This window comes from Cupressus sempervirens, chromosome 10 (assembly GCF_028749045.1).
Source record: "Cupressus sempervirens isolate cs-2001-9-10 chromosome 10, ASM2874904v1, whole genome shotgun sequence".
NCBI lineage: Eukaryota > Viridiplantae > Streptophyta > Pinopsida > Cupressales > Cupressaceae > Cupressus > Cupressus sempervirens.
The window spans coordinates 329,599,604-329,862,849 of record NC_143127.1 but is presented as its reverse complement, the minus strand read 5'-3'; the positions used below and the strand labels follow the sequence as shown (position 1 = coordinate 329,862,849).

The 263,246-nt window shown below is 33.9% G+C and overlaps 1 protein-coding gene across 1 annotated transcript; it reads right to left on the bottom strand.

Moving 5' to 3' along the window:
• Positions 1-35,224: 35,224 nt before the first annotated feature.
• LOC149533955 (truncated transcription factor CAULIFLOWER A-like) lies at positions 35,225-141,641 on the bottom strand. Its single transcript, XM_089805934.1, has 8 exons — positions 141,395-141,641; positions 140,630-140,827; positions 135,610-135,664; positions 92,692-92,753; positions 92,490-92,589; positions 36,159-36,200; positions 35,902-36,077; positions 35,225-35,818 (listed from the first exon to the last, which is right to left on the bottom strand). Exons 2-8 carry the CDS (start codon positions 140,809-140,811, stop codon positions 35,806-35,808), a joined length of 630 nt encoding a protein of 209 aa, XP_089662060.1. The 5' UTR covers positions 140,812-140,827; positions 141,395-141,641; the 3' UTR covers positions 35,225-35,805.
• Between the last annotated feature and the right edge of the window lie 121,605 nt (positions 141,642-263,246).

The following is a 263,246-nucleotide window of genomic DNA, read 5'->3' as shown; positions in this document are numbered from 1 at the left end:
ACCAAATTTTCTCTTGATTTGTCTCACCATTTTTTCTTTCTTCTTTACTGCAGAAGCAATCTTTAAATCTTTTATCACCCTTGATTTAACAACATCATAGGTTCCAAAAGCTTTTACATTTTTATCAGCTTCTTTTGCAAGGAGGGTTGTTATCACTGCAGAAGCTTGATCAATATCAAGTTCATAACCTAGTGGCCTAAGCCATCTTACTCTAGGTATAACTGCTTGTATATAGGTATAATCTATATCTACAAGAAAACAAACTTCCTTTTCATATTTCTCAGTCAATGAGACTGGAATCCTCATTCTTTGTTTCATGGACTTTTTGAAGTCCTCAAAGTAACTAGTCATTTGGGCATCAAAATTTTCACCCATCTGTTCAATGTATCCATTGATTTGTTCAACAATTGTTTTATCTGGACTCCATCTTACCCTACCCACAGAAGGTAATTCCTTCATCAGATAGAAAAATATGCACACCAAACTAATCCAAATTTACACTGAGCTCCCTTGCTCTTTCTTATAGCTCCTAGATTCTCATTAATCTGTTGAAACATGAGCTCTGCTAGATCATAAGTGTGATCCTTTTTAATTATCTTGTATGCAACATCAACTGCTATACAAGGTACACTATTTAACCTATTTGATTAATAGAATTTGTGTGAAATGATTCTCATAGCAAAATCTAGTAGGGGATCTGTGACTGTGTCAATAGTCATTCCTTTATTATTCCATTTAGCACCTATTTTTTTCTCTATTACTTCCTTTTTTTCACTTCGCAGGGTCTTTGGCCGATCTAGGGTTGGAATACCAGTAACCCTATGAACAATTTTCTTGGTGAATTTTAATGGCCCTAACTCTAACCAAAAGGCTCCATCGTGTATTCTACTCAAAACTATCCGTATCCATTCAATTTTGAAAACAATAAAAAATTCTAGGGTTTTGGTTAAATTTTTTCTTTCTATTATTGAGAACTCATCTTTCAGTCTTTTGTTCTCACATAGCTTTTCATATGCATTGTAGATCTCTAAATATCCTATGGCTCCAATTTTTCAGTTATAACATCTGCGAACATCTTGGACCATAACAACTTTATCAGGAATAACTGATAATGCACCTGTGGGATCATTCTTGTATGCTACATCTGGAATGGGCTTGAATTCAGGTTGTTCAACTTCATTGCTGACCAGCTGTATTTTATGACTCTCTTTACCCTTAGTGGTTCCTGACCCAGATGCCATTGTTTTCCAAACTAGGGTTTACGATTTAAACAAGTTTATAAATTCTACGTAGCTCGGCACTTAAGTAAAATACCTCAAATCGATGAAACTTGTCCTGAAACGCTGTTGAAATCTTCACAAATGGCTTCTGAGCTGACCTTGATCTTCTTCGCTCTTCTCGGCTTTGCTTCTCATTTGAATGGTGGGAAAATGATTGAAAATTGAATTTATGTACCCTTGAAAATAGAGTAATTAATGCTTAGTACGCTGACAACTGTCTACTTGGCACCTGAAGGGTTTCAACATGACTCGGCACCCATTGTGTTTCACTTTTCTCGGCTCCTATTGATATTTCATAGCTCAGCATCATCTATCAACTCAGTCACTATTAGCAACTCGGTACCTGAAGACAACTTTGACAGATCTTGCAAAACTCTCAATTTTGACTTAGCATCTTTCCTTATGCTGATTTTTTCTTTGCAGTTCTTCTATGTCTTGGAACTGATGTATGATGTAACTTGGTTTATCAATCCCTCACACTTATTCTTTGCTTAATTTGATGAAGTGTGATCACTTGACCTATTAGGTGAAGTGATCTCTACACTTGATGTGCTATACTCATCTTTCTTCTTCCATGTCTTATTCATTTCACTTCTGATATGTCCAACATCTATCTTTGCCTTTCCATTGCTGAACTCAGAACTTGATGCCTTTGACCTTGTTGGGCAGTTCCTGTTGACATGACCAGTTTTTAAGCAACTAAAACATGTAGTTTGACTCAACCATCTTTTATAGTTTCCCTTGAAATGCGTTCTTATGCAATTCTGGGGTGTATGCCCATATTCTTGACAATAGTGACAACTGTACCTGGTGTTGTAATCCCAAAATTCATGGTTTGATGTCTTTGCTGGTTGATTTAATGTCCACATAGGCTTTGATCTACATTCAAAAGCTCTATGTCCATATTTTTTGCAATTATGATAGTGACCCTCAAATCTTGATGTCTTAGTAGTTTTGGTTCTGCATTCATATGCTTGATGACCTTGCTTCTTGTATTTATGACAATGGTTTATACTCATAGGTTTATCATGCTTATGGGCATTCTTGCTTCTACATACATTAGATGTATGTCCTTTCTTTCCACAGAAATGACATGTAAGTTTAACATCTTTACTTTTATCGCTTCTTTGTTCTGCACTCTTTGATGATTCTCCAACTTCAGTGTTGTTGTAGCCAAGTCCTGATGTATCATGGGTTGATCTTGGGGATTTTAGTAATTGCTCAAAATATTTGATGACTTCACTTGACTTGTTGAGATTCTCTGCCACCTCTTTTTCTCTGTTCAATTCATTCTACATTTGTTCATTTTGCATTTTCAAAGTAGAGATCTCAATATCTTTCACATTGAGTTTATGATGAAGGTTCATCATTTGGGCAAGTGTATCCATCTGCATGTTTGAGATCCTTGCCAATTCAGTACATTTTTCTTCAAGTCTGTTTGCAAGATTTCTTTTGTAATTTTCCATCATGACCTTATCATCAACTACTCTTTTCTTTTGTTCAGTAATTTGACATATCATTATGGCCTGTGATTCATGTTCCATCTTGAGAGATCTTATCTCCTCTGTTTGAACTTTTTTTTTCTCCATCAGTTCTGCTATTGCTGCATCAAACTCTTTAGTGTCTCTGTTGGAAAATATGTTGGTGGTATCAATCTCCTTGTAGTTTATCTCATTTTCAGCTATGGCTAGATCCTTCCTTTTTTTTAATGAATTTCTCAACTTGTTTCTAAATTCCTCCAAGTTATGCAGAGCAAGTTGCACATCTATCACCTGATTTTCAATGATCTTTCCAAGTTTGAAAGCTTCCATCTTTAGATCTTTTCCTCCAAGCTGTCAGGCTTTTCATTGTGAGAACCTGGATTAGCTCTAATACCAATTATTAAAATATTCAAATATGGAAAGAGTACTTATGAGAGGGGGGGTGGTGAATCAGAAGTATCACACTTTAGCCAATAAAACTTTTATGTGGAAGTAAATTACATACATGTAAATACATCAAGTTAAAATGAAACTAAACACATGCGTCAACAACACATAGCACTAGAATTTGGTAACCCAGAAACCCTCTAGGAATAAGAAGGTAAAATTGGGGTGGGGATGATACCCACAAAAATTACTACAGTAATATTGTTCAACCACTTCTGATGGTCTGCCCTATTAAAGGCTTTACATTGTGTCAATAGTGACCTGGTTAAAGGATTTCAAACACTTAACATGAAGTGTCACCCTATTAAAGGATTTAATCACCTTTTGATAAGGATCTACAAATAGCTGTTAAACCAACCTATCTACATAGGATTTTCTTTCTAATACAATGGTAAGAGAGTATTAGGTATTATAAACCTATTTGTTTGCAATCCTTGATTACTGAATGCAGGAACTTGTTATGGCTCTTTCTCTAATTTTGATCCTCTGAGATCTGATTTTTGTTTGTCTACCTTGCTTTGCTTTGATCAACTGATTAATAAATTGTTGCACTTACTTTCTAAGTCTCCTCTCATCTCTTTTTTTTTTCAATGAACCTTTCGTCTTCCTTAAAAAGACTTCGAAGACTTAGGGTTAGATATGGATCTACGATCCACATTGAATCTCAATTTCCCACTCAATACTTGTCTTTTGCTGATTGGTTACATGCCTTTCCAAGTTTTCCAATTGGCTGCATGCAAATTGCATAGGAAATGTAAAAGATTTGTTCTTATCTCTATATCTTTCGAGATTTATCTTATGTCAGCTACAAAAATAGTTTACATCATAGCTTGTGCAATCAAAAACTCTTATGCTGATATCTTGAGTTACTCGGCTCCTGAAGCATTGCTGATGCTCAGCACATGTTGTTTCCTGAGTAGCTCAGCACCTAAATAAAACTATATCACTCCGCACCTACTATTACTCAGCACTTGTTAACACTCGGCACTTGCTAACACTCGGTACCTACTATTACTCGGCACTTGTTAACACTCGGCACCTACTGTTACTGCTCGACACTTGATATAGCTCAGAACTTCATATTACTCGACACCTACTCTTTGTTCGGCATTGTTGAGTGGAAAAATGGTTAAGTGTATTGACACTCAGTTGTCAAAACTATTCTTTAAAATAACAACACCTCTGTGTGTCAGGTGGTATCAGAGCTTGAGGTTCATCCTTGTGGTGATTATATCATGTAGAACCTTTAGTGAATTGTGTTGTAGGGTTGCAAATTTTTAGATTGGACCTATAACTTGTAGAGGGTCACGATTTTGTAGGAACCTAATTTGTAAAGATGGTTCATGGTAGAGGAAATGTTGATAATTCTATATTGGATGAATTGAGACAAATTGTAGTCAGATTAGATTTCGTGGAGATAACACAAAGGAGAGGAGCACATCATGATGATGTAAGTGATGATGAAGTAGTAGCACCAAACCCTAATCTAGAACTGGAAGAAGATCAAGAAGAGGAACGATTATTGAGAGTATTTTCTAGGGCACATTCAAAGTCTGCTATGGAAGTAGTTCCTTATGATGGAAAATTGGATACCAATGCTGTGTTAGATTGGATATCAGATATGGAGAAGTTCTTTGAGTATGAAAACACTCCCGATAATAAGAAGGTGAAGATTGTGGTTACTAGATTGAAAGGTCATGCCTCACTATGGTGGGAGCATTTACAAATTGATAGACAAAGGAGAGGAAAAGAGAAGATTAGAACTTGGCCGAAGATGGTGAACAAGGTAAAGAAAAAATTCCTTCTTGTTGATTACCAAGTTAGCTTGTTGAGAAAGATACAAAATTTGAGACAAAAGGACATGACTGTGAAAGAGTATACTGAGGGATTCTATAGATTTGACATTAGATATGGACTTGTGGATGATGATGTTGAGAAAATTGCAAGGTACATAAATGGATTGAGATCTAGAATTCAAGATGAAATAATTTTTGTGAAGTTGGAAAGTGTGGAAGAAGCATATCAATATGCCTTGAGAGCTAAGGAGATCTTGACAAAGAAGTGTGAACAAAGACAAAGAGGTAGAGGTGGTAGATTCCAAAGAGGCAGAGGTAGATCTTGTGGTGTAGGTGGCAGATTTGATAGTTCTGTGCATGATAAAAGAAAAATTTAACATAAAAATGATGACAAAGATAAGGCTAAGTGGAAAGGTGGTAGTTCTTACCAAGGAGGTATTGGTTCTTACCAAGGAAGAGGTAATTGATATTCTAGAGGTAATTTTTGTGGTAATTATTTTAGATGTGGTAAAAAAGGGCATATATCTTTTGAATGTAGATCTTCTGAAAGTAGGGAAAATAAAATAAATATTATGATTCAAGCAGATATTGAGAGTTCACCAAATGGACTTGAGACTGGTGAAAATCTAATGGTGAGAAGAACCTTATGTAATAAGGGAAGTGATGAGGAACTTTTTTTGAGAAGAAATCTTTTCAAGACTAGATGTAAGATGGCTGGTAAGTGTTGTAAGGTGATCATTGATAGTGAAAGTTCAACAAATTTGGCATCAGAAGAGCTAGTTACAAAGTTGTATTTGCAGAAGCTAAAACATCTCAAACCTTATCATGTTTCATGGATCAAAGATGAGCATAAGATATTGGTAAGTGAGTAGTGTATTGTGAAGTTCAAGATTGGACATTACTTTGATGAAGTTTTATGTGATATTATGCCTATGGATTGTTGTCATATTTTTTTGGTAGACCTTGGAAATATGATACATATGTTGTACATGATGGAACATTGAATCAATATACTCTTTGGGTAAATGGGAAGAAGCAAATATTGCTGCCTTTGATTGAAAGTCCAGATGAGGTCAGTTGTACTGCAATAAAACTTTGCATGGTTAATGGAAAGCAATTCGAAAAGGATGTAAAGAAGAATCAAGTTTTTTTTTCTATAGTTCCTAGAGGACCGAGTGTTGGTAGTAATGACGGAGCAGCAGAAGCTAGTAATGACCAAGGAGCAGAAGCTAGTAATGACAGAGTGACAATAGATAGTGGTAGCTGAGTACCAGAAGAAATTGCAAAATTTCTAAATGAGTATAAAAAATTTGTTACCGACGACATTCATAATAGTTTACTGCCAGTAAGAAGTATAAGTCATTGTATGGATCTGATTCCTGGAGCTAGTTTGCCAAACAAAGCACCATATAGATTGACATGTCTATAGAGAATGAAGAACTTAACAGACAAGTGCATCATGAGTTGTTGTAGAAAGGTTTGATCAGAGAAAGTTTGAGTCCATGTGTTGTACCTACTGTATTAGCACCTAAAAAGAATGGAGAATGGAGAATGTGTACTAATTCTAGAGCTATTAACAATATCACAGTGAAATATAGGTTTCCTATGCTGAGGATGGAAGACATAATAGATTGTTTGAGTGGAGCAAAATATTTTACCAAGATTGATTTGAAGAGTGGTTATCATTAGATCATAATTAGAGAAGGTGATGAATGGAAGACTACTTTCAAAACAAAAGATGGTTTTTATGAATGGTTGGTTATGGCTTTTGGTTTGACTAATGCACCTAGTATCTTCATGAGGTTGATGAATGAAGTTTTAAAAAGATTCCGATGACATTTTGATATTCAGTAAGAATAAGGAAGAACATCTTGAGCATATTAGACAGATATTGTAGAGGTTGAAAGAGGAAAAGTGGCTGATTAATTTGAAAAAGTGTTCTTTTATGCAAGAGAAGATTGTGTATTTAGAATTTTTTATTTCAGCTGATGGTTTGAGAATGTATCCAAAGAACACTAAAACAATTTTGGAATGGCCTACACCTAAGAATGTGGGTGAGGTAAGATCTTTTCATGGTTTGGCTTGTTTCTATAGAAATTTCATAAGAAATTTTAGTTCTATTTGTAATGCTATGACTGAGACAATGAGAGGAGATAAAAGGAATTCAACTAGACACATGGAGCTGATAAGAGTTTTGACAATTTGAAACAAAAGGTTGCTAAATTACTTGTATCGACTTTACCTAATTTCAAAAAAGTATTTTAAGTTGAAAATGATGCAAGTGGTAATGCAATATGAGCTATATTAAGTCAAGAAGGTAAACCTGTTACTTTCTTTAGTGAAAAGTTGAATGATGCTAAAACAAAGTATTCTGGGGTAAAAGTACAAACTTGTGTCACCCTTTTATAAAGGAAAAGGCTAACAAAACTATTACTATTAAACTTCAATGACATAAATCTTGTATTATTATTGAGAATTTGAAAATGAAGTAAACTAATGAAATGTGTAGAATGGATGAAGTTTAGGATTATTGCAAAAACAAATGATAGATTTCCAAATTTTTTAAAGATAACTTTTTAGTTGCTAAAAAATGCTGAAAATTAGGGGTCTATTCCCACCACAAAACTACAAGGAAATAAACTAATTTCTTTTTTATCTCAGATTATGCTATAGATAATATATGTAGCTAGAATAATAAAAAACAAAAATTGACTTTAGACCTATATTTTCTCTTTTATAATTATTCAAATCGATAGTTTTCATCTCCCACCACATTTTTGAAAATAAATCTATTCTAGCCAAAAGAAAAAATATAGATTCTTGAAGAGGGTTCTCTCCTCTAGAATGTCATATAATTTTAAAAATTTTCTGATATGATTTACTATTTTTTTCCTTCTCAAAATTGACATCTTCTCAAGAGTTAAAATGCATACTTGTAAATTTCTTTACTTATAATATATTATATCTAATAAAAACACTATGAACTTTATATGAGAATGTTCTTTACTATGAGCTCTATAAAATAATTTTTATATGTTATTAAAAAAAATCATAAAAAATAGAAAGAGTTATTGAAATGTTAGTTTTGTGAAATAATTTAATTTCTTTGGTAATTTGATACTAACTACTATAAAACATGCATTTAATAGGGATTTCCAATTTGAAAAGTGTGAGACCATATATAACTTAGCAAGAATAAATTTAAAAAGATCATGTGTTTGAAAAAAATGATTTTTAGATAGAAATACTCAAATTTAGTCATTCTGATTAGTCAACCTAAAAGGTGGAACAACTTTGTACTTTCAACCTATATGATCAAGAGTTTTATGCTATTGTTCATGCATTGAAGAAGTGGAGACATTATTTGATTCATAAGGAGTTTGTGTTGTATACTGATCATAAAGCTTTATAGTACTTGCGAAGTCAACATAAATTGAATCAGAGACATATGAAGTGGGTTGAGTACTTGTCGAGTTTTACATTTGTGATCAAGCATAAGAGTAGAGTTACTAATAGAGTTGTTGATGCATTGAGCATAAGATATTCTCTTTTGACTGAGATGAAGGTTGAAGTTCTTGGTTTTGATTAAATGAAAGAGTTGTATGATACTGATCTTGATTTTTTTGAGGTGTAGAGAGAGTGCATACCACCAAACCTGATAGATCACATCAATAAGTATGATGAATATTTCATTCAAGAAGGTATGTTGTTCGAAGGTTCAATTGTGTATCCTTAGAAGTTCTATGAGGTTGAATCTAATTAAGGAAAAACGTTATGGTGAATTGGCTGGACATTTTGGAATTGATAAGACCTTGAGTTTGTTGAAAGAGAAGTATTATTGGCCACAAATGTATAAGGATGTTCAAAAATTTGTGAAGAGTTGTGGATTTTGTCAAGTTTGAAATGGAGTCAGTCAAAATATTAGTTTATATACACCTATTACTGTTCTTAAGAAACCTTGGAGTGACATCATTGTGGATTTTGTTCTTGGATTACCTAAGACAATGAAAGGGTATGATTCCATATTTTTTGTGGTGGATAAATTTTCTAAGATAGCCCATTTCATACCGTGTAAGAAGACATCAGATACTGAAAATGTAGCTAAACTTTTCTTTAAAGAGATTGTGAGATTGCATGGACTACCAAGAAGTATTATTTTTAACAAAGACAATAAGTTTGTTGGTTATTTTTGGAAGACTTTGTGGAAGAAGATGGGTATTGAGTTGAAGATTAGTTCTACATTCCATCCACAAACAAATGGATAGACAGGGGTTGTGAATATAAGCTTGCATAATTTGCTAAGATGTTTAGTTGGGAATAATCCAAGTAATTAGGAAATGGTATTGACACAAGCTGAGTTTGCATATAATAATTCTGTGCATATGAGTATAGGGAAGACACCTTTTGAGATTGTTACTAGAATGTAGCCAAGAGGTATATCAGATTTGAGAGATATTGTTGGTGAATAAAAGAGAAGTGTTGTAGGAGAAGAATTTGCTGATTTTATGGAATCTTTACATAAGGAAGTGAAGTTGAGGATAGAACAAAGTAATCAAAAGTATAAGGGGAATGCTGATCAGTCTAGAAGACACAATGATTTTCAAGTTGGTGATGAGGTGATGGTTCACCTGAAGAAAGGAAGATTTCCTATTGGAACATACAATAAGCTGAAGATGAAGAAGTTTGGACCTTGTAAGATCTTGAAGAAGTTTGACAGTGGAAATGCATATGAAATTGAGTTACCTAATGACATGAATATATCCCCTATATTCAATGTTTCTAATTTATACAAGTATCACGAGTTAGATGATGGAGTTATTGTATCAAAGGATTATCCTAAGAAGTAAATTGAAGAAGTTGAACAAATATTGGATCAGAGAGTTGGTAAGAGCACAAGGGGAAAAAGTTATTATGAATATCTGGTGAAGTGGAAAAATAAACCTATGGAAGATGCTTCATGGATTTCTTAGTTAGATTCAACTTAGGTTGTGACATCTCAATGATTCAAGAGAATCATTTCTTCCAACCCTGGTTGTCTAATGTAGGAGCATCTTGGGTTGCACTACTATCTTGCATGTTCTCAAATTTTCCTAGTTTTGTCGAGTTGCAATGTCTTGCATTATGAATTTTCAATAGTTTCCAAGAATTGGAGACACACCAGGGAACTTTTTCCTATGTGTGCATAGAGATTGGAGTTACCATGTTAAGGTTTGAGTCATTTTTACCTTGTTGCTGGAACTATGTTATTCTAGTTTCTGGGTGCCTATTGTGGGCCGTGCAAATAATTTCTCATAATGAGTTAGAGGATGAAAATTTCAAGGATTGAAGGGGGCCTAGAATAATAACTTTTACCAAAGGAAAAAGTCCTAATTCCTTATAAGTTGGGAGATATGGCGATTCTCCTAGAGTATCGATTTCTAACAGTTTGCCCTATGGGTTTTTGTGTGTAACTTTTGGGATGGATGCACACTTATCCTTGGTGAATCAGCCTTTGTTCCTTTCAGGGCTTGTAGAGGACCTAAATTAATACCTACAATTTGAAGCACATGTCCTAATTCAATTTGAGCTATGAGATATCACAATTTTTCTTGGGTATCAATTTTTGGACATTTAATTTCTGTTGGAGGCCAACTTGTGGCTTAGATTGGTATAAGTAGGGGATCTTGGGTAGAGTCTTAATAAATAATTTTGGTAGAGGAGTCTTAGGTGGAGAAGCATGGAGGTAGAAGTTCATATTTGAGTCTAGAGATCTATTCCTCTTTGAAAGATGTATTCTTCTTTGTAATGGTCGTAACCTAGAAGGCCTTATAGTTGGGCATGTATGATGATATTTTCATGAATCAATAAAGAATATTGTTCTCTCTCTCTCTCTCTCTCTCTCTCTCTCTCTCTCTCTCTCTCTCTCTCTCTCTCTCTCTCTCTCTCTCTCTCTCTCTCGTGTTTGCTTCTGTTGTGTTAATACTTGCATGGTGGTTTGGATAGCTTAGTGTGCCAATTGGCCTTAGTTACTCACACATCCCTACATCAAAGAGAGAAAATTAAATTTTAATGTGAAATAGGACACATTAGGGATATTAAATTTTTGAATGGGTGGAAAAATAGGAGATAATTCATATGGATTAGAGCCATCTTAGAGTTTTGTTAAATATTCAAAGTAGAGGGTAGGTTCACAATTTAAAATATATGTGCAGTTAGGTGCAATGAGATATAATAATGTAAGAAACACACTAAGAATGTCTAAAATGGTCTTAAAAGGACACAAAAATTTCTTACTTTTTAAGTCAATACATTTAGCCCCCACTTTAGTGGGAATATTAAAAAAATCTTATGCTAGAGTAGAGATAGGGGAGAGAGAGAGAGAGAGAGAGAGAGAGAGAGAGAGAGAGAGAGAGAGAGAGAGAGAGAGAGAGAGAGATATGATGGCAATGAATTACAAAAGAGATAAGATATCACTAAGTTTGATGACATAAGCCCTCAAACTAAGGATCCTAACTCCACATTCATGCATAAGGATATGAAAAAAATAAAAATAAAAGGAAAAGATAAAAGACAGGAAAAAAGACAAATAGGTTAGTACTAAAATAAAACTCCAAATCACCAAGTAAAAGAGACATTGATTGGAAATGTGTCAATCACTAATATTGTTTCTAGAAAGATATAAAAGAATAAAAATTATCACAAAGGAAGAAAAAGAGAATTGTGAATGATAATACAAACTTCATGATCTAACCTACCAATATGTGGGGGGAGAGAGAAAGAGAGAGAGAGAGGGGGGGGGGGGGGGTTTACCTCACCTAGTAAAATTGTGTCTTACTGTGAACCAAAAAAATGATAAAATTTAAATTTCTAGTAGGTATATGTGTCATGCTTGTCAATACTATAAAAAACATGTACTTATTAGAGGCCTTTCTCATATGTGTACCTCATCAATGGATCAAGGTCTATTGTATCCATAATGATTGGTTATATTTGCGCACTCCATGTATAGATCATGGTACACATTTTCTCCATAGAGATTTCTAATCACTTATGTCATGTGGATTATTTATAACTATGCATCCTAGGCATAGATATAGATCATTAATACCCATGAGAAATTATCTATTTGACTAGATCCTACAGTTGGATACAAATCACTTATCCCCATGGGAATTTTTTGATGTAAATCTGCATTAAAAAATATACAAGAGAATGTAAAAGGAGGTCATATGTATTCCTTCCTCCTAATGAAGTCTATGAAAAGAACATCATAAGGATTTGATTTATGAAGATGATTTAAACAAATTACGATGATGTAAGTGTTGATAAGTATATGGGTAATTCAATGGGAACTTGAATGAGTCAGGCACTAACAATATAATATTGGTTTGATTTTTTTATAGGATTTGATTTAGTGTGATGAGATCATGTATAAGAAATAAAATTTGGTCAGTGAATGAAGGAAAATAACATTCAACGAGCTATTATAATTGTTGCTAAGTACTTGAAGAAGATATGTAGAAAATAAAGTGTCAACCAATCAAATTCAGTGTTAATTGAGTCTAGTGTTGATTGAGTGAGATGTAATGTTAATCGAGCATGGAAGGGAGAACAATTTAATTCGATGTTAGCATTTTGTGAAAATAAGGATCGTTCGAGAAGTTTCAAAGACATGGATGAAGTTTGTTACAAGATCAAATGCTGGAGAAATTCAAAAAAGATCTAATAAAGGAGATTTAACAATTAGAAGTGAAGCGTAGAGTTCAAGGTGAATGTATATTTTTTGAGCATCTAGATTCAATGAACATGAACCTGATGGAGATCTAATGATTGCAATTAAGTTGAAAAACTTGGAAGAACCTAGAGGAATGCAAAATATTTTTTATTTAAGAGATGAAACACAATGTTTATTGTTTCTCATTTAGATGATCAATTTGATGAAGTAATAAGGTGAGTCAAGCAGAATAGTATTGTGAAGATCAAGAAAAGGAAGTGCCATGTTGAAGTTTGGAGTGTGTGAATCAACTACTAAAGGATCATAAGATAGATATTGAGAGAACTGAAGATCATAGTAAGAAAGGTAGTGTTAAAGCTAACTGATCATTCCACTTCTTCTCTTTAATTAGTGTAACAATAAAATCTCTTAACTAAGTGGACCTAACAGTCTTTTAGAATCATAAATGGTAACATATTATTGAGTTTTTGTAAGACCTTTAAAGAGAGTAGTTCTTTAGAAGTGTCAAAAGATGGATAAGGTTTAGATGATCCTTGAAAAAATCCCTCTAACAAGGTCACATTAAAAATGTGTATGTAATCATTAATAAGGTTGACTCCTAACAAAGCTCACTACATAAGAGTAAAAATTTTGGGTTTCTGATTCTAAGGTGGTTTTTCCCTTTCTAGGGTTTCCATGTTAAATATTTGTGTTAAATTTTGTGAATACTTATGATGCCAAGTTTATTTCATGTTTTCAATTTACTGTTGCAACTTGGTATAAGTTGGAAGATTACTCTAATACTTGGCATATAGTAAGTGACAATTTGCTATAAATTTTATATTGATTTATATTTTGATGCTAGATTTAGTTACCAAGTTAATGATCAAAAAGATTATAGTGTTTTAAACTAGTGAAAAATATTTTTAAGACCTCTAGGATAATTTATTATAATTGATTCACCCCCTCTCTTGGTAATCTAATAATTGGTATCAAAGTTGAGTTCTTGAAGGAAAAGTTTGAAGGGACTTAAGCTAAAGATCCAAAGATGTATAAGAGAGAGGTACCAAAGATCGACAAGGAGAAATTATCCTCATGGAAAAGTAGAAGTTGGATTATCTATCTAGGATTGGAGATAATGCACTATATTATCTATAAAACTAGTACACCCCTCACAACCCTCCTATGACAGATGATGAGATGAACTTGATGAAAGAACACAATAGTATGATGATTTAGATTTGTCCCATACTAAATGATGTCAAGCTTAATAATGTCAATGATTGTGCTACTAAAAAATAGATGTGGGACAAGATGATACTAATAGATAGTGGAGACTAGAATGTATTAAAATTTCAATGAGATAAAAAAAGGGTACAAGAACAAAAAATAGAACATGTACAATACAACATAGAATGATAGATAGAAGAAGTAAGATACAAATATAATATTGTTACAACACTATAATTTATTTATCACCTTGAACCAATGGAACGAGAAGAGTTATTTATATAAATCTAAACATACATTTAGAAAATAGGATACGAGGGAAGCACATAATAATAAGAAAACACACAAAAAGCTACTATGCTAGAGAACTCGGTTCAAGCATGTTGCGCTCCTCCCCTATATTTGTTAGTAGTAATAAGAGAAGGTGGGTATATTTCAAGAGGATATATGTCCAACATAGGAGGAATAATAGATAACTCCAAAGAAGGACTCTTAGGAGAGTCACTATGCTCAAATATAGACTTAAGTGTAAGCTACATAGAAAGCATGTTAGGTGAATCAACATCAATATTAATAATCTCACACTCATCATCATTTAAAGTATCATCTTTATCTAAATTAATAGAAATAGAATTTAAAAAAAAAATATGAATATGATTAAATTCCTCAATAGACATAGGCTAGTAAGAGTCATTCTTATGAGCTTTAGCACAATCTTGATGGTTCTTTCAACGTTCATGAGCATGTCGGTTACATTAGAAAGTATATGAAAAGAATAAATAGAATAAGGTGGAAAAGACCAATACCATTGCAAATCTTTCTCTTGAAAATTGTGAGAAAATAACTTAGTTAAAATCCTATGGTCACAAGAATAGTCACTACATAGAACTTGGAAAGTCTTAAGATGTGGCATAGGATCACCTTTACTATTGTAAGTGTCAAGGTGAGGAATATATTCTCTTAAAGGAGCAATAGTATGGATAATTTTAAACAACAAATGACTACCCATATCACATGTAGGAGCATTAAACTTAGATTGAGTAAAGGAAGCAAGTTGTTGTTGCAAACAAGACACTGTATTAGCAAGACTAAGGATAGTGGAATCATTAGAAGCAATAGATGGAACATGCACATTTGACACACTAGGAAAAGTGTATGAATTAGATAGAGTAGAAGAAACTATGGGTGGAATACTTGGAACAATAGTAGAAGGATTAGGATAAGTGAACTGGACAATGTTGTATAAAGGTTATAAAGTCAACAATGACATCGATAAAATATTCACATACAAAGAAGTGAAAGGAAGACCACTAAGAGGATTAAATATTTTAACATAAGTAGTCATAATAGGAGGAACATAAATGGGAATACTAGAGACATGTATAGAAATGGGAAAAATAGGCTCAATAGTAGGAACATGAAGAGCCATCCTTGCTTTAGAAGAAAATTGATTCAAAGGATTAACATGAGTATGGAAAAGGTGAGTAAGACCATATAAAATACTAAAACCATGTTCATCATTATGGATCAATTTTTAAAGAGAATTAATAGAAAAAAAAATCTCAATATTGTGAGTTTCTTTTAAAAGCCAATCGTGCATTTTATCAATCTCAGTAGTAAGCTGATCAACTTGTTTAAGGGGAATTGTTAAAGCCTCTTTCTCATCATGATAAGAGTGGGAAGAGTCATGCTCCATAGAAGGATTAGGATCATGAGAAATGATAGGGTCACTAAGGTTTCAAAGAGGAGGAAAGAAAAATCTAGATCAAAAAGAGCCAAGAGTCTGCAACTTCTCTTAATGGGAATGCTATTAGAAGGAATAAAAGTAGTAAAGATCATACACAAAATAAGGGAAGAAGACATTAAGATATATAACCTCATGATATTAAATCTAAAGAAATATAATGTAAAGTGAGATATAAAGCGTGAAAATATAGGTCACAGAATAAAGAGTTAACTTTGAATGAAAGATCTAACATAAAATCAAAAGTGGAAATGTTGTAAGTTGGGTTCACCAATAAATGTAGTGTAGGAAATGTGACTCGAGGATAAAATCCTAAGCTCACCACATAACCTACACATACATATACATATATGTTATAAGATGAGAGAAGATAACAAAAATAATCCTTTCAATCTCAATTCTAGAGAACTAGTCAAGAGAGATTAGTACTAACTGAATGTGAGAGGAGCACTAATGCAAACTAGGTCTAGGAAGAATAAAGGAAAGATATCTAATTCCTATAAAACCCTCATTATGTGAAAAATAGATATATGTAGATATATTTAAAAGAAAAAGGAGGAGGAAAAGGAACACAACTTTGAGAGTTTTTTGTACTTTATGTTATTGATCAAAATGAGTGGAAGTTGTTAGATATAAGTCTAAAACTATGCAACAAACAAAACCTAGAAATATATCAGCAAATTTTCAAGGGTAAACTAGATATGTAGGGGAAACTAGAGAATCAAGGTTAAAATAGAGCATAAATAGTGGAGTGTGATCCTAATTGACTATGTGTGACATTGATTATGATTTCACATTTTCAAAGAAAGTGAAAAAGGATACTCTAATCTGAAACTTGTTCGTCATTCAATATTTGTAACCTTATAAAGCTAAATCCATTGAGTTGAATGCAATATTAGTACATCATCAAAAAATTTGGACCAAGAAGATGAAGATGAATACATGTAGAACATACAACAAAGGATCTTGAATGGATTGAAGAATATCTTGAAGATATACTAGTTTAATTGCTTAAACACTTGAATCCTTGATATGCAATGGAGGATTACTTGAATGAATGCTTGAAGACTCAAAAACTTGAAACTTGAATTCTTGAAAGATAGATCTTGCAGATTCTTGGATATTTGAGGGAAATATGTCATGATATGAAAAATAGAGAAAATGGGAGGGTTTATGTAGAGCTAGAAATTAAGTAACTCCTACAGGTTGACAAACCTAAAAGTTAACAACTGAACATCCAAGAACATGGGACCCAAAGCTAGGAGCTAAAATAGGGATTCATTAGGGGTGAACTATGCCCCTAACTAGCCCATCATGGATGGACTATACCCTTGATTGGTCAGGGTTTCACTATGACCCTAATGATCAAGTGCACAAACAATCAAGGCTCTTAAATAGGTCTCGAGATCCCAAAATTAGGTCCATATTATGAGGAAATCCTATTTTGGTGTGAGGAGTAAATTCCAAGTGGATAGATGGATGAAAGGGAGGGACCTAGGGGAAATAGATCCTACCTTTAGCTTAACACCATGAAACAAGAGCTTTATACATGATCTATTAGGTTTTACTCCAATTCCACCTAGGAGGATAGATGGAAAAGGGAAGAAGAGATGAAACAGAGAAGGAGATTAATAATCTCACATTAAATAGGTTCTAAACCTTCATTAAATTAGAGTTATTCTAATTTAAGATGGTACACTATGGAGGAAGGTATTTCATACTATTTGTTGATGATTATTCTAGAATGATGACAATTATGTTTTTGAAGTTGAAATGTAATGCTTTTCAAAAATTCAAATGGTATAAGGAAAGAGTTAAAAAAGAAACTAGTAAACAATTTAAATATTTGATATATGATAGAGGTGTTGAGTTTATGTCTGATGAAATCACCAAGTTTTGTGTTGAGAATAGAATAAGATATAACTATCTGCAATGCAGACACCATAGTAGAATGAGATTGTAGAGAGAAGAAATAGATCCATTGTTAATTGTCCTAGAACACTATTGATTGAAAAAGGAGTTGTGCAAATTTTTGAGAGATAGTTTGTAAGTACTTATCTTTAGACCCTCAGCCAAGTTTACTTGAAGAAAGGAACAAACAAGACACCATATAAACTCTGGTATGATTATAGACCAAAAGTAATTTATTTTAAAATATCTAGAAGTAGGTGTTAAATTTGTAAAGATGCAAGAAATGGAAATTTTGGTTCAAAAGGTGATAAAGGTGTTATATATCTAGGTTACTCTACTAGGAGAAAGGGTTATAAATGTTTGAACAAGGTGACTAACATAATGATTGATATTGAAAATGTTAGAATTAATGAGTTTGCAATTAAGAATGATGAGGAAAGAAAAAAGGATCCTTAGGATTAAAAAAAGTTTGTATATGTATATGATGAATCATCTTCTACTATACCCAAGCACCAAACTAAGTCATTACAATGGTAAACCGAGCAATATAAAAAGCTACTGAGCAACAACCTACATCACTCAAGCCACAAATAGAACAATTCAAGAAGAATGATGAGCCCCAACTGAGTGAGGATAATGTTTTTGATTAAGTAAAACAAGTTTTTATAGGGGTTCCTAAAACCCACCAGTTAATGAAAAAAAGAAACTAATAGTTCAAGTCTAGCTATTTAGCAATAGAAAAAACAATAGGCTAGGCCTGACCAACAAACAAAAGGAAAAACTAAAAGTCCAAAATCTAGGAGACCAAAAAAAACCAAGAGGAGCAATCATGGAAAGAGGTCTTTAGCTAACTTCTATTTCTTTAACTCCATCTCTTCCTTGGCCTTCGCCTCATCAGTCTTTGAGTGATTGTCATCCTGAGAAGCTAGCTCCTCCCTCTTTCTCTTTTTCTACTTGGGCTCTCCTCCTGCAAGGATTCCTCCTCCTTAGTCACCCTGGTCTCATCTATGTCCTTTTCCTCCTTACCCTTTTAATTTTCCTCCATCATCTCATGCAACTGAATGATGTTATCATTTAGACCTTTTATAATGTTAAGTCTTTGATTAGCCAAGATGTGAAGTGTAGTCTCCATCCTTTCAACCCTTTTTAAAATCTCTAAAACCCTTGCTTCCAGATTTCCAATTTTGACATTCTCTCCCACCCCTTCCAGCCTTTCTTGACCCTGTAACCTATACTTTATTTCCTCAATTTCATGAAATATCCATTTCAAGGACTAAAAATTGTCCACAAGTCTATTTTTACCATCCCTTCCCTCAAGCACCTTCAGGTTAATGTGTTCTTTAACAAGCCCCATCTTGGTTGTACCTGCATGGAAATTCCTCCAAACTATTTTTCTTTCCTGAGTGAGGATAGTGTTGGAGATTATAGAGCTAAACCTTTATTAGAAAATTATGTGAGAAGGAGTCATTCACAAGATCAAATAATTGGAGACAAGAGTGATGTAATCATAACAATAAGTAAGGTGGAGGGCAATACATATTTGATTTCTAAATTTGAACCAAGAACTATGAAAGCTACACTTGACAAAGATGTCTGGGTACATGCTATGAATGAGGAAATAGATCAAATTGAAAAAAAAATACATGGAAACTTGTACCAAGACCAAAAGAAAATAATATAATTAGAACCAAGTGAATATTCAACAACAAATTGAATGAGAAAGGTGTTGTTGTGAGGAACAAACCCAAACTAGTTTGTGAAGATTTTTCCCAAGAAGAAGGTATTGATTATGTTGAGACCTTTGCACCTATAGCAAGATTGGAAGGAGTCAAAATATTGTTGGCCTATTCAACTTATAAGAGATTTAAAGTCTATCAAATGGATGCTAAATCTATATTGATAAATGCAATACAAGAAGAAGAGGTTTACTTTCAACACCTTGAAGGATTTGTGGACCCAAATTAGAAGAACATAGTATGGAAACTAAACAAAATACTATATGATTTGAAGAAAACATAGAGAGCATGGTATCAAATGTTGCATTCATATCTTATCAAGATCAGTTTTTCTTACAACAAGTGAGAAAAATTATATGTACTTGAGAAGTGAAGATGAGAAAAAGGTACTAATAGCTAAATTATTTTTTGATGATATAATATTTGGTGGTAATGATTTGTTGTGCAAATAATTTTTTGATCAAATGAGAAAATAATTTGAGATGTCTATGTTTGGTTACATCAAAACTTTGATTGGTTTTTAAAAGTTTATCAAACACAAGGTGTTATATATGTGACCCACTCTAAGTACATAAAGTATATATTGAAGACATTTGGTATGGATGAGTCAAGGCTAGCTAGAACACCTATGTTCATTGGATGTAAATAAGAAGATAACACTACAAAAATGAATAAGACACAATATAGGTTAATGAATAGGAAGTTGAAATAGGTTGTACACAATAGAATTGGTATTGCACATGTAGTTAGAATAGTTGCAATATCTTCATCTAGTCCTAAGGAGACACATATGACTATAGTTAAGAGGATATTGAGATACCTAAAAGGAATGAAATATTATAGACTATGGTGTAGACAATAAGGTGATTTTGGGCTTAGAGTTTATACTAATGCTCACTACACAAGAAATATTGATGACAAAAAGAGTATTAGTCATGGAGCTTTCTTTCCAAGAAAAAGATTGATTACATGGTTGATAAATAAATAAAATTGTATATCTCTATTTATTGCTTAAGCTAAGTATGCTACTACTACTATTAATTGTTCAAATATTGTATGGATTAAAGAATTGTTAGAAGATATGAAAGAATAAACCATTGAACTTGTTACTATTTATTGTGACAAAAAATATGCTATAAACATATCAAAGAATCCTATGACACATTAAAAAACCAAGCACATATTTGTCAAGTATCATTACTTGAGGGAGAAAGTTCAAGAGAAACAAGTGAGAGTGGAGTATGTGAAGTCTAAGAAGACAATTTCAGATATATTTACAAACCCATTGCCTAATTATGATTTTGAGTATCTGAGACACAAGTTAGGGGTCTTTTCCCTATCCAAGATTCATAAAGAGAAGATGAATGTTGCATAAATTCATGGATTAATATAATATCTTTGTGGAGTTGATGCAAGAGTTCACTCTTTAGTGATTTTAAGTGTGAAAGTGTTTGTAATGTAGTCGATAAAGCCTATACATGCATGGTACAAGGTATTACTACAATTTTTTATAGGTTTCTTATTGAAACTTATAGTTACCTTTGGAATTGTTGTGAGAGGGAGAGATGAGTAAGTAATGGAGTGAAATGTTGTATGGGGACATGAGTAAGAACGGAGACAAGTTAGAATTGAGTGATTGCAAGATTATTGTCAAAAGGAAACAATAAAAAATATTGAAGACTCTACTAAACAAGAGGAGTAAACCCAAAGGGGGAGAAGATGCCAAAGTGCACCAAGATGAGGATCCTAAACCTGTTGTGAAGAATCTGAATGAAGTGAGAGATCTGAAGATATTTTGGCATTTGATGTTTTCATTATGTAATGTAAAGTCTTGTGTATTTATGTGTTTTAATCAATGCCAAAGGGGAAGATTGTTATCCCCAACTGATAATACTATTACTATATGTGAAAGAGTGATATTGTAATGTTGTCATTGATGCCAAGCCTTGGTTAGAAATTATGCTAATTTAGTAGAGTGTCATATCATTTGATTGATGAAGGGGATTTGAAGAAAGTATGATGATGTAAGTGTTGATAATTTTATCAATAGGCACTTGAATCAGTTGGACTCTGATAGTATAATATTGATTTTATTTTTTCACATGATTTTGTTAGAATATATAGTCCACTAATATAATTGAGAGTGGGAGGGTGCAAATTATTTATCCAACTAATACCATAATTATCAGCATTATTAAACCTTAACCATATGAGCAATATAATTAGAAACCACAACAAGATACTCATGCACAATAACACCATATATGTTAACTAGGGAAACCCTTGATCAGAGGAAAAACCCTGGTGGGGATGCTAACTACAAGCTAATGCACTAATATAAATATTCCTTGTTAGAGGATGGATCTTGTTAAGAGACTATCATAAAATTTAGTACATATCATTCCCTATTAGGAGACTTTGAATCCTTGTTAGGAGATTCTAACCAAATTAGGAGTTGTGCCAACCCTATTAGGAGATGTACCAACCCTGTTATGAGCTATGGAAGACATCTAGATCCATTGCCCAAACAACTTCAAGGCAAAGATCAATGAGCCCACTATCCAAATGATCTATGTATTATTCCTTGCAAAATAATAGAAATGAATAGTACAACTCCTTATTCTTTCTATCATGTCAACTGAACTTCTACTCCTTTTCATCTTGTAACCATATCACAAAAATCACATCCAATAATCCCTTGGATCACTTACTTGCATTTAGTAAATACTTTGCTCCTTTTCACGCTTTTCACTCTATATAATACTTGATACACTTTACAAATAAGGAAAACATCTTTCCTTTATAGCTTATCTTCAAAATAATTCCTTGAGTAGGCCTTGAGGCTTTCTGATGCAGGAGCATCAAGCTTAGATTTTGGTGGAGTTATTCTTTTCGTGGTTTTAGAGATATGGCCATTTTTTAACGCATCAATTTTTTGCCAGTTTCATGATGGTTTCTATGCATGACTTTTGGGATGGATGCATAGTTCTCCTTGAGGAATCAACCTTTGTGCACTTAAGAGGTTTTAGAGGACCTAAATTACTACCTCCAGTTTGAATTACAAGTTCTAATTCAATCGAAACTAGGAGGTATCATGATTTTTCTTAGGTATCAATTTTCAGACAGTTTCACGTGAAACACATGAAGTTTTCATCTTGCGCAATTTTGTATGAGGAAATGAGATCTTGTTAAGAGAGTGATATGTTATTGGGTCATGTTTGGACCTAAATATAGCTTTTTATTTATTTTTGTTCATGTTTGTTAGAGTTTTGGTTTACTCTTCCAAGGTGGACCTATATTATAATTAAATGTTTGACTAACCAACTTGTGGCTTAGTTGGCTATTTAAGGAGGGCTTGGGTAGTGTCTTACATAATTAAGAAGGAGAAGGAAATTCTATTTAGAGTAGAAGCTGGAGAGAAAAGATTCAAGTTGGAATCTGGAATAACACATTTGGAGAAGAGTTTGTGGTTGCAGTTTAGAAACAAGGAGGTTGCTTGGTGGCTTGTGAGCACAATTTGAGATCTTGGAGGTTTCTACCAAAATTTTGTTGTGTTACAGATCTAGAATAGCTAGGATTTGAGTTGGATCCTGAGGGACCTTTAAGAACCGTTGTAATTTCTTTGTATTTGGCCATTACTAAGAAGGCCTTATAGCACAACATATTGCATGTCATCAATTATTTTATGAATAAAGAGTTCCAAATTGGTATCAGATCTTGTGTTTTATTTATACTCCACTATGTGGTTATTTTCTAGGGGCTAAGACATCTCCATTGGGGATTCTCTTTCGTTGCACTACATCAGGTGGTATCAGAGTGAAGGTTTGATATGGTTTTTTGATCTTATCAGAGAGAAGGTTTGATCTAGTTGGTTGATCTTATCAGAGAGAAGGTTTGATCTAGGTTGTTGATCTTATCAGAGAGAAGGTTTGATTGATCTTATCAGAGCATAGTTGTTCCTGAGTGTGTAGACTGATTGCCAAAGTTGAGGCAATTTGCACTAAAACCTTGTGTTGAGAGAAGTTGATTTAGTGACAATTGTGTTGAGGATCAATTTCTTTGGAGTTCTAGTTTTTAATTCTTGGTGTGTGGTGGTAGATTGTGATCTGACCTACACTTTTAGATGACTTGCTGATGGATTGACGAATGCAAAGATGGAAGATTGATCTTGGTAAGGCATGATCATAGATAATTTGTGGATTGTAGATCTATGTTCCTAGACTTGTGATTTGGTTCTTGATTTTTCATGCAAGGTGGTAGGTTGCGATCTAATTTGCGAAAAAATTGAGGTTTATCACAAGGAGCATGAGAAGGATTTGTTGTAGAGGGTTTGCGAAGATCTTGGGAGATGGCTTTGAGAGGATTGGACCCTAGGATGATTATGAATCTCTATGATGTGGTGGAGAGGTGGTTTGCTAAGATGTCTATTCAATTTGAAGCTAGTTTGGCTAATTGAGTTAAGGAGGTGTCTACTTGGTTTGAAGCTAGTTTTATTGATCAAGATAAGGATAGGGTGAGGGAGGCATTCTATAGATGGTTGTGGAGTTAGAGTCTACCGATCTGAAAGAGAGTTGTTTGGCCAATTAGAAGACTTGTTTAAGAAAGAAGATGACATAACAAGGTTGAGGTGGAAGTTGGTTTTATTGATGAGTTTGTGGAGTCTAATATGAAACCTGTAGAGAAACTTGAGGCTATTGTTGAGGATATTCCTAACCTTGTTGATGCTGGGATGGAGATTGGTTTTCATGATCAATTTGTTGAGTTTGACATGGAAATTATAGGGCACTTAGTTGTGGATAATTAGGTTGCTATTGGTGATGAGTTAGATCTTGAAGATTTATCTTGTTGTGAGTAATGATATTACTGGTTTGGCATGTGTTGATGGAGATATACATATTGCTTATGATGTGGAGTTTGTTGTTGTTGGTGTGGATTCACTAGGTTCTAATTTTGTTTTGGATCTACATGATACTATGGATCTATATGTTCCTAATTTAATTGTGGTTGACTTGGTTGAGGATTTACATGTTTTTCTTATTGGGGATTTGAACTTACATGTTTTTAACTTTACTTTGGAGTTACAAGATGTTGCTAACATGGAGTATATGTTTAAGGATATTGTTGTTTCTAGTTGTGATCAGTTGTAGAGATTCTTGGTGAAGCATTATGTTCAATTTGTTCTTGGGAGTGAGCATGCTGATTGGGTTTTTGAGATTCATTTGATTCTTATGTTTTAGTGGGTGAAGCATACATGGTTGATTTTCAGATATTTTCTATTGACTTTGATGAAGAGGATGCATTTGGTAAAGATAAATTTGGTTGAAGATCTTTCTTTGGACATCAAAATATGGGACATACTTTTCTATTTACTTGGGGAGTCTAATGCAGGATCATTGAGCTTGGATTTTGGTGGTGTTATTCTTTTCATGGTTTGGGAGGTATGGTCATTTTTTAATCACATCAATTTTGTGCCAGTTTCATGATGGGTTTCTATGTATGACTTTTGGGATGGATGCATAGTTCTCTTTGAGGAGTCAACCTTTGTGCACTTAAGGGATTTTAGAGGACCTAAATTAATACCTTTAGTTTGAAGAACAAGTTCTAATTCAATCAAAGTTAGGAGACATCGTGATTTTTCTCGGGTATCAATTTTTGGACAGTTTTGCGTGAAACATGTGGAGTTTTCATCTTGTGTAGTTTTGTGTGAGGAAAGGAGATCTTGTTAAGAGAGGGGCATGTTGTTGGGTCATGTGTGCACCTAATTATAACTCTATATTTTTTTTGGTTCATGTTTATTAGAGTTTTGGTTTACTCTTCCAAGGTGGACCTATATTGTAATTAAATGCTTAACTAGCTGACTTGTGTCTTAGCTAGCTAGTTAAGAAGGGCTTGGGTAGTGTCTTAGGTAATTAAGAAGGATAATGAAATTTAGTTCAGAGTGGGAGCTAGAGAGAAAATATTTGAGTTGGAATCTAAAATAGAACATTTAGAGAAGAGCTAGAGGCTATTGTTTAGAAACAAGGAGGTTGCTTGGTGGCTTGCAAGCACAATTTGAGATCTTGGAAGTTTCTACTAGATTATTATTGCGTTATAGATTTTGGTTATCTAGGATTTGAGTTGGATCTTGAGGGATTTTTAAGAACTATTGTAATTTCTTTGTATTTGGTCATAACCGGGAAGGCCTTACAACCCAACGTATTGCATGTAATTAGTTATTTTATGAATAAAGAGTTGCAAATTGGTATCAGATATCAAGTTTTTATTTATATCTTGATGTGTGGTTATTTTCTGGGGGCTAGGAGATCTCCATTTGGGATTCTCTTGCCTTGCACTCCATCACTTTCCTAATTAATTATAAAAAGATAATTAATTAATTATAATTATAATAGTACTGTTGGCTCAAAGTATATATAAAACTTCATACATATGACTTTAGGACCTCTGCAATTTTTGCCATCACCATCAAAATTTCCTCTATTACTGGCTAACTGTGCATCAACAGATTATATCACTATCATAGGATATAATGCAAACATTAGAAACCACTCCTCAGGTACTCTGTCTCTATATTTCTCTTTGTAAATTAGGTACAACTTTCACATGTCTTTGACTTACATGTTGCACATTGAACCTTCACATTAGGACACTATATTGAATATGTCCATGAAAAAAAATAACCAAAAAATCAAAACATTGTCCATAGAACTAAGATCTCTATCTGCTACTCTATTAGTCGTCACAAAATTAGTGCTATGTTAACATCAATGAAAAACACAATCGTGAATGAAACATGTCAATTCTCTCCAATGCTTAAGATACTCCCCCAATGAAGTATCATCAACATTCATGCTAACAATCTCCCCCTTTAGCACTGATGGCAACATGGATAAAAAAAATCTAAGTTCCAAGAATACCAAATAGTACTTTTTTGCTGCTACTATTCTCATCTTCTAAAATCCTCTTCATAAAGATATATTAAAAATATATCTTGAATATTTATGAAGAAAAGTATAAAGATATATTATTTTGATTTAAAAATTCTATAGTTAGTGGATCTCAGGTGAAGGATACTCACTTTGAGAAAATTTACCCAAAAAATAATTAATAGGCAAAAAAAAGTAACATGTCCTTTTATTGCAATCTCTTGCTAATGGCCCTATTTCATTATCTCCTACTCTCCTCTCACCATATATTTCTCTCTATTCACCCTCAATCTCTATCTTATATCTATCAACCTCTCACTATTCTCTCATTCTATCTCTCACACAACCACCTATTATTACTCTCTATTATTCTCTCTTCCTACCTTTCCCATTACTATATTTATCTATTCTAAGATCTCTCTCTCTCTCTCTCTCTCAGCCCTAATTATCATCCTCATTGAGCTCTATCTCATACCTCTCCCTCTCCCCTTCTTTCTTTGCCTCATGTATCATTCATTCTTGTTTTTCCCATTCTTTCCTCTAATACAATATATCTTCCCCTAGATATAATCTATTTCTACATCATGTATCTTACTCTATTCCCATTTCCTCTCTCTCTCTCTCTCTCTCTCTCTCTCTCTCTCTCTCTCTCTCTCACACACACACACACACACACACACACACACACACACACACACACACACACACACTCTACCATAAACTTATTCCTCATGTGGTTAACCCTCTCTCCTTTCTCTAACTCTCTCTATGACATATATCCCCTAATTACCCTACTCTCTCATGCTTCTTAACATGTGCCCCCCTATGTCTATGTCACATGCACACACACTCTCACACACACATTTCTCCCTCTAGTTATCCTAGTTCACTATCTCCCTATCTCTTCTCAACATTTATTACTCTCTATTTACCCTCGATTTATACCTAATGTCTATCAACCTCTCACCACTCTTGCACTTTATCTCTCACATGTCCCCCTATAACTACTTTCTCTCTCATTTTCTTTCCCCACCTTCTTCATCACAATTTTTTAAAATCTAATATAAGCCCTAACTTGAGGTCTATCTCATCTCTCTCCATCTCCCCCTTCTTTATTTTTCAAATCTCTCCCCCTCTCATAATCTTTTCACATAATTATAATCTATGTCCACCTCATGTCTCTCACCATTTTCCCATTCTCTCTCTCATTTACCATCACCAACTTTTTCTATTCTAAGTGATAATTATCCTCCTTGATATCCATTTCATCTCTCTCTCTCTCTCTCTCTCTCTCTCTCTCTCTCTCTCTCTCTCTCTCTCTCTCTCTCTCTCTCTCTCTCACACACACACACACACACACACACACACACACACACACACACACACCAACCATATATTTATCTATTATAAGCCCTATTTCCTCCTGCTTGAGATCTATCTTGTTATAATAGTATTATAATTCATGAGATAATTATTAAGGTGCATGACAAGCAACCACTTTTCCAATATATCTATTAATGAAGAATTTCTAGTCATGCTCTATAATAATAATAATTTCCACCAAATAGCTCTTCAAAGACATATACTTCTTGAATATAACAAGCACACAACCACCCATACAAAATAAAAACATATATTATAAGAACTCCCAAATGAGCCTATAATAGAAATGAACAAGGAAACATCTTGTTATGAATAGGAATAAGAATTTTTTATTTGAAATAACCATCATCCTGAAATACCATAAAATTCAAAACACCTTATTATTAGAAGAAAACAAATTTTAATTTATTTTTAACCATGTTAGCTATGATCTAATTACCAATGTGACCATCATCTATCTTTTGGGTTGACAAATATAACTATTTTCTAGCTTAATAAAAAAAAGACTTTGAAGCTCCACATTTCTCTACTAAATGTCAAACATAAAATAAATTGATGCTTCAAGATCAACATTTTATTCCAAGAAACTTGTGAAGATTAAAAACATGAGATGAGTTCTAAGTATTTTTTTTGACACAATTGCTTAAAACGGAACTCAAAGGTAAAAATATAAAAAATAAAACTATCCCTGAAACTAACTTTGAGTATGAGCTAGAGCAAAAGGAATCCTTAGATAACTCTAAGGATTATGGATATAAAGGTGGAAAGGAAGAAAAATCTATTGACATCTCTATCAATTTGGATGATTATGAAGAGGTTTTGGACCATGCTTATGCATCCCTTGTTTCTAATAAGGATATGGTTGATGAAGAGGCTCCCCTTGTCCCCAACATTCCTAAGGAGAAATAAATCTCTCCTAACCCATATCAATAAATTGACAATATTTAGAAAAAAAAAAATCATCCAAGTAGAGGAGATTGTTACTTCTTCTAAGAAAACTAAATAATTGTTATAACCTATATAGGATTATTGGCAGAATAATGAAAAAAGCTATGTTTGTAGTGGTTAATGTGAAAAATATAATCAAAAGGAAGGACTAGAAGAAGAGTTAGAAGCAAGAGGGAGGAGATGAAGACAAGGAAGAACATGAGATTGATGAGGATGACTAAGACTCGACAACAAACCTCAAATATTTATCAAAGAATTGGAAGATCATCTCAAAGAAGGATGAGGTTAAAGATGCCAGTAGATGAGGTTAGTGACCTTAATTTCAAAATTAATATGATGATAGTTATTATGATTTTTTTAGCTTTGACCATAAAGAATTGGCTATTATTTTCTAATACCCATGTCCTTTGGACTAAAACTATTTCATTGGTTAATTATATTGTTTCAAAGTCTGATATTGTTATGTATTTTATTATGTTAAAAACTCTATAGAATAAAGGGATAGTTCAATAGGCATGTGAATACATTGTTTTTGATGTGATTTAGATTTTTTATTAGGATTTTGTTGTAGGGTTTAATGCTTGAGTCTATGTTTTCATGTGTTAAGTTATAATATCTAGGATTAAGGCCCTTCTCCTACTAATTGAATAAAAAAAATTCAATCCATAATGTTACTTAGAAAAACTACTATGTTGATGCTTATGTGGTCCATCTTGTTGGAAACAATTGATTAATTGTGTATTGTCTTTGATGTTACACAAAATGTCATATCATTGACAATCAGTGTATGTTGAGCTCACTCGGGTATTGAAGATAGTTTTCTGTGTCTGTTGAGCATTCTAGACTTTGCCTAGTTCAGAAGATAGTGTCTATTGAGTTCACTCAGGTGATAAAGGAAAGTTTGCAAAAGTTGAGTGTTAATCGAGCTCACTCAGTTAACAAGGGAAATGTTGGATGGAACCAGTGTTAATTGAGCTCACTTGGTTACCAAAGGAACTTTTTGAATATGCAGTGTTAACTAAGTTCACCTGGTTAACACAGAAAAATCGTTTTGAGCTAGTATCTACTAAGTAGGATCGGCTAATGAAGGATTTTCTTGTTTTGGCATATTGAGCTTAATTGAATTGTCTGTTGGTTCTAGTCGTCTGAGAAGATGAATATTAATTATTCTAAGTTGTATTTAAGCTGACTTGACAATATGTATGATATAAATATATGGTCAAGAAGAGGATTGAATGTATGGAACATAATTGAAGATTTGATGATGCTAAGAGGAAGCAAATTAGAAGGATAAGCAGAAGATCCTTATTGAGATGCAAAGATACATTCGATTAGGAAGGATCAAGTGTACAAACTAGAATTCAGATATGTAATTAGTAATTTAGTTGAATCAAAAATCGAGTCATCTCATTGTTACTCTCTAACCATTGAAACAATGATCTAAATCTCTTAATAGAGTTGGCTTAACAACTATTTGTAAATCTTCTAACAAGGTGGCATTTCTATTGAATTGTCTAAATACCTCTAACAAGTCCACTCCTAATAGGGTGATTAAATCCTCTAACAGGGTCACGCATAACAGTGTATTTTGTAACTTTTAACAAGGTTAGCTCCTAATAGAGCTTACTTCAGAAGAGTGAAAATTAGTAACTAGTTGCAATTGGTGATTTTTCCCAAATTGGGTTTCCCTGTTAAATCTTGGTGTCAACTGTGTTCATGCTATTTTTCTTATGTGTTTGCAATTAAGTTAAGTAAGATTAACCTCAGATAATATCTTGAAGATTTTCATGTTAAGCATTTACCGAGCTATTTTAGTGTTTACCAAGTTACAACATTTTTTTTGTGTGTTATTGAGGTATAACAGAGTTTGATTTTGATCTATATTGACATCAAAGGGATTCAAGATTTATTTTAGTGGTAATTGATTCACCCCTCCCCTCTTAGTTACTCCTCTCATATTTCCAATAGATCTATATTGGAATGAAAATAGTTAAGGATAGGGGGATGATGAAGGTATGGTTAAAAATGCATATATTAACATTGATGATGGTTTAAATGGAAATGTCCTACAAGGTAGATAAGATAAGATAAGATAAGATAAAATTATTAATGTCCATGAAAAAACCAAAACGGTTTATGGGACTGAGCATACAAATAGAAGAGCTAGTCAAGCAAAGGCACCAAACGGTGACTGAAAAGGAACAAAGCAACAAGAAGAAAGAAAGACAAGGTAAGGACTAAGGGTCCTTCATTCTCACAAAATGGTTAAGGATAACAAAATGAAAGATAAAAGTACTGCAAAATTTATAAACGAGGGTGAGATAATGCATAATTACCTCAACAACATTTGCTCATGGTCTTTTAGGGGAATATCAATGATAATCCTCACCAGTATTATTTTCTACATTGTCTCTTTCAGCATGCTAAAAAAAATTCCACTATTTCATTGACACACTTCTTATCTATGTAAAACTTTCTACCCTCTACTAGTGGGCATGAGATATTTGCAATTAATGTTTTATTGATTTATGATTCAATGGCATATACTCTAAGAGTACCCTCCTTCCATCCTTCAATAAATGTTTTGGTGACCTATACATCGACCCCATGAAGCCTTTCTGTATAGCCATTTAGGTATACCACCAAAATCTCACTCTAGATTGAGTCCGTTTTTTTTTTGTCACAAATAATAAGTTCTACTTTATTATGGTCCCCCATTCTTCCATAAGAATAAGCATCCATACTCTTGAAAATAGGGCAAGTAAATCGAAACACCAAAATTGTCACTTCCAAAATACTCAACCATTTCAAAATAAATAAGGAATCTATAACATCATCCTTTCCAAGATCATTATGCATGATATAGGGATATCATTGTTAATATCCTAATTCATCATTTTTTTAAAATTTAATGTCAATATTCACTAGCCTTCTTGCCACATAGTTAGCTTCTTGCAACATGTGGTAGATTTTATATTCTTTAAACATACCCAACATTAATTTGTAATCTTTAATAAAATAATAATAATTGTCTAGTTATCTTATCTTAGCATGCTGAAAGAGACAATGTAGAAAATAATACTGGTGAGGATTATAATTGATATTCCCCTAAAAGACTATGAGCAAATGTTGTTGAGGTAATTATGCATTATCTCACCCTTGTTTATAAATTTTGTAGTACTTTTATCTTTCATTTTGTTATCCTTAACCATTTTATGCACAACATGTGCATTTCCTTTTTGTTCTATTTGTTTTTGGTTATAAATCATTCTTTGTACATGTTCATGCAAAATCTTTTTTCCATTTCTTTAATTGCAAAGATCTCATGCCCACTGGTAGAGGGTAGGAAGTTTTACATAGACAAGAAGTGTGTCAATGAAGTAGTGGATTTTTTTTAGCATGGTGAAAGAGACAATGTAGAAAATAATACTGGTGAGGGTTGTCATAGACATTCCCTTGAAAGGTTCATAAGCAGATATTTCTAAGGTAATTGTGCATTATCTCACCCTCATTTATAAACTTTGTAATATTTTTAACTTTTGTTTTGTTATCCTTAACCATTTAATGCATAACAAGTGCATTTCCTTTTTGTTCTATTTGTTTCCATTTATAGATTATAGTCTACATGCTCAAGCAATTTTATTTCCCCTTCTTCTTCATGAGAAGGTTGATTTTACTTGTTATGGAATATGTTAGGGATTTGCATTTAGGGAGAAACACTCCATCTAAAATGATAATTTTATTTAAGAAGAATTCTTTAAAGGTACATTATGGGGCAACTTCCTAATATCAAGAGTTGATTCGAATAAAAGGAAACATCCCTCATCTACCTTCTTTACTCATAACAAAGTTGCTATCTCTTATGGTGATGACTCTAGCTACACATCATCAAATAATAATGCTTTTGATTGTTTAGAGCCTTGTGTTGTTGTCAAAGAAAATGAGAAAGCTAGTTTTATCTTTTCATAAAACCAAATGAAACAAAAAACCCTTTGAGCCACCGAAATGGCTATGCAACGAATATAATGACATTTTATTGTAATTTATCAATCATTTAAAATTATAAAACACTTGATTTGTGATTTTAATGTAATATTATACAATAAATTAATGCCTAATCACAACAATTTTGTCAACTAGATAGACACTTCCAAAACACTCTATGCTAGGAATACGAGGAAGTTGTCCTATCTTAAAGCCTAATGCTAAATCAAACCCTAGTTCGCTTATTCCTCCTTCTTAGGGCCTATTTGGTTCATGGATTTGAACCAAAATTGACATTTGTAATTTCTAAATATTTCTAATCCGTTGTTTATGTGCACAAAATAAGAACTAGAATTGAAAAAATTAGTATTTGGATTCCCCCTTTATCTTCAAATCCATAATTTGGTCTTCCATCTGAATAGGTGGAATTGCTCGAATGCCCATTTTAATTCCAATTTACCAAAAATTTGAATTACATATTGCTCCAATTCCCATTTTAATTCCAATTTATCAAAAACTTGAATTACATATGAATTGAAATGAAAAACTTTTGAGGTCCACCTGACCTATTGCTCACGATGCTATGATTGACACTCTACTCGATCGTGGCAAAACAACAAATACACTAAACAAAAAGAGAGATCATATCCCTCCACAGCTGTTCAACAGAAGAAATATTCTCTGATTTTGCCATTTCTGAGCAAGCTATTACACTGAATGACATCCCTAGAAAGAAGTTAATTTTAGCCTTTGAAAATGGATGCATCCAGCCCCTTTACAGACAACCAAATCATGCAAAGAAAATGAATAACAAACAGTTCCAAAAGACTCTGTGACTATTTCTGCGATCAAATTGAACACTTCTACAGCATATCAAAATCTTCATTGTCCCTTTTTACCATAGTCGATTATATGCATGGTCAAAATGAAATTTATTTCTCAAAAGTTTTTTGAAATCCCTGGTCAAAACAATTTTGTGAATGTTTCTTAATAAAGTTGACATCACCGTATTGCACACTTTGGTCAATTTGGACAAAATCTGTCCAAGAATAATCCACATAATCCATAATCCTAGGCGTACAGAAAAACACTAGATTGTAATGAAGATATAAAGATACACTGCAACCTGGGATGAAATTCAGAAAGGCAGGCGTAATTTAGTCTATCTTTCTATTAATTTTATGTCGCTTTCAGGCATGACAATGAACATTAGACTACCACTCGAAAGAATGGTTGAATGTATTTTGTGCGAAAAGGTGTTATTGTCTGTCAGGCAAAGCCAATTTTCAATAAATAACTTATATAAATAGTAAAACATCTAACCCACTCGACTTCAATGTAAATAAATTTAATTGATTCCTGCTTGATTTCATTGTATTGTAATGAATGGAAATTTCTCTACTTCATCAAAGTCTTTCGTTTCTTTTTTATTAGGGAATTTATTATTATGTGATTGTAATAATATATTGAAAATATATTTCATCTATGTTTATTTTGGTTGGTATTCTAATTTCAGAAATGTATAATCAAACAGAGGAATGTGTATTCTGATAATGAAATCTTGATCAACCAAACGGTCCAAACCAAATTTTGAAAAACTGAAATCTAGATTTCAAATTCTAGAATTCCAAATCAAGAGTTTCAAATTCCAATTTCCATAAAGATATGGATATGGTAATTTACATGGACATCCCTATTTACATGGAGAAAGATAATGCAATTAAGAGGGGTTCATAGGTTCTTGGAAAATCCTAATATAAATAAAAATGTCAAAAATATGATGGAAACCTACGATTCTATATTTGAATGACAGATCTTCTCCTTCAAACCAGAGTCTTGATAACATCATAGCAAGTGACCAAACTTTAGCCAAGGGTAATAGCGATTTGAGGGAAGACCATGAGTAGTCTATTAACAAGCTTGAAGACTCTTTGAGGGCGATTCGGGATAAGCTAAGAGCTGAAACTGCAGTTAGTAAAATGCTCACGGATAATATCACCGAGGGTCTTAAAGAAACTGATTGAACAAGAAGAGGCTTTACAAGTAATGTATAAGGATAACTCTGCTTCGTCATCTGTTAGTGTGATATAGGTACAGTGTTGAGGATTCAGATGATACCAGTGAGAAGACTGAAAAGGCTTTTATGTTGGGACTGTTAAAATTAGAAATCAATTACAAAAATGAGAAAAGAGAGACAATTTATTGTAGTTCACTACAATTTGTGGCTACATCTATATTGAGAACAGAGCAGCTATTTTATTCAGTCATCGTAGCTTGTATCCTGAATACACAGGACTTTGCCTCCATATTTGTACATTACTGTTCAATATAAGACAAAGAGACTAATAAGAAGAAATGAACAGCCATAACAGTTAAACTTCACATCCAATACTAACCTGTTAAGATATTAAGAAGGTGGTAAGATAAGAGTATCACCCCTATTGATAGCATAGTTAAGGTCTATTTTATGAACCCTGAAATTTTAAAAAGGGAAAAAAAATTATAGTCCGGTAAAGCGTGTACATGTTTATTTTTTATTTAGTTACAAAGACTTGGATTTCTGATCTTTGTTAAAACAATTTTCCTTTAATCATAAACATTTTAATCCATAATATTGCTACTTGCCCACATTCATATTTCATACTCATACTCGAGAACAAGAGTCATAGCTTAAAACCATGAGAATAAGAATTCACAATCACAAAATGACATGTTCATATATAATTACATTGGATTCCAACCCCAGCACAGTCCGACAGAAGTCCGACACAACGTCCAATTGACAGAAAACACAGCAATCCAGTAATAGCAGTGTCCAGAGATACAATATAATGAAAACAGCGCCAAAAGAGATAGGACAGCATTTGAAACATACTGAAATAAAAGACACAGTCCAAGCATCTGCCATTTGTTCCAGAGAACAGTCACATTTGTAACGAGAGCCCATTTATATGAAAATTTTGCTCTGTACGAATGAATATGAAATCAGATATATGGGAATCTTTGCCACGGAAATACCGTATCCTTGTTTTATCATATGATAAAATCAGAATTAAAATTAAAGATTTAAGTATATTATAGTTTTAATATTTGTGGCAAATTATGTTACCATTCACCTTCGAAAACAAGTATATAAGAACGATTCAATCAGCTTCATAATCAGTTATCAATCAACAAGAGATATGATTGAATCAGAAGCGTTACTAACGAGTGTATGCCGTGTTTCGTGAGGGAATACCAAACCAGGCATCAGATGGACAACCTGTGATGTAATTATCTTATCAACATTTCAATAATGGCCAATGATTCCTATCAAACATAATATAAAACGTGTAAATAGCTTACCCCAATTCTAATGAAGTGTCTGAAGCCTTATTGTGTTGAAGAATGCTTGTTTTGTGTTGTGTATATATACTTTCAGAAGTCTGAGGATGATCATGAGTTTCCGAAGGAGGCTCAATCAACAAGAATTCCACTGCAGTATTATTCTCCGAATTGGAGCGCTCTGTCAACTGTTGAACCTGTACGCTGTCTTTCGTTATAATCAACCAGAAGAACTAGACCACAACGAAATACAGACGCCAATTCGAGAAAACAGATACCTTCAGGTGAAGTCTCGCATTCTCCTCCTCAATATGGTGTCCCTGGTTCCATTAATTACAATTGAGCCAAGAAAAAATGAGTTTGACTCAAAAATTACACGGTTAAATTCTGATAGCAATATCACAAGTGTCATATAAGCTGTGTTTGGATAGTTTCTGGTGAAAGAGTCTTAAGTAGACAATGAAGTGGAAGATATGATGACAAACATGTGCAATCATTTTAGGCTTCTCTTGCACTGAGATCTATTATGACTTTTTCAGTAGGTGTTTAATCTTGTCTAAGGTGTTATTTGATATTTTTAGTTGGCTAAGATGGTCTAGAAGACTCGTGTTACTTTCTCATGTGTTACTTTTGGGAGAGATTTTTGGTGTTTGGTGTGTCTTCCAAGAAACTTAGAAACAATGTAAAATTATAAGGAGACATCCAATTAACTTCGTTTACCATTATTTATCATTTGAATCAATCAAATACAATTAATTTTTGTATGACAATATTTGAAAAGACAATATGTTAAAGAGATTAAATTTCCACAATCCATAGCAAATAAACTGATATATTTCTGGATTCGATTGTGTAAAGATTTTTTACCATCAACGTTTCGAATCAAGTGATCCATCATCAGGATGAAGAGAGCAAGAGATGTCAAACAAAATGTTAATGACTTATCTTAATTATTCCAAATAAACTTTTTTTAAACATTAAAAAAATTAAATAGCAAAATATTTTCAATATGAACATATTTAATAAGGACATTATAATTAATTAAATGAAAATGTCCTTTCTCAAATGCAGCTTTTAATTAAAAATTTGCATGCACTTGAAAGGGTCATTTGACATTATGCTGAAGAATCCCTTGGAATTTTGACGAGTGTTTGCCAACTTAGATGTCTCAGGTTGTGTAAAGGAGAAGTTTGGAAGAATGGGGAACTGAACGCATTCTCATTTCTCGGGTATTGTTTGGTTTGCAAATACATATTAAATTTTACAGGCAATACATAAATTATGTATGCAGTGCGTGCCAGTGCCAAAAAAAAGTAAATTTAACCTTGAAGTGTGATAAAGTGCACTAAAGATTAAATTTTACAGTACTATGCGTGATGGTGAGATTAAAAATTAAATACAATTGTTATTAAATAGACGAGTCTGAAAACCAACTGATTATAAGAAGATTTCCATGATGATTGAGCCTCACAATGCTGGGCATTAGGAGTCTCCAAAAAGATGCCGTACAGGTTAATAGGAGTCGATTAAACTCTTTGTTAGAGATTTCCATGACAAGTTAAAAGTCGATTGAACTCGTTGCTGGGTATAAAAAAGTTTCTATACAGTGATTGTTCATCTCACGGCAAATTATAAATGTTAAAGGTGATTAAAGCTCTTCCCAGGGGTCAAGAACATTAATGCCGGTCAGACTGGGGTTTTCTGGAAGGAGTTTTGAGGGATAGGTATGTTGTTTTCATTAAGATCAGAAATTATATCTATGTATTGTTCTTACCGAAGAAATTAAATAGAATATTATTAGGTTCTATTTCTTGTTGTAAAATATTGCCAATTTGAAACTCCCGATGACAGAACAGCGAGCTGAGGTCGATTGCATTGCAAATCAGAAATACAAGACTTCCTTAGCTAAACTAATAATAAGCACATGAAGATAACTTGGAATGATGTTTATGCAAACTGTTTGACATAATGTGGAGTTAGTGGAAGTTAAAAAAAAATGGTAATAAACAGGGCTGTCTACTACAAAATACGCAAGAATTCCTAAACGAAACAAATACAAAGCAATGGTTTAAAGTGTGACCGATATAGAAACTATAAGATAAGTATCATATGCCTCAAAAACCAACAGATAATGTCCGTGTTTAGGGAGATTTGAAGCACCAAATATGAGCTACAATTTTAAAAAACTATTGCATTAATATTGTACTTTCGGTACAACCACTAGTTATTAAATTTAAAGAATTCTCAAGGAGTCCCTTTTCCTTTCAAAGAAGTGGAGAAGGCGACTCCAATTTTGCCCCTTGAAGACACCAGCGGACGATTTTTAATTCTTCAAAGAGCAAACCGCTGACCAACAATGTCAATTCCTTAGCTGTCCCTCTCGTCCATGAGAAGATACATAGCTTCCACTATTTTCTATTGGCCTGCCGGATAATTTGAATTTAATCTCACTTATACGTTGGTCTGATGCCGTAGTTACTTTCATTGACTTCTTTCAATGTCCCTTGTAAAGGCCTGTTTTGGAATTCGTGTGTTTTAATATTCATGTTTTTTATCTATTTGATTATTAGTATTTGAATTGAAATGTTGCTTAAAATTAGTTTCACACTTATAAAGTGTATGAAATGCACACGCAAAGCGTTACATTAGCATGAGATCAACACGTATTTATTATTATTATTAACTAATTAACAACACGGTGTAAGGGTGCATTTCATATACCGCATAGCTTGAACATTGGTTACAATGTGGTGTGAAGAGAAATGACATGAAGAGGGATCATGTAATAAATACCAAAAGTAACTGTTGATTTGAATTTCATCTAATATGAATTGTCAAAGACTGGCAACATCATCCATGAAATAAGATCCAAAAGTATGTCCCTACACTTCTATAACCACACCAATTTCATTAACGAGAGACATTGTCTTATATGTTACACAGCATCCACAAGTGAGATTCTGGATACACCATATAAAGCAATACCCACTTCATCGATTTTCTATCTACACTTATCTTCACTGGAATTCCTCACAGCCAATATTAAGCCATGGTTAAATCATTTGCAGAGCAGAAGCCCCAAAACAGAGGCTTATTAGAGAAGGAAGCAAAAGAATTGAAGGGGGTCCGCAGAAGAAAATGGGGGAACAATGAAGGAATGGTGGCTACAATGAAGGTACAAATTATCGACAAGGGATTGAAGGATAAAAAATATCTAACATTTACATGCCTTCTATAGAGACCTAGCTAGAAAAAGAAAGTGAGAATAGTAAAAAATGTTAATGTACAACATATTTAACAATTTAGGTCATATCATAATATGGCAGTGAGCATGTCCAAACCCTTCATAGTTGGAAGCAAGAAAGTGGACAGTCATAATATCTTTGATGGACAACAAGGCATAGGAGTACATCTGCTAACATTTAGCATGCACGAGCTTTGTTCTCTTTTAAGAGTGCCACAACAACCTCCAAAAGGGCAGCAGTGAGAGTCCATAAAATATTGGGAAGGGTAGCCAATCGAAATTGCATGATAATACTTTGCATGAAGTGGAAATGAGGAAACAGTCGTGAGTAAAGTGCTTAATCACCTTTAATATGAAAGAGTAGACCACCATGGTTAGAAAAAGGCTAAGGACCGTAGAACGATATTATGGGAAAGAAAGTTTCATGACATAGGTAAATAGTAGAAGACAAACATAAAGTTTTTGTTCATAAAGATATTTTGGGGATCATAAAAGTCATGAAGATTGTTAAAAGGAATGTCTTGCCTAATCCCTTTCTAACGTAGATTTTCGATGGCAAGGACTGTAGTGATGGGAGAGAATGAAAAAAGTCGTAGATATCAAGACAGACAAGTAGAAGTGGAAGTTTGAGAAAGGAAAAAGGCCCGATACTTTGTCATGAAAGTATGATAGTTATCATTAAGTATACATGTTGAGTGAGTGGATTCTATCAAGAGACTGAGAATACAGTGATAAGATTGGCCCAAAAAGACAACTTGAATAGAAGAGTGCCATATCCATAGTTAACCTATGACAGATCTATGCCTGCATTGACAAACATAGTTAAAGGATGATAGGGATCTTGAGAAACAAAAGAGATTTCCTTGGAAAACAGAATGAGGCACAACGAAGATAGTATAATATGGTATCTTGGAAATAATAGAATCCTTAGGAGGGTTAAAGCTGACAGAAAGGATAATGAAAGCTAAGGATATGGTTAACTTTACAAGGTTGATATGATGGTATATCTTGTCTAAGTAATCTTTGTTTCCTTACTACTTAAATCATTTTGATTTAATTAGTGAAGTTATTACTCTTTAGTGCTTAAGCTTTCTCTTAGGTGCATTAATAATTAATTCTTTTATTAATTATTAATGTGCAACCTAGCTTTCTTTGGCTTTAGAGTTTTGTTCACCTTTAAGGTTGGACGCTTGTAATTTTTTTTTATCCCTTTCATTTTTGAGAATATATTAGCATATTTTTCAAAGAAAAACCCTTGCCTTCTCTCATTTTTTCTTCTGTGACAGGTTTCTGGCATGCAGGTATTTGAAGGCTTTGTGAATTTTTTTTTTATCAAATCCTTCATGGTATCAGAGCCAAATCTGCTACAGTTTGTTTGTTATTTGGAGAAAAAGGAGAACGAGGGCTTGATAGAACAAATTTGGAGTTTTTTTGGGTATTTTTTGAGAAAACAGGGGGGTTTACTGATTTTTTGAGCTGCTTGAGGCCAAAAAAACATTACGAATGGATCCAGAAGGTGTCAAAACCCCCATTTCCATATAAAGTTTGTTCATTTTGGACAATGTGGTCCGAGAGGCAAAATTTTTTTTGCCCAGAAGGCTGTGTGGCCTCCTGCATGCTCTTCGAGGTAATATTTTTAAAAAATTAAAAAAATGGCCCTTGGCTATTTTCTGGCCCGCAGACCCATTTTTTCGACCGGCTTTTGTGTTTTTTGGTGCGGGCTATCAACTCTTGGTCACTAACCGGTGACTTTTTCATTTTTGGCACCAGTTATAATTTTTTCAATGCTGGTGGCCGAACTCCACCACTCCGCTGCCGTAGAGCCACCCAAGCGCTACTCACCCCTACTCTGCTCCGCCGTGGTGTCGCATGGGCTAAGCTCTGCCTCCCCGCCACCCTTGGTCAACTCCGTCGCCGCTTCAGCGATGATTTTTTTATATTTAAATTTTATTATTTAAAAAAAAAAATAATAATTTCTCTTCTTTTGGGGGCCCTGTCAGTTTGTTTGCAATAACTCAAGCATATGGGGGTATTTTTCTGATCTGAAAGAAACTTTTTGTTATAGCTTCATTTTCTATTATGAAAAAAGCACCAGAAAGTTCTTCTAGAGAACTCTCCAGATTCTCAGTCTTTTCATAGTATTTGGTACCAAGCATTTTTTATTCATATTTGAAGCTTTTTTGCTCTTCTCTCCTTTACACAATCAATTTGTAAGTTGGGGTTTAGTTTATTACATTGTGGAGGGGTGTGCAATTTCATTTCTGTATTTTACTTCAAAATCGACCCTTCTACTTCTAACTTCTTCTTCTCTTAATGACAAACTCTTATGTCGCCTGCCTTATACCTCACAACTGCCATACTTGGAAAGGACAGATGACAAGATTGCTTATGGAAAAGGGGTTATGGTCATGCCTCGATGTGGCTTAGCTAGTTCTACAGAGGCCCTATGAGGTTCTTATGCAACACAATAAGATGGATGAGGCAATGGGCATCATTGCAATGAATATTTCAGATGTGTTACTATTTCACCTAGATGGTTTGACTACACCCATAACTATGTGAGACAAGTTTTCCATCTTTTTTGGCACAATGAATCAGTTCAGGGTTCTATAGATAGATGTAGAGTTCACCTCCTTGGTTCTTGAATCATTCACTAGCATTGAAGACTTCTTGATGAAATTCAAGTCTCTTTGATCTATTTTACAAGCTGCTGGAAAGACAAAGTTAGATGATGAGCGTATCTTTTTGATACTCTTAAAGCTTCAAGGTCCTTATCAGATTTTCACTTCTACCTTCTACTCCACTATGGATGCTCTAGGTGCATGACATGTTATGTCCTCTTTTGAGACATTCTGTGATAGGTTAACTCGTGAGCAATCCAAGCTCACTTAGATGGATTCACTTACAGGTTCATAGACACAAGCATTGCTTGTCAAGTCACCTCTAGATACATAGAAGCTGAAGCAAATATCAGATCCCTCTTCTCAACACTCTACTAGTTCATCGTCTTCTTCTAAGAAGGAGAAAAAGAAGACTGGGACTCCTACTTGTTCCTATTGCTAGAAGGGACCTCATGATGAGTCACATTACTTTCAGAAGAGATTTGATGGCTATGAGAAACAGATTGCAGATTTGAAAGCTTTTCTTTAGAAGAGCACTATTTATCTCCATCCTCTTCTACCTCATAGGGGTCTGCCTTTTAGTCTTCTTCCATCTCTTTGAAATCTACATCGAACTTTGGATAGGGTCATGCATTACAAGCTTCTATTGCATCCCCTTCCTAGGTCCCTTTGATACTAGATTCAGGTGCTTCTCACCATATGACATCTTCTCAAGGAATCTTCTCCACTATTGAGGCTTCTCCCATTCCTCATATTCTCATGGGGAATAACACTGCCTTAATAGTCTATGGGAAAGGTTCAATTGGCATTCAAGGTGGCACATTCAATGATGTATTGTATGTTCCATCTCTATCTGTAAACCTTCTCTCAATTTATTAGATTACATGCAGTGGATCAGGGAAGACAGTTAAGTTCATAGTAGATTCAGTCTTCACTTGGGATAGTACAACAGGAGGCCTTATTGCTGTAGGGATGATAGATCATACTACCCATCTACACTTTTTCACACTTTGGTCCTCCATCTCCACTATCGGAGCACAACTTTTCTCTTTCGCAAGAGCATCATGTGGTGCAGTTAGTACACTTGAACCTTTGTATTGTTCCTGAGATCACTATTTTGACTACAACACCACAACTATTTGAGGTTTTTTCTCTTCAATAGGATTCTACTTCCGCTTTGCCGGACCCTCCGACTCCATTCATTGAGCCTCTAGGTGCACTTGTTGTAGATTCTACAGAGGAAATTCATCTCCTCTTTCATGATAGTGTGAGCACACCTGCATTGGGGATTCCCTTTTAGGATCCTCATATTTTCTCCTTTGAGCATTAGTTAGGGCTTCCAGTCATTCAGTGGTTTCCATGTTCTATGCCCTTGTTTCTTCCGCATTGGAGTTCCATTGGTTCGTTCATTTCTATAGGGGCTCCATCATTTTGGGGAGGCTTTGGTGTCTCATCTCTCTCTCATTGGAGGGGCTTGTTGTACTTATGGTTTTGAGAGAGTCTCTTGAGCCATTTTCTTTTTGTTGTTTTTTCATCTCTTTTTGGAGAGGGGTTTTTCCCACTGGGTTTTCTCTTTTGTCTCTAGTTTATAGAGATTTCCTTGTATTGGGTATCTAATTAGGCCTTGTTGCCGGGACCCATTTCCTACTTTCATAGGTATGCTAGGTTGGCTTTTCCCTTTTGCTTAGCTTAAGGGGGGGTGTTAGAGTAATATTTTGTTTTCTTACTACTTAAATCATTTTGATTTAATTAGTTAAGTTATTACTCTTTAGTGCTTAAGCTTTCTCTTAGCTACATTAATAATTAATTCTTTTATTAATTATAAATGTGCAACCTAGCATTCTTAGGCTTTAGAGTTCCGTTCACCTTTAAGGTTGAACTCTTATAATTACTTTTTATCTCTTTCATTTCTGAGAATATATTACCATATTTTTCATAGCAAAACCCTTGCCTCCTATCATCTTTTTCTTCTATGATAGGTTTCTTGCATGCAGGTATTTGAAGGCTTTGTGGATTTGTTTTGATCAAATCCTTCAGATCTAATAAGGGAATCCATAATAGGAAGTCAGCGTAGCAGTCAATGACGAAGATGCCAAGATTAAAGATGATAGTTTTTAGTAAGAAGTTAGATTAGTGACTTGTAGGATACATCTTGAGAGTGGATGGCTTAAACATCATACGCTAATAAGTTAAGTGTTAAATAGTCAAAGTTGACTTATTTTTCCAAGCTTAATTTCTTCCTTAGTGTGTGATATTTAAGGGTGGCCTCTTGAGAGGCATGAGGACAACATTGAGACAAAATAGAATAGTCTCTAACAAAAAAAATACATCACAGCCTTATAGATCATAAAAACATTAATACAAGTCATAAAAGGTTAGAATTAAAGAGTTAGTAAGAGCTCATTGGCCCTTTCATGGAGTCCAAACTCTTTCAAGGTGCCTATGACATGTCTTATAAAGGTGGAAGGCAGATTTTGTCAGTTTGGATTACTAATGAATAGGTGCATGCTTATAGGACCCAATTGAGTGAGTTGGAAGACATAGAAAGAATATAGAACAATTTGAGGCCATTCACAAGCTCAAGGATCTCATTAATAGGGTCTTCACAAAGGAAAGTCATGGTCCAAGCCTTCAACATTCTTCGTGTAATAGTCAAAGAGATCAAAGCAGCAAGAGTAGCAGTTGGGTGCCTAATAATGCTCACCACATCAATAGAATAAACATGACATGTGTCTTTTAATCAAATTTTTAAAATATTATCTGTTTAAATTTGATTTAATCAGAAAAATAATAAATTTAAAGTCTAAGAACATAACAAATTAAAAGTAAAAACATTAAATAATAAAATTAAAATATATTATAAATAAGATTTAGTTAAGTTAATGAGGGGTAAAAATGTATGAAAAATGAGAAGTTATGAGTCTCAAACATTAGATTAAAAGAGAAAATAGAAATTCATTTGAAAGGGGAGAGACGGTGAAAGAGAAAAAGAAAGGTGCGATTCAAGAAATAATTAATGGAAGAGAAAAGGGAATAAGAAGAAAACAAGCAACTCCTTCAAAAGCTAAATTTATGGAAGGTTCCAACTCTTTCAAAGGATAGCAATTATGAAGGGTAGTGACTCTTTTAGAAAGGTTGTAATTATGAAGAGCAGAAATTGTGAAGGCTCGTGTTTATTTCAAAGTGTGGTGATTGTGAAAGGTTGTTGCCATTCAAAGGGAAGACATGATAAAGAGGTGTGACTCTCCTAAACATTGGAAGATATAAAGGGGAGATAATATCATTCAAGTGAGATTAGTATAGGAAGTGATATATTATTCTCAAAGGTAGCAACAAAAAGTTAAGGTAAAGGAAAAGATTAGGGTTTTGGGTTTAAGGAAAACTACAAATAGGAGGAGTCCTTTTGGGTCCTATTCCATGAAGGTCAAGTGCAAATGCTCTTGCTTGAAAAAGTTCAAACAAACGTCTGAGTCAGCCCCCATATGCCTTGTCCATTCTCCAAAGTGCAAGAAGAATGAGATGGACATGGGTATCCATGTCAAGATTACCGTTGAGATGGGGAAAGATACCCCTATCTACAAGGGGTCCTTTGTTTTAGAAATCCTGAACATTGTCAAGTATATTATAAATTTGATGAAGAACTAGAATGTTGCTCTTTCATGCTAATACAGTGAATGAAAGATAATACCCAAATGAGATGTTTAACCTTACAGCTAGATTAAACCACAATATAAATGCTCAAAAATGATAACAAGCAATGAATATCAAAGGAAGAAATTTCACTATATTATCATCAAGTTAGCTTGCAAATGCATATGTTACATCACCATTGTCAATATGCAACTACAACTGGACATTTTTCATCCTAAATTATGAAACCCTAAACAAATACTAGTTATCCCACTTGTGTCTACTGAATCTCTTCCTATCCTTCTATCTACTAATAGCTTGGCACCCTTGCCATCTAACACTACTCAAACAAGGACCACTGGCATGTACATACATATAATATTACTAGACACAAGTTGTCTAATCTGATCACTAATTTTCAAGACAAAAGAAATGTATTAAAAATAGAAAGGTCAAGACCAAAATCCATTAGAACAACCCCAAACAAATACATTTTGTCCTACAAATATACAAGAGGGTTGTTGAAATGTATTACAACACAAAACAATGCACCATTGGCATCCCATTCCATGAATCTTTATCACAAGTTGTAACTTGCCCTTGTGACCAATAGAAGAAGAAAGTTGGTATAGGAAATATTAGAATAACATGCAAAGATAGACATAGGATCTCCAAGATGTCTAGACCACACCATAGGGATTTCATAATAAAATGAGTTATCTAAATTGATCACAACCTAAAAAAGTAGGAAAACTCTAAAAAAAAATAGTAAATGGATGAACCAAAAAAAAAAAATTTGGGCGATGCAAGATTGCCGATGCCCTAAGAATTCCCCTGCATCAAACACCTCTAGTGGATAGAAGATTTTTCATAAGTGTAACTTATGAACATCTAATAGGATTTGAAACATAAATCCCATGCTCATTCTTGACCCACATATCTTCTTTAGCAGAAAAGACATGACTATGCCAACTCTACAAATCTACAAATCCCAAAGAATACATTCTCCTTAGGTATCTTATTGCTACTACTTCCATAACCTCTATTCTAATCCGTCTTAGTACAATAGGTGTCTCGGTCTCTATCACTTTTGCAATCACCAACTAATACTTTATTCAATTTTTGTTGTTTGATTCCACCACTTATATCATTCAACAAGTTTGTGCTCTCTAATACAATCATAAGAATTTTCTCCTCATCTAATACCATTTCACCAATAGCTTGTGGTATCATCATCATCCAATTGTCTCTAGTTGTCAATCTCACTGATTCATATTCGCTCATCAGATTCTTCAACAACAATAAAACCTCTATAACCTTCTAATCCACCTATTGCAAATCCATCACCTTATGATATGAAGTCATTTGTTCTCCTAAGGTGTAAGTTCTCGACATGGTTAGGTTCTTATCTTTCATTCCTTCCTCCTTCGAAGGAACCAAAGTAAATCTTCTATCATCTTTAAAGACAAAAAATAAAAAATTGGTAATCATGAAAAGACCAACATCACATCACCAAGGTCTACCCAACAAAATATGAAAAGAACTCATGTTAACCACATCATACTATACCTCATCCTAGTAAGGTCGACTATTGAAATTAAGCCATTACTATTATTTCACTTCCTTTGTACAATCATCTTGAAACCAACTTATTCCATAAGAACAAGATGTTTGAGTCTCCTCAATCCTAACTTTTGCATCATTTCCTCTAATACAAGCTTATTAGTATTCCACCATCAATTATAAATTTACAACATTTACCTCCATGTTTACAAATACTTCAAAATAAATGCCTTCTTTGAATACGCTCCTGTTCCTTCTTACTCAATATAACTCTCTTACACATCAATTTTTCTCTCATCTTAGGTGTAACTTCTCTCTTCACTAGTTCATTTCTATTTTTTCCCCTTGTGTACCACAAGGTTATGTATTTTCTTTCTAGAAACAATTGAACATTGGAGAGTCCTATGTCCAAAATTTTGATATTTAAAATAAGTACCTTCTAATTTTCCATTATGTTTGGCTTTTCCTTGAATCAATTGATCATATTCTTAATTCACAAGTTTAACTTTGCCTTTATCATCAACGGATTTATCCCTACCTTTAGATGTAACTTGTTTTCTTCCTTCATGACATATTGATAAGCTTATTAAATTGTACTAATATTCAACATACTTAACTCATCTTGAATGTTAAGTCTCAAACCATTAACATACCTAGCCACCTTTTCCTCATATAACTCTCTATATTTGAATCTAATTGTTATCTCTAAGAACTCCTGTGTGTACTCCTTAACTGTCAAGTCCTTTTTCTTTAAGTTCTAGAATCTCTTAAATAGTTCCAGTTCACAGTCCTCTAGTATGAACTTGGCATGATATATAGAAACCATAACTCTCCATCTAGTGATCTTAGGTTCACCATTATCATCTCTATCTTTCTACATTTCTTTCTTCCATAAGGCAACATGACCCTTTGACTTAGTTTGTGCTAACTGAACTCTTTGTTGATCTCAATATCTTCAAGATCAAAGTAATCCTATAGTTCATTAATATAATACATCAATTCTTCTATATGTAAAGAACCAAAAATGCATGCACCATCAATTCTATGATTCTTACCTATTTGTACCATAACTTATAACAATCTCTCTTCCTTGGTAGGAATATCAAATATTATGTTGTCTCAATATCTTTAGAAACTTCTTCAATTTCATCTTCAATATTAGGATTTCTCCTAGTCCTAACCAAAGCATTATGGATCTCAATCCTTATCTCATTCTTGAAATCCTCCATCATTTTCTCTATAATATTCTAGGATTCATCCTTCTAGGTGGTATGTTTATAAGATTTCCATTCTTCAACTCCTTTGTTTTAATGATCTAATAAAAAATGTTGATTTCCCTAATCCATTCTGAAAATATACCAACACCAACAATCTACCTCAAGCAACTAGGTCTAGTCGGTAACTGGAAAACTACAACTTATCAATAAACCAATCATCCTTGTGTAACCTTGTATAATTACAATTTAGATCCAATCTTTTGCAAACCAACAACTCAAGTTCAACAATTGGAGAGTCCTATGCCCAACATTTCAACATTTGAAATAAGTACCTTCTAATTTTCCATTATGTTTGTCCTTTCCTTGAATCAATTGATCAAGTTCTTAAATCACAAGTTTAACTTTTCGTTTATCAAAAATTGATTTATCCCTAACTTTAGAGGTAACTTGTCTTTTTCCTTTAGGGCATATTGATAAGCATATTAAATTGTACTAATATTAAATATACTTAACTCATCTTGAATGTTAAGTCTCAAACCATTAACATACCTAGCCACCTTTTCCTCAGATAACTCTCTATATCCGGATCTAATTGTTATCTCTTAGAACTCCTATGTGTACTCCTTAATTATCAAATCCTTTTCTTTAGGTTCTAGAATCTCTTAAACATTTCTAGCTCACAATCCTCTAGTATGCACTTGTCATGTTGTATAGAAACCATAACTTTCCATCTAGTGATCTTAGGTTCACCATTCTCATCTCTATGTTTCTACAATTCTTTCCTCCATTAGGTAGCATGACCCATCAACTTAGTTTGTGCTAACCTAACTCTTTGTTGATCTCAATATGTTCAAGATCAAAGTAATCCTCTAATTTATTAATCTAATACATCAATTCTTCTAGATGTAAAGAACCGAAAAATCACACACCATCAATTCTACGATTCTTAACTATTTCTGACATAACTTTTAATAATCTTTCTTCCTTGGTAGTAATATCAACTTACGTTGTCTCAATATCTTTAGCAGCTTCTTCAATTTCATCTCCAATATTAGGATTTCTCCTAGCCCTAGCCAAAGCATTATGGATCTCAATCCTTATCTCATTCTTGAAATCCTCCATCATTTTCTCTATAATATTCTACGAGTCATCTTTCTAGGTGGAATTTTTCAAGATTTCCATTCTTCAACTCCCCTATTTCATTGATCTGGTCACAAATGTTAATTTTCCTTATCCAATATGAGAATATACCAACACCAACAATCTACCTCAAGCAACTAGGTCTATTTGATAATTGAGAAACTATATCAACTTATCAAACAACCAATCCTCCTCATGTAACCTTCCATAATTACAAGTTAGATCCAATCATTTTCCAATAAAAAATTCAGGTTGACAGCTGGAATTTCCAATCTCCAAAGCACTCAATAATTCTCTTTCCACCTTGCAGTATCCTATAGTTGATGTGGCTAAGATCCTCAACTTCTTCCACTCCAAAATAGTAGGGAATGCAAGTCTGAGACACTGGATTCCAAGTTGTTCTTTAACTTTGATGTAAACCACACTTTGATACCACTTAATATAGTCAAGGAAAGAGAATCTCCAAAGGAGATGTCTAACCTTGCAACTAGATTAAACCATAAAAAAGAATGCCAAAACAAAATAACAAAAAATGAACATCAAAGTGTTGGAAATACAATGGGAAAAGTAAACTTTGAGGGGGGGGGGGGGGGGGGGTTGCGAATTAGCACTTAAAACTTCAACCTCAAAATCATTGACCACACATCCATCTCAAAATCTATGCATGTAAACTGAAATACCAAATTAAGCATATACATCCATATTATGCAGGTAAATAAACATTCAACACATGTATAACACAAGATATTTGGTTATCCGAAAACCCTCCAAGGAGAAGGTAAAAGTAGGGTGGGGATGACACACCCAAAAATCTCCACTACTGTAGTAATAAAGTGGATCCAATGACGGTTACAATGTTTGTTCATGAAACATGATCTACCCTATGAAAGTTTTGCCCTATTAAAGGCTTACAAGACTATTAGATCTTACCCTATTCAAGGATTTCAACACCCTATTAGAAGTGTGCCTGATAAAAGGAATTTAACTTATAATGAAGTAAGAACCCTATTAAAAGATTTACAACAACCTGCTAAGACTACTCTGTTAGGAGATTTAACTGATTCACTTATTAAAATGTCTCAATAATGATCTTGTAGTTTCCACTCTACTGCTAGATAACATATCACCTCTTTTCTTATGTGTACTTGATCCTCACTATTCAGATGTATCTCTACTATCTTCAAATTACTTTTCTCTATTCTCCTATAACTGATTTTGCAATGTATCTCAATTCACAACTCCTTAGTCACCATGAATGCTCTGTTTGCACATGAAAAATTCTCTCTTTTCTCCTTATACACTCATAAAAATTTTATGGTTTTTCCTCCTTAAGAAGACCTAGGTGACTTAGGGTTAGGTATGAATCAACAATTGTGATTCACCCATATTGCTTCTTAAACCTTCCATTTATCTGATTGGTTGCATGTACTACATAGGGATTATCAATAAAGACTCATCCTTATCATCTAAGATCACAAAAAAATCCTTAAGTTGGCTCCAAAATGGTTTACATAGTAGTTTGTGCCATTACAAACAAATGTCAAAACTGTATTACTTAGCACTTGAAGTCCTTGATGCTCAGCATCAACTGTAACTTCAATGCTGTAACTTGGCCTTTGAATGACTTGACATCCATTGATCACTCGGCATTTGAATGAATCGACACTTACTATTTTCTCGGCACTTGAGTGACTCAACACTTACTAGTGAGTCTGTACATACTATCTAACAACTTATGCTCGACATGTATTACTTGTTCGGCATGAACTAAGTAAATGATTTAAGTATATTGTCACTCATATGTCAAAACTAATATGAGATTAACAATCTCCCCCTTTGACATGAGTGCCAAAATACTTGGTCATGCATGAATAACCTTAGCCTTTCAAGCATAACTCAGATAATATCCATTTACATACAAAATTTCAAAAGTTCAAAATTTTGCAAAACTTATGACTCATCAGTCATACCTCAAAATTTAATAACTCCCCCTAAGTTGATTATTCTATTCTAATTTTGAAACTGAATACTCCTTCTGAGAAGATTCTGCATATGCTAACTCTATCTTTGTTTGATCTCTACTTATCATGCATTCTCCCCCTTCATTTATTTTCCCCCATTTTGACACTTATGTCATGGGTTGTACACAAATAGTGTGTTTGTCCAAGAAAGTTTTATGGACCTCAAGTATTATCTTCGGAGCTGCATCCTAGTTATCACAAGCTACTTGCAATGATTTGAGTTGGATGGCTAACTTGGCAACAAGATGAACTAAGCCTTCAAGTGTAGAAAGATGGGGATCTTTCTACAATAATGTCTTTGCAAAGGCTAGCTCCTTGTGAAGTATATCCATGTGAGGAGTCAACATGGATTGGATGCTGATCAATGTAGCTTGAATATTTGCATCTTCAACATGCAGAGCTATCAACTAACCTTGGGAATTCATTAAATTCCTGAAGTGCTTCTAACATTGAGGAGAAGAATTTGGTAGAGTAGTACCTATTAACTTCATATCTCCCTCTAGATTTTCAATATGGTGCGACACTTCTTGTGTGAATAGAGTTGTATCACACAACTTGGTGTAAAGTGAGAAATATTCTCTAAGACTTTCTTTACACTTTCAATGTTGGTTGCTAACTCAATGTGACTAAGTGCAATCACTGAATTTTCCTGGAAATTTTCTCTTAGAACATTCAAGTAATTTTATATTGGAATCTAGGTTTGCATCATTGAACTATTCTACAATGTTTACCAACTACTCCATGATAGACTTGTCTTCTTCAGGTGTTGGCAAGATGAATGCATCAATAAACATATCCTTGATGTCTTGTAATGCTTGCTTCTTCCTATGCTCCCTTCTAAGTATTTTTTGATGCTTTTTCTTTGCAAGTGCATCCTGTAGTATGCTCATTCAGTCAATAGTGATTGTTGCAAGGTCAAACTTTGGTAAAATAATCACTTCATCCAAGTTGACATCACCAAATGATGTAACCTCATCTACCTTGGATGTACTAGGACTAGGCCTTGATGACTGTAGTGGTGTAGCTTCTACACTCGGCCAATGAAGTGCTTGACTTGGAGGAGTAGCAATTGCTGGCAAAGTAACCAGTGTTTGTATTACTAATTTCTCTCAGGCTTCATAGTCAAGTCCAACTCTTCAATCCTCTCCTCTTCTTGGCTTATAATTTCAATTGCACCTTGAATTTTTGTTCCAATCTGTGCATTTATAGCAACTTCTAGTATTGACACATTTTTCACCAATTTTCTAATGTTGGTCACGGATGTCACTTTTCTTTGATACACTACAATGGGTAATGTAGGTTGTATCACATAAAATTGAGGGGTTTTTGATATGTCTTGTGCTCCCACCTCTATAGATGTCTTCTCTGCCTTCTTAAGTTAATCCACACTCACCAATATAGGATGACTACATGGTTGTGCCTTGGTGGTGGTGTCTAGCAATAACTTCTTCATGTCCTCTATTAGGGGATTGATGCTCTGAGGCACATTGTCAGAAACATCCTTGATCTGTATAATTTCAATGTTTGCTTTTGTCCCATGTTGTGGATTGGCACTTGACATCTATATATCTAGTATACTCTATTCTGTTTGCAACTCATTTGCAGCTATTGCCTGTGTATCTACATTTTTCTTAGTTCCTTCCACGTGTGCATCTTTCCCAATATCAATTGTATTAACCTTAGTTACTTCTTGTTCACCTTTTTCATCACCTACCTCAATAGATGTCTTCTCAATTGCCTTGGGTGTTTTCAACCCATAAATTACCTTCCATTCTTGGGTAATCTACTAAACAACATCCTCAATTTTATTCTGCAAAATATTGAATGCTCAGTACTTTGGAGCAAATATTCCTATGTACTTCTTAATGGCCCTTTTCATCTTAGATTTATCTAAATTTGGCATCACTCTTGCAAGTGTAGTTTCCTTATGTTTCTCTCTGTTGTGAGACTATATTTCCATCTTTGTTCAACTCTATCATATAAGTTCTTTGGTAGAGAGTTGGCAATATCAATTAGAGCCATCATAAATGTTGCCATCATGGCATATACTAACTCCTCTACCTTGTCCATTTCTAGCTTTCCAAGCTTATCAAATTCAATATGTGAAAATCAACTTAACCCTGCATTAGTCTTTGTATTTTCACATAGATTATCCAAATCAGAAGGACTGTGACTTGCCACTTTGAATTGGCTATTATCATCAAATTCTATCCTGTCCTCATCTGATTCGACTGGAGTAATGCACTTTCTCCTTTGTCTCTTCTCAGACTCATCATCTTGTTTAGCTTTCTTGGCCTTCTTTTCTCTTGACTTTGCCACTTCTTGAGCTTTCTTAGCAGTAGCTCTTGTTCTTGTTCTAGTAGTTGGAACTGGAGGCTTAGATTTTACAACCTTCTTTGGTTTGCTAACTACTGGAGCTATAGCTTTCCTCTTCTTTTTCTTTGTGGCTATAGGTGGTTCATTGCTTCTTCTCTCTTGACACCTTCTTCATGATTGACTTCCTCTTCACCTTGATCTTCTCCTTGACCTTGGGTTAGGGCCAGTGGTGTTTGAGGAGGGACATCTTCTTCTTCACCTTCCTCTACTCCTTCACCAAATTTTTCTTTAAGCTTCTTAACTATTTTTTTCTTCTTTCTTAATACGGATGTTTTCTTTAAGTCAGTAGTTATCTTTCATTTCGTAACATCATATTTACCAAAGGTAGTAGCCTTATTATCTAGTTCTTTTGCAAGAAAAGCTCTAATTGTTGTAGATGCCTCATCCACATTTGTTACATCCCAAATTTTGACCTAATTTAAAATAAATCCATTGAGGTTCACATGAAGTTAGTTGATAGTTAATTTGTTTATAATCCTGTGAAATAGTAAGATGGTTACTTGTTATAATTTCAAAATAAAGATAACAAGTTAATTGATCATTTGTCATGAATTCATGGAATCGAGAAGATGGTTAACTATTCTGATTAATTATGATTAAATAATTTATTATGATAATATAATTTAACCGTGGACAACTTCCTTGTAGGAAACACGTTGAAGGGGTGGAAGCATTGTTAGAAAAGAAAGAGGCATGGGAGCATCACCATCACTGGGTAAATGGGTTGAGAAGCTAGCGACTTGAAACTGAATATATCTATGGGACTCACATGAGCTATTTAAATAAATAAATTGAGAAACATAACATAATTGAGTTAAAATATAGTACATACCTTTACAGATTTCTTATTAATTTTTATCTTATCATTATAGTAAACACTTACATATGAACACATAAATATAAAAATGAAATGACACCAATAAATTATAATAATATAATCTAATGATGTCACCTCAACAATAGACTTATGTGAATGCATATAAGAATGTATTATAATAATAAAATAAAGTCTATAACTTTTCAACTCCTCATTAATTCTTTTCCCTCTTTATTTCTCTTCTTTTCAAATCAAATTAATGCTTGAATTCGAATGAATTTTTTTCTTTGAAACTGATGGAAGCCAAGAAGTCATAGCCTGCTCTTTTAATGGAATTCATGAGGGAGGTGGATGGATATATCTATCCCTTTTATTCACTCGACTACTTTTTTTTTAGGATCAATTTTCTTTAAAAATTCTCGACCTTCTTTCTTTTCTATGTGTGGGGTGTGAGTGAAATTTATAACTATGATAATATTTGCATTATCAATATGGGAAAGTCGATGTGTTATGTTCCTTCTTTGCAATATGTCTTTTTCTTCCACAAAACTAGGTGCTCTTCTACCAGTCTTTGTTCTGTATAATGTGCATCACAACCATAACATTTTATGCTAAATATCCTTTCATTCAAAAATGATATTTAATTTGTATAGACTCACATGTAGACTTCCGCCGAGGTTTGGACTGACTACCATCTTTGATTGCACATCTGCTTGGTTTGCAGACTTAACTGCATACAAGCCATGCTACTGTGATAGCCATTAACATTTTTTTTCCTCTTGATTCTAAGATGCTCCTGGTTTCTTCTCCAATGATTCATTCAACATGAAATTTAGAATGTATTTTACTTATGTGGTACTTCAAATATTGTTTGCATAGTTGAGTCCATCGCAAACTTTGACAACACAATATAGGAACGAATCATTGTCATCTCATTTGACCCATGATTTCAATTTGAATCAATGTAATCAAGCGCTTGTGATTGTCATTGGAGTTACCTGACTCCTGGTCTCTAAGTGCAGCAAGTTCATTCTGGTAGAATCACAGACTTCAACAAATGAAATACAACCCAAAGATACATTATGGGTAATGTTGAATATTAATGAGCTCTTTTCATAACAAGGTATATGTTGACCCAACCATTACAAATAATCATAATATGTATGTACATTTATTGCTTACGTTGATATATTGTTGATACTGTAGATTTGATTCTCTTTCTAATTTTTCCTTGTTCATGGCAAGTGATAGCCATGTAATCCTAGTATGGATTCATAGATCATTATGCCAATGGAGATTATAATTATGCAATAAATTATGCATTCTTTAAGAATATCTTTCTCAAATGATAGGCTATGAATGCTAGATGCATGTAATCTTCTTGTATAATTGATAGAACCGATTTTTCTAAGAATTCCAAACACTTGGGACTCACCCAGCTATGTAGCCAAGGAAAAGGGTGAAGAGGTGAGAGAAAGGAATCTGTAATAACATGAAAATAGTATCAGTTATGACATAACAATGTTTATCATTTTTAATATGAATTATTTAATAGCTCATGCATGATCTTGTTGATGTAGCTCCTGTTGTCTAGTCTAGTGGTGCGTTTAAATACCAGGATGCTCAGTAGATGACAGATGTTCCAAATTCAATTCTAGGTAGGGAGGGCCTTTCTCATTAGAGATCATGTGGGGAATAAGTTAAGGTTTGAGGTTGGGTGGTTAAGCCCCTGAAAATGTTTCACCTCTCCCCAAGATGTCGGATGTGTGTCAGACAAAGATAAACTATGCATTCAATTGTTTATCGAAAACATGTATTTTTACTTTTATAATGTATATGCAAGACTAAGGTAAGATTAATTGAGTTATTTTACATTTAGTTGCAAGAGATAGTTTTAACTGGTGGATTGTTATCTTTCATTTATATGAATAATAAATATGAGCATATCTTCTAATCATATTTTATTGCTACAGTTAGGCAATCAGAAGGAAAGGAATGATATAGTGGTATCTTAAGCCCTAATTTGATACAATGGTATTTGATGCCCTAAATGATCGAATGGAAATTGAAGCCCTAAGTGATATAGTGGTATTCGCAGCCCTAATGATTCAATGGTAATCGATGCCCTAATTGATACTGTAGTTTGTGATGCCCTAATTTTATGTAGTGGTATTTAATACTAATCGTTATTTTTTTTTGATATAATAGTATTGAATGATAGTCATTATATGATTTTTTTATAGTGGTATTTGTGGAGAAATCTGGGTGATTCCAGAAGAATTCTTACAATGATTTATTGGTTCAAATTCCATGGTATGTGGATTTCAATTTCTATAGTAAATTCATTTGATGGTGTTTTAATTCCTTAGTTAAGAAATTTTGTTTAACTAATTTAATTGTCAATCTCTTTCATATGAATGAAACTGATTTAACTATCTTCCTATAAAAATGAAGTTATTACTATTTTCCTATAAGTATGTTAGTTGTTAATTAAGACCCAAGAGAATTGGATGTTACAACATTAATCTCATATCCTAGAGGTCTTAACCATCTTAGCCTTGGAATTGCAGCCTGTACATATGTGAAATTAGTATCAACTAAAAGGAAAACATCATTAAAATGTTTCTCAACTAATGACACTAGAATCCCCTGTCTTTGTTTCATTAACTTCTTAAAGTCCTCAAAGTAACTAGTCATAATAGACTCAAAATTCTCTCCCATTTTCTCAATGAATTCATCTATTTGTTCTGCAATAGATTTGTTTGTATTCCATCCAACTTTACCAAAGGAAGGAAATGTGTTCTACACATAGAAAAATATACATACAAGTATTGATCCAAAATTGCATTGTGCACTCTTGGTTTTCCGTTTGGCTCCCAAGTTTTCTAATAATTGTTGCACTACTATAATAATAAAGTGTATCCAATGAAGGCTACAATGTTTGATCATGAAACATGATCTACCCTATGAAAGGTCTACCCTGTTAAAGACTTACAAGACTATTAGATCTTACCCTGTTCAAGGATTTCAACACCTTGTTAGAAGTGTGCTTGGTAAAAGGACTTTAACTTACAATGAAGTAAGCACCTCGTTAAAGGATATATAACAGTCTATTACGATTACTCTATTAAGAGATTTAACTAAATCACTTGTTAAAATATCTCAGCAATAATCTTATGATTAGAACTCTACTGCTAGATAATAGATCACCTCTTTCCTGATGTGTACTTGATCCTCACTGATAAGATGTATCTCTCCTATCTTCTAATTCCTTTCCTCCATTCTCCTCTAACTAATTCTGCAATGTATCTCAATTCACAACTCCTTAGTCACCACAAATGCTCTATTTGTGCATGCAAACTTCTCTCTTTTCTCCTACATTTATAAAAAGTTTATGGTCTATCCTCCTTAAGAAGACCTAGGTGGCTTAGGGTTAAGTATGAATCAATGATTGTGATTCACCCATATTGCCACTTAAACCTTCCATTTTTTTGATTGGCTACATGTACTACATAGGGATTCTCAATAAAGATTTGTCCTTATCATCTAAGATTGCAAAACAATCTGTAAGTCAGCTCAAAAATAATTTAGATAGTAGTTTCTGCCATTACAAACAACTATGTCAAAATTGTATTACTCAGCACTTGAAGTCCCAGATGCTTGGTATTAACTTCAACTTTAATGTTGTAACTCAGCCTCTAAATGACTCAGCATCCATTGATAAGTCAACATCTGAGTGGCTTGACACTTACTATCTGTTCGACACTTGAGTGACTCATAACATACTATCTAACAACTTATGCTCAACATGTAAATTACTTGTTCAAAATGATTTAAGTATATTATCACTCACATGTCAAAACCAATCTAAGATTAACACAAAGAAATAAATTTCATTAGATTATAATCAAGTTGGCTTGCAAATGGAAATATTAAATCACCATTCTCAATATGAAACATCAAATAGACACTAGTTATCCTAGTTGGTTGTACATAATATCTTCCTATCCTTCTATCTTTTAATCACTTAGCACCGTTTTCATCTAGCACTAATGAAACAAGGAATACTACCCTACTTATAAAAAAAATTACCAACCACAAGTTGACATATCTAGTCATTGATTTCCAAGACAAAAGAAATGTATTAAAAATAGATAGGTTAGGCCCAAATGCATAAGAACAACCCCAAATAGATGCATTGTATTGTGCAAACATAGAAGAGAGTCGATGAAATGCATTACAACATAGAACAAAATGCCATTGGCATAAAATTTTGTGAATCTTCATCACAAGCTCAAACTTGCCATCCTAACTATTAGAATAGAGAAGCCATTATAGGGTTGGATCAATCTTAAGATAAGTTCATATGGAATCATTGGTATAAGATGTGAAGCTAGACATAAGATATCCAAGATGCCTAGAGCATTCCATAAAGATCATTTAAGAAAGTGAGCCAATTGGATCATCACAACCTAAAATAATAGGGGACATCTCCGAATTAAAAGTAAATAGATAAACTGGGCAGAAATATTTATGGTGATGTAAGATTTCCAGTTACCCAAGGATGCTCATGCATCATATGCTCAGTGGAAAAAATCAATGATGCAAAAGAGAAAACCTCCCTTGCTAGCCCAAAATTAGATAGTATCATGGCAAGTACTTAAACCCTTTCTTAGGGTATCTTTGATCTCAAGGAAGACCATGGGTAATTTATTAATGAGTTGTAGGACATCTTAAACAATATCCAAAATAAATTGAAGGAAATGGTTGATGTTATTAAGAAAACCATGGACAATGCAATGAAATGTCTAATGAAACTAAATGTAAAGTTAGAGGCTATTTCAAGATTGCTTCTACTTTAGAAGGATTTATATTTAGGTTTCCATGGAGATGCCAAAGCCAAAATATATCAATTCCTCTTTCATGAATTCAAACGTTTTTAGATTAATCATCAATCTCTCCTCATGTAGCCTTTCTAATACTAGATCTAAGTGTTTGATGTAATCCTCTTTAGTCCTTCTAAACATAAGAATATCATCAAGATAAACAAGCACAAATTTGGCAATAAATTCTACCAATACCTCACTCATCAAATGTAAGGTACTTTGTATTTAACTTAGGGTAAATGACATGACTATACATTTATAAAGACCCTCATTGATCGTAAAGGTATCTTTCCATTTACCCCCTACATGATTCTAATTTCATGGTAAGCGGACTTCAAGTCAATCTTGGAAAAGTAACAAGCTCCTCCCAAATAGTCCAAAAGATCCTCAATCCTAGGCATTGGGAATTTATACCTAGTTGAGATTTTTTTTATGGCTATTGAGTCACTATATAATCTCTATTTTCCATCCTTTTTTAGGGGCTAACATTTTGGGGACTAAAAAAGGGGATTAATCTCTTCTTAACCAATGTCTTATCTAAGAGTTCTTGTATATAATTGGCAATCTCTATATTTTGGGCTAGTGTTGTTTTATATGACAACTTATTTGGTAGGGTTGGATCAGGGATCAAATCTAGTTGATGACTAATGTCTCTAATGGGTGGTAAGGTGTTAGGAAATTCCTCCTCCACTCTATAATTATACTTGTCCAAAAAAATGTGATGCAATGGGACCAGGTAATGGGAATGGAAAAAGTTCCTAGAATCCTCTTCATTGAACGTTAAGGAGCAATGAGTGTCCTTGTTAAGCCAATGAGCCCCAAAACACCTAACACAAGTTCTTGATAGGATGGTAATGGTTATCACAACCCAACCACTCCTAGGAATCCCCAATCACAAGGAAAACCTATCACAAAGACAACTAATCACTAGTTGCTCTTAAGGGCATCACAAGGCTTATTTGACACAAAACCCCCCAAACAAAAATAAGGACCATGGGTGACTTCCAAGTATGTAAATGGTATATTTAGGTCCAAACTAACATAAATACAACATTAGATTCAAAATATGCAACTTTCATTGGCTAGTTGCTTTACAAACTCAAGACTAGGCTTGTAGCTTTGAACATGGAAAATCAAAAAAATCTCCTCACAACCCAAAGAAAATAATCACTGATTTGGATACCCTTTTGAGGTTTATACAACTTACTAAAATCTTGGAATCTCAACAAAATTATGTAGCAACTGAGTTTTTGAAGGCTCACTTAGGAATGTAGGCAATTAAGCCTCCATTAACAAAGGAAGTACCCTATCCCTTGAACAAAAATTCAATCCATAAATTGGAACATGAGGGGGATCATGTAAGATTATCACACACCAATTTTCATGCCTTGAAACATTCTTTGTAACGACTTATGGGAGATGTTGCTATAGATTTCTAGTATGCACATGGATCTTGCATGCCTAGGGCATCAAGTTTCTCTCTCTAGCCTACATCTTTTGACCTAAAACCAAAAGGAACATAAAATAAATTGTCCTAACCTGGATTCCACCCAGGGCCATTAATTTCACATGGTGGAATCTCAAGATATGGAGGAAAATAGATGAAACAATAGGTAATGGCACAAAAATGGGACAACAGTTACTAAAATGGGAATATCTTGAGCTGTAGAGAGAATTAGTACATCATTCCAAGTAAAAAAGAAAGATGATTAACCAATATATCCAACCATATTAGATATCCATACTTATATGTTAGAGGGCATCCATAAAACACATTTTAGCAGTAGATTTTGTAGGATAACTTGATATTTTTATTGATTTGAAGGAAAAATTACATATCTCTACCTACCAACTACCTAAAAGGGATAATGTAGGCCTTCCCAATGGTTATAAAAGCTATTTGAACCATATATAGCTGTTGAGGTTCAATTTACAACATTTAGCAAAAAGTTGCTAAAAAGTTGATTGACAACTTTTAACTTTGCAATTTTAGTGCATTTTTGCGAAAGTTAAGCAAATTGGTTTCTAACTGATCCAATATGGAGAAGAACATGTTGAAACATGAAAAACTAATCTATCCTAAGATTCTAGGATATTTGACACATTTGACCATAGTTGACCAAGGGTTTATAGTACACCAATATTGGAGCTAGGTCTCACAAATGGGTCCAATGAAATAGCCAATATTCCTAAACAATCCTAAGGATTTACAAGACTTCAAAATTAGTCTTTCCATTGCATTTCATTAAAATTTATTGTGGTGCTCTTGTACCAAAATGCTTCTACATCTTTAGGAATGTCATCTTCCTTTAATCCCCTACATAAAACTAGTCTTTGGGTTTTAACAGTAAGGAATACCCTTGACTATCTTCTTCCCTCATCATATTGAAGAACTAATTACCATCCACCAACATGACACTTAACCCTACTTTCTTTTCTATCTCCTCATCTGTTAGTTGACCCATCCTAAACTTCCTATCATTCTTGGTAAGTAGATAGATATTTTGCTTCCTATTGTAATGAATATCCACATCATATTCCATGGATTCACCAATAATAGATGGTAAGCATCCAAAGAAATTACATCACAAACCAATTGATCTTTATAATTAACTATTTCAAAATCAACCTACACTTTCTCATCAACTAAGACATTTCATCCCTTATTCAAAGAAGAAACATTATTGAATTTAGGGTGTGGCTATCTTATTAACTTTAATTTTTCTATCACCTCTACTGAAACTATATCTTTAGTTAATCTATAATCTATTGTAATCTATTATAACCTTACATTCCCTTCAATATGCCTTTAGCTAGTCTTGAAAAGTGTCTTCCTCAGTAGTGGTTCTGGCCTTTGTGTCACCTTCAATAAGGTCCTTCACATCATCAATGTTTCTCCATCTTAAACAAGTCCTTTATGTCCAATGGTGGAATTGAAATTTTGGCATTCTTATTCAATCATCAATTTATTTCTTCTCTCTCTTCCATGACTTTTTTAGGACTTCTCTAGAAACTTACACATGGTGTGTCCTACCCGGTTATAATATACAACCTTTCTATGAAGACACCGAGACCTCTCCCCAGTCCACCATTCCTACCCCTTCCATTGGGTCTCCTACCTCTATATTCACCTCCTCTAGAACCTAAATTTCATTTTCTTCCTTGGTGACTAGATTTGTTTCTTCCTACAAAGTTATATCTTCCTTTGAAGTTTCTTCTCCCTTTTCCTCTATTAATTTGTTTCCTTCCTTCTAAATTTCTCCTTATCCCTTGATTCTAACTAGAAGCATTCATCATAAAGGTCCTTCTATTTTAGATTACGAAGCTTCTTGATGTTTTAAGTTCATAATCTTCTGGGACAAAATTCCCCTTCAATTGACTCATCATTCTACTCCATTTACTAATCACACTTTTCCCCAATCTTTCCTTCTCACCTTGTATAAAATTTCACCACACTAAGTTGGATACCTTTACTCTATTGTTTTCAAATTTGACCTTATTATAAATTTTTGCCTCCTTATTTCCAAAATAGTTCTCCAAGGATTCAATCTTATCAACAAGTTTATCCACATTCATCTTTCCACTGAATGTGGGACCTTCCACTTTATCTTCTGCACTTTATTGGTGCTTCTTTGATGGTATTTATGAAAGGTTTCTCATCTATATAAATTTATAGGTTAGGAGGATTTCCTTTCTCTATGTCCTCTATCTCCTCATCAGAGTTGTCTAGACCGTTCCTTGCCTTTCTTTTCTCTTTAAAATTTTCAATATCTTCTTCAATTTGGTTTTCTCCTTCTCAACTATCCTTCAGTTCATCTCTTCCAAGTGTTGATGTTTTATTATTTTAGGAGGCATTATATTATCATTTTCTCAATCTCATTCCTCTAACATACACCAATTTTATAAATTTGACTCGATACCAATATGACATAGAGATTCTTAGATTTCTCAAGTTTCTCTTAGGATTTCAACACTTTAGGCTTCTTCTTGGCACACCATCGAATGGTCCAAAACACTTGCCCATCCCCAAAGCTTCAAAACATTGGATCTTTCTCTTGGCCCTTCCCCTTATGACCAACTCATTGATCAATTCAATCTCCCTCTAGGTGATATAACTTCTCACATTAAGCCCAACCCTATGAATGACATAATGTAACCTAAACCCCTAGCATGTTATGAAATTTTCACTATATCTTGCAATATATTTGTGTTGGTGTTATCCATCCTCCTAACACTTAAACAAAGCAAGATAACCATTTAGAAATACCCCTAATGGCCCTAAAGCCCTTAATTTCCTTGCACCTTGGTAGATGAAATTTCCTGAAGTGTACTGAATTGGCTGTCAAAGACTTTAGTCACTACTTTAGTTTTCTTCTCAAGATTTGATTCTATGACCTTTAACTAAATAATATCCTACAATTTTTTTGTGACTTTATTAAGAATTTATTGTATCCTATTTATGCTTTTGGTCCTCTCCATGATTCCACTGGTGGCTATTATCTGACTGAATATGTCAATTTTAGGATCTCCAGTACGTGTCAAAGGTGCACTTTGTTACATCCCAAATTTTGACCTAGTTTTAATTTATTATAGCCGTTGAATTGAATGGATTTTCTTTCATAATCATTTGAAAAGGCTAGTTAAATATATTCGTTGTATTCATTATTTGTTTAACTATTTAATGATGATGGTTGTTATCCATTATTTGTCATATAATGATGATAGTAGTTAGCAATTTCTTGGTTTCAAAATTATGGTTCATAATTAAATTCCTTGCTAGTATCCACATTAAATGTTATTATGGATTTATCATGGAACTTGTTATTATCATGGAAAATGTTGCATAGGTGATTGCAGGACCTACTTGACTTGTACAGCAGGGTACAATCATTTGGACATGCATAAGCTATTAGATAAACATTAAAAATATAAATGATTTTAAATTAATTAAAATGCATACCTTTAACTGATTATGGTTGACTTATCCATCATTTCATTGTAACACATATTTATGTACGTGCACATAGATATAGATATAAAGGTGACACCATAATATCATTTTTATACAAGATTATATCTAATACATACATTTAAATGCATGTATAAGAAGATAAAATAATCTTCCAAATAAAGCATGTATTTTTATATACATAATATAAGATATGACCTTGGATAAAACATATAATATAATGCCATTTTATAAATACATCTATGTATAAATAGATAAATTTATTACAAATTATCCTTGATTTATAACCTTCAAATTCTTTACCTTATTTATTCAATTTTTTTCTTGAAACCAAAATGTACACTTGGCATATTATGTCAGCATCCAAGAAGGCGAAACATTTTCTTTAAAAGTTATGGCTTCTTGGAAGCCTTTGAGAAATTGAATGCCTTTACATATATTTGGAAGCCAAGAGAAGTCAGGTATGTATTTTTCCTCCACATGTTTTTACTCCTACATTTTCTTTCCATAGTTTTACTCCTACATTTTATTTCCACAATTTTACTCCTTATTTCTACACCCTTGATGAAGGCAGAAATCAGACACATTCTGATATTGCATATGGATTGGTTTTGTGAGGAAGACAACTATTAAACATCAAGCCAAGGCTCACGTTTCTATATTATATTAGACCAGGTTAAGTGGTCATTTCTTTTTTGACTGATACATCTTCATTCTTTCATTTCTGCATTATAAATTATAGCAAAAGGAAGTATGTCCATGAGAAGTCTGCATTGTAATATGAAAGAGATTGGTCTTCCCATATTGAGTAAAGAAAAATTTTCAAGTTCAGTCCAAACATCTTTCTTTTATTGTTGTAAGTTAGAACCAAATTGTACTTCTACAAGTCTTAGAATTGTTTCCTCAAGCCATAAAAGCTGAGATATACTAAATATGTAATTAATCATACACTAGCTGAAGATCAATAGATTGAGTTGGTTTATTCTGAGATTTAAACACTTGGGACTCACCCGACTGAATGGCCAAGGAAGTAGTGAAGAGGTGATAAAGGAATCTACAACAACATGGAAAACTATATCAGAAATGATATAACAATAATATATTATTTTAAAAAGGGAAATCATTTAATAGCTCATGCATATTCATACTTATTGTTCTCATATTGTTGAGTTGAGTGGTAGCAACATACTTATCTCTCTTAATTAAGTTTGTTTCAGTTGATAGTTCCTTCTACATCACCTGCAGATGAGGTAGCAACATGGTTGAATTGAAATCAATTTATTTCTAATTTTTTCGTCTTTAGCCATCAATTTGGCTAATCTCCCTTGACCAAATGTCAATTTATTATATGAATGAGTGCTTGAAGTTGCATTCTTACTCAATGAATTAGCACAAGTCTTCAAATCTTCTTGTAATTTATCAATGGAGTGTTGATTCTCCTTGGTAAAGAAATCAACATCACAGTGTTTTATATATAATGAATGAATAATATACAAAGTTCCTTCCAAAATAGTTGTAAGGTTAGAAATCTCAACCTGTCTTATTTCCATTTCTATTGAGACTTGCTTCAAAAATTTGTGCTCAAACTTTTTCTCAAACCATTTCATCATTTTCACATTGGTCTCTAGATCCTCATTATTCCCTTTCTCAATGATATGGACTAACTATTCCGAAATTTATTTTTTCCCATTTACATCATGGATATCAAAAGAATCTACAAAAATATCATTAATGTCATGGAGTACCTAATTCTAATTGAACTCTGTCTTTAGTTGTTCTTTCTTTGTCTTACAACTCACCAAAGCTTGTAGATTCTACATTTGTTCCAATGTCATATTGTCAGGGTCATACTTGGGCAATGTAATGACCTCATCTAGACTCATTGTAATGTCAATTTGTATTCATTATCTATGATCATGGGGTGTTGTCACTTGGTAGTGATATTTGCAATTGTTTCCCCTTTGCACTCAGTCAAGGTGTTTATTGTTTAGTGTGCTCTTGTTGAGTTGATGTAACCTATTGAACAAGTCTAATAGTTAATGCATCAATGTGAACAACACTCGATAGTTGAATAGGAGCTTGGATAACCTCTTGCTGCTTAGGCTTCCCTATCTTTTCTGACTTAGATGGTTCTACCTCCTGATCTCCCTCTAAGGCATCTCAAGTAGATTGGTCTGCATCTCCTTTCTCTTCTCCTTGTCCATCAATTACATGTATAGACTTTGGTAGTACAATGATGGCCTTGCCTTAATGCTTGACACTCAATTCTAGAATAAATGTTGCTAATGTAACTTATATACCATCATTTGATGCACTGTCCATCCATGGATAATCTTGAATTTTTAATAAAATTGGATTGGTGGACGGAAGAGAGGTGTCTGAGGTGATTGTTTCTACATTTTTCAATTCTTCCTCAGTTAAGATATTCTAATTCTATGCTGATGAATCAAGAAAATCCTCTATAGTGATAACATCTTTTTGTTCACCTCCCTCTACTAACTTCCTCACTTGTTCTTCTAACTTCCCGAGCTCATCATCAACTTCTTTGTCATCTAACTATATAACATCTCTTCACTCTTCCTCTTTTTCTTCTTCGGCCAATGGAAGTAGCAATCCAAATGCTTTCTTTTTAAACCTAATTTACTTTATTCTTTAAAATTCTTGACATGAATTTCTTAGCAAAATCTCTTAGGGAAATAGACATATGTGTCTTCCCTAAGTCAAGCATTGTTTACAACAATATAATCTCCCTTATTTGCCTTTTAATGGATAATGCCCACTTCCATTTTGCATCTATTTTATTATAAAAATTCTTAGGAATACCCTTTCCTAATTCTATAGGCATACATTTGAATTTTTCCATCATATCTATCATTGCCTTTTCAACTTTCTCCTAATCTTCCTTATGCAAAGAATCATATTTAATTTTCTTAAAGCTTGCTATGCCAGCCAAGTTCCTACTATTTTTACATACTTGATCAATTGTCATAAGAGGTCATATGGGTACAATTTGAAGCTTGCTCATATCATCAGACTCTATTTTCTCTCCTTCATCCTCCTCCTCATCAGGTGTGACAATCAATTCCTTCTTGTCCTCTTTTGTGGACTCTACTCAATCTATTTTGAGTGTTTCCTCTTAACGTAGATGTTCTTTATTTTAGCAATTGGGGGCTAAGCTACCTTGGATCTTGCTAATATCCTCCTCTTAGGCTCAAATTTAGGAGGTGTAATTACCTTCTTTACATTCTTCTTTAGATCCTCCTTAACCTTAGGATCAAATATTACAATTTTTTTGTTTGTTTGGTTGCCTTATGCTCAACAACAACTTGTTCTTTACCCTTTGATTCCTCATCTTCTTCTTCTTCATCATTAGATTTTTTGTCTTCACCTTTTCCCTCTATTATCTGAAGAGGTTCTTTGCCAAGTTTTCTTTCAAGATTTGCGATCATCTTTTTCCTTTTCCTATCCATCTTGGGCACTTTTGTTTGCATCACCATCCTAAGCTTGGATGACTCATAATTGCCAAAGGGATCAACATCTTTGTTTATTTCTTCAAACAAAAATGTAGTAACTACTATAGTGATTTCATCCACATCTACTTAATATTGCATTGGTCTTAACCATGCAACCCTTGGTAAAATTGCTCGTGCATATGTGAAATCTTTATCTACCATGAAACAAACATCTTCATAGTAATGATCTACCACGGACTATGGGATCCTTAATCTATTCTTCATTTTTCTCTTAAATTCATCAAAATAATTATCTATTATGGTCTCAAAATTTTCACCCAGTTGTTCAAAGAAAACATTGATTTTCTTAGTGACCATTCTTGTCCTATCCCATACAACTATGCCTATCGGAGGAAATGAGTTTTGCATGTAGAAAAATAGATAGAATAGCAAAGATATCAACTTACACAAAGCATTCTTGCCCTTCTGAATTGCTCCAAGATTTTTTGATAGTAGTTGTTGTAGCTCGACCAGGTCATAACTGTGATCTTTCTTTACAATTTTGTTAGCTAGGTCCACAACAATGCATGAAACACTATTCAGTTTCCTTGACTTATATAGCTTGTGCATAATTGTACACATTGAAAAGTCAATAATAGGATCCTCAATTCCATTAATAGTCATTCCTTGACCATTCCATTTGGCCATCATCTGATCCTCGATGACATTTTTCATTTTACATCTCATAGTCTTTTCTCTATCCAAGGTGGGATAACCAGTAACTCGATGAATAATTTCTTTGTTTATCTTGATTGGTCCACCTTCCAAACACAATTTCATATCATGTACTCAGCTCAGTATGATCTTTCTCCATCCTACTTTGAATACTCTAAGAAATGCTAGGGAAAGAGTAAGCCCTTTCTCAACAATAATTTTGTTTTCATATTTCACTATTCCATTATAACATAGCTGGTCATAAGAAACTCATATTTTATAATCTCCAATCTTTGCAACCTTGCACATGTAGCATGATCGAACATTGTGAACCATCAAGATCTAGGTAGAATCGATGATAGGGCACAAAATGCATCTCTAATCATTGCAATGTCAGGGTAGGTCTTAAATTTGGGTGGAGGACATTGGTAGTTCCTTACAATCCATGTGTTACTTTCCTTCAACATCTGTTTCCTAAATGCAAACAATGCCATTTTGAAACTAGGGTTTTGAAACTTCAACAATTTTGAAAATAACTTAACACTTCAAACCAACCTTACTTAGTTCTTCAAATTTTCTAATGGCATGCTATGATTTTCTTGTTCTTTCACTAAAATCACCTTTAATCTCCTATGTGCATTGAAATCACTTGGTAAATAAAAATGAACTACAAAAATTTGATATATACAATCAATCTGTCAAATTAGGTTTGGAATAAATCCAATGTACCAAAGTAGGGGCATTGCATATGTTTTGGCCTTCATGCATCATTATGATCACACTTCTTTCCTTCAAATAATTGGTCATCATATTACCTTGGTTTTGTATGAATGCTCAACTCATATGACAGTACTCAATTGCCATAGGCAATAACACTGATGCTCAACATTGATTATGCATTGAATTCTTTTGCTCAATTCTTTTCTCAGATTTGTACTAGTGTATCTTTATTCATGCATATATGAACTTTCAATCACATTTCTTGTTAGGAATTGGTGTGTAATATATCATTCAAGTGTACAATTCCAAACATACCTTCTTTTCTTAGTTAGAAGTGGTGTGATCACCTGATCCATTGGATTGGGTGATCTCAGCTTTGTTTGATCCATTACCTTCAGCTTCTACTTTCTTTTTCTAGGTTTGACTCATCTCCTTTGTTTTTTCTAAGTAAACTTTTTCTTTTCCTTTGATGTGTTCATTGCTTGGTGCTAGTGCTTGGGTTTTGCAATTCCTACTAGCATGTCCAACCCTTATGACAACTAAAGCAAACCAAGCTTCCATTTAACCATTTCTTGTAATTGCCTCTAAAATGTGTTCTAATGTAATTTTCTAGAATGTGACTATACTCTCCGCAATAATTACAACTATACCATGTGTTGTAATCCCAATTGTAAGAGTTACCTTGTTTAGGTGCACATGCTTGCTTCTTAGATGTCTGATTGGATTTTTCTTTTGATTTTCCTTCTTGAGTTCTATGTCCATGTTTCCAAAAAATGTAGCAATGTCCTTCAAATCTAGGTGGAATAGGTGTATCACTTGCCTTTGACCTACATTCATGTGCTTGGTGTCCTTGTTTCTTACAAATAAAGAAATTACTAGTAAACTTAGGTTTAGGGTTTCAGTCACCATTCTTGCTTTTGTAAATGTTTTCTATGTGTCCTACTTTGCTACAATGATGACATATAGGTTTGCCTTAAGGTTTTGCATTTCTTTGCTCTCCACTCTTTGGATGATTCACCTTCTTTGGCAGATGAAGAGTGCTTGATATGTCCTAGACTAGAAGTATCACTGGATGACCTTGGTAAACTCAATAGTTCTTCAAAGTATCTTATAACTTCAGTAAGTTTATTCATTCTTTCAAAAGTTATTTCTCTGATCTTAACTCATTCCTCAGTGGGTTACTATGTGATCTTAGATTTTTTATCTCCACGTTCTTTCTATTTAGCTCTTGATTTACAAGTAACAATTGATTCATCATGTCCAAATAAATATTTAGTAAACTTCTACACATTAGATGACCTTTCTTCAAGTCTAATAGCCATCTGACTCTTGTCTTCTTCAGTCACAACTTTGTCATCAATAATTAGGTCTATTAAAACCACTCTATGAAGAGTTTTTCCTTGATACACTAGTTATAATGTCTTAGTACCTAATCCTTCATTTAGCATTTAATGAAAAATTATGGATCTCCTCTTCCCTTGTCTAAATTGATCTCCTTATTTGATTTAGTCCATTCTGCTCTTCACTACTAGGTTTCTCTATTTGATCTCTTTATCAAACTTAGCCTTCCTTTCTATGTCCTTGACCTTTTCATGCATTCATGATCTTCCTTAAAACTCACAATTATTTAGGGCTTGATTCCTTCTTAATAGACAATCATGGAAGGTTCTAGATCATAATCAACAATCCAAAATTTACCCTTTTTTTGCTTAGTCCCTTTGATTTTCTAATTGGTTACTCTACCTTGCTTGGGATTGATGTCCTCTAACAAGATACATAATTAGTTCCTTAGCTATCTCTATAAACCAAAAATATCATATAGAAGTTGACCAAAATGACTTACATAAGTGTTTGTGCCATTACAAACACATATGCCAAAACTGGTTTACTCAGCAATTGAATATCCCAACGTTCAGTGATAACTAATATTCATGTTGTACCTTGGCTTCTATAGGCTTCACATGTACTGATTTACTCAACAAAAATTAACTTTTTATAGCTCAGTCTCTATATATTTCACTCAACATATATTGTGACCTGGTCTACAATGGGGTGCTCAGTAACCTTTGACTTGTTTGACATGTAGGGAAAATATAGACAAGTCCATGTAGCTAGAACTTCATTGAATGGCTCGGTTTTAGTGATGACTGACCAATGTTACCTAGGAAATGACTAAATGTTAGGCACTAATAGGCAATAAGGCTTAGAGATCAACACCAGCTGGTCTTGAATCTTCCATGCTAAATCTATTCAATATCTCCTTGATATAATTGGATTGAGTTATGTATATACCATCTTTCACATGTTGAACTTGCAATCCGATAAATAATTTGATTGCGCCAAACATATTTAATTAGAATTATGAATTCTATTCTAGCAACATGTGTGAATGTCTCATCAGAGTCAATTCCTTCTTATGAATATATTTAGCATACCAACCTTCCTTTATTCCTTGTTACTTCTCTATTTTCATTCAACTTGTTTCTAAAAATTCATTTTGTGCCAATACCATTCTTATCCTTGGGTCTCATTACTAGTGTCCATGTGTTCTTCTCTATTTGTTCAATCAATTTATTCATAGCATTGATTGAATTTTTATTCTCAAGTGCATTTTTTACTATTCTAGGATCAAATTCATAAATCTAACATGTATTGTTTCTCAACTTACTTCTTGTCATGATTTCAACATCCTTGTCTCCAAGAATCTAGTTCAGTGAATGATTCCTTCTTACATAATTTGCTAATACTAGCTCAGTTCTCTATTGTTTAGTATTTTCTCTACCTAGTGAAGGTTCAACATGTTGCTCATTTGTAACTTGTTGTTTCTTAGGTATCGTGTATTGTCACTTGGTTACTTCTAACTGTTGCTCAAGTAGGGCACTCGATGAACCTTCTTGCACATATACAAATCTCTAATAATATTTAGGTTCTTTCTTGTTTTCTTCATCATTCTTTTCTACAAACTCATCAATTCTCACATTTGCACTTCTTAACATTTTGTTAGTAATTTTGTTCAAATATTTATATGCTTTTCTTCTAGTCAAATAGCCTAGGAATATACCTTCACCACTTTCTGAATCAAAATTTCCATTTCTATCATCTTTTAGAATATAGCACCTACTTCCAAAGATTGTGAAATAACTAAAATTTGGTGTATGTCCATACTAGAGTTCATAAGGTATTTTGTTTGAACCTTTCTTTAGTTGTACTTGATTTAGTGTATAAAAAGTAGCATTGATAACTTCTCTCTAGAATATTTGTGCAACCTCCTTCTCAATCAACAATGTTCGAGCAAAATCAACAATAGATATGCTCCTCCTTTGAACAATTCCATTCTCATTTCTAAAGATAGTAAACTCATTGGACATGAATTCTCCTCCTCTATTAGGTCTCAAACATTTCAATGACTTACATATTTCTTTCTCAACTACACATTTGAACAATTGAAATGCATCAAATTTTTTTTCAGAACATCACAAATATCATTCTTGAATAGTAATCAACAAATAATATGAAATATCTATCACCACAATAACATTGAACTTTCATAGGACCACAAAGATCTGTATGAACCAACTCTAGCACATCATTATAAGAATATGCCTTTCTCTTAAAACTTGAATTAGTTATTTTACCAATCTGACATTGCTTACACATCACTTTATTAAGTTTTCTTAAGCTCGATAAACCTCAACCTTTTCTTCCTACTAACCTTGATTATATTGTTAAAATTCAAATTACATAACCTTTTATGTTAAATCCATATATCTTCAATTCTTACAATCAAACATGTATCCTCAATAGAATCTAGGTAGAACAAGTTACCTCTTTTTTATCCTCTAGTACTAATCAAGTTTCTAACATCATCATAGATTTTCATATTTTTATTTTGAAACTCCAGTTAGTGACTTGAGTTATTGAATTGAGCTACACTAAATAGATTATATTTTAGTTGTTGCACCTAATAAGTATTTTCACATCTAATCTTCTCATTTAGCATAATAATTTTATTTTCTTTCACAAGACATGGAACATCATTTCCAATTTTGATAGTTTTTTCATCATAATGTTCAAACCTATCAATCTCACCAGTCATATGCATGAACAACCACTATCAATAATCCATGTATCATTCTTGCTAACATGTGAAATAAGAGACTTTTCTTGTTCATACCTTTCATCATTAGAATAATCTTTTATTGCAACAGACACAACTTCTTCAACATCAACTTGATTAGTAGTTTCATGCTTAGTGTCCTATTCCTCTACTATGAACAAGACTTCTTTCCTTTGTCCTTGTAGTCTCTATTTGCACAATATTTTTTCTCCCTTCTGTCGCCCCTTTCATTTTTTTTCATGTAGAACATCTATTTGTAATGTGACCAACTTTATTACATTTAAAACATATCAAAGGTAGATTACCTTTATACTTTCCTTTTCCACTCAATAATATCATTGCTAATAGTCACTCAATCTAATATAGATCTTTATCCTTTGATTCATAGTCACTTTCATCTTAAATTCTACGTGAACTCTTTTCTTTTCTTGAACTACCAATGAGTAGTGATGACCTAAAATATTTTTTAATCTTAGGCAAACAATTATCAAATTTATTCAACTAAAATACAGTCAATATACCAACCAAAAAATCAAGTTTAATGCCATTATCAAGTACAGATCTCAAATCTTGAATAATAAATACTCTAATAGCATAGATAGGTAATAGAGTCATAAGAACTTTTCTTACCACAACTTCTTCATTTATGGTTCCTCCATCTCCTTTGATAGCATTAATCTTCTTGAATTTTCATATCATCAAACATTTCTCTAAAAATTTCAGCTTTCACTATCAATACATTCCAATCTCCTTCATGCACCAGTGTAAGTTTTCCCCACATTTCCTTTGTAGTATAATAGTCTTTGATAACATCAAATTCAACATCATTCAGGAAAGAAGCAATCTCTATCACGAGGGAGTTGTGTTCTTTCTTTTCTCTCCTTTGCACAACTGTCATAGGTCCATGGGGTAATAGTGTGTATTGATCATCTAGGTAATGCATTGTAGAGTCTCCAATTCTAAATAGATACAATCTCATCCTAATTTTTCATAATGAGAAGTTCTCCTTATTCAACTTTGGTACCTCTCTCTTATACATCTTCGAATCTTTACCTCAATTCTTTCAAACATTTTCCTCTAAGCACTAAAGGTCTGATACCAATTGTTAGATAAATAAGAGGGGGGGGGTGAATCAATAGGCACTTTCAAACATTTTACCATGCTATTATAACTTTAACTTATTAGGAAATCAACTCGAAAAACTCATAAACTTCATCAACCTTAAACTTGTAAACAAAATTGTAGTTCCTAACAAGTATTAGGTTCATTAACTGACTTACAATAATTTAATAATTTGACATGCATAAAGAAAATAACATGCAAAGAATTCATCAAAAAATTGACATAAGTATTTTTACCATGGAAACCCAATAAGGGTTAAAACCACCTGGAATAGTCACCCAAAATAATTTCACTCTTCTGAAGTGAGTTCGGTTAAGAGCCGATTCTATTGAAGGTTACAAGTACACTACTAGGTGTGACCCTATTAGGGGATTTTCACCAAACATCATCTAGATCTTATCACCCTTCATTGAGTGGTCTATTTAAAGGTATTAAAAATATTCAATGGAATGTCACCAAACAAATGGGTTTATCAATAAAGACTTTTAAGTCCACTCAGTTAAAATATTTTCTTTTAGAATGGTTAGCGAGTAACAATAAAATAATTTGTTTGAAATAACAACTACCTTTGTTTAATAAGATCTCCATTCTGCACGTCACTTTCCTTCATTGACTAGCCGTTACAATATCATCATCACTCCTCTCCACTTTGCACTTTTAATCTAATTGGTATGATCAATTCATTCAACAAATTTATTATCACCTAATCAACAAAATAACTAGCAACATTTACCTTCTGGTCTCTTCCTTATATAGATAGATTTTTGTCACTTTAGCTCCTTTATAGATTTTGTCACTTAATCACAATTGTTGATCAATCTTTCCAACTTAGATAAATTGAATTTAGACACTCAAGAAATGTTGTAGCCTTGAACTTTGTGCATTCCCTTGGATCACTAAACATGCCTCAAATCTTCACCATAGATTATGTCTTGTTTATCCCAACCATTGATATTGCTAACTAAATTTTAGCTTATCTTAGAATATTCTAGAATAATCTAGATTGTCTGTCTACGTCATCCTTTACTCAATCTTTCACTTACTAGTCATCTTTTACTAAACTACGTTCAAGCTTCACCAAACACCACTTTACTTAGTCAATACTACATTTGGCAATCTATTCTCTTGCTCGGTTAACATTGACTTCTTACTTAACCTTTTGACTTCATTTACTAACCAAAATTTCTAGCTCAATGTACCTTACTAATTCTTTCTCTTTTCTCTTTGCAACATCATTCCTTTTTTACCGACTGAAATAACTTGGTTGTACATCATCTTGACTATTCATAAGATCATGTAAAACAATCAAATCAATAGTATCTTGCCACATACCAATTCATCGGTCATCTAGTTAATATCACATGCTCAACATCACTTCATCATCTGAACTTCTAATTTTATTGCAACTTACATTAATTAGTAGAGTCAAACAAGTTGACATCAATGACATAATAACAAGTGATCTAACTCTTATGCATGCAACCCGTGGCTTTGTTCTAATCTTGTTAATCATCAACATCTCTTATATCTAACAATCCCTCCCTTTTATTTATTAGCACTAGTTATGTCCAATAATGGCATTAATTTATCAGTTATGTCCAACATCTTGTTGCATTCTTCTCTCCTATAGCCTCATAGGAGTTGTGAACTCTTTCGTTTGGATTGGGTGTTTCTTGTGAGTACTATCTTGATGTTATAATTGTTTTATCTTTGTTCATCACTTCCTTAAGATGCCAAAATAAGAACTTATTTTTCTATTTCATGGGGGCATACATCATTCCAATATTTTTATTTTTATTTTAAATTTTAAGCACAATATTTATAGTATACAAGCATAGCACAAATTTCTAGGGTCTCTCCCTTTTTACATTTCCTAGATAGGTGACTAGCATGCCACACACACTTTCTAGACCATTTGGCCTATCTTGACACATACATAATCTATCTTCATGATATAGTAGTAATATATCACAAGGGTGTGCATATATAAATGCACCAAAAGTTTCAAGTATTGAAGGATTGACTATTCAACACACAAACCCGCTAAGACCATTTGATCTTGCCCTTTTGTTTTTTCTACAAGATTGACTACTGAGCACACAAACCTACTATACTATTCAATCCTATTTGCTTAGTGTGGTTTAAAATAAGGAACAAAAACCTTAATGGATTAGTTGACCTCTCTCTTTTTTAAATAAAACATCTCTTGTTATGATTTTGGATATGATAAAGACTAAAGCCCATTAGGGGTTTGGTAGTTTATTTGTCTCCTTAGTCATGATACAACTAGTTTTTATTTTGATCTACTTTATCATGTGATGTAGGAGCATCTTGGGTGTAGGAGAAATCTTGCATCACCCAAAAATATTTTCTTTTCAGTCTTTGCTATTTTACTAAGGACTAGTAGACAGGGGGTTTCTATTTCTAGCAGCTTGCTGTTTTTAGTAAGTTTGTCATACGAGCTCAAAATGTTCTCATTTTCTATAGGAAGGTTCAATTTAGAGTTGTAGGCCTACCATAAAAATCTCATTACTCAAGCATAAGTATCAGGGAATTTATTATGGATTTTTGGTGGAAAATTTGCAAAAAAATCTTTAGGCTCATCGTTGAAGGCCTTAGAGTGCTCAGATGATGTTTAAAAACTTGACATAAGGGCATTTGCATGATTTCAAGTCTATAGATCATGAGCAATGGTTTGTGAGTTATGGCCTTCCAAAGTTGGACTACCTGAAATATCTAAAATAATTTTCAAAGATTTATTTGGCTGACTTTATATGTATTGTTAGGATCTATCAGCCCTAGGTATTAAATTTCAATGTCTAGAACCTCATTAGGTGGCATAAAATTGTCTATTTAAGAAAGCCCTGAACATTGTTTATAACAACTCTAGGTGTAGTTCACAACCTTGTCTTGTAGATTGCTATAATGAAGGCACCCATGTGGGTTAGCATATTGTACTTGTGAATTTTATAATTTCACATTTGCAACACAAATAAGAAGTCCATATTTTATTCTCACATTTTTTGTTGTTTCTTTTTTTCTATTATGTGTTTATGGTGTTAAGGGGAGCATGCTTCATCAAGTAGTATCAGATCTAGAGTTCTTAAGTGTGTGAATAGATTGTCGACTGTGAGGTAGTTCACACCAAGACTATAGTTTGGGTTGAGCATGTAGACAGAGCGCTGATTGTGAGGCAGTTTGCACTAGGGCTTCAGCAAAAGCACAAAAATGCCTCCATGAAGAGAGCATGGTAAGAAGAATTGTAGGTGTTACACTTGAGGGTTTTAGAGCCCTCCAAATGCAAATGCAAGCATTGGAAGAAAAAATGCATAGAGGAATGAACCTTCCTGTAAGAGATGAAAGCAAGGATGAGGATGAAGTAGAAGAAAATACTGAAGTAGAGACAATTCTAAACCCAAAGGAATAGAGGTTTTTTAGGGTCGTCTCTAAGATTGGAAAAAGACCTAAGTTTGAGGTTCCCACATTTTTGGGAAATCTTAACCCAGATGAGCTAATCAATTGGATCAATGAACTAGAGGAGTACTTTGATTATGAAGATATTGATGATCCTGATAGGGTGAAGTTTGTGAAGGTAAAATTGAAGGGACATGTAAAGATCTGGTGGTAGGAGGTTCAGTTAGATCGAAATAGAAAGAGAAAGGAAAAAATCACTAGATGGGATTGGATGATAGATAAAATGAAGAACCAATTCATTCCTGAGGATTATGATCTTGATTTTTTGAGAAGATACAATGGTTGAAGCAAGCGGAAAAATCTGTTCAAGAGTATACCGAAGAGTTCTACCAAGTTCTCATTAGAAATAGTCATGCAGAAGTTGATAAGGAGAAAGTGGCCTGCGATTTTAATGGTTTAAGGCCAAGCAATTAGGATGAGATGAGTCTAGTTTGGATGAAAAGTATTGAGGAGGCATACCAGTTTACTCTAAGAGTTAAGAAAAAATTGAGCAAGAAATTCGATAACAAGAATAGTGGAAGAAGTTGTGGTGGAAGATTTGGCAGATGATCTTATAGTGGTCATAATGAAGATCAGAAGAATAAGGATGAGGCTAGATGTAGCAGTTAGAACCAGAGGGGAAACAATTCCAATCATTTACATGATCAAAACAATAGAGTTCAGAGAGGAAGAGGCAGAGGACAAGGATCTAGAAGAGGAGGCTTCCATCGAAAATGTTTTCACTATGAAGAAAAATGGCATAAAGCATTTGAATGTACCCAATGCCAAGGAAGGACAAACCAAAGAATAGAAGGCTAGGCTAGAGTTGCACATGTTGATGAAGATGCCAAATCCTCACATTCTAAAGATGTTGAAAGAAGAGAAATCCTAGTTAACAGAAGTGTCCCACTGAGTGGTGAGAATGAACTTGATCAAAGAAGGAGTTTGTTTTGCACAAGGTGCAAATGTGAAGATAAGTGTTGTGATGTGATCATTGACAGTGGGAGTATTGACAATTTCGTGTTAGAAATGATGGTCACCAAGTTGAATCTGAAGAGACAGAAACACTCGCGTCCATACCGTATTGCTTGGCTATAAGATGACCACAAGGTCATTGGTCAATAGGCAATGCTCTTTGAAGTTCAAGATTGGAAGCTACCAGGATGAGGTACTTTGTGATATCATACCTATGGACATATGTCATATGTTGCTAGGTAGGTCATGACAGTTTGATAGGCATGTTGTACATGATGGAAGCAAATACCTACACTTTGACCAAGGATGGAGTGAAACATAAGTTGAAGTCGTTGAAAGAGAAAGAAGAAAAAGTATGTAGTGCTATTAGAATATGTTTTGTTGATGGAAAAGGGTTTTTCGAAGGTATGAAGCACGGGCATATGTGTTTTGCTATAATTCCAAGAGATAGTAAAGAAGAAGTAGAGGTGGTACCTGTAGAAGTTGTAGATATGTTGGGAGAGTTTTCTAATATTGTATCAGATAATGTACTTGATGGATTGCCCCCAATGAGGAAGAACAGTCACCAAAAGAATTTGGTTCTAGGAGATAATTTTCGGAACGAGGCAGTGCACAGAAAGTGAAGAGTTGAAAATACAAGTTCATGAGTTGTAGAAGGGGTTGACTCAAGAGAGTCTAGGTCCATGTGTTGTACCAAAAATATTAGCACCAAAGAAGAATGGAGAATAGAGGATGTGCACAGATTCTCATGCTATCAACAAGATCACAATCAAGTATAGATTTTGATTGCCAAGGATGGATGATATTATGAACTGTTTGAGTGAGGTTGAGTATTTCACAAATATTGATTTGAAGAGTGGATACCATTAGATTCTTATCTAAGAAGGTGATGAGTGAAAGACTAATTTCAAGACCAAAGAAGGAATGAATGAGTGGTTCGTCATGCCTTTTGGGTTACCCAATGCACTGAGCACTTTCATGTGGCTCATGAATGAGGTATTGAAGGAATTTTTGGATAAGTTTGTCATTGTTTACCTAGATGATATATTGATATTTAGTAAGACATTAGAGGAACATTTGATTCATATTTACAAGGTGTTTGATAAGTTGAGGGAAGAGAAGTTGTTGATAAATCTAAATAAGTGCAATTTTTTAAACAAGTTGGTGCACCTAGGATTTGTAGTCTCAGCAGAAGGTCTAAAAATGGGTCTAGAGAAAGTGAAGGTTATCCTTGAATGGCCTACTCCAGGGAGTGTAATAGAGGTAAGATATTTTCATGGACTGGCTAGTTTTTATAGAAAGTTCATAAGAGGTTTTAGCAGTATTTGTGGACTCTTGACTAAAACAATGAGAGGGGATAGGAAAGAATTTAAGTGGACTATAGGACTGGATAAGAGTTTTAATCTATTGAAACAAAAAGTTACTAAACAACCTTTTTTACCACTTCCAGATTTTAACAAGGTGTTTCAAGTAGACTGTGATGCTAGTGGTACTACAATAGGAGTTGTAATGAGCCAAGAAGGTATACCCGTTGCTTATTACAATGAGAAATTGAATGATGCAAAAAGAAAATATTATGTTTATGATCAAGAATTTTAAGCTATAGTTCAAGAATTGAAGAAGTGGAGACACTATCTTCTTAAAGAGTTTGTTTAGTATATTGATCATCAAGCTTTGCAATAGGAATATTAAATCAAAGGCATTTGATGTGGGTTAAGTTTTTGTAGAGTTATACATTTTTTTTGAAACACAAGAGTGGGAAGTCTAATAGAATTGCATATGCTCTTTGTAGAAGATAAATTTTGCTAATAGAAATGTAAATAGAGGTGGTTGGGTTCAAGGAACTCAGTACTTTGTATCCAGATGATCCTAATTTTTGTGAAGCGTGGAAGGCTTGTACAAAACTTGTTACACTTGACAGGACAAAGTGGTTGGATTTCATGATCTAGGATAATATGTTTTTCAAAGGAAGCCAGTTGTACATTCCCAAAAGTTAAATGAGAGAGAATCTCATCAAGGAGAAGCATAGTGGAGGATTGGCCAAACATTTTGGCAGGGATAAAACCATAGCTTTGATTGTTGAGAATTATTATTGGCTACAACTGCAATAAGACGTGAAGAAGTTTGTACAAATTTGCAGAGTATGTTAGATGTAAAAAGGAGTAAAGTAGAATATAAGACTGTATCAACCATTACTTGTACTAGAGAAGCCGTGAGAAGATGTCAACATGGATTTTGTTCTTGGATTACTAAGGACATAGTGAGGGCATGACTCTATTTTTGTGGTGGTTGAAAGGTTTTCAAAAATGACACACTTTATTCCTTACAAGAAGACTAGTGATGTTGTTCATGTGGCAGAGTTGTTTTTAAGAGAAGTAGTGAAACTACATGGTTTTCCAAAGAGTATAGTTTCAAATCGAGATACCAAATTTGTTTGGTATTTTTGGTGTACATTATGGAAGAAGTTGAAGACAAATTTGAAGTTTAGTTCATCACATCATCCACAAATTGATGGATAGACAAAAGTTGTGAACTAGAGTTTGAAAAACTTGCTAAGATGTTTGGTTGGAGAGAAGCTAAAAGGATGGGATATGATTTTACCACAAGCCAAAAAGAGTATTATTAAATCACCAGTTCAGATTGGTATATGAGAGTAGTCCCACAAATGCTTCTAAATTGAGATAGTTGGATAAAAGAGAGATAAGTAGTGCTAAGTAGAAGATTTTTCTTAACATTTGAAGAACATCCATAAGGAGGCAAGGAAACACATCATAAAGATGAATATACAGTACAAGGCTAAGGCAGATAAGAAAAAGAGGTACAAGGAATTTCAAATTAGAAATGAAGTCATGGTTCATTTGAAAAAGGAGCATTTTCCAGTGGGTAAATATAATAAGGTGAAGCTGAAGAAGTTTGGACCGTACAAGATTTTGAAAAGGAATGATTCTGGAAATGCTTATGAAATGGGGTTGCTTGCTAAGTTGAATATTTCACTAGTATGTAACATTTCAAATTTGATAGAGTATTATGAAGGAGGTGATATAGATGAAGTTGCAGAAGAGCCATGGAGTATTCTAGCAATTAGTTTCACTACAAAGGAGATTGAGGAGATATTGGACAGACATGTTGGAAAAAGTACAAGGAACAAAACTTATGGGGAATACCTGGTCAAATGGAAAGGAAGACTAGTAGAGGATTCATCATGGCTAGCAAGTGAGAAGGTTCACCATCTTGGTTTTCCTCTGAACACCTAAGACATGACAAAGTCACTTCTCAAATTACGTTAAGTGTCAGATGCAGGAGCATCCTGCATATAAGAGCAATCTTGCATCACCCAAAAATATTTTCTATTTTAATAAACACTAGTAGACAAGGGTTTGCTATTCTTGGGAGCTTGCTATAAAAAGGTTCATTTTAGAGTTGTAAGCCTACCAAAAAAATCTCATTTCTTAAGCATAAGTATCAAAGAAGTTATTGTGATTTTTGATGGAAAAAATTGTAGAAAAATCTTTAGGCTTACTATTTGAGGCCTTAGAGTGCTCAGATGAGATTTGAAAATTTGATAGAAGGGTGCATGCACAGTTCAGAGCCTATAGATTAGGAGCTGATGTTTTTGAAAAGTGGTTATAATAGCCAATCAAAGCAACGGTTTATGAGTTATGGCCTTTCAAAGTTGGGTTACCTGAAATATCTAAAATAATTGTCAAAGATGTATTTGGCTGACTCTATATGTATTATTAGGGTTTGTTGACCCTAGATATTAAGTTTCAATGTGTAGAACCTCCCTGGGTGACATAAAATTGCCTATTTAAGAAAGGCTAGAACATTGTCTAGAACAACTCTGAGTGTAGTTTGCAACATTGCCTTGCAGATTACTGTAATGAAGGCACTCATGTGGGTTAGCATATTGTACATGTGAATTCCATAATTCTGCATTTGTGGTGCAAATAAGAAATCTATATTTTGTTCTCACATTTGTTGTTGTTTCTTTGTTTCTATTATGGGTTTATGGTATTAAGGGGAGCATCCTTCATCATCACGAGTATGAGGTAGGATCATACTCCTACTAAAGTGAGTGCTAAATGTACTATCTTAAAATTGAAGAACCAATCATTTAAGACCTTTTATCTTCAACATTTTAGTGATTTTATCGAACATGGATTTATTTGTGCTTAATCTTTCTCTCACACGTTGTTATCTCTTTTGTAGTTACACCTATGTACTTTCTGAGACCTTAGGTTACTCCTTCTCAAGATAACCCTAGTATAGGTTAACCTAGTAAACCTATAATAGTAGAAATCAATTAGGTCAATTTGCATCCTAGGTAGTTTTGGTTCTCGGACTAGTTTTATACTATAGGGTTAATTTGCAAAATTCATGGGCTTTGTAGGCTTGCTTTGTTTCCAATACTAAAAACTAGTATATAAGGAAGCTTGTTCATCAAATTTTCTCATGGAAAAAACATCTATACACACATGAAGGAATTTAAAACTATCATATTTAAGGCATTTGCCAAGTTTTAAGGAAATTTTCTAAGCATTCAAGGTGTTCTCGAGATTTAAAATTCCTTTTTGAGAATTCCTTCTTCAAGTTCTTGCATTTTGTTGGTCATCAAGAGAGGAGATTTACATTGTGGCATTCATCATCTTCTCTTTTTGTGCACATCTATATCCATGGCTCCATGATTTGGTATTGGTTAGATCGACTGCATTTGTGGAGACTTTCTACATCTTTCTTTCCACATTTGACATCAACTATATTATAGCATTGCACAATCTTTATTAACAAGGGATTTATCAAGTAAGGTGAATATTTACATTTCTCTCACTTCCTTACATTGGTTTTTATACTTGTCTCTTTCAAGGATAATTCCTATATGGGAGCTTGACAAAGGAAAGACAGTTCCTCCTCCACCAAAAAAAACAAAAAAATAAATTTTTTTTTCTTGTGTGATGGAACATGGTGTCAAAATTACAAAATAAAATTTGGAATCTATTAATCGCAAACTTAAGGAAAAATTTGGTTTGAGTTGGTTTCTATGCTCTAGGAATATGTTTGCCATCTCATAAACCTACTGATATATATCATCCAAATTGAGCTATACCTGGAGATATGAGATTATTGAGGTTTTTTAGGTTTTCATTTTCGATCACATACGCACATTAATTTTTCTATAACACTTGTAGATATGTAGTTCACAGTTAAAATGCCCTTCCCTTTGCATATTTCAAGGTCATATTTCCACCCTTTGTTTCTAATTGAAGAGCATCCTGTTGGAATACATTAGAATAACTAAGAGGGGGCATGAATCAATTACCCAAGATCCAAATATACAAATAAAACTTTTCATTACTGTAACTTATCCTTATGCATGCATTGACCATTCATTATCTTAAACATATGCATATTATAGTCCTCTATCAAAATAACTCTACAAAAATGTAAACATGGAAAATTGTAAAATGAATCGAACATTTTGACACATGGATTTTACTAGGAAATCCAATTTGAGAAAAACTACCAATAACATGCTACCAATTTTCACTCTCCTAAAGTGAGCTCTGCAAAGAGCCAAACCTATTAAAGGTTATAATGCACACTGTTAAATGTGACCTAGTTAAAGGATGTCAATCATCCTATTAGGAGTGAGCCTTGTTAGAGGACTTTAAAACATTTCATTATAATTTCACCCTATTAAAGGATTTACTAACAACTGTTAGGTCAAACTTAATCCAAAGGATTTATCTAGACTGATACAATTATCAGAGAGTAACAATAGGACTTGATCTGATAATAATAACAACTCACTTGTAGATTACAAATCTCACATTCAATGCTCCATTTTTCTTGGCATTCATCCTATTTGTCTTTGACATCTTGTTTACCCTTCAAGCATTCATCCCCTTAAGCCTTCTTTCTTTGTATGCCAATTGCAGACTCTTCTATTTGGCCACCATATGAAGCAACATCCTAGACTTCTTGTCTTCCTTAGGTTATTACACATAGAAACTATTTATTTTGGTCTGCTATCTCTACAAATAGAGAATTTAGGTCTCTTTCTACTTAACCACAATTGTCCATTCTAGGGTTAGGTAAGATTCAATGAATCTACCCACTTTTCCATTTTGGCCCTTCTAAAAACTTCCTCTACAATCCTTTTTGAGATTACCTCAAAATAGTTTATCTTGAATTTTGTGCCACCAACTTATCATAGTAATCTTCCACATGCTTCACACAATTCAAGAAATCAACTTTGTTGGCTCAAATTCATTAGATTTCTAATCTAACACATTTTAGTGGCACTCAACAATAACAATTTGTTTGCTCAGCCAACACTGTGTTTTGATGCTTTTCCAACACTGGGTTGCTCAGTATCCACTAGGTCTTTACTAGTGCTCAACACATACTAATTGTCTTCTCTCAACACCAACTAGATTTCTCTTGCTTGGCTCTTATTGACCTTCTTCACTTGGTACATAATGAACTTCACTCAACTTCCATGATTTTTTGCTCAGCCTACACTAACTTTGCTCGGCTTGTACTATTATCTTTGTAAGGCTTGAGACACTTTTCTTTTCTTAGCCTCCTTCAAGTATTTTCTCAAGTATCCTTTCATTACAGTCTTAAGTAGATAAATGGTAGACTATATCATCAATGTCTTGTTTGGTATTAGTGCTCCTTTTATACACCAAATAACTCAACCTTCCTTTAAGTTCTTTTGTTACCCTTTCTTTTCAAATCCTCTTCATCAATCAAAGTAGTAGGTTTGACATTAGTGACAAAATAATGATTGTTCCATGATAGGTTTAATCAATCTTTTTCACTTCAACAATCTCCTTGTAGCACATCCTGGGTTTCCTTGTAATCCTACCTATTTTAGTTCATTTAACTAGTTACTTTCAAGTTCTAGTCATTATAGATTTCTTGTGTTGGCTGAGTTGTTTACTATTGGACAAGTGTTCCTTCATGTGTCGAGTGAACTTGATATTTGTTGGTGTTCGGTTCCTTCTTTGACTGAGTTTTTCTGTGATTGGATCTTAGTTTGAGCCACCTTATGTATTTAATTTGGATTGTGAATTTAATGTTAGGATCTTGTGTTGGGATGTGTTAAATCTATTTTAAGGTCCACCTTTCTATTATGTAATGATCTAGAATCTTTTGTAAGTCATTTTGGCAAGTATAAATAGGCGTATTTAAGTTTAAATTAGGTAAGACTTATAATTTTTAGAGAAGATGTTCCTAGAGTGAATTTAAAGCTAGATCCTAGATTTTTAAGTTGTATTTTGTATTTGGCTGTAACCCATAAAGGCCTCACTATTAGGAATAATAGTCACCAATATAACTAAGAAAAGGGGGAGGGGGGGGGTGAATTATTTATATGAAAATTAAAACATTTATCCTCTTTAAAAATCTTAATCAATCAACCAATGTAAACAACAACCATAAAGAGATTGTAGTCATTAGGTTGAAAGGTCACACCTCACTATGGTGGGAGCATTTGCAAACTGATAGATAGAGAAGAGAAAAAGAGAAGATCAAGATTTGGTTGAAAATGATGAATAAAGTAAAGAAGAAGTTCCTTCCTATTGATTACCAAGTTAGCTTGTTGAGAAAGATGTAAAATTTAAGACAAAAGGATGTGACTATAAAAGAGTATATTGATGAGGAATTCTATAGACTGGACATCAAATCTAGACATTTTGATGATGAGGTTGAGGAAATTGCAAGGTATTCAAATGGATTGAGATTTGGGATTCAAGATGACATAAGTTTTTTAAAATTGGAAATTGTGGAATAAGCATATTAATATGCCTTGAAAGCTAAAGAGATCTTGACCAAGAAGAATGAACAAAGAGTTAGATGTGGTAGATTCTAGAGAGGTAGAGGTAGAACTTATGGAGAAAGTGATAAATTTGATAATTCTATGCAAGATAAGGGAAAATCTTAGTGGAAAAGTGATGACAAAGGCAAGACTGAATTGAAAGGTGGAAATTCTTGCTGAGGAGGTACTGGTTCTTATTAGGGAAGAGGTAATTCTTATTCTAAAGGAGGTTTTCATAGTAATTATTTCAGATGTGGCAAAGAAGGGCATAGATCCTTTGAATGTAGATACTCTGGTGAAAATGAAAGTGGTAGCAGGAATGTTGTGCTACAAGGTGAAGAACTATACCCTTAGAGTGATCCTGAGGTTGGAGAAAATTTGATGTTGAGAAGAACTCTGTGCAGTGAGAAAATTGAGGATAAAGAACTGTTAGGATAAACCACAGACAGAAATAAAAACTACATGCAAATATAACCAATAACAGAAAATAATAGAACACACAGAAATGAACACAAGGCACCAAGATTTAACGTGGTTCACCCAATCCCTGGGCTACGTCCACCAAACAGCAAGTCCGATCTTATTACAATCCAGTGATTACAACCTAATTACAATCTGTAATCCCTTACAGCTCAATACCGCCGCAAGAACCAATTTCGTATCACCACACATGAAAAATACCCAACCCTAAGCCCTTTTTATACAAGTATTAAACCGCTTTAGGGTTATAACATGTTGGCCATAATATGTCGGCTACCATGTCGGCTACTTCCCAAAAAAAAAAATTTCAGGGCGATGCACCGAACCCCACTATTTATGAAGTATGTACAGTACTTTCCTGATCAGTCACCACAATCTACCAAGAACCTATTCATAGAAGAAGTTTTTTAAATATTGGATGTAAGATAGCTGAGAAATGCAACAAAGTGAACAATGGCACTGGAAGTTCAACAAATTTGGCATCTGAGGAGCTAGTTACAAAGTTGCAGTTACTGAGGCTGAAGCATCCTAAACCCTACCATGTTTCATGGATCAATGATGAGGATAAGATATTGGTAAGTGAATAATGTGTTGTGAAATTAAAGATTGGATATTACTCTGATGAAGTTCTGTGTAATATTATGCCTATGGATTGTTGTCATATTTTTTTGGGTAGACCTTGGCAATATGATAAACATGTTGTGTATGATGGAAGATTGAATCAATATACTATTTGGATGAATGGAGTTATGGATACATTGATGCTTTTGATTGAGTCTCCCAATGAGATAAATTGTACTACTGTTAGAGCTTGATTGGTTAATTGAAAGCAATTTGAGAAGGAAATGAAAAAGAACCAAGTCTGTTTTGTTATAATTCATAGAGGGCTGAGTTTTGCTAGTAATGGCCAAGTGATAGAGCATAGTAATGATCGAGCAACTGATAGAGGCTGAGTGACAACATAAGAAGACAATGTAAGCCAAGTGCCAATAGAAATTGAAAGCTTGTTGAATGTGTATAAAAAGATTGTTGTAGATGGTATACTTGATGCTTTACCACTAGTAAGATGTATAATTCATTATATGGATTTGATTCCTGGAGCTAGTTTTCTAAATAAAGCACCATATAGGCTGACAATGACAGAGAATGAAGAACTCAACAGACTAGTGCAAGAGTTGTTGAAAAAATGTTTGATTAGAGAAAGTTTGAGTCCATGTGTTGTACCTACTACATTGGCACCTAAGAAGAATGGAGAATGGAGAATGTCTGTTGATTCCTCCATAGCCCCCCCAAAATGGTAGAACTCATCTATCAATGAACATACCAATGTGGTTCCAATATGAAAGAAAAAAAGGTAGTGGACAAGGAGGGTGAAACCCTTGAATATAAGGTAAAGTTGGAAGTCTTAGTTGATGCTTGAAGGATAATGCATGAGAATCTGCAATTTAATCTTCAATAGAGGTGGGATAATTGGTGAGCTAAGTCTATCATCTGAGAGAAGATATGTGTCCTCTGATATATCCTCAACAACTACAGTAGGTGGCTTGATGATTAGAGCTATAATAATAGGCAATGGTGAAGAGTAATCTTGTGCAATGGGTGGACTCTAAATAGGGGGTGGAGGTGTCGAAGTCACAACAATGGTCTTAGCAACAACACATAAGTTCAAGTGACCCAACTTCACCTCAGTAGTCTCTTGTAAACAAAGAGAGAGAGTCTCTGATAGTGGAGATGGTGGATCAAAATGAGAGGAGGAGTATATGTGGGAAGAATGATCCAAAATCCCTCTAGCAACAATATTTCATTTCTCGCTATCTCTAATATGCACCAAATCTTGTGCAAACTAAACTATCTTCCCTATCCCAGTATGTGTAATCTGATAAATAGAGAGAAGGTTAGAGGAAAAGGATGGAACACAAAGTACATCATGAAATTTACCATCATCAATGCCAATATTACCTTTCCCACATACAACCATAACAATTTTGTTCCCCATCAAAATGTGTGGAGTAGGAGAAGTCTCAAAAGAAGAGAACAAGTACTAAGAAGATGCCATATGGTGTGAAGAACCTAAATCTAATAACCATCTAGAAGAGTGTGGAGTAGTAGTTGCACGCAGTGCATGACCCTTTCCTATATCTTTACCATCTAACTGAAATGATGATAATGAAGAAGATCTATGAGAAGTAGAAGGAATAACAATGTTTCTCTTTTGAAGGAGAGTTGTCAAATTTGAACCCTGTTTGGCATAGCCATCTAACTTCTTCTCATAGCAATGTAACTCATCATGATTGGGCTTATTATAATAAGCACACTTCGGTCTTTCTAGCTTTGATTTATCTACCTTAGGAGGAGGTGGGCTTGATGTGATGTGAGCACTAGATTTAATCTGAGGCTCTGTAGGATGTGACTTCTGCTTCTTCTCCTTCATCCCAGTAGATGGTCGAGCTACCAATGCATAAGTTTGTGAGCATGTGAGAGTATGAAACTGAGAGAGCTTAACTTTCTCTTGAGTTAAATGATCACAAAGAACCTCAAAAGATGGCATGGTAAATATATTACCCAAGGCATCTTTGGTGGAATAAATGGTAGAAGCAAAAATCTGAAATTTTCCATCAAGCTTAGAAAGAATCAAGTAAATGCACTCAGTGTCAATCTTGGTTTTCCCATAACCCTGCATTAAGATCTCTTTTTTTTTAACTTCATCAAGAAGTCCTCAATGGAAGGAAAAGAATTTTGTATAAGAGAGGTAAGTTGTGCCTCAATCTGAGGTTCCCTAAACTCATTCATAGTACCGAACAAGTCATCAAACCTTGTCTACATAGCTAGAGGGGTATTGTACCCATCAAGATGAAACTGTAGACTATCAGATACTTGTAAAGCAATCAACCCCATTACCTCATCCATTTTGTTCTTGTATTACATGACCTCAAATGGCCTCAGTAAAATTGGCTACATTGCATCTAAACAAGACCACAATGCTTTTGATCAGAGAAATCATGTCATCAAGGACTTCCATGTGTGATAGTTATGAGGGGTTAGAAGTTCTAGACAAGAAGAGGTTTTGACCATTGTTTTAGAAGGTGTTGGATTTTTTTTGAAAACATTTTGGTTTACTAATGTAAATAACATAAATAATAATAGAAAACACCCCTCACAATACAAAAAATTGAACCCCAACTGCTAGAAGGAATGTGTAAACAAAAAGAGAGCATCAATTTTAGAATCACATGCACCTTTAAGAAATACTAATGAAAATAACACAAAATTTAGATAGGGCTCGAGAAGAGCTTTCTAACGCTTCTTTTAGATTGAAAAAAAGAAGCTAAAAAGAGCAAGTGATGTCTCCCGAAATGCAAGAAGAACCATTTGACTTCACTAGGAAAAATAGGTAACTAAACAAAACCAAATACCAAAACATCGTCCATTAATGCAGGGGTCTTGGAATCAAATTTCCAATGACATTTTGTTTATGGAAAAAAGACATTGTATGCTCAAGATACAACCCAACAACTAACTGCTACTATTTTAATCAACAAATAAATTTGTTGATAGGTGCATGGATGTCAAATTAAAGGCCACTTGAATGATGTGACCCTCTGCATTTGCAAGTACCTTCTTGCCCCATCAGTACTTTTCTAAGAACATATTCTCTTGAGTTTGTCTTCAAAAAAAACTTTATAATGTTTTTCAATATAGACAACCTTTTTTTAGAAAAAAACCCACAGATTTTTTTTTTAAAATATCCCCTCAAGAAGTGTGCACAAGGTCATACAACCCTATTGGGCAAATATTTTTTGCCACATAATGCAAGATTGGCCAAACAAGATGTACTTTATATGAAAATGTGGGTTTTGACATCTTCTGAATCCAACTGTAATGTCTGTTTGTGCTCAAAGTGCCCCCAATTTAAGAGATCCCATATTTTTATAGAAAATAACAAAAGTCACAAGATTTTTTTGAAAAAAATTGTGTACCTTCTGTACTCAAAACAAGAACAGGTAGCTAGAGGCAAAGCTCTAATATCATGTAGGATTTGATAATGAACAAATCCAAAGATCCCTGGATATCTTGCATGCAAATAACTTATTATGAGGAAGTAAGAAACACAAAGAGAGAAGGGTTTGCTCAATAAAAAAGAAGATTGTATTTACTTGTGCAAAACAAAATGAATAATTTACAACTGATCAATCCTTATGAAGGAGATAGAAAACCTAAAAGGGAAACTCTAAGAGGTAAATGACATTTAATAATTACTAATTAATTATTAAATGGAAATGCAAGTGCACAAAGGGAATCTTAAGAAGAGGGTAAAGGTAATTTAATGAATGAAATTAAATTAACCTTTTACTCTAACAATAGTCTAGACTAGTGTTCAACCTATCCACATCTTCAACTAACATTTCTTTCTTCTATTTTAGTGCTTTCCAAATCCATGAAAAACAATATTGGAACACATATTCCATCAAAGAAAGATGACAAAGGAAGTTTGCTTAAATAATCTAAAGCCTATTCTTTAATGCAATTTATTTTTCCTCATGATAAGAAAACTACATTATAAAAATCCTTAACACATGGGTAAATCAACATTTACCCATCAACAAGTTTTTATTTTAGAAACACTAGTAGAAATTGCATCATTTTGGCCAAATCTATGTAAATTGACATATCAGGGTATGATCCTACAAAAATCCTATAAAGTTGTGAACAAATTATGCAAGCATACTGCAATGGTTAGAGATGATAGGAAGACAAAAGGTGCGGGCACCGTGTAGTGGAATCACCAAACTTGGGGGAGACTAGTGCAATTGAGGAACCATTCTATCCCATTGTAACTATGGATACCAAAACTTAGTGCCTTCTTAAAAATCATGTTAACCATTTCTGATGTAGGCATATTTTCTATCACATTGGAAGGGATAGTTTTAGTCTAAATGATTTAAAATTCAGCAAGGTACATGGACACCAAGGACCTTTGGATGATACAAGTAGAAAACCCTTGCCGAAGCAAGTTGTGATATCCTAATTCAACATCTTCTTGAGGAATTCAACAATACAAGCCCTATTGAAGCTTCTATGAATTTTAAAATGAGTGAGGAAAGTGAGCATCTATGACATTAAGAAGAACTAACTATGTGGTTAGTGAAGAGCTCATGAAAGTGAAGCAAGCAGAGAAATTGTGAACCATTTTTAATAAAGAAATAAATTATTTATCTTTTAAAAAATTCTTTATTATTTATGTGAAACAATAAAATACAATAAAATGATACCTTTTTTGATCGAATCCTATGTAGCCCAAGTTCCAACTTTTGTTCTAATTCTTGCAACTCTTTTATGGATAGCTCTTGAAGGTCCTCTCCATCCATATGCCTATGAAAAACAATAGACAAATCCTTTGTTAAAAGAACCAATTACTTAAAATAAATAATAATAACTTCACAATTCCAAATAATATTGATTTATATGGTTTACCTCAAAATATGGTTGACACTTTCCATTTCTTGTCTTATCCTTCTAAAATCTTGATTATCATACTGCAAGTACCTTGAAAAAGATTAGTAAAATAAACAATACTAGTATACCTTTAAGCTTTGCAAAATTTTATATCATCAATTATACTAAATATCAATTATAAATATATTTAAATTAAATAAAATGAATAAAAATCAAATTCTTAGTAAAATATAATATTTAAATTTATACTATTAATAGAATATGATGATAATTATGTTTGAAAAGTAATTGACCAAAGCCTAGATTATTTATTATTCATTATTATTGTTAGCATTAATTATTATTTTGTGTTAATCATAGACTTGAACCCAAGACCTACTTGATGAGAGACTCATAGTTTACCATTACATAGTAGGCCCTTGCCTTTTTTTAGAAAAATATTCAATTTGAAAATGATTATAGAATATTATTTTTGATACAAATTATTATAATGAGTTTAGTGTATACTTTTATTGCATCATTTATTATAATTATTCTAAACTATAAAATTACATGAATGAAAATAAAAGATAGAAATTGTATATTTAAAACCTTCATTTTTTCTCGAATGATGCATTTACTTTAAATTATTTTGTTTGAAAATTATTGAAATGGTTCCTTGTATAATATTTGGCACATAAATATATCTCAATATTGTAGTATGTTTACATTCACTTGCTTTTGTATAAAAGTACTCCCAAGTATACATCTTCCTAATATATGTCCACCTTAGACATTATTAAGTTTTTATTAGTGTTCCTTACATATAATAGTAAGTTGTAGCATTTGCAACTTTCAAGAGACACTTTTTTTTTCATTTTAATGTTATAGATTTTACTCTAATTATCATATGTATCCTTTCCCATGTCTAAAGGAAGAATTTGGGTTATTATGTAAATGTCGCTATTTTGTAACATGTGATATATTTGATTGATAATCAATTGTGTTGAGGAAGCGTGTTATCTATCATTGTAAAATATAATACCTCTATTATAACTTGTGGGAACATTATTCTATTATTTTTAATAATCCTTATGAAAGCATGTATGCCTTAACATTAACCTATGTAATTAAATGTACATTGGGAAAGCTCTAATAGGTTGACCAAATTAATTATTTGTAAGAGGTATAATGGAAAGTTGTTTTCCGTAGTTGGGTATTCCATATATGAGATCAATTGATGTGGATACATATTATGGATAATCAGAATATACTAATATTAATATTGGATGATTAAGGGGAGCTTCAAAGGAACTATTTTGGCAAGTAAGTTGCAGACTTGTCAATTCATGATTTTGGATATGCTATCTTCAAAAATTGTCTTTCACACTTGCCAAAGCATTTAGGCAGTGGGTCTACTTATTTCCTTTCTAACCTTTAATAGGTTTAGAATCTTCTAAAAAGGATTCAAGGTCTCCTTACAAGTATCCATCCTCTAAAAGCACTATTGTACTAAATGTATTGTATGTGACTCCTAATAAGGTCACATCCATTTACAAGGAATTTATATATTAGTACATTATATTCTGGATGTCATCCCCACTAGGGTTTTTCCCTTTGATCAAGGGTTTCCCTAGTCAAAAAATCCTTGTGTTATGGTGCATGGTATTTTTTTCTTGTGCATCATTAATTTAATTATTAGAGATCACATTTATAAGTTTGGTTTTAATTATATTTGGTCACAAAAAATTCATCCCAACCCCTTCACCCCCTCCTTTGTTGTGTGTGGACTCTACTTCTTACTAATTGGCATCAAAGAATCAGGTCCTCTTTCGGAAAGAATCTTAACAACTTGAGGGCATCTATGGCTTAAAGGAAAGAGAGTACTAAATCTAATGATAGTAACTATGAAAGTTGGAAGAAAAAGATGCAAACACATCCGATCTATATGGGAATTAACTATTGGTTTATCACAAGGGATCAATTTTTTGTAAAGACTAAGAAAGATCTATCTTGATGTATAGATTAGGACAAGAAGATATTCTAGTAGAGCATGATTACAAGAGAAGCACTCATTAGTGCCCTATTTGAATTAGAATTCGTTGAGGTAAAGGAACTTGACCTTGCACATGACATTTGGATTAAGTTAAAGAATTTATGGGAAGGTAACGAATTTATAAAGAAAGAAAAGTTTCAAAATTGGAAAACTAAGTTAAAAAGGGGAATAATGCAAGAAGATGGAATTGTTAGAGCATATGTACAATGAATTACAAGAATTACTACAGGGATAAAAAGTTCAAGTTCTTCACAAGATTCTTCAATCCTTAATACCAACTTATGAGAACAAGGTTAATTCAATTGAACTAAGTTATTCCTCTTATTAAAAGTTTTGATAGACGAACATTGATTGGTAAAATAAAATATTTTTAAACGAGAAGATTGAAAGATTCTTTGCCTAGAGTTGAGACTAATTTTAGAGCTATTGCATATAAAGACAAAAGAGTACTAACCAAGAGTACAAATAAAAGCATAAGACATATTGGAGAATATGTAAGTGAATGAAAAGAAATTCATGAAGAAGAAGGAAAGATAAATGATCATGAAGCCTTGATTGCAAAAAGAGAGAAAAGAGGTATATGAGTATTCAAGGGTAAGTTTGTCAAGAACTGAGATAGTACATATTTCCCCCACAGATCACTAACATTTTTTAAGGTCTGCAATCACCCAAAATGGGCCATCTAGACTATGAGTCCTCTTTCTAACATTTTTTCTTAACTTATCCATCACTTATCTTTGATCAAATCATCATTTTATTAATTATTCGATTATAACCTATGATTTGGTTGCCTTATCCTAAGTCTTTTATTTAATTCAAAGAACTTGCCCCCTTTTAATTAAGTAAAAATCTCAAAAATCCCACTAATCCTAAGTGTGAAAATGAAAAACATTATTCCCATTTTAAAAATAAAATAAAAGCATTTTTTTCTCACATGATAGGCATACTTTTCAATGACACAATGTAAGGTAGTAGAATCTCCAAAGGACAAGTCCAAACCCTTAGCAAACAACCACACAATGGAAATACAACAACAAAGCAACAATAATGCAAGATCTAATACCAACTTATAACTCTTTATTCATAGATAGAATTGATTACATGCAATATGCCTAGCTATAAGGCCTTTTAGGTTAGGGCCAAATACCAACAACAATTACAAAATTAGTTCTACAAGATCCAACAAGATCCACTTACAAACTCGATTCCAGCTATAGTCCAGATACACAACTGGATAAGAACACCAAGAAGAATCCACACTTGTAGCCTCAGGGTCCACCAAGAAATCCTCTAGTTTCTAAGCCGTATCCCTAGCTCTTCAAAATTCTCATCTACACTTCATCCCCTTCTCTAAGCTGGAATGATAACTTTTTAAAGACTCCACAAAAGCTCTTACTTATACCCAACTAAGCCACAAGTTGGCGCAACTCATTGCAAACTAAATTAAATCTCTTACATTAAATATAGGTTGAGCCACAAGTTGGCTACGACACTAAATTAAATACCTAGACATAAATTAAATGCCAAATGTCAGCTCACAAACAACTCAACATGAACATAACCAAAACCAATATTGGCACTCGACACATACAAGAACACTTAGCATCCACTAGAAAATTGGGCACCAATAGGCTCACTCAGAACATGAAGGAACACTCGATCAACATAAGATTGCTATAGTAACTCGGCATCCACTAGGAGCTACATTAACTTGGCATCCACTAAGAGCTACAGTAACTCAGAATCCACTAGGAGCTATAGTAACTTGGCATCCACTAAGAGCTACAGTAACTTGGCATCAACTAGAGCTATAATAACTCAACATCCACTAGAGCTACAATAACTCGACATCCACTAAAGCTATAGTAACTCATCATGCACAAGAGCTACAGTAACTTGGCATATACTAAAAAACTTGACAACAATAGAAAATTGGAAACCATTGGCACTCGGCTCCAATATGCAGGATTGCAAGAAAGCCTAGGATGCTCTTACATCAGAAACCCTAGGTTTGAAAACTTCACATACATATCCTCCAAATTTCAACTTGTACACTCTTTCACTTGTTCTTCTTCTACTTCTTCACATCCATTTGAGGTGTGCTATAGGTTTGCTTTCCACACTAATCCCCAACCTTCTTAGAATTTTCCAACTCAACTTGGCTACCAATACTCAAGTTCCTCCTATCGAGCTCTTCATTCAACAAAGGAATTAGGGAAAAATTTCTGCAACCTTTCTCAGCAGTAAACACATTCTTGACACAATCATGCATAGTCCTACAATCATATTGCCAAGGCCTACCAAGCAACACATTACAACTATTCATGTCCATAATATCACACAACACTTGATCCTTATACTGCCAATCTAGAAATCAACAGGGAATTTCTCCCTCACTTTCAAAGCATGCTCACCTTACAACCAACCAATCCTATAAGGATAAGGATGTCTCACTCTCTTCAAACCCAATTTTTGAACCATCTCCTTAGTAATAAGGTTATCAGTACTACCACCATCCACAATTACCTTGAAAACTTTATCACTAGACTTATAATGAGTCCTAAAAAAACTAGTCCTCTGACAAGGATCCAATGTCCTCTCACCAATTAGTACTTGTCGAACCAGCAAACTTTCTCCTTGCTGAGGCTGACTATCTTGAACTACAACCTCATTCACAACAGTAGCTATCCTACCTATCAGACATTCAAAAGATCCATGCCCTTCTTTCCCACATGTAAAATAATTACCTTTGAACTCACCACTACCTGTCCTCCTTTTTTGATCAATAGGTTTTGGTTCACTTTCAACACTCAATTTAGCTTGTGCCAAGCTATCCAACTTCTCCTTCCCTCTATCATTACCTTGACTTTTCCTTTTCAACTTATCCTCTGCCTTCAGGGCATACTGATAAGCATCCTCAATTGAAGAAATATTCAACATGCCAACCTCATCTTGAATATTGAATCTCAAACCATTAATGTACTGAGCTAAATTTTCCTTTGACAATTCTCTATGAGCAGACCAAATAGTCAACTTGTAGAACTACTTGGTATAATATTTCATAGAAATATCCTTTTTGTTTTAGATTGTGTAGTCTTTTAAAAAACTCAAGTTCATAATTGATAGGAATAAATTTAGCCTTCAACTTAATCACCATCAATCTCCATCTAGTGATATTCATTTCACCTTCCTCTTCATTTCCTCTTTGCAATTCTTTCTACCCAAGTGTAACATGTCCTTTGAACTTAGTTTGTGCCAACATCACTCTATGTGGATCCTCAATATCCTCAAGCTCAAATTAGTCTTCCAATTTACCAATCCAATCAATCAAGCCTTTAGGAGTCAAAGTTCCTAAGAAATTAGAAACCTCCATCTTATGCTTTAGCTTCAATTGAGATCCAGGTCTAACAAACTAACCAACCGTAGCTCCAATAGATCTCTCTACACGATCAGTTCTATCCTCACCACTAGATCATGTAGCTTCAAATTCTTTAGCAGTGTCCTCATAACTACCTTTAGTACCTAGATTCCTAGGTACACCACCTAAAGCACTTACAATTTCAGTGATCATGTCACTCTTCATCAATGCAATCTCAGATCTGAACTCTGCTCTTATCTTCTCTAAGATTTTTTCTTCCATGTCATCACTAAGATCATTGATTTCCCAAGGGTCCAATCTTCTTGGAGGCATCTTCAAATTTTTTAGCAAATCCTAAGCAATAGATCCACCAATCTAGACGATCAATCAGACACAAGACCAACCTTCTCTGCAAGTCCTGGTATAAACTACCACAACTTCGGTGATCTATCCACACACTTAGGAAAACCTTTTCTTTGATACCATCTAACATAGTGCAAGCTAGGAGAATCCCAAAAAGAGATGTCCAAACCCTTAGCAAACAACCACACAATAAAAATATAACAAAGCAATAATAATGCAAGATCTAATACCTAATCAAAACTCTTTATTCATAGATATAATTGATTACATGTAATATGTCTGACTATAAGGCCTTTCAGGTTAGGGCCAAATACCAACAACAATTACAAAATTAATTCTGTAAGATCCAACAAGATCTACTTATCAACTTGATTCCAGCTAGTCTAGATACACAACTAGATAAGAACACCATGGAGAATCCACACTTGTACCCTCAGGTCCACCAAGAAATCCTCTGGTTTCTAAATTGCAACCCTAGCTCTTCAAAATTTGCATCTACACTTCATCCCCTTCTCCAAGCTAGAATGATAACTTTTTAAAGACTCCAAAAAACCTCTTACTTATACCCAAAGAAGCCACAAGTCAGCCCATCTCATTACAAACTAAATTAAATCCCTTACAAACTAAATACCAACAACAATTACTAAATCAATTCTACAAGATCCAACAAGAGATGCCCAATCCTTAGCAAACAACCACACAATAAAAACACAACAACAAAGCAATAATAATGCAAGATCTGATACCAAATCAAAACTCTTTATTCATAGATATAATTGATTATATGTAACATGTATTGCTATAAGGCCTTCTAGGTTAGGGCCAAATACCAACAACAATTACAAAATCAATTCTACAAGATCCAACAAGATCTACTTACAAACTTGATTCCAGCTAGTCTAGATACACAACTGGATAAGAACACCAAGAAGAATCCACACTTGTACCCTTAGGTCCACCAAGAAATTCTCTAGTTTCTAAGTCACAACCCTATCTCTTCAAAATTTACATCTACACTTCATCCCCTTCTCCACGCTAGAATGATAACTTTTTAAAGACTCCAAAAAACCCCTTATTTATACCCAAGGAAGCCACAAGTCAGCCCAACTCATTTAAAACTAAATTAAATATAGGTCGAGCCACAAGTTGGATACGACACTAAATTAAATACCCATACATAAATTAAATACCAAAAGTTGGCTCACAAACAACTCGACATTAATAGAACCAAAACCAATAGTAGTAGTTGGCACATATAGGAACACTTGACATCCACTAGAAAATGTAGCACCAACAAGTTCACTCGATACATGAAGGAACACTTGATCAACATAAGATTGGTATAGTAACTCAGCATCCACTAGGAGCTATAATAACTCAACATCCACTAAGAGCTATAGTAACTCAACATCCACTAAGAGCTATAGTAACTCAACATCCATTAGGAGCTATAGTAACTCGACATCCACTTACTAGAGCTATAGTAACTCAACATCCACTAGAGCTATAGTAACTTGACATCTACTAGAGCTACAATACTCAACATCCATGAGAACTACAATAACTCGACATGCACTAGAGAGCTACAGTAACTCAATATACACTAAACAAATTGACATTAATAGAAAATTGGAAACCATTGGCACTCAACTCCAATACACAAGATTGCAAGAAAACCTTGGATGCTCCTGCATGATTCAAGGTGAGTGGAATCTTCATTCTCTTCTAGACATCATTTTCCTCTTAAACACCACCATTTACCTTGATTAATTGAGATTCTTGTGCACATGGTGATGGGCCTCCAAAAGGCCATCTTTCTAAGTTCTTTTTATCTTATTTTCAAATAGTTATCTTGCAAACAATTATGACTTTATGGTTTTAAGCATACAAACTTATGGTTTTTTATGTATATGTTTTATGTGTGTGTGTGTGTGTGTGTGTGTGTGTGTGTGTGTGTGTGTGTGTGTGTGTGTGTGTTGAAAACATGAAGTAGGAATATGGATACTTTAAAGATGCTATATTTTCTTGGATCCATGGACATAAATGGTATAATGAAATAGTATTACATGGTGATAAATGTTTTCCCATCTATGCTATGTTTTGCATAGTTTTCCTCTTGTAGCCATAGGATTTGCAAGAGTGGTAATTTGAACTTTACACTTTTTTTTTCTAATATTGATGATGAAAATAAATATATGTATGTGGAGGTTGTGTATGCATTGATTATTTTGTAGGTATTTTTCACGAATATTCCAAGATCAACATTTTAGCACTAAAAAAGTCAAAGGCTACCAGATTGTTGAACCTTTGCAAGAAGATCAAATCATTTATTACTTTATGTTGTTGTAGTGCACGAAGGTAGCTTCCACAACTTGCTATATTCCTGGAGGATTTATTCATGGTTAATGTTGTTTTTGTTTCAAACTTTATGAGTTTGTAATTGATCCTTATTAATGAAGTGATCTTAGATTTAGGAAGTAGTTGTAGCTTCCTTTTAAAATAATGACTATTGTAGCTTTGAGCACAGTGATGAGTGAATTGTTTTGTTAGAATAGATTTCATTTCCTTGTTGTTTCTAAGTAAGGAAAAACTATGTTTCTCCTATACTCTTGTAGCATAGGTGCATAGATAGGTTTATCATTTGCAACATTATCTTAATCTTTAAGATGTCGTTGCAACATTTTTGTGTGCCCCATACTTGCATAACGTGTAAGAATATTTGTCTGGGTTCCATAGGTGATCATTTTGAGTATCAGTTTGTATTTGATGAGGATGCACCAGATGTACATGCAGAGGCTATAAACCATGATGCACAAGAGGAGGGGCGTGTAGAGGCATGGAATCCTTTTGTGTCAGTACATGTATACATTTTTTTGTTATGACATATGCGATTTAAAGTTTATTTTTATAATAAAGTAGTTTTCACTTTTAAGCTATACTGACTTATACATGTATGTGGTCTTCATTCATGTTTAGTTGATGACTAAGGAGGAGCTGAGACAGGTTGATGATGCCATGCTCTTAGCTATTTCATTTAGCCTTGAGACATCTACAGTACATTATGTTGTCTTCTCATTGTTTTTTCTATTTTATATTGTAGCATATATGGTTTTTAATCTTTTTTTAATCTTGTAGGTACCACCTGTCCCTGGGGGACAAAGTGTGGGGGATGAGCTAGGACACATTGACAAAGGAAAGGTAATTAGGTACTTTTTATTTGATTAAATATCAATGCATTCTTGTAAAATGTTTATGGTAATGAAATTTAATTACATTCTTTATTTAATAGGGCATGGGTACTAGCAATGAGCCCATTCAAATTTTATGTTGTAGCTACTTAGGCATTTCCATTCGCACTGAGAGCCCCATTGTATGTATAAGTATCATTTATTTTTTATTTTCCTTATTTTCATATATAAATTCAAAACTGATTTCTGTGATATTAACGACTAGTATTTTGTATCTCATAGGAAACTCCTAGTGCACACAAGGTTGGATAGGAGAGTTTTGTATCTTTAATGATGAAGCCACTATATCCGTAGGAGGAGCCTACACTAATAAGTTGTAGTTTGAATTATTGATTATATATTATAAATTTAGCATGCTATGAATTATAATGTTATAGTTTAAGTTGTAGATTCATCTAACAAATGTATTGAACATACACAAGCCACAATTAACAAGGTACAAGCATTGCCGAGGGCATACAAGAGGACTCCCGACCGGTGCAGGAGGTCGATGAGAGAGGTATTTATGATGAAAGTTTAATAGTATAAATCTTCATTAAAAAAAGATCATTATGTATTTGAGTAATTCAATGTTAGATACAAAGAATCATATAAATTTAGTAGTCTAACTTTGAGTTTTCTTTTTTTGTTTATGTAGGATCCACTTAGTCTAGTGAAGAGGCTGCATTTTGATCATCCACTAGTAGCCTAGGATAGTATAGTTGTCATAGGATGCATCATGAGATATTTTGAGATGGCATATGCCACATTGGCTACAGAAACATTGATATTATACACATTTTGATGGCATGATCAGCCACATTTTGTATATGGATCTATGTATTTTGATATATATTTGTGTAATTTGTCTATGGATACATGAACTTTAATATATTTTTGTATAATTTGTCTATGGATACATGTATTTTGATATATATTTTTGTCATTTATGTGCACAATGATATACATATTAATTTAGTATCTAGTATTGTTCAATTTATCGTAGATCATGTGTATTTTTTGTGTTTATGAAATATCATTAATTTTGATCATATTTGTTATATACAATTCAAATGAAATAATTTGTGAATAAAATTTTAACAACCTTTATTATCAATTTTGAATGCAATGTTTAATTTAAAGTGTTATCATGACATAAACACACTTTTTAACCTCCTACACAAGGTTCACATAACCTCAAATCTGATTTTAAACTCCACCTTCAACCTTGAAATTGACTCTTGGCTTCAAATCTAATCTCAACACACTTAAGGACTTCACTATTCAACCATGGATTCTATTCCCAACCACAAACTCATTCCTATACTCATAATCTTTGATAACTAGCCCTTCACTTTGTTACCATCCTCATACTACAACTTTTCAATTTCAACATAACCTCAAAATATCCCAACTTAAGAGACTTGATTGGATCAAACATTTTTAACTTGGTTCCCCAATACCATATCCATATGAATAACATCTATACATTTCTCACATTGATTAGATTACCCATACTAATCCACTTAATGAAACTTAGGAACCAAATCATCCAAAACATACCTTCTTGTTGTCCTTTGTATAGACCCAAACACAATCATTAGTAACTTTTGAACCATACTTCATTTCCTCAATCCAACCATCGAGTAATGCATTTTTTAATTATGTAAACTAGCTTCATTAATGCATTCTATCATTCACACCTTATATAGGTGTTTCCAACCTTGTATGGTCGTGCTCAAACCCCTAACTAACTTATTGCAATCACTTTGCAAGAAAAAGTTGCAAAAGTTAAAAAATTGCAATTTTGCAACTTTTGCAATTTCGAGAAATTTTTGCTAAAAGTTTAAATTATTAATTAGATGAGCTCATCAATCTTGGTAAGGGGTTATTGATAGCCCACATGAGCTCTGAGTTACGACCCTCGGAAGATTGACCTTGAAACACACTTAGAGCACCTTGGAGACTCCTCGGTACGGGGTGGCCATGGATGATGGAGGCTCTTCATGATCTAAACAAGGGTGTCACTAGGGTTCACCAACCCATTTGGAGCTAATGACACTGATGATTTGATGCCAAGATTAATGGTTTCAAAGTTATGCTATAGTGCATCTATTAACTAAGGCACACTGCGAGTTTTGGCATTGAGCGAGATTGCTATGCTCAATCCAAATAGAACATGATCTCTCAAAAATGAGATAGATTATTTGAGGCCTTGGCATGACCGTCCTATAGCATTCAACATTTCATTGATAGCCCTCATGAGCTTCGAGTTACGACCCTCAGAAGATCAACCTCGAAACACACTTAGAGCACCTTGGAGACTCCTCGGTACGGGGTGGCCGTAGATGGTGGAGGATCTTTGTAACTGAAACAAGGGTGTCACTAGGGTTCACCCACCCATCTAGAGCTAATGGTTCAATGCCAAGATCAGCAATTTCAAAGTTACACTGTGGTGCACCTATAAACTGAGGCACACTACAAGTTTTGGTATCGAGTGAGATCGTTGTGCCAAATCCAAATGGAATGTGATCTCTCAAAAATGATATGTTATTTTAGGCGTCAACATGACCATCCTGTAGCATTTGATGTTTCATCGATAGCCGTCACGAGCTCTGAGTTACGACCCTCGAAAGATCGACCTTGAAACACACTTAGAGCACCTTGGAGACTCCTCAGTATAGGGTCACCGTGAATAATGGGGTCTCTTCGTGGCCATAATAAGGGTGTCACTAGGGTTCACCCACCCATTCAAAGCTAATGGCACTAATGATTTGAAGCCAAGATGAACGGTTTCAAAGTTATGCTGTGGTGCACCTATTAATTGAGGCACACTGCAAGTTTTGGCATCCAGTGAGATTGTTGTGTCAAATCCAAATAGAATGTGATCTCTCCAAAATGAGGGAGTCTATTTTAGGCCTCGACATGACCATATTGTTGCATTTAATGTTTCATCAATAGCCCTCATGAGCTATGAGTTATGACCCTCAGAAGATCAACCCCGAAATGCACTTAAAGCACCTTGGAGACTTCTTGGTACGGGATGGCCATGGATGATGGAGGCTCTCTGTGGCCGGAAAAAGGGTGTCATTAGAGTTAGTATTAAAAGAAAAAACATTATTTTTTACCTCTCAAGTTTTTGGCATTTGGCACAATGCGAGTTTAGTGTTAGTATGTATTAAAATCATCATTTTTTAGGTCCCACCACATAAATTGCATTAAGTAAAATCATCTTTGTTTCTTACATTAAATCAACAAGTTTACATTTACAATATATCAAGTGTTTCATCATTATTACATCAATACATAACTACCAAAAATCGTAGTGTCAAAAATAGTAGTGTCAAAAATTGTAGTGTCAATAAAAGTATTGTAAAAAATATAGTGTCAAAAATAGAATAGATTTTTCTTCATTACGCTCCTTATTTAGCTTTTTACCTTCATGCATGACTACTCTTCATGATGTACCTACATTCCAATATTGTAAAATATATTAGTAACTTATTGTATTAAACAAGATAATCATCGGTTCACTGAATCATTATGAAGAAAATAACATAAGAAGTAAATATAACTAGTTGAGTGTTCTAGCAGGGTCCTCTCTCTATTTTAGGGTCTCCAATAGGGCTTCATGATCGGCATTAGTAATAGTAAAAATTTCTTTTAGTTTTGGTCCTCCTTGATGCTTCAACAACTTTACATTTGTTGCTATAATAAGATGCAAATATATGAGAATTATTTTGTGCTTTTGATAGTCTTCAAATGCAGGAATTCCATTCCTTTTAAGCATATATTTCCATAGCCATGTTCCAACAACAACCACTGAATCAGTAGGATATGTGAATCCATCATCATCTATGATCAGTTGTGCAAGCTTTTGTTTACCTCTTACACAACGTGCTAACCAATAATCTAATTTCTCATCATTCCCCTGTGGTGAAATCAATGCAAAGACATGTCCTACTTGAAGAAGATCTGATAGATTATTATGCTCAAGTGAACTTTCCATGTCATCATTTTTGATAGAAGGTATGATAGAGAATGAGTAAGATATTGTGGAGCCCATGTGTCCACCCACTCACTCGATTCATAGTGATCCCAATCACACTGAAAACAACTAGGAAAAAAGCTAGCTAGCTGTCATGTCCAAATGGTCCATGTACTAGAATCAGAGCTTCAAAATGAATGCATTTTTTATGAGTCTCTCACTGTAGCATAATCTGATCTATCACCTATGGACCCTTCCTCAACCAACCAAAAAAACCTGCATACTACTAAATCAAGAGTCCCCCCTTGTGATAATGTTGAACTACACCAATCAAAAATGCTACGAGCATCAAGAAGCTTTGCTCCTAAAATCTTCAATTGTAGAGCTCTCTTCACACATGCCCCTACTCCATCATGTTCTCCTTTCCCATGGCCGAACTCAAAAAACTCCAAATATGAGGCACTTTTCTCTCTATGTGAATCCTACACAACTAATAAAACATGCGAGCATTCTTGAATTGACCTATACAATTATCTGACCAAATGATATGTCTATCCATAGCAATTGCATGCTCCTATAAGAAATTAAAATAATTCTTGAAAAAATGTTAGACAAACTCGTGAGAGTGAGATCTATCATCACTCATATAAAAATGATACTCTCTAATAATCTTTCGCACTACCAGGGGCATGTCTATATGTTATGTGGACAAAAATAGCAATCTGAATGGAGTTGTAATCTTGAGATTGTGTCTCATTTTGAGGTTGCAATGTGTAGTTCTCAACAAAGTCAATAACTGATATAATAGTGCCAATGGGAAAATTCTCCTTAAATATTCTAAATTGTTGACCCAACCACTGAGATCTGTGACTATGTCTTGCATAGTTGTAGAAGAGATTTGTCTTGAATTCTAAAATAAAACTAGCCACACTGATTTCTTTTGCAACCAATTCACATCTAGAGCCCTCACCCCCACTCTTCAATGTGTATTTCACCATTTCAAATACCTTTTTTTTTACTATTGTCTTTCCAAAATCTTGTTCACACCCCTAATGGAAACATGTGTCAAACTTGGATAAGCCACCACATTCTAAACCCTTCTCATTTAAGCAAGCATTTCTATAAAAGAAAGAACCATCAACTCTATGAGATAAAAATTGATCTAGCAAGTCTCTTGATGATTTTGGAAGGCCACCAGCACAACAATTCTCTAACATTTCTTTATAATGAAAAGTAGAACAGATGGAGCGTAATAGTTCATAGTGTATAGAAAACTCGACATAATATTTGCAACAACATGTATTTTAAATTTTAAGTGGCACACAATAAAATGGCTTCAAAGATTCAAAAGCCCTTTGTGATATATGAAGACTTGAATGACTCTCTCTAAATTTTTTGAACAACATAGTTTGACTTACCTCCAAATAATGTTTAGGATGTGGCATGCGGTCTCTAATCTCAATTCTCAACTTTAACATGTCTTTAGCATTGGGTTATACTCTTGAGATAGAGTGCCAAAATTGTGTAATTTCTTCCTTCACATTATCAGATAGATTCTTAGAAAAATGTGAAAGTCTCCCACCAAAAGCCCATGTTTCATTTTGAAGAAGATCATCAATTCTCTCTCATCTACTAAGTGGTCTTCTCAAAGTAGTATGATTTAGGTTCAAGTCAATACATGTTTGTCTCATATATCTACCATTTCTCAAATGATGACTTACCGAAGAGGTTGTAATAACCCTTTGAGCAACTCTCTTATCCTTCTCCTTGCTATTTTTCCCAATGCTATTGAGAGCATTGAAAAGGTTGTTCACAATAATGGCATTTCTTTCTAATTTTTTATTGACATGAATCTTCAATTTGGAAAGCATAGGTCTCATCTTTTGCATCTTTAGTAAGTGCATAAAAAGCTAACATTGCTCCACCACTATCTTGTTGGCGAAAAACATCTTATATAATTTTGAAGCCCATAACCGAATAGTTCTTTTTGATTTTTTCCCTTCCAAATTGGCAATAATCGTTTCATCAATTTCAATTATCCATTTTGGTGTTCTAGAACCTCCATATCGATTATAATTAGGAGATATGTAACATTCTTATGCATTGTCATGTTTGGCATGGTCAATCATGCAATTTACATTATGACTTGGTAGCATTTCATCCTCCAAATTTTCATTCTCTAAATTTTCAATCTCGACATTATCCTTATCAATTGATAAATTTTCATTCCCCAACTATACATATTCATTATCTGACCCTATGATTTCACCTTTGACCAATACATCGTCAACTTGACTCACATTTAAAATACCCTGTCTTTTCATTTGGTGATTTACCTTGTCCCTTTCCCTATATGCCGCAACATCTTCATTAGATACCTTCCTTTTACATTTAGCCTTTTAACGACTACTGCTCTCCATTCAGATGACAATATTGGACACCTAGTGATATATTATCCAACCTTTTTCAATTGTTTGGGCCCCAAAAATTATGTTTTTCCAAAACCTATGAAAATGACCCACAAAAAGCGATGTTGTCGAGTCTACAGTGATAGGGAATATGTTGGGACAATCATGCCATTTGAATAGGGTATTTGATTTAAGATCGAATATCTGATAATATATCGGATATCCAATTTTAGATCGGATATCCGATATTGATGCCCAAATTTTGGTGGGAATTATGGGCAATGTATGATGACATATATATATATATATATATATATATATATATATATATGATTATTATTATGTATGGTTAAAAGTATGATGATTAATATATATAGGATTATTACTATGTATGATTAATATATATAGGAGTATTATTATTTATGATTATTATATTAAATTATTATTAAATATAATAATATATGTTATTATTATAATCTATAAATAATATATATATATTAATATATATGATTATTATATTATATTATACAATTATTTTTACTATTATTATTAAATATAATAACGTAATATATGTTATTATTATTATTATTATAACCTATGATCCATTTGGTTGGTTCCAATGTGGCGTCTTGATGCATTTCATTACAACGTATGTCCCTAGGGCCCTAGGACCGCTAGGGATGCATTTGGTTGATTCTAATGCATCAAGAGGGGTCATAGCTTAACCTATGACCCCTCTCGACACATTTCATGATAATGTATGTTCCTAAAGGCCCTAACACCCCTAGGGACCCATTGAGAATGTGTTAAAAGGGGTCACTAAGGGCCTTAGTGACATGTTTTCATGAAATGCATTGAAAGGGGTCATAGGTTAACGTATGAACTCTCTCAATGCATTTCATGAAACTGTATGTCCTTAGGGGTTCTAGGCCCCCTAGGGATGCATTTGGTTGGTTGCAATGCATTGAGAGGGGTCATAGGCTAACCTATGACCCCTTTTAATGCATTTCATGACAATGTATGTCCCTAGGGGTCCTAGGCCCCCTAGGGATTGATGCATTTCATGAAACTGTATGTCCTTAGGGGTTCTAGGCCCCCTAGGGATGCATTTGGTTGGTTGCAATGCATTGAGAGGGGTCATAGGCTAACCTATGACCCCTTTTAATGCATTTCATGACAATGTATGTCCCTAGGGGTCCTAGGCCCCCTAGGGACACATTTGGTTGGTTCCAATGTGTCAAAAGGGGTCATAGGTTAACCTATGACACCTATTGATTCATTTCATGATACCGTATGTCCTTAGGGGTCCTAGGCTCCCTAAAGAAGCATTTGGTTGGTTCTAATGTGTCGAGGGGTCATAGGTTAACATATGATCCCTCTTGACAAATTTCATAACAATGTATGTCCTTAAGGGTCCTAGGCCCCCTAGGGATGCATTTGGCTAGTTCCAATGCATCCAAAGGGGTCATAGGTTCTTGAAGCATTTCATGACAACATATGTCCTTAGGGGTCCTAGGGACCCTAGGAAGGCATTTGGTTCGTTCCAATGTGTCAAGAGGGATCATAGGTTAACCTATGACCCTTATCGACATATTTCATAACAATGTATGTCCTTAGGGGTCCTAGGCCTCCTAGGGACAGATTTGGTTGGTTCCAATGTGTCAAGAGGGGTCATAGGTTAACCTATGACCCCTATCGATGCATTTCATGACAATGTATGTCCCTAGGGGTCTTAGGCCCCCTAGGGATGCATTTGGTTAGTTCCAATGTGTCGAGAGAGGTCATAGGTTAACCTATGATCCCTATCGACACATTTAATGACAATGTATGTCCCCAAAAGTCTAAGACCCCATAGGGATACATTTGGTTGGTTCCAATGCATCAAGGAGTTGAGGCATTTCATGACAAAATATGTCCGTAGGGGCCCTATGACCCCTAGGGATGCATTTGATTGGTTCCAATGCATCGAGAGGGGTCATAAGATAACCTATGAACCCTATCGATGCATTTCATGACAACATATGTCCCTAGGGGTCCTAGGGCCCCTAAGAATGCATTTGGTTGCTTCCAATGCATCGATAGGGGTCATAGGTTAACCTATGACACCTATCAATGCATTTTATTACAACGTATGTCCCCAGGGGTCATAGGCACCCTAGGGATACATTTGGTTGGTTCCAATACCTCGATAGGGGTCATAGGCTAACCTATGACCCCTATCAACCCATTCCATGACAATGTATGTCCCTAGGGGTCCTAGGTCCCCTAGGGATGCATTTTGTTAGTTCCAATGCATCGATAGGGTTCACAAGTTAATCTATGATCCCTATTGGTGCATTTCATGAAAACGCATCTACGTAGAGGTCGTAGGGCCCCTAGGGACACATTTGGTTGGTTCAAATGTGTCGAGAGGGGTCATAGGTTAACCTATGACCCCTATCGATGCATTTAATGACAACGTATGGTCCTAGGGCCCTACGACCCCTAGGGACACATTTGGTTGATTTGAATGCATTGAGAGGGGTCATAGGTTAACCTATGACCCCTCTCGATTCATTTCATGACAACGTATGTCCCTAGGCCTCCTACAACCCCTAGGGATACATTTGGTTGACCTATGACTCCTATCGATGCATTTCATGACAACGTATGTCCCTAAGGGCCCTATGACCCATAGGGATGCATTTGTTTGGTTCTAATGTGTCCAGAGGGGTCATAGGTTAACCTATTTAACCTATGACCCCTATCGACGCATTTTATGACAATGTATGTTGCTAGGGGCCCTACGACCCCTAGGGATGCATTTGGTTGGCTCCAATGTGTCCAGAGGGGTCATAGGTTAGCCTATGACCCCTATCGATGTATTTCAAGATAACGTATATCCCTAAGGGTCCTAGGGCCCCTAAGGACACATTTGGTTGGTTTCAATGCGTCGATAGGGGTCATAGGTTTGACACATTTCATGACAATGTATGTCCTTATGGGCCCTATGACCCCTAGGGATGTATTTGGTTGGTTCTAATGCATCGAGATGGGTCATAGGTTTACCTATGACTCCTCTTGACACATTTCATGGAAACGTATGTCCCTAGGGGTCCTAGGCCCCCTTCAGACGTATTTGGTTGGTTCCAATGAATTGAGAGGGGTCATAGTTTAACCTATGACCCCTATCAATGCATTTCATGTCCCTAGTGCCCTAGGATCCCTAGGGATACATTTGGTTGTTTCTAATGTGTTAAAAGGGGCCCTATTGACACATTTCATGACAACATATGTCCCTAGGGGCCCTATGACCCCTAGTGATGCATTTGTTTGGTTCCAATTCATCAAAACCTATGACCCCTATCGATGCATTTCATGACAACGTATGTCCCTATGGGTCCTAGGGCCTCTAGGAATGCATTTGGTTGGTTCCAATAATTAATATATTTCATGACAACGTATGTCCCTAAAGGCCCTACGACCCCTAGGGATACATTTTGTTGGTTCCAATGCGTTGAGAGGGGTTATAGGTTAACCTATGTCCCTAGGGGTCCTAGGTCCCCTAGGGATGCATTTGGTTGGTTCCAATGCATTGAGATAGGTCATAGGTTAACCTATGACCCCTATCGATGCATTTCATGACAACGTATGTCCCTAGGGGTCCTAGGTCCCCAAGGGATGCATTTGGTTGGTTCTAATGCATTGAGAGGGGTCATAGGTTAACTTATGACCCCTATCGATGCATTTCATGACAACGTATGTCCCTAGAGCCCTAGGACCCCTAGGGACACATTTGGTTTGTTCCAATGCATTGAGAGGGGTCATAGGTTAACTTATGACCCATATTGACATATTTCATGACAATGTATGTCCCTAGGAGCCCTACAACCCCTAGGGACACATTTGGTTGCTTACAATGTGTCGAGATGGGTCATAGATTACCCTACGACCTCTATTGAAGCATTTCATGACAACATATGTCCCTAGGGGTCTGAGGGCCCCTAGGGATGCATTTGTTTAGTTTCAATGTGTTGAGAGGGGTTATAGGTTAACCTATGACCCCTATCGACACATTTCATGACAATGTATGTCCCTAGGAGTCCTAGGGCCCCTAAGGACACATTTGGTTGGTTCCAATGCATCGAGAGGGGTCATAGGTTAACCTATGACCCCTATCAATGCATTTCATGACAACATATGTCTCTATTTTGTTGGTTCTAATGTGTCGAGAGGTGTCATAGGTTAACCTATGACCCCTCTCGACATAATTCGTGACAATATTATAGTTAATTATTATATAATATTGTATATTTTAATATAATAATAATATATTATTATGTTATATAACAATAATAATCATATATATTACTAGATTATATTTAGTTATAATAATAATAATATTTATAACTATATTATATTTAATAATAATCATACATATTACTATATATAATAATATTTATAATCATATATAATAATAATAGTTAATAATAATAATCATAATCATATGTAATAATAATATTAATGCCCGCACTTCTTGAAAATAAATTTCCCTCTAAAACTCTCTAAAATTTCCCTCTAAAGCTTTCCTCTCAAATTTCCCTCCAAAATTTCCAATTGAAAATTCATAGTAATTGGATACCCGATTTCACATCGGGTATAATCAAATACCTGATTTGACTTCAGGTATCCGATTAGGCTCGGTATTTACCAAGCCTATTTGGTCAACCCAAAAAAGGTGTTTGGGAAGGGTTTCACTTACACTCATACTTCCAGTAGCCATCTGACAATGTTATTTTCATTGAAATTGAATGAAACGAAATAGATTTTTTTATAATACTCTCAGGATTCCATCGATATAATTCCTATCATATTATGAGTTTGATATGTATTTATTAGTTAATTTTCAATGAAGATGATTAAAAAGTGCTAATTGACATATTGATTGAAAAATAGATATAACCTCCAAATGGTATAACATTTTTTAAATCCAAAAGTTGCATTACATCCTATTCTTCGCCTAGAATAAGGAAAAAAATTTAATTTGGTAAATTTTTCAATTAGTTAAGGTGGTTAGTCATGGATTTTTTTTCCTAAAAATATTTTAGTAGAAAATTCATATTTAATTATTTATTTGGAATAAAAATACCCAAAAATATGCGTCACATCCAAGCATGAGTCTACTTTTTATATCTATAATTATATTTAAAAATATCATCATTTGATTTTGATTAAGGTGGTCAAACATACACCTAGTTTTTATTTGCGCCCTAAAATTTTCGTAGTACTACATTAAAATCCAAAATTTTGACCAATCAAATATTTGTTTCTCCAAATAAGTCCTGGTAGTTTAGAAACTAAATTTATTTTCCTATAGATTATTTTCTTAAAAAAATTTGATATAAAGTCCAGAGCCACTTTAAAATTATGTGTCAAGTTGACATAACCCTGATTTGTTGGTTTTTCACTGCCACTTAAGGCCATAGTTTGGTTGACCATGATCTTGCACATACCCCTTAGCATTTAGAATCTTCCTAATTCCTTCACTCATTATTACCTCATGAGGTGGATTCTTCTCCTATTGCCCAGTCATTCATGACAGATAAAGTTATTAAGATGGAAGTTGATCTAGGAAGAGAGTTGAATGTAAACAATGCATTACCACCTTCCCATCAAAAAATTATGTTGGAACTACTATAGGAAAATCAAAAAGAATTTTCTTGGAACTACATCAACATGAAAGGATTAGACCCTATGCTCTGCAGGCATAAGATATACATCAATCCTAACTTCAAACCTCTTTGATAGCCTCAAAGGAGAGTTAACCCTATTTTGAGGGATATAGTTAAAAATGAGATCCAAAAACTATTATGTATTGGTCTTATCTACCCTATCTCTGATAGTTAATAGGTCTTACCCCTTGTTATAGTACCAAAGAAAGGAGGAAAAAAAAGAGTTTTTGTAGATTACAAGGAGCTCAATTTAGCTGCTAAAAAAAACCATTTTCCCTTGCTATTTATAGATCAAGTCCTTGACAAGCTAGCAGGCAAGAAACATTTTTCTTTTCTGGATGGTTTTAGTGGTTATAATCAAATACAAATAGCTCTAGATGACCAAGAAAAAACAACCTTCACATGCCCATGGGGAATGTTTGCCTACTTAGTTTTACCTTTTGGCTTGTGCAATGCCCTAGCCACATCGCAACAAGCTTTCATAAGTATCTTTTTTGATATATCTACTAACTGTATCAAGATCTACACGGATGGTTTCACTATTTATGGGACTACTTTTGAGAAAGTAAAAACAAACTTAGAGAAGGTACTCAAGAGATGCCAAGACTATAACCTTCCCTAAATAGTGAAAAATGTTTTATGATGATGGAAGGAGCAGTACTAGGTTAATTCATTGCATCACAAGGCATCCAAGTAGATCCAATAAAGATTGAGGTTATTAGTGTCTTGCTTACACCAAAGAAGCAAAAGGATGTGCATAGTGTCCTTGGACATGCCGAGTATTATAGAAGATTCATCAAGAATTTTAGTAAACTTGTAGTGCCCCTTTATAACTTGTTAAAAAAGGTCTCTGAATTATCCTAGGACTCTAAGTGTGCTACATCTTTCCTATAGCTTAAAGAGGTTCTCACAACAACACTATTTTTGAGAGGGCCTAATTGGGGACTATCTTTTCACATTCATACAAATGCCTCAAACTATGCTATAGGTGCAGTGCTAGGTGAAAAGGTAGACTCAATTGAACATGCTATTTATTTCATCAATAAGAATTTGCAAGGTGCATAGTTTAACTACACAGTCACAAAAAAAAAGCTACATGTCATTATCTATGCATTCAATAAGTTTAGGCACTATATTATTGGATACAAAATATTTGTTCATACTGACCACTTTTCTATAAAGTATCTGATGAATAAGCATGCAATATTAGGAAGATTGGCTTGCTGGTTGCTACTTATGTAGGAATTTGATATCACAATAGTAGATAAGCCCGACAAGGCCAATGTGGTAGTTGACTTTCTCTCTTGGTTGCATGTCCCCAATGATTTGCAACCATAGACGATAGTTTTCCAAAAAAACATCTCTTTCTGTTGTCAGCACAAAATCCATGGTATGCAGATATTGTGAATTACCTAACCATAGGAAAGATGCCAGTTCACTTCTCTACTAAAGAAAGGAAGCTATTAGCTGAAAAGAGCTTTAACTATTCTTTGATTTATGTTTTATACTGGTCCTGATCAAGTTATGTGTTGGTGCATAAGGGAGGAGGAAACATATGATATCTTGAGGGCATGCCATGATGAGCTCTGTGGAGGTCATTTTGTAGCGAAGCAGACAACATTTAAATTATTAGCAACTAGGTACTATTGGCCAAGTTTACTCAAGGATGCAGCTAGATACACAAAAAAATGTGATAAGTGTCAACGCATGGGGAGATCCACTAAATCAAATGAAATTCCCCTGCAACCTCAGGTTGTTGTTGCACCCTTTGATAAATGGGGGGATTGACTTTATAGGTCCTATTGAGCCCTATTCACAAGGAAAATCCTATATTTTAGTTTGCACTAATTGTGTAACTAAGTGGGTAGAGCCCTAAGCCATGAAACATCTAAGGGATAATAATGTTTCCAAGTTCTTGTATGAATCCATCTTTACACAGTTTGGTGTCCCTAGGGAGTTAATATATGATCAAGGAGCTCAATTTGCATCTAATATGATAGCTACTATCATGGAGGAATATACTATTCAACATTGTAAATCATCACCTTACCATCCACAAGCTAATATGCAGGTAGAAGTTACTAAGAGGGAGTTGGAAGCTATTCTCACCAAAACAGTAGCATTCCATAGGAAGGATTGGGCCACACACCTTCCTGAAGCTCTTTGGGCTTATAGAACCACCTAAAAATCTACAATAGGTTTCACTCCTTTTGAGCTAGTCTATGATAGGTCAGCTATAATGTTTGAGTATAAGACATTGAGGACTATGTTGGAGCTTGGTATGGAACTTATTGTTGCACAACAATACTGAATTTTGAGTTTAAATGGCATTGATGAATGACGCAAATCTGTGTTAAATAACACAAAACTCATCCAACATCAACAAAAACAATGGTATGATAAGTTTATCAAAGATAAAATGTTTTTTGTGGGAGATTGGACACTTCTTTATGATTCCAAGCATCAATACAATCTAGGAAAGTTTCAAACTCCTTGGTTAGGACCATATGAAATTGTTGTTGTATTTTCAAATGGAGCAGTCCAATTGTTTACTATTGATCCTATTTGATTCAAGTTACTTGTCAATGGAAATTGCCTCAAGATTTACAATAAACTGGTCAGTCACACTTGGAGTTCCTGCAATAGTTTTGACACAAGGAAGATCTACTCATTTCTACAACTGAAGAATCTGGGTTTTTTACCTGGACTTCTGCTAATTTTAGATTCTACTCAAGATTTTTATAATAAACACTTTCTTCTTGAAAGTAATTTCTCCACCATACACTCCACCTCACCATCTTTCCATTCCATCCCATCACTTCATCAATTTAGGTGATCTTTTTCAAAACACTTTTCCTGCAACACTTGCTAGGTTCATTCCACATAACCTTGCATATACTTTATTTTATTCAATATTTATTAGAAATTCATGTTGTTTAAATTTATTACTCTTGCATATCTTGGCCTGGTGGGACCCATGCCCTTAGTTAGTTGGGGGCGAGGAATATTCATTTTTCAAATTTTCAAACCGCATCTAAACTTTAAAGTTTTTGTCCTCTGAGATGACTGCCATCATATGTTTGATGACATGTCCTTCCATGATTACAATATTAAGGAAATTAAGGACATTAAAAATTGAAGCTTAACTTTTAATAATATATTAGCAACATGTTTAGGGTGGTAGGCCTATGCATGAGTGAAATACTATGAGACTTGATGCAATGAAAGATATCACGAGATTTTGTGCATTAAAAATATTTACTTTCAAGAAGCATGTAGTAATTGTACGTCATTTTTTTTCTATCTGTACCATTTGGTGTTGTAACATTGCAAATTTTGTTAATTCACCATTGTTGAGGTATGAGAACACCATGATTTTGTTGTTCATAACAATAGGTGGAGGTCTTCAGAGATATTAGCCAGTTGATCATAGGGTTTTGCTGGGTGAAGCAACTAGTTGTGAGATGTTTAGGAGAAGAGGATAGTTAGATTACTACCTCAATCTTAAGGGGTTCGATGAAGATGCTACTCTTCAATTTCTTAGAACCTTGAAGGATGGCTTTGCAATGGTCAAGGGGCTAAAAATTGAATTTATAGAAGATGTGGCTAAAGTCATCGGGTTACCCTAGAAAGGAAAAAATTGGCTAAAGGATTTTGATTTACTTACAACTAGGACATAATTCAATTTTCATCCTGACCCTCTGATGGACATAGAAAAGAAGCAAGGTACTTTTAGATTTATCTTTTCCCTTGGAGTTTATCTAGCCAACAATATTTATCATTCAGTACTTCACTTGTGAAGGCCATTACAAGTACCTAGATGCCCTTCATTTTAAGATTTTGGCTCATCTGCATCATGGCTATAGATAGGTAAATTTTCTCGATTTCCTTTTTAATATTGTGAAGAAGTAAGCTTCTTTAGTACAATCAAGAAAGGATCAGTCTATCTCCCATCATTGTCTAATAAAATTAACTATGTAAAGGAAATTAAAAAAATAATCAGTTGGGACATGGGAAGAGTTTTTGCAATTAAATGAGGCAGAACATAGATTTATCAGCCCTACAGGACAAAGGGAAAGAACATCCATTGGTTTTTGCAAGGTTATTCCAAGGATAGAAAATGTTCTTGAAGCCTCTCCCTCCACTTCTAGACCAACTAGGAAGAGGATTTACAAAGTTGATGCCTCCATTTCTAGCAAGATGAAAAGTAAAAATAGAGAAGCTTCTATTGCCCCCAAGATCCCATTTTTCTGAAAAGACACCATTAGCGAAGGCAGGGGTAAAGTTGTGGAACTGAAAGAGGAAAAATTAGAACAACAACCTAATAGTGAAAGTAATATTAATGAAACCCTGCACTCACAAGAGGAGTAAGCTTTAGAAAAACCTCCTAAAGCAGCTAAAGTAGAAATGACTACAAGAAAGAGGAAATGAAAGAATTCTCCATGCCTGTCTACACCCCTACAAGACAAAGTGTGAGGCTCTATGAAGGAAATAGGGTTATTGAAGCTTCTCTTCCAGTAGTTAACCTAGAGTCTTCTGAGCTTGTGAAGGAGTCCTCTTCGAAGGGAAAATTTCAACAAAACATAGCTAGTGATAATGAGTGCAATAACTAGAGTCCGCAACCCAAAGTTGACCTTAGTGTTAACTATGTACTTGTTGATAGTGATAAGGATTATGAAGAGCCTCAAGCATCTAAGGAGTTTGAAGAAAAACCTATTATGCAGGACACTTGTGAGAATTCAGAAGACCTTCCTTCTAAGGACTACCCAGAATTTAGACAAGAAATTGTTGAAGAAGTGATAGAAAAGATTAACTAGGATGGACTAGAAACACTAGCTAAAGTAGAAACTGAGTCTAGTATGGAATAGAATGTGGTGACAACACTTGTTGTAAGAAAAGGAGAATGCGTCACGTCACAAAGTTCCAACAAAGTTCATTGTCCAAAATTTGAATGGATAGACATTCTCAATCAAGAAACATTACCACCACCTAATTTGTCTACACCCCTATCTACTGTGATCAATTTATTTCATCAAATGTTGTGGGGAAGAGTGCAATGGAAGTTGGAAATAGAAGGATTGAAACATTTTATTAATGAACAAAGCCATCAATTGAAGCAATGCTGAAACAAAATTGAAATTTTAAAGAGGAGGATTGAACAAGTCATAGGGTTGATTCCTAAACTTATGGAATGCAAATTATGATCACTAGTGTATGCATTATTTCTAAAAGAAAAACTTGTAAATTTCAAGATTGACAAGAATTGTGGAAGGACTTAATCCCTCCATTTCAACTCCTCATGAGTTTTATGATGCATTCCAGTTTTTTCCAATGTCTTTGAAGAATTTTTGTGTGAATTATATCTGCATAACTTGGTAGTGCCTAATGATATAGAGTGGAACTCACTCCTTTATATAGGAGATGTGAAATTGAGAGCATTAATGTCTTGGATGCAGAATGAGATAAGTAGGCAACATCAAGCTGCATCGTACATGGAAAATAAAATGGCAATTCCTCTCCTCATGAGACCAGAAGTTCAAAACTCTTAGTGGACATTTCTGGATTGGAAGCTAATAAAGTATACCCAATAAGAGAACAAGCCTTTGTAGATTGAGAGCATTCATCTTATGATGTTGAAACAACAATTGTTGCTTCAAGATAAAGGTGGACATGGATACCACATGACCTAAAGATAAGGGAACCCCACTCACTTCAAAATTTAATTCTTGCTACTATCATAATTATATGGTATATCAATTTTGGAAGGAGTTCGAGCCAATACTATTAAGGTATCAACCTCCCATTCTCCTACAACCATTACTAATAGTGAATAGAAATGCAAAGGATCATGATATGTCAGTAGAAGTTTGATGATAGAGAAGGCTTAGGGAAAATTATGGATACGTTGATTATGTTAAGAATGAGCCAAGGGAGAGGACAACTGGTGATTGGAGAGTTCAAGCCAAAATCAAAAATTTCATGGTTGCTAGGTACTGGCAATATCTCAGTTGGGGGTAATGATGGGCCTGCAAAAGGCCATCTTTCTAAGTTCCTTTTATCTTACTTTCAAACAATTATCTTGCAAACAATTATGACTTTGTGGTTTCAAGCATATGAACTTATAGTTATATATATATATCTCTGTGTGTGTGTGTGTGTGTGTGTGTGTGTGTGAAAACATAAAGTAGGAATATGGATAGTTTAAAGATGCTATATTTTCTTGAATCCATGGACAAAAATGTTATAATGAAGTAGTATTACATGCTAATAAATGTTTCCCCATCTATGCTATGTTTTGGGTAGTTTTCCTCCTACAACCACAGGATTTGCAAGAGTGGCAATTTGAACTTTACACCTTTTTTTCTAATATTGACGATGAAAATAAATATATGTATGTAGAGGTTGTGTGTGTATTGATTGTTTTGTAGGCATTTGTCGTAGATATTCCAAGATCAATATTTCAGTGCTAAAGAAATCAAAGCCAATTGGATTGCTAGACCTTTGTAAGCGAGGAAAAACATTTATTTCTTTCTGTTGTTATAGTGCATGAATGTGTCTTCCACAACTTGCTATATTCTTGGAGGATTTATTTCTAGTTAATGATGTTTCTGTTTCAAACTTTATGAGTCTATAATTGATCCTCATTAATGGAGTGATCTTAGATTTATGAAGTAGTTGTAGTTTCCTTTTAAAATAATGACTATTGTAGCTTTGAGCACAGTCAAAAGAAGAATAGAGTGAGTTGATTTTCATAGTAGCAAAGTTTGATACTACTTTTAATCAAGTGTAATCTTTCACCATGAATCAATAGAATGCACGGTTCAAGTTTATAACTCTTGACTTGATTGTGTTTTCTATTCACTCATCCAAGGGGGCCCATTTGGTGAGTGAACTATTCTATTATAATAGATTTCATTTCCTTGTTGTTTCTAAGTAAGGTAGAACTATGTTTCTCCTACAGCCATTGATAACAGATACAGTGAACTATTCCTGCAGCATAGGTGCATAGATAGGTTTACCATTTGTAACATTATCTTAATCTTTAAGTTAAGTTGTCATTTCATTTTCTAGCATAGGTTTCTTTCAGCATTGCCTTTGCTTTAGTTGTAATGACTTAAAGAAGAATTAGAGCATATACTTCATAGTTACCATTTCAAGTTTATGCTCTTGAATTGATAAATTAAATGAAGTCAGTGTACTATTTTAAGTAAAACACATGATGTTGTTTAACCATAGAATCGTTGTGGGAGGATGTCCAATCCTTCATTACTAAGGTATTAAGCTAACCAGTTACATGGATCACGCAAGGCTTATTCTCCACCCTTGATTTTTCCTTTTAATCTCTACCATCCATTTTTCTTTAAAAAGGAGGCTCTCTCCTCACTCTCTATTCTATTCTAGTTTATACTAATGTTATGCTATCAATTTTCTTATAGCATTATTGCACTCTTAGCTTAGTCTTCATTTTTCTTGCATCTTCATACTTGCATTAGCTTAGATTTCCTATATGCTCTAGCTTAGATCACATAGCTTAACTAGGTGGCTCTTGTAACTCTCTTTGTTAGCTTGCATTTTCATTGCACCTCATTGTTTCTTGGATATTGGCATTGTTTCCTTTACTCTTTGAATCTTCCATTCTATGGTTCACCTTGGAAGGGTTACTAGGTGCACCTTGCAAGGGTTACTTTAGCTAGGTTCATTTGAGATCCACCATCTCAATACTCTTGCATGTCATAGATAGGAAGCTATAAGCTACTTCTTGAGACTCCCTTTTCCATGGCTTCCCTCAAGCATTAGTTTATAGAAGTTTACCCTATTTTTGGTATAGATTTTTGGCACCCACTGTGTGGTTGGACATCATTGCTTAGCTCCTTTTTCGCTTATTTTTGTCACTTTTTGCACTTGCAGGTTGAATTCCACTTTTACTGTCAGAATTATTGTACAATACTTTCTCTATAATCGTACGATAGTTTGTGGATTGAAATACAATACATGGCCAATTTCACTATCATAATGGTACTCTGTATTTTGTCATATTGTTGTTTGAAAAGTATCATTCTATATTGGTACAAAGTATCATGTTGGGAAGAAGTATCACCCCAACATATTGAGAAGTATTGTATGATACTAGGTCACCCAATAATATCATTATGTCTATTTTATTTTCTCAATTTGGCTTTCATATTTTGGCTTATTGGCTTTCCAATTAATCTTAACAACGATTTTATAGGGTTTCCTTCAAATTTAATTGATTATTTTGATGCCTTAACCCTTTCTAATTTGTAGGTGCCTATCTTGCTTACTTGTCTTGCTAAGGAAAATAGAAAAAAAGGGCTACTAACATTGTTGCAGGGCTACCCAAGTAAAAACAATTTGTCTTTTTTAGTGTCTTCAATCCATTTCAAGTACGACATATACTAGTTGTATTTATTTTTATAGGCACATAAAGCCCATTAGTAAGGTTCCATTGTTGATAGGAGAGTATGCTCTTCACCTTCTTGGTGAATTAGAAATCTTGACTCATCACTAGTTCAAGAAAGTGGCTGGCATATTCCACTCTTTAGTGGTCTTAATTAACCTGCTTGGCATGTTTTGGGGAAGCATTGCAGAATAGGAGAGTATTCTCTTCACCTACTTGGTGAATTAGAAATCACAACCTCCATTTTGTTTAATCTCACTAGTGAGATTTTAACTTTAGATGGCCTACTATTGGTCAAAAGATACCAATAGGAATGACTGGAAGTGGGAATGAGAAAAACCTTGCTATTCTGACCCACTTTAATCGAAACCTCTTGGAAAAGGAAAAAACCTTTGTAGGCATAACACTTAACTTCACTTGGTGAGATTACTTGTGGGATTGGGACCATGAGGAAATCACTAGGTGGGTATGCATAAGGTACTCTTGTGGTCATGAGGACTCTGTCCCATATTGGGTGTAAGAGGAGTGTTATGAATTGAACCATTACTAGACACCATATGATATAGAGGCCACACTATTTTTTTGCTCCATATCTTGATGCAAGGGTTGATCCTAGTGGACTACCTGGATCACCCCATGATTTCAATCACCATACATGTTCCTTTAGATGTGGGTAACCCATCTATGACAAAGCCAATATCTATTATGGACAACCACTTTGTGTGAGATGAGGGAGCATCAAGTTATGGGCCAAGGTATTGAGTAATGAGACATGTCTTTTAGGTAGATATTGCTTCAATTTGTCTTCAAATGTGTTAGACCTATAGGAATCATTTGAACATACAAAAATAATAGTTTCATAAGGCTTTTTGCTTTCAAAAGTTTCCAAGTGTTTGTATTGGTAAGGTTTCTTTTTCCCTTGTTCAATTGCTTGAAGACATGTTTATATCATAATTCCTTTCAAAATTGCTACCTTTTTGTCAAAAACTAAAACAAAATTTTCTATGATAGTCACATTACACAAATTGAACAAAAACCTTTGTGAAACATGGGTCTTTTAGGCATAAAAGTTATGAAAACTATCTCTAGTAGTCAATTGTCATAGTACCTATCTCAAAAATATCATATGATACTTCTAGGTTCTATAAATTATCATTATGTCATACAAATTTGGTCATACTACTATATTAGACTCTATCATATTGCTATACTAGACTTTATCATACTACCATTCAGAAATTTTTGTATGGCCCAAAACTATTATATTGCTTCTTGCAAATTGTAGTGCAAAATTCTTGGTTGTCCTACTATCTAAGATCTTTTGCCTAATCCTTGTGCTTGCTTAATTTTACTTTGACTACATTATTGGCAGATTTAGGAAAGTCTACACTTAATCATCTTGGCTCCTTGGTTACATACTTGACTTGAGGGATTGTTCTCTTTTCATTTTGACCTTCTCTATTTATGTGGCTATTTGGCTTCTTGCCTAGTTCTTGACTCAAGTCACTGGTGTCATATGCTACTTAAAAACTTTGATTGATAAGTCACTCTTATTTGCTACCTTTCTTTGACAAGTGAACATTTTGATTTTCTAAGTTTGGACTCCAAGTGCTTTGTGTTATCCTTCTAATCTAAAAAATACCCCTAACATGCCAGTTGAAACTAGGCTCCAACTTAGTCAAGGAAGTCATTTTTCTTTTAACTTTGAACAACTACACTCTCAAACAAGGCATCCACATAAGAAACATTTTGATACTAAACCTATCTTTGACAAAATAGAGGAAGACAAATCAATTGCTTGGTACTTTCCTCTTAGCCATTTTGGTAGTTCCTTTGATACACCACTTGATACTTTTAGGGCTAAAAATAATGTGTCTTTCACCATGAATCAAAAAGAGAGAAATTGACACTTAGATAGATTCTTTACAATTACACATGACCAAATAGAAAGAGAGAAGAAATCCTATTGAGATGAACAAGCAAGACTAGAACAAGAAAGACTTGAGAAAACAAGACAAATAGCCACTAGGATGAATGCTCATATATTTAAGGAAAATAATGCTCACAATTCTAATGCTCATGGCTTTGGAAATCATCACTCTAATACCTTTGGATACCAAAATGCTAATGCCACTTATAGCAATCCCTTTGTGAACTTTGGGAACAATGACAGTGACACCCCTCCTTGGATTCCAAGGTCTCATCTTGAGGGCAATGTCTCCACCTAGACATTCCCATCATGGACAACCTTTACAACATGGGAGTGAGGTACACAATTAGATTACTAGTGACAACCTCCTAAGATTTCAACAATATTTTTACCTTAAAAGGCTCCATCATGGAAAACCTTTACAACATGGGAGTGAGGTAGATAATGAGATTACTAGCGATAACCTCCTACGATTTCAACAATACAATTACCTTCAAAGGCTTCTAGTTAAGGTTTTAGAGAAAAATGGGGATCAAAATTTCACATACTTGACTTCTAGAGGATAGAAGCTTCCCCATGACATTGATGTTCAAAGGATCGGTCAAAAGAGAGAACCTACTGAAAATGAGATCTTGAGGAAACAAGTCCAAGACTTAAAAAATGAGTTTTCATGCATGGAAAGAGAAAAGAAAAAACCTAATTCCTCACTCATTGAATATATATGTGCACTCCCTTTTGAAAAAAGTCTCTATATGATACCTTTTCCACAAGATGTCAAGATCTCTAAATATGATAAATTCAATGGCAATGGGGATCCACATGATCACATTAGGTAATTCTATGCTCTTAGTATGGATTTCATGCATGATGACACATACCTCATGAGACTCTTTCCAAGGAGTTTGAATGGGCAAGTCATGCAGTAGTTCACAAAGATTACCTCTCCTTTTAAATTCTTTGATGAGCTTGGGAAAAGTTTCATACAACATTATTCTTACAATATACAACATCCATTACTATGTTGGATTTATGCAACATCAATAAAAAATAAGAAGAACCTTTTGTCACTTATTTGCATAGATGGAGAAAATTGCATGCCAGATACCCTCAACCAATTCTTGAAAATGACAAGATCGACATCCTTTTTTAACACTCTTGTACCAAAGATACATTATAATCTTAGAAAACAAGTGTTTATCACTTTTAATGACATGATTGAGAGTGTCTATCATATAGAGGATGTTTTTTTTAAGAAGGGGGAGATAGTCTTGAACAAGGAGATAGTTTTGAACCTTGGAATAAAAAAAAGTATGATGCTAATGATGGGGTAGTTGATGCCCCTAAAACCAAAGAGCCCATCTTCAACTTGGCTAATGCTAATCTAGCTAATAAAAAACAAGAGGCTAAAAAGACCAATGATTCCAACAAGCCTAAGTTTACACAACCATCTAAGCATAAGCACTATAAGACTCCCTTGGTTGATTCCTATGAGGTAATCCTAAAAACATTGCTTGCTGATAAGATCGTTACACTACCAAAGAATTCAAGATTTTATGATCCTATTGCTATACCTCATTGGTGGAGAGAGGATTACTACTACAACTATCATAGGAATAAAGGTCACAATACTAATTACTGTCTCAAGCTTAAATACATATACAAGATCTTATTGAGGAAGGAAAGGTTTGTGTGGACGGGATAGTTAAAATTTTTTATCATAAGGATTTCAAAGAGCCTCTCCCAAAGTATGAACAAGGGGAGACATCAAATGGAAAAAAGAAAAACCACAATGCTAAGATTAATTATACCTACATGATAATGTTATTCACATGCTTGAACTTGTTGATGAGAGAATTTTCATGATGAGGAGCCCAACTATGAGATGGATGATGAAAGGCCTAAGGTTGTCTTGAGAGTCGCTACTCTCACCTCTTCTTCTCATGGTGAAAGATTAAATGTCATTACTAAGAGCCAAACCAAGGTTGTCCTTAAAGTTTCTATTACTTCCAACCAAACTCATGCTAAACAATTGGTGTCTTCCTTATCCAGGAAAAAATATACCACCACTACTTCTAGTCCACTTATGACCTTGTGGATTGATTACAACATAACCCTATGCAAATTTCCATCTTTGAGTTGATAGAAATATCTCATTTTCATAAGGAGATCTTAGAGAAAGTAATATGTACAACTAGTGTCCCTATTGACATTGATGCAGATAAGTTCCAAGCTATAGTAAACCACATCTCTACTCTACAATACCTAACATTTTATGAAGAAGATAAAAAAGTTCTTAGCCATCCAAATAAGCTTGCACTCCATATTGAGGTTCAAATCTATCGTACCCAAGTCAAACATGTGCTGATAGATAATGGTGCAAGGATGAATATCATTTCCTTCAATGTTGTTCAACAATTGGGTCTCTCTGAGTTTTCTATTAACCCTAGGTGGAAGATTACTATCAAGGCCTATGATAAAGTTGAGCACTCTTCCAAAGGTCTAATGTGCTACCCATTCGAGTTTACCTCCTATTGAGAAGGATGTGGTGTTCCAAGTTCTTGATATCTCACTTGCATATAACATATTGCTAGGAAGGCATTAGATACATTACATGTAGGTACTTTTGAAGAATTCCTTATAGATTATAACTCTCTAGTTATTGGAGACGATTCCCTTCGCTTTAACATCCTAAAATCCTTCACCTTGCTATCACTCATGCACCCCAATCTCATTTATTGGTTTATACAAACTCAACCACCTGAGATAGCACCTTTCAAAATGACTTTCATATTTCTTGCTACCTTAGTTCCATTGATCTTGTAGTGTATTCCACTAGTGAACCAACTATCAACATGACAAAAACAATCAAGTACATTAGTCACAAAATAAATAAATAAATGAAAAAGAGGCACTCTGATGGCAAAAACCACTTTGTGGCAGTGTTAGAGCCTAAAAATAGTAAAAATCCAGATGTATCCAAAGGTGAAAACCTCTTGGAGGTACCTAAGGATGAGGTAATTGGTAGTCTGCCCAACTATTTTCAACATAGATCATGAGTATTGGTTGAGAATATACATCCTATTAATCTTGATACATAAGAGTATCAAAATATTATACACTTAGCTCAACCTTTATTAGGTGAAGAAAAGGAACAACTCACTCAATTTTTTTGTGAAAAGAAGATAAACCTCGCTTGGACCTATGCAAACATGACCAATCTTAACATTGACGCTATCATTCATTACCTTTCTATAACTCTTGGTATCAAGCTCTTTAAGAAAAAATTGAGTAAAATGCATTTGCATGTTTCTCTCTTGGTGGAAGCCAAATTATAGAAGCTATTTAGTGCCAAATTCGTAAGAGCTATAGACTATGCAAAATGTATTTTAAATATTGTACCTATTTCAAAATATTTCAAATCCTTTGTGTATGAACTAACTTACGAGACCTAAATAAAGCTTTCCCTAAGGATTATTTTCTACTCTCTAATATTGACATGAGAGTGGGTATGATTGCAGTCTATGAGATGTACTCCTTAATGGATGAGTTCTTGTGATATAACCAAACAAATATAGCTCCTACAGACTAAAAGGAGACTTCTTTCACCAATGAATGCGATACCTTTTGCTAGAATACCATGTCATTTTGGCTAAAAAATACTGGTGCTACATATCAAACGGCTATGACAAACATTTTCCATGACATGATGCATAAAAAAATGGAAAATCTTGTAGATAACACTTTGGCTAAGTCTAAGAAAAGGAATACTCATTTTGATGGTTTGAGTTTGATATTGGACCAATTGGAACAAATTTAGCTTGGGCTCATTCCTAAGAAATGTGCCTTTGGCATCACCTTTGGTAAATTGCGAGGATACATCATATCTAATAAGGGCATTGAGGTTGATCCTAAAAAGGTACAAACAATTATGAAAATGCCACCTCCTTGTAGTATTAGTCAATTAAGAAGTCTTCAAGGACGTCTTCAATCTATAAGGAGGTTTATTTCTCAACTAAGATGATAGATCAAAACCCTTCAACAAAATATTGTATAAGGGGTCTACATGTGTGTGGAATAGAGAATGTGATAACAACCTTAATCAGATCATGAAATATTTGGCCTAGCCTCCTATGCTCATGCCTCCTATTTTTAGAAAGCCTTTAATTTTGTACATCTTAGCTACAACTACTCGCTTAGAGGCATTACTAGCATAACACGATGAACATGGAAAGGAGCAAGCTCGTTATTATATCAACATAACTCTAGTTGCTTATGAGGTTAATTACAATAGTATTGATAAGGCTTATCTTGCTATAGTGTTTGCATCCAAAAATATTCGACACTATATGCTAGTTCATACTACACACTTGGTTGCCAAAATTAACTCTATTAAGTACCCCCTAAGTAAAGATGCACTCATTGGTTAAATTTATAAATGGATGATGATTCTTTCAAAATTTGACATTGAATACTTTGCACATAAAGCCATAAATAGACAAGCTAGTACATACCAACTTGTTGATTTCCCACTTCAAGATAGTGCTCCTATGCAAATAGGTTTTGCAAATTCATCTATCATGTATGTCACTCAAAGGAATTGGAAGATGTTCTTCAATGGATCCCATACTCAAAATGGTGTTGGAGCTAGTATTTTGTATGTTACACCCCATGGATACACTATTTCTAATTCCTAAAAGTTATTATTTCCTTGAAAAAATAACGTAGAAGAATATGAGCCTCTCACAAATGGGATCAAGTTGGCTATTAAATGGAGAATTAATGAGCTACATATCTTTGGAGACTCACAACTTGTCATAAATCAAATGAACAATGATTATCAAACTATGGATAACAAGTTGATTCCCTACAAGAAGTTGATTGTTTCTTTGAGGAAATATTTCACCTTTGTTACCTTTCAACAAAATCTTTGAGCTAAAAATAAGGTTGTTAATGCTATGGCTACCTTGGTATCTATCTTACAATTGCAAGAACATGAGTCTTGGTTTAAATTCCTAGTGGAAGAGCTATGTCATCCCGCCTATGATTCCCTTGACAATAGAGTCATTTGTATTGTTGTTGGTTGTGACTCCTCTTTATATGCCACCATCTATTCTTACTTGTGTGACCAAATTATTCTTGGAAGTCTAACCCACAATGAAAAATGCCAACTCATTCAAAATACCTCCTACTTTACCACTATCTCTAGTAACTTGTATAGGAAGGCTCTAAACAGAATACTACTTAGGTTCTTAGAGAATGATTAGTCCAAAAGAGCATTATCTAAAATCCATGATAGTATTCCTAGGTTTCACTCTAATGGCTTCACACAAGCTCAAAAAATGTTTAGGGCTGGTTACAATTGGCCTACTATACAAGCTAATGTCATGCAGTATGTGTAGTTCTACAAAAAGTATCAACTCCATGGTAATTTGATTCATGCTCCTAGACTTGAGTTGATTCCTTCTATCATACATTGGCCTTTTCAACAATGGTCCTTTGACTTGGTTGGTAAATACATCCCAGTTCTTCTATTGGAAATAAATTTATATTATAGCTACCGAGGATTTCACTAAATGGGTTGAAGTTATGCCTTTTTCTATAGCTATAGGAAAACATCTTCATCCTAAATCACATCATCTTTTGCTGTGACATTCCCTCCTCTATAGTCATTAAAAATGGAGGATAATTCAACAATAAGGACCATAGACAACTTTGCAAGAAATTTAAGATTAAACAACATTGTTCCTCTATTTAGTACTCCAAAGGGAACGGCCAAGTTGAGGCTTTTAATTGGACACTGCTCAAAATCTTACATATAACTATACATAAGTTTGGATGTGATTGACATCTACAGATTAATCTTGCACTATGGGCATATAGGACTAGCATACACATGCCTACTGGGGCTACAAATTTTTCTCTAGTCTATGATTTTGAGGTTGTTTTACCATTAGAGTTTGAGATTCCTTCCTTGCAAGTCTACATGGAAGGGCTGATTACTAATGAGGACTATAGAGCTATGAGAATACAAGAGGTTAAACTCTTGGATGAATACCACAAGGTTGCTTTTGATCACATGAGAGCATATCAAATTTGAATGTCTACTAGCTACAATAAGAAAGTCCATCCTAGGGAGTTTCAAGTTGGTGGCCTTGTCCTTGGAGAAAATCTGAAGAATCAACAAAATAAATAATAGAAGGGAAAGTTTGAACCTAAGTGGATGGGTCCTTACATTTTTACTACTGCTTTTGGCTTTGGTGCTTATCAACTCTCTACACTTGAGGTACAATAGCTCCCTGAGCCCATCAATATGTATATATATATATATATATATATATATATATATATATATATATATATATATATATATATATATATATATATATATATATATATATATATATATATATGATGCTGAAAAAATCCAAAAATGTAGTTCAATGGTCCTAAAAAATTCTCATCTTAGTGAAAACATAGTAATAGGTGCTCTGATGTATCACCAAAAATATCAAATATCTAAAAAATATTTAAAAATCATAAAAGATCCTAAAAAGGAAAAGAAAAAAGAAAACCCTTCTAAGTGGAGAAAACATGGAAATAGGTGCTACTTGAGACCTTTGCATCTATGTCTATCAATATCTTGCTTTGCACTCCAAACCATTCATCTCACATTTCTTTACATTTTCTACCTTAGAACTCATTCTTGTCTATGTCTAGGGGGAACATATTGTCCATGCTTATCAAGGTCTCTTAAGTGCTTTAGGGTTTCTTTGGCAACTCTCAAACAATGTTTTTCAACACTTCCCCTTGACATCAAGTGTTTCTCAACACTTATCAGATCCCTTGTCTAGTTTAGGATGTTGTGACATTTCTCATTAGTAGACTTAAGTCTATGGAAGAAGGTCATGTGACTTTAAGACACACTTAAACTGAAAATAAATAGAGACTTTTTGGCTTATTATTTTTGTGTGTTATTTGTGATGATTGCATTACCAAGTTTTCCATCCCTAATAGTCTCTCATAGATGTCATGAACTATAGGATTGGGGGCATGGGGTGTTTTCCCTTTAATTTCTCTCTATGGGTGTACTCTTTTAGATCTTAGGTGTCTTGAGCATCTTGCTTGACCCACTTAACACTTAGGATCTTGAACATTACATCCTTGTCTTCTTTTTGAAAGTGCATGTTTATGGTCATCTCGACATTTTATCTTGATGCAAGCATAATATTGCTATACTAAATTTGGGGAATCTAAATGCACCCTCATCTTGACCTTTGTCTCTTTGATGCATAGGATGGATTCCCATATACCTATCTAATATAGATCATATTCATATCCTCATAGTTATACTAGTGATGATTGTATAATTTTCCAATGTCCCTAAGAAGGCTCAATGATAGACAGGATACTACTTATATAACCCTTTCACGTGCACTTTGCATACTAGCTTGCACTCTAGGGTTCATTCTAGCTTAAGTTTACACTTGAGTGTTGATAGAGTCTTCTTTATCTTTCATGGACGCATTAGTTAGTTGTGTTCATCTTCTTGATTCTTCTCAATCATATCTTCATCTTCCTTTTGGTCTTATCACTCACTTCTTCATCTTTACTTTCCTATCACAAGGGAGTTAATATTTTCATCACATCTATCTACCTTTTTGGATCCCTTATATATTCTTTTGACCTATTTTTAACCTAATGTGCCTTAGCGGGTTCTAATGCATCCTAAGGGGTTGTAATGTGTCCTAGTGGGTTTTAGGAGTACTTAGGACCCATTAGTATCCCTTAGAACACACTAGGACTTAATAGGATTCCTTAGAACACATTAAAACAATCCCTTAAGATACCATAGGAACCTTTAGGGCACATTCAAACCCATTAGTGTGTGATATGCCCCTTAATGTATCCTAATAGGTATTAATGGTTTCTAATGTGTCCTAACTAATCCTAATATATTACAAGGCATCATATTGGATCCTAGGACCATGTAGGTCTCATTATTAACACTTTAGGAGATACTAGTTTGTCTTATGACAGTTAATGTACTCTACGGTGTAATAATGGGTTCAAATCTATTATAATGTGTCCTAAAGGGTCCTAAGATGACATGTCTCATTAAAACTCTTTAGGAAACATTAGGAACCATTAAGACACATTAGAACCAATTAGTACATCCTACGCCTATTAATGTATTCTAAGGGTATTATTGGGTTCTATGGATTCTATTGTGTCCAAATGGGTCTTAATGTGTCCTTAGTTATCCTAATGGATCCTAAGAAGTCTTAGGAACGCTTATGTCCCATTAAGACACATTAGGACTTGTTAGGACACATTAGGCTTCTAAAGTGTGGCCTACAATGATTAATGTGTTCTAAGAGTTTCTTAGAGGTCCTAATGTGTCCTAAGGGGATGTAATGGGTTCTAAGGTTTCTTAGTACCTCTTAGGACCCATTATGCCCTCTTATGATACATTATAAACCATTAGGGACCACTAAAACCCTTTAATGTGTCCTATGCATCTTAATGTGTTTTAAGGGGTATTGATGGGAGTTAATATTTTTTGGTGTCCTAATGTTGTATAAGGGGTCATACATATTCTTAAGGGAATCCAAGACCACTTAGGAAACATAATGCCACCTTGTGATGAATTAGTATTCCTTAGGACACATAAGAGGCCTTAATGAGTTTTAATGTGTCCTTATAATGGGTTTTAATGTGTCCTAATGGGTTCTAATATGTCTTAAGGGGTTTTAATGAGATTTGAAAGGTTTTTTTACCACAAAAGATCAATTACAACTCCTTAGGACACTTGAGGACTCATAAAGACACATTAGAACCCTAAAGTGTGTCCTACAAAAATTAATGTGTTTTAAGGGGAACCCATGTGTCCCAATGTGTTTTAATGAGTCCTAATAGATCTAAAGGGGGTTTAATGGGTCTTTTGAGTTCCTAGGACCACTTAGGCCCCATTACAATCCATTAGGACATATTAGGACCCATTAGAACATAGTAATGTGTTTACATCCCTTAATGTGTTATAAGATGTACTAATATTTTCTAATATTTCTTATTGGGACCCAAATGTATCTTAAGGGGTTGTAATGGGTTATTTCCTTAGACCACTTAGGTATCATTATGACCTCTAATGATAAATTAGGACTACCTAGAACCAATTAGTGAGTCCTACAATAGTCAATTTATTCAAAGGGGTCCTAATGGGTTATATGTCCCTTACAATGATTAATGTGATCTCTCTCTCTCTCTCTCTCTCTCTAGAACACTATTGTTCTTAATTATTGGGATGGCGGGGTCGGTACAAGAGATATAGGGTAGTGGTAACAATAATCTACTAAAGTGAGGGGCAAAATAATCTAATTCTATCCATTTAAACCCAGATGAATGAGTGTTCAAAATCTTTCCTTGGTAATTAAGTGAAAGCCATCTTCCTCACCTACCAATGACAAGTGAGCCTCTCACCTACCAATGACAAGCGAGCCTCTCTCTCTCTCTCTCTCTCTCTCTCTCTCTCTCTCTCTCTCTCTAATGGGTTATATGTCCCTTACAATGATTAATGTGATCTCTCTCTCTCTCTCTCTCTCTCTCTCTCTCTCTCTCTCTCTAGAACACTATTGTTCTTAATTATTGGGATGGCGGGGTCGGTACAAGAGATATAGGGTAGTGGTAACAATAATCTACTAAAGTGAGGGGCAAAATAATCTAATTCTATCCATTTAAACCCAGATGAATGAGTGTTCAAAATCTTTCCTTGGTAATTAAGTGAAAGCCATCTTCCTCACCTACCAATGACAAGTGAGCCTCTCACCTACCAATGACAAGCGAGCCTCTCTCTCTCTCTCTCTCTCTCTCTCTCTCTCTCTCTCTCTCTCTCTCTCTCTCTCTCTCTCTCTCTCTCTCTCTCTCTCTCTCTCTCTCTCTCTCTCTCTCTCTCTCTCTCTCTCTCTCTCTCTCTCTCTCTCTCTCTCTCTCTCTCTCTCTCTCTCTCTCTCTCTCTCTCTCGGTTAAACACAAATGTCAATTACCAAACTAAATTATTATGTAATGTGAAATAATCCTTAAATGATCATCTACTAGTGAAGGGCTTAAGATTACAATTGATAGTCTAATGTGAATTATGTTGAAGACAATGTGTTAATTCTTGAAATTTAGATAAGTCTAAATTTTTTTAAAAACTATTTAGAATCCAAAATATTTATCTTATCTCCTATGAATCTCAAACTACTCTCAAACATCCTAAAATTATATACTTAATATGTAACTTAAGTATAAGAAAGGATTGCTTATATTTAAATGCTACATTTTATGTATGGTCCTAGAGCTAAAAAGGATATGAGAGATCCTATTGTGTTTTACTTATCTATTTATAAGTTTTTTCACATATTTATATTTATTTAGGAACTTTACATAGGGTGTACGCATTATAGGGAACACATGCCATGTTTTAAATTGCCAAACCTAAGGCTTGATCAATCTAGGCCATAGTATGCATGCACTACATTGCACACACACTTTATTGCATTTTTTGAGGGAAAAAAAGAATGTGTAAATTTTTCGGTCCCTCATCTTTGTCCACTTACCCAATATACATATATATGTGTGATTTTTATTATCTTGTTTTGTATTATATATGTAATATTTCATCTTACATATACATTTTTCAATATATGTGTTTGGCATTGATCAAGAAGTCTTGATTTGCATTCTCTGATAATGAAGACAACTTTTTCATTTGTCTTATAGTTGCATGATTGAATAAATTTTATCCACTCATCGAGTTTTTTAGTATTTCCCTTTTAAAATACCTTTTTAACAAATATAATACCAATAAGTCTGGTATTATTAATTTGTTCAATCAAAGGATAACAATGTCCTCTCGATGCTACATTTTTTCAACAAGGATAACATTCAATAAAATAAATATAAAAGATAATTACAAAAGAAAAGCTCCATGTAAGAGTTGACACACTAAATTTCAAGACAATAATATAGAGAAAGATATAAAACTAGACATAAAAATGACTAAGAACACATCAATAGCCCCAATATAACCAACCCAATTCTAAGAATTTTTTAAAAATGCTATCATCATCTTATGCAATAACTTAAGAAAATATTACTAACAAAGATTAGTGGGATAATATTTACTTGAAATACAAGCATGGTTTGTTCATAATTAGAGTCATTTTGATCCCTATATTGTAGCTAGTAACAAGAATGTATGATAGTATCATCACAAGATCATGTTTATTTAGGGGAAGAAATAAATAAATGAAACTTACACTTAAAGAAAATATTAATAGATATATGCATGAATTCTATATTTTACTATTTGATTGTGTGTTCTATTTTTATTGAATAGGAATTTTGTCGAATGATTTTTCTCAATAATTTTAATGATACTTTGTAAAGATAATAAGCATTCACAATTAGAGTAAATGACTTCTTATGAATATGCCAAAAAAATGTAGTGAAAATTTACCTCAAGTATAATTCCGGAAAAGATTTCACAATACTTCCTCAAGATTCTCTTCATGCTTTAGAAAACAAGAAATGTTAAATTAATAATTAAAAAATTAATTATATATTTTAGAAAAAATATACATATTGATTTTTTCAGTTAGTTTCTAAATACAAAAGTTACACAAATTCTAGCGTTAAAGACTATCATTTAATATATAATTGATATTTATTATTATAAGAAGAAAATTTATAAAAGAATCAAAAAATCTGAAAACTTTATATTATAAAACTCAATGCACCAATAGTTAAGTATGAACTTAGAATAGTTTTAATCAGTAGACATGTCAAATAATATATATTTAATAAAATTATAACAAGAAAATTAATATTAGTGATCTACTTATTTTATTTTGTTGTAATAGTTTATCAAAATAACATGTCAATAAGCGGCATACTCTTGTTTCATTTTTTGTTCATGATTTAATCCTTATCCATATTTATTTATCTCACATTTATTTAAAAATATTTAGTAATTATTTATCATTATTATTGCCTCACTTTCATGTACTCCCTATTGGAATAATTACTTCATTCACTTAGCTAAATGTATGGATTGTTTCATGTAATCAAGTTAAGCTAATAATAGGTTAAGTTATCTCAATAATTATGATTGTAAAAACTAGCACTTGCTAACCATATTGTGCACTAAATTTGAATCTAGGGTTTCATTCACCCTTTCATAAGGATTTATTCTCTAATTTGAGGAAAATCTTTTGTACAATCAATACAAAACCCTTAGGTTGTATTTAGAAAATTATTCTTGCTTCATCCTTCTTGACAAGAACTATGCATACAAATGATTCATCCACATCCATGATGGATCTAACTCTAAGATAATTGCTTATGCATATTAGGTTCAAACAAAAGTTTCCTTTGTGCTTGCATCATCCTAAATCCTACTACTTGATTAATACTTTATCAAAATAAGAGTAGCTAAATTTTTAGTTCAATTTTCTTAAAGGTGCAAAATCTAGGATAAAATCCAAGTGTCAAGAAAGAGTTTGGATATTGAGGAGAGAAATGAACTCCACTATTGTATTAAAATATCCAAAATTCCTAAAATTTCCTTTCCAAATGCAAAAATAAGATATTAACAACTTATAAGAAAAATAGCTAGGAAATTTACAACATAAAAATAATTCACACTACCATGTAAGCACATCATATTTATACTCAATCAAATGAAATAATCCAATTCAAGTATGATAAATTCAACCCTTAGAGAGCTAACAAAATCAAGAGAAAACACTCTAGAGGGTAAGATTTGTGTATCCAACATTTGGCTAATAATTTGACTTTACCACCAGTAAATTTTTCAAAATTTAGATTAAAAAAGATAATATCTATATTAGCTATTGATAGTTAAAGGTTACTACCTTAAATGTTATTTCCATCAACCATATTTTATGCAAAACATTTCTCCTTTTTAGTTGGATTTAGTGGCTACTATCAAGTTAGAGTAGAACCAAATGATTTAGATAAAACCATATTTACATGCTTATGGAGTGTAATTTTAGTTATGTATTGTAGCAAAAAATATTGAAAAAGAGTACTTCTAAAAATATTTATGAGATCATGTCATGATTATGTTTAGTTCTATATAGATTAATTCATAATAGATAAAAAATAATGTTTGAAGAGGATCCATAATGACTAGATTAATTCCTCATAAAATGTGGAGAATAGTAAATTATTTTTGATCCATAATATTTTTTTCATTATGATTTACTATGGTATAAACTAGGAGATTATATAGATCATAGAATAAAAATTAAGTATATCTATAAGAGAATAACATTATCAATAAATTATAACATCAAGACTTTATATCTTGATAAATATTATTTATTAGATAGAAAAATAACAGTAGTCATTTAGTAGAATAAAAGCAATGATGGAGTCAAATGTAAGAGGACTAGGAACCTTTTGTTTTATGTACAAATGGAACCATAATACAATACAGAATCAAATTAAAGAAAGTCAAATAATTATTTTTTAAACAAAGTGAAGCAACCCATTAGCTTATCAAGTTTGAGGTGAAAAAAAATAATTCTTGAGAATGTAGTAGTATTATTAATAATAATTTTTGTTAAAGAAAAATATTTCTTTTAAACATATATAAATTACAAGCTTACTAAGTTTATATGACCATGGATGAATTCACAAATCAAACTCTAAAGGAATCAAAGTTCTTCTATGTCTATGACGTGTCTTCCACCTCTAATAACTCATATCCAAAGTTAAAAGAATCATATATGAAAATAGTGAAAAATTAAAACAAAAATGATTTTCTAGTAAACGTCTTTAAGACTTTCTTTTTCAAAATCTAAAGATAATATTTTCCTAGTGTTTAATAGGGCTAAGGTTGGATTAAGGGTTAATTTAGAAATAGCCAAATATATTGACCTCATTGGCAATCCTAACATTTTTAAAGTACACTAATTTGTTTTAATAAATCAAATTCTTAGGGAGATCTATATTGCTTCTATAGAAAAAGAAAAAGAAAAGATGATCTCTAATATTTTCAGAAAAAGGAAAAATCAATCACAAACATAAATTCTTTGAATTTTATATGAAAATCAAAGAAGAAATTAAAAATGTGTTAATATTGTTAAATTTTAGTTATTTCAAAATCTTCCAACGTTTCTTAATATCGTTGAATCATATTATAGTAATTTTATTTTTCAAGGACTATAGCTTATGATTGATCAGAGTAATAGTAACATGTCTTCAACATTGTGGTAAAGGATATCATAATGCAATAAGATACCTCAAGCAAATAATGTGGATGATAAAATAGATCCAAAATTAAAACATTAAAGTCTAGATAAAAAATCCATACCTAGAAAAGAATCACACATGTTCTTCTTAATTATTTTTAATTTTTAATAGTTTTGAAAATTATTAAGAATGACATTATATTGACCCTATTTTCAGTTTTATTAATTATATTTCTAATAAGATTTTTAATAAAGATTGTATACTTGCCTCCATTTTAAAGATGTGCATAATCTCATAACAAACTTCACATTTTTCTTATAAGAAAAATATTTTCGATAATATCAACTAGCAGTTGTATATTTTTGTGTAGGTCTTTGATAATAAAATTAATTTTTAAAATATAATCTTATGCGAAAAAATTAGATTATTAATAAATTTCAATTTAAATAACATAATATTTACTAAACTCTTTTAAATAGATTAATCAATATTATTTATTTAATTCAGTTTATGAAATATGAAAAAAAAAAACTATTCTAAAAATTCCATCAAAAATCATCTTTAACAAATGTTCAATCGATTAAATAAATTATAGAAACTAAAAAAGAATATCTAAAGAAAATGCTAAACTAATATTTAAAAAAAAAAAAAAAAAAAAAAAAAAACTTAAAAATCAATTTTAAAATCAAAAGTTCAAATACAAATTTGGAGGTCACGAGTAATTATTTTTCAAATAAATAGGAAATGAAAAACAATAGTTAAAAGTGAAGATTTAAAATATAATCTTATGTGATGGATTAGATTATTAATAATTTTTAATTTAAATAACATAATATTTAATAAAATATTTTAAATAGATTAATAAATATTAGTTATATAAATTCAATTTATGAAATATGAAAAATTAATCATTTAAAAAACCGCATTAAAAATTTATTATGAAAAATTAATAAGAAAAAGGGCAAAAAGAAGAAGAAGCAATGTCTCTAACAAATATATATTCTATTTACTGAATAAATTATTGAAACTAAAAAGAAATATTTAAATAAAAAATAAACTAATATAAAAATTTAAATTTAAATAATTAGAAATTTTAAATTTAAATCAATTTTAAAACTAAAAAAAATAAAAATAAAGATGGGAGATCACAAGTGAATATTTTTCTAAAAAATAAACAATAGTCAAAAGTGGAGATAACAACTAACAAATATCAAAACAAGAGTTTAAAATGGAGTTACATAAAAATAACCAATAAATAATTAATGGAAAGACAATTTTTTGACCAAAATGAAAACTTTTCTAGTCAACTTACAACTTTTCCTACCAACTACAACTTTTCCATCAAAAAATCAATTTTGGAAAGATAAAATAATAATTTAGTTTTTTCTATATTCTTTATTTTATGTGAATTTCTTGATCTCATTATTTCTAGTATTACAAATATTTTCAACATAGTTCTATATGAATAGGCAATTTGCTAATCTTTTGTTGTTTTAATAATTCAAATGTCTTAAAAATAAAATCTAAAAAATAAAATATTTTTCTTTTTATATTTCTTTATTTTGTAAATGTTTATATTAAGATTTCTATAATTTAAAAAATATCAAATTTTTAGATCAATACAAACTAAGATATTGATCAATCTTTATAAAAACTGATTTTTATTTTAAAATAAATTGTAAAATATAAACAATAACTCTTCTTATAAAATATATTGTCATTTTATAATTATACTTTTATATGAAATATTATTTTGAAACAATTTAAAATCGAGATCTTCATGTCCAAAGAGTGCAACTTTTAAGAAAATATTTTAAAAATAAATAAATTTATAATTATTAATACATAAATTTTAATATAAATAAAAATAGAATCACTTAAAGCAAATATAGTAAAATAAATAAATAAAAAATTTAAGTATTCACACTAAAACAATTTAAATACAAAACGAATAATTTTAAAAGTTAAATAACTATTAGATACACTTTTGTTGCATAACATAAAAATAGCTTACTGTTAAAAATTATACAAAATTTGTGAAAACCAACTCCAAAACTTTTCTAGATAATTTTATAAACAGTCACCATTACAAAACCTCTAATTTTAGAAGCAGAAAAAAGACTTGCGTTGTACAGCTTTCAATGCGTTCAAATACCTTGTCACGAATTCGCTGTTCCTATCAACTTTCCAAAACTAGATCCTCTAAAAACTCTAGATTTTTTCCTAAATAAATAAAATCAGGGACGAGAAAATGGTACCTGGTATTGGAGTACTCGAAGAGCTGCCCTGATGCAGAAAAAACGATGAGCGCTATCTCCGCGTCGCAGAGAATGGAGAGCTCCTTCGCCTTTTTTATCAAACCCTTCCTCCGCTTCGAGAAACTTACATGCCTCGCTGCGGCTTTCTCTATTTTCTTTAGTTCTATTCTTTCTCTGCCCATTGTAAACCTCAAATACCTGCAAAAAGATTTTTCAAATTATACAAATATTTGCAAAACAACGACTTAAATGCTTTGTTTGTGAAGTGTTTCTGTGAAATTACAACAATTATTTGCAAAGATTTTTAGAAATTATACACTTTCAAATAACATTTAAAATTATGCTAATATTTTTCAATGAAATTCTTGAATTACACAAATATTTGCTAAGAGCTTTTGAAATTACGTTATATATTTACAGAGAGCTTTAGAAATCGCACAAATATTTGCAAAACATGCAGAATATAACGATTCCCTTGCTGACATTCAGGAAAATCAAGAAAATGTTGATACCGGCGACTGAGCCGAGCTCTGCCTATGACCTCAAACCTCTCAAATGCAGCCTTACGTATTCAATCAAAGATAAGATGTTATTTTCGGTATCTTTTACAATTATACCAATAGTTTCGAAGATCTTTTGAAGTTATACAAATATTTTCGAAGAACATTTAAAATACGCAAATATTTGCAGAAATTACACAAATATTTGAAGAGAGCTTTCAAAATCGTACAAATATTTGCGAAACAAGCTGAGCTTAGCGATTACCTTGCAAAAATACAGGCACTCTCGCAATGACCTCAAACCTTTCAAATGCAGCCTTACGTATTCAAGCAAAGATGAGATCAGATGCTATTTTCGGTAGCTTACTGTCTCTTTCGCAGGGTAGAATCCGAAAAATAGAATTCCGGATTTGCCTGAAGTTGCCGCAATTCTCTTTCGGAAATGTTGTGCGGGAAGATGGCCCCTGGCCAGATGAAAAGCCATTTTGAGCTCTGCAAATACAGAATCGAGAGCAGGTCGTCCGGATCGAATCTTCACCATCCACGTTTGGCATTGTACACTTTCCATTAATGGCCGATAAGAGAATATGCGGGGGAGGCTGTATCTGTTAAGAGTTGTTGTCGGTGTACCCTAAAAGTCAAGTTGATAAAACTTTCACTAACGGCTGTGTTATCTCTCTCTCACCAGTCACAGTCAGTCAGTGTTCCATCACATTCCAAGCGGCTGTATGCAATGAATCTGAGCGCTTCCAGTGACCGGAAGACCACAAAATATGTATTGCTTCTAGTGGTCCCAGGAACTTATGGCAATGGCTAAAGGGTAAACTATTTTGTTTACCCTGCCTATGCCAATGGCTAGGCCTCCTGCCATGCCTGTACACGTACCGCACTACCATGTACCTGCGCCCTGTTAACGTCAGGAATGTTGGCAACCGCGCCTTTCACAATTGTCATGTTTTTAATTTTTACTATTTAATAATAGTTTTTGATATATTATTAATATTAATATTATTAATGGAACTAAGAATTTTTTTATTTTTATTTTTTTAAACTATTTGTATTTATATGTATTAACTAACAATTTTTTAAGTGTATTTATAATTTGTATATTATTTTATAGTTATATAGTTAATTTAAATTATTAAATAATTATATTACAATATATTAATTATATTATAATATTATAATTATAAGTATAATATATTATAATATAATTATTTAAAAGTTAAAAATTAAAATTATATATTTATTAATCTTTTTTTAAAAATAATTATATATATTTATTATTATTATATTTATATTTGATATAATTATTTCTAATATTTTGAATTTATGTAAAAAGAAAATTACTATATTTTCATATAGAATTGTTTGTAATGGTTAAAGATTTGATATTAGTTATATACTATTGAAATTATGGAAATCATTTGAATGTTTAGAAATATTTAGTAATATTTATATGTCCATATATTAATATTTGATATAATTATTTCTAAGAAAATATCATATATTAGTATTTGATATAAATATTTTCTTTTTACATTATTTTTATAATCTAAAAAGAAAATTATTAGTTTTGTAATGGCTAAAGATTAGATTTATGTTTCTAAAAGTATTTGTTTATTTATTAAAATCTAACTTTAATTGTGTAATTTAAATTTGTTGTGACTATTGTGCTAAATTTTTTTTTTGTAGTTGATTTTGTAATTATAGGCTTAATCCGTCGTTCAATTTATACACCATTCATTTTAGTCATTACCGCTAAAATTATGGAAATTATCTACCAAGTATAAACCATTAAATACTATTACCATTTTTTGTGTAAGAATATGCCAAGAACATTAACATTAACGTAGATAAGTATTCACTAGTTTTAAATCATTCATTCAATATTTTTTAACATTTCTACATTATTTCGTGGTAGTTATCACAATAATTCTAAAATATATCAATTTATGTTAAAAAATTATATATAAATATAATAATTTTAATTTTTAACTTTTAAATAATTATATTATAATATATTGAACTTATAACTATAATATTATAATATAATTAATCTATTGAAAATAATTATTTAATAATATAAATTAACTATATAACTATAAAATAATATACAAATTATAAATACGCTTAAAAAATTGTTAGTTAATACATATAAATACAAATAGTTTAAAAAAATAAAAATCAAAAAAATTCTTAGTTCCATTAATAATATTAATATTAATAATATATCAAAAACTATTATTAAATAGTAAAAATTAAAAACATGACACTTGTGATTGTGAAAGGCGCGGTTGCCAACATTACTGCCGTTAACGAGGCGCAGGTACAGGGCAGTGCGGTACGTGTACAGGCATGGCAGGAGGCCTAGCCATTGGCATAGGCAGGGTAAACAAAATAGTTTACCCTTTAGCCATTGCCGGAACTTATTACGTGTTTAACTGATGTCGGCAAGGGCTACTTTCCAAAAAGATCAAAAGATAATTATTGCTATTTACCTTTTTTTGGTTTGTTAAATACAAGTGTACGGATGCCTGAAATTTGATAATATATGGAAATTGTTTTTATTTATCATGAGAAGAATATAAAATTAAAAAATTATTATTAAGCCCATAGGTAAAGTTCTGTATTCTAAATTAATATTAACTAGCATACCTAAAAATTTAATTAATCTTTTTGTAAAATAGCCTGAAAGGTATATAATTTCAAAAGAATTAATATAAATTTAATATAAATTTAGTAAATATTGTATTCAAATGAACACAAAAATTTCATGAATAAACTATTGTATTTATTTTTATATATACTATGTCTTGATATTAATATACAAGAGTTTTATGAGATTGGAAAATTTAGCAAATCAAATTTAGACAACGATTTATGTCACCATGTACAGATTTTAAAAAAAACATATTTCATAAAAATCATATCATAGTAATAAAAAATGAATATTTCTATTTTGTTTTTCTGACATGTACATGAATGTCAATTTTTTTTCAAAATGAAAAATGTTTACATTGAAGATTGCTGCTACTGTAGATAGCCTCTCGGCTTAATAAATAAATAGTGTAAGTTTTTAAAAAGGTAATAAAGTATTTAGAAAATTATTTTTATAAAAAAATAATATTAAATTTAAAAACAATTATTAATTTTATAGAAAGAGGGAGTAAAGAAAGAGAAATTTGCAAGTGTACTATCATATAATTTGGTTGGTTCACAATAAATTTCTATGGGTGTTAGGTGGCAACCTAGGAACTTAAAGGATCCAGTGTGTAGTTAATTGGTGGGATGGGCAATTAGGTGGTAAAATTGTAAAATTTGTTGAAGACACTACTAGCAATAGAATAGAATTGGAGGCTTTAGTGGAAGTGTGAAACAACTTCTATTGTTTTTGAAGTATTAGATAGAAGCCAAAAAAAAATGGGAGGTTGACCCCAAGTAACAAATAGGCTAAACAATCGGCCAGAGGTAACCTCCCAATTGTCCATTCTATGCCATTTTTAAACTTCAAAAAATAGAATATGTCCACAACATGATTAATAGACTATCGTACCTTAGACTAATATCCATAAAAGACTGTAAGATGTACCAGCAACTACTATACAAAATGGTGCTCTTAATCAACATAATCTTAAAAGCTAAGACTCCATGGGGTATCAAGTTCAAAGTACTACGCATAAAAAAACTAGACATGCAAAACACCAAAACCAGGGTTAATTGCTCTCTTCTTGCCCTTGCTTATCGTCCTTTTCCTCAACAACATCCCTGACCGCATCCTCCCCCTCACCCTTAACCAATTTGTCTAAGATGGTCTTTAGCCAGTCCTTTGCCAAAAAGCCATAGATGGATTGGATGGTCTCAGTAGCTTTGCCCAGATCCTTCTCCTCCTTCTTAGCTTACATGAAGTATAAGGTTGTGGTTGTGGAGTGCATGATCTTGGTGGAAAACTCCACCAACATTTCAAATCATTGGAAGATGTCGATTTGATTATCAACTAGGTCCTTTATAGAATGTTCCAAGTTTCTAGTTTGGCCTTACTATGGCTGTGCTTCCCTTTCTTCCTAGTGTCTTTGTTGAGTTCTTTCCTAGGGGAAGTGATGTCTTCCCCCCACTTCTAGCTGGAGTAGCCTCCAGGGTGTCAAAGATATGGGAAGGGCTGAGAGGGTTGGGGGCATATTGAGGTAATCTCTTCTTTCTTGTAGCTTTGACATCACCGTCAGAAGACTCAAATGTAGAATCTTTTTTTTGTTTTTGTGGGGGGGGGGGCAACTTGAATTTATCTAACCAAAGGCTCTTATTGGCTCTCTTGGTGCTCTGTGTCCCCTTCTTAGTATCTAAACCCTTCTTAGGATCTGAGTCCAACTTGATGAGGCTGATTTCGGCTTCTAGGTCCATTTTGACTTTTGGGCCATGGGTTTTCTTGAACTTCTTATGGCTAGGCCTAGGTCCAAGGTCCAAGGAGAATTTGGGGTTCACCGAGGCCAAAGAGTTAACCAAAAGAGGTGGGATTTGGGCTAGGTGTTGGATATACAACTTGTTCATAAGCCCCTAGTGGATAAGGTAGAAACTTTTACCCTCCACATACATGTTTCCTCCTAGCCTTAAAAATATAACCTTCCAATGAATGCATAGTAGATGGTGTCCCAAGGCTTAGTGAGGGTGTCTCGTGAAAATCTCTTTGCACATTTGCGTTGGTTCCTCCTTGAGTTTGAAAAATTTCCACAAATTGGGCTCCTCATTAACCTTAGCATGCCTTCACCATTTCTTTCCTTCTATAGTGAAATCTCCAGTCCTCACAATGGTTCCCTCAGATATTTTGAATTCCATACCATTGATAGTCACCTTTCTATCCTTCCAAGTTTGGAAGAAATGTATCAAGACAATCTCATCATGCTTCTCCATTCCCTCCATATACGATAAGAGGCCCATTCCCTCCATATACGATAAGAGGCCACCTTCCTACAAGTAGACCATCACTACCTCACTACTACAGATGCCAGGTTCTCCGCACAAATTGGTTCTATGTGATCACGAACACCCATGTCTTCACCCAAGTTGACAACCAAATCTTTAGACGACATAGCCTCTTTGCAAGTATGAAATATAAAATGAGAAGCTTGGATGATAAAAATGAAAAGGCATTGCATAGTAATCATAATTCTACAAAGTTTCCCAAAAGACAAAAAACCATCCTTCATGGCATGTGCGAGTGGTCTCTTTCCCTTCATAAATGATTGATGCCTATTGTAGTTAGTGCGGGAATACAATAAGTTGTCATTATGACTATTAGTAGGCCATTTTCTATATCTTGCCAAACCCACCCTCTACGTCCTTTTACAACAGTAATCAATATTCACAACAACTAAAACATTAATGCATATCCTCATACTATCTTTTCAAACAAGCCCTTTATGGATCGTCTTGTCCTCATGCCCTCGTGGAAAAAAGATAGCTTGCCACCTATTTTGATTCATCATATGACATTTTTGAAAGTATGCTCCCTTTCCATCACCACTTGCGTTGATGATCCAACAATATTCTAACGTCCTCCATTCCATCAAGTCCCTAACGCCATGGCCAAATTTGGCCAGCTCATCTACCATGCCATTCCCTTCCTGCTATATGTGCACCACTTGGATGTCATGGTAATCTTCCAACAACCTTCAAATTTCCTCGATTATGAGTTTAATCGACTAGTTACTTTGTCGTTCTCCCTTAGCAACCTTAATGATAGGCATAAAATCCACCTCGATGGCAAGCTTATTGATCCCTCAAGCTCTCGTAATCCTCAACCCCACAAGAGCACCATAGCTTCCACTTCATTGTTGGAGCCTCCTCCATAATTACCAGTAGAGGTGACCACCATATTTCCTGTATTATTATGAAGGACACCTCCTGCTATATTACTGCCCATCATGGCTGAACTGTCAAACTTTAGTTTGAACCAAGATGGATGGGGAGGGAGCCATATCATTTTCTTCATAGCCAGGGACTTTAGGATTGTCAAATTGTGCCATGATTTATTCAAAATTCCATGTCAAAGCCCATTTCATGTCTAGACCTCCCATGGGGATTTGGGGGAGGGGGACGAGGTTTCCAACAACAAATCTCGCTACATTCTTTTACGAGCCTAATAAGCTGCTGGGCCACCCACACGTTGGTATTGGCTTGTTCCTTAAAGATCCTATTGTTCCTTTCCTTCCAGATATGCCAAGTAACATATGGGGGGATAATCGACCATAAGTTTATGAGATAAGGATACACCGCCAGCCCGTTCCAATGAATAAAGTATTTCAATTCATTCTCCATACACCATTAGACCTCCCATAGGGGAAGAACTTATGTCCACACAACTATGGAAAAGGGGTAGTGGATAAGCAGGCATGGAATAGATTCTGCATCTTAAAGAAATAAAATACGATAGTTAGCATGTTGGCACCCTCTACACTATAGGTTATCAATGGTGAGGATCGATCCATGCAAAGTTGCCCACAAAAAAATAGTTATATTTGGTAGGATCCAAGGGTGCTAGCCTTTTTTCCAATTAGCCTGCGAAACCATCTCCACCATGGAGCATAGATAAGTAGACTTAACTATAAACTCTCTCAAGGGTGTGAGTTTCCACACCAAGGATTCCTCAACTAGATCAAGGGGGATCCTATAGGTATGAAGAAGGTCATGTAGCTCCTGATTGATTGCCAAATCAATATGCTCAAGGTTTTGGATAGTGACCCATTGTCTTTCAAGGGTGATGAAGTTTTGAATTCGAGGGCCATACAATCTGTTGCACTTCTCCCATAGAGGTAGGAACTTATGGTGCATGAGAGGACTATCATGAATCCATTGATCCTCCCAAAAATCAATAGAATTACCATTCCCTATAAACCAATGGCACCCATTTTTTAGGATCTTTCTAGTATTAACCATATTGTTCCAGATCCTGGAGCCCTAGGGGAGATCACATGCCCAAGGGAATTGGTGACGAGACAATCCCTCGAGGTATTTAGCCTTAATTATGTTGCACTAGTTGCCTTAAGAACTCACCAAATTTCAACCAATTTTGGTTAACAGGGCCTTGTTCAAGTTTCATGTTCCTTTTAAATTCAGACCACCAAGAGCTTTTGATTCATAAACTTTCTCCTAGTTAAGCAAATTCATTCTTTACTTCTCTTCAGTTTTAGACCATGAGAAGTTCTGCTAGATTTTATCAATAATGTCTTTGAACCTACCCAAGATTTTGAAAATGGATAGGAAATACACTGGGATGCCTTGTAGGGAGGTGAAGAGAAGCTGGATTTTCCCAACATTACTCAAGATTTTCCCTTTCTAGCCTGCTAGCCTTTTTTGAAAGCGTTCAACTAGGCCATTCCAAAACTAGTTGGGAACTTCCTTAATTATGAGTGGTAGGCCAAAATAAGTATTCGAGAGGAATGCCTCCTAGCAGCCAAGAATACTTGTCAACTTATCTCTCAAGCTAACAATGGTGTTGAAGAAGAAGACTTTTCTTTTCTAGGTAATTTATGCATAGACCAGAGACCAACACATATTGATTCAGGGCGACTTTCCATTCTTTGGTTTCATGGATGGAGGAGATTGCAGATAAGAAGGTGTCATCCATAAACTGATGTATGATTTGTGGGGTCACTGAGAGGCTAGTTTAATGCCCTTGATTCTGTCAGAGTTAGTCAAAGACACTAAATTTCTTCTTAGCACTTTTTCTACAATAATAAAAAGGAAGGGAGACAGGGAGTCACCTTGGAAAAGACCTTAGTAGGATGATAAAAAAATTCCAAGAGCTCCATTAGTGATCATCGAGAAAGTAACAGAGGTAACAGCATTTTGTATAATACTTTTAACCTTCTCATTAAAGCCAAGTTTGGGAAGAATAGAAAAGAGGTATTCACACTTGACCTTATCATAAGCTTTGGAGATATCTAGTTTAAGAGCCATACCTGGGTTCTTAGACCTTTCCATAGAGTGTATCACCTCATTGGTGGTTATAACCATGTCAAGAATCTACCTCCCAAGCACGAAGCCACTCTGAAAGGGGCCAATGAATTTTTCCAAGAGAGGCTTGATGTGATTCACCATAACCTTAGCAAGAACCTTGTAAATTGTATTACAAAGGCTAAAGGGTTTGAAGTCTTCTAGTCTCCAAGGGTCCTCTATCTTAGGAATGAGAACAATGAAGGTCTGGTTGAGTTCCTTCAATGACTATCCCATTCTGACAAAGTCACAAGTACCATGGATAACATCATACTTAACAATGTACAATAAATCCTAGAAGAAAGTGGGAGGAAACCCATTTGGACCAGGAGCTTTATATTGATCTGTACTGAAAAAAACCTTTCTAACTCCCTCTTCTTCAACCTTGCATGTCATCTTTTCATTCATGTGACTATCAATCACTGATTGAAATGACTCATAATATCATTTTGTATGTTGTGGTTAACCCGGGCCATTGGGGGGTTTTACATTTCTTGGAAATAGGAATTGATTGTATCCTCTATCTATTCCATTTTAGTGACCTTGTGGTCATTATCATCCATCAAGCTATTCATAGTGTTTCTCTTTTTTCATCTCGAGGTCGATCTGTAAAAAAAATTGTATTTTTGTCTCCCTCCTTCAACCATTGTATCCTAGATCTTTGTTTCCAAAAAACTTCCTCCCTATTTAGAATTGTTCTCCATTCATTTCTACACTTTCTCTCCTCTTGCTACTACTTAATTTGCATGTTGTTTTGCACAAGTTGCATCTGTAGGGCTTCCAGCTTTTTCTCTATAAGCTTCTTTTCCTTGGCTAAAATCCCAAATGAGGAATTGCTCCAATCTTTCACCTCCTTTGTGATTCTATCAAGCTTTCTAGCAGCACGAAGCATGGCAATGCCTTTTATCAGATCCTTCCACCATCATGCAATATAGTCCTTGAATTCAATGTGTGAGTGCCACATGATCTCATACCTAGAAGGCCTTTGCCTAGTAGCCTTTTGAGTCCAAGAGAGAAGTATCATCAAATGATCCAAGATAGTCCTTGGTAAAACCTTTAGGGAGATGTGTTGGAGAATGTCCCATCCTGAAGAGATTAGAGCCTTGTCAAGCCTAACTTGAATAAAAAATTTTCCCATTCTTTTATTAGACCAAGTAAAAATAGCACCTTGTAGTTCCATATCAATTGGATTGTTTCTTCTCAAAAAATCCTCCAATCTCCCTAATTTCTCAGAAGAGTACAATGGGGTGTTGAAGTCTCCCATACACAAAAATTTCCCATGTCTCATAGAGTCTTCCATATTAGTAGCCTCATTTTAGATAGCAAGCCCACCATTGTGAGTATTAGGGGCATACAAATTGAAAGTAGTCCAGTTGCCAGAGTGGGTGGTGAAGTTTGTGACAAAAAAATGGGTGCTGGCAGAAATATCCACATCCACAACCCTATCAGGATTCCACATTGTAAAAATACCACCAAAAGCTCCATTGGTTTCATTATAGGTATACTTAGCACTTGGCCAAATATAATTCACCACTTGTGAAAAAACATGTGCATTCATTTTAACTTCCTGTAGAAGAATCATATTAGTTTTAAGTTCAATGATTTTCTATTTGATTTTGTACTACTTCTTAGGGATATTCAACCCTCTCACATTCTAAGATATGATCTTCATCTTTTGTGGTTCTAGGTTTCCTTTAGGGTTTTGTGTTTCCCTTATTGTAATGGGCACCCCTGGATGTCCCAAAAAACTAAACCAATTTGCTGAAAGGAATTTTTTCAAACAGTTTGCATGCAACCTCTTATTTCTCTGTTTAATATTTTAAACCCCTTATAACTCTGAAAATCAAACATTTATTTGTTTTTTGTGTTTTGTGTATGGAATTGGTATCATATAACATAAACAAGAAAGAAAATACAATAATATGCCAAGTGGAAATGAACTGCTGGTAATAAAATGTTATTTTCAGAATTCTTAAAACCAAATAGATGGCAGATTTAACAACTCACTAATTACTTCAGCAGTATTGACATAATACTCCAGCCCATGCTTTCAAACTTGCTGCTACAATACTTTTTCCTTCAATTAGTCCACTACCTTCGTAATACCATTCCCTCAAAGCGGCATAAGCGTCGGACAAGTAGTGAAGAAGATATGAGCAAAATACCAAATCTGCCTATAGCCGGAAATGCAACTAAACTACCTGATAATGAAGCCGATAACAAAGAATTCCAAAGGCCAAACCCCAAGGGAATGACGTCTAGAATGTTACAAGAGAGGATAAATGTCCTCAAATGCCAAGAACATAGCTGCAACTCACACACCAATTTCTTCTCATATTCAACATGCCTAATGAAGCCACAAATGCTTCCTTTTATTCTATTTCCAAGGGTCCACTCAACTCATATGGGAAATGTGGGATAAAAGATGTGTAATATATAAAACATATATTAAAATACCCCTTATGTCTCCCTTGGGTACACATCACCATAAAATAAATATTAAAGTAACACTTTAATATTTTACAATTAAATTAGACGTTACTTTAATAAAAATTCAGGCATTAAAATGTATTAGCAATTGGACTCTGAATAATGCGAGTGATAGCTCATCGGAAAGCTCTCATCGAGGAGTATCGAATCCAATCACCAAAATTGACTTGCACTATGTCCTGCCGACTTACTAAAAATAGTAAGTATGCCTGAAACTGAGTAAATGAACTTCGTTTTGGCCCAAACTAGAAATGACTAAGCCAAAACACTCCAAGATCCCATTAAACCCTTTGTTAGCCCTCGAGACCATGTAGAACAAGGCTAACGCACACACACTTGGTCAACTGCTAAAATGGGGACATTACAGTCTGCCCCCCTTGAAATTGCTTATCCTCAAGCAATCTCAGTCCAGCCTGTTGAATAACTTGCTCACTCTCCCATTTAGAATCTTCCTCCGACAGGTCTTTCCATCTGACCAAATACTCCTTCACTATCCTGTTTCTAAGCTTCCTCTCTCTGGTGTCCAGAATAGCCTCGGGTACTAACACAAGCTTCCCCTCCTCATCCAAAGGGGGTAAATCTGCAGAAGGCACTACACTCTGACCGATGGCTTTCTTAAGCCTAGACACATGAAGCACATTGTGCACTCGATTGCCCTCTAGAAGCTCAAGCTCATAGGCGACTTTGCCCACTTTGTAAATCACCCTGTAGGGACCATAAAATCTAGGTTTCAACCTTCCAGCTTCGCTCTTCTTGAGCGATGATTGTCTATATGGTTGTAGCCTCAAGTAAACCATATCCTCTACCTCGAAGCTATGCTCTATTCAGTGCTAATCAGCATACAATTTCTATTGATTCTGGGCCTGTTGTATATTCTCTTTGAGCACTTTCAGGATGTCCTGACTATCTTGCAATAAGTTTTTGGCTTTGGGCACTCTAGTATCCCCCAAAACTAAATCCATGAAGCTAGGTGCTTCATAACCATAGAGTGCCATAAAAGGAGTCATCTTGATGGACATATGATAAGTGGTGTTATAAAAATACTCTCCCATATGCAACCATCTGATCCAAGCCTTTTGTTGTGTAGTTACATAGTTCCTCAAATATCCTTCCGCCCATTTAGTCACAATCTCTGTTTGCCCATCCATTTGCAGATGATAACTAGTGCTAGGTGTAAGATCTATACCACACAACCTAAACAACTCTTGCCAAAAAAACACTCATAAACTTACTATCCTAGTCACTGACAATGAATCTGGGTAGCCCATGTAACCTGAATATCTCTCTAAAGAAAAGATCTGCCACCTGTGTTGCTGTGTAAGTGGACGGAATAGCAAAGAAGTGAGCAAACTTCGTCAAGCAGTCCACCACCACATAGATGCAATCCCTTCCCTGTACTCATGGTAAACCAGTGATGAAGTCCATCGAAATACTTTCCCATTTCCTATCAGGAATGGGCAAGGGCTGTAATAAACCTACAGGAAATGTGTGCTCTCCCTTATTCTGTTGACAAACCACACACTCCCTAACATACCTTTGAACATCATCCTTGAGCCCTTTCCATGAAAACTGCTCTCAGATCTGCCTGTAGGTCTTGAAGACCCCCGGATGTCTAGCTGTGGGTGCATCATGAAATGCCTTTAGTATCGCCTCTCTAAATGTGATGATGGAATCAAATAAACCCTGTCCTGAACTCTGATCAATCCATCTATCACCTCATAGCGATCATCCTGTATGGTACCTGAAATCAATCCAAAAGCCCAAGCATCTCCAACATACTCTGCTATAATCCGATCTCTCCAATCTCCTAAAATCTCTACCAGAGCACATAAGTGAGGTCTCTGAGATAAGGCATCAGCCACCACATTTTTCTTACCTTTGACAAACTCTATGTCAAAGTCATAAGCCTACAATTTAGTCACCCATTTTTGTTGCCAGTCATTAAGATCACACTGGCTCATGAAGTATTTAATACTGTTGTGATTAGTCTTGATCACAAAACATCCATCTACCAAATATGATCAAAATTTGGCCAATGCATGCATTATGGCCAACATCTCCCGGTCATAGATAGAATAACTTTTCTCAACTCCTCAGAGCTTCTTACTCTCGAATGCAATGGGATGCTTCTCCTACATCAATACTACTCCAATCCCATCACCTGATGCATCACAATGAAGCTCAAAAGGCTTCATGAATTTCGGTAGAGCTAGAACTAAACATGAAGAAATTACCTGCTTGAAATGCTCAAAACACTTCTGTGCTGCCCCTGTCCACATGAAGGCTCCTTTCCTGGTAAGATCTATCAAGGGTGTAGCAATCTGTGAGAATCCCTTAATAAGCCTCCTATAAAAACCCTATAAACCAAAGAATCCCTTAAGCTGTGTAAGGTTTGTGGGAGTAGGCCACTCTACAATAGCTCTAATCTTTTCAGGATCAACCCGAATGCCATCTGCACTAATGATATGCCCAAGGTAAAGGAGATCAGTCATGCCAAACTCACATTTAGATTCCTTGGCATACAATGACTCTCTCTCTAGAATAGATAACACCTCCTCTAGATGATGTAAGTGCTCCTCCCAGGTCTTACTAAGACTAAGATGTCATCAAAGAAGATCAAGAAAAATCTCCTCAGCTGCTTCCTGAATACCTGGTCCATACAACTTTGAAATGTAGCAGGTGCATTGGTTAGACCAAATGGCATAACCATGAACTCAAAGTGGCCATAGTGACATCGGAAGGCTGTTTTCTCAATGTCCTTTGCTCTCATCCTGATCTGATGGTATCCAGATCGCAAATCAATTTTGGTGAAGAAGCATGCCCCATGCAACTCATCAATCAACTCATCAATCCTAGGAATGGGATACCTATTTTTAATTTTTTTCTTATTCAGTGCCCTGTACTCAATGCACATGTGCATCGTCCCATCCTTCTTCTTTACCAATACTACTGCTAAAGCAAAGGGGCTCTTACTGGGCCTGATATGCCCCATCTCCAACAAATCCTTAATCGTCTTCTCTATCTCATCCTTGTGTTTCTTAGGATGACGATAAGGAGTAATCATAACTGGTTTGGCTCCCTCCTCGAGCTCAATAACATGTTCCATCTCTCTGTCAGGAGGAACCCCATGAGGAATATCGCTAAATACTTTAGCGTGTCTATCAAGTATCTTCTGGATATCTGGTGGATGACTCTTTTCTTGTGGCTCTGGTGAAGTTGGCATAATGTAGCACTCTGCCGCCCACTCTATGTCATCATGACGAAAAAGTCTCTGCATTCTCCTCAAGGACACTACTCTGCAACCTCCATCTAAAAGTCCTCTAAGTACCACAGTTTTTCCCTCATGCTGGAATCTCATCTCCAATTTTGCTAGATTGAGTGTGAACTCAACTAGTGAAGCCATCCATGTCATGCCGAGGATGACATCATAATCTCCCATGTCCACAACATAGAACTCATCCTCCAACTCGTAGCCATCTCCAAACCTGATGCGAAGATTAGATATCTTCCGAGTGCATAATAACTTATCACCGTTAGCCACCATGACTCTAAACCCATCATGCTCCTCTATCTGTAACCCTCTCTTGGCTACCAACTATGCATCTATGAAGTTATGTGTAGCCCCAGTGTCAATAAGAGATATCACTTTCTGCCCCTGGATAGTACCCCTGACCTTAAATGTGATTGCCTTTTGGGCCCCTGTCAAGCGTGCCAATGATATATCATCCTTAGGAATGTTGCTCTCCTCTATAGTGTTACCCTCATCTGAATCAAAGTGCTGATCCTCCCCTTCTGACTCTGACTCTTCTGCTAAAAAATACTCCATTTGATTTTCCTTAGCCTTGAGAGAACATTTATGAGATAAGTCCCAAGGCTTTCTACAATGGAAGCACAACTTCTTCTTTCGAAGTTCATTCAAGGTTTCATTGTCTAGTCCTTTTGATCCTTCTTTGAGTTTTCTATACTCTTTCTGAAACGGTTTTTTGTCTTTGTCCTTGTGGTAGGAAGAATCTGTTGAATGGTTTTTTCCTTTGTATACCGAAGGGGCTAAATCTCGTGCCTTTTTAGTTGCTTTAGCTAAGGTGAGTGGATCATGTCCCTTCACCCAACCTCGTAATGGATCAACAAGACCATCACAAAATAACACCACCAATCTCCTAGGAGAGATATCAGTAACAAGTAAAGACAAGCGTTGAAACTCGGCAATGTAAGCATCCACAAAACCTGACTGTTTTAACTATGCTAGCTCCTTGAAATGTAACTCGTGATCCTTAGTGTCAAATCTCCCAATCAATGTTTCGATGAATTCCTCATAGGATGTAATTTGATTATGCCCCAAAGTCACCATGCCATAATGCCACCATTCATGTGCAACACCATCCAAGTGCATAGCCGCATACTTGATAGCCTCCTCCTCAGGCATAGGATTTAGCTGCAAGTATGTATCTACCTTCTGCACCCAAGCTCGTGCAGTCATCTTCCCTGAAGCATCATAATAAGGTAAAGAAAGTTTTCCAAATTTCTTCCTCAACTCAAATTTTTGATTCCTCCCTCCTGCTTTAGGCATGTGTCTCATCCTCAAGTCCATATAATCTCTAAGAGAAATATCCGCCTAAAACTCTGGTCCACTAGCCTCCCAGTCCCTCCTGAACTGATCCTGTAACTCGGTAATCTACGGTTTGTTTACTGGTTGAACCGGATCTCTGGGTGGGAAAGTTGGTAGAAGAGGTCTCGAGCTCGCAGTCCGCACTGGGCGTGCAACGTGTCTAAAGTTATCAGCCTCATTCCCATTGTTGCCATGTCCATTATTACCATTAATGTTATTCTCAGGACCATTGTTATTGCCTTGGCCTCCATGGTTATTGTTTCCCCCGTTGTTATTGTTTCCCTCATTGTTATTGTTTCTATTGTTAGCATCACCTGGATTAATATTGACACCCATCTGTCTAGCCATGAGCTGCAACATCATGTCCATTCACCTATTCTGCTCCTACTGCATACGCTGCCCCTACTCTAATGTATCCAGTAACTGTCTGAACAGTACCTCCCCCTGATCTGGACCAGCATTTCTGCCTCCGCCTAATCTTGTATTTTTGTCATCTCGATCACCCATATTATTGTCCTGATCAAAGAATATCTCCTCTGTGTCTGTATGGTTGGATTCAATGTCCACCTGTACGGATGTACTAGACTGTTTGCTTTGCAAGTCTGAAATCCTATTTTGTCTTGCTTTGGTATCCCAAAAATTATAAGACCCCTGTCGCATGCTCAAACATAAATGCTTAGCTTGGGTTTTTTTGTTTATTTTTGATTTTAGTGTTTTGACATTTTGTCAAACACTTTTCCCTCTATCTGGCTGTTCCAAATTCCCTATAAGACCTCCACAGGATGGCAGGACTTATAGCTCTGATACCACTGAAATGGACACCCTTGGATGTCCCAAAAAAGTAAACCAATTTGCTGAAAGGAATTTTGTCAAACAGTTTGCATGCAACCTCTTATTTCTCCGTTTAATGTTTTAAACCCCTTATAACTCCGAAAATCAAACGTTTATTTGTTTGTTGTGTTTTGTGCATGGAATTGGTATCATATAACATAAACAAGAAAGAAACTACAATAATATGCCAAGTGGAAATGAACTACTGGTAATAAAATGTTATTTTCAGAATTCTTAAAACCAAATAGATGGCAGATTTAACAACTCACTAATTACTTCAGCAGTATTGACATAATACTCCAACCCATGCTTTCGAACTTGCTACTACAATACTTTGTCCTTCAATTATTCCACTACCTTCATAATACCATTCCCTCAAAGCGGCATAAGCGTCGGACAAGTAGTGAAGAAGATATGAGCAAAATACCAAATCTGCCTGTAGCTAGAAATGCAACTAAACTACCTGATAATGAAGCCGATAACAAAGAATTCCAAAGGCCAAACCCCAAAGGAATGATGTCTAGAATGTTACAAGAGAGGATAAACGTCCTCAAATGCCAAGAACAGAGCTGCAACTCACACACCAATTTCTTCTCATATTCAACCTGCCTAATAAAGCCACAAATGCTTCCTTTTATTCTATTTCCAAGGGTCCGCTCAACTCATATGGGAAATGTGGGATAAAAGATGTGTAATATATAAAACATATATTAAAATACCCCTTATGTCTCCCTTGGGTACACATCACCATAAAATAAATATTAAAGTAACACTTTAATATTTTACAATTAAATTAGACGTTACTTTAATAAAACTTCAAGCATTAAAATCTATTAGCAATTGGACTCCAAATAATGCAAGTGATAGCTCATCGGAAAGCTCTCATCGAGGAGTATCGAATCCAATCACCAAAATTGACCTGCACTGTGTCCTGCCGACTTACTAAAAATAGTAAGAATGCCTGAAACTGAGTAAATCAACTTCGTTTTCGCCCAAACTGGAAATGACTAGGCCAAAACACTCCAGGATCCCATTAAACCCTTTGTTAGCCCTCGAGACCATGTAGAACAAGGCTAATGCACACACACTTGGTCAACTGCTAAAATGGGGACATTACACTTATGCAATATCCTTTTCTGTTTCCTTTTGATGGATGTTCATGGTTGGAGGTCTCCCTATCCTCGTAGTTGATCCAACATCTTCCCTATTACCCTCTGATCTTCCTCTTCGGGACCTTCCATTGAATATTTCTTATAAGATCAAGGCTTGGGCCCTTTGAAGTAGGGAAAAAGACTTCCACAATATCAGGAATAGAGACTACAAGGGTTCCATTATCAAGATATGGGCCCATCTCCAAGTTAGTAGGTAGGCTGCAGTAGCTCTCTACCCCCTTAGAAATCCTTTCTTTATCCAACATACCATCACTCAAATGCGGTTCTAGGTTCAACATGTTGATAATTGCCCCCTCTTCTTGAATAGAAACATTCAATAAAGCATTCATCTCCTTACCTTGCACACCAAGGTTCTTGTGATCTTGCCCAAGCAAGGGATTCGAGTCTGTTGAGGCTCCCCCACGTAAGTGTTGATGGAACCACTTGGGTCCGTGTTTTCTTGGGTTGTTGGTACAATAGCTCTTTCATCTATTTTCGAGCTCTTAGCCACCTCCACACTTGGGGAAGATACCTTGTTCTTGAGTTTCTCATTCTTCAGGCACTCCAAGGTAAGTGCAAGAAGTTGGGTCTCACTTTTGGCCAAAAAGTGGAAGTGTTTTTCCTTTTTTTGAAAATTTTTTTCAATTGATGTCAAAATTTGAGGCATTTAGAGAATGAATATAAAAAAACTTCAAAAATAAAAATTTTAGTGTTTAGAATCTAGTTTTTGAATATGTAATTTATTTGTGTACCCATATGATAGATTTGTTTTAGTCTTTAAAAACCACTTTTTCAAAATGTTTGTTTTAGGACCATACCACGCTTGTGTACAGACACCAAAATTTGACACAAATAAATGAATTTTTGTAAATCATTTTAAAGGGTGTTACCTAATACACCTAAGATTGATGACAATATTTTTCCTTAATTTTTTATTCAATATTTTTTTTTTTTATTAATTATTAATTGGCTATAAAGGAAAATTTTAAAACCGCTCATGTACGGACACCATAATTTGATCAAAATTTTACCTTTTTCAAATATTTTCTTTTGACCTCAAAAGAATTGGAGGTAGATTGATGACATATAAATTAATTTAAGAAAAATTATAAAAAAAAAAAGTTACTAAAGTTTTAGTGAATGTCACTTTTTAACATTTAAGAGATAGTTTTGATTAATAAATACTAGAAAATAGAAAATAAACTAATAATACTACAAAATTTACATTTTTGAAATCAGAATAGTAAGACCTATAATGGGTTTTTTGTTTCATCAAAAAATTCAATAGGGACGACCTTATAAAAATTACAACAATCTCTAAAATTGACAATTAAATGCTTTAGAAAAAAAATGGTTCACAAAGGAATGGCTTGGTGGGACCTGTAGACACCTAAAAATCCTTTAGAAAATAAAGTATATTTATTTTCTGAAAAAGTCCCTGATGACATCATCATTTATTAATTAATTAGTTATTTAATTATTTAATTTATTTTTATGCCATTAAATCCCTTTATCTTAATTAAAAATATTTAATTAAGGAATCCCTCCCAAAAAAATTTAAATCTTATTTAAACATTATTTTCTTATTTATTAATTATTTAATTAATAAATTGACCAAAAATTTCAAAATAAATAATTTATTTATTTTTTGCCCAAAACTTGGCCAATTTCCCTAAGACCACTAACCTCTTCCAAAATCTTCTAATCCTTCTTTAATTTCGATTAAAGGCTAATCTCATCATTTCTTACCCCTAATCCCAACTCACAATATTTAATTAAGATTAAATATTAATCCTCATGTTTATTAAAAATATTTTAATAAATATCTCCTCAAACCAAACCCTTGAAATAAATAAAACTTTATTTATTTCCTAAAAACGTCATTTATCCTCATCCTAGGAACTTCTAGACTCTTCTAGAAAGTCTTCATTCTCATCCAAAGCCTAATCTCTTCTAGAAGATGTCAATCCTTATCTTTGACCCTAATCCTAATCGCCCCCTAACCTTGTCACATTCCCTAAACATGGGTTAAGACTTGCTAACCCAAGCCAAAGCCAACAAATATCTCCTCCTTCACCCACCCTCATTAAATGCCATCCACTTGCCCATCTCTAACAAGCATAATCTAATCTTAACCCAAGCCTAATCCAAGCCTTAATCATTTGCACATTCCTAAGTCAAGCTTAAGACTTTCTTAATCAAACCCAAGTCAAAATATCTCAACTCTCTCACAAATATCCCAACCATAAAACTTTATGAAGCCCAAAAAGTCATAAATGACTCTTACAAGCTAATTCATTACTCTTACAAGCCATTATGAGGGTCTTTATGAGCTTTGAGCCTCCTTTGTTGACCCCTCAACCCCTCTTGCTCTAACCAATGACCCTGTGACATGTGTCACTCCCTGATTGGCTGTAAGGAAGCACAATCCATGTGCTCTCCTCTCATTCAATCTAAACCTTCCATAAAATTTCTCCCATCCTTGCATCCTAGCCCTTGATCCCTCAAGCCGTTTGCCTATTTAAGGAATCCTCTCCCAAGCCATTTTAACACAATCACCCATAGTAACAAAGTAATGCCATTTTGATCATGAAGTAAAGCCATAATGCCATTTTTGAGAAGCCATTTTACATCAAATTCATTCAACCAAGCCAAAATCCATCAAGAACACCATTGAAGCCTTTGGAGAATCGAGCATACATCCTATCTAACTAGACAAAGCTACTCAACAAGAGAGCTTCTCATTGAGAGAGCTCATTAATGGCTCATATTCTCAATTGAGAGGTCATCTTAGTCTATCTTGAAGTTATGTTTATTTAGTTTTGTGAATACTTTTTTTGATTTGATATTTAGTGTTCTTTGCATTACTAATCCTCATATACAGGACCAAGCCTATGCCATGCCTTTCCCCAAGGAAAAACTCGATACAAAACATGTGGCAATTCCAAATTCCTACCCAACTTTCACAAATCGAGTTCTCGATTTGTAACTCCAAAATCAGATAACCGATTCCTATTAACCGTTGTTTGATTTTTTATAAAATGAGTACCCGATTGCTTAAAAATTAGGTACCTGATTCTTTAAAAATATGATACCTGATTTTTAAGCAATCAAGTACCCGTTTCTAATGTACCTGTTGGGCCCCAAAAGATGCTCCACAGGCCAAATTTCAATGATTAAAATGATTGAATAATAGTTTTAGATCCACAATAGTGACTTCTATCACACATATTCCATTTTCTTGTCCTCTTCTGCAATTTACAAGTGATTAATTCAAATTCAAAACATGTGCAAACATGGGATCAAAATAATGAAGAAAGAAGAAAATGAAAGTTCTAAAAGATGAGGAGATCGCAACAAATAAAGAGAATGAACCACAACGTCAACAAGAGAGAAGAAAAAGAATTAAAGACTTAGACATTGTTTCAAAAGAGAAAGACATCGAGGATACCACGATGGATGAAGAGGCTGAAAAAGAGAACCCTATGCAAGAAAATTCAGGTGCACATTTTAATCAAACATTCAATATAGGTGTGTCTCCAAACCCTTAATTTTTTTCTCGTGATGAAATAGGTGATTTTTTAGAAGCAGGTTACAATTTAAATAATTTACATTTTCTTCGTGAGAATAATTTGTCAACACAAAAAATTTCAATTGAAATGCATGCTCTGAAAGAAATACAAAGAAAATTTGAAAATGAAATTGAAATCCCAAATACCAATGAAAACAAAATATCAGTTGAAAATAAAAATTACATGAATGTAGACATAGAAACACCAACTACTAAACAAACTTGTCAGAATGATAGTAAAGTGTTTGAACATAATTTTTATTTTCCTAATGATGTGTTAGATAATCTTGAGGGATTGGTTTCATGGAGACAAATTAGGGCACATGAAAACAGATTATATAGACTTTTTTTTTTTATAATAAGAAATTTAGGTTTCAATGTTAGTTAATGTTGCAACTAATTAAAATTTCTAAAATGTGAAAATTAATGAGAAGGTTAGGAATGTATGCAAAACCGAAAAATAAAAATGAGTCTTTAAAACAAGTTGTATCAACTGTTGCTAGTGCCTTTGATGTTATTGGAAAGAGAAGTCACTCTAAAGATAAGAATGTAGCATGACGAGCAATAACAAAAAGTTTAGTTAACAAATCAACAACTGACAAAAGATTAATTAGCAACATAAGTGGATATCTTAATGTCAATCATAGGATTTTAGAAAGAGCTGTAAGGAGAAGGCTTAACTTTGAATGTGATCCAGCAAATATTTTGTGGACTTCTAGTGGTAGATTCCTGAGATGTGATATGAAACTTACTAGTGAAGTCAAAAGTTTGGTTGAAATTTTTTGGCATGATAATACAAGAGTATCACCTAATTCAAGAGATGTTCTTAAATTGAGAGTTGGGTCAAAAATAGGTGATCCACATCCTAAACACATTTTGGACATGACTCAAACTGAATTGCTTAAAAAAATTTAGATGGTAAGGTATTAACTATTGCTATTAGTCAAAGATCTTTTGAAAAGTGTAAAGCATGGTATGTAAGAATTAACAAGGAAAGAATCACATGTTGTTGTAAAACCCATGTTCAATTTCATTACTATTATGATATATTTTGATCTATATGTGGTACCATGGATAGTAAAGAAATGTTGCAAGGATGTGGAATAAAAATACCACCTCAAACTATAAAGGATTTCATATCAGGTTTGTTTTGTAAACCACCTAATGATCAATACTTTCTTTCCAATGCATGTCTTTTTGGTACATATGATATGTGCGGCAATCTTTCTTTGTTAGATGAATGTTTGCATGAAAATGCTTTGACTAATTTTGGACAAGAAATAGTTGATGGAAAAAGATTCAAAACTATTGAATATCTATTGAAGGATGAGAAGACTGGAAGAAGGTGTGATCTAGTTACAGGTAAAGTTAGTTGTCATGCATTTATGGATGAGTTTAAGAGTGTGATCATACCAAAATATATTAAACACTCTCAATATGCTAGATGGCTTGATGGACAATTTTGCATATGTAAGAATACATTTCCAATTGATACTATACTTTCAGTTGTTGACTTTGCAGAGAACTACACACTTGCACCGCAAGATGAGATACAACCATAATATTACAATTCAATGCAAGTAACAATTTATGTTCATATAATTTATAGGCATGCACCTGATAGTACAAAGGAGGATCAAAAAATATTGAGAGAGTACCATTTTTATATGAGTGATAATAAATTTCATTCGTATGAGTTTGTCCAATATTGTTTCAAGGTCTTTTATGATAATTTAAAAGAGAGACAAATTCAAATGACACAACATTGGATATGATTAGATAATTGTACAGGACAATTCAAGAATGCTAAAATGTTCTATTGGTTGAGTAGGACACATAGGCAAACTAATATCCAACATGTGTGGAGATTTTTTGAGGTTGGACATGTGTGAAGAGAGCCCTTAGTAGAGAGCAATTAAAATTTGAGGAAAAAGCCAAATTCAAAAATGCACATGAGATTGTGGAATGGTGTAACAAATATTTATACATAGGATCAAGTGAGAACTCTACAATCAAACATTTGTTCTACATAGTTGAAGAGAAGAATATCCTTTCAAGATATGATTGTGATAAAATTAGTGGGTCAGCTAAATGGCATTCATTTAGGAGTTCAGATTCTAACACTTGGACTATATGGACTAGAAAAACTTGTTTATTTTTGTTAGTTTTGTATTGCAGGTGAATGGGAAGAATGTGAGAAAATAGAATGGGTTGAAGATTGGCAACAAAAATCATTAGCACCTACTGACACATTTTCAAGATGATACAATAAATGAAGGTCAGAATGATACTTTTGCATCAAAAGACTATGGTCATATTTTAGACCTCATACAACCTGGTATGCACAATTTAATTAGATTTTTTTTATGATCTCATGCTCTAATTTATATAATTTACATATGTACACTCATGTGATTAAAGCGCTTCTGTACTTTATCTTATCTTGTAGGACATGTTTATACTGTTATTGTGCCTAGTGATAACGATGAACAGATTGAGTATTGGCTAGGTAGATGTGTGGAACCTAAGAAAAAAATGACATGTCATCAAGTAGACGATGATGGTTTTGAGTATCCAATTGGGTCTGTCATTGTAGCTGGCACCTGGCTATGTAGACACCTAACAAGAAGAAATGGTTTGCCAACATTTGAAGACTACCAAATGGAAAAGAAGATTTTACACTATTCTCATTTAGTTGTGACAACAAATATCAAATTAGAAAGATATAAAGTGAGACCCGCCAATAAGGTATTATGGACAATTTCAATGGTCAAACATGAGACAATCATAGATGCATTGCAAAAGAGAGAGGATGCAGATGGTATAGTGGGATGACTACATTTAAATCAAACACATGTAATTTTTTTCTTTATTGTATTATTTTTATATATATGTACCATGCATAATTTAATTACATGTATGTTTGTGTTGTGAATACCAATTTAGAGAACTTATATATACCTCTTATTCAAGTGTCAATTACAATTTATGCAAATTTAGATGTTAAAGTGGATCGAACATCAACATCTTGTGCAATTTCACATAGTAAGTACATACAAATTACACATATATTTACATAGTTTAGATACCTCATATTAATTTATGTGTTTATTAACATGTGTTTTTGTTTTATAATTTTATTTTACAGGACCTCATTTGAAGAGATGTGTTGAACCAATTTTATATTTTGAGTTCACTTCTATAAATATATCATTGACATTGTCTTACATATATTGTGAAATGCATTGTACAAACTAATTTAAAAATGAGATTTTACTTCTATTTGAAAGTTAAAGGTATGCACTTGATAAATTATAAATTAATTGTCAATTTAAGTAATGACCTCCTATTTTGTTCCATTACTTTTACATTCAAGCATGTTTAAACTAATGTTTATTTGAAGTTTCAAATTACTATTGATTGTAATATTAAAAACAAGTCACTTGTACATGATAATTTAAAGATCATTACGCATTGTATTGATTATATGTTATTGTTATGTTGATAGTTGACATGTATGTTTAACCATGTTAACCATGTTAAGTGAGAGGGAGGGAAGGATGAAGAGAGTGAGAGAGTCCAAGAGGTTTCCAAGAGGTTTCTAAGAGGTTTTTATGGATTATAAGGGTTCCTAACGGGTCTTAAGGGGAGATAGGGAGTCCTACCAAGTCATAATGTGTGCTATAGGTTAAATAATAGGTCTTAATATATCTTAGTAGGGTGAAAAGGACTTATTAGGTAATAATGCGTCTTACATTACCACATGACACATAAGGACCTCTTATGATACATTTTGAAGTATTTTTATCCATATATATGTTAAGGGGACCTAGGGAGTCCTACTAGTTCATTATGTCTATTATAGGTTATAATAGGTATTGATATAATTACTAGCACATAATAGGTATTTTTAGTTAATAATGAGTCTTACATTACCAAACAACACATTAAGATAACTTATGATACATTGTTATGTACATTATCCATACATGTGTGTCTTAAGGGGACATAGGAGTCCTAATAGGTCATAATAATTTCTCTAGGTTCTGATAAGTCCTAATATGTATTATTATGATATAATAGCTTTTATTAGGTAATAATGAGTCTTAAATTACCAAAAAACACATTAAGATCACTTGTGGTACATTGTTAGGTGCGTTATCCATACATGTGTGTCTTAAGGGGACATAGGAGTCCTAATAGGTCATAATAATTTTTATAGGTTCTAATAAGTCTTAATATGTATTATTAGCAAATAATAGGTATTTTTAGTTAGTAATGAGTCTTACATTACCAAAAAACACATTAAGATCACTTATGATACATTATTAGGTACATTATCCATACATGTGTGTCTTAAGGGGACATAGGAGTCCTAATAGGTCATAATAATTTCTATAGGTTCTAATAAGTCTTAATATGTATTATTAAGATATAATAGGTCTTATTAGGTAATAATGAGTCTTACATTACCAAACAACACATTAATATCACTTATGATACATTATTAGGTACATTATCCATACATGTGTTTCTTAAGGGGACATAGGAGTCCTAATAGGTCATAATAATTTTTATAGGTTCTAATAAGTCTTAATATGTATTATTAGGATATAATAGGTCTTATTAGGTAATAATGAGTCTTACATTACCAAACAACACATTAAGATCACTTATGATGCATTGTTAGGTACGTTATCCATAAATGTGTGTCTTAAGAGGACATAGGAGTCCTAATAGGTCGTAATAATTTCTATAGGTTCTAATAAGTCTTAATATGTATTATTATGATATAATAGGTCTTATTAGGTAATAATGAGTCTTACATTACCAAAAAAATCATTAAGATCACTTATGATACATTGTTAGGTACATTATCCATACACGTGTGTCTTAAAGGGACATAGGAGTCCTAATAGGTCATAATAATTTCTATAGGTTCTAATAACTCTTGATATGAATTATTAGGATATAATAGGTCTTATTAGGTAATAATGAGTCTTACATTACCAAACAACACATTAAGATCACTTATGATACATTGTTAGGTATGTTATCCATACGTGTGTGTCTTAAAGGGACATAGGAGTCCTAATAGGTCATAATAATTTCTATAGGTTCTAATAAGTCTTGATATGTATTATTAGGATATAATAGGTCTTATTAGGTAATAATGAGTCTTACATTACCAAACAACACATTAAGATCACTTATGATACATTGTTAGGTATGTTATCCATACATGTGTATCTTAAGGGGACATAGGAGTCCTAATAGGTCACAATAATTTCTATAGGTTCTAATAAGTCTTAATATGTATTATTATGATATAATAAGTCTTATTAGGTAGTAATGAGTCTTACATTACTAAACAACACATTAAAATCACTTATGTTACATTGTTAGGTACATTATCCATAAATTTTTTAATCTAGTAGGTCAATTTTATTTATATGAATCTCAAAGCATAAATTTGATGTGGTATTTATCCAATAATATTTTTTATATCGGTACTATTTCTCTATAAATAGTTAAAATTATTGTTCATCTAGCATATATACTTACAAAATGTGTCATATGTTCATGAGTAAAATATGTCAGAATAAATAAAATGGTTTGAATACTTAAAACATGATGAAACATAATAATATATACTACATACACAAGCATGATAAGAAGTCGTAAAAAAATAGTACATGGTCTAACATACATCATAACATGATCTATGAAGTTAAAAAATACATATTTAATACAGTTTTAACTGTCCTAACACAAAGTGCATACATCATAAAAAATATACATCATAAAAACACAATCTACAGGTGCCGACAAGACCTAATCTATGTGATTTAATATTCTCTTTACTCCATGTGAAGAGGACTCAGATGGTTCATCATGTGTAATATGAGTTGTCTCATCATGTGGGACACCTTGTGAGGTAGATGGATCACCCTGTGTAACATGAGGCACGTCTCATCATGTACATGCTTAATTGAAATGAGTTTCAAAATCTAGCTTGCAAATAAATTAAATATTCACTACATAATAAAATAACTACCACATGAGATGGGTGTCCCTTAGTAACAGGAGGAGGCACATTGTGAAAACTACCAAATGTAGTAGTGGTGAGGTCCTGTAATTTACAATACATACATTTTTAAAAATTGATTTTAGAGCATAATGAACTATACATTATGTACATAAATCACAATACTGACCTCAAATGATGATGTAGGTACCTCCATCTAGCTAATTCCTATGCTCTCAGCAACACTCATGGTGACATAGTCCTAAAATTATGGATACATAAACGTTTAGTCAAAATTATATATACATGAATAATTACAAAGTACACAAACTAAAAAGTACATAATTTGTACACTACATTTTTTATACACTATAAATTTAACATGTATATATATCATACCTCAGTAGTAGCCAATCTCACAGATGTGTCTACAGGTATGCTAACATGATGATCATAAGATGGAGTCAAAAATAGAGTATATTGAGGCCTATATGGATGAGTACGATATGGCTCCTATTCGTAAAATCAAAACACATAAAATATATATACATGTGAGTCAAAATTGTTTAGATTATAAGTTAATAACAATGTACATTCATAATTTAATAGTATAGATATTTGTCTTTAGTCAAAAGTTCATACCATATGTATTTGAGGTTGTGCCTCAATGGTAACTGGAGCAGGACCTATACTAACATCAAACTATGTAGCTGTGGACAATTTCTACAAAATCAGATAAAAAGAACATATGAGCACATGTTATTAAATTTGAGTTCGAATGTACATTTTTACAGTGCAATTCAAAGTGCATACTGTATAAGGGATGCCAACATTTGTAGGTCTTAGAAAAAGAGTATACTACCTCCTAGGAGGAATAGTATCATCCATCCTCTATTATTTCAAAAGTACAAATTAATATGGTTAATACAATTACACATGTATGTTGAAAGTAAATAATTATGTGTACTTTATATTTTAATTAAAATCAAAATTTTACCTGCTGCTCTTGACTCTCTCTAGGCTTTCCCTGCTACATGAGGTCAACAAATGATGACACAACTATCTCATCACTACCATCACCATGGGTAGCATATACATCATCATCAAAATCAGCACCCTTAGCATAATGGTCATCATGTGCTACATCAGGATTGCTTTGGGGGCCTATGCATATGCTTCCACAACTAGTACAAATATGTCCAAGTGGAGGAGCATGTGCCACCTGCATCTATTGTTGTAATAAATTGCCTGAAAGGGCACTCAAATGGGTAAGAGAAAATGAAACTACTTGATGGTGGTGAGGAGCAGGCACAACAGGCATAGGAAGAGGTATAAGGGGTTGAGCTCACCCGTGGTTTCTCATTTTATCGCTCAACTTTTCCCCAAGCCTATCTTGAGGCATCCCTCCACCGACCCCCTAAAATGCTTTCATATAAAAATAATTGGGTTTCAAGCCCAACTCAAACTCAACCTATAGGTTCCTAAGGAAGTACATGGGTACCTCATGGTTAGCGTGTGGTGGATGGTCAAATACCATCCACCACTGCTCCCAAAAATGTGTTGCTATACATGGATGTGTACACCTTCTAATGGAAATGTGAGGCTTCTTCTCATTAATTTCCTCACCCGTCTTAGGGTTTAAAAAATAACTTTTAAAATTCCCTTTACCTATATTGAGGTTATGAACCTATCTATATGATAAGTCGTCGGAATAGAAGGCACACATTCTTTCCCTCCATGATCTAAATGAATCAATGTTAGAATCTAAATGATGTATGGAGTGAATCATGCCTTGCATTCGAGTAAAAGCATAGATCTGTGTCTCTGTTTGTGATACAAAAACCTGTTTTGGTCAAATCTCATTTCTCTATCAAAACTCAATCTTTAAAAAAAACTAAAAATACTCTTTTATAGATTTCAGATTCAATATCATCATTATATAAATTTTTGAGTGTTTTGATTAGTTATAATATGTTATAATCTAAAAATATTATAAGTCAATATTTCAACATTTCAGAAGATGCTCTCTCAAAAAATGAAAAAAAATAGTAAATCATATCAAAAAAATAAAAAAAAAATATTTATCACTAGAGGAGAGAATCCTCTTCATGAATATGTAATTTTTTTTCAAGAAGGTATAGATTTGATAGGGAAGTTTTGACGGGAGGAAAAAATTGTTGGATTCTGACAAGGTCGAACTTGAGTACTTATAACAAAGAAAATATACATCAAAAATAATTATTTCTTTTTTTGTGCACTAGCTATACATGTCATCTATAAAATATTTTCAAACCATAACAAAAAAAGATGATTTGCACATACTTGTTTGACGGGAACTACATCCTATATTTCTTACAGTTTAAAAAGGGACTTCAAAATAAAATAAAATGAATAAACTCTTAGTCAAAAAAATAATAAAAATTATAGGCATAAAATTCATACAATTCTACACATTTCATCAATTTACATCATCTTCATATTTTAAACGCAAATACCATTTTTTTTGTCATTAATGTTGAACTGTCACATTCTGATATCACTTTTCTTTATAAAAGGTGGCACAGGTTTGTGCTTTTACCCATTCTATGTACAAGATGTAGTAGGTGAGGAGGGGGGTGGGTTTCACGTCGGATAGCCTCTATATCATGCATGAGGTCATTAAGGTTATGCCTCATGGTCTCATGGAGCTCATCTGCGGTGGGGGTGGAGGTGGAGGTGGAGGTGGAGATGGAGGAGGTGGAGGTGGGGGTGTCGGAGGGGGAGGCAGTGGCGGCAGGTCCATCAAATATAATCTGCATATATGTTTAAACAACATAAAAAATGACAAAATTACTATTTAACAAATTTTAAATCTAAAATATCAACAAGATATATAAATTCACATACCTTTATTAAAATCATATCAATTAAATAAATAAAGTTAAACACTTAAGTCAAATTGAACATTAAATAGCGAATTTATGCAAAGTTAAGATTATGGCAAGGTTATGGTTTACAATTTTGTTATGTTTACGATTTTCATGATCACTAAGCTTAAGATTATTATAATGATTATGGTCCTTTAATGTTAGGGAACTTACCTAGGATTATGGTTTTAGTTAGAATTATATTTAGGTTTCGGATATTTATTATGGTCCTATTGTTTAAAGGATATATAATAGATGGTGTTAGGATGAGAGTTAAGGTTACAATTAGAATGAAAGCTTAGAGATAGAATTATGATTTGATTAAATTATTTATGATTATAGTTTGAATCCTATATATTATCTACTTTTTAATGAAAACTATAAGTCTACATCATGTCCTAATGAACTAATACATGAACCCTATCCCTAACCATATAATAATCCTAATTCTAATCATAAATACTTAAACTTCATTAATTATCATTTTTCTTAAGGTGTTTTAATGAGTTGCTGGATATTAACCTTAATCATATATCTTAATTATAAACCTTAATCATAAATCTAAATATACTTATAAAATCTAAACTATAATAGTTTAGATCCTATTTATAATCTAGAATTGAATACAAATCCTAATACTAGATCCTAATCTTAATTGTCAAATGTTAAACCCTAACCTTATACATGTAAATCATAGTTAAGGTAAAGATTAGGGTGTAACATTTAAGCTTAATATTTTTATTTAGAATTAGGAGAAGGGCTTAGCATTTATGATTATTTTTAGGATAAAGGTTTACCATTTAGGATAACTTACTTAGTCTAAGGGTTAAGAATTTAGGTTATAAAGGTTTAGGATAAGGGTTCTAACTTGACATAATTAGAATTTAAAAATTAATGTCAAGGTTTAATATTTTGTAAATTAGGCGCATGCAATCATAAAATGGATATAATTGTGTGAATTCAAGTCACACTAAATAAACCCTACATGATGCTAGAAAGCTATAAAGTGTAATGAGATAATGATCTTGTAATATGGATTAGCTCTTGAAAATGCCCATAATTCACTTAGAATCACTTGCAAATCACCTAGAATGATTTCCATAACCTTATTACAAAAAATGTAGATATCTCAAAAGCTTTAGTTGATGGCACATTTATAGAAATCTCTGGGAGTTCAATGGTTTGGATTCATTCTCCATGAGTAGTGGAGGTTGAATCCATGATTGATCAATACATGATTAAGCTTTATTCATGGGAATTAATTTCATTTTCCATTAGTGATGATATGGATAATTCATCATTTTAATTAATACATTTAATTAATAGTTCTAGCCATAGGATTTAAAAATTTGATTTGATTAATTATGTTAGGATTAATTAATGAATCAATGCCCCTTTTTTAAAATTGTTTTTTTTTAATATTAAATTATTGATATTTTGTCATGGGCCTTTGGAGCAGGAAGCCAAAGGAGAGCCCACATAAGAAGATTTCATTAGGGGACTCTAGAGAATATTGAGAGTAGCACAGTAGTAGGTGATAGTCTAGACATAGGTGGTCATCTGAGCTAGCAAGGTTTACTATTATGATGAATACTCAGTTAAGATATAAAGGTTTAGGCATCTAGTGGAAAGACAAGTTATTCACTTCTCTAGATATATTCTTAGGCATCCAAGGGTGTAGTCCCTCCTACTCGCACTGATGTTCCACCTCCACCTCTTGATGGTGAGGGAGGGTTATTTAATTAGATGCCCGATTGATTCTTCTCTTCTGATTTTTTTATGATGTATCATTTTTAGACGTTGATATCAATGTTTAATTAGTTTTAGGATTAGGGTTCAATTTGGTTTACTACTTGATTAGGTTTATGCTTAGGTTTCAATTAGGACAAGAGTTAATAAATTGAATTAAGTTTTAAAGTGCTAAATTTTGTTTTAGATATAGAATTATAGTTAGAGCTTTTAGATTAAATACCAAAATTAATTCAAAAATGTTAGGTTTAAATTTTGTTTTAAAGTGTTGAATATATTATTGAGTTAGGTTTAAGTTTAGGGTGATTTGGTTTATTCTTAAGGTCTATGTTTAACTTGGTTCAATCTTAGGGTAAGGGTTCAATTTGGTTAATGGTTGGGGAAAGGATTAAAGGTTAAATCTAGTTTGTACAGTTAAGTTGGGATATATAATTAAGTTTATGATCATGGTTTAATTTAATTTGGTTTATAAGTATAATATTAATTAGTTAAGGGCCAAGTTTAGCTTTCATTCTAGTTTGATATTCAATTTGGCTTAGGGTTACCTAGGGGTTAGTTTATTTTAGTGTTATATTAAGATATAGTGCTTCAATATCACTCATTTTAAAATATTTTGATTATATCACCCCCATACATAGATACTATATGCGATGAATCTTACAAATATTATTTGATCTCATTACATGTGTCATGGTAATTTTTTTTAGTTTATACATGAGATGCTCCTATATGGTGTTTTTCTTTTCTTATAATATAGTGTTATATATAAATTTACCTAAGTACCCTTCTTGATTATCTATGATGGATGTAGTAAATGACATATCTCTATATGATTCTTTTGATATGATATGCATGGATAATATAATGAAAATTTTAAATCCTTCCTATGCAATAAATGATGTAATTAGATATGTAAATGTTTTTAGATTCACATGTATGACATGTAGATGTAGATATGATGCTCCTCTAGGATAATTTAGTTTATCATAAATAACGTTACGATTATGGTTTGACATTTATAAAATTAGTAGTTGGTTCTTAGGATTTAGTTATTTAATTATTTATATATTACCTGGTGTATGTTTTAGCAATTTAAGATTATGGTTAGGATGATAGTAAGGGTTATGATTAGAGTTTTGGTTAAAATTAGGATTATAGTTAATACTAATTGACACCTAGCCAAGGGATCCAAAGAACTAATCAAAAGTTTTACTAAGCAAGCAATAACATACATACAATAATTTACATTTATAAAAAAAATAAGAGATTACATTCGTTAACGAGCACATTTACATTTTATTTTTAAATAATTATAAGTACTAAAAGTAAAATAAATAACACATCCACATGAAAGAATAACTACTTGAGTTCAATCCATTTAAATAATATACATTTGTTCTAAATGCCACTTGTCAAATTAATTTGGAATGCACAATCATCCACTATACATGTCACAGGGTATGAAAGGCTGAAAGAATATACATTTATAAAATAGTTTACATCATCCATTTTTTATCCATGAAATAAAGTACAATACAATTTAAGTAAAATCATTAAATACTAAGTTTTGTGTTTGGATCCCTTGGTGGGGTGTTACGTGATTAAGTACTTAGTTATATATGTTTAGGGTTTTATTGTACATAACTATATGGTTAGGTTTAGGTTATAGATTAAACAATGAATTTAGGTCAAGGTTATATGGTTCTAGGTCGAGGTTATAGTTTAAACAATGAATTTAGGTCAAGGTTATATTTATTTGTAATTACATGTTTAAACAATGAATTTACATCTAATCTAATCATTCAACGTTGTAATAAATACATATATTAAATACATTTCAAAACATCTAAAATAATAATTTTTTAAGTGAACATTTACGAAACTATATTTTAATTAACATATACAATAATCTAAACATATACTCATTAACAATGTAAATTTACAATTTTATGTATATTAAAACTGAAAAAAATTAAAAATTAATGTACATATAAAATGCAAAACTGAAAAAAATTAAGTAAAATAGTACAAAATATATTAAAATACCTAGTATATCGAAGAGTAGCAATAGGGGGTGGTCGGTAAAGTTGAAAATTGGGCTCCCATATCTGTCTCTAAACAGGCTCCCATTTTTGAAGTCATGAAAATGACTTCAAAAACACCAAAATTGGGCTTATATTAATTTTTAAAATTGGGTACTTGATTTGAAGCAAATCGGGTACCCAATTTATAAAGCAATTGGGTGTCCAAATTTTAAGCGCCTCGGGCACCCGATCTAAGTTTTAAAAATTGAGTACCCAATTTTTATATCCTAGCTTAGGTGCCTGAAGCATGAATTTAGAAACAAGTACCTAATTCAAGAAAAATTGGGTACCCATTTTTGAGAAGTATAATTCTGCAGATTTGACTTTCATGGAATTGTGACCCAACTTCTTGCAGTCACCCTCAATAAAAAGATGACTAAAGTTGTTGCATTTTTGGCAGAAAGGAGCAACATTCTCATATACTAACGATTGTGACCAAGTTCCCCATTTAGACATTAGGTCTACTGTGGTTGGTAAGGGTATGTTCTATCCCACATTCACATAGATCCTGGCAAAGCCAAGTTTGATCTTTGAGCCACTCATCAAATCCATCTTTATGAACTACCCAAAGGAGCTTTCAAGCCATCTAAAAACACATTCATACCAGAATTCCAAGGGGATCCTAGGTAAGTGGATCCAGACCGAGGCGGATTTGTAAAGGTCTCTCTCTAGGTTAAAACCCGACTTCCATTTTGCCAACATCAAGTGATATTTGCCAAAGTTCCAAGATGTATCCATGATCACATCCATGTCATTTTCAGCCATGAAGTTGAATAGGAAGAGGGTCCTAGTCATCATGGAGATGGAGACAAATCTTGTGAGTTTCCACTTTGTTGAGCACCATTTTCTAATCATATCCAGCATAGGTTGGAAAGAAATAAAATTTATTATAAGGCATAGGGTAAAACCTAAGGAAATCAAGTCTGCCATAGAATTAGGTAGGGAAATCAGGGGTCTAATGGGTCCTGAAGAGAACGTGGGTTTAGCACTAGAGTCACAAGAGTCTTGGATCCAACAACAACCCCCAACCAATTTGACTTTGGGATCTCCTTAATCGTGGGACCACCCAAGGGCCTAGAGCCCAAGCAAGCACAGTCATCAAGAATGGCTCCAGGTTTTGTTAGAAAAGAATCGTCCTTATGAAGGAGGAGGTGACCATTTTGAAATTTTGAAACCATATCTAAATTTGGGCAGATGGGTGCCAGATCTAGCGAAGGGGTGGGGGGTGTTGTGGGGGGAAGATAGAGGTGGAGGGGGGATCCATTCCTCCCAAAACTAAGAGGGCATGAAGTTGGAGAGGATGACAAGGTTGCAGAGGGTAGTTGTAGAGGCGATTTCTTTTCTAGATGTTAAGGGTTCTATTGTTAAAGAGCTTGGGTATTTAAAATTTATAAATAAAAGGTGATTCACAAATAGTAATAAATGATTAAGGAGATGTAATACTCCTAAGTAGAGAATAAACACAAGCTTAGAAAGAGTTGCATGATTGCTTGAATATTTTAGTCCCATAAAAATTAATCATATATATATTGAAAATGAAACAAAATTGAATTGGCAGATAAGGGAGTTGATGGCTTAAACATAGCATTTATAGAATTAAAATCATTTTCTAAAATTAAGTAAAAGAAAACAATTTTAATAGTATATTTAAATTCTTAAATTAATAAATATTTAAATTATCAAATAAGTACTCTTAATGTCAATAAAGTAAAAGAAAATCTCTTAATCACAATAAAAGAAAATCCTTCATAAGCTATTCTTAAATTTTTGCATGATCATTTCATTGGTGTTGTCATGTAAATGTTTTTTATAGACAATGAGCCAAAGCCTAGAGTGTATTTATTATTATGATATTTTTAGATTAATTATTATTATATGTTAAGCTTGAGTATACTCGAACTCAAGACCTCCAAATTGAGAGTCTTACAATTTACCATAGTGTTGTAGGCCCAAGCTTATAAATTCTAACATTTTATCCATGTTTGGAGCTTCTACTTCTTTTTTAATTTTTAATTTTTAAAAAGGAACAAGGAAGTAGTTCCTCTTTTCAACATATTATGTTGGATTTAAATAAATTTCTACTAAATATTGATGATGACCTAATGATATCGAGACATGGGAACTATGCCATGATAATATGGTGTAATGAACTAGTGCCAAGAAATCCTATTTTATGGGTCAAAGACTAGGAAATATTTAAAGAAAGAGTATTGGAAATCATATGTAATTTGAGTGAATCTTTATCTCTAATTATTTCTTCAACATTTCTCTTCTCAAATTCAAGGATTTCTTTAGCATTTTCAACAACTCTCATCTTTTCTAAAACTTATGTCATTCTTAAGGTTTTACCTTCTCATTCTTTCGTCATTTGACTAATCTCTTCAAATAGTTCAATATTATGTCTCAATATATATGTGATAGAAACATAAAATTCCTCATAGTTGAAACTTCCTTTAGATAATTGTTTGAGACTATCAAAGCTTATTTGTAATTTTTCTGATGATTCCTTCTTTTTGGCAGGTTTAGTTTTCAATTATTTCTTTAGATCTTGTATCTTGTCATTAGCATTGTCTAGGGCTTCCTCTAATTGCTTCTGATACTTGTAATTTTCCATTATCCCAAATCTACTCTCGAGCTATTAAAATTTCATCTAAAGAACCAATGCTTTGATACCAATTGTTGGAAAGATTCAAGTTAGGTACAGAGAGAGTGGGGGAAATAGTACCACACAAATTTCATAGTTATTTAACTTTCTAATCATAAACCAATAGACTATATTTCAATTTGATCAATATTTTTTGTAATTAAAATTAGTTCTCCAATATGCAATAACTAAAATGCAAAGTAGTAAACTTATAGATAAAAAAATAGCACACATGAAGTAGGAGCATCTTGAGATATTCAAAAACCTTGTATATAGGGGATTTGTGCTCAGATATGTGGAGTTATGGTGTGTGTAGTTGGGGTGTTTTTGATGCATATTAGGTGACCTTATCCTAATTGCACATCACATTTGGAGTAATCATCTTGGAGGTAGAGCTATTTTGGTGATTGTTTGTCGTGTGTTCCTGATTTATTGGTAGACCTTGGAGATTATTTTCATGAGCTTCGATCTAAGGTAGTTGGCATTTGAGCTCTTAGATTTGGATCATTGGGTGGTACATGGACCTATGCCTAAGGGATCATCCTCTTAAGTTGTCATATGAGTTAGTTATGCATTTTAAACTTGGGGCTTGTCCTAAGCATTTAATTATTTCATGTATTTAATGTCTATTGCCAAGCTGACTTGAGGCTTGACATTGTATTTAATGTGAGAATTTATTTAATTTAGCTTACTAGACTGACCTATGTCTTAGTTTAGTATAATTTTGTCTTTTGGTGTCTTAATTCATATTCATTTTGCATGGAGTTCAACATGGAGTAGTTGAGAGGAACAAAGTTTAGTAGAGCTAGTAGCTAAGTGTGTGCTTGGGAAACAAGAAGGTTTCTTGGTAGCTTGCAAGTAGAATTTTAGATTATTTAGTTTAATTATTCCTTCTTTCATTCCTTTGAGTGATTGTTTGATCGACAAAACATTTGTGCAATTCAATACAACAACCACATATTCGACTTCAATAGTAGATTGCAAAGTACAATTCTATTTCGTGCTAGTACAGATAACCAATATCTTTCCTAAGAGAAATGCTCCACCACTTGTACTATTTATGTCATCAATGTTTCCAGCCCAATTAACATCTATATAGGCTCTCAATTCAAACTTGTCATTCTTCTTATAGTATAGACTAGAGTCTTCTATACCCTTCAAGTTTCTCATAATCCTTTTAATGACCATTAAGTGATTCTCCTTAGGATTTGCAGAAAATCTTGCAGCAATCTCAACAACTAGTGCAATATCAGGTCTTCTATGAACTAGATATTGTAATTTTCCAATCATAGACTTATACAATGTTTTATTTACCTTATTAGAATCATCATTTTTGAATAGCTTATGTCCTATCACCACGGGAGTACTAACTGGTCTTGAATCTTCCATACCAAAAGTCTTCAAGATCTCCTTTACATACTTGGACTAAGTAATGTAAATATCATATTTTATCTGATAAAATTGTAATCCAACAAAGAACTTTATTTCTCTAAACATAGACATCTCAAATTATTTCTTCATTTCATTTGAAAATATATTACACATTGCATTTTATCCTTCAAATATGATATCATCAACAAATATTTCAGCTAGTAAAATTCCTTTACCTCCTTCCATCTTTAAGTATAGATTATTGTTGTCATTAGTCTTCTCAAAATCAATCTTTACAAGATAGTTGTGCAGTCTTTCATACCATGCTCTGGAAGTTTTCTTTAAACCATATAAAGCTTTGTGCAATCTACACACCGTGTTCTTATTATTTGGATCAACAAATCTTTCAGGTTTTTCAATGTAAAGCTCCTCTTCTAGTATAGCATCCAGAAATGATGACCTAACATCCATTTGATAAACTTTGAATCCTTTATAAGCAGAGTAAGAGAGCAGATTTCTTACTCCTTCTAATCTTGTAACTGGGGAAAATGTCTCTCCAAAATCAATTCCCTCTCCTTGTGCATAACCTTTGTAGACTAACCTTGCCTTATTCCTTGTTACTTCATCATTCTCATACAATTTGTTTTTGTACACCCACTTGGTTCCAATAAAATTTGTGTCCTCTGGTCTTGGTACTAGTGTCTATGTTTTGTTCTTCTCAATCTGATTAATTTCATCTTTCATTACTTGACTCCAATCTTCATTCTCTAATGCATCCTTCGCCGATTTAGGTTCATAAGTGCTTAATAAACATGTTTCATTCCTTTATATATTTCTTGTCATTGGTCCAAACTCTTTTTCTCCAATGATTTATTTGGTAGGATGATGTCTTCTAACATATTTTGATAATATTGGCTGCATTCTTCTTTCAACAATAGGTCATTCATGAAGTTCAATCTCAAGTTCACTATGTACTTCTCTATTAGGTAACTCGATATTCCTTTCCTGTAAATTGATCTCGACATCAGAATGTACCTTGGCTTCTGATTGTAACTCAGCTCCTGAATGCAACTCAACATCCATTTTATGTGACTTGACAATCACTAATTCTTGTTGATTAGTAGCTTGGTTCACAGTACCATCAATATTAGCATACATGCCTTCATAGCAGTACATCAAGGTTTTGTAATTCTCAGGTTCCTTTATTTGGTCATCTTCATGTATTTTTGTATATTCAACAAATTTTACATTTGAAATTTCCACAAATTTTTTAGTGTTAGTATTTAAACACTTATAAGTTTTACTTCTTGTGGAACAACCTAGGAATATACCTTCTTCACTTTTTGATTCAAGTTTACCATTTCTATTGTCCTTGATAATGTAACACTTGCTTTCAAATACCTTAAAATATTTGACATTGGGTGAGTATCCATACCATAATTCATAAGGTGTGAAATTTGTACTTTTCTTGACTTGTACTTGATTCAAGGTATAAATAAGTGTACTAACAACTTCACTCTAGTATTTTAAAGTAACTTTATTCTCTATCATCAATGTTCTCAAAAAATCCATCACAATCATGTTCCTCCTTTCAACTATCCCATTTTGTGGAGGGAACCTAGGTGTAGAAGTTTGTCTTTTGATTCCTCTATCATTGCAAAAGTTATTGGATTTATTTGACATAAACTCTCCACCTTTTTCAAATCTCAGAGATTTCAAACTTTTACCAATTTCCTTTTCAACTTAAGCCAAACATTGCTTAAAGGTTTGAAAAGAATCAAATTTTTCTCTCAAAAACATAACTGTCATCATTCTTGAGTAATCATCAAAAAACATAATAAAATACTTGTCACCTTTGTAGCTTTGCACATCAATTGGTCCACATAGATCATTATGAACTAATTCAAAAATTTCTTTTGAAGTATGAGTCTTATTCTTAAAACTAGACTTTGTCATCTTGCCTAACTGACATTGTTTGCAAATTACATTATCAGGTTTCTTTAGTTTTGGTAAACCTTTAACTCTTTTCATCTTACTAATACTAACCAAGTTGTCAAAATTACATGACATAATCTTTTGTGCCATAGCCACACATCATCAAATTGTACAACAAGACAAGTAGCTTCATTCATGTCAAGATAAAATAGATTACCTCTAGTCTGATCACCACTCCCAATGAATTATCCATCAACATCATAGATCTTAGCCTTCTTGTGCTCAAATTTAACTCTGTATCCTCAACTATTCAATTGTGACACACTCAATAGATTATAGTTAAGTCCTTTCACATCCACTATCGATGATCCATCTTCCACTTTTGGTTACATATGATACTAATGCAGTTCCCTCATCTTCATCTAAATCTTATTTCATAGAAAAATAGACAACTTCATCACCATGATCATCTAATTCATCATTAGATTCTTCTTCAACAATGTAACACGCTTTCTTTCCCATGTCTTTATAGCCTTTGTTACTCTCATCTTTTCTACCTCTAAATTTGTCTTCATTTTTGTTGTTTTTCTTCTCAGGACACCTTGTTGCAATATGACCAATTTCATTACAATTAAAACATAGGATGGGTAACTTACCTTTGTATTTTCCTTTGCCTCTATGAAATATCCTAGCCAATAGTGCTTCCACTTCTTCTAGATCTTCATCATCAGTCACTGTCACTAGCAACATGTTTGACCTTTTTCTTTCCTTTAGGTCCTTTGAGTATCATCTTAGCTTTGAAAGTAGAATCAATATTATCATATTTAAAATTATCAAAATTTGAAAGTTCAAAAGAAATGAGTCTACCAACCAGTTCTTCAAGGGTTGATCACTACTAAGAGTACACCCTAGTTCTTGTATAGCAGAGACTCTAATAACATAGATAGGCAGAAGGGTTCTTAACACATTTATGATCACAGTCTCATCTTCAATAATTTTATTTTCTCCTTTGATTTCTTTTACATCTTTGATTCTTGAACAATACCGAACTATAGTCTCACCTTCTTGCATTCTCATTTCATCAAATTTTCCTCTTAGACTTTTTGCTTTGGCTCTTAGTACATTCTGGTCTCCTCTATAGAACTTATGTAGGGCATCCCAAATTCCTTTAGAATTGGTATATGTTTTGATGTCTTCAAACTCTGAATACTAAGGGTGGATGCAATCTCCAACATTGCTTGATTGTGTTCTTTCTTGTGTTTAAGTTGTTAGCTAGTTAGGGCTCCAACTACTTCAACATGTTCAGTTGTGACAATTGTCTATGCATAATTTCTCCAAGTCCTATATGTAGCTTCATCAAACTTTTCCATCTAGGAATTTTTTTCTTGTTTAACTTTGGTACTTTCTTTATGTATATCTTGATCTTTAGCTTCAAGTACCTTCAAACTATTTCCTTTACAAGCACCAAACACTCTAATACCAATTGTTGGAATACTTTAGAATAACTGGGAGGGGGGGTGGGTTGGGCTGGGGGGTGGGTGAACTAGTTATCCAAGGTCCAAATGTATAGATAAAACTTTTTAGTACTTAAAAAGTATATGTACATGCATTGATCATCCAATATCTCAAACCATAGTATATTACTGTCTTAGGTCAAATGAACTTTGCAGAAGTGTAAACATGAAATACCACAAAACCATTCACACAACTTGAAAGAAGGATTTTATGTGGAAACCCAATGTGGGAAAAGCTACCAGTAACATGCTACCAATTTTCACTCTTTTGAAGTGAGCTCTGTGAGGAGCCAACCCTATTAAAGGTTACAATTCTCACTGTTGAATGTGATCTTGATTAAAGGATCTTAATCACCTTGTTAGGAGTGAGCCTTATTAGAGGACTTTAGAATATTCCATTAGAATGTCAGCTTGTTAAAAGATTTACCCATGACTATTATGTCAACCTTAATCCAAAAGATTTATCCGAATTGATAAAGTTGTTAGAAAGTAACTATAGGACTTGATTTGGTAACAAAAAAACTCACTCATAGATTGCATATCTCTTATTCAATCCTCCATACTACTTGGCATTCAATATCCTTTGTCTCTAATAGCTTATTCACCCTTCAAGCCTTAACTTCCTTAAGCCTTCATGCTTAGTATGCCAACTATAGGTTCATTGCTTCGACCACCAAATGAAGAAACATGTCAAGACTCCTTGTCTATATGTGGTTCACACTAATTCAGGTCTTTTTCTGCTTCACTATAATCACCCATCTTAGAGTTAGGTCATTTTCATCAAATCTACCCTCTTTTCCATTTTGTTCCATTCTAGAAACTTCCCTTACAATCCTCTTCAAACTTTTCTTCAAATTTTTTATCTTGGATTCTATGCCAGCAACACATCATACTTATCTTCTACATGCTTCACACAATTCAAGAAATCAAATTTGTCAGCTCATATTTGTCAAATCTTTGATCAAACTCATTTTACTAGGACTTGACAACAACATGCTATTTTCTCGGCAATAATTGTCTTTTGATCCTTAGTCAAAACTAGGTTTCTTAGTATACACTACGTCTTACTAGTGTTCAACACATATTAAACTTCCTTTTTTCAACACGTACTAGATTTTTCTTTTCTCAACACTTACTAAATTTTCTCAGTCATAACTAACTTTCAACTCGGCCTACACTGAATTTCTTGGCTTCCACTTGTTTTCTCAGTTAGGCTTGGAAGAACATCTCTTTGCTTATCCTTCTTCTTGTCTTTTCTCAAGTATCCTTTCATTTTATCCTTAAGTAGATAAGCTATATAATATATCATCAAAGTCTTACTTTGGTCTTAGTAATTCATTTATATACCATATAACTCAACCTTTCTCTAGGTGCTCTTGTTATCCTTTCTTTTTTAATCCTCTTCAACAATCAATCAAATAATAGCTTTTAGACCAAATTAGCAACTATCTCACCAACAAGTAGCAGGCTTGACATCAGTGACAAAATAATGATTATTCCATGATAGGTTTCATCAATCTCCTCATTTCTATACTTCGACAATCTTCTTCATTTCAACAATCAGTACATATGAGTCCCTATTAGAAGAATTTGCATTCCTATTAGGAGATTCCAACCCTATTAGGAGTTGAAAGAAAGATCACCAAACTCTCTATCCCATTCCTTCCAAATAATATAATGTGAGACAATAAATGTCCAACCAACAACTTGTCTTTCCAAATACAATTCTTTGTAAGCTCATTACATCTCAACCACACAAAACTCTTCTCCAATCTTCACAAATTTTTATGCCAAGCTTGTGAAATAGATATTAGAAGGATATGACCTTATATAATTACTTATGATCTCACTAATGATTAAAACTAAGGAAACCATCTTTCCTTTATACCAAGTCTTGAAAAAATTTATTGAGTTGGCCTTGAGGCTTTCCCAATTTACAATTATAATATAGGACCATCTTAAGATATCACAATACACGTTACATTACAATATTACATATCTTCAAGATTACAATCAATCTTTCAGGTCAAAATCTTCATAAATTTTCATACTATGAACATTTAATCATAGTAACTTAACAAAGTCATCTTCAATATGTCTTAAAAATACCTCTTAGCTCACTCAACTATATTCCATCTCTGTTAGGAGATAAAATACAAACAATAGTACCCACTTGTAAGGAAGAAAAGGTGTGCAGAAACACTTCTTATGCTAATCTTGAGAGGACGGTTATGCAAATTCAACTAAGTATTGCAAAGATCTCAAGAAATGCATAATAATATAACCAAAATAATAATGAACAGATGACACAATGATTACCATGGGGAAACCCTCCCAAGAGAAAAACCCCACCCTCCAAAATCTGCACAATGTATTATCAAACCAAGATTATTACAATACACTTGCAATGCAAGGTCTTATAGGAGCACATCACCACAACTCAAACTCGAAGAGACTCCTTCTATGTCCTAGTCTTGAAAATTGAACTCAATTACAAAATCACCTCCCCAAGCCCTCCTTTTATAGTGATTTTACAACTTGGAAACCACTTGTGGTTTTACAAAACCATGGGCAAAACTACCATGCCACATGTTACCCATTTTTGACATTTACATTTCCAAGATGGAAAAACAACCAAGTTAAAATAGTAATCCCGTCCATAATTTTGTCTCTTAGTTTAGACCCCCATAAAAGTCATAAAAAAAACTAACTATGCTCTAAAAATGGCCCTCCTATATTCTACTATGGACAGGACACCTTTTGGTATTTTGTACACTCTTTTCCAAGATATAAACAAGTGGAAAACTTCCACAAATAGATTTTGGAATTTTCCAGAAAAGGATCGCATGATTGAGACACATGTTCTCAACATTCTCCCACTTGTCAAACACCTTCCAAGAGTTAGGGGATCCAAAATATCATGGACTTAATTGCTAGGGGCCAAGAACACCATCTGAACTTCTCTATGGTCACGAGCTTAGTTAATGCATTAACAACATTCACCAAAGGGTCTCTACATTTTCTAGCTTCACCTTGCCATCCTCAACCATATCTCTCATAGAATGATATTGTACATCAATGTGCTTGGTCCTGGCATGAAATGTTGGGTTCTTTGCTAGGAAAATTGCACTTGAACTGTCACTATAAATTGTCTCTCCACCCTATTTGAACTCTATATCTAAACACAATCTCTTTAGCTAGATGGCTTCCTTGTAAGCATGAGAGCTGTCATATACTCTACCTTAGTAGTGGACAAAGAAACCACAACTTGTCACTTACTCATCCAACTAATTGCACCACCACATAATGTAAACACATATGCATTGGTGGATCTTCTAATATCAATATCACTGGCCCAGTCTAAATCCACATAGCCTTGAATATCTAAGAAATTCTCATTTCCTATTCCATGAAATCTTATCGAGTACTCTAAGGTACCCCACAAGTATTTGAAAACTCTTTTTACTACATCCCAATGTGCTCTTCCTGGATTAGACATATAATGGGAAAGTACTCCCACTGCTTGGGCAATGTTTGGTCTTGTATAGACCATGTCATACACAAACTTCTCACAACACTCTGATATGGTACTTGACTCATCTCTTCCATCTCCAATGGGGATGTGGGACAATGTGAACTAGAAAGCTTTGTTCCCATTGTAACAACAACACTCAATGGTCTGGAATCCTTCATATTAAACCTTTTTAGAATAGTACCAACATACTTACTCTGGCCTAGCCAAAGCTTTCTGTCCTATCTATCTCTTATAATCTCATTCCTAGAATATGCCTAGCAACACCAAGATCTTTCATTTCAAACTTTATCAAGAGTTGAGATTTTAACTCTGTAATTAAACCTTTTCCTTTACCAGCAAACAACATTTCATCGACATACAAGGCAATAACCAGGAAACCATCACCATCAAATTTGAAATATATATAGTGATTAGATTTAGATCACACAAATCCCAAACTCAATACATATGTATCAAACTTCTAGTACCACATCCTAGGACTTTGTTTTAAACAATACAAGGATTTCTTCAATTTATAGACCAAATGACTTTTACCTTTTACCAAATAGTGCTCTAGCTGTGACATGTAAATTTATTCCTCCAAATCTCCATGAAGGAAAGCAGTTTTCACATCCATTTTCTCAATCTCTAGATCATAAACTGTTGCAATAGAAAGAAACAATCAAATGGATGTCATTTTGGCTACTGGAGAAAAAATCTCATCATAATCTACTCCCTCAACCTGAGAATAACTTTTTGCAACCAAACGTGCTTTGTACTTCTCAATGATTCCATCTGAACCCATCTTCCTTTTGAAAACCCACTTACAACCAATAGGCTTGTGTCCTTAGACAATAGTACAAGGTCCCATGTTTTATTACTCTTAAGAGTTGTCATTTCTTCATCCATGGATATTTTCTAGGACTTTGAATCATTCATACCAAGAGCCTCTTGTACAGATCTTAGTTCATCAATATTAGCATTCAATGCATATATGCATCTCCAATCATCAAGAGAATACCCATATCTTTTAGGTGGTTTCCTTTTTCTAGTAGATCTTCAAACAAGATCTAGTTCAAGTTTAGCTTTAGGTACCTCTTCTTCCTTTGATGATTCAGAACTCATCGAGCTCTCTTCAATTTCTTGTCTTTCTAAAGGCCTTGATTCAACTTTCTCCACTGTAGCAGGTAGTTAAATCACATATTTCTTTTCTTCTATTCGTTCTAGCTACACTATAATAGAAGAAGGCTTAGGTTCTCTAAAAATAACACTTCTTGAATAGAATACCTTTTGTTCAATAGGATTCCAAAGCTTGTATCCTTTCACACCATAACTATATCTATTGAAAATACATTTAAAAAATTTGTTATCTAGTTTTGTCCACTTCTGCTTTGGTGCATGAGCATATGCTTCACAACCAAACACTCGTAGATGTCTAGGTGAAATCTTGTGGCTCGACCATGCTTCCATTGGTGTCTTATCAACAAGAGCTAATGTAGGAGACCTATTTATAAGGTAGTAGGCAGTGGCTACAACTTTGACCCAAAACTTTTGTTCTAGTCTAGCACCACTCAGCATACTTCTAACCTTCTCCATCAGGGTCTTGTTCATTCTTTCTGCAACTCCATTATGCTATGGAGAATACAGAGTTGTCTTCTCTCTTGTAATACCAAAATATTTACAAAATGTGTCAAAATAATTGGACCATAATTCACCATGATTATCAATTCTCAAACATTTCATTTTCTTTCCAATCTGCAAAATAACCATTTCTTTAAATTCTTTGAAATGACTGAAAACTTCAGCTTTACTCCTAAGGAAATAAACCCATGCTTTTGTAGTGAAATCGTCAATAAAAGAAAAATAATAAACTAATCTACCAATAAAAAGAACATCAATTGGAGCAAATACATCCAAATGGATTAGATCCAAAATACATGAGGACTTATGAGAACTCAAGTAAAATTGAATGCAACTTTGTTTACTATAGATAGAATGCTCACAAAAATCAAATTCAAGATTGCAATCATTCAACCCATCAAAAAGGTTCTTATTTTTCAAGGTTTGTAGACCCTTCTCACCTAGGTGGCCAAGTCGCTGGTGTCATAACATGGTATTCTCTACAAGAAACTTTGATTCAGTAGATAAAGCACCCTTGGGTACCCAAAAACTACGACCATCTGTTGAAAGAGAAACCCTCTCCTTTTCCAACTGAGTAGTCTTTTTCACAATCTTATTAGAAGTACTATTGCACTCAACTGTGCATGCATCAAGTTGGTAAAATGTACCCAATTTGGTTCCTCTTGCTATTACCATAGCACCCCTCACCATTTTTACACCTACTTTAGAAAACTATACATGCACACCCACATCTATTAGCTTACTAACAGATAAAAAATTCCTCTCTAGTCTAGGGATATGCAAGATACCATCAAATCTTCTAATTCTACCATTATAAAATTTCACATAATACTTCCATGACCAACAATATCAAGAACTGAGTTATCACCCAAATACACCTTACCACCATCAAAATTTTCATACTTACCAAACTAGTTCCTGTTAGGAGTCATGTGGAAAGGTCCACCTGAGTCTATTAAGTATGCATTTTCACCTGCATTAGTGGCCAAGGCTACAATGAAAGTGTCTCCATCTTCCTTTTCAGACTCAAAATCAAAATCTTGCTTCTTCTTCTTCTTTTTCTTCACCTCTTTGTAGTCCTTTCGAAAGTGTCCATGTTTTCCACAATTCTAGCAGATTGCCTTGGACTTACCAAGAGATTTGATCTCCCCTTATTCTTGGACTTAGAATAGCCATGCTGCTTTTTGTTCTTGCCTTTTTCTTTTGGTCTTCCCTAAACACTCAAAGTCTCTTTGGCATTCATAGAGACCTTCCTTCTCATCTCCTTAGAAAGTAGAGAACCAACAAAGTCATCCATTTTCAAGACAATTGAAGTGCTCCCTATGGAAATAAAAAGGTTATCCCATGAGTTTGGCAATGAACATAGAAATATTTGACACCTTTCTTCTTTGTCCATTGGAACCCCTACTGAGGTCAATTGAGTCACCAACATATTAAAGCTTTCCAGATGCTCAAAAATTTGTCCACCTTTTTCCATTCTCAAGGAATACAACTTCTTCCTCAAGAAAATATTGTTTACAAGTGATTTCTCTTGATAAATCTCACTTAGCTTCTGCCAAAGCTTCTTCATAGTAGGTTCTTCATAATCAATAATCAAAATTGATTCTGCAAGATACAATCTGATGAGACCTTTATCTTTTTTGCCTGTCACATCATACTGTATAGCTAAAGTCAAATTTGTGGGCCTCAACTTCTTCTCATCAATTGCATCCCATAGATCCTAATCATTCAATAGATCTTCCATCTTCAACTTCCACATCTCAAAGTTTGTGCGAAAAAAAATTTCAACATCAATTCTCCCCAACATGCTTGCCATCTTTGCAATCCTGCAACATAGAAATGAAACCTCTATACAAGCTCCCACTCAAAACTTGATCAGCTCAAAAACCCTATACCTGACAAATAGAACCAAAACTAGCCATGCTCTGATACCACTTGTAAGGAAGAAAAGGTGTGCAAAAATGATTCCTATTCTAATCTTGAGAGATCTTAAGAAATGCATAATAATATAATCAAAATAACAATGAATGCATAACACAGTGATTATCATGGGCAAAGCCTTCAAAGAGAAAAACCCCACCCTCTAAAACCCACACAATGCATTATCAAATCAAGATGATTACAATACACTTGCAATGCAAGTTCTTACAGGAGTGCATCACCATAACTCAAATTTAGAGAGACTCCTTCTAGCACCCAGTCTTGCAAACTGAACTCAATTACTCAAACACCTCCCCAAGCCCTCCTTTTATAGTGATTTTACAACTTGGAAACCACTTGTATTTTTACAAAACCATGGGAAAAACTACCATGCCACATGTTACCCATTTTTGACATTTACATTTCCAAGATGGAAAAACAACTAGGTTAAAATAGTAATCCCGTCCATAATTTTGTCTCTTAGTTTAGACCCCCATAAAAGTCATAAAACAAGCTAACTATGCTCTAAAAATGCACCTCCTATATTCTACTATGGACAGGGCACCTTTTGGTATTTTATACACTCTTTTCAAAGATATAAATAGGTGGAAAACTTCCACAAACAAATTCTGGAATTTTCCAGAAAAATATCGCAAGGTTGAGACACATGTTCTCAACACCACTTTCCAAAAATGTTGTTTGTTCCTCAAGTAAAATCTTGATAACTTTTTCTAGTCTTCATATTTCTATGCAATATTTAGCTATAGAATCTAGAAATACTCTATAATATAATCCTAAGTGCACATAAGCTGATATTTAATCCTAAAACCATACAAGGCCAATCTTTATCTACTGTTCTGCTAGTCTTTACAAAATAACTAGTATGTTGACATCAATGAGAAATATTGTCATGAATGTAACACATAAGATCTAAATCATGTCTCCAACAATGATAATATACTCCCCCATAGGAATACTATCAAAATTCATGCTAACAATATCCTCATTTTTCATTGATGGCAAAATAGATGAAAAACAAATAAGTTCAAAGAATACCAAATATACTTCTTCTTTGTCTACGTTTCCTCCCCCATTCATGTTGCTCATGAATGCCATCTTTCACAAAGTAATCAACATGCATAAGGAAGGTGTTAATCTCCCCTGTACATCAACATCTATCATAAATCTTCTTCATTAATTAAATACATATCTAAGAAAATACACATCTCTCCCCCAAAGGATAATGATACTTCTTTCTTCCAAACATACTTATCAAAGGATGTTTTTCATGCACAAAAAATCTCTCCCCATTAACATCAATGAAAAAGGTATAACTATGTCGATTCTCTAAGTTCAATCATTTCCAAAAAATCTATTCAAACTCTAGTGTGAAAAGACACAAGAATACCGATGCTAAGAGTCCTTACTGACTCAACTCAAGCATAGATACTCTACCATAAAGGAGTCATCAAGCATCCAATCAAGGTAAATAAGTTGTTCTCTTCTCCTCTCTTGGATAATGAAAAATCCACATCATCTAAGTTGAAGTAGGTTGGAGAATAACCCCAAACATACCTCTAAAATACTTAAATGTTTCCTTCACCAATGATTTTATAAATATATCTACTATCTTCTCCTTTGTGCTAACATAATCCAATCTGATCTCTTTCTATATAACTTTCTCTCTCAAAAAGTGATACTTAATAGATATATGCTTTGTCTTTTAATGCACTACTTGACTCTTTGACATGCTTATAGTACTTGTGTTTTCACAATAAATGATAATAGGTTCAAGGAATTATATCTCAATGTCTTTCAACATTTTCTTCATCGAAATAATTTGATTATGATTTTTTTCCACTACTACATACTCTTTTTCTTCTGTATCTATGAAGTGCAGTCCTATTTATTTCTTAGCCAAGAAACTAATCTTCCTCCCAAGAAGAATGTTTCACCATCAGTGCTATTTCTGTCATCTACACTTCCTACCCAATCAACATCAATGTATAGACATAAAATGAAATCATGTGATCTATTATACTATAATCCATAATTAGTTGTGCCTTTCAAGTATCGAAACATTCTTTTTACTATTGCATAATTTATCTCTTAAGGTTCTACCGACAAATCTTTCAACAATCCAATTGAATTAGCTAATCAAGTCTAGTGTGTGTCAAATGCTGCAATCAACCAATCATAGATCTATATTTTTTATATTCAGTAGTAGGGGATTCATCTTTTCTAGATAACTTATATCTAGTTTCCATAGAAGTTCCAATAGGTTTACAACTTTCCAATCCGAATCTTTTCAACAAATCTTTAAGATTCTTCATTTGTGATATAAAAAATGCCATCATTGTTTTGTAGAATTTGTAATCCCAAGAAGTATTTCATCTCTCAAATCATATTCATTTTAAATTATTTATTTATTTCTTAAAAAAATGCCTCACTTTCTTCATCATTATCTCCAAAAATAATGTCATCCACAAATACTACGATGATTAATAATACTTTATCATCCTTTCTCAGATACAAGTTAGTATCAACATTACCTTTAACAAATCCCAAATTTGTCAAGTATTTATCCAATCTTGTACAATAGGCTCTAGGTTCTTGTTTTAGTCCATACAATGCCTTTTTTAATTTTTAAACCATATTCTCTTTATCTATCAAAGGAAAACCATCAGGTTGTTTAATGTATACATATTCTTCTAGTTCATCCTTTAGAAAAGATGATTTGACATCCATCCAATAAAATTTAAAGTTATTATTTTCTACATATGAAAAAAACATGCTTGCTACCTCTAGTCTAGCAATAGGTGCAAAATTTTCTTAAAATTCATTTTCTAATTGCTATGAATAACCTTTACACACTAGTCTTATTTTGTTTCTTACAATTTCACCTAGTTCATTCATCTTGTTTCTGAATACCCATTTAGTTCCAATAAAATTCTTATCTTTAGGTCTAGGAACCAATTTCCAAGTCTTTTTCTTTTCAATCTTATCCAATTCTTATTTCACATTTTTTTTCAAATAATCATCTTTACAAGATTCATTAGTATTCTTAGGTTCAACTTGAGAAATTAAACATAGTTCTTCATGTACCTTGTTTGTTGTCATAAATCCTTTGTCTTTGCTTTTAATAATCTATTTAGTAGGATGATTCTTTGCCACATTCCTATTAGGTGTCACTATCAAAACTTTGATTTCTTCTCTACGTTCTTCTCTTTTTATTTCATTTTGTAAGTTGACAGTAGTTTCATATAATAATTCTTTCTCAACATTCTTTATGTTATTTCTAGTATTAGTCTCTTCATTATAATTTTAATCAAGTATGCTTTCATTAATTCTAAACTTATCATCAACTCTCACATTCACACTCTTAATAATAGTCTTAGATCTTTGATTAAAAAATCTATATGGTTTTCTTTTCAATGAATATGTTAGAAACATTCCTTCATCACTTTTAGAATCAAAGTTTCCAATCTCATCATCTCTCTAAATATAAAATTTACTTCCAAAGATTCTAAAGTACTTCATAGTAGGTGTATGTCCAAAGAAATGTTCATAGGGGGTCATACCAATGCCTTGTTTGATCTACACTCTATTTAGAGTGATACTATTGTACTCACTACTTATCTCCAAAAGATGTGGGATACATCATTGCTCGTGCTACTTCAACCACTGATATGTTTCTTCTCTCTACTATCTCATTCTACTTAGGTGTCTTAGAGGTTGAAAGCTATCACTTTATATCATTGTCTTCAAAAAAAATCTTAAATTCTTTGAAATGAATTCTCTTCCTCTATCAGATCTCAAGAATCTAATCTTTAAACTAGATTCAATCTCAAATCTACTCTTAAATATCTTAAATTTCTCAAAAGCTTCAGATTTTTCTCTAACAAATGCAACCCACATCATTCTAGTGAAATCATTAAAAAGAATCATAAAATACCTTTCACCATAGAATTTTCTAGTCTTTGTAGGGTCACTCAAATATGTGTGAACAATCTCCAATTTCACTAAAATAGTATACTCTTTTCTTGGAAAGATCTTTTCTTCTATTTTTCCATCACACGTTCTTTACACATCATGTTAGTAGGTTTCAAAATCTTAGGAAAATATCTAACTACAAATGTAGTACTAACCTTCACAATATTATCAAAGTTGATATGACAAAGTCTCTTATGCCATAGCCAACTTTCATCAATCTTAGCAACTAAAAATCTCATTTTAGTAGGATTCAACTGAAAGACATTACCTTTTGTTTTTGTATGAGTACTAATCAATATTCCATTCTTATCATTGATAATGCAAGTCTTCTCTATAAACTACAACTGATATCAACAAGTTATCCAACACTAAAAAGATTATGTTTCAAGCCATCCAAAAAGTAAACATCATCAGTATTAGTCTTTCCATGAAGTGTAATAGATCCTTTTCCTTTATGTGATATTTTACATTATTTCTAACTCTAACTATTCCACCATCATAACTATTGAATTCTAGAAATGTGTTCATATATCCTATCATATGATGGGAAAAACCACTATCTATAATCCAATCAAACCTTTTCTTTTTAACTTGTGATACTAATGCATTTTGCTCTCTTATTACTTCTTTCATTTCTTCTTTTTCAAGACTCTCTTCTTTAATAGAAACAAATCAAATTTAATCATCTTCTTCATTATCACTATCATTTATAAAGTCCACCATTTTGAAATCAAATTCACCATCCTCATCAACATAAAAGAAATCCTTAGGTAGTCTTGATTTATAAGGCTTTCTAGGCTTAAAGTTCTTTAATCTTTTAGGAAATTTACAAGAATAATAACCAAGTTCATTACATGTCCAACACTTAAATTTTTTGTTATCTTTAGGTTCTCTCTTCATAAGTAGGGAAATTCCTTCAATCTTCTTGTCTTCTTCATCTCTTGTTTGACTTCTACTAGCATAATCTCTAGTTGTACTTGTATATGAGCAATGTTAGTATGCTAATAGAAACCAAATTTAAATAAAGCTTCTACAAAATAAAAAAAATTCATAAACTTCAAGATAGACTAAGATGAGCTCTCAATTGAAAATATGAGCCATTAATGGGCTCTCTCAATAAGAAGCTCTCTTGTTGAGTGGCTTTATCTAAATGGATAGGATGTATGCTCAATATGCTTCCAAAGGCTTCAATGGATGATTGTGGATTTTTGGTGTGGATAGATGGCTTTAGTATGGATTTGGCTCTCAAAATAGCATTATAACTTTACTTCATGGATTGTGTTAAAATGGCTTGGGAGAGGATTCCTTAAATAGGCAAAGGGCTTGAGGGATCAAGGGCTAGGATGCAAGGATGGGAAAAAGCTCATGGAGGGCTCAGATTGCATGAGAGGAGAGCACATGGATTGTGCTTCCTTATAGCCAATCAAAGAGTGACACATGTCACATGGTGAGAGGATGGAGGAAAGGGGAAGGATGAGTCAACAAAGGAGGCTCAAGGGATAAAATCTTCATAAAGACCCTCATAATGACTTGTAAGAGCAATAAAAGGGCTTGTAAGAGTCATTTATGACCTAGTGGACTTCATAAAGTTTTATGGTTGAGATATTTTGAGGGTGATGAGAGCAATTTAGACTTGGACTTGATTAGGAAGGTTTTAAGCTTGTTTAGGCTTGTGCAAATGATTAGAGGATGGATTAGGATGGTTTAGGATTAGCTTAGGGATAGGCAAGTGGATGACATTTAATGAGGGTGGGTGAAGGAGGAGATATTTGTTAACTTTGGCTTGGGTTAGTAATTCTTAACCCATGTTTAGGGAATGTGACAAGGTTAGGAGGGGATTAGGATTAGGTTTAAAGACATCTTCTAGAAGAGTCTAGACTTTGGATGAGGATAAAGACTTTCTAGAATAGTCTAGAATTTCTTAGGATGAGGATGAAGACTATCTAGAAGAGTCTAGAACTTCTTAGGATGAGGATAAATTAGATTTTTAAGAAATAAATAAAGTTTTATTTATTTCAAGGGTTTGGGTTGAGGAGATATTTATTAAAACTTTTTTAATAAATATGAGGATTAATATTTAATCTTAATTAAATATTTTGAGTTGGGATTAGGGGTAGGAAATGATGGGATTAGCCTTTAATCAAAATTAAAGAAGGATTAGAATATTTTGGAAGAGGTTATTGGTCATAAGGAAATTGGCCAAGTTTTGGGCAAAAAATAAATTTTTTATTTATTTTATGATTTTTGGTCAATTTATTAATTAAATAATCAATAAATAAGGAAATAATGTTTAAATAAGATTTAAACATTTTTGGGAGGGATTCTTTAATTAAATATTTTTAATTAAGATAAAGGGATTTAATGGCATAAAAATTAATTAATTAATTAATTAAATAATTAATTAATAAATGATGATGTCATCAGGGATTTTTTCAAAAAATAAAAATACTTTATGTTTTAAAGGATTTTTAGGTGTCTACATTTTGCCCCTCTTTGATGTGATGCCGCAAGTGGCATGGCATCAAAGATAAGAAAATAAGATGCCCAAGGCTAGAGCAGAAGAGGAGACAATGAACTGTGAGATGCCCCCTCAAGAAGGTAGCAGGGAGAGAAAGCGAGGCTCGATGGCTTCTTGAAAAGTACAAGAATCTCGGATGAGCAAGGAAACTCAGATTGGCAAAGAGAAGGGGTTGAATTAGCTCAAACTCTCACTATGGGAGAATGATAAAGGAGAATCAGAGGCACAAGAGGAAGCAAGCTTAAGATCTCAGGGATTGCAGAGGATGAAGGAGCAGAGCGCTATAAAAGGAATCCAGGATGGGGAGATGGATGAGGGGATTAAAAAAGCTAATGCAATAGGATTTCAAAGAATCAGATTGGCGGAAGATGGGTTTCGGAGATCCCTAGGACTAGGATTGTGGATCTCGAAAGATGAGGCTTGGTGGATTGATTTGGATTGGTGGATCCCTAAGACTAGGATTGTGGATCCCTAAAGCTAAGAGTGATGAGTGATTCAAAGAGATACTGATGCATAAGCTGGGGTAGGAGAGATAGATGCTAGATATGGATGGGGGATAATGGAGATGAAGGAAAACTATTGAAGCTTTTTTGAGCAGGGGGATACTTCAAAGAGAAGTACCACCATGTAGTTGAGCACTAAATTTGCTATAGGACTATTGGTTAATTGCCAAGGTTACCAAGAACATCAAGGCCTTTTCACCAACCATCCAAAGGACTGACAAACTAACTCAAAACAAACACGCAAGGATTTCCCTAGCATCACACATGAATCCTAGAGGAAGCAGCGTGGAAACGACATTGGAGAACCCACAAGCAGAAAAGAAAAATAAATGAAAGACCTGATCAAGACCTTACGCTCTAATTGCCCCATTCGCAACATACCATGATATGGAAGATCATGGCAACCTTGAGGAGGGAACAAGGAGATTTCTTGGAAAAGATACTTCAAGACCCAAAAGGGAAGATCCCAAATCAAAAGAAAGTGAAAATCCAAAAGAGAGCCGTTTGCCAACGAGATGGGTAGGACAAGGTACTAACGGACCAAGATCAGACATGAGGAAAGCTATATCCTGCAAGGACCTATCGGAGAGCACCAAAGCTAGTGGATTTGGATGAGTGATGCATCTGGCAAGCTGAACTAAGAAAGATAACACTTTGGTGACAGGAAATCTAGCTAAAGGATGCATTGGAATAGCTAACCAAGATGTGTGATGGGTGCAAGATGCTGATCAAGGACGAACTGACATGAATGCTGGATAGATACAATGGTACTAAGCTAAAGAGGATGTACAAGCTGATGGACCAAGATATGTTACAAACTGAAGCTAACCAAGATAGTTACAAGCAGGCAAAAGCTCAAGATGATAGGATAGCGGGATGGTTCGATGTTGTGCAAGATTCGAAAGCTAAGGGTGGGGTGATAGCGAAAGATATGGATTTGGCAGGATGCATCCAATGATAATGAGAGATTTTGTGACCAAGGATAGCTAGAGGAGCAGGATGAGATGGCTGAATAGGATGGTAGATAGCTAGGATTATGATGGATATAAAGAGATGACATTGGGTTTACATGAGGATAGCCTAGAGCTAGATACCAATGACAAGGGAGGATGGACAAGAAAAGATCTCCAAGAAATATAGTGCCCCCAATCAGAAGATAACATGCAGAAGGAGGTCTTATGATGGATGTGATAGGATTGAAGCTAGGATGGAAAAAGCTGAAGGGGCTAGGGAGATGGATGATAGCTGAGATGATTGGCTGAAGCTGCATAAGATTAGTGGATGCTGTGAGATGGAAGATGGAGGATGGAGGATAGGTGGATAGATTGGAATATGGAGGTGGATGTCAAGAGATGACCGAAAGCATGAGGGTCATAGGCTAAGCTGGGGATGGCAGGATTACGCATGACGCTTGTTTGCCAAGTTTTCATTATGGTACTTGTCCAAGGTGCTTGAATTGCCAAGTTTTCACCAGTGGATGCTTTATTTTTCTTTTCTTTTTTTGACTTTTTGACTTTGGACTTAGCTGGAATGATTTTGGTTTTCTTCAGCTATTTTGTCTTTTTTGGGATTTTTCACTGGCTGTTGGAATGTTCAATTTTGTTGCTAGTTGTTGGTACATCGGATGTGTGATTTATGCAATAGATCAAATTAGATGGGATTGATGGTAGGAGATGGAGGGATGAAAATGCTAGAAAGGAGCATGAGATGGGGATGTTTGCAAGAGCAACATTGGCACATGTTGCGACGGGTGTGAAAAGAGCATATGGGGGATAGACGGTAGATGCGGGCATGATGGAGGATTTGTGGAAGCGTGCTTGGGGATATAGGCACCCAAGATGGAGTTAGGAGATGGGGGACATGAGTCACTAGATGGGGGATTAGCAATGGTGGATGCCATTATGCATTGGGTTTCAACTTTTTTCTTGAGGATCCACATGGTTTTGGATTTTCTTTTCATAGGCTTTTGTATTGTTTTGCATTCTTTGATTGGATTTTTCCTTTTTGTAGTATGTCTTTTAGAATAGACATATGATTGCCTAGGATGTGGATTTTTAGCTTTATGCATTTTGAAGTTGGCATTTACATTGTTGTGGTAAGCTTTGGGGAGATGGTTAGGAGAAGCTTTGTGAGATGGAGAGGATATGAAAGAGCATGTAGGGGGATGATGATGGATGGTGTGCCCTGATATGTGCCTTTGTTGATCTTGCATAGGAATGGATGGAATAGGATTTTTATGATGGCTAATAGGAGGATGGAGGATGGTAGATTTTGGGACATAGGGACCCAAAATGGATTTAGCGGATGAAGGGGGGGATATGGTAGGTTGTTTTGGGTTGCAAAGATGGTGGAGGGGGGATGACATAAGATTTCTTGAAGGAGTGATGGGAGGCTGGCATGGTGGGCTTGGAGATAGGCTTGGTTTGGGGGTGTGGTGTACCAACACCTTTAGATGGTGAGCCTTTGGATACATATCCAAGACCATGAAATCCTAGATTTTTTTGTGCAAGAATAGGCTCTCTGATTCCTTGCTCTTGTGGTCCTAAACCTTGACCTTGATAATGCCATCGATTAAGCATTTGAACAAGCTGAGGAAAATTTTTTCTTGTAGAAAATGGTAGAAGTGATTTATTAGGTGTATTGCAATGGGGAGATACTATTCTTAATTCTTCTGCTGAGAGAGGGCCACCGTGGATGAATGTAAGTGAACCAAGAGGGTAGATTATAGATGGTGGAATAGCTTGGATAGGTGGTAAGATGGAAGCATGGAGCGAGGGAGATGGAAGGATAGGATCTTGATGTAGCTGGTGGGATGACAAGATATCTTGTAGTGGAGGAGATATGGCTTGAGGTTTTGGAGATGGAGGAGATGGTGACTGCACTATGGATGGAAGACATGGTACGATGATATCTTCATTTATGCTTTGGAGGATGTCAACATGCTTTTGGGCAGGATCTTAATAGGATTTGTTTGGAGTGAATGGTGTGATAGGAGGTGAAGGGATGGATTCTTCAAAGGCAGCGGATGGATAGATGGGAGATTCAGTAGTGGAGATGGGTGAGTAGAAGATAGATGCATAAGGGTCATTACGAGAGATTTTGGAAATGCTTGGAGGCAATGTGGATAGGATTTGGAGGGATTTGATAGGTGGTGGGATTTTGATGCTTGCAGGAAGTGGAAGGATTTTAAGCAATTTGATGGATGGTATGGGGATGATAGCTATGGGAGATGGAGGTGATATTATAGATGGGGAAGCTTCATCACTGACTACTTCACATGGTTGGATTAGATGACATGGCTTATCAACTGTTGGAGGCAAATTTTCTTGTATTTCCTCTAGGAGATTCCTTGGAGACTCGTGTGTCGAAGGTGGAGGTGGATTGACAGGTATAGCTAGTGTGACGGGGGTGGAAGATTGGAAGCTTGGTTGATGAGGTGATGGAGGGGAAGCTGGAATATCGGATGGCATGACTAGATAGTTTGGAATAACTCTTGGATTTTGGGGGATGCTTGGGGGAATGTTTCTAAGGCTTTCAATATACCCGTCATAGTCAACAAGATTTTCATCATCATTGGAATAGGAGGTGGTGGGAGCAAGGACAATGCGACCAAACACATCATGATAGGATTGGTACTTCATGCTTTGATGATGAGTTTGATGGGGATGGGGTCTTGCATATGGATAAACACGGAAGCTCATGGTTGGATTTGGATTAAGCACAGATTTTAGATTGGCTGATGAAAGATTTCCTAGGGAGAGTCAAAGTTGCATGACAGACCTAAGGAGGATTGGCTGGAGATTTTTGGCTTTCTTGTGGGTGGAAGACTTCAAGGGTATGTTGTCAAAAAGTGAGAGTTTTGCTTTCCTATGCGCTAGATTTGGTGGTGGCTATGTCAACTTGAGGATAGACTAATGATCCTATGGGCATGACACAAGATTGACCACTTGTGGATCCCAACCTTTAGCTCAAGGTGATGAGGGATGCAAGTGACAAAGCTAGATTACCCTAGACAATGCTCTGTCAGAGGGATAACCTTGGTGAGATTGGTTGATTGGTAGGATAGATTGATTGGATAGAAAATTTTGGCAAAGTGTCAACAACTCTTTAAAGGCTTGGGTGATTTTGGATTGGGTTGCTAGCTGGCTGGGGGGATGATTTGGATGGACTTTGGATTTGGGATTGTTCTAAGGCAAAGAACTAGATAGATTCGGTTGCAGCGGGGGAGCTTGGATGATTTTCTGATAAGGCAGTGACTACGCTAAGTATGCCTTGAGCTAGGAGATTTCTACTTTTCTAGGATTTTGACCAAAATTGGCAAACATTCATTCAAAAGCTATGAAAAAACAAGCAAACAAAAGTTTTGAGCAAGCACGTCAAATACACCAACATCCTAGGAAGCTTTCTACAAGGATAAAATTTGTTTTAGCTAGGGAGTCCTCGATATACGCAAGGTACGTGAGGCCCAAATCCATAGATGAAACCAAAAAGATGTCACATAGCCAAGAGGAGCAGTAACCCACTTCTCCTCTTTCACTTCTCAAGGGTATAAAGTTCCTTGAGGCTTAGCCCGAGTGATAAAATTTTGATCCCAAGAGAGGTGTCTTTCGATTCACCTCCTGATCTTTATACTTCGCCGGAATGCTGGAGTTGAGGTTGTCCCAAGGGGTGATGAAATCCCCAAGCAGGTCTCCTAAAAAGCTAAGACAATATTTTGGATCCTAATCTTATGCACCCAAGATGGCCTCGAAAGACGATAAGGGGAGAGAAGACTTGGATGATCTTGGGCTAAAAAACACACTTGTTCTTTTACCAACTGACGCTTAAGTTTTCTGATCTAGACTTTGCAAGCACTCATGTTTAAGATACAATGTTTATTCCAACTTTGAAGCATCGACAAAAATAAAATTGATCGAAGAATGCAAACAAGAAGAAGAGTTAGGGTCAACAAGAAGGTAAACCCGTGCGCCCAGAGGCCCTCCACGTCAAGTATCGATTGATTTTTCTTTAAGGCATTCAAGATTGAGTGTGAGTTTATTTTAAGCCCAAAACAAAGGTGTGTGTGATTCAATTTCAAGCGCGTGCCTAAAGGCCCTCCACGTCAAGATTTGTCCAATTTTTATGCCCAAATGAAGTGTGAGCGAGATTAATGTGCATTCAAGGAATTTTCTAACTTAGAAAAACCACTAAAAACCCAAGTGAGTGGAGTTTGATTTGCGTGGAGCACTTAACACCCTCTTAGGTGGACCCATCCCCATAGATGGCACTGAGATTGCAACCAATGGTTAAATTGATGGGTGATTAAAGAGGGTGAGTCCAACAACAAACTCACTCAAAGCATTTTTATTTGTTTTTATAACTTAAAAGATTACAAAAATGTAGATTCTTTTTATGCTCCAAAAGATGATTATTTGATATATGGCATTCAAGATTTGATTTTTTGTTTTAATCATGCATTCATAAAAAAAACAAACTTTGATTTTAATCCATGGAACTCAAGAGTGATTTTAGCAACATGCATTCAAAGACAAGTGATTAAACATTCAAGTTTTTTCCTTTGAGCATTCAAGATTGAGATTTTGTGTGTTATTTTAAGAATTTTGAAGTGCTTTGTTTTAACCTTAGATCATTCAAGATTTTTTTTGGACTCAAAAGTGAAAATGACTCTTTGGACTTTGCTTTTCATTCAAGATTTTGTGTTCTAGTTTGCATGTTTTAAGCCCAAAAATGATATTCCTAGATTGTTTTGATGCATGAAAAACCTAAGAAATATTCAAGATTTTGCAACAAGACATTTGTTTGGAACAAATAACAAATCTTTTTAGGACAATTTTGGCAACCATTTAGGACTCTTATTTTTCATGAGATTTTTAAAAGAACTTTAACATATTTGGAAATGAGGTTCATTTTATCCTTGATTGATGCTTTCAGTTTGATTTAGATTTTAGTGTGCACTTAGTGTTGATTTTGAACCATTTGAAATGGAAACTTGAAGTTCTTTTTAAATTCCCAAAAATGAAGTGTTCCTAACTTTGCACGAATGCATCTAAAACCTTGATGTTGCAAGGATGCAAATGATTAAATTGGTTTAGTTTCACTTGTTAAAATATTTTTTCTTTTTTGCAAATTTTTAATTTTTTAATGGATTTAAGTATGATTTGGGGGTTCATTTTAAGCACTAAAAAGAAGTGTGTATGATTTTGCTTCCTTAAAAAAAAAATTGCCAAGATCTCCCACAAGAAGAAGAAGAAGAAGTAGATGGAATAAGAAGAATATAGACAAGAAGAGGAAGAAGAATTCCAAGTGCTTTGTCCATCTATAAGCTTGAAAAATCTGCAAATACTATGAGATAGACTATGAGTTCCTTTGTCTTCTTCATGCTCATGTGGACCTACAAAACCAATTTATACAATCCTACCAATCACAAAAACAAGCAAAATTAGCCAAAATCAGCAAATGACATACAAAACTTGACTAAAAAAGCTAATGAAGATGACCCATGCGGGGTCCCACTGGGGGCGTGCCAAAATGTATATGAGCAATGTTAGTATGCTAATAGAAACCAAATTTAAATAAAGCTTCTACAAACTAAAAAAAATTCATAAACTTCAAGATAGACTAAGATGAGCTCTCAATTGAAAATATGAGCCATTAATGGGCTCTCTCAATGAGAAGCTCTCTTGTTGAGTGGCTTTATCTAAATGGATAGGATGTATGCTCAATATGCTTCCAAAGGCTTCAATGGATGATTGTGGATTTTTGGTGTGGATAGATGGCTTTAGTATGGATTTGGCTCTCAAAATAGCATTATAACTTTACTTCATGGATTGTGTTAAAATGGCTTGGGAGAAGATTCCTTAAATAGGCAAAGGGCTTGAGGGATCAAGGGCTAGGATGCAAGGATGGGAAAAAGCTCATGGAGGGCTCAGATTGCATGAGAGGAGAGCACATGGATTGTGCTTCCTTATAGCCAATTAAGGAGTGACACATGTCACATGGTGAGAGGATGGAGGAAAGGGGAAGGATGAGTCAACAAAGGAGGCTCAAGGGATAAAATCTTCATAAAGACCCTCATAATGACTTGTAAGAGCAATAAAAGGGCTTGTAAGAGTCATTTATGACCTAGTGGACTTCATAAAGTTTTATGGTTGAGATATTTTGAGGGTGATGAGAGCAATTTCGACTTGGACTTGATTATGAAGGTTTTAAGCTTGTTTAGGCTTGTGCAAATGATTAGAGGATGGATTAGGATGGTTTAGGATTAGCTTAGGGATAGGCAAGTGGATGGCATTTAATGAGGGTGGGTGAAGGAGGAGATATTTGTTAACTTTGGCTTGGGTTAGTAATTCTTAACCCATGTTTAGGGAATGTGACAAGGTTAGGAGGGGATTAGGATTAGGTTTAAAGACATCTTCTAGAAGAGTCTAGACTTTGGATGAGGATAAAGACTTTCTAGAATAGTCTAGAATTTCCTAGGATGAGGATGAAGACTATCTAGAAGAGTCTGGAACTTCTTAGGATGAGGATAAATTAGATTTTTAAGAAATAAATAAAGTTTTATTTATTTCAAGGGTTTGGGTTGAGGAGATATTTATTAAAACTTTTTTAATAAATATGAGGATTAATATTTAATCTTAATTAAATATTTTGAGTTGGGATTAGGGGTAGGAAATGATGGGATTAGCCTTTAATCAAAATTAAAGAAGGATTAGAATATTTTGGAAGAGGTTATTGGTCATAAGGAAATTGGCCAAGTTTTGGGAAAAAGATAAATTTTTATTTATTTTAGGATTTTTGGTCAATTTATTAATTAAATAATTAATAAATAAGGAAATAATGTTTAAATAAGATTTAAACATTTTTGGGAGGGATTCCTTAATTAAATATTTTTAATTAAGATAAAGGGATTTAATGGCATAAAAATTAATTAATTAATTAATTAAATAATTAATTAATAAATGATGATGTCATCAGGGATTTTTTCAAAAAATAAAAATACTTTATGTTTTAAAGGATTTTTAGGTGTCTACAGTACTAGCACTGCATGTCAACATAGGTTTTTCTCTTAGTGAACTAAAAGAAATCTCCACTCTAGGAAATTCACCAATTTTTTTCATTCACATCTCAGATTTTTGCAATCTTTCAAGAGGAGTCTCTCTTGTAAAGTGAGGTGCACAAGGGATAACATTTTCAATCATCGATGTTGTTTGCTTAAAATAAGGTGTCTAAGTCTTCAATATTTTCTAGAAAACTTTATCTTCAGACTTCTCTTCTCCACATTTTTTTATTCCCATGACAATATCTGATATTCTAGAAAGGCATCCTCTTACAATTTCATCTTCCAACATGTTAGCATCTTGAAATAAAAATATCCAATTCGGTAGTCTGGCCTTCTTAGCATGCTTATCACCTTCAAATATAAATTGTAAAGCATTCCAAATCTCATTAGCAAGTCTAAAATATTTTACCTCTCCATATTTAGTTTTAGGAATAGTTGATAAAAATAGTTCTCTAGCAAGCACATTTTGATTGAATAAATCTTTCCATGTAACCTCATATCCTTCAATCTTGTGTTCTTCAATCACATCCTTCTTACTTTTTACAACCAACCAAAAATCTTGACTGATGCATAGTAGGTGTTTCTTCATCTTCTCTTTCCAAGTGTCATATTTAACTCCATCAAAATTTAGATTATCTTTCCATAAATGTGCCATATATCTCCTTAAGAGTTTAATATTTTCCTTCAAGAACCTGATGCTCTATTACTGATTGTTAGAAAGTAAAGTCCACCAAGATAACTAAGGAGGGGTGGGGGTGAATCAATTATGTAATTAAAATGACTCTCATTATCTTTAATAATTTTGAAACATGTAAAAAAATATATGCAAAAGCCATAGAAAAATAACCATGCACAATAACACCAAATTTTTTAACTAGGGAAACCCTTAATTAGAGGGAAAATCCTGGTGGGGATGGTACCCAAAAAATAATGTACTAAGATAAAACTTCATTCTTAGATGATAGAACCTATTTGGATCAATGAAATACAAATACTACATATGAGTTTGTGTTAGGAGATTTTGGATTCCTATTAAGAGATTCCAACCCTATTAGGAGTTGTACCAACCTTATTAGGAGTTGAAAGGAAGACCACATAACCCATTGTCTAAATAGCCTCTGTGCTATTTCTTGTGAATAATAAAACATGAAATTAAAAATTTTCAACTAGAAACTTGTCTTGCCAAATACAATTATTTGTAAGCTCACTATGCCTCAACCCCACCAAACTCTTCTATCATCTTTACAAATTCACATACCAAGATTGCACAATTGATATTATAAGGATACGACTGCATATGATTACTTATGATTTCATTGATGATTAAAACTAAGGAAAACATATTTCCTTTATACCAAGTCCTAAATTTGTCTATTGAGCTGACCTTGAGGCTTTCCTAATTTAAAATAATAATATAGGAACATCTTAAGATATTACAATACATGTTACATTAGAATATTACATCTTTTCAAGATTATAAACAATCTGTTAGTTCGTAGTCTTCTTAAATTTGCATACAATAACATCTAATTATGCTAACTTTACCAAGTCATCTTCAATATGTCTTCAACCTTGGTCTCAGCTTACTCAACTAGATTCTATCTATGTTAGGAGATAAAATCCAAATAAGAGTACCTTATTTCTAGAAAAGTTAATTAAAATTTGCCTTCCCTAAAATATACATAAGTCTATCTAGTCTTCATATTTATGTATGTGATCTTAACTATAACATCTAGATATAATTTAGAACATAATCGCAAGCGTGCATAAGCTGATCTTGAATTCATGAACCACTCAAAGCCAATCTATCTTTTTTTTTCTACCATTCTTTATTGAATAATCAATAGGTTGACATCAATGAGAAACATTGTCATGAATGAAACACATAAGCTATGAATCACATCTCCAACACTACTAATATACTACCACACAGGAATACTATCATCATTAATTCTAGCAAAACTTGCAATGAGAATATGCTACCATTTGATTTACTAAATGAACTAACCAATTTTATTAACAAGGGTGAAGAAAGTGCTCTTGAGAAAGCATCCATGAAAGTTATTAGAGAATAAGAATTTGAATGCCATATTGATAAGGTATTTGTCCATAAAAAATAAAATGAGTGCAACATTTTCTCAATAGAAAAATTATGATATACATGAGATTATTCATAAAATTAAATAATATGTAAAATAAGACATTACTTTCAAGGGTATGACTCTTGGGAACTGTCATAAAGTTGAACTTGGAATTTTTTTGTGGGTTTTTCATGCAATGATGTAGAGGTATTAAAGGTGAAATAATACCATTCAAACAAAGTTTTCAAGGATCTGCACATATAATACATGAAGGTTTTCAATGCTCAATAATCATAAAGAAAAGGGGTGACCCAACTACGACAACATGAACCAAATATAAAATGTGACCTATGGACCAGTAGTTTTAGGCTTCCTAAAAACCCACATGTCCACAAAAAACTTAGATCAACCCTTGGAACAAACCCCTTTTGAAAATCAAGACCAATTGATTCACTATGCTCTATTAGGCCTTATAACCCTATTTTGCAAGGTTTTTGACCATAACTCTCCAATTGTTCATCATAGGGACCAAAAAAGAGAATTTATAGATACCCTCTTCGGTTTTTTTCTAATATATGTTTAAATTGGTATTGGATCATTTGGAACAAAAGTGTCAAATCATGTCTATCCTCTATTTTAGGCCTTTAATTAGCCATCATTTACAAAGGAAGTATACATAATATTGGTCTCCATTCCCAAAAAAATGCACAAACTAAGGATTGAACATTTATTCACTTCTGAAACCTCTCAAATTTCTTTCATCAACTTAATTAGCACACATTTCCATACTTTTAAGGCCCACCACACACACGTACCAAGCCTAGGGAAAGCCATATCTTTCAAAAAACTCAAACTCCATAATAGAGACTCTGTTAAGTTGAAAGTTTATCCAAAATTTTCCCATTCCACCTGTGAGAATAATTTTCCAAATTTGAAAACTAGATTTACACACACTTTTGCAAACAAACCCTAGTTATGGAGGGTATCCAACTTTTCTCCAAAGAATTTTATGATCTCCCTCCAAACTAAAAAAAACCCTCAATAAATCACCAAATTGAACAATAATTTCCCCTTACATACTATGTCTTCCATGTTGTGAAAAAAATAACAATACGCGAATAAGAAATGTTGCAAAAATAAGTTTTGAAAAAATACAAACTTGCTTGGACAAAATCGACTTTATCTCCCCTAAAACTTAATAGATTTGCATCAAACAGATCTTAACCTAAAGGATATTTGTCAAGATTTCCTACTATACAAATTATTCATTTATATAATTAATCATCTATCTATACAATATGGCAAAGAGTGACTAAAAATATGTATTTTATCAAGAAAACTACAAATATTTTTATCCAAATTCTTCTTTTCTTACACAAGATCAATCTCCTTAGCCATCCTTGACCCTAAGAGGATTGAGAAAAATTTAAAAACATAAAAATAAATTCATAACCCTTATTTGAAAATTAACCAAACTCTATCCATATGTAATGATAATTTTGCAACACAACTTTTATCTAAAACTTTTTTCAATATTGAGAACTTTTACACAACTTGGCTCCGCACCAAAATAGGACCTTTGTGACCTCAATAAATTTTAAATAAATTTTAATATCCCAATGTCCTTCATACATTATTAAATACCCCTCTTGGTGCGTTTTCCAAAAATTTCACTTAATAATGATAATTTTGACAATATTGAGACCATCAGGACCACATATTGGACACAAACATTACAAATCAGTCTCAAGGACCTTATGAAATGAAGAATTATTATTGATGGCTTTATGAAATCATGACACAATGTTAAAATTGTAAATAACTAATAGTGGATGTTACATACAAAATTGTGAGAAATTTGGCATTCACCAAAGTATACGTTATTTTTAAGAAGATCCAAAACCATGAAATAATAGAAACATGATTAGAACTAGATAGGGTACTAATTTGTGATCTTTACAATGTAGGGTCTTAGAATTTTCTCTTTCTTTCCTTGAGAGGATTCCTAGCTGATGTTCAAGAATATAATCCACAAAAGCAAGCACAATGATATTACAAAGAAGGAAATGTACTCAAATTGAGGGCTAGTAGAGGATGAAAGTTTAGATCTAGAAATGGACTATAAGATTATGTTAGAACCTAAAATAGAGATATATCTAGAACCCAAGAGGTAGTATATACAAAAAGTAAAAATATGTAAGTATTGGGCATAGGTTGACTTTCTAGGTATAGGTTAATCTTGACTTATACTGGAGAGGTTGAAAACTAAAAATCTTTGATCTATAACTGGCACTATAACTCCAATGCTTAAATATGCAAATTTGAAACTCTATGACTTGCATCTTCACATAGGACAAAAGGAGAATTTTTTAAGAAAAGGGACTTACATTGGTCAAACCCATTATTAGGAATAAAACTTGAATTGAAATATAGGAAATTCTATAAAGTAGTAAATATTAAATCTAACAATGAAATGCATAATACCATGTAGATACAATTATGTTTAGTATGTGGTCAAGTATGTTGATGTAATAGCCTTCACTCAACACAAGAACCAAAGGGAAATCATGTAATAAAAAACCTCATGTATTATATTCTTGTAATTCACCTCAATGAAGGATTGATGAAGAAGAACAAGACTTGAATAGATGTAGATTCCCTACTTTGATAACCAACTTCTTCACCCCTAATGAAAAAATAAGCTAGATCTATAGAAGGAGATGCAGTAATGATTGATAAAAGACATATATATTCCTTCAATGAATCTTATTTTCCTTAAAGAAAAAAAAAAACTTGAATTATTGAGAGCTTGGAAAGATTACTTGAGAGAAGGCCTCATTTTCTAGTGATTTCAGCCTCTAAAATCAAGAAGGCCAACTACATGTTGCAGTAAAAAATGAAATATCTGAGATGTTCCTTGAAATAATATAAAATAAAAACCTTAGGTATAGGTCAAACTCATCCTATACCTAGGTATATGTTTTACTTATGGGACCTATTATGAGAGTGTCCAATTAATGGGAAAAGATCAAATATCTCATATGTGTAAGTGGTTTTGAGAGAATTTAAAGTATAAGATAGAAAATTAAATTTTAATGTGAAATAGGACACATCAGGGATATTAAATTTTTGAATGGGTGGAAACATAAGATATAATTCCTAGGGATTAGAGCCATCTTAGAGTTCTGTTAAAGATTCAAAGTAGAGGGTAGGTTCACAATTTAAAATATATGTGCAATTAGGTGCAATGAGATTTAATAATGCAAGAAACACACTATGGAGGCCTAAAATGTTCTAAATAGGACAGAAAAAGTTCTTACTCTTTTAGTCAATACATTTAGCCTCCACTTTAGTAGGAATATTGAAAAATGCTTATACTTATGCCATAGTAGAGATGAGAGAGAGAGAGAGAGAGAGAGAGAGAGAGAGAGAGAGAGAGAGAGAGAGAGAGAGAGAGAGAGAGAGAGAGAGAGAGAGATAGAGAGAGAGAGAGAGAGAGAGAGAGAGAGACCTTGCTCATCAATGAATCAAGGTCTATTGTATTCATAATGATTGGTTATATTTGTGCACTCCATGAATGGATCATGGTACACATTGTATCCATAGAGATTTCTAATCACTTATGTTATGTGAATTATTTATAACTATGCATCCTAGGGATAGATATACATCATTTATACCCATGCAAAATTATCTATTTAACTAGATCCTACAGTTGGATACAAATCACTTATACCAATGGGATTTTTTTGATGTAAATCTACATTAAAAAATGTAGAAGAGAATGTAAAAGGAGGCCATATGTATTCCTCCCTCCTTTGAGGTCTATGAAGTGAACATCATAAGGATTTCATTTATGAAGATGATTTGAATAAATTACAATGATGTAAGTGTTGATAAGTATATGGTATATTCAATGGGCACTTGAATGAGTCAGAATCTAACAATATAATATTGGTTTTATTTTTTTACAAGATTTGATTTAAGGTATAAGAAAGAAAATTTGGTCAGTGAATGAAGGAAAACAATATTCAACAAGTTATTATAATCTTCACCAAGCACTTGAAGAAGATATGTGGAAATTATAGTGTCAACCAATCAATTTTAGTGTTAATCAAGTCTAGTGTTGACTGAGTAAGATGTAATGTTAACCGAGCATGGAAGGGATAACAATTTAAACATGTATTTAATCTAATGTTAGCATTTTGTGAAAATAAAGATTGTTCGAGAAATTTCAAAGACATGGATGAATTTTTTTACAAGATCAAATGTTGTTGAAATTCAAAGAAGATCTAATAGAGGAGATTTAAATATAAGAAGTGAGGCACAGAGTTCAAGGTGAAAGTATACTTTTTGAGCATCTAGATTCAATGAACATGAACTTGCTAGAGAGCTAATGATTCTGATTAAGTTGAAAAACTTGGAATAACCTAGAGGAATGGAAAATATTTTTTATTTAAGAGATGAAACACAATGTTATTATTTCTCGTTTAGTTGATCAAGCTGATGAAGGAATAAGGTGAATTGAGCATAATAGTACTGTGAAGATCAAGAAAAGGAAATGCCATGCTGAAGTGTGTAGTGTTTGAATCAACTAGTAAAGGATCATAAGATAGATATTGAGAGAACTAGAGATCATAATAAGAAAGGTAGTGTTAAATCTAACCAATCATTCCACTATTTCTCTTTAATTAGTGGAACAAAAAAATCTCTTAACTAAGTGGACCTCATGGTCTTTTAAAATTTTATTGAGTGTTTGTAAGACCTTTAGAGAGTAGTTCTTTAGAATTGTTAAAAAATGGATAAGGTTTAGACGATCCTTGGAAAAATCTCGCTAACAAGGTCACATTAACAATGTGTATGTAATCATTAACAAGGTTGGCTCCTAACAGAGCTCACTACATAAGAGTAAATATTTTGGGTTGTTGATCCTGAGTTGGATTTTCCCTTTCTAGGATTTCCATGTTAAATACTTGTGTTAAATTATGTGAATACTTATGATGCCAAGTTTATTTCATGTTTTAAATTTATTGTTGCAACTTGGTATAAGCTAGAAGATTACTCTAATACTTGGTATATAGTAAATGAAAATTTTCTATAAATATTATATCAATTTATATTTTGATGCTAGATTTTGATTCATACATTGCATGCATTAATATACTGAAATAACATATAAAGCATATGCATCAATCATGTAAACATGTAATCAAACACACACATAACACCAGATATGATTACCCAAAAACCCTCCAAATGAGAAGGTAAAATTGGGGTGGGGATGACACCCATAAATCTTCACTACTGTAGTAATAAAGTGTATCCAATTAAGGTTACAATGGTTTGACCATGAATCATGGTCTGCCTTGTGAAAGGCCTACCCTATTACAGGCTTACAAAGACTGTTAGGTCCCACCTTGCTAGACATTTTCACCACCCTGTTAGAAGTGTGCCTGGTTAGAGGACTTCAACTCACAATTAAATAAGTGCCTTATTAAAGGATTTCATACAGCCTATTAGGACTACTCTATTAAGATATTTAACTGAAATCACCTATCAAAATGTCTAAGCATAGATCTTGGAATTGACACTTGCTTGCCTGATAACAGATCACCTCTATCCAATCTTTGATTAATCCTTCACAATCTGATGTATCAATGTTGTATCCTTCTCTATCCTATATTCTTCACTTTAACTGGCTATGTAATTCACTCTTACTACTAAATCACTTTGAATGCTCTGCAAACTATCTTGTTTGCCCTTCTGATTCGATCATTCACCCCTTGTTACACCATTCTCTCATTGTTCAAGAAATTAGGGCTTTGTCCTCCTTAAGAAGACTCTAGTGACTTAGGGTTAGGTATGAATATATGGCTAAGATTCATCCATTTTTCAAATTTAAACCTTCCCATTTTTTGATTGACTATAGGTAAATGCATGGGGAATCCACATATAGATTTGTCCTTATCTTCAAAAGATCATAATCTATCCTTAGGTCGGCTTGAAAATAGTTTATATAGTTGTTTGTTCCATTACAAAAAAATATGTCTAAACTATGTCATCGGCATAAGTCAAAGTCTTTGATGCTCAGCATGCATTGTATTCTTGTTCTGACTTAGCACCTGCACTGCTCGACATCCACTGTTTACTCAACACTTGAATCACTTGGCATGGTCTATCTACTCAACACCTGAGTGACTTGGCACATGAGTGACTCAACACTCATTGCAACTCGGCATGGTCTAATATTTATATGTTGTGCTCGACATGTATTACAAGGTTAACATGAACTAATTAAATGTCTTAAGTGTGTTGATACTCACTTGTCAAAACCAATCTGAGATCAATAATCTCCCTCTTTGACATAAGTGTCAAAAAAACTTAAATATACAATACTCTACTTAACTTCTCGAGCATAACACATCCATGACTTTCCTTATACAGAAAATGTCAAAAAATTTCAAAATTTTGCAATAACCTATATACTTAAAAATTCATAACTCCCCCTAAGTTAATATATTTGTTTTTTGTCCAAAATTTGTGCTCCTTTCTAAGTAGATTTGTCTTTGTTGATACTCTTTGACTTCAATGCACTTATATTCTTTCATGCTCTCCATTAGCTAATATTTTCTTTGCTTTTTTTCTATCTCTGCTCCCACTTTCTTTATTCTCTTCTTCTTGCTTTATATCTCTCCCTCATGGTTTATCTCTCCAAATGTCTATTGTTATTTATTCTCCCCCTTTTCTTTATCTCTCCCTCTTTTTGACACTTATGTCAAATGAGCTATACATGTATAGTGTGTTTGTCAAAAAAGGATTTATGGAATTCCATTATAATTTTAAGAGCTGCATCCTAGTTGTCACATGCAACATCTAGTGATTTGAGTTGGATGGAAAGCTCGGCAATAAGGTGTACTAGGCCATCTAGAGTAGAAAGATTGGGGTCTTTGTTTAGAAAAGTTTTTGCATAACCTAGCTCCTTGTGCAATATCTCCATATGAAGGGTGAGGGACACCTAGATACATGTCAATTTGGCCTTTACACTAGCCTCTTCTACTGTTAATACAACTAATTGACTCTGGGATTGAAGCAAAGTATTAAAATGCTTCTCACTCTAAGCTGGGTTCTAAGGTAACCTTGTACCTGATATGTTGAGATTTCTCCCCAAGCTTAGAATATGATGTCCAGTCTCTCGGGTGAAAAGTGTAGGATCACACAATTTGGTCTACAATGAAAATATATTCTCAAGTACCTTCTTCACATCCTCAACCTTTTTTGCTAATGCAACTTGAGTCAGTGCTATCTCACTAGATATTTTCTCATTTACCTTGTTCTATAATTTCTTTTTAAACCATTCTAAAAGTTTAGCACTAGTACCAATGTCCTCATTATTGACCTTTTCCACTATATCTAATAGTTGGTCTAGAAGTGGCTTGGTCTCTCCATAAGTTGGTAGGCTGAATACATCCAAAAAAATTTCTTTAATGTCTTGAACTGCTCGCCTCTATATTTGTTCTCTCCTAAGCATTTCTTGATGCTTTTTCTTCTCTAAAGCTTGTTGTAAAATACTTATTTGATCTAATGTCATTGTATCATAATCAAACTTTGGTATAAAAATATCTTCATTGAGTGATATCTCCATAGTTAATTACCTTTTCAACTTTTGAATAGCTAGAGCCTGGCATTGATATTTGCAATGGTATAGCTTTTGTGCTCAGCTTCTAAAGAACTTTTGTAGGAGAAGTGCTAGATGTTGGTAGAGTTACCAATGCCTGGATGTATTCTTGCTCCTTTACCTTAGGTGTTTGTTCATCTTCTTTAGATTTTCTCTTGTCTATCACAATGACTTGAATATCACTTTTTCCTTGTGCTTTAGGTATAGATGAATCTATCTACCCTGCTTCTTGTTGTCGAGTAGTACAGTCTTTTTCTTCTTTTCCAATCTACCTTTTCTCAAATATGAAAAGTGTATCAACCTTAGTAGATGTATCTATTGTTGTTTGAATCAAAGGTTGCACTTGAGTAATTGAAGGGATGGTAGAAGGCAGTTCTTGTGGATTCACCTTGTCCCTTGCGATATTAGTTACTACCTTTTGGAGCTCATCTATACTGACCAAGACTAGATTTTCACATGGCTTAGCTTGTAGGGTAGATTGATCCAGTATCTTTTACAAGTCTTCTACAATCAAAGGATTGATATTCTAATTTGAATAATTAGAGACATCCTTTACAATAATGGTTTTAGTAGACTTGACTATGTCATGTGGGGAATTGGCACTCGACACTTGTGTGTCCTGCACACTCTATTCATCTTACTATTGTACAACTATAGCATCATCATCAATTTGTTTTTTAGTTTCCTTCCCCATTGTGTCATCTTTCTTATCATCTTCTTGTTTGTCATCATCATCCTTTTCATCTTCATCCTTATCATCATCTTTACCCTCAAAAGGATTAGCTTCTCCTTGTTTTACAATGGTCAATCCATAGATAAGTTTCCATATTTAGGTAGATTTCTTGGCCACATCTTCAATATTGTTTTGAAGGCACTATACTTAGGTGTAAAACTAACTCCATAATTCTTAGTAGCCTTAGTAATCTGCCCTTTTGTTAGTTTGGCATTACTTGGGCTAAAGTGGTTTCCCTTATTTGTTTTTCCAAATTTAAACAATAATGCCCTTTTTGCTCAACTAATTCATATAATTTCTTGGGTACTCAGTTGGAAAATTATAATGGCATGGTATCAAATTTAGACATCATTGCATATAGGGATTCATCTACTAAATTTTTCTCCTCTTTTCCCAAATCATCAAAATTTACATGTTTAAAACAAAATAGATCTACATTATTCTTGAAATTTTCACATAGGTTTTCAATATCAGAATGTGGTTTGTGACTTACCACTTTGAATTGGCTTATGTCATCTAATTTAGTCCTTTCTTCATCTGAATCTAGCTGTAAACCATATTTTCTCCTTTGTTTCTTTTGCACTTGGCTTCCTTGCTCTGTTTGTTTGGATTTTTCCTTGGCCTTCCATGTTGTGGCTTGTGTGTTGGATTTGGTGGTAGGTGCCCTTAGCTTGGCTGGGCTAGCTTTTGCAGTTTTCTTTGCCTTAGCCTTCCTCTTCTTTGGTTTGGCACATGTAGGTGCTTCCTTGACTTCTTCTCCCTTAGCAACTTCTATTTCATCTTTTTCCTTGTCCTCTCCCATGCATTGGGTTAATGCAAGATGTTCTTGAGTTTGTTCTTGTTCTTCCTCTTCATTCTCTTCATCTCCTTCCTCTTCTTCCTCATCTGCACCTTCACCACATTTAACCTTTAGCTTCTTCACTAGCTTATCTTTCTTCTTAAGTGTAGAAGTAGTTTTAAATTCCATTTCAATATTTGAATTCATCACATCATAATTCCCAAAGATTTTAGTAGTCTTGTCAATTTCCTCTATCAGGAGTATTGTGATGGTTGTTGAAGCTTCATCAACATTGATTTCATATCCAAGTGGCCTCAACCATCTAACCCTTGGTGTGGTAGCTTGCACAAATGTGTAGTCAACATTAACAAGAAAGCATACATCATTGTAATGTTGCTCATTCTTTCCTTCATTGATTTCTTAAAGTCTTGAAAGTAGCTAGTCATCAATGTCTCAAAATTTTCACCCATATGCTCTATGAACTCATTGATCTATACCACAATTGTCATGTTTGTCATCCATTCTATAGTACCAAAAGAGGGAAATGTATTCTGCACATAAAAGGATATGCAGACTAGTATTGCACCAAACTTGCATTGTGCACTCTTGGTTTTCCTTATAGCTCAAAGGTTCCCCATCAATTGTTGTAGCTAAAGTTTTGCTAAATCATATATATGATCTTTCTTTACAATTTTATAACCAAAATCTACTACAATATAGGGTACACTATTCAATCTACTAGATTGATAGAATTTGTGAGAAATTACCCTAACAACAAAGTTTAACAATGGATTAGTAATAGTATCTATTGTCATACCTCTTTTGTTCCATTTTTCCCCTGTGTTTTTCTCTATCACTTCCTTGGAATCACTCCTTAGAGTCTTGGGCTGATCTAGGGTTGGATAACCAGTAACCCTATGAATTATTCTCTTGGTGATCTTAATTGGTCTACCCTCTAGCCATAAGGATCCATCATGTATTCAGCTCAAGACTATTCTAATCCATTCAATTTTGAATACACTGGGAAAATCTAGAGCACACATCAAACCCTTCTTCTCAACTATTTTATATTCTTCCTTTAGAACATCATTAACATATAATATGTCATAAGCTTCTTTGATTTCTAAGTCTCCAATGCTACCAATTTTATAATTGTAACATTTCCTAACATCTTGTACCATAATAACATTTGGCAGAATCATTGAAAGTGTCCTAGAGGGATCTTGTTTATACACCATGTCAGGGATGACCTTAAATATAGGTTATTTCACTTTGTTACTAACAAGATGGACATTCAAAACCTCTTTCCCTTTTACATTTTTAAAACTAGATGCCATTTTTCAAACTAGGGTTTATGCAAAGTAATACTACATAGCTTGGCTTATGATATACACATTGTAAAATTTAGAGAACTGGTGTGAGATCATTGTCAAATTCTCTACAAAATGTTATAAACAAGTTTCTAAATCACCTTTCACTCTGCTCTCTCTTTGCTCATATTCAAAATGATAAAAAATGAGTGAAAATGATCATATACCCTTCAATACCTTACATTTAATGCTTAGTACTTGTACAACTATAAACTCGACATCAACTCAATTTTAGAATCATTTGGCATCCATTGATATTTCCATCACTCAATAGTTACTACAAACTTGGCATCAACTAGCATTCCACTCAACATACACAGAAAACATTTCATGCTCGTCAACAACATGAAAACTTTTAAAGATTTAATTTGGATTTACAATATCTTGCATCTTTATTCATGCTAATGTATTCTTTTCATTCCTATCTCCTTTTGGAACTAATGTATGATATAACACTTGAATATTAGTCCCACATACCTCTTGTTTGTTCAATTTGATGAGGTGTGATCACTTGACCCATTAGGTGAAGTGATCCCTTCTATATTTGATGTGTTGCAAGCTTCTTTCTTTTTACATGTCTTGTTCATCCCATCTTTGATGTGTTCAACACTTACCTTTCATTTTTCTTTGTCAAATTTGCAACTTGGTGCCTTTGACCTAGATGGACAATGCTTACTAATATGACCAGTCTCGAAACAACTAAAACATGTTGTTTGACTCAACCACCTTTTGTAGTTACCACTGGAGTGTGTTCTAATGCAATTCTTAGGAACATGTCCATATTCTTGATAGTGATGACAACTATATCTTGTATTATAATCCCAATTATGAAAAATTCCCATAGCTTGTTAACTTTGCTAGCTTGTTTGATGACCACATGGGTTTGGATCTACATTCAAAGGCTCTATGCCCATACTTCTAACAGTTGTAGCAATATCCTTCAAATCTTGGTTTATGCATTGTCCTGGTTCTGCATTCATGTGCTTGATGACCTTGTTTGTTGCACCTATGACAATGAGTCATGTTCTTAGGCTTGACATTCTGATTTGTATTCTTGCTCCTACACATATTAACAGTATGTCCTTTCTTACGACAATTATGACAAGTAGGCTTGTAGTTGTTACCTTTGGTGTTTCTTTCTTAAGCAACTTTTGATGATTCTCCTTCTTTAGTGCTTGTGTAGCCCAATCCTGATGTATCATTGTTGGACCTAGGGGATCTCAATAATTGCTCAAAGTATTTGATGGCTTCATTTGGCTTGTTAAGAATTTCAAAAAATTCCTTTTCTCTTTTTAGGTCACTCTGCAATTTTTCATTCTGTAACTTCAATGTAGTTATCTCAATGCCCTTGACATTCAATTCATAGTTGGCATTCATCATTTGACTTAGAGTATCCAATTACATGTTGGAAATCTTGGTTAATTCTATTGACTTCTCTTACAATCTGTTTGCTAGAATTATTTTATCTTCTTCAATCATGGCTTTTTCTTCTATAGCTTTCTTCTTTTGTTCAGTCACCTCACATAGTAATATAGCTTTTGATTCTTGCTATATCTTGAGATTTCTAATTTCCTCAGCTTAGATCCTATTCTTTTCCATTAGATCTGCAACTATTGCATCAAATTCACTGGAGTTACCATCTACAAATAGCTTGGTGGTGTCTATCTCTTTCTATCGTGTGTCATTTTCTACTATAGCAATCTCTTTCCTCTCTTTAAGGATTTCTTTAGTTCCTCTCTTTCCTCATTCAGTTGATGTAGTATGAGATGTATTTCAATCTCCTAGTTCTCAATAGTCTTTCCCAATTTGTAGACTTCCATTTCAAGATCTTTCCTCTAAGCTACAAAGCTTCTCTTTCAGAGAATTAGGCTCTAGTACCAATTGTTGGAATTACAACTGGGAAATGAGTAAACTTCTAAGAGGTGGGGTGAGTCAGTAGTTTAAACTTGGACCCATAAAAATTTCACCATTCATACATTGCATGCATTAATATACTTAAATAACATATAAAACATATGCATCAATCGTGTAAACATGTAATCAAACACACACATAACACTAGATATGATTACCCAGAAACCCTCCAAATGAGAAGGTAAAACTAGGGTGGGGATGACACCCACAAATCTTCACTACTGCAACAATATAGTGTATCTAATGAAGCTTAAAATGGTTTGACCATGAATCATGGTTTGCCTTGTGAAAGGCCTACCCTATTAAAGGCTTACAAAGACTATTAAGTCCCACCTTGTTAGAGGATTTCAACACCCTATTAGAAGTGTGCCTAGTTAGAGGACGTCAACTCACAATTAAGTAAGCACCCTATTAAAGGACTTCAAATAGCCTGTTAGGACTACTCTGTTAAGAGATTTAACTAAAGTCACCTATCAAAATATCTTAGCATTGATCTTATGATTGGTACTTGCTTTCCTGATAACAGATCACCTCTATCCAATCTTTGATTGATCCTTCATGATTTGATGTATCAATGATGATTCCTTCTCTATCCTCTATTCTTTACTATAATTGATTCTGCAATTCACTCTTACTACTAAGTCACCTTTAATTCTCTACAAATTGTCTTGTTTGCCCTTCCAATTCAATCATTCACCCCTTGTTACACCATTCTCTCATTGTTGAAGAAATTATGGCTTCGTCCTCCTTAAGAAGACTTTGGTGACTTAGGGTTAGGTATGAATCTATGGCTGAGATTCATCCATTTTGCTGCCTAAACCTTTCAATTTTTTGATTGGCTACATGTAATTTCATAGGGAATCTACATATGGATTCATCCTTATCTTCAAAATATTGTAATTTATCCTTCTGTCAACTTGAAAATGGTTTACATAGTTGTTTGTGCCATTACAAAAAAAATGTCTAAATTGTGTCACTCGGCATATGTCAAAGTCTCCGATGCTCGGCATACATTGTATTCTTGTTCTAACTCGACAACTGCACTACTTAGCATCCAATATTTACTTAGCACTTGAATCACTCAACATGGTCTATTTGCTTGACACCTGAGTGACTTGGCACTCATTGAAACTCAAAATGGTTTAATATTTATATTTTGTGCTCGACATGTATTACAAGGTCAACATGAACTAAGTAAATGTCTTAAGTGTGTTGACATTCACTTGTCAAAACCAATCTAAGATCAATAGTGAAAAGTATTTTCAAGGCCTCTAGGATAATTGATTATAGCTAATTCACCCCCTCTCTTAGTTACCTAATAATTGGTATCAAAGCTGATTTCTTGAAGGAAAAAGGTTGAAGGGACTTAAGCTAAAGATCCAAAGATGTATAAGAGAGAGGTACCAAAGATGGACAAGGAGAAATTATTTTCATGGAAAATTGGAATTTAGATTTATCTATCTAGGATTGGAGATAGTGCACTATATTATCTATAAAACTAGTACACCCCTCATAACCCTCCTATGACAGATGATGAGATGAACCTGATGAAAGAACACAATAGTATGATGATTGAGATTTGTCCCCACACTAAATGATGTCGAGCTTAATAATGTCATTGATTGTGCTACTAAAAAATAGATGTGGGACAAGATGATACTAATAGATAGTGGAGACTAGAATGTATTAAGATTTCAAGGAGATAAAAAAGGATACAAGTACAAAAAATAGAACATGTATAGTACAACATAAAATGGTAGATAGAAGAAGTAAGATAAAAATAGAATACTGTTACAACATAATAATTTCTTTATCACCTTGAACCAATGGCGCAACAAGGGATATTTAAATAAATGTAAACATACATTTAGAAAATAGGATACGAGGGAAGCACGTAACAATAAGAAAACACACAAAAAGCTACTATTCAAGAGAACCCACTTCAGGCATGTTGTGCTTCTCCCCTATATATGTTAGTAGTAATAAGAGAAGGTGGGTATATTTCAAGAGGATATGTGTCAACCATAGAAGGAATAATAGATAACTACAAAGAAGGACTCTTAGGAGAGTCACTATGCTCAAATATAGATGTAAGTGTAACCTACATCGAAAGCATGTTCGATGAATCAACATCAATATTAATCATCTCACACTCATCATCACTTAAAGTATCATCTTTATCTAAATTAATAGAAATAGAATTAAAAAATAATATGAATATGATTAACCTACTTAATATACATAGGCCAGTAAGAGTCATTCTTATGAGGTTTAGCACAATCTTGATGGTTCTTTCAACATTCATGAGCATGTCAATTATGTTGGTCTGAATTTTTGCATAGTAAGATTCCATTGTACAGGTAAAGAAAAATTCAGATTTGGGATCCATTAATGGTGAGTAGGTATCTAACTAAGTCATTTTTTTTTGTTAGTCCCTGTGTTCCATTCCATTAAAATTTTTCCTGGTGCGAAAGTTTTTTTAAAAAAAAGGGCAGCTAACAAAATATTCCTTCCTCGCCCATATTGAAATCATTGATTCAATCCTTGCGGAAGAAGTTTTACCCCACCGTTAGATTTTCTTTGAATCTATGGTCATTGTTAACTCGGTATGGAAAAATGCTTGATTGTTACGCATAGCGAGTTAGCAAGATGTTGGCACATGTCTGTGATACTGAAAAGAGAAATTTGGCGCCGAGAATTATGTTGACATAAAGTAAATTTTGGCACATGTTTCCTAGGCTTGTCAGTTTTACAAATGAAAGCACATGAAGAAAATTGTGAAGGGTATCACCAGCATCCAATTTTCTCCAGTAATTCGCTAAGTCGCTATCAAAAAATCCATGCGAGTTGTCGGTGACAACATAGCGAATGCCCAGATTCTTGAAAAAGGTAGCATTATTTTTAAAGGTTGATGTGACCATGGAAGTTCCCATACAGTATTATAAATGTACATGGCTAACTTCTCAGACACCCATATTAATTGGTAAGTTTTTAAATCAAGGTGGGTTTTGTTTTCGGTCACCGAAATCGAGAATCCATCGAAGGTCGCTATATCGATAGCTGAGATAAAATTATTTTCCTAGTAGCAACATAGTGAGGGCCCAATCATTCAAAAAGATGGCATTCTTTTATGGCTAGAAGTGATTTGGAGAATCCTAAAAAATCCTATGCAGATTTAGCCTTTACTTCTATGCAAGTTGTGCTACATTTCCCAGCATCTGTTTACCGGGAGGTCGTTGTATCGCTAGCTGGATATTTTGTGTTTTGCTGGTAGCGATGTAGCGACCAACCTGAAAGTCAAGAACACGACGAGGCCCAGGACATGGGATGATTAGAAAAAAAAAAAAAAAAAAAAAAATATATATATATATATATATATATATATGTGCCATCATGTTGTGCCAGCTCATTGATAGTGGTACCATGGACCCACTTCCCATGTATAAAGTACAAAGATTTCTGATTGTGAGATTGAGCCAAGATCAAAGGCCATCGTTAAATCGCTGTGAAAAAGTGCTCAGAAGTTAAGTATAGAGAGTTAGTGAGTGATGGCCCACCACTGTTGCATTAAATTGTTGTCCACAAGATCAAGTCTGGATCGACGATGCTCGTTAACTCGCTATGAAGAGATGTGCGATGAATAAGTATAGCGAGTTAGCGTGAGGGACCCATCATTGATTCGTTGAAAAGTCATTTCAAATATCTACCATATGATTGAAGCAAGATCAGTGGTTATCGCTAGCTCGCTATGGAAAGATACTTGAGAGATAAGTATAGCGAGTTAGCGAGTTGATGACACATGTCTATGGTCATCCATGGGCCTAGTTTGAAGTTTCAGCCTTGAAGGAAAGGTATAGATGGAGGTATTCTATTGGCTTGACTACCAATGTGTTAATAAGAAAATTGAGTCAGCTTAGTTGTCATTCCCAGATTGTAGAACTTTCCAAGAATCAACGACGCAAATTTAAAAGGAACTGTGATGCTACTCTATTTTTCTATTTTGTGCATTTATGATGAATGGAGGCTTCGCGTGTGAGAAAAAATAGAGTATAATTTAGAATATTTTCATTCATTACAGTCCCACACCAACAAAGATTTCATTTTCTTTGAGCATAAGAACTTGTCGATCATATAGTGTTAAGCTTGGTGAAGACGTGAAACAATCCCATATCTGCTCGAAAGCAACTGTAGAAGTTCAAAGAAGGATAATTCTAGTAAATCAAGTAAGTACTCACATTTAACCTCTGTAACATTCCAATTCCCATTATTACAATCAAGATGCCTCCTAAGAAAGCATTCTCTAGGCAAGTTAGCTATATGGACAGAAATGTCCACAATGATTTGTTAGAATTACTCCTAGGATCCACTACAGAGTCTGCACAGGTTAAAAGGTTAATTTCATTAAACCCTAGGCTTAAAATTGATGATGGCTTATATGACAAGGGGAACTGGGTTAGGGATGCAGTAACTAATCAAACTGGCCTTGTTTTGTTTAAGAAGTGGTTTTCAAAAAGGAATTTGTTTGCCCCTCATGCCAATGTATGGAATTTTGATTTAGGAAAGTTAGTAGTTCCAAGTGTTTTCATGGACTATGACTTGCTAGAAGACATTGCCAAGAACTATGACCAAGCCATTAGGGCTGTGAGAAGAAATGATGGTGTGCCTCTAGTGTCAATTAGCCCTGTAGAAATTAGAGAGGTTTTTCACTTAGAACCATTATTAGATTATCATGTGCCAATCAATTTGCTAGAATTAGAAAAAGAATACAAAGCAAAGAGATATGTAATTAGGGGAGGTGCACTGAGGGCACACATTGGTATTATAGGAACTTTGTCAGTAATTACTGCAGCCTCTAAAGAACCTTTTAAGAAGAGCCTTTTCACTTCCCGGGCTGTAGAGATATACAGGACCCTGTGCCATGTTTTTGGTGAAGATGAGCAAGATTTCATGCCCATTGATCTTATGTATATGATGATTCAAATTACTTCTTTTGGTGTAGATGTCATTTTTTATTTTGCCTCCTTTTTAGCTGAAGAAATTTACATTGGTTTGGTTGGAATTGCAAGAGGCAAACTGGAGAAAACTTTTGGCCACTACTCCCTATTAATGCATATGTTCTTGTTCAAGGGGGTGACATATTTTGGTAATGAGATGGAATTGAAGAGAGAGGAAAATGGGGAAACATTGCCAGTCCAGTTGTGGAGCACAGATATGACCTGGGATGCAAATAAAGCCAATTTTGTCAGATTTGATAGATATTTTGCTTCTAAATTCAGATGTCCCATATTGAGTGACAATCCTAGAATCCCTAAGATACTGATGAATCTCATTAGGCCTATGGATAGCCCCCATAATTTGAAAGTTTCACACAATTGGGGATATGTTATTCCTTACCCTATTTCTACAGTTTTCAAAATTTATGGTTTTAAAGGGAGTCCTCATGTCTTGCCTTACCAAGTGCCCCTAAAGGTAGGAATGGCAAAAATCTTATGGCAACTAGGAGGAGTAGAAGAAATGTTACTATCAAAAAGGCAACTAGGGTCAATTTTCCCTACTGCAAAGTGGCCCATCAATTTGTGATTACCAAAGGAGGATGGCTCTTTTTGTGCAAAATTTTGGATCAGTATATGATGGTTATCTCCCACCCCCATTTTTGTGACTCCAAGGAATTTTTCAATCAGGCTTTGAGGCATAGGATTAAGTTGGGACTGGTCAAACATGATTCATATTACCCAAAGGACATTATAAGAAATGAATTCTCATTGCAAGAATAAAAAAGAAAAAAAGAAAAATGGAGAGTTTACTCCTGGGTCCTAGAATTCATTCATTGTTTTGATCTGAATTATAGTCCTTTAGATAATGCTAATACAGAGGCTGACAAAATAAACAAGCTCATGAGTAACTTCCCTACAATAATGGAAGCCATGAATGAGAAGAAACAATTTTTTTATTGATTCTTATCCCGATAAGGCCAGAGAAGTCATGAAGATGTTAGCTTTCACTCCTAATATAGGAGCTGGTCAAATAATTGTACAGAAAAAGCTTGGTTACACTATAATTCAAAATAAAAGGGCTCCTGTAGATAAGGGCAAACAAATAATGGGATCCACCAGTATAGCTCTAGAGGAGAGACCTGATGAGCCTAGCCCAAAGAGGCAGAAGGTAATAAGAGAAGGGAGGCGTCAAGTTGAGGAATATTCACACACCCAATCTCCTTTGAGAATTGGAGAAGAGCAGCTCACAAGTGAGCAAGTTGAAGAGATGGGATCACAGGGAGGTGTTTTTATTACTCAAGCAGAATTGGATGAAGGTAACCCTCCAGAACCTCCTCTCCAAAGTTTGGATCTAACAATAGCTAATTATAGAGGCAGGGAATTGGACCCTGTATTAGAACAAGAAAGTCATCAATTTTTGACTAATGACAAGTTTTTGAAATCAAGAGCTTTTCAACATTTTGCATGGAGGACAATCATGAACATTTTTGAGGAGAAATGTAAAAAGATGAAAATAGAGCATCCAGAAAAGGATGAAACTTCCATTCAAAACCAAATTAAAGAAGAAATGATGAAGGAATCCCAGAACATTACCCATAAAGAGGGTAGGCAATTGGTAAAGACTTCTAACATACTATTGTTGCCAAATTGGGATATTGCAGATGCCTTAGTTTTCAATTTTGTTTCAAATAAATTGGAATCGCAAGACCCAAATAAAAAGGATTTCCAAGGAACTACATTTATTGAAGATCAAGCTACATTGGTCAGTTGGTCACTGAAAAGAGGATCTAGAGCCACATCATTGCAACCAGATGAGTCTAGATTGATGAGCAATATACTTGTAAGAAGGGTTGCTGACACCTCCCATGTATAGGAAACATATTGAAATGTGGATTCTTCCCAATTTCTTTTGGCCACTACTAATAAGGAGGAATAGGTCATGTTTAAATTGCAGAGCAAGTATGAGATAGTGGTGCATGCATACAACAAAGAGGTAAAAAAGAGAATTGAGGTTGAAAATAAGCTATTGGGAAAATCCACTAGGCCTAGAATAACATACCCCCATCCCCCAGTTGAACCATTCAAATCAACCCCCCTCACTGAAATGCTAGATACACCCCAAGGGCCACACTACTACACTGCTGAGGATTTTGAAGAAGAGAAGGCTAAACTATGGGCCTTACATATAGAGCTGGAATCTAAGTATGAAGATAAACTAAGAAAATCTCTTACATATTTAGGAGACAAAGTTGAATGGCCACTAATCCACGATCAATTGGTCAGGGTGATTAACATCTGGCAGGAGTTAAAAGCAAATGATGAGGCTCTAAAGCCTATTGTGAAAAAATGGGTAAGAAGGGAGAAAGTAGTGACCTTTTTTTATTTATTTGTTATAAATAATTCTCATGATCAGATTGAAAAAACCTTTGATATTGCTTCTAATCTTTCTGATTTTGATAACAAAAGGATACATTTACAAAAGATAATAATAGGCTACTTAGAAAAATATAAGAGCCAAAAATTCAAATTATTTCCTCATGCTCTAGGTAAGAAAAATAGTTTGAAAAGAAAAGAGGAATGGGCAAAGGAACTTGATGATTTATTCTATTTAAGAATGAATCAAGTCATAAATGAAACAGGGCATGCACGGTGGGCCACCACAATAGAAGAAATGGTGAAAGCCCAAATATTCTTTGATTCTTTAAAACATGAATTCGTTGATATTGATAATGAGGATAATTATATAATAAGAAAACAAAAGGATATTTTGCAATTCAATTGGCTAGATGACACATTATTTGATAGGTGGATGGCAGAAATGGCTTCTAGTGAATAGTTTGATCCTGATGAAACTGACAGTGATGAGGTGCAGGGTGAGGAAGTCCAAATCATTGATACCATCACTACTCAAACCCAATTAGAAGAAGAAGACAAGAAAAACCTGTCAGTTTCAGTTGTAGGTTCGGGACCACAGGATGCCGATACAACTAAAGAAAAGGAAAAGGTAAAAGTTGTTCCTACCATACAAGATAAAGACAATGAAAGCTTAAAAGTGGAAAGTAATGTGCCATTGTCAGAACAAGCTTCATCGTTGGCTAATTTGGCAGTTGCTTATGAGGAGGAATCAAATCAATAGCCAACTCAGCAACAGTAGAATGTGTAACAGAAGCTGACCCACCTACAAGAATGTTTTTATTTAGTTATCTCCTGTTACCCACATTTTTGTCATTTTGTGATAGGTGTATGTAAATATTCCTTGTGAAGGACACTTGTCATTTTCTCTTAGCTTGAAGCTTGTTGCATCTCACAGTATATAAGTGAGATTCCAAGGCTAGAGAATGGGTCCAAATTCTATTCTTTCTTAGTGATATACTTAGTCTGTCTTTGGTCCAATGTTTTTGAAAGCAAGTTTATGATGTATTTTCTCTATCATTTGTCTGAGAATACATGAATATAGAATGAGTTGTGTTTCTTTCTAAAGGTCATTATGAGTCTATTGTAAATTGTATACAATTTTCAAGGAAAATGAATACAAATTATGAACTGTCCCCATATTAGTTCTTTCTGAACTTTGTCTCCTTCAGATTACTTGGTTATCTTGATGTTGTATAAGTAAAGTCTTGTGGAATTGAATGCAATACAATTAGATTGTATATCTGTTTATCAGTACTATTAATTCAATGGATTAAGTAAAAAGCTCTGATGAATTTTATAAGGTTGTTGGAGTAGTGAAAAGGATTTTGAATGATGAATTCTAAAAAGAATTGCTGATAATATTTGTTGTAAGGCAACAAATTAGATCTAAGGATTTGCTGTAGACTCTGAACCCCAATGGATTAGGCACTAATACAATTGATTTAGCTGAAGGAGAAATATGTCACAAATGGTTTTAAATACAAACTTATAATCAATTTTACTTTTATTTCCTCTAGATCTTCAAAGTTGGCTAGTACTTGTCTGCACGGAATATTTTAGCTTCAGTTAGCCACTTTTGCTGAGAGCACTTGCAGATCTATAGAAGAATTTTTGGCCATATTTTTTACACGGGATGTGTTTATCAAAGTTATCAAGAATTGTGTATGTATTTCAGGATTTGAGGTGCGAATCAAAATGAAACTAAAAATAATCCTCATATAGTCTTCCCAGTCTTGAATCATCCCTAGGTATACTGACCCTGGTTTTGTAGAGCCAGAAGAGTAAAAACCACCCTTGGTTTTGTTGAAGTTGGGACCAAATGCTTTGCACATGCAATTGTTAACAAGAATTGGCTAGTCTTTAGATTGTATGAGTACTGTCGTCTTGATATTAAGCATTTTGTTGCTTAGTAGTTTTAGTTCATTTTGAAACTCCAACAAAATGGTGACTCTACTGGGGAGTTGTCCAACACATTTGTGAAAAGTACTGCGTTTCTTTGGTCCTGCTACGTTCCTATGTGTTAGGTAATCTAAGTTTTTCCCGTGGTTATAAGGAAATATTTTAGTGACAAAGCTTGAGAATTTAAAGAGGATATAGCCCAAATACCATAGCTATACACTAATGTATCCAGCTTATCCAAGTGTCTTATCTAACAAGAAAGAATTGTAGTCTTATGATCTTAGTGATTGGTCTATCTGTGTCAGATATTTCTATTTCTACTTTTTGTTGTTTTTTTTGAGTTGGCAATAATTGTCATTGTGCATTTTCCCGAGAATAGGGTGATGACTATGTCAAGGTTTTGAAGCTAGTGCTTATTTTAACAAAAGGTGAATATGGCTGAAAAGAGAAAGAACACAATAGCTTACATGAGAGCCAATCTTGATGTACCAATGTATATTGATTTACCCCGAGGTGGTAGGAAGAACCAAAATAAGAAAAGGACAGATCCAAATCCCACCTGGAAATCCAAAGGCAATGCATCTGTCAATTCCTAGTATCAACCAGTATTAGGAAGAGAGTCTTCTTCACTTAGTTCTGAATCACAAACTACAAGACTCTTAGGAGGCATTTTCAGTACCCCATTACCAGATGAGAGAGTATTTTAGGACAAAGATGTGTCCATGGTAGGAATTGCTTCATCAAGGCTAGATCCTGTAGTAGATATGAACTATAGGCTACGATTTAAGAGTTCATTTGATAATCCTTTTAATCCTAGAGTAGCCCCATATGTGGAGCCAAATCTTATAGACCTGGAAAATCCTACTGATTCAGAAGCTAATTCTACAGATCCTAAAGAAGTGCACTCTGAGATAGGAGTTATGAAGAAATGGATTGCTAAGGAAGAAGCTAAACACATTCATCTTAAAAAAGAGGAGCAAGCCACCTTGGATGCCGTAATAGAAAGGGATTCTTTTCTAAGAAGGATGGCTGCCTTGAAGGAGCAGAATAAAAAGTTAGAAAAAAATACCACAACTCTCCATACTAATGTATTTCGAGATGTGGACAATCTGAGAGCTAAAGTTCAGGAACAAGAAAAATGCCTAAATCAAAGGCAAGAGCCAGTTATTGCTCAAGTCCAAGCCTATAAACCTATTCAAGTGGACCCTATAGAGCCTACTACAAAAGCTCTAGCTAAAGGGAAAGGAAAAGCTATAGAAATCCAAATAAATGAGCCTCAAGCTATACCAAGCAAACCCATACAACCCTCCATATCAAAATTAGATCTAGATATAGCTTCATGGACCAATTTGTCTATCCCACCTACAACTCCAGCACCAGCTAGTGATCCAATAATCTCAACTCAGGGAATATCCCAATCAGCTCCTGCCTCATCATCCACTATTGGCACCCAAATCCCATTTGCCCCACCTCAACAATCCCAAGCTACTCCTCTAAGTCAAGCTAATATAGCTACTACCTCAAATGTTCTTGGTTTCTAGAAGAAACCTATATACCTAGAAAAGTATAGACAAATATCATTTGTTGGTATTCTTGGTGCTCCACATCCCATATTAGTTGATTTAACAGATAAAGTGGTTAAGTTCTCTAGGAATAATGTTGTTACTGGTGAAGAACATTTGAGAATTTTCATTGATATGTTGAATGATTATGAAGTTGAACATGAAGATATGGTAATAAAATTTTTTGTGCATTCACTAACTAAGGATGCAAGGGATTGGTTTAGGAGGTTGTCTGACGACAGTATCACCTCATGGAATGACTTGGAGAAATTGTTCAAAGAGCAATATGGAGACAACACTAATGCAGGATTCATGTTGAATGAATTCAACAACATCAAGAAGAATCCAAATGAGTCCACATTCGGTTTTAATGTAAGATTCTAGAAAGGTATGTACAGACTATTTCAAGTTATGAGGTTGAATGAAGATGTCTGTCTCACAACATATTTCAATGCTTTTGATAGCAAAATGGCTTATCAATTAAGGGATAAGGATCCTAATACTTCAAGGGATGTCTATAAAATTGCAGTAAATATAGAGAATAATAGGAAGGCATCTAGTAAACTAGGTAGGAGGGATGATCCAAAGCTTTTCAATCCTAAGAACAATAATAAAAGGGAGGCTGATAAAACTCCTATAGGAAAGAAGCCAGAAGAACCCACTATAGGCCAAGTTTCGGAATTGCTCAAGAAGATGAATCCCACTAATTTTAATAAGCCAGATTTTTCTGAGAGAACCCTTGTGAATAAAAACAGTTTCAATAGGCAGCCTAGAGTGCAAAATTACCCTTACACCACTCAGTGGAAAGATGGTAAGCCAGTTCCCAACTAGACCCAAAATGTGAAGGATAAGGGTACTCTAGATCCCCTACAAAGGAACACTATGAATATGAATGATAATATACCATGGTGCATTATATGTCAATCACCTCATTCTACTAATTATTGTGCTATTGCTCAGTCATTTGCCTAAGGTCAAGGTGTGCAACCTGAAGATGAAAGTGAAGAGAAAAGCCATGATGATATAAGTTGCAATATGGTAAGAATGTGTGATGATTTGATAGATTTTGATTTAGAATAGCTTGAAAATGACATTGCCAGTTAGAGAATTGCTTATCATTTACATCATCAGCAAGTGCTTTCAAATGATGAAGGTTATGATGCAGATAAGATATGTGTTACGTCTTTCGATGTAGGACACATAAGCTTAAGGATGCTCTCCAAGGAGGAGATTGACATAATTACAATAGAAATGATTTCACAAGTCCATAGTAACTACAATTTGAGAAATAGAATGGTAAATAATGATGCAGGAAAGCCATCTAGTGTATTCATCAAAGATATCACCCATAAAATGAATGATCGAAACAAGAAAGTCAATGTAGATGTGCCTAAGATCAAGGAAAATAATGGTAAGAAATGGGAACCAAAAAAGAAGGTTCAGTTTCAGACAAATGAAGCAACAAAACTATTGGTGCAACCAAAAAAATCAGAAACTGATACTATCAAGCAAACAGTGATGCATGTTGTTCCAAAGGCTTCAAGTCTAGGTACTCTTGTTAAACCCACTATTACTGAACCTATTGATATGATATCTATGTTTTCCCAAATAACTATGAAAGTACCTTTGTCTGAACTTCTTAGAATTGAAGAGCATAAGAGAAAGGTTTTATCATGGCTGGGTGGGATAGGAAACAATAATACTGTTGTAGATCAAACTGTTGCCCAACAAACCCCATTAGTAGTAGAGGATAATGGTATCATATCCTAGATTCCCCAAATATTTTTAGATGATTCCTTAGTGGCATTTATAGAAAATATTGACCCTTTTTTCCTCAGTCTAATCATAAAAGGGAAGACCCCAAAAAATTGAATGATAGACTTAGGAGCTTCCAACATCATAATGCCTTTCAAAGTAATGGAAGCCTTAGGATTGAAAGTGGATACCAAGTAGGGTAGATGCAGAGGAATGGATGCTAGGGAAGTCCCAGTCATAGGTACCATAAATGCTTTACCATTCAAACTAGCTACATATCCTGAAGTAGAGTTAACCATGTCTATCCTTGTGGTGGATATACCTCCACACTATGAAATGTTACTCTCCAAAAAATGGAGTGCTGCCATGAGGGGAAGCCTACGGTGTGACTTAACCTATGCTACTTTCCACATTGGGGATAAAGCTGTTAGGGTAAATAGAGAACCAAGGGTTAATCACATTTTAGGGGAAGACATTGACAAAGAAGCCACATGCTTCTTAGATACTGGTGTTAATGCTTTCAGAGTTGAATTGATTATTCAAGAGGTTGAGAATTTACTTGCTATAATTGAACATGAAGTTAAATGTTGCATGAACTCACCAAAATTATGGACAATGTTCTTTGATGGGGCTAGTTCTAAAGAGGGTGTAGGGGTAGGGGTAGTTTTTGTCTCCCTTGAGAATAATACCTTCAAATATTCATTCATGTTGAATTTTTCCTGCACAAATAATATAGCAGAATATGAGGCATTATTACTAGGATTGAAAGTTGTTGCACATCATGGAATTAAGAAATCACATGTCATAGGGGACTCTGAACTAGTTATCTCCCAGAATAAAGGAACCTATTTATCTAAGAACAAGAGGTTGAAACAATATAGAAATGTAGTTTGGGATCAGATAGAATCTTTTGATGCATTTGGTATCTCATGGAGAGATAGGACACAAAATATGATGGCTGATTTGTTAGAAAATGTAGCAATCAAGCCTAAGGAGATATCATTTGCAAGAATATCTCAAATTGAGGTACAAAATAGGCCGTCCATACCTGATAACATTGAAAATTGGCAAGTCTTTGAAGATGAAAAAGACACTACAAATTTTTTGTTAAATGAAGATAAGTACCATGGTCAGGAAATGGATTACAGTGAACTGATTGAAACCATAGATGGTAAGGAAACCATTTTTGACTAGGAGATTATGCAATTGAAAACCAATAAGGTGCCTAAGGGGTTAGTGGTCTTGGAAAATATTTTTGATAACTAGGACAGAGTAAAACTAGGAGTTAAGGACCCTAAGCCTTAGGAATCAGAAGAGATAAACCTAGGTACTGATGAAGCTCCCAAAAAGGTTTATATTGGCCAAAATTTGCATGTTAAAATAAGAAAAACATTGATTGACTTGCTTAGAAAATATAGAAATGTTTTTGCATGGTCATATGATGACCTTAAGGGTTATAGGGAAGATTTTTTCCAGCATGTCATACCCTTAAAAGATAATGTAAAACCTTTCCAATAGAAACAGAGACCAGTAAACCCTACCCTAGCTCCCCAAATGCAAGAAGAGTTGATGAAACTAAGGGATGGGGGGATAACAAAACCAATTAGGCATTCTGCTTGGGTTTCAAATTTGGTACCCATCAGAAAAAAGAATGGAGATATAAGATTATGCGTAGATTTCAGGAATCTGAACATTGCATCTTTGAAGAACAATTATGGATTACCCAATATGGAAGCCATGTTGCAGCAAGTGACTGGTTCTGAGTTAGTGTCAATGATGGATGGTTTCTCTGGATATAATCAAGTTCTAGTAAAGGAAAGTGAAAAATTCAAGACAACTTTCAAAACCCCATGGGGAACATATGTATATGTAAGGATGCCATTTGGCCTGATTAATGCAGGAGCTACTTTCCAAAGAGTCATGGATGTGGCATTTCATGATTATATTGACAAATTTATGGTTGTACACTAGGATGATCTTACAACATATTCTAAGAAGGCTGATGATCACTGCAGACACTTGGAGAAAATCTTTATCAAAGCTCTGGAATATGGAGTATCCTTGAACCCAAAGAAATGCATATTTGGGGTGACACAAGGAAAATTACTAGGACATATAGTGTCTAGAGATGGGGTGAAAATAGACCTTGAGAGAATAGCAGTTATTGACAAAGTCCCCAAGCTAAAGAATGTAAAAGGAATTCAGTCCTTCTTTGGCCAAGTCAATTTTCTTAGAAAGTTTGTTACCAATTTTGCTGAAATAAGTAGATCTATCTCAAAGATGCTCAAGAAGGGAGCCACTATAGATTGGAATGGTGAGCCTTCACAAGCATTCTAGGATATTAAAATTGCAATAAAAAATGCTCTAGTACTGAGAACTCTAGATTATACAAAGCCTATGCATATTTTTTCTTTTGCATACTTTCACACTATAGCTGCAATTTTATTGCAAAAAAATAAGAATGATATGAGCAGCCCATTGCCTTTTTCAATAAGTCACTGCAACTTGCTGAACTGAAGTATGAAATAAATGAAAAACAAGCATATGCTTTAGTAAAGGCTGTAAAAACTTTTAGATGTTACCTAGTAGGTGCTACTATTATTTATTTTGTACCTAGTGTTGCAGTCAAGGATATATTTTCTCAACAAGAAGTATTAGGCAAAAGGTGTAGATGGATAAATAGGATCTAGGAATTCAATATTGAAATATAGATAACTAAGTTGGTAAGAGGTCAATGTTTGGCTAAACTCATGGCTGAATCTAATCTAGAGGCTAATCAGATAAATTTGGTAAGTGATGATCTCAGATATGACTTATGTGACATGGATTAGTGTGATTGGTACACCAATGTTATATATTACCTACAACACATGGAAGCTCCTCCCCATTTGCCTAAAAATGAAAAGAGGAGTACTAAATTTCAAGCCATTAGGTATATAATTATCCAAGGCAATCTATGGTGGAGAAATTTTGAGGGAGTATTGTTGAAGTGTGTTGATCAAGAAAAGGAAAAAGAGGTCTTGAAGGAAATGCATGCTGGAGTATTAGTACTCAGGTAACAATGAAAAGAGGAGTAATAATCCATTGAAGCCAGTGGAGGTTCAAGCACCCTTTCAACAGTGGGGTCTGGATTTCATAGAGAGATTTTCCCCAAGTCTAGCACTGGCTACTCTTGGATTCTGGTAGCTACTGACTACTTTACAAAGTGGGTAGAGGCTATTCCCACAAGAAATGCAACAAGTAAAGTTGTCAATAATTTCCTACTAAATAATATTATTTCTAGATTTGGTTGTCCTCAGAAAATTGTAATAGACAATGCTATGTGCTTTAGGTCTGAGGAATTCATTAAATTTTGTGATAGATGTGGAATAACAAGGTCATTATCCTCTCCTTATCATCCACAAGGAAATGGACAAGCTAAATCCACCAATAAAAGCCTATTAAAAATCATTAAAAGAACCTTGGATAATAAAAAGAAAGCATGAGATTCCAAACTACAGTTAGCAATATGGGCTGATAGGGTAACTATGAAGAAAGCCATTGGTGTAGCTCCATTTGATATAGTGTATGGAATTCAAGCACGAATGCCTCAGAACAACATGATAGGACTCTACAATTACATTTAGTTGTATGATCAAGATACTACAGATGAAATGCAAGAAAGGATGGATGAACTAGTAGGACTGACGGAAACCAGAAGAGAAGCTTCTCTTAAGAACCAAAAGTTGCAAGTGCAAGTTAAGACACTCTATGATAGAATAATGGTAAACAAAAAGTTTGAAGATGGAGATCTAGTCTTAATGTGGAATGCCAGAATTGAAGATAAAGGGAAACATGGAAAATTTGATCCTATCTAGTTAGGCCCTTATTTTATTGAAACTACTTGGGGTGAGGATTCTTATGTACTCAAAGATTTTTCATACAATATTCTTGAACTGCCAGTTCATGGACAGTTCTTGAAAAGGTATTTTTCTTAAAAAATACTTATTATTTCCATGAATAGTAGTTAAGGGTTTTCTTGTATATATTTGTAAATTCTTTTGTCTGTGTATAGTTCTTGTGCATAGTTTTGCTATGTGTTGTTCCCTTGGTAAGTGGTTGATCAGTTGGGAACCTATATGTGGTCTACTTCTCTCAGAAATTCTGAGCCCTCACTTGAATCTAGAGCATTCAATGTCCCCAGATAGAGCCACTGTTGGTTTGAATTTTTGCATCGTAAGATTCCATTGTCCAGGGAAAGAAAAATTTAGTTTTGGGATCCATTAATGGTGAGTAGGTTTCTAACTAAGTCATTTTTTTTGTTAGTCCCTGTGTTCCATTCTATTTAAATTTTTCCTTGGCGGAAAAGTTTTTTTTTAAAAAAGGGGGCTAACCGAACATTCCTTCCTCACCCATGCTGAAATCGTTGATTCAATCCTTTTGAAAGAATTTTTACCCCACCGTCGGATTTTCTTTGAATCTACAGTCATTGTTAACTCGCTATGGAAAAATGCTCGATTGTTATGCATAGCGAGTTAGCGAGCTGTTGGCACGTGTCTGTGATACTGAAAAGAGAAATCCGGCATCGAGAATTATGTTGACATAAAGTAAATTTTGGCACATGTTGTTTCCTAGGCTTGTCAATTTTATGAATGAAAGCACATGAAGAAAATTGTGAAGGGTATCACCGGCGTCCAATTTTCTCTAGCAACTCACTAAGTCACTATCAGAAAATCCATGTGAATTTTCGGTGACAAAATAGCAAATGCCGAGATTCTTGAAAAAGGAAATGTTATTTTTAAAGGTTGATGTGACCACAAAAGTTCCAACGCAATATTATAAATGTACACGACTACCTTCTTTGACACCAACATTAATTGGCAAGTTTTTCAATCAAGGTGGGTTTTGTTTTCAGTCACTGAAATCGAGAATCTGTCGAAGGTCGCTATATCGCTAGCTAGGATAACACTATTTTCCTGGTAGAAACATAGCGAGGGCCCAATCATTCCAAAAGATGGCACTCTTTTATGGCTAGAAGTGATTTGGAAAATCTCAAAAAATCCTATGCAGATTTAGCCTTTACTTCTGTGCAACTTGTGCTACATTTCTCGGCATCTATTTATTGGGAGGTCATTGTATCACTAGCTCAATATTTTGTGTTTTGCCTGTAGCGATGTAGCGACCAGCCTGAAATTCAAGAACACGGCGAGGCCCAGGACATGGGATGATTAGAAAATATATATGTGCCAGCTCAGTGATAGCGGTACCATGGATCCACTTCCCATGTATAAAGTACAAAGATTTCTAATCATGAGATTGAGCCAGGATCAAAGGCCATCGTTAACTCGCTATGAAGAAGTGCTCGAAAGTTAAGTATAGCGAGTTAGCGAGTGATGGCCCACCACTATTTAGTAATTTATGTCCACAAGATCAAGTCTGGATTGATGATGCTTGTTAACTCTCTATGAAGAGATGTGCGATGAATAAGTATAGCGAGTTAGCGAGTGAGGGACCCACCGTTGATTCCTTGAAAATTAATTTCAAATATCTGCCATATGATTGAAGCAAGATCAGTGGTTATCGCTAGCTCGCTATGGAAAGATACTTGAGAGATAGGTATAGCGAGTTATTGAGTTGATGACACATGTCCGTGGTCATCCATGGGCCCAGTTTGAAGCACCAGCCTTGAAGGAAAGGTATAGATGGAGGTATTCTATTGGCTTGATTTCCAATGTGTTAATAAGAAAATTGAGTCAGCTTAGTTGTCATTCCTAGAACGTAGGATTCTCCAAGAATCGACGACACAAATTTAAAAGGAAGTGTGATGCTACTCTATTTTTCTATTCTGCACATTTATGATGAATGGAGGCTTCGCGTGTGAGAAAAAATAGAGTATAATTTAGAAGATTTTCATTCATTATAGTCCCACACCAAAAAAGATTTCATTTTCTTTGAGCATAAGAACCTATCGATCACATAGTGTTAAGCTTGGTGAAGACATGAAACAATCCCATATCTGTTCAAAAGCAACTGCAGAAGTTCAAAGAAGGATAATTTTGGTAAATCAAGTAATTACTCACATTTAACCTCTGTAACATGCCAATTCCCATTATTACAATCATGATGCCTCCTAAGAAAACATTTTGTAGGCAAGTTAACTATATGGATAGAAATGTCCACGATGATTTGTTAGAATTACTCCCAGGATCCACTACAGAGTCTGCACAGGTTAAAAGGTTAATTTCATTAAACCCTAGGCCACAGAAGTCATGAAGAGGTTAGTTTTCACTCCTAATATAGGAGCTGGTCAAATAATTGTATAGAAAAAGCTTGGTTACACTGTAATTCAAAATAAAAGGGCTCCTGTAGATAAGGGAAAACAAATAATGGGATCCACCAGTATAGCTCTAGGGGAGAGAATTGATGAGCCTAGCCCAAAGAGGAAGAAGGTAATATGAGAACGGAGGCCTCAAGTTGAGGAATATTCACCCACCCAATCTCCTTTGAGAATTGGAGAAGAGCAGCTCACAGGTGAGCGAGTTGAAGAGATGGGATCACAGGGAGGTGTTTTTATTACTCAAGTAGAATTGGATGAAGGTAAGCCTCTAGGACCTCCTCTCCCAAGTTTGGATCTAACAATAGCTGATTATAGAGGTAGGGAATTGGACCCTATATTAGAATAAGCAAGTCATGAATTTTTGACTGATGACAGTTTTATGAGATCAAGAGCTTTAGCAGTTTGCACGGAGGACAAACATGAACATTTTTTTAGGAGAAATGTAAAAAGAGCATCCAAAAATGGATGAAACTTCCATGCAAAAAAAAATAATGAAGAAATGATGAAGGAATTCCAGAACATTACCCCTAAACAGGGAAGGCAAATGGTAAAGACCTTTAACATACTATTGTTGCCAAATTGGGATATTACAGATGCCTTAGTTTTCAATTCTGTTTCAAATAAATTGGAATTGCAAGTTCCAAATAAAAAGGATTTCCAAGGAACTGCATTTATTGAAGAGCAAGCTGCATTGGTTAGTTGGTCATTGAAAAGAGGATCTAGAGCAACATCATCACAACCAGATGAGTTTGGATTGATGGGCAACATACTTGTAAGAAGGGTTGCTCACAGCTCCCATGTACAGGCAGCATATTGGAATGTGGATTCTTCCCAATTTCTTTTGGCCACTGCTAAGAAGGAGGAATAAGTCATGTTTGAATTGTAGAGCAAGTATGAGATAGTGGTGGATGCATACAACAAAGAGGTAAAAAAGAGAATTGAGCTTGAAAATAAGCTATTGGGACAATCCTCTAGGCCTAGAATAACATACCCTCATCCCCCAGTTGAGCCTTTCAAATCTACCCCCTCATTGAAGTGCCAGATACACCCCAAGGGCCACACTACTACATTGCTGAGGATTTTGAAGAAGAGAAGGCTAAATTATGGGCCTTACATATAGAGTTGGAATCTAGGTATGAAGATAAACTAAGAAAAGATCTGACATATCTGGGAGACAAAGTTGAATGGCCACTAATCCATGATCAATTGGTCAGGGTGATTAACATTTGGGAGGAGTTAAAAGAAAATGATGAGGCTCTAAAGCCTATTGTGAACAAATGGGTAAGAAGGGAGAAAGCAGTGACCTTTTTGTGTTTATCTGTTATAAATAATTCTCATGATCAGATTGAAAAAACCTTTGACATTGTTTCTGATCTTGCTAATTTTGATAACAAAAGGATACATTTACAAAAGATAATAATAGGCTACTTAGACAAATATAAGAGTGAAAAATTCAAATTATTTCCTCATGCCCTAGATAAGAAAAATAGTTTGAAAAGCAAAGAGGAATGGGTGAAGGAACTTGATGATTTATTCTGTTTAAGAATGAATCAAGTCATAAATGAAATAGGGTATGCACGGTGGGCCACCACAATAGAAGAAATGGTGAAAGCCCAAATATTCTATGATTCTTTAAAAGAGGAATTTGTTGATATTGATAATGATGTTGGTTATATAATAAAAAAACAAAAGGATATTTTGCAATTCAATTGGCCAGATGACACATTATTTGACAGGTGGATGGCAGAAATGGCATCTAGTGAATAGTTTGATGTAGATGAAACTGACAATGATGAGGTGTAGGGTGAGGAAGTCCAAATCATTGATACCATCACTACTAAAACCCAATCAGAAGAAGAAGACAAGAAAAACCTGTCACTTTTAGTTGTAGGCCTAGGACCACAGGATGCCGATACAACTAAAGAAAAGGAAAAGGTAGGAGTTGTTCCTACCATACAAGATAAAGATGGTGAAAGCTTACAGGTGGAAAGTAATGTGCCATTGTTAGAACAAGCTTCATCGTTGGCTAATTTGGTAGTTGCTTATGAGGAGGAATCAGATCAATAGCCAACTTAGCAACACTAGAATGTGTAACAAAAGCTGACCCACCTAAAAGAATGTTTTGATTTAGTTATCTTCTCTTACCCACATTTTTGTCATTTAGTGATAGGTGTATGTAAATATTCCTTGTGAAGGACACCTGTCATTTTCTCTTAGCTTGAAGCTTGTTGCATCTCACAGTATATAAGTGAGATTGCAAGGCTAGAGAATGGGTCCAAATTCTATTCTTTCTTAGTGATATACTTAGTCTGTCTTTGGTCCAATGTTTTTGAAAGCAAGTTTATGATGTATTTTCTCTATCATTTGTCTGAGAATACATGAATATAGAATGAGTTGTGTTTCTTTCTAAAGGTCATTCTGAGTCTATTGTAAATTGTATACAATTTTCAAGGAAAATGAATACAAATTATGAACTATCCCCATATCAGTTCTTTCTAAACTTTTTCTCCTTCTGATTACTTGGTTATCTTCATGTTGTATAAGTAAAGGCTTGTGCATTTGAATGCAATCCAGTTAGATTGTATATATGTTTATCACTGTTGTTAATTCAATGGATTAAGTAAAAAGCTTTGATGAATTTGATGAGGTTGCTGTCGTAGTGAAAAGGATTTTGAATGATGAATTCTAAAAAGAATTGCTGATAATATTTGTTGTAAGGGAGCAAATTAGATCTAAGGATTTTTTGTAGACTTTGAACCCCAATGGTTTAGGCATTGATCAAATTGATTCAGCTGAAGAAGAAATATGTCAGAAATGGTTTTAAGTATAGAATTATAATCAATTTTACTTTTATTTCCTCTAGATCTTCAAAGTTGACCAGTACTTGTCTGCATGGAATATTTTAGCTTTAGTTAGCCACTTTTGTTGAGAGCACTTGCAGATCTATAGAAGAATTTTTGGCAATATCTGTTATATGGGATGTGTTTATCAAAGTTATCAAGAATTGTTTATGTATTTGAGGATTTGAGATGAGAATCAAAATGAAACTAAAAATAATCCTCATACAGTCTTCCTAGTCTTGAATCACCCCTGGGTATACCCACCTTGGTTTTGCAAAGCCAGAAGAGTAGAAAACCACCCTTGGTTTTGTTGAAGTTGGGCCCAAATGCTTTGCACATGCAATTGTTAACAAGAATTGGCTAGTCTTTAGATTGTATGAGTACTATCATCTTGGTATTAAGCATTTTGTTGCTTAGTAGTTTTAGTTCATTTTAAAACTCCAACAAGTTACATTTAGTCTTATTAAAAAATTATTGAGAAGATGAAGAAAGATCAACAACCATAGGTTCCTTACCATTTGGTGAAACATTAGGAGGAACAAGAGAAGGATGAGAAGTAGAATGAGGAACTCCACTAGGAGGAACCATGGAAGTAACCACACTAGGTGGATCAAGAGATGCAAGATGTGATTGAACATTATAAATAGATTAATTGAAATAAATAGGTGTTGAAGTTGTAGGAAAAAGACCACGAAGCATGTTTAAGTCATCAATCTTTTTATATTTATATTCTTGATATGAATGGAACATATAATTCAAATGAGTCTAGGTGGAATAGTAGGAAAATAAGGCCAAAAGAAATTAAGAGTAACACAATGTTGATGTGTAGAAGGATGATAAAGACAATATTTAATCTTCCCAATTTCACCATGATAAGGAAATTTAATGCATTGATGAATAGAAGAAGCAATAGATTACATATAAGTCAACTAAGGTAAACTAAGATTAACTTGGAATTGATAAAAAGTAGGAATGAAGACAAAGGTACTATTCACCACTTTACCATAGAGATCAACATGAAAAGAAATGGAACCTTGTGGAGGATACAATAAACCATTATAAGTATGAATCCAAGTATTAGGTTAGTTATATCAATCACAATGTGATGCAGGAGCATCCTAGGTGCACGGGAAATCTTGCATCACCCAAAAATATTTTATTTTCAGTCTTTTCTATTTTAATAAGGACAAGTAGACAGGGTGGTTACTATTTATGGGAACTTACTATTTTTAGTAAGTTTTTCATATGAGCTCAGAATATTCTCATTTTCTATAGGAAGGTTCATTTTAGAGTTGTAAGCCTACCATAACAATCACATTGCTTAAGCATAAGTATCAAAGAAGTTATTGCAAATTTTGTTAGCAAAATTTGTAGAAAAATCTTTAGGCTCACTATTGGAGGCCTTAGAGTGCCTGGATGAGGACTAAAAACTCAACAGAAGGGTGGTAGCATTGTTCTGAGCCTATAGATCAAGAGCTGGCATTTCTGAAAAGTGGTTATAATAGCCAATTTGAGCAACGGTTTGTGAGTTATGGCCTTTCAAAGTTGGGCTACCGCATATATCTAAAATAATTATAAAAGATATATTTGGCCAACTCTATGTGTATTGTTAGGGTCTGTTGGCCCTAGGTATTAATTTTCAATGTGTAGAACCTTCCCAAGCAGCATAAAATTGCCTGTTTAAGAATGGCCCAAACATTGTCTAGGAGCTCTGGGGTGATAGTTCATAGCTTGTCTTGCAGATTATTGTAATGAAGGTGCCCATGTGGGTTAGCATATTGTACTTGAGAATTTTTTAATTCTGTAGCACAAATAATAAGTCCATATTTTATTCTCGCATTGGTTTTTGTTTCTATGTTTCTGTTATGAGTTTATGGTTTTAAGGGAAGCACCCTGCATCAAGTGGCCCTACATTAAGTGGTATCAAAGCTAGAGTTCTTGAGTGTGTGGATAGATCACTGACTGTGAGGTAGTTCACACTAGGGCCATGGTTTGGGCTGAGCATGTAGGCAGATCACCAATTGTGAGGCACTTTGCACTAGGGTTCTAGCAGAAGCATGAAAATGCCTCCATGAAGAAAGCATGGTGCAAGAGTTGTAGGTGTTACACTTGAGGGTTTCCAAGCCCTCCAGAGGAAAATGCAAGCATTGGAAGAACAAATGTGAAGAGGAATAAATCTTCCTATGAGAGATGAAAGTGAGGATGAGGATGAAGTAGAAGAAAATGCTGGAGTAGAGGTAGTTCTAAACCCAAAGGAAGAAAGGCTTTTTAGGGCCATCTCCAAGATTAGAAAAAGACCTAAGTTTGAGGTTCCCACATTTTAAGGAAATATTAACCTAGAAGAGCTTGTTGATTAGATCAATGAACTAGAGGAATACTTTGAGTATGAAGATATTGAGGATCTGGATAGGGTCAAGTTTGCGAAGGAAAATCTGAAGGGACATGCAAAGATCTGGTAGCAAGAGGTTCAGTTGGGGCAAAATAGAAAGGGAAAGGAAAAAATTACCAGATGGGATTGGATGATAGCTAAAATGAAGCAACAATTCATTCTTATGGATTATGAGATTGATCTATTGAAGAAGATGCAAGGAATGAAGCAAGCAAGAAAATCTATTCAAGAGTATACCAAAGAGTTCTATCAAGTTCTCATTAGAACCAACCATGTAGAAGCTAATAAGGAGAAAGTTTCCTGTTATCTTAATTGGTTAAGGCCAAGCATTCAGGACAAGCTAAGTCAAGTTTGAATGAGCAATATTGAGGAGGCATAAAAATTTTCCCTAAGAGTTGAGGAGAAACTGAGCAAGAAGTTTGACAATAAGAATCTAGTGGAAGACGCCATGGTGGAAGATCTAGTGGATGATCTTATGGAGGCCATAATGATGATCAAAAAAACAAGGATGAGGCTAGAAGTAGAAATCATAACCAAATGGGAAACAATTCCAATCGTTTCCATGATCAAAACAATAGAGACTAGAGAGGAAGAGGAAGAGGAAGAGGACAAGGATCTAGAAGAGGAGGCTTCTATGGAAAATGTTTTCACTATGGAGAAGAACGACATAAAGCATTTGAATGTACCTAGTGTTGGCACTCAAAATTGTAGCCTGAATTTTGAGCACCATTGAAGTGATTGAGCCCTATAAATGCTTTTAAGTGAGATTGTACCTAGATGTACCTTTGAGGTCCCTAATGTGTTTAATGTTTCTAACACCTTGCATTCAGCCTATTTCCTTGAAGTTAAATTGCCATTCCGAGCTATTTCGTGAAGTCCTGTTTTGAGCAAGTGTCCAATCTGCATTTTTACCTGTGTCAAACAGTGACAGGAGGCTATGTTTGCTATTGAATATCTCACACCCAGAAATGTTTCATGACTCACCACTTTGGGAGTGTTTAGTGTCCATGCCCAAGAACCTATATTTTAGATTTTGAGTCATTTCGAGTCTGTTTGACTAGGTTTTGAATCCCTCAAAGTTGGTCAGTTTTCAATGTCATGCTGATATGAAATGTTTAAAATTCTGAGAAGCCCTTTTTGATATGTTGTAACTTTTGACAAGTTGACCAAAATGTTGAATTTCCTTTTGTGTTGCATTGTAGACGTTAGAAACTTGTTATCTTTCATGTTTTAGCTTATGATGAATCTATTTGATCAGTTTTCAAATGCGATTCCAAATGCAATTTCTAAAGTTTTACTGGTGTCAGCAAGTGCAGATTGTTTGGTACCCCTATTCGTGATGTCATAACTTGAGATCCGTGATTGCCTAGATTGAATGGATTGTACCACTGTGTTGTCATCCAAAAGTACTCTAGGTGTGTCAGTCTGCAAATCATGATGAATCCATTTGTACAGTTTTTCAGGTCATTTCCATTTGCAAAAATCGATTTCTTGTCATTATTTCCTATCTGCAAAATCCAAGCAGCCCACTTTGACTGCTCGCCAAATGCATCCTGTTATTTTTCATGAGCCCAAATTGCAGATCCATACTTTCCTCATGATAGAGAACCAATGTCCTAGTTTTCATCTTCCCATGTGTCAGTTTACCCAGTTTTTGAAGCCAATTCCGAACCCAATTTATTATTTTCTGACATGTTTTCTTGCAGGCAGTTCTGAGAGGTCAACTTTGACAATGAATATCTTTTGGCCTCAAATTCGTCATGAGATGAGATTTAACAGGATGAGAGTATGTGGGACAATGTATCAGTGTGCCAATTTTTAGAGCTCAGTCAGGTGTTTGGGTCAGCTTTTAAGGCCAGTGAATAGGCCTCTTGGCACAAATTTGACAGTTTGCAGATCAATGGTAAAGTGGTTTTCAGTTGATTAATCGATGATCGAACTTGTTTCTAGTCAGTGCCAAGTGGTGAATGGGTCAGTTTAGTAGTTTAGTCGTTTAGAAATGAATTTTTTTTTAGCCAAACCCACTTTGGGGTCCGACTAATTGCTTTAGAACAATGGACTGATGTGAAATCACGAGTATGTTCCTATCAAAAAAAAGAGCATGATTCTCAATACCAATATATCTCTTCGCTATGATGTCACTGTAGATGATCTTATAGATGTGATTGAAGGTAGTCGTATCTATATGCTCTGCATTTATGTGATTAACAAGGTTGACCAAGTTACTCTCGAGGAATTGGAAATCTTGGACAAGCTTCCACACTACTATATAGTCAGATGGCAAGAACACAAAATATAAAAAATAAAGCAACAACCCATTATTTGGGATTGTTAAAGGCCAAACTTTCCAAGTTACGAAGAGTTAATCACCAGCCACTGAAATCTCAAATAGAGGAGATTGCACGAAAGGTCAAAGGAAGCTTCTTCCACAGTCAAAGCATATCGTGCTAAAGAGAAAACCGCATGAGGAAGGAGCAAGGAAGCAATCTCCAACATAAAAAAGAAGCCGCAGGCCATCAAAGGGGTAGCTTCCATGAAAAAAGAACAAAGGACACCAAATATAGGAAGCCTGCAGGTAGTAAAGTAGTCGCAGAGAGCTCCATGACCAGCATACAAAAGGCTGCCCACAACACAAACATGTCAGAAGTCTCCAGCTAATGAAGAGGAAGCTCACGACTAAGGAGGATCTGCAAGGTAGAGGCATCCATTAGTTGAAGACGTCAGGTGTGGTAACCATCAATGAAGGGAGAGAAACCTTAAGAGAGCCACCTCGGCCTAAAACACATTGGGATCATGTCATAAGAGGAGGAACATCGACAGTTAGTGGTAGGAGTATAAAGACTGCCCAAGCATAAATAAAAGACAGGGAACGATGTGCATAAGCATCTCAAAAACAAAGCAAGAAGACTGTCAAACATGGAGAACATACAAGGAGCCACACAAATTGCAGGGGTGACCACAGTTGAATCTGCAGTAGCCAACACTCCATGCATACATTTAAAAGGACACCTCACATGTTGGGGGCCGTCCACGACCATGGCCATGAATGCAGTCAAAGAAATGCCCGTGCATAGCAAATCCATTGAGATCCTCCAATATAGGTGGTAGAGGAAGCTGCTAAATGTAAGAGAGAGAAGAATCGTTGTAGGTAAAGAGGTGTCCACAGCTGAAGGGAAAAGGAAAGTCTTAATAAAAGAGAAATGCACGCTTGTTTAAAAAGGGCTTCAACATTAAGGAGGGGAGTCTATAGTATGAACACAAGTCCAGGCATTGTTAAATGAGACAGAGCTTCACACATCATACAGGCCAGAGACCCAAGCAAGAGGAAATGGAGCCAGTTAAAGGAATCAATGCAGGGTCAATAATAAAGAAGGTCGCAAGGTAGCTGATCATAGTGCCATCCAAGCTATGCAAGACCACACCAAATGTGAACAGAAGCCGCAACCAGTATGAAAAGCTGACCATACTAATAGAGCAATATCCCACATTCAACGTGGGAAGAGTAGTTTTAATCTTTAAATACTACTCATTACAATATACATTGTGACTTAAAGTAAGAAACTTTTGAAGGCTCAATCCTCACGCGGGGCCCAAATGATGTCAGTGAGACATAAAGTCAATATTTTAAATGAAGATGCTTCCACGCTGATGTGGCGGTGGAAGCCAAGATTTTTCCATGTGTCAAATCTGGTGGTGCCTGCTTGCTTGCATTTTCAAGATGCACAATGGATAAATAATGTGGGAAAGTGGGAAAGGTGACATGGGTCCCACTCAATGACGATGCAAAAATAACGAGCAGTTACAGACGGAGGCATAAGATGCTGCCACGTGGCAGATCCTATGGTGCCTGCATTCCCACAAAAAGAAGATACAAGGAAGATAAATATTGTGGGAATGTGGGTAGTTGACAAGTGGCAAGTGGGGCCCGAGCTGATGGTGATGTGGCAGACTGGTGGTAGGTTGACAGCTAATTAGGGGCCACCACGTGGTAGCTTGGGTGGCGCCCAATGGGCCCAGAGAAGCATAGAGAGAAAAATTTAAAATGCAAAAATAATAATTTTAAATTATTATTTCAAAAAATGATTTGCACATCAATGAAATTCAAAAAGGAATTTCTTCTAAAGTTCCAACTTTAGTTTTTCTTTAATTTTTCAAAAAATTTAAAAAATCAAATATGCAGACATGATTTTTATACCAGAGGGGGCATTTTTTAAATCAAGATTCTGAATGTTTTTAGAAGGAAAAGTATGTACTCCAATATACTATCGGAATCAAAATGAGCCAAAATTTCCAATTCTGTAGTCAGATTTTGAACAGGAAGTAGTTGGTTCAAGCTATAGGGGGATTTGTCTCAGGTACCTAAATTGCAACAATATTCAGATATGGAAGTTCAGAATTGATTCCTAGCATGGTGATGACTTGAATATGGTTAAAAAATAGTTGAAATGCAGTATGGGTTGAAATTTGAACACATTCACTTTGTAAAAAATAAAATTTCACTGGTATTTCATGAGGCAAATCAGAAATTTTGGCAAAAAAGTTTTCATGATTTAGCAGAGGATATTTTAGAAGTCAGTTACAGTGTAATGATGAAACAAAAATCAGATCAGATGGGTAGAGAGAAGAAAGAGGTTTTGCAACTGCAAAGATTAGATTCTAAGTGGACACCTGTCATTCTGAAATCAGATCTGAGAATTCATTTTTTCTATATCATTCTTTCTTTCTGTCATTTGAGGGGTTCCAGTCTTGGTCACTAAGAAACCAATAGGTTAGCAGTTTTCTCTGGGTAATACCAGCAGGGTTCCATTGATTTACTATGAAACCACATTTCTTTCAACATATTCTCTCTTGTATGAACAACAATAGGAAGATTAATACAGATAGTCCAAATCTGTTAGGTGTTTTTATGTTTTCATTTCATGCATATGAATGTATAATTTCAAGGAAATAATACAAAGAATAGTATATGGTTGAGTTTCATCTTTAATCCTGTCTCCTTTATCAGATAATTTTCAATATTTTATAATCTTTGACATAGTGCTTAGGTTGTATTTGCAGTCTCTTAAGGCTATATGTTATTCATTGTTGCTTATGACCCAAGGGGTTGTGTAAATGCTTCAGGGAATCAACAGGGTTGCAGGTTTACTGATGAGGATATCATGTAAGAATGGGATTAAATTTGAGCATAGATGTCTATTTACAAGTTAAATTGATAGATCATATATCTGAGTATATGAACAAGTATCATATATCCATATGTATCCATTTGATTCATCGAACTACCCAATGGTTAAGGCACTGATCAGCTACAGGATCACTAGGTCTTACTGCTGCATATCTGAGGTTTTGTTGAAATCAACATTATTAATCAAACAATATTTACATCTTATGTTGAAGGACTTAATTTTTTTGCCCCCACTCAACTTATGAATATTCTAGATTTGCATTTAGCTATTGCATATCTATTTCATTTCATAAGTTACTAGGAGAAATAAGGGCTTGTATCTACTTAATAGATTCAGGGATATGTTTTAGCACTGGTATGGTATCAATTGAATCTCAGGTCCACCCGCCTAGGTTTAGCAGAGCCTGAAGTAGAAGAAGGGCTAAGCCTTATAGTTGGCCCTGTGTCTAAAGTGATATGTTGATAATGGGAGTTAGCTACCCCTTGATGTGTCATATTCTCATTGGGATAATTGAAAACCCTCCAGTATTTTCAAACACCAACAAAATGGCGACTCTACTAGGGAGTTGTATTGAATTTGAATGGTAGACAAACCTTGAGAATTTAAAGAAGATTCAATACAATAGGAAGGATATGCTACAACAGTAGGGTTGTGTGAGGTGTTTACCATTTCTTTGCTGATGTTTTATGTTCCCCAGTTAAGCTTTATTCATGGACAACAGCATGTTGTGAAATTGGATGTAAATTGTGTTCCATGATTGTTATAAGTCTATCTTTAATCAGTTTAGCCTATGCAAGTGCTATTGAAAAAGTTTCAGAGTCAAGAAATGATTTATAAAGTGTACTTTATTTTCATGGTGTTAGTGATCTGCAAGTGTTTTCCTACATTGAAGGTCTGGTTCAGATTTTTCAAGTGATAAATTATATTTTATTTCTCACATGAGTGGGTGGCAACTATCAAATCTCAGTACTAGTTTGTTCCTAGTTGATTTCATTGCAAAATTTCGAAAGACTTTTAGTTGTATGGGAAGATCTAAAGTTTTTGATAAATTCTTGGAAATGAAGTTTTAAATTCTTGACAAGTTTATGTGGTTGCTTGTGTCTACTAAAATAATTCATTTCAAAAGGTGAATCACTGTTGTGATTTCATTTTCCTCTTCAAGGAGGTGGCGACTCTACAAAATATTTTATCTACGGTGTGAAGGGTTTCATATTTGCACCTGTGGCAATCAACAGATCTAAGGTTTCAGATAGCAATAGGAGAAGGTATATTAGTTTTGATGTCTTTGTCATTCATGAAAGTTAAATGGTAGAAATGGATGCCTCCATCTAGTGTTTTAGTGCTAAGAAAATAGAGGTAGAGTTTTTAAAGTTTATAACTTGGATTCTGAGTCTGGATATGATGAGTTAGAAAATCTTTGTGCAAAGATTGCTAGATTAGAAAAAGAAAATCATGATAGTCTAGTTGTTATATTAAGAAGTAGAATTGGTGATGTTAACGGTCTTAATGGATTTCAAATTTATACGAAGTTCTAATCAGCAGTCATGAATCTTCATCAGTCCTGTAGACCAGAGAAGTCTTCATGGCAAATGTTTCTATTAGAAATTTTTATACCACATTCAGTTGATTGGCCAGATGAAGCAAGATTCCAAGATATTATTAAATTTCATGATATTATCATAGAATTTGAATGTGAGTTAAAGGCTATTGAGTCTAATGTTAGTGAATGCAATGAGTCTGTTCAAGATGATATAGAAAATGAAGAGTCTCAATTTTATGAATCAAAGGATAGTAACCAGTAGTCTAATAATATGCATAATGTCAATTCATCATCCTATGGACATATGTCATATGTTGTTGGGTAGGCCGTGGCAGTTTGATAGGCATGTTGTACATGATGGGCGGGCAAATACCTACACTTTCACGAAGGATGGAGTGAAACATAAGTTGAAACTCTTGAAGGATAAAGAAGAAAAGGTATGTAGTGCTACTATAATATGTTTTGTTGATAGAAAAGAGTTTCTTAAAGGTATGAAAAATGAGCATATGTTTTTTGCTATAATTCCTAAAGATAGTAAAGAAGAAGTAGAGGAGGTACCTACAAAAGTTGCAAATATGTTGGAAGAGTTTTCTAATATTGTATCAGATAATGTACCTAATGGATTTCCCCTAATGAGGAAGATCAGTCATCAAATGGATTTGGTTCCAGGAGCTACTTTTCCAAACAAGGCAGCACACAGAATGACACCAATAGAATGTAAAGAGTTGAATAGGAAAGTTCATGAGTTGTTGTAGAAGGGGTTGATTCGAGAGAGTCCGAGTCCATGTACTGTACCAGTAGTATTGGCACCAAAGAAGAATGGAGAATGGAGGATGTGTACATATTCTCGCACTATCAACAAGATCACAATAAAGTATAGATTTCCATTGCCAAGAATGGATGATATTATGGATTGTTTGAGTGGAGCTAAGTATTTCATAAAGATACTTCTAAAGAGTGGGTACCATCAGATTCATATTAGAGAAGGTGATGAGTGGAAGATTGCTTTCAAGACAAGGGAAGGACTATATGAGTGGTTAGTCATGCCTTTTGGGCTAACCAATGCACCAAGCACTTTCATGAGGCTCATGAATAAGGTACTAAAGGAGTTTCTCAGTAATTTTGTCATTATTTACGTAAATGATAGATTGATCTTTAGTAAGACATTGGAGGAGCATTTGATTCATATTCACAGGGTGTTTGATAAGTTAAGGGAAGAAAAGCTACTGGCTTTGTAAAGAAAGAGTTGGTGTACCTGGGATTTGTAGTCTTAGTAGAAGGTGTGAAAATGGACCTAGAGAAAGTGAAGGCTATCCTTGAATGGCCTCCTCCAAGGAGTATGACAGAGGTAAGATCTTTTCATGGATTGGCTACGTTTTACAAAAAGTTCATAAGAAGTTTTAGCAGTATTTGTGGACCCTTGATTGAAACAATGAGAGGGAATAGGAAAGATTTTAAGTGGACTATAGGAGAAAATAAGAGTTTTAATTTGTTGAAATAGAAAGTTATTGAGAAACTTGTTTTAGCACTTCCTGAATTTAACAAGGTGTTTCAAGTAGACTGTGATGCTAGTGGTACTACAATAGGAGCTATTTTGAGCCAGGAATGTAGACCAATTGGTTATTTTAGTGAAAACATGAATTATGCAAAAATAAAATATTCTATTTATGATCAAGAATTTTATGCTATAGTTCAAGCATTGAAGAAGCCGAGACACTATCTCCTTCCTAAGGAGTATGTTTTCTATACTAATCATCAAGCTTTGCAATATTTGAATAGTCAAGGAAAATTGAACCAAAGACATTTAAAGTAAGTTGAGTTTTTGCAGAGTTGTACATTTTTTTTAAAACATAGGAGTGGGAAGTCCAACAAAGTTGTAAATGCTCTTAGTAGAAGACAACTTTTGCTGACAAAAATGCATATAGAGGTGGTTGGATTCAAGGAACTCAGTACATTGTATCCAGATGATCCTAATTTTGGTTAAGCATGGAAGGCTTGTACATAACATGTTATACTTGATAGGACAAAGTGGTTAGATTTCATGATCTAGGATAATATGTTGTTCAAAGGAATTCAGTTGTGCATTCCTAGAAGTTCAATGAGAGAGAATTTTATCAAGGAGAAGCATAGTAGAGGATTGGCTAGGCATTTTGGCAGAGATAAAATCATAGATTTGGTTGCTAAAAATTACTACTTGCCGCAATTGCAACAAGATTTGATGAAGTTTGTACAAAGTTGCAGAATATGTCAGATGGAAAAAGCAGTGAAGCAAAATATAGGATTGTATCAGCCATTACCTGTTCTAGAAAAACCATGGGAGGATATTAGCATGGATTTTGTTCTTGGATTATCAAGGACACAACAAAAAAATGATTCTATTTTTGTAGTGGTTGATAGGTTTTCAAAGATGGTCCTTGCAAGAAGACTAGTGATGTTGTTCATCTAGTAGAGTTGTTTTTCAGAGAAGTGGTGAGATTACATGGTTTGCCATAGAGTATAGTTTCAGATTGAGATAGAAAATTTGTTGGGTATTTCTAGCATACATTGTGGAAGAAGTTGAAGATAGATTTGAAGTTCAGTTCATCACATCATCATAGACTAATGGATAGACATAAGCTGTGAATCATAGTTTGGGAAATTTACTGAGATGCTTGGTTGGAGATAAACCAAAAGTATGGGATATGATTTTACCATAGGTGGAATTTGCATATAATAATTCTATCAATAGGAGTACTGGTAAATCACCAATTCAGATTGTATATAGTAGTAGTCCCAGAAATGCTTGTGAATTGAGGCAGTTGGATAAAGGAGAGATAAGTAGTGCTGAAGTAGAAGATTTTGCTAAACATTTGAAGAACATCCATGAGGAGGTGAGGAAGCACATCATAAAAATGAATACACAATATAAGGCTAAGGTAGATGTGAAAAGGAGATATAAGGAATTTCAAATTGAGATGAATTCATAAGCATTTTCCAGTCGGTACATATAATAAGTTGAAGATGAAGAAGTCTAGACCATGCAAGATAGTGAAGAGGCATGATTCTGGAAATGCGTACGAAGTGGAGTTGCTTGTTGACTTGAATATTTCACCAATATTCAACATTTTAGATTTGACAGAGTATTATGAAGGAGGTGATGGAGATGAAGTTGTAGAAGGGAAATGGGGCATTCTAGTAGCTAGTTTGGCTACAAAAGAGATTGAGGAGATACTAGATAGTCGTGTTGGAAAAAGTACCAGAAATAAAACTTATGAGGAATATCTAGTCAAATGGAAAGGGAGACTAGTTGAGGATTCATCATGGCTAGCAAAGGAGGATGTTAACTGTCTTGGTTTTCCTCTTAACACTTGAGACATGATAGGGTCACTTCTCAAATTACCCTGGGTATCTGATGTAGGAGCATCCTGGGTGCAAGGGAAATCTTGCATCACCCAAAAATATTTTATTTTCAGTCTTTTCTATTTTTAATAAGGACTAGTAGATAGGGTGGTTACTATTTATGGAAACTTACTATTTTTAGTAATTTTGTCATATGAGCTTCGAATGTTCTCATTTTCTACATGAAGGTTCATTTTAGAGTTGTAAGCCTACCATAAAAATCTCTTTGCTCAAGAATAAGTATTAGAGAAGTTCTTGCAGATTTTTGGTGGAAAAATTTGCAGAAAAATATTTAGGCTCATTGTTGGAGGCCTTAGAGTGCCTAGATGAGGTTTGAAAACTTAATGGAAGGGCATAGCACCATTCCAAGCTTGTAGATTAGGAGCTAATGTTTCTGAAAAGTGGTTATGATAGCCAATCAGAGCAAAAGTTCGTGAGTTATGGCCTTTCAAATTTGGGCAACCCAAAATATCTGAAATAATTGTCAAAGATGTATTTGGCTAACTCTATGTGTATTGTTAAGGTCTATTGGCCCTAGTTATTATGTTTCAATGTCTAGAACCTTCCCAGGCGACATGAAATTTCCTATTTAAGAAAGGCCTAAACATTGTCTAGGAGCTGTAGGTTGATAGTTCACAACTTGTCTTGTAGATTATTGTAATGAAGGCACCCAAGCAGGTTAGCATATTGTAGTTGAGAATTTTTTAATTTTGCATTTGCGGCACAAATTAGAAGTCCATATTTCGTTCTCACATTAGTTGTTGTTTCTTTGTTTTTGTTATGAGTTTATGATTTTAAGGGGAGCACCCTACATCAAGTGGCCCTACATCATAGTGTTTCCCTTTATTATAAGGATTTTCCTTAGTGATGATATAATTATAGATGTAGGATAACCAAGACACCCATAAGAAGGATATTTAATGATCTGAGTAGCAATGTAGAGAAGACCATCTAGAGCCTTAAACTTATCAACATTAATAAATGTGATATTAAGGGCTCTAGTATGCTTAGGATTCATTTTAGGTTTAGCTTAAGAATTAGACATAGATGAAATGTCTTCCTTAAGGGGAGGTATGGGTTCATTTACACATTAAAAATTATTAACAATATTATCATTCTCTCATCCTAAGATATTATAAGAAACATTCACTTCAAGAGGAGTAGAACAAGAAGGATGTTCAAAAATAGTATTAGTAGAGTGCTAAGGTAAAGGATTAGTGGAGATTTGAAGATTTTGATTGGAAGGGACCACAATTTTATTCCCATTATATTGACCTTGTATAGATAAGGCATTAGCATCAATCAAATCTTGAATCTTATGTTTCAAAGAATAACATGCCTTAGTATCATGTCCAGACTGGCAATGAAATTGAAAAAAATATCAAGGATTACAATGTGGACTTTATATAGTAGAAGGAAAAAGTTTCTTAACAAGAGGAAGTGTAAAAATATTAGCACTATCCAACCTAGTCATAATAGAATGTAAATACATAGAGAGAAGAGTAAACTTATGGTTCATTCAAAAAAAATAGAGGAAGAAGTAGAAGCACTCCATGATGCAACAACTACTTTATCACCTAATATATTTTTGGCTTTGTTGATCTTGATGTAATTAATATGTTTGTGGAATTTTTTAGGATTATTTTTGAAATCACTCTTATCAATATGTACATGAGCCTTTGGAGTGGTGCTCTCAAACTAACTCATTTGTAATTGATAATGATGAAGTATTGCACAAAGTTATAAAAAAGAGGTAAACCTAGTAAGAAGAACCTTATCTCTAATGTATATTTATTAATTCACAATAAATACATGCTAAATATCATAATCAGGAACATCATAAGAAATCTAAGCATGAAAATGCCTAAATTTACTAATAAAATTAGTCATTTTCTCTTTAGGACCTTGTTTACAATGCATCAAATCAATAAAAGAAACAAAAGGACCAATATTATTATGAAATTGTTGTATGAACACATTATAAAGTTTATGAAAATAATCAATTGAATAAGGTGGAAAAGACCAATAACATTGCAAATCTTTGTCTTGAAAAGTGTGAGAAAAAAACTTAGTTAAAATCCTAAGGTTACAAGAATAGTCACTACATAGAACTTGGAAAGTCTTAAGATGTGTGATAGGATCACCTTTACCATTGTAAGTGTCAAGGTGAGGAATATATTTCTCTTAAAGGAGAAATAGTATGGATAATGTTAAATAACAAAGGACTACCCATATCACATGTAGGAGCATTAAACTTAGCAAGTAAAGGAAGCAAGTTGTTGTTGCAAACAAGACATTGTATTAGCAAGACTAAGGATAGTGGAATCATTAGAAGCAATAGATGGAACATGCACATTTGACACACTAGGAAAAGTGTATGAATTAGATAGAATAAAAGAAACCATGGGTGGAATACTTGGAAGAATAGTAGAAGGATTAGGATAAGTGAAATGGACACTATTGTATAAAGGCTATGAAGTTGACAATCACATCAACAGAATACTCACATACAAAAAAGTGAAAGGAAAACCACTAAGAGGATTACATATTTTAACATAAGTAGTTAGAATAGGAGGAACATAAGTGATAATACTAGAGATAGGTATAGAAATGGGCAAAACAAGCTCAATAATAGAAATATGAGGAGCCATCCTTGCTTCAGAAGAAAATTAATTCAAAGGATTAACATATAAAAAAGGTGAGTAAGACTATATAAAATACTAAAACCATGTTCATCATTATGGATCAATTTTTTAAGAGAATTAAAAGAAACAACAATCTTGGTATTGTGAGTTTCTTTTAAAAGAAAATCATGCATTTTATCAATCTCAATAGCAAGCTTATCAACTTGTTTAGGGGGAATTATTAAAACCTCTTTCTTATCATGATATGAGTGGGAAGAGTCATGCTCCATAGAAGGATTAGGATAATGAGAAACGATAGGGTCACTAAGGTTTCAAAGATGAGGAGAAGTAAAATCTAGATAAAAAAGAGCCACAAGTCCACAACTTCTCCTAATGGGAATGCTATTAGAAGGAATAAAAGTATTAAAGCTCATACACAAAATAAGGGAAGAAGACATTAAGATATCTAACCTCATAATATGAAATCCAAAGCAATATAATGTAAAGTGAGATATAAAGCATGAACATATAGATCACAAAATAAAGAGCTAACTTTGAATGAAAGATCTAACACCAAATCAAAAGTGGAAATGTTGTAAGTTGGGTTCACCAATAAATGTAGTGTAGGAAATGTGACTCAAGGATAAATTACTAAGCTCACCACATAACCTACACATACATATAAATATATAATATAAGATGAGAGAAGATAAGGAAGATAATCCTTTCAGTCACAATTCTAGAGAACTAGTCGAGAGAGATTAGTACTAACTAAATGTGAGAGGAGCACTAATGCAAACTAGGTCTAGAAATAATAAAGGAAAATATATCTAATTCCTAAAAACCCCTTAGTATGCGAAAGATAGATATATGTAGATATATCTCAAATAAAAAAGGAGGAAAATAAACACAACTTTGAGAGTTGTTTGTACTTTTTGTTCTTGATCAAAATGAGTGGAAGTTGTCAGATACAAGTTTGCAACTATGCAACAAATAAAACCTAGAAATCTTTCAGAAAATTATCAAGGGTGAACTAGATCTGTAGGGGAAACTAGAGAATCAAGGGTAAAATAGAGCATCAAGAGTGGAGAGTGACCTTGATTGATTATGTGTGACATTGATTTTGATTTCACATTTTGAAAGAAAGTGAAAAAGGATACTATAATCTAAAACTTGTTTGTCATTCAATATTTGTAACCTTATAAAGATAAATCTCTTGAAATTAATGCAATGTCACTACATCATCAAAAAATTTGGACCAAGAAGATGAATATGAATACATGTAGAAGATACAACAAAGGATCTTGAAAGGATTGAAGAATATCTTTAAGATAAACTCCTTTAATTATTTAAACACTTGAATCCTTGATATGCGATGGAGGATTACTTGAATGAATGCTTGAAGACTCAAATACTTGAAACTTGAATTCTTGAAAGATAGATCTTATGGATTCTTGGATATTTTTTAGGGAAATATGTCATGATAAGAAAAATAGAGAAAATGGGAGGGTTTATGTAGAGCTAGGAATTAAGTAACTCTTATAGGTCGACAAACCTAGAAGTTAACAACTAAACATCAGAAAATATGGGACCCAAAGATAGGAGCCAAAATAGGGATTCATTAGGGGTAAAATATGCCCTTGACTAGCCCATCATGGATGGACTGTACCCTCGATTGGTCAAGGTTGCACTATGCCCTAGATGATCAAGTGCACAAACCCTCGAGGCTCTCTCAACACTCTTAAATAGATCTTGAGATCGAAAAATTAGGTCTAGATTGTGAGGAAATCCTATTTTGGTGTGAGGATTAAATTCCAAGTGGATAGATGGATCAAAGGGAGGGACCTAGGGGAAATAGATCCTACTTTTAGCTTAACACCATGAAACAAGAGCTCTAAATAGGATCTATTAGGTTTTACTCCAATTCCACCTATGAGGATAGATGGAAAAGGGAAGAAGAGAAGGAGATTGATAATCTCACATTAAATAGCTTCTAAACCTTCATTAAATTATAGTTCTTCTAATTTAAGATGGTACACTATGGAGTAAGGTATTTCATACTGTTTGTTGATGATTATTCTAGAATGATGACAATTTTGTTTTTGACGTTGAAATTTGATGCTTTTCAAAATTTCAAATGGTATAAGGAAAGAGTTAAAACTAGTAAACAATTTAAATATTTGATATATGATAGAGGTGGTGAGTTTATGTCTGATGAAATCGCCAACTTTTTGTTGCGAATAGAATAAGATATAACTATCTATAATGAAGACACCATAGTAGAATGAGATTGTAGAGAGAAGAAAAAGATCCATTGTTAATTTTTGTAGAACACTACTACTTGAAAAAGGAGTTGTGCAATTTTTTGAGAGATAGTTTGTAAGTACTTATCTTTAGACCCTCAGCCAGGTTTACTGAAAGAAAGGAACAAACAAGACATGATATAAACTCTAGTATGATTATAGACTGAAAGTAATTTATTTTAAAATATTTGGAAGTACATGTTATATTCATAAAGATGTGAGAAATAGAAATTTTGGTTCAAAAGGTGTTATATTTCTAGGTTACTCTACTAGGAGAAAGGCTTATAAATGTTTGAAAAATGTGACTAACATAATGATTGAAATTGCAAATGTTAGAATTAATGAGTTTGTAGATAAGAATGATGAGGAAAGAAAAAAGTATCCTTAGGATTGCAAAAAGTCTGTGTATGTATATGATGCATCATCTTCTACTATACCTGAGCACCAAACTAAGTCATTACAATGGTATACCGAGCAATAGAAAAAGCTACTGAGCAACAAGCTACATTACTCAAGCCACAAATAGAACAATCCGAGAAGAATGATGAGCCCCAACTGAGTGACGATAATGTTTTTGATTTTTAAAAATTCCTTTTGTAGGCCCATCATATGTCACTTTACCAAAAAAAAAAATTCACATGAAAGTACCTCAAAATTCAAATTCAATATCAAGGATGAAACATCCAATGCAAAAGTCTAAAACAAAAGAAATAAAGAGTGGCCACAATAGTAAAATTTTAATCAAGAAATAAAGACATGACCTAGAGGCAAAATACAATCATCAATAATAAATTTGGCTAAACAACCCCACATCACATTATTGGAAAGAAGGAAGAACATTAAAATACCAACATCTGAAATCAAACAAATAAGGAAATAAATCCAATTGCTTACAAAATTTAAATTATCAACATAATGTGGCCATACCAAGGTCACTAAGGAAAATGAGGAATCTTAGGTCTTCCAAATACATTGTAGGGATCTTGAATTAAAATTAGATGGTGGTCTAAAGACCATGTCACTCAACCTATGATTGGTCCAACATACTAATTACATAGCTTACTTTATCAACATCACGTTATGATAAGGGTTTACTATACAAAGAGGTTTGGCCTGATTAGAACTCACTCGAAAGTATAGATGCAAGGATGCTAAAATGAGTCCCCTTTCATCCTCTTGTTGTTACGTTGGTTTCTTTTCAAAGAATTTGAATACCTTCCTATTTACTCACCATTCATTTTATCTATTCAATATTTCAACAAGAAGGTACAAAATTAGAATATGAAGATTGTAGGTTTCCTTTACTTATGTTTGAAATGTATAAATCAATACAAGTCTACTTGATTACCTTCATAATAGATATAGACTACAATTCTTCCATGAGTGATCAGGTCAGACAAAATCTAACTTCTACTAAACATGATGTGAAAAACTTTGCCTTTGATCACTAGATTATTTACTTATTTCCACTTACATGATTGAAAACCATTTTAGGGTCCTTAATTAAATTTATTTTTCCTCAAGGTGATCGTGATCAATATAAGTTTCAAATTCTTTAAGAGATCATAATATACTTTAATATAAATATAACATTTTTACATCTAATTAGTTGTTTTCAGTCATTAAGATGGGGTTATCTATTTATGGTTGACCATTTACAATCATTCATACCAATTTCAAGTTTTACTTAGGTTTAGTCATCAATATCATTGTTTAGGAAGAATACAATAGCTTCTTAAAATTCTGCAAGGATAAATCCCTGCTTCGTATATTAAAATTTAAATATCCACACTTAACATGGACCCATTATTGCCCAAGTGTCACGAAACTGGGCTCTGATACCAAAATGTCATGCCCAAAATATAGGGCAAGAACACATGGATTTTTATTATTATAATAAATCTACTATGTTAATACCAGGTAGCTAAATGCATACATAAGTAACTTAGGTTTTCTAGAGTTCCAAATTTCATTTCATGTTTTTAGTTCTATCTCTTAGTTTGGACAAGTTACATCATTTAAGAATGTTTGTTTAATTACCATGACACATGTTCCCAATGTTTAAGAAGAACTTCTTAAACAACTTTAAATCATTAAATGCTAGCAATCAAACTATTTAAACATTTATTCCATAGGTTAATTCAATGTTAAAGTGTTCATCTAATTTAGTCTTAACCTATAGACTAATGTTCTTAGTTCATATGAAACTTTATCAAAACTATGAATTATAATAATTGGATTTATGATATTATTTAGAAATACTTAGATATTAAAACTAAAATGAATACACTTTTAAAAATTAATTATATTCCTTTCTTTAAAAACTATACTATATCAATCCCTATATTCATCTTTCAAAATTAAAGGACAACATATCAAATTTCTACACTAATAATTGATTATATAAATAAAGCTTCCATTCATAATTTAGTTTTAAAAGTTTTAATATAACTTGAAATAATAATAATTAAATCTAACTATTGTTTAACCATTGTAAACTTTAATTAAATCCTAACATAGACTAACATAATCTAATAAATTAAATAACAAACTAATGCTAACATCAAAAATTAACTACTAACTTTGACTAATTATAATCTAACATTAAAATTTAACATTTAAAAATTATAATCATATCCTAACATTTACTAACACTACACCTAACTAAACTTAAACTAAAATATTAAAAGAACAAATAAAAAATAACTAATTTATAATTACTAACATACTCTGCCCTAACACCCACTAAACCGCACCAAACTCCTTCAACACTTCCCAAACATGCTCATGTGGCCTTTGTGGGCTTGGGAAAAATGTCAAGTTTGTAGATTTTGTTCCCCACCTAAAGGATATACAGCTAACATGGGAGGAAGTGCAAGAATAAGGGAAAGTCAACTAATACTCCCTTAGCCAATCACATCTTAAATGGAGAGGTGACACAGTTTAAAGGCTTTATGCCAAATAACTTTATTTACTATTCTTAGCCCTTTTTTTTGATGAATAGTCCCTTTTTGTTAATTAAAATATACTATGAATACAATTCACAAAAAAGGGTCGGGGGATATAAGGTCATCCCATGAATGAGTTCGTACGGTCGTAGCTGGAGAAAAAACACATGGCCAAAGCTGAAATTAAATACTATTCATCAAAAAAACATAAAAAAGGCAACTTCAGGTGGCCAAAGTAGTGCCAGCTCAAGGTGGTGGTTCATCTCTATCACAAAAAGTGGAATTCAAGGAGTAAGGGGTGAAATAAAGGTGGGTGGTTAGCTTAGGTAAGTTTGTGAAGAGATAGGATAGAGTAGTTATTACAAAAAGATTTGTGGGCGAGACTTTAGGAATGGGGTAAGATAGTCTTAGGTATATATTTACTTTTTTAGTTGTTTTTCTAAAATGAATTTATAACTAAACTATTAAATAATTAATAGAATTTTCAAAAGGAATCTTTAGGGGATATTCTCTGTCCAAGGGAATTAATTTTGTTTTTCCCATAGAAAAGACAAAGACAGTATTTTTTTTTTTCTCTCTAAGATGATTTTTTTTTTCAAGTCTCTTTTTTTCTAAGCGTAGATTTTTTTTATTAATTCAATTTGGGTTTCAAGGCAAGGGGATTATTATTATTATTTTCTTCTAGTTGGATTATAAAATAGAGTTTAATGTTTTTTTGATACACTAACGTATGATTATTTCCCCTTTCAATTAGCCCTTTTTTTCCAAATGCATGTCACAAAAAGTGGAATTCAAGGGGTAAGGGGTGAAATAAAGTTGGGTGGGTTTCTTAGGAAAGTTTGTGAAGAGATAGTATAGAGTAGTTATTACAAAAAGATTTGTAGGTGAGACTTTAGGAATGGGGTAAGATAGTCTTAGGTAAATATTTACTTTTTAAATTATTTTTCTAAAATGAATTTATAATTAAACTATTAAATAATTAATATAATTTTCAAAAGGAATCTTTAGGGGATATTCTCTATCCAAGGGAATTAATTTTGTTTTTCCCATACAAAAGAGAGAGGGAGTAAATTTTTTTTTTCTCTAAGATGATTTTTTTTTTCAAGTTTTTTCTTTTCTAAGTGTAGATTTTTTTTATTAAATCAATTTGGGTTTCAAGGCAAGCGGATTATTATTATTATTTTCTTCTAGTTGGATTATAAAATAGAGTTTAATGTTTTTTTGATAAACTAATGTAGGATTATTTCCCCTTTCAATTAATTACAAAAATACGATTTGAAATTTGATTCATGTGATTTTAATTTTCTCAAAATAGTTTGAAATAAAATTGTATAACATTATATATATGACCATTTTGTCTAATTAACATTAATCAAATGAATACAAATTTGAACTATAAGGATGCCACAGGAAAGGTAAAATATTAGTACATCCATTTTTTGATAAAAGTATGCATATAAACTAAATTACAAGAAATATCATATGCAAGGATAATACTCAATTTTTTTAATTCAATCATCTGATTCAAGGAATCCCTTGGGAGAGAATCAAGAAAGAGAACCTGAGATCATAATTGTTTCAAAAGTAAGTTTAACAATAACTTTTTTACAACAGGATCATTATCCTAAGGAGAAAATCTGCCAACACATTTGAAATGAAATAAAAACTCTGAATTTTCTATTTGGCTCCATAATAGGGTAACCATTATGAAATCTGTAACACATCAAGGTAACCATGGAGAGAACAAAACTGACCAGCAAACAAACAAACTTAACATGACGACAACATCAACCCATTTACTCCCATCCCAGGTTTGCACAATAGGTTCATCATTGAACCAGACTAGGGAGAAGGTGGATTTTTCCAAATAGGAGACATTGGTCACAACACCATAATAGATTCCCTTTCAAGGCTAATATCTCAAGAATCTCCTTTCTTTAATAGATGCCCTTGCGAGGCCGATATCACAAGAACTTCCATTCTTTCACTTCTGAATTTCCCAAAACACAAACATGGTTTGTACAAATGAATAGGGAGCCATAACACCCTACTCTCTCCCTCTCCTCATTATGAGGAGAGACTCTGCACTATCAGAGTCCAAGTAAAGCCCTCCTCCTGTACATGGCCACTTTTTCCCTATTTGAGGGTGAGTAATGCCAACACACCCATACAATACCCTTGAAAATCAAAAGTAAATAATGAAGGAAAACATTTAAAGAAAACCCATTCCAATACCATTCCTAACATGTTCACCATACACACAAACACACATATGTAAAAGAAACTATTGAAGAATGAAACAAAACATGTGCACATGAGCTTGAAGGATTCCTACCTTCACAATATGGTTATGTCAACTAAAATTTGAGAAGAGTTATCCTTCCTTCTCCTTCAATCTTG

Excerpts from the sequence above, each read along its gene's own strand:
- LOC149533955 (XM_089805934.1), bottom strand. The coding sequence starts at position 140,811 with ATGGGCAGAGAAAGAATAGAACTAAAGAAAATAGAGAAAGCCGCAGCG. Across the intron at positions 135,665-140,629 it reads TTCGAGTACTCCAATACCAG|CATGAAGAGAATCTTGAGGA; the intron begins GTACCATTTTCT and ends TGTTTTCTAAAG. Across the intron at positions 36,201-92,489 it reads ATAGGATTCGATCAAAAAAG|GGACACCATATTGAGGAGGA; the intron begins GTATCATTTTAT and ends TAATGGAACCAG.